Source organism: Marmota monax, unplaced genomic scaffold (genome assembly GCF_021218885.2).
Source record: "Marmota monax isolate L192 unplaced genomic scaffold, Marmota_monax_Labrador192_F-V1.1 WCK01_AAM20220418_F8-fsc00120, whole genome shotgun sequence".
NCBI lineage: Eukaryota > Metazoa > Chordata > Mammalia > Rodentia > Sciuridae > Marmota > Marmota monax.
The window spans coordinates 2,035,838-2,324,195 of record NW_026694424.1 but is presented as its reverse complement, the minus strand read 5'-3'; the positions used below and the strand labels follow the sequence as shown (position 1 = coordinate 2,324,195).

Sequence of the window (288,358 nt, the reverse complement as noted above, 5' to 3'; positions counted from 1 at the left end):
TCAGCAAAAGAAACAATTAGTGAGGTGAATAAAGAGCCTACATTTTAGGAGCAAATTTTTACCACACACACATCAGAGCACTAATCTCTAGGGTATATTAAGAACTCAAAAAGATAAACACCAAAAAAAAAAAAAACCCAAATGACCCAATCAATAAATGGGCCAAGGAACAGACACTTCTCAAAAGATGATATATAATCAATCAACAACAAACATGAAAAAATATTCAACATCTCTAGCAATTAGAGAAATGCAAATCAAAACTACACTAAGATTTCATCTCACTCCAGTCAGAATGGCATCTATCAAGAATACAAACAACAATAAGTGCTGGCGAGGATGTGGGGGGAAAGGTACACTCATACACTGCTGAAGGGACTGTAAATTGGTGCAGCCAATATGGAAAGCAATATGGAGATTCCTTGGAAAACTTGGAATGGAACCACTGTTTGACCCAGCTATCCCACTCCTCAGTTTAATCTCAAAGGACTTAAAACAAACATACTATAGGTCACAGACATATCAATGTTTATAGCAGCACAATTCACAATAGCTAAATTGCGGAAACAACCCAGATGCCCTTCAGTAGATGAATGGACAGGGAAACTTTGGTATACAAATACAATGGAATATTACTCAGCAATAAAGGAGAAGAAAATCATTGCATTTGCAGATAAATGAATGGAGTTGGAGAAGATAATGTTAAATTAGCCAATCCCAGAAAACCAAAGGCCAAATGTTTTCTTTCATATGAGGATGCTGACTCATAATGGGGGTGGGTGTGGGGGAGCATGGGAGGAATGAAGGAACTCTAGATAGGGCAAAGGGGAGGAAGGGGAAGGAAGTGGGCATAGGGTTAGGAAAGACTGTGGAATGAGTTGAACATCATTACCCTAAGTATGTGTATGAAGACACAAATGGTGTGAAAATACTTTGGTTACAAGCAGAGACTTGAAAAATTATGCTCTATATGTATAATATGAAATGAATTGCATTCTGCAATTATATATATAACAAATTAGAATAAATAAATAATTAAAAAAAAAGAAGAAGAAGAAAGCCTTTGATGGGTTCATTAAGAGACTGGGCACATCTGAGGAAAGAATCTCTGATCTTAACAGTATCTCAAGAGAAACCTCCAAAACTGAAAAGAAAGTGAACAAAAGATTGTCAAACAAACAAACAAAAAAAAACCTGAATATCCAAGACCTGTGAGCCAAAAGATTATTAGAAGAATTTTTTAAAAAGAGAGAAAAGAGCAGAAAAAAAAAGTTTAATGCATTAAAGACTGAGAATTTCCCCAAAATTAATATCAGACAACAAACCACATCCAGAGAACTTAGTCAACACCAAACAGGATAAGGGCAAGAAGGAAAAAACAAACAAACAAAACATACATAGGTGTATCAGTTTCATACTCCAGAAAAATCAAGAATAAGAAAATCCTGAATGAAGACAAAGGAGAAAACCACGAACGGAGGAGCAAAGAATGACCTAAGAAACCCCTTGGAAGCCATGTTAATATGGAGAGTGAATGAAATATTTAAAGTATTGACAGGAAAAAAAAAAAACTTCAAACCTAAATTTTTTAAAACTATGTATAATTAACCTTCAAAAGGGAATGAGAATATGTATACCACATTTTCTTTATCCATTCATCTATCAGCTTTAAAGAAGAATAAAATTATGGCATTTGCTGGTAATTGGATAGAGTTGAGAACATTCTTGCTAAGCAAAATAAACCAATCCCAAAAAAACAAAGGCTGAATGTTTTCCCTGATATGAGGATGCTAATTCACAATGTGGAGGATGAGGAGAAATTGGGAAGAATAGAGTTACCTTAGATTAGGTAGAGGGGACTGAAGGGAGAGGTGCATATGGGGATAGGAAAGATAGTAGAATAAAAAAGACATTATTACCTTATGTACATATATGTCTGCAAGACCAATGAGATTCTACAACAATCAGACAAATGAGAAATTATACCCCATCTCTGTATGACACATCAAAGTACACAAATGCATTCTACTGTCATGTATAACTAATTAAAACAAATTAATAATTTTTTAAATGGAATGAGAAATAAAATTTCTCAGATAAACAAAAATTAAGGGAATATATTGTTATCAAACCTGCCTTGAAATAAAAGTTTAAAAATAAATAAATAAAAGGTAAAAAAAGTTTTTTAAAGAGAAGGACAATGATATAAGTCAGAACTTGGGTCTTCATAAAGAAAGAAAAACAGGGAAGGAATAATTGAAAGTAAAATAAAAAGTTTTATTTTCATCATTCATAATTGATCTCAAAGATAATTTTCAAAATAATAAAGGTAATGATGAATTTGATTAGGTATGCTTATATATGTACTATAATTATACATTTATGTGTAAGTGAATGCATTACAGCAATGTCACAAGGAACAAAAGAAGAATATTTTAAGGTATTCGCACTATCTGTAAAGTGGTATAGTATTACTTATGTGTGGACTTGGATTAGTTGTGAAGGTGTATTGCAAGCTCTAGAGAAACTACTAAAAAGGTAAAAATAAATGCAACTGCTAAGAAAAGTGAAAAAAATGGAATCAGATAAATTACTCAATTAAAATCATAAATATAGAAAAAGAGTGGAACACAAAAGTAGGAACCAAGAACAAGGGCAACAAACAGAATACAGGAACAATTATGGCAGTATTAATCCAATTTTATCAGTAGTCACTTTGAATATCTAATGTTCTAAATGCACTTATTAAAAGAGAGGACGTGTCAGAATAGATCCAAAAATGAAAATTAAAAAGGCCCACTTACATGTTTTCTACAATAAACCCACTCTAAATATAGAGAAAAACATAGCTTAATAGTGAATGCATGGAGAAAGATACACCATTCTAATACCAATCAACAGAAAGCAAAAGTACCTATATTACTGTCACAATGAGCAGGTTTCAGAGCAAAGCAAGTTATCGGGAATAAAGATGGGGACTGCATAATTATAAATGGGCTAATTTTCAAAAACATAGTCATTAACATATATACATATACATATACATATACATATACAACACAGTATAAAAAATAAACAAGACTAAAACATAGAATTGCAAGCAGAAACAGATGAATCAACTATTGCGACTGGATACTTCAACATCCCTCTAACGGACAGATTCAGTGAGCAGAAAATCTGGGAGGACATGGTTGGACCCAACACCACCTTCATCTAGAGATAATGAATATCTATGAGCCACTTCATCCGACAACAGAATACCCATTCTTCTCAAATTCACGTGGAATAATAAACAAGATAGAGCACATTAATGGTTATAAATCACACATTAATAAACTTACAACAATAGAAACCATAAATATTTGCTCTCAAACACAATGGAATTAAACTAGAAATCAATAACAGAAAGATATCTGGAAACACAAAATCCTTGGGAACCCAAAAATGTAAAATATTTTTACAGAGCATGTGAATCAAAAACTCTCATGAGAACTTTAAAAAATGTTTTAATTAGGGGCTGGGGTTGTGGCTCAGTGGCAGTGCACTTGTCTAGCACATGTGAGGCACTCAGTTTGATTCTCAGCACCACATACAAATAAATAAAAATAAAGGTCCATCAACAACTAAAAAATACATTTTAAAAAGTTTTAATTAAATGAAAATTAAAACAACTTATCAAAATTTATTTGATGCAATGAAATCAATGCTTAGAAGAATACACAGAGCATTGGGTGCACATATTAGAAAAGCAAATATAAAATCTATCATCTAGCCGGGCACAGTGGCATAATAGGTGAACAAATAATCTGTGGTGCATGTAGGCAATTAAATATTATTTAGCACTGAAAATAAATGAGCCATTAAGCCACTAAAAGTGGGAATAAACACGTTACTAAATGAAAAAAGCCAATCTCGAAAGACTATATATAGTCTATACCCTTTTTGTAATCAGCTATGATATTCTGAAAAAGGCAAAGCCATGGAGACAGCCTGCCAAGGGCTGGAACAAGGGAAGTGTAAATAGATGGAGAACAGGATTTTGGGGTCATTGAAACTGTTCTGCATAATACTGTATTCTACTTCTCTGTATAATACATGTCATAAATTTTTCCAAACCCATACAAGGCACAACACCAAGATTGAATGTATGTAAACCACAAACTGTGGGTGATATTGATACGTCAGTGTTGGCTCATTTTATTCTTTTGTCTACCCAAAAGCTATCTTATTTTCCTTCCATGGGAAAAGCAATGAGCCTACGCAAACATATCACTTTGTGGGAGACACTGATAGTGAAGGAGGCATTTTTTTTTTAAAGAAAATCTAAAACAAAACACCACAACAAACTAATAAGAGATCAACAGTGGGGTGAAATGTTCAAGATTTTGGTCTGATCAATGAGAAAGATAAGTGGTAATTAAGTGAAGAGAGCAAAAAAGGACCCTATGACTCATGTCCCCTGCATACCCATTGTCACTGTATGTTTTCTTCTTCCACCTACCTACACCCTTGGAGGAACTGGTATCAATGAACATGCAGAGATTGTATTTACTTGTATTGTGATAACCTAATCCATAAGAAGTTCCCTAATGTCTCTTCTTTAGTGTTTCCCATGTGGTCTATGAAAGACACTGGCCTTCTATTAGACCCAAGAAAAAAGAGGAGGAAGATGCATATTGACTTACAAAAATACTGACAGAAGTCTAAGTCATTTTTATTACCAGGATATGGTAAAATGTCCACTAGCAAAATAATTTGAAAGTTGTATATCCTCAGCACATACCATACCTTTCAATACATTGATACCGTGAAAGAGACTGTAAGGAAATGTCACTCAGACTTGTGTAAATGCCAGAAAGCTTTGAGATCAGTTCTCTACAACAGTGTTTCTCATAAACAGCTTATTCACATCCTCTGTAGTTTTTCATTTGTATGGGATCTCAGTGCCTAAAATGAACTGAAAAATTGAGGATTCTCCACCTGAAACTGAATATTTTTAGGCATGCATATACAGAGATTTAAAATCTTTTGAAGAAAACTACACAACTCTCTAGATTAGGGGAGGTAATATCAACATGAATAGTTCTAGAAATTGATGATGTGCCACAAATGGAGAAGTCAGGTTGAGAACAGTATTGTTTACTTTGTGTTAAAATGGGATTGATACTTGTTTTGTTTTACTTTTTTAAAAAAAGCTTTATATGCTAATATATTGTACTAATCTCTAAAGTAAGCTTCATTGTCTTTCATTTAGATTGGAATCATAAAGGTCTGGTTTTTCTGTAAAAAAAAATACTGCACATCCTTAGATTACGGTAGACTTTCAAAGAACACCTGTGTTGTTTCTTTCTCTAGCTAGATTGTATGAAACTGGATTCAAGAATTTAAACTTAAGTGGGTTTAAACTAGAAGACATTTTGTTCTCTATAAACAGGAAGATTGTAACATCGCCGTTTTACGGCAATAACAAGGAAAATAAATATATCACAACATAAATATTAGAATTTTATTCTTTTGTCCACCCAAAAGCTATCTTATTTCCCTTCCATGGGAAAAGCAATAACAACAAAAGTATTTAAGGATTTATATCTTCACTTTTTATTTAGAACATGTTTGTATTTGGGGGAATGTTATACCTTGGAAGAGCTATAATAATGCAATTCGGGGTCCATGAGTAAAGTTCCAAAGCTCACACATCTCAAAGATTATTCTGAGAAAGGGATCATTCCTTTGCAGCACCTTCTATGCTTAATATATGAATGTAAGCAGCAGCATCACATTTTGGTTCCTAAATTTAGTTCAATGAAATTATTTTGTTTTAGAAGGAAGAAAGTAAATAGTAAGCTGGATTTGTTTTTAAATAACTCAAGCAAATTCTCTGAAAGTGATTCAGTCCTTCCTTGTTTGCTTGTCTTCTCTCCCCCTGCTCCACCTGTTCCCCCAAAGGAAAGCAATCTCACAGGCAGTCATTTTTTTCGCTATTGGTCAAAAAGATAGTTTACCTTGCTTCAGCTGGTTGTGCTCACCAGTGAAGCCTAGAGATAATGGAATATAGAAGCTAAAATCAGAAAATCATTCCAACTTAAATGAGGCCTCTTATACTTTAGGCAGAACATACTCTAAATCCCCTCTGAATTTTTTCAAAACTGGAGACCACTCCCATTCACTCTTAGGTAGTGTTTTCTAAATTTACATATATGCATTCACATACACACAGAGCTACAATTTTAAGGATGATTACACTTCCATAACTAAATGCTTAATATGAAGTGTATTTTATGAGTCAAATGTATGTCCTTTTACTCTTGGGAGAAAAGAAACAAGGCAAGAATTTTCAATACGATATTTGAAACAATAGTGCAGGATGAAGGGAACAAAGGTTTCCACTTTTTAATACAAGTTTCAGGAAATAACATGTTTTTTCTTTTTTGTATTTTTTTTACATGTCAACTGTTTTTTTTAACATGATGCCAAACTAGAGGCTATTATGTTGTTTATAACTTTGTTTTATTATTTATTTATTTATTTATTTATGTATTTTATTTTTTATTATATAGTGCTGAGGATGGAACCCAGTGCCTCACACATGCAAGGCAAGCACTCTACCACTGAGCCACCACCCCAGCCCTCTTTTTTGTATTTTAATGCTTGGACTTTTCTGTACACTGAGGAGCACCCAACAGCTTTTGTCATTTAATTCTTAAACCAAGTTAGCAAATGGTTCTATTATCTCTTTTAGATCAATGAATTTAAGAACAATACTGAAGTTCACTGAAGGTGTCTTACTTAAATGAACTGAGTCTCCCAACAAACTTATTATTCATTCAGTTGAAGGAAACAAATCTGAGAAAAGCCAGCTAGAATTACAACTCAGGCACCTTTCTCAAAGCCTCTGAGCCTTCTTCCCACACTGTCTAAGATTTTACTTACATTCTTCCTTTCCACACCAAACCTGGAATTTTTTCCTGTCAATCTTTAAACCCTATCTTAAATGTGCATCACCTCTTAGATCTCTGGGAAACTCAAGAAAAGAAATTGAATAATACACGACGCTGCTGATCTTCTATTACTGGCTTTGTCTGCCTGTTCTTCCAAGCACTGGTTGAGTCACACCTAAATGAAATCATCACCATTGGCAACTTCCACAAATATTTATTCCTACTGTCTTGAAACATTCGTATATTAAAGAAAGTTCTAGGTTCTGTTGAATAAATTAAGTTAATAAATACATACATTAGTCCTCTTTATGGTTTGTATCTGAAATGCCTATGTGTCCAGGGCTTGGTTCCCAATGCAGTAGAGTTCACAAAGGCATCTTTTGGGAATGATTGCATCATGAGGGTTCTGACTGCATCAGTGGATTAATCCACTGATAGCCAAGTGGACTCTTGGGAAAAGGTGGAAAGTGTAAGACTGGGTCATTGCAGGTATGCCCTTGGGGACTGTATATTTTACCTGGCCCCTTATCCCTCTCTCCATCCGGACTCTACTTCCTGGTTGCCGTGAGCTGAGCAGCTTTCCTCTACTAAGCCCTTATCAGTGACCATGGACTGAAACCTCTGAAACCATGAACCAAAATAAAGCCTTCCTTTTTTAATGGTTTACTTTACATCAGGCATTTTGATCATAAGACTGAAAAGCTGACTTATACACTACTTATACACTAGGAGAATTACATGTCTTGCTAGACCACATCCATATAGGCAATGGAGAACTTACAAGATATACAATAGGATAATTCCACACTCTCACTTAATGACAGAAAATCATTAGGGTGCAAATGTGGAAAAGGGTGAATGAAACTGAATGCAGAAAAATCTACTAGGATTTCGTTGTCTAAGCTAGGCTAAAAAAAAGATGGTGGATCTGTATCACAGTGAGAGAAATAAGATAGAAGGAAAATTTAATTGATGAGAACCCAAGAGAATCAGATGGAAGCTGCATATCAATAGTGAGGTGGAAAGATGCATAAATCACTGGAGAATAAAATGTATCCCCATCGAGCTCAGATCTCAACAGATGCAGAAACATACCACCACTTGGGCTTTTCAACCCTGGAAAGAAAGCTATATAAGAAAGATGAAGTGATGGCAAACATTCAGAGCTAATTTCTTCCTCAATAAACATTGAGCAGATAAGACAAAAATATAAATAAGAATATCATCCTGCTACTTGCACTTCAACCTAGCAACCTGAGCTTCACTTATCTTCACACTCCCTTGACCAAAAAAAGAAGGCACACCACTGCTCTGTAGTACAAGGTAAAGCAGAGGAAGAAAAACTATGTGGCTGTTCTGAAGAAAGATTTCATGACTCTTCTCTCAAAAAAAAATAAAAAGTGATCCAAAGCCCAAGAGTATGTTAGATTGAGGAAAGTGAACCCCTTCTGCCCCTATGAGGTAAAATCAGACCCCTGTCCAGCTACCACCAGTGACTGCAACCCTAGATAAGCTACACACCTAACTCTCACCTCTAACAATTTTTGAGTTCTAGAAAGTTAATTTAAATAACTTGATTTATTTGGGCCAAAGTTAGTTTAAAAGTCTCAGTGTCTGCATAAGAGATGGTCAGGTTTTTTCATTTTCTAAGTAAAATTCTTACAAAAACATAAAAATATAAAGAAATAATAACATTGAAAACTAAAAATGATGGGCAACTGGTTGTTAAAATCTATTACAAATCCACGGATAAGTTTTGAGAATTACAATGAATGGTGATCCATCTTATCTTAATTTTTTTTTTGCTCTCTGTCTCCTGTTAGGCCATATTATAGAAATGAGGCATTAAATATATCAAGATAGAAAAGTACATAATAGAAGGCAAAGAAAGCTATGAGATTTAAATTATAGAGACCCAACAGCAATATTTAGTTATTGACAAATACTGACTTAAAATTTTGAAATTTTAATATAACACTAGTAAAATTTTAAAATGGGCACTTATCACAAATACCTGAGAAAGATGACACTTCTAAAAATCTAAAAAAGATATATGTCAAAGAATTATCAATAAACAAACCAAAGAGTTGTAACAGAAGTGAGTTAAAACAATTGTCAACAGTAAATCTTTTTTCTTAATTTTTTTTAGTTGTAGATGAACACAATACCTTTATTTTATTTATTTATTTTTATATGGTACTAAAGATAGAATCCAGTCCCTCAAAATTTGAGGCAAGCGCTCTGCCAATGAGCCAAAATGCCAGCCCTCAACAGTAAATCTTAATCATTTAAATGCTACAATTTTACCTTAGATATGATTGGTTTACTTAAGAAAAATAAACAAAGAGTACAACTAATTTAAAGAAAAATTACAGGATGAAATATTTTTAAATGCAATCAGTATTTTGTGCTTAATATACATGAGGCCTTGAGTTCAATTCTCAGTATTACACATACATTCACAAATGCAAATAAAAATAATGGAAGTTAGCAATAGTAAAATTAGCAAAGGAAAAATCCAGGTAAAGTTAAATAAGGAAGATGATTTTTGCAATTATAAACTGTTTACTTCATAAGAAAATGACCACAGAATTTTCTGTACTGGCTAATGTTCTCTCATAATAACAAATATTAAAACAGAAAACACTAAAGAAATTGACATATATGATAATATCAGAAGTCTGTATTAGGAACTGGGGTTGTGGCTCAGTGGTAGAGCACTTGCCTAGCATGTGTGAGGCACTGAGTTCATTCCTCAGTACCACATAAAAATAAATGAATAAAGGTTTTATGTCCATCTACATGTTTTCAAAAATAAAAAATTAAATTTAAAAAATAGACACCCCAAAAATACAAACCTTAAAAAAAAAGAAGCCTATATTAGCTCCTCAGATTTTGGCAAATTTAGTAGCCAAAAGCCAGGCTACAGCAGATCGTAACAATACGTTCATTAAATTTATATTATATAGGCAATTCAGAGTATGTTACATCCTGTAAGTATCAACTTTTAAAAATAAAATACACAATTACAAATCAATAAATCTGACCACATGAACCATACACAAAGAAAATTAGTAGACAATTTAGAATAATATTTGAAATAATATAGAAAGGGAATTTGTTTTTGCAAAAAGAATTATATAAATTGTTAAAAACATAAGCAACCCAATAGAAAGTGACTACCAACAGAAGTAATGCAATATATGATACAAATTGAAAGATATTTTAAGCTTGTTATTGATCAAATATATATAAATTTAAACAGCAATCAAATAGAGGAATGCCTACTCAATAAGTAAAATTTTTAATTAAGTGAAGATGTCAGTCTCATACTTTGCTGATTATAAAGTTTTCTTGGAAATAATGAAAAACTGTTGTCTAAATGATGACATATTTCCTTTGTCTTCATCAGAGTATGTCTCCATGGAACTGGTGCATGTACACAAAAGACTTAGGCACATGAATGGTCTTTGCAATATTGTTTATGAAAACCAAAAATATTCAAAACAAATCCACAATCTCTCTTCTCAAATCCTTGAAGAGAAATTTTCTGAATGCATATTTTCTGGAGTTTGGAATGTATAGCCTAAATCCCTGAGGGTTTCAGGCAACACTGCATAATCAAGCCCATTAATATATCTGTTATGAAATACCTCACTTGAAGTAGAATAAACATAGGTAATAAATAACCTCACATCATTTCAGGTAGTTCTTGCCAACGAACAAAATAGGTGACAAGTTCAGGCACCCCATATGAATTATGAAAACATTTTCCATAGCTGTTTAAATTTTAATTATAGATACTAGACTAAGGAATGATAATAATGTAATAATTAAATCATAAAATATTGTATCATACAATAGACTCAGCAAGTGAAAATTACAGAATCAAAATATTTTGTAGTGCAGGGAAAGGTTATTTTATATATGTTAGTACAGTCCTGCCCCTTAAGTTGTTAGGTGATTTCAGGGTATGTGAACATAACAGAGTGCTCTTACACAAACCTAGGTGGTATAGCCTATTACGTGCCTTGGCTACACAGCATAGGCTCTTGCTCTGAGGCTGCAAACCTGTATGCATTATCTTATGCTAGAACTGGAGGCAACTGTAACACAATGGTTAAGTATTTATGTATCTAAACAAATTTAAATAGATAAGGTAAAGTAAAAACACTTAATTGACAGGAATTTTTTTAGCTCCTTTATAATCTTTTGGGCTCACCATCCTATGTGACTCATGACTGTATTTGAACTATGCGTGTGCATGCAGTAAACTTTCAATTTTAAAAAATATTTATGTGCATAGAGAAGATCTAAATGAAATACTATAAATGTTAACAATGTTCTCTCCAACTGCCAGGGTTATGGTTGATTGTTCTATTTATAAGCTTTGTCTATATATCCAATATTTAAGTAATAATCATGCATTCTTTTTCTCTCAGAAAACATACTTGGTTTAAAAAATATATGGAGGTTGACTGAGGTGTAGCTCAATGGTAAATCACCAGCTCTGCGGGACATGGGTTCAATCTGCAGCATCAGGGAAAGAAAGAAAAGAAAAAAATATAGAGGTAGCAATAAAATTGCTTTGGTGCATTTAAAGTGTTATTAGGATAAATAAGAAAAGCATATTGGCAAAAAAATTAATTTCTTGCTATGAAAGTAATTAACAGCAATAGAAGTTTCCTAAGGAAGGTTTTGAAATCACTGTACCTGAAAAAATGTGATTTATAATTCCTGTTTGTATGCTTTAATTTACTATGAAGATATATTTTATGTTTCAATTTCCTCCTTTAGAAGAAAGTTGTTAACTTGATGATAATGTGCTATATGGAGATTAAAGAAAAAGGAGGTAAGGAATGAGAAATTTGTTTCAAGATTCTTTTTATCTTTTATACTGTTTTTATTCTAGAATGTGAATAAATAACACAAAAAAATATTAATCTCTGTGTTTCCTCAGCAAAGTTCATAATTCTCCCAGAGGTTTTCCTGAATCTAGAAATCTCTTTCTGAGCTTTCCTAGTTTCTTAGCATTTTAGTTAAAAGCCTTAACCCATGGCTATCAAAATGTTTCTGGTCGACACATACTTCCCCCCAAAGGTCTTTATTTTAATATTGCCATGAGCATCTCTCAGTCTGTTTACTCCCTAAGCAGACATGCTCTCAAGTCTCAAATGCTCTCAAGTCTCACAACAAAGACTCTCCCAGAATATTCCACGTGTTTATTATTTCTTCCATTTACCCAATGATTTTTCAAATAACTTATGATCTCATTTACTTAGACCACAGTCATCACTGGACTCTTACTGGGATAGTTAGCAGCTGGTTACCAGTAAGTACCAAGGCAGCTATTTGAGCTCCATATAACACACACCTCTGACTTATCAATATCAACTCAGTGATTTGACTTCTCTTAAGAAATATTCAGAAGCAGTTCTCTAAACTTACCAGAAAATTTCCCCCAAATCTGCACTAAGTCCCCAGGTCAGGGCAGCCTAACCTCCTTGTGCATGTTATCACAAACAACTTTTAATTGCAAAATGGCTTCATGGATCTCTTTGTTTTGCTTCATTCTTAAGTTGATTTATATAGAACCAAATTGGTATATGGAAGCTGCTAGTGATATTCTTGAAATTAAAAAGAAAGCCTATGAAGGGGATATGATCATTTTTAACACGAATAAAGTCCTTAGTAGTCAGAGAAAATTAACTTGGCAGGCGAATAAGGTATATTGTATTTGCAGACTCCCTGATAATAAACAACCTAAAAACTTAAAGTTCTAGGCCCTAGAAGTAAAAGTAGTAACCAAAAATCAAGGACACCGGGACCTGCTGCGCCAAGTGGCACTATGCTGGGGCCAGCTTGCACTGAGAAAAACCATTGTGCTCACCTCTTCCTCATTCTGTATTCAGCAATGCCATGGTGGGGTCTGAAGTTGGCCATGGTCTAACTGGTTAAGCCACAGATCCTCTCACATCATTAACTAAGATGTGTAATTTTCAGACTATTTAAGAATATAATTAGTAGTAGGTATGATTGCATGCTGAGTCTGTGTTGTATAATGAAAAAAAAATGAACTGAGGTTTTGATTTCCCAATTAAATAATAAGTAGCTTTGCTCTCTCAAGCAATATAATTAATCTCAGGAGGTAATAGGTTGGTAAAGTCAGGAAAACAAGAAATGTGGTGGACAGTCCTTCCCTGATGATGAGAAGCAATGAGACTTCTGAGGTACTGCAGAACACATATCCTGCCTGAAGACTTCTTGATTTCAAAAAGGCCTATGAACCAATGTGGTCTTCATGGTGACATAATTATGTAGATTCACACCAACTAACCAATCTTATGCGAGGTGGTCAGCAAACTAAGGCCTGAAGACCAAATCCACTGCTTGGATTTATCAAAGTTCCATTGCAACATATTCCCCCTCATTTGTTTAAAGATCATTCATGCATTATTTATGGCTTTTTCACACCACAATGGCAGAATTAAGGAGTTGTGATAAAGACTGCCTTACCCAGGAAGTCAAAGTTTGGCCTTTCACAAAACAAACAATTGCTGACACCTGCCTAAGATGATTGATGAGTGATTATCCTAATAGGAGGAAGGTAGTCGTGAAAATATGTTAAAATTTGTCTATATATCCAATATTTAAGTAATAATCATAAAATTTGTCAAGAGACTTTGCCCTTGGCACCAAGAACAGAAATGTGATGGATAGCAGAAGATTAAAGGAAAACTCAAGAGATGATCCAAGTAAGTTTGCTTATCAGAGAGAATATTACTCAAGAGCTTTCATGACCCAACCCTAACAAGTTTAAGGTTAAATGGGAAAACATGTAATGATTCGAACTTAGTTTTTTAAAAAATTAACATAAATATAAGTGTGTGTGTATATATATATACACACACACACACACACACATACATACATACACACACATATATGAATGACTTTGGAAAGTTAGGTAACATAAAAGTGAACATGAACACTATAAAACCAGTAAAATCTTATATGATATTAATTGAAGTTTAGTAAGTTTTTAAAAAGCTTCACTCAAAAAATGACTTTTCAGTGTAATTTCACTTCAGAAATACATACATGTTTAAATGCTTAGGAAAGCTAGATACATTTGCAAAATGTTTAAAGGGGTTCTCTCAGGGTTTGTACATTGCAAGTAGTTTCTTCTTTTTCTCCCTTCCACACTTTTTAGTGTGTTATCTATTACCAAGTGTACATTATTTTTATGACATTGCTTGAATTTAACTATAGTGTCCCAATCCAAAAAAGTCTGTAGAATGTGAATGTACTTTGCACTTTGAACTGTATACTTAAAAATGGTCAAGATGATAGAATTTTAAACCTGATTTCTTAAAGGCAATTGTGAGAGAGGCAGTCGTACGTATAAGGTGTCACTCACTACCTTCTATTATGTAATCTGGGCAATTTATTTATCCTCTTTCAGCCTTGTTTTTCATCTATAAAACAAAGTCAATAGAACTACCTTAGAATTCTCCTGAGAGACATAACCAAGAAGTATGAAAATAATTTATCTGAGGAAATAGCTTACTTGATTGTGGATGCTGAGAAATCCTGTGAGAGGCCATCTACATGCTGAAAAACCAGGAGAGCTTGTAGCCGGTCACCTCAAGTCCCAAAGCATCAGAACTGCAGGAGGCAATGGTATAATTTTAGAGCAAGTCTGAAGGCCCAAGAGCATTGGTGGCAGTTGGAGGCTAATGTGAGCCCCAGAGTCAAAGGGCCAGAGAACTTGGGAGTTCTGACATCCAAGGAAAAGAGAAGGCAGTTCTAGTCAGGAAGAGAAAACAATTTTGCTTTTCCTTGGCCTTTTTGTTCTATCAGGGCTCCAGGTGAATAAATGCTGCCCTCCCACAGTGATGGTGAATCTTCCCACCCAGCCCACTGACACACACCAGTCTCCTCTGAAGACATCCTCATAGACACAGCTGGGCACCCAGTCATTCTAACCAAAAGCAAAGACACCTGAGTTTCCTTTTTAGCAGAAGAGCAACAGACTGGTACCTACTAAAGTGTCAAAAGTAAATTATGATTTGTCAGCAGAGCATCTCCTAATCAGTCAGTTTCACACCCCAAATCAACCACTGCTAAACTACACATTGTATACACTATGTGCCACCAATTTCCTATTGATGCACAGAGTAATATTCTCTCTGATAAGCAAACTTACTTGGATCATCTCTTGATTCAGAAAAACAAAGCAACAATTACTCAGCAATAAAAGAGAATAAAATCATGACATTTGCAGGTAAATGGATGGAGTTGGAGAATATAATGTTAAGTGAAGTAAGGCAATCCCAAAAAACCAAATGCCAAATGTTTTCTCTGATCTAAGGAGGCTGATTCATAGTAGGGTTGGGAGGGGGAGCATGGGAAGATTAGATGAACTCTAGATAGGGCAAAGAGGTGAGAGGGGAAGGGAGGGGGAATGGGGGTAAAAAAGATGGTGGAATAAGATGGATTTTATTACCCTAAGTACATGTATGAAGACATGAATGGCATGAATATACTTTATATACAATTAGAGATATAAAAATCGTGCTCTATATGTGTAATATGAATTGTAATGCATTCTGCAATATAATAAAATTTGAATAAAAAAAATTAAAAAACAAGAAAACAAACATCATCTAAGTGCAGTGGTACCCACTTGTGTTTATGAGCTCTCTTTCACTGACTGCCTGACTGGGCCTCATCCTCACTGACATCTTCAATAGGACCCTCTAAGTTACTCCTCTTTTCAACCTTCTCTTCTTTTTCTTTTCTAATTTGTGGCTTCTTATTTCCTTGGCTGATGATACTCTGAGATCCAGTGCTCATGAACTCTCCTGGTGTTGGCCAGTTTGCCATATGGCTGAAATCACTGGCCTTATTGGGTTTCCTTGTTTTGAGTTTTCCTGCTTTTATAATTTTGGGAGAACTGAGCTCGGCTGCCGCCTGGCTGGGCCACGCGCAGTGGCCGACTCCTGTATTTTTTTTAAAGTATATATTGTTCATAAGAAACCCCCTTGGGCCGGGACTATAGCTCAGTGGTAGCATGCTTGCCTTGCTAAGTGTGAGGCATTGGGTTCAATCCTCAGCACCACATAAAAAAATAAATAAATAATGATATTGTGTCCATCTACAACTAAAAAAATATTGTTTATAAAAAGAAACCCCCTTAATATAAAAGTATATACAGGTTAAGAGTAAAGCCATGGGGAAAGATGTATCATACAAATATGAACAAAAAAGGGTGAAGTGAGTATATTAATATTATACAAAGTTACTTCATAACAAGGACTATTAGCACCTAGCACAGTTACACACAACAATGATCCCAGTGACTCAAGAGGCTGAAGCAGGAGAATCACAATGTCAAGGCCAGCCTCAGCAACTCTGTGAGGCCCCTTAGAAAGACACTGTCTCAAAATAAAAAAAAAAAAAAGTCACACCCGAGGCTCTGGGTTCGATCCTCAGCACCACATAAAAATAAATAAATAAAATAAAGGTATTGTGTCCAACTACAACTAAAAAAAAATAAATAAATATATTTTAAAAAAATAAAATAAAAAAATAAAAATAAAAAGGGCTGGATATGTGGCTCCAAGAATAAGGAATATTAGTAATGTTTAAGACGATATTTAATGATAAGCAGATAGATTCCACAAGAAGTCATAACAGTTTTAAATATGTACACACTTAACAACATACTTGCAAAATACACAAAGTGAAAGCTTTCGGTGCTGAAAGGAAGAATAGGCAGATCCAGAGTTGCAGTTTGAGACTTTAATACAACACTCCTCTCTCAGTAAGAGAGAGAAGTAGACCGAAAACCATTTACAGTACAGGAAACCCAAGCAACACCATCAACCTCTCTGACCCAACTGACAGTTTTGCAACATCCGTCCAATACCATGAGTCCGTTCTCTTCATACACAGGAGAGGCACATTCTGAGTCATAAAACAAATGCTACCAAATTTAAAAGAATAGAAATCATCACAGAATTAAACTAGAAGTCATTGAGAAAGATATCTGGAAAAATTCCCAAATGTTTAGAAAAAAATCCCAAATATTTGAAAATTAGACAAAACATCCCATATATTCATTATTGAAATTGAGTTCTATTTTTTAAATATGTGATTTTTAAAAATTTGATTACAGTGCATAGCAAATTCTATGGTTGTATGCAGTCTTAAGTTGTTATTTTATAGGACTAAAAATAACACTTCTCAAAAGTATCTTGGTCAGAAATACTGATCTCAATTTGAAGTTAAAATTCAGGATCTCATCCAACACCTCCAACACCTTCCTATGTAAACTCAAAATGCTGAAGGATTAGTGTAAGACTTCTCAACAGCAGCACTACTGACATTTTAGACCTAGTCATCCTTTGTTGTGCAAGGCTGTTCTGCACATTGTGGGATGTTAGCAGTATCACTAACCATCTGCCCATTAGATGCCAGTAGCATACACATACATATAAACCAGTCATGAAAATAAAAAAAATAAGATGTCTTCAGACATTGCTAAATGTCTCCTAGGGGACAGGGGGAGCAAAATAACCCCCCAGTTCAGAACCACTGGATTAATGCTATATTAGTATTTATTACATTGACCCTGATTGATGTTTACTTATTTATCTTAGACCATATTAAAAACAAAAACTGTGTTTGCTTTCTGAATTCCAATATCTACCACAGAATCTATTATATAAGAAAATTCCTCTGAATATTTGTTGAAGTAAAAACTGAATGTGCTTACATTGCTTCAGAAACTACTTTCTTTGGAGATCTATTGCACCTTTACACTTCCTGTCTTTTCTGTATTGGGACCTTCTTGAGGACAAAGAGCCTTGACTTATTGACTTTTATAGTTTCTGACTCATGTACTAAAATTGTTGGATATTTAGAATTTTTTCCTGATTAAATCAATTAACTCAAGAACTTATAGATAATATTCAAGAGAACTAATAGATCGTGATCAAAACTTTTAAGAAACAGTGGGAAGAATATTTGCATGTTTTAGGGAAAAACAACACACACACACATTAAGTGGGAGTATACAAATCTAATTATGATTGTATCTCATTGTGTGCATTCAAACTCTTTGAAATGTATCTATCTATTTATTTATTTAGTAAGTACCAGAGATTAAACCCAGGGTGTTTAACCACTGAGCCACATCCCCAGCCATTTTTACATTTTTTATTTTGAGACAAGAGTCTCACTAAATTGCTTAGGCCTTGCTAAGTTGCTAAAGCTGGCTTTGAACTTTCAATCCTCCTGCCTCAGCCTCAGTCACTGGGATTTGAAATTTATTTTAATCAATCTATTTCTACCTTTACTAAGTTACACTTAATACAACTGAGGTAAAAACAATGGGACCAGCCAGGCTTAGAAGGTTGAGGCAGGAGGATTGCAAGTTGAGGACAACCTCAGCAACTTCATGAGGCCCTAAGCAACTTAGTAAGACCCTATCTCAAATAAAAAAATATTTATAAAAGGGTGGGAAACAGGAGTGGTGGGGCATGCCTGTAATCCTAGTGGCTTGGGAGGCTGAGGCAGGAGGATCTCAAGTTCATAGCCAGCCTCAGCAGCAATGAGGCACTAAAGCAAATCAGTGAGACCCTGTCTGTAAATAAAATACAAAATATGCTGAGGGGCTGGGGTTGTGGCTCAGTGGTAGAGCGCTTACCTAGCATGTGTGAGGCACTGGGTTCTATTCTCAGCACCACATAAAAATAAAATAAAGATATCGCGTCCACCTAAAACAAAAAAAATAAATAAATATTTAATTTTTTTTTAAAAAAAAGGGCTGAGGATGTAGCTCAGTGGTAGATAGCTCCTTAGTTCAATCCCCCGGTACCACCCACCCCCCCAAAAAAGAAAAAAATAGAAAAGGGTGGGGATGTGGCTCAGTGGTTAAGCACCCCTGGGTTCAATCTCTAGTACCAAAAAAATAAAAAATGATAGAACCTAAATTATGAAGTGCCAAAAGAATAGGGAAAAACACATATAACCTATTTTAAAATTCATATTTAAATGCACATAATCAAGAAGGGAAGAAGAGGACACTAGATGATTTATGATCCTATGGAGAGGTTCTTTAATAACAATCCAGGCAATCATTATTTCCAGGAAGATTGTCTAGCATATGAAATGCAAGTCATGTGTAGAAAATACTTGTCTTTTATATCTTCATTTTTACAAGAAATAATATTCCACTAAAATTAATCAGTTGAAAACAACCAATCAGATTGAGTAACTTTTAATTATCTAGTTTGTACTTTTAAGAAATTATTGTTACAGCCAGGCATGGTAGTGCACGCCTATAATCCCAGTGGCTCAGGAGGCTGAGGCAGAAGGATCACGAGTTCAAAGTTCTGAGGTGCTAAGCAACTTAGTGACACCCTGTCTCTAAATAAAATACAAAATGGGGCTGGGGATGTGGCTCAGTGGTTCAATCCCTGGTACCAAAAAAAAGAAGAAGAAGAAAGAAAGAAATTATTGTTACAAAAGCAGTACATATGCATTATAGAAAATGAGAAAAATTAAATCAATACTTCATTGTCAAGGATCATCATACCTACATTTTAGGCCTTAACACACACACATACACACACACACACACACACACACACACACCTTTATAGTTTTATAGCAATATAAAAATTACAGTGTGGAGATTCCTTAGAAAACTTGGAATGGAACCACCCTTTGACCCAGCTATCCCACTCCTCGGTTTATACCCAAAGGACTTCAAAACAGCATACTAAGTGACACAGCCACATCAATGTTTATAATAGCACAATTCACAATAGCTAAATTGTGGAACAAATCGATATGCCCTTTAATAGAGGAATGGATAAAGAAAATGTGGTATATATAGACAATGGAATATTACTCAGCATTAAAAGAGAATGAAATCAGGCAAATGGGTGAAGTTGGAGAATATCATACTAAGTGAAGTTAGTCAATCCCAAAAAACAAAAGGCCAAATGTTTTCTCTGAAGTGGATGCTGACCCATAATAGGGATCTGGGGGAGAATGGGAGGAATAGAGGAACTTTGGATTAGGGGAAAGGGGAGGGAGGGGGAGGGGACAGAGGAGAGGAGAGGAAAGATGGTGGAATGAGAATGTCATCATTACCCTAGGGACATGTATGAAGACATAAATGGTGTGACTGTACTTTATATACAAACCAGAGATATAAAAATTGTGCTCCATTTCTGTACTATGAATCAAAATACATTCATCTGTCATATATAACAAATTAGAACAAATAAATTAATTTTTTAAAATTAAAAAATCGCATTGTGCAGACTCTTTTTAACTTGTTTTTTTTCCTCAGTAAATGATTTCCATTTTGATCTTAGAATATCACATACTATTTGTTTGTCTATTCAAATATGAAATGTAGGAACCAATCTTACATCTGGTTTCTCCATCCCTCAAAGTTCTTATATTCAATTACAAATTCTTATTTATAGTATTGAATTTTGAAAGAACCTGGAATCGTCTGGTGGCTTTGCTGTATCATACAACTTGTTAATCTAGAGTTTGTATTTTGTACATTATAATAGAATCTTAATAAGTTTAGTTTTTGTTTTTTTTTGTTGTTTTTTTTTTGTTTTTGCCAAAAATAAGTCCTAGTGATGGTGATGCTTCCTGTAACATCACATAAAAGGCACTTGGTACCTGGCTAACCTCTTTTAGTAATGCTAGAATCTACTGATCTTACTAAGTGGTTATGATTTTTCCCCTCGGTTATACAGATAAGTTTTCCCCTGTTATTAAAAAGAAATCTTTGAGGGATGGGGTTGTGGCTCAGTGGTAGAGCACTTGCCTAGCATGTGTGAGGCACTGGGTTCAATCCTATGTACCACATAAAAATAAATAAATAAAATAAAGGTAGAGTGTCATTCAAAAAAAGAAAAAAAGAAATCTTTGAGAATTTATTTTAGGAAATTAACCAATGGGTTATTTCTCATTAACCCTTTACTTAATGGATTTAATACCTATGGATAATCCATTCCTTAATCTATTAATATCATTTCTGTCTATGAAATTATTTTTTTCTACAATTCTTTCTGTATTATAACTGACATTCTTCTGCAATATGTCACTTCTCCTTAAATATTGGAAAATTTGATTACCCTGTAAATGAAGATGTAAGAAAAGGAATTCTTACATACACCTGGTGGGAATATTTACAATCTCTTTGGAAAACAATGTTCCATTATTTATCCACGTTAAAGATGACAAAATCTATGACCCAGCATTTTCATTTTAGGTGGAGCATTTTCCAGTTCAGGGATTCTCTACTTGATCAGAAATCTACTTCTGTAAATATGGCATTTTACAATATATCTTAATTAAGAGCCAATTTCTCAAAGTTTTTTTTTTTTTATTATTAGTTGTTCAATACATTTTTACAAAGCTCTTGTCTCAAAGTTTTAAATGAAGGAAAGTACAATGTTTTGTATAACAACTCAAAATCCAAGCAATTTCTTAAAACAATTAATCCCCAGTGAAATCCATATATATATTGCATCCTAACATGATAAAACATGACATAATCTATCATGTTAGGATTCAAAATGATGAACATATTTGTTAAATGAACATTTGCTTTGTACCCAGTAACAGAGCCTGTTGATTCCCAACTGCTCCTTTCAAAACATTTACACTTAACCATTATATTTAAAGTGTAATTCAAAACTTCCCCTAAACCTCATCTTCCTCCAACAAACCCATACTGTTTTGTTAAAACACAGCATTGTGCTATGAGGGCATAAATATACATTTTTTATATAAGACAATAACTGATAGGCATATTGCAAAGACTTCTACAAAATACCACAAAGCCAGAATAGTGGTGCTATAATTTGAATGTGTTCCTCAAAAAGCATGTATTGGAAATTTAACCCCCAGCCTAAGAGTGTTGGGAGGTGGGGACTAATGAGAGGTGGTGAGATCATGGGGGCAGAGTGAAGGGACTTATTCAGTTGTCATGGAAGTGGGTTTGTTATAGAGAGAGTGACTTCATTATAAAAGGGTAAGCTTAGCACTCTCTTGTTTTCTCCCTTGCCTTCTTTGGCCTTCTGCCATGAGATGACTCTGCAAGAACATCCTGCTGGATGTTGGCCCCTCAGTCATGAAAATCCCAATCTCCAGACCCGTGAACCAACGAATTTCTCTGTATTATGAATTATCCAGTCTGGTATTCTGTCATAGCAGCACAAAACAGATGAAAAAAGCACACACTTCCAAGATGGAAGAATGGGATTGTAATCAGGGGGAAACCATAGGAGTATGTTTTGGGGGTGCTGCCAAAGACCTATGATATTTTTACTTAGGTTCATCAGTGTTTGCTTTATAAGTATTCCTTAGATAGCACAGATATATTTTTATGAACTCTTCTATGAGTAGATATGTTTCACAATAAGAAAAAGGAAAAAGTGGAAGAAATAAGTTTAGGTATTAATAGGACAGAAAGGATTGCAGGATGCTGCTAAAGGACACCAACCTCTGTGTGCTGTATCAACACAGGTATAAATGAATTACAGAACAGAAAAGAAAAACAACTAAAATACGTCAGGGACAAAAGCATTTGCAAAGGAGCTTCCACTTAAAAATGCTCAAAAATAATACATTTGTTGGATTGAAACTTGAATAAATATGTTTCTATATGAATTAAAAGCATAAAACAATTCTAAACAAAGCCATTCTAATAATTTTATAGTTACATTTTTTTCTAAAAAAATACTCATTTTGATCATTAGAATATAAAAAAAATGAGAGCCTCCATGGGAACATAACAGGCATTCATAAAACAAAAAATGTAAGAATGCTGCAAACGTGGTTTTGTGCAACAAATTTCTCAATTTTCAAAATATGAGGACATCATGAAATTCAAAAGAATTTTCCACAGTTAAAGGCAATTTCATTTTCAACGAAAGGCAGTAAATCTGCAATATCACTATTATTAGATGTCCTTAAATTTGGGTATGTGAAAGAAAAAAATCAAAGAAATTAACAGTAAGTCAGAATATTAAGTCTCCAAATAGGCTCGATCATTTCATAACTGTTTAAAATGAATATGTCTCAATACTTTGACCAGGCTGGGGCACATAAAGCAAAACGTTGGACTAGTGACTTTGATTTCCACATGCTGCTCTTGCTGGAAGAAGATTTTGTCACATCTGATCCCATTAAATCGACTTTCTGTGGTACATGATATTTTTTAAAAAATTTCCACCTCCATTTTCCATAAACCAAATGTCATGTTTTCCTTTTTAAAACTTTAGTTGAGGAATTGGATATGGTGGTGCATGCCTGAAATCCCAGCAACTTGGAAGGTCCCAAGCCTGGCTAAAAAGAAGATTCTCATACTATTCTCAAATTATTTGCAGGCTGTGGTGAAATTAATCCAACCAAAGAAATAATCATATAGGTAATCATCTAAGCATCAATCAAATTGGAAGAGTAGGAGACACCAGCCTTAACCCCACCCCCCTCCCCCTCCAAAATAAAACAAATACAGGCAGCTGTCTACACATCAATCTATCCGGCTCAAGGGCCCATTAATGCCATCTGTGGCAAAACACTAGAGCAAAGAAGTGGAGAATATATGCACACTAAGGATCACAGGTGGGATCAGCATACTTGTGATGCCAGATGAGGGCAAAAAAATAGACAAAAAAGACAAAGGATCTCAGAATCAGCCCCAGAATCTTTTTCCACTGATGTAATTGACAGCCATTTTTGCCAGGGAACCTCAGAAAGGGAGATGGTACTTCTCCCAATCTTGCAAATGCCTGATTCCTGAGCTACAGCTACCCTGTGAGTGCCCCACTCCACACCCTGGCCCTATGTCTGCTCTGGGCCTGGCCATAATTTGGACATCAGTGTCGTCTCCATAGTAGGCCCTAGAGCCAAACTCTGTGCTCACGCCTGATCTCCAGGTACTGGTTTGTCTACCATAGAGAGCTAGACCCAGATAGGCCTCAACCCCAGAGAACCCATACTCTGTGAGGACCTGCATGTCCATTATTAGCTTTCCAGCTGCATCATAAGCCTCCACACTTCATGTTGTATTATTATGAGGCATTAGGGGTGCCTGCACCCTGGGTATGAGTGACATCAGACCACAGATCCCAGGGCTACATTCCCTCCACATGTGCCTGTACTTCAGCCTCAGCTCAGTGGTTCTTTTTAGGGTATCACTCATCAGTCACTGATGCCACCACCATCACAAGTAGTCCCAGAGCATTCCCTTAGCCACAACTTTCCCATTGGGAGGACCTTAGCAGCCACCACCACCAAAGACCCCAAGAACCTTCACTGCCACTATAATTGTGTGCTGAGTATATATAAATATCCCTAAAAACCCATCAATACACTGATAGAATTAGTCAATGAATTCCCTAGAGTTGCAGGATACAAAATCAACATACAAGTAGTTATTTCTATATACTATCAACAAACTATAAGGAAGAAATCAAGAAAAAAAAACAATTATGATAGCTATAAAATAAAATACTTAGAGATAAATTTAACTAAGAGGGTGAAAGACTTTTACAATGAAAACCATAAAACATTGATTGATAAAGGAAACTGAAGAAGGCATAAATAAATGGAAAGATATCTTATGTTTATGAATTAGAGTAATTCATATCTGTACAGATTAAATGCAATTCCTAACAAAATATCAATGACATTTTTCATAGAAATAGAAAAAAAAACAAACTGCAATTCATATGAGACAACTAAGACCCCAAACAGCCAAATAACACTCGACCAAAAGAACAAAGCAGGAGGCATCACAATACCTGATTTCAAAATCTTCTATCCATAGTCAAAAAAGCATGATACTGGCATAAAAATAGACACATCAACCAATGAAACAGAATAAAGAGCCCAGAAATAAATTCACATACCACATAGTGATGGTCAGTTGACTTTATATCAAGGAGCCAAAAATATACAACGGGGAAAGAATAACCTCTTTGATAAAGGTGTAGAAAAAACTGGATGTTCACATGAAATCAGACCCTTACCTTACACTATACAAAAAAATTCAAATATATTAAACTTAAAAACTACTTTTTATACCAGAAAGTATAAAACTACTAGAAGAAAACTCCATGACTTTGGTCTGGACAGAGACTTTTTGGGCATGACCCCCAAAACACAGCCAACAGAAGCAAAAAATAGAAAAATGGGCTTCATCAAACTAAAAAACTTCTGAACAGCAAAGGGAAATATCAACCAAGTGAAAAGACAACTTATAGAATGGGAGAAAATGTTTGCAAACCATATATCAGTTGGGGTTAATATCCAAAATATAAAAGGAACTCAAATAACATTAAGAAAACAAATAACCGAACTTAAAAATGAACAAAGGTCCTGAACTTTTTTTTTTTTTTTTTGCTTTGTTTGTTAGTTTGGCAGTACTGGTGATTGAACTCCCTTAGCCTTCTTTGAATCCCAGTTTCATCTTTGAGCTCAGGAAGACCACCAGCCTTTATCAAGGGTCCTTTCTCCCTTCACTATAGCCTGGAAACTCTGGGGTAAGGCCTCATATCATTTGTTTCACATTTCTTAGGGAATCATTACATTTAATTACCTGATGCTTAATGTCTTCAAATTTTTTCCATATATTTTTATATTTCATATATTATATATTACATATATTATGTACATTATATATGTATATATTATATATATTTGGGGGGTTACTGGACATTGAACCCAGGGACACTCAACCACTGAGCTACATCCCTAGTCCTTTTTATTTTTTATTTCAAGATAGGGTTTTGCTTAAGGTGAAAGTTGCTTAGGGCTTCACTAAGTTGCTGAGGCTGCCTTTGAACTTGCAATCCTCCCACCTCAGTCACCTGAATGGCTGATTCATATATTTTATTCAGGTTTTTGTGGCTTATAAAGGACAATAAATCTTATCTCTCCAAATTTACCTTCCATCTTGGCTGGAAACAGAAGTCTTTGTGCCATCTTTAAAAAAAAATAAATCTGTGTAATCTGTATACAATGACTGAAATGATGATTTTCTTTTGGACCAATACAAATACCCTTCCAAATCCTGTTTGTTATCAAATTTATACTATAACATTCACAGTAGGTATAAACTTTTTGGCTTTTAAAACTATCCATAAGCAGAAGCACACACACAGAAGTAGAGGCAGATGAAAGGACGTGGACTTCACCCATGCATTCCACCTGTTACCTCCTTCCTTTGGCCCTTTTAAAAACGCTTCTTTGATACCATTTACCTTTAGAATCAGATGTTTCCAAAGTTCTTGTGATCATCTTTTACTCTGGGGAAGGAATGACATAGGATAAAAACTCTTAGAAGCCAAATATTTTGCAAATTTTCAAATTCTGTTTGTCTAGGCAACATAGCCTGGCTCACTGTCTCCAGAATTTCTCTAGAAGTGAAAAAGCACAAACACACACACACAAAGCACATAAAATTTTTCTATTGATTTTCATGCACATACCTATCGTTAGGTGCAGGGCAGGCTGAACTATGTTGTCTGCAGGGCAGGCTAAACAATCATTAGCTGCAGGATAACCCACACACCCCAACCCCCTCTGTCTGGTCCTTTATCACCTGTTTGCCTCAAGTCTGAACACTCACCTCCACTCAACGCTGAGCACTCAACCCCCCCGCCCCCCCGCCAAGGCTGAACACTTAACCCCCCTTGTGCCAACAAGGCAGCTTGCATGCAGACCCACAGACCCCATAATAGCCCATTAGATTGGGCTATAAAAACTCCCTCCTGCCGCCCCCCTCCCCCTCTCTCTTTCTCCTCTTTTGCACTGCTGCAATCAAGATCTCTTGGTCGCTCCAAGTGTTGTGGTCACTTTCCTTTCACCTATTATCATAAATTTCATATTAGATGGGTGTCTATGTTTTAGCTTTTAGCTGGAAATGTAATTTAAGAAAGTAATTATAGCTGGAAACTAATTTTTGATTCCTCTCTTTTGAATATATGCCTTTAACTTTAGCCAAACATATTTTTCACAATTAGTGACCATGAAATGATTTAAATAAAAAAGTAACATCCCCCTGAAGCCAGAATTAAAGATAGGTAGTCAGAACCAAGGCCAATTTGGGTCTGGGAAGTTGGAGACCTGCCCCTGAGGAATTGAGATGCTAATGCCTTCAGAGCCCTTCCTCCACCCTTACCAAGTTAACTTGTCCCTGCTCTAACCTGTGGCTAAGGTAACCTGTCCCAGGGATTCTCCCTCCCTGCAGGGAGTTGTAAAAGTTGTTAATTAATGCCCCTTGGGCCCCCCTTCCTGCCTGGAGCACTCTACCTTGGCCCCTGCAGACCAACTGCTTGTCACCTTTCCCGGCCATCCCAACAGAGCAACTCCTGGGCCTATCTCTGCAGGAGGGAGAGAGATAAGGGGGAAGAGAGCAAGGGAACAAAGAAAATCTAGAAAGTATAAAAGGCAAAAAACACTCTCTTGGCTACACATCCACATTTTTACCAATGTGATTCTGCAATCTGTATCTGGGGTAAAAATGGGAGTTCATAACCCACTTGAGTCTAATATATGAAATATGATATGTCAAGAGCTTTGTAATGTTTTGAACAACCAATAAAAAAAATACTAAAAAAAAAAAAAAACAAAAACAAATTCAGACCATTCAAAAAAAAAACAAACAAACAAACAAAAACACTCTCACTTCTTGGGATGCCAGGATACCAGCTAAGGCCCGCTTCTGCCTCCGGGGAGAAGTCTTATGTTGCCCCTTTTTAAATAAACCTTGCTTTATATGCTTGCCTCCGCATGCTTCTCTAATGTTATACTTCAACATGTGAGGGAGCAGTATCACCCCCTTCCTTGGAGGCACACTGAGAAAAGGTAACAAAAGGCAAAATGAGTACCTTACAAATGCTTCTATTATATGTAGTTTTGAGAAGAAGCCACCAGCTGATGTTTAGACAACTGCAAATTCAGAATAGAGGGGTCGCCAGATGCAGATGATACATTATGATTAAAGGATTCTACCTATGCTATAGGCTGCTGTTGTGAGGAGAGTGGGTTATACAGTTCTGATGGTAAAGCATCTTAATTTGAAATTCATAATTACATATTACATACCGATGAATTAGACAAAGAGAATTAATTGCATGATGACAGTAATAGAACATTTTTGTGTTTCTTCCATCATATTTAGAGACAAATAGTAATAAGTAATGAAGTTTTTCTTCTTCGAATTATTTTAAAATTTACCACATACTTTAAAAAGTAAGAATAAGAATTCTTGAGTTAAATGTACCCTTAGGTTTTTTGTTTTGTTTTGTTTTGTTTAAATAATCAAGCAATTTAATTTTATTTCTCTGAGTTATTTTTGAGTAAAATACAGAAAGAGAAAGTCTTTAAATGGAAATTCTCTTTTGGTAAATTTGGGCAATGCTTTCCTCTAGGGCATCTGAAGACCTAATGTGTAGGAACAGAATGATCTTCTGTATTCAAGAACGTGATATAATGCTGTAACTCTGAAATTCTTCTTTTCGTTTTTAGTCATACTGCAATTGACCTCAGTATTTTGAAAGGCTGTCTGGCCTGTGGGTGAAAATGTCAGAATAGAATTTAAGAGCCTTGGACTTGGAATGTGATTTCTGCAGTTTAGAGGTCTTTGACTTTCATTCAGCTTTGACACATGAAGGATGATACATAACACAAGACCTTTACATTAGCTAGGCTTGTCAGCTATAAATTCCACTGCTCTTTCTCTGAAGGAAATATTGAAAGCAAGTGAAATAAAGTGATTTTTTATGGTATTAAACTTGAATCTTCTCAGATTTAAAATCAGTCATTGCCAGTAGAGAATAACTTGATGCATGGTAGTCTCTAACTGTCCCACCAGGCAGAGGAGGCTCTCCTAGGGGTAACAACAGAATGTCTCACACATCAAGTGAAAATAATTCAATTGCCAAGTTGGTTGAATTTTTTATGGCATATTTGAAATAAATCACCAGGTCAGTCTTGAAGCAGGAACGGCAGCAAGCAAGTCACTTCTGTGACCTTCAACCCTTTGTAGAAGGTAGGGTACATTTTTATAGCCCCAAACCACAAACCACCAGTAAGTCAAAACCATAGCAACATAGGAAGTGGGTCAGAATGACCCAGTTCATGGTACAGAACACTGCCCAAGAAAAATGGAAACTAAATGGAGAATATCTTACAAATGCATTTCTTAATAATACGTTGTATAAGAATAACAAAAATATTTTTTAACCACCATGCCATGCCAAGTAGGATGTGCTTAGCAGGAGGTGGGTTTCTCACGGGAGAAGCATTTCTTATATGAAATGGAGTCTTAGGGTAAAATGGAGTTTGTCTGGCCAAAGCACATAGAGTATGGCCCATAACAAATTAATTAAATACAGACAGAAAGAAGCAAAGGGAAAGAAATGAGTAAGTTAATACACCAGGATAGTTTATCAAAGTCAAACAAAAATACAGATATGTTATCACCACAAAAGAACTTTTATTTGGGAATAAACAAAAAATGGATTGAAATTCAGGATACATATGATATACACAGGCTGGGGTGACCTCTGGTATATCTAGAAAATAAAAATGTTTGAGGGTTTTAGAAAAATCTATACAAGTTATGTTGAAAGAAAGTTCACTGGCACTTTAGAGGTGCTCTGATTGGCAGCAGTAGCAATTACTATGTAAAGATAGTCTTAAGATCACGGTTGGCAGTTTCATCAGTAGTTGCTAAGTTAAAATAGTCTTAAAGACAGGGCAGGCTGTTTCCTTGGACTGATTCTGTAAGAGAGTACCCGGAGCAGGTGTCTGTGACCTGGGTGTTTCCCTTTCTTTACTGTGGCCTCTGGACTTCACTTTAGTGATCTGTGACAGAAATGATTCCATTTTGTTTAAAGAATTTTCTCAAAGTTCAAGCAGAATAAAGCACCACAGTAGCTGAATTCCAGGCAACACAATATTCATTTGTGCTCTGGCTCTTGCCCTGTTTTGCCCTCTGATCCATCAGCCTTTCCTGCCTACTGTCTAGTTATAACGGAACAGACCTGAGGGTGAGAATGGGGACTCAGCAGATAGGGGGCAGGTTATTTGGAACCTAGACTAGATGCTCAATTAGATACGGGAGCAAGTATTTCCAGGAGCTTGCCAATAACCTCCTGACCAGCCCCAGTGAGGACACATGAGGTCAGAATAGATCTCAACAATGAGTAGCCGTTGCTGGGTACCTGACTGTCTTGAGCAGATCATGCCTCCTGAATGCTGAGGGCCTACTTGTTTCTTCCATCTCTTCCAATATTTGTGTAGCACACATATGTACCACTGACTTTATGCCTAACATGACACATGCTTACTTTCTCTACTTAGTTTTGTCTAAAAAAGACTACTTTTAAATAATATAGTAAATATGTATAAGCATTATATGAAAAATAACCATAATTATTAATATACTACTGTATTATTCTTTTTTAAAATATTTACTGATCACTTATGCTATACCTGTAATTCTTCCAGGTATTGAAGATACAGCAACAAATAAAAGTAATAAAAATCCTTACCCACTCCAATCTTACATTTTAGTAGGAGCAACATGGTTAAGAAATATTTCTTCATCTCATGTGTTCAGGGGTATTTATATGTGCATATACATGTACATGTTTGTACACATAGATGGCAATGCATATAAATATGTATGTATGCTGCAAATAGACTTTTTTATTAGCCTATTCTTGCTACTACAAAACTACAAGTCTAATGTCTAGAAGTTTTTGAGCATTGGTGCTAAGAATGAATGAAGTGTACTTTCCTAATGCGCTGTAATCCAGTGACTACAGAATGACACCAGCTCTGTCACTATCGGGGTGTCTGTGAATACATCACTTAATTTTGATGGGTTTCAGGTTGTGTATACAGTATGTCTAAATATTTAATGAGAAAATATGAGGAATAGGTAAACTAGAAATTATGCACATGTATATTTTCTGTATTACTGTTTCAATTTATGAAGGAAATAGTAGTGATATTTGTGTCTTCTTTTCACTAAATATTCCCATAACCCCAAACTAGTCAATAAACAGATTTTATCATACTTTATCCTCGAGGCTTAAGTTTACATTTCTTCCTATACCCAAAGTTTCAGTTTTTTGTTTTTTGGGTTTTTTTTTGCTCGTCAATAAATATGAGGACATAGGAAGAAGGGATGCAGAACCATATAAGGAAAAGACATGACTTAGCTTCATTCAGTCCCATTTTTAATTTTCACCAGTAGCCGCCATTAAAGTTGGTAAGAAAATTCTAATCAGCCCTATATTCATTCTTATTTTCTCAGCTTACACACCTCATGTAATGTCCCCACATTTTCCTGTCATCTTCCTACTTGGAATCCCTAAATGTACTATGCCTCATGTTGAAATTTTTAGCAATCCCAGGGTTTGCTTGCCACACGGTCCGTGACCGTGTCAGGACCACATAAATGAGAACCAGCACAGCAGTGCTCTTTTGCCCCATTAGCATTCATTTTGCAGCTTTGGACTCCAAATGAAGAGAGTCATAAGTACTTATACTCATTCACGCTATTTTGCATTTTGTTTGCTACTTCTGGTAAAAAACATTTAGGCACATTAGCTGTTTCTCCAATCTGAAAAATACTTTCTGTGTTTCTGGATAAGTCAATGGGTGATTGTCCTTTGTTGGATGCAAAATATGGATACATGGTTTGTTCCCATTTTCAATTTCCTTCATTTCTTCACATAAATCATTTTATTTGAACTAAGGAAAGCAATTCTTCTAAGAGTGAACTTCTGAATTGCTACTGTTAGCTTGTTCCAATCCTTACAATGTCCTAAAGTTATGTTGGTAAATACACTATAGAAAGCAAGGTGTCCAGTGAATTAGCATCTTAGTTAAGAGAGTGATCAGATAGAGGAATGAGAAGTTAAAGTTTCATCATACAAGTGAGAATTGAAGGATCTATGGGTGATTGTTTCAGAGAAAAAAAGATTTTGCAGCGGAGAAACAGCTTTTGCCTTAGAAGAGAAATTTTATTTATTTTACATTCTCAGAAGATACAACTAGTATCAATATGTAGAAATTATAAACAAGAAATTTTCAATTCAAAAATGAAGGCATTTAACAATTATGCTTTTTCAAAAAATAGAACTCTGTTTTTTAGAATGCCATAGAATAATGGGACCACCTGAAGTAGACTTTCCATACATATTCTGAATGTTATACAGATTTAAAACGTGAACAAAACCACCAATAACGCATGCCTATGGCATGGCTATCAAACAGAATAATAATTCAGTTTACACATAACTAGAAAAGCAAATATTTAGAAATCAGCAGAGCCACCTCCGGAGCCTCCTCTAGAACAGCAAGCCTGATGGAGACTGCTGATAAACAGGGGAGAGCAGTGGCACTCGAGTGGACACAGACATAATTACCTCCCAAGAGATGAGCACCCCCACCCCGGAGGTAAGAGGTCTAAGAATAAAGCTGACATTTGCAAGATCAATTCTGGTTGTGGGAATTGAAAGGTAGAGCCTTAAAGTGCATGCAGTCAGAGTTGGAAGAAAAAGGGAAAGGACTTGAAAGGAATGATTCCTTTGGATTTTTGGGTAAAGGGGAAGAAATAAAGAAGTGGTAAAAATTAAAGGTTCTATAGAAACAAAAGAATATTAAAACATCTGAAGACACATAAATGATCCTCTCTGTTGACCTTAAAAGAACTATCGGTCATCATGCAAACAGAAGAGGGCACTTTTGAGTTAAGAAGGAAAGTGAGCCATCAAAGGGCTCCGGATGTATTTATTGCTGGTCTAGGAAAATAAACAGCCAAAAATGAATGGAAAATAAGACAACATCCATGCAAAGTTACTGCAATGGAAAACATAAAGCGAAAAGCAAAGCATTTTGAATAAGAAAATTATTCCAAAAACCACAAAAGCAAAGGAAAAACCATTACAAAATACACTGATCTAAATTAAATATCCTAGAGGAGGTACTGGGAAATGAAACTGACCAAATTATGTTATGTGCATGTACGAATATGTCATGATGAATCCCACTGTGTTGTATAATTATAGTGGACCAATAAAATTTATTAAAAATAAATAAGCACTGATCCAAAGAAAAAGTAAATAAATTGAATATCCTTCAGCACCTTTTTAAAACACCTTTTGCAGGTGTTAAAAAAAAAATACTCAGAATGTACTTAAACATCCAAACTATAAATAAACAAACAAAAAAATTAAAACCCAGGATAATGTAAAATGAGAATTGACTAAACCCTGAAACAAAACGAAGATAAAAATCATACCAGAAATAAAGACTAGGTTAGAAAATATCTCAGGAGCAACAGCTTAGGTTGAGAGTATCATAAAGAGCACAATAAAAAATTAAAACAGCCAAAACAATGAAAATGAAAGAAAGAATGACATAAAAAGGATCGGCAAGAAAGTGATAGATACAGAAATTAGAGGAAAGAAAAGAGCCCTTGGTAAGGAAATAGATGTTAAGGAATAGTACAAAGAAAATTTTAAGAATAAAAATCAAATAGATAATGTGCAAAATACATATTATTTTTAATACAATATTATAAATACATATACAGAGAACATATAAAAATATGGACAACACAGAAAAGTAAATGCAGCAAATATAGAATGAATAGTAGATATAAAAAAACATTTACAGATTGACCTACATAGCAAAATCCAACTCTACCATTCTTAGAAAACTTACTTAAAACAAATTGATTCAGAAAGGCTAGACCAGGTAGATGCAAGTAAATAATAAATCAGGAATTACAATCAGGTTTTGGCTTTTATGGATATCAGGTTACAATCATGTTACAATCAGGTTTTGGCTTTTATGGATATTATATAAGAGAAATTCTTGGTTTGAAAGTATTAAACAAGACTAAGATGTTACTTCATGATGTTAAGGAATCCAATCCACAGAGATGAACGATTATGAATATATACACCAAGTAGAGCGGTAACCATCTTAATATGCTACAAACTAAAGAAAACCCAAAGAAGAATAGAAAGACAGTCATAATAGGGCACTCAACTTTATTTTCCTATTACCCCTTCTCTCACCATAGCTAACCAATAATCAACTTTGTTTCCTTAACTCTGGACATTTTAGATGTGAAATAATAAAAGATGTGGGCCTTCAGGAGTGGCTTCTTTCTCGTCGCAGATTTTTTAGGATTCATCCATATAGTACCAGGTTGTCGGTACTTCTCTTTCTTTCCAAATAATATTCTATCACATAGATGTACAATAGTTTATTTATTCAATCATCACATGATGGATATTTGGGTTATTTCTGGTTTTGGCTTTTATGGATAATACTGCTATGAACATTCATATGTTTTTAATGAACATATGTTTTCTTTTTTTTCTTTTCAGGTCTATACCCAGGAATGGAATTGTTGGGCCATATGGTAAACTTATATTTGACATTTTGAGGAATTACCCATTGTCTTCCAAAGTTATTGCATTATTTTACACTCCAACCAGCAAGTATGTGATCTTCTATTTCTCTACTTCCTCCATAACACTTGTTAATATATTTATCATTATTATTGTTGTTGTTGTTGTTGTTGTTGTTGTTATTATTATAGTCACACTAGTGGATATAAAGTGGTATTTCATTGTAGTCTTGATTTGTATTTCTTTAATGGCAAAGGATGTTGAACTTTCCATTTGCATATTGATCATTTGTCTATACTCTTTGAAGAAATGTCTATTCAAACAGTTACCCATTTTTAATTTGGTTGTTTGTGGTTTTAATATTTGTAGTCATTTCTATATATTCTAGATGCAATTCTCTCATCATATATTTAATTTACAAAAGTTTCCCATTCCACGGTTGTCATGACAGAATTTTAAAATCACATTCTATTGGGTCTGAATTCCTCTAAATCTATTCTCCCTATATTTATTCAAAAAAATGCTTTAAAAATACTGTGAAATGAGAATTTCATGGTGAAATAAGCTAAAGAAATGCTTTACACTAAATCATCCTCTTTGACTCATGTTTTACATCAGCATATTAAAAGCTTCTAAGTAGTGCTGTTCTAATCTGCCTAACTTTGTTTAACCCACCAATAACTAACGTTGTGTGGCTTTAATTATCAAGGAAGTCACTATACTTTAGAATACACTTTAGAAAATGCCACTAAAAATCAAATCTGATCAAAATTATAAAAAGTTAAGTTTTTCTTATCACAGATTCTGTCTTGCATGCAGTAATAGTACCACCTTCTGGAAATCTAAGGATAGCACTACCATATCTTTTAGAATTTAAAAATAGTCTTGCTAATTATAGTATCAATTATAGTATAGGTCAATAAAATTGACAATTTTTTTTAAAAGCACAATAACCAATTCTCATTCTACATACCATACTACTTCTCCCATTCCCTTATACTTACATGAGCTGGTTTATTGTCTGTGTTCTCCCAATATCCTGGTTCCTTCTATTCATGCTAGAACCCATGTCCTAGGTTGATGACATTCCCCAGCACTTTGGTGTCTAGCACTCCTCCTATACAGTCTTTTGAGCTCCCCTGGTCAAAACTTAACCCTCACTAATTTCCATGAAACACATAGTGGATCACAACTCCTACTACGTGGCTCTTGAACACTGGTTGAGAAATTTCTAAACCACAATGATTTTTCTCAGATTCTTGCGCTTCAAATTCAGACAATTATTCATTGCTACTCAACAGTTTCTCTATTCGTTTCTTTTGGATTCTGGTATGTTTCTTAAGGTAGTTGTTCAAAACTTTATTTTCCTCCTCAGTCCTTCAATCTAAACCCAATTTTGACTCCTTGTCCTTGGCAGGTGGATGTTTTTTTCTCTTAATTGTTGGACGTAGTTAAAACATACATTGTAAACTTTTTTTTTTCATTTTCTTTATTCCTTAAATATTCTGTGTCCACTTTGCAATTCCTAAGGAAGAAATATTCCTCCCTTAAATAAGATTTAGTATTTTTCTAGAGCTCTCTGATGATATATGCACGGTTAGAATATAGCACATATCATCAGTTTCAAACAAGACTAGCTGTTGGTAGTTAACCACACTCTCCCAATGAAATCAGAGTATAAATGGTTCTTTATTCGGGAATTGATGAGCAATGATGTATATGAACTTTTGATTCTGAGTATTAAGGATTAAAACATGGGTCAGTTTGGGCTCTAATTAGAGTCTTGAAAAAGCCATATGCTCTTTAATTCTTCCTTTCCAATATTTAATAATAAATGAAAATCACAGTGCATGCAGTGGGTCCCCTATTAAACCTTGTGATTGCAACAAATATTTCTGAGGGTTTTTTTGTTTTTGTTTTTACTACAAACAGAAATTCTTGGTGGGGTGCTGGGAGCCATTAGCCAAGTAGGTATGACAATTTCCTTGCCAGCGTACCCCATATTGCTGACATGTTGCAGTGACATTGAATGTAGGTGACCTTGCTCAAGGACCAAGGCGGATTAGAGTGTTCCCGGTTTAAGATAATCGTGTTTAGGGCGTTCCCAGTTTAGGTTCCAGGTTTAAGGTTTAAGATTATTCCTGCTGGGAATAGGGCGTATCCTGCTGCCTGAGTTCCCCTTGAGTTCTCACGGGATTTAGACAGTATATTTTGGAGATAGAAGCCCAGTGGAGGTGGATTTGGGCAGAGAACGTGGATTTGGGCAGAGAACGTGGATTTCCCCAGAACGTGATTGTAGACGGCTGGTGTGAGTTCGGGAATAAAGAGTTGCTGTTTGAATCTACAAGCTGTGTGGTGGCTCGTGATTGTGTGCCCAGCCAGACTGTGGCAGTGGGGATGTTTGGGAGCAGCCATGACTTTTGATTTTGATAGAATTCTAGTAAAGAACTATGTGCAGTTGTTTATATAATGGTGGTTGAATCCAAGGAGTGTATAGAACTTTTAGATGTTACTTGGCATGGAAAGTGTTTTAGCTCTTTTATTAGCTTTCAGTTTACTAAGACTCTTGAGAAGTCACTAGATAGGTTGCTTCCAGACTGAAGAATTACTCAAGGCAAGTTGAGTGTTATACTGGTCTCTCTTGCCAGATATGAAAGAGTTCTGTAATGTTGCGCCTCAGAAAACAATACTCCAAAGTGAACACCTCGAAAAGCAAAGTTTCTCTCAGTTCCTTCTTTCTGTCTCTTCTTCCCTCTGTTCTAATGCCAAGGCAAGCCATAGAAACTAGAATTCCTCTTCCCTAAAGTAGGTCATAAACTTTGATATTACTCTAATTTTCCCTCACCTTTTTTTCTTGGAACTGGCCATAATTGACTAACATACCTTGTTTGATAGTGGATCATAAAATCTCCATTTAAACTTAGCAAGGCCCTCAAAAACTCAGTGAGCTTGTCTTGTCTCTAAATAAACTATTTAAAAGGGGCTGTTCTAATGCCAAGGCAAGCCATAGAAACTAGAATTCCTCTTCCCTAAAGTAGGTCATAAACTTTGATATTACTCTAATTTTCCCTCACCTTTTTTTCTTGGAACTGGCCATAATTGACTAACATACCTTGTTTGATAGTGGATCATAAAATCTCCATTTAAACTTAGCAAGGCCCTCAAAAACTCAGTGAGCTTGTCTTGTCTCTAAATAAACTATTTAAAAGGGGCTGTGGATATGACTCATTAGTTGAGCATCCCTATATTCAATCCCAGTACCAATAAATAAAACAATACAGAAAAACCCCCATTTAGATGGTGTCCAGTAGGAAGGCCATCCTACAGGATGAGAACAAGAAGATTTTGAATGGACTGGCTTTTGTGGGTTTCCCACTCATTCTATTAGCATTAGAACATAACCTTTCTTGTCTATTTATCTTTTTTATGGCGTCCTCCTTTTCATATTAGAAACTAAGCATAAAAATGTGTGGTTCACCCTGAGTCTTTGGGTCTTCAAGTTGAAGATTCCCATATCACATAAAATTATGAGCGAATAAATTTATAATACTTTTCTCTTGTTAATTTGTCCTTTGGTGTAGAGGTGTCAGTAATGACACTTCATGATGAGCAGGAAGGATATTGCCCTCTTTTTCACCCCTATGGCAACATCCAGGTACATGACCTACCAATCACTAAATTTTTAATATGTTTATTTATCAAAAAGCGAATGCATTCTTCAAATATTAATTCCTTTTAAGTAGAGAATTCAGTAAAATTGAATGGATGATCACATCATGAACATTTTAATGGATTTAAGTATTATTTCAAAGCATTATTTTTGTGTTTTTTAAAAAATATTTTTGTAGTTGTAGATGGATACAATATCTTTATTTTATTTACTCATGTTTATGTAGTGCTGAGGATCGAACCGAGGGCTTCACACATGCTAGGCAAGCACTCTACCACTGAGCTACAAACCCAGCCCTATTTTCATGTTTTTATTAGTGCATTATAGTTATACACAATAGTGGGGTTCATTTAACATATTTTTAAATGCATATAGCATAATTTGCTCCATTTAAATCCCTAGTACTTTGCCTTCTGCTTCCTCCTGCTCCCCTTTCTTTTCTCTATTGGTCTTTCTTCTATATATTTGTTACCTTTTAAATTGATGAATTACAGTGATACATAAATGTGAAATTCTTTATGATATATTCACATGTTTATATAGCATAATTTGGTCAAATTCATTCCCCAGTTCTTCCCCTTTCCCTCCCTTTCTGCCTTCCCCTCAATCCCCGACATCTGGATTGTTCCCTTTAAAAGCATGTAGTGGCCTTCCTTTGTCTCTTCTGATTAATTTTTGCTTGAAATTTGCCTGGTCACATATGAGAATAGCTACTCCTGCTTGTTTATGAACTCCATTTGCATGTAACATCTTTTTCCATCCTTTTACTTTTAGCCTGAGGATGTCTTTTCCTATGAGTTTCTTGAAAATAGTATATGGTTGATCCTTGTTTTTCAATTTATCATGGACAGTCTTTTAATTGGAGAGTTGAGACAATTTATATTCAGAGCTACTCTGGAGAGATGTTTATTATTTCCATTCATTAGGGTTTGTGCCATACATTTAATTTGTTCTTAATTTTATTTTACCTAATTGCTCTTCTGAAGAGCTTCATCCATTTAAGAGCACTTGGGTTTGTTTTTGAGTTCTGTCTGTAAAATTTGAGTGTTTTCTACAGTACTAAAGTAATGGCCATGAATTCTTTTGTTTATCCTTATGGTGGAAAGTTTTCATTTCTTCTTCAATTCTGAACAACATCTTTGCTGAATATAGCAATCTTGACCAGCAATCGCTTTCTTTCAGAGCTTGGATTATCTCACCCAAGTCTTCATGGATTTTAGAGTCTGAGTTGAGAAATCAGAAGTAAGCCTTATTGTTTTACCTCTAAATGTGACCTGATGTTTTTTTTTTCTTGTGGTTTTAAAATTTTATCCCTATTCTCTATGTCAGTTATTTTGATTTGATGTGTGTTTTGGAGAGGTTTTTTTTTGTTTTGTTTTGGTTTTTTTTGGTTTTGTTTTGTTTTGTTTATCTTCTCTGTTTGGGGTTCTACGTGCTCCTGTATGTGGATGGCCATCTCATTCCTTAGGCTTGGAAAATTTTCTATTATTTCACTGAAAATTTTCTTAATGTTATTAGCCTGTATCACTATGCCCTCTTCTATCCCAATGGTTTTTACGTTTGGCCTCTTAATGTTGTCTAGAGTTCTCGTATATTCTAATCATGGTCTTTATTCTTCTTTAATGTCTACTGAGTGTTCCAATTCTTATACCCTGTTTCTGGAGCCTGAAGTTCTGTCTTCTATGTAATCTCATCTCTTGGTGATACTTTCAAGTGAATTTTTTATCTGATTCATCATGTAATTTCTAGGAGTTGATTGGTTTTAGAATGTTAATCTCTTTATTGAAATGGTCTTTCACCTCTTGTATTTGGTCTCCTGATTTATTTCTTAAAATATATTTTAGATATTCATTAATAATCTTAATAACTTTTATAATCTCTCTATGGAATTTAATTCTCTTTCATGTCTGTGTGTTCCTTTGTTTGGGGATTATAAATTGTGGGAGGAAACTTGTTTACCTGTTTCCTCATGTTATTAGAGGTCTTGGACTTGCATATTAAGATGGATTTCTTTTCCTCCTCTGTGAGAATGTCTTTTGGTGTATAGTTATCTTTTTTGTAATAAGTCCTATGTTGTGGGTATCTCTTAGTCCCAACACATAGCCTAAATGTAATCCAAGTGTTATTTTCAAATGCTAATGCCATTTAGTTTGCTACCGCAGAACTGCTAGTTTAATTCATTCTTGGAGGACTACTGCAACACTATGGATTCACCTTATCTATTGTTCTGGAATCTTTCTTTGATTTTGCTGAGGAGTAAATGTCCAAGACCCCCTTCTTTCCATTCCTATTTGGGGCCTGGTCATTGGTTTAGGAGTTTTGTCTCCCTAGTGTATGTGTTAAAGTATTGTTGAAGCTTCGTCATGGATGGTTTGTGTGTGGAGCAAGGTGTGCTGTCACTTGGCTGAGTTGTGGAGTACTGATCATTATACAGAATTACGATAACTGATCTGTGCCTACTATGACATCAACAACACCAATTGCTACTAAAAGAGAAATAGCAGGGTCAGCATTTAACAACAGCAACATCAACACGTCATGAATTATATCTAGCATGAAAACAAAGACCAGGTATTAACTACTCCCTCCATAGTACTAACAACCACAATACCATGAACGGTAGAGGCAGGAATTATAGAAATGAAATAGTTCTAAAAGATAGTAAAATTACAGTTTATTAAGAGAAAAGAAAATGGAATATGAAGGCAAAAGTTTCAAGTATTAAAAAAGTAAACAGAGGAAAAGCAAGAAGGAGGTAGCAAGTGATGGCTATATATATATATATATATATATATATATATATATAAAAGAGGGAGTAAAAAAATAACTAAATATGGGCTGGGGTTGTGGCTCAGTGGTGAAGCACTTGCCTGGTATGTGTGAGGCACTAGGTTCAATTCTCAGCACCACATAAAAATAAATAAATGAAATAAAGATATTGTGTTCATCTACAACTTAAAAAAATTTTTAAAGAAGTAACTAAACAAATAAAATGAGAATGAGAGAAATCGGCTATTGGAGGGGAAGAAAGGAGAGAAGGAGTGATAAGAGAAACAAAAATAAAATAAAAAGTCAAACCAAAACAAACAAAAACCCCTAACCCTCTAAAGTCAAAATAAGATGAAATAACAAATGGGTAAAAAAATGATAAAAATGAAGAGATGAAAAGTACACATATACATATATATGTATCCACAAACAAATCAGCACAGCAAGAATGCATGTGTGTGTGCACGTGCATACACACACAATACAGAAAAGAAGGGAAAAAAAATCTTAGCGAAAAATAAAGGCACTGTTCTCCACTGAGGTAGTCAAAACTGTTGAGAAGAATGGATGTTCACTACCCTTGCCTACTTCCCTTTGTTCTGTTTTTTCTTGGACTGTGTACAGCTCTTAGACAGAGCAATGGCTGGGTATTGCTAAACCTGTCTTGTTCAGTTGCTCACTAAGCTGCCGGCTGGAGTGGCCTGGAACTGAAGTTGGTTGTAAAAGCTCTCAGCTTCCCTCCTCATCAATATAAGGTAGGACAGAATGGGAAGTAGTGAAAATTGGAGTTTTGTCTGGTCAAACTAGTTAAAATGCACTCCCAGGGCAGGGCTGATGTAGAGTTCTAAATGTGAAGTCCAACAGCTAGTGTTTAGCCCTGATTGACCTTGTAATTTTGCCAGCAGTATCTGCTCTAGAAAGAAAAGCTTCACCCACTCTATTGCCAAGCAGGTATCCATCTATGCTGGGAAATATCAGAACTTCAGGGGCCTCCTGAGAACTGCACTTGTAGGAGAGAGCAACTAACTCTGCAGGTCTCTCACTTTCCACCACCCACAAATGTGGTCATGGCAGGACCAGGTCCCAAGTAAAATGTGCCCACCTGTGAAGATTCTGGGTTTTCTCTCACTGATCCCACAAGCTGCCAGACCCAAAGGGCAAGCAAGCCACACTCTGCTCTGTATCCCTAGCCTGAGTTCCCTGGACACAATCCTTTTTTTCCCCATCTCAGTCAAATCCTGCCAGGCACACTCTGTACCTCACAGCAGGCACTTGCTGGGACAGTCTGATACCACTTGTTACGATCTCTTGGGCTCCAGCAGCAGAAAGCTAACATGTGGCCACTTTGAGATGGTTCCCCACCTCAGCTCCACTGGCCAACAAAGAAATACAGAGTACTTTTCAAACACTAACTCTACATGCTGCTTCTGGGTCAGTTAAGATCACACTGCCTCTCTATTCCATAGGTTCCCCATGCCAATTTTTTCCATAGCTTTTCTCTCTTTTTGCCTGTGTCACCCTTCCCCTCTTTGGTGAACAGTTTCCCACTGGCACTACTGGCCTGGCTCTTCAAAATACCCAAATTTCTGTGTCTCTGTGATTCTGATATTGAATTCCCTCTCACGCACTTTCCTGGTAAGCAGCGAATCCCAGACACAGAACAACTGAAAAATGTACCTTCCTCTGATATTTCCTCATCCCTTAAAGCATTATTTTTCATGGCTACATTTATTTATTCACTTATCATTCATTCTAAAAATATCTACCCAGCATTCACTATGTGCCAACCACTGCTTTTACTGATAAAAATAAAGTAAGGAAGGAACAAAACAGAAAAAAATAGTCATTTTTATAATTCTCACTTGATATTTCTTTACATAGTTGTATTGTTAAAAATTTCTCAAACAGAATGGCCTATGCTATGGTTGGAATATGGATAGTGTTCTCTAAAGGTCCATGTGTAAAGTCTTAGTCTCCAGTAATAGTACTAGGAGGTGCTATGGATCTTGAAGAAATTGAACCTTTTGAGAGGTCGTCTCAAATACAGTCCATCATCATGGTAATAATCATAATTTCACAAGCTATACACATTACTATGTTACTAAAAGTAATAAAAAATGATAAAGCTTCTCTTTTCTACAATGATTTCAGATTAGGTCCTTATCCTAGAAATGGTGAACCATTGAAAGTTTCTCAGTAGAGGAATTACATAGATTATATTTCAACTCATGTTGAAATATAATCTCCATTATGAGATATTCTCATAGTTTAGGAAAATTATTTCAACAATAAAATGGAAAATTATATTCCTTGAATATAAATAAAATATTCCCTTAACATGTGCTTAATTTAATTGCAGTTGCAGAACTGAATACCTTGATATATTAATAAGGACTTCTATATAATTTCTACAAAATAACAGCCTAAGATCATTACAAAATAGCATTTAATTATGGTATCAGTTTTCTAGGGATGCCATAACAATTATACTATAGACTATTTTAAAGAACAGAAATTCTCACAGATTTGCAGGATAGAAGTCCAAGACTGAATTGTCAGCAGATCTGATGTCCTCTCAGGCCCCTCCTTTTTGCTCGCAAAAGGCAGTCTTCTTGCTTTGCCCTCGTGTGGTCTTTCCTCTGTGCACTGTCATCTCTGGTGCCTCTCCTTCTTACTAGGACATCAGTCACATTGGACTAGTGCCTACCAATGTGCCATACATACCTCCTAATTAAAGGTCCTATCTATAAATACAGTCACATTCTGAGGTATACAGGGAGATAAGACTTTAATATATGAATTTGTTAGGACACAACTTAGACCACACTTACTAATTAATACATGTAGTTCATACACCATTTAGAGGGGTGCACATTTTTCACATTACTTTTCAATAGTGGTAATATAATAGCATTTGGGTGATTAAACACTGATGCTTATTTTTTCCATGACTAGTTAAACATACCTATGAAACAGCTGTCACACAGGAGGAAATAATTTCAGAGAATGACACTGAAAAATCCATAAACACTGAGCATGTTAGTGTCAAACTGAAGCCTTCCCACAGAGGAGAAGTTATTTCCCAAGATGCTTACAGGCAGTTCTTGGTAAAGGTAAAACTTAAGTCCAAGGTAAACACAGTGATCCTCCTTCTGTACATGAGAAAATTGAGATTCAGAATTTAAGACTTCATGGTCATACAGATAAAGAGTTGGCATGGCTGGAATTTGTATCTTGCTCTCCAGAGGTTGCATATATAATTATTTTTACTTTTAGTCATCCTAGATAGTGCTACTAGGGAAATGATGAGAATTTAGTGAAACATAGAATTCAGGAAATCACTTTTTAATTCACGATTGTAATAGCTTATAGCTCTTTTTTACTTAAGTGAAGAGATTTTCAGGCTCCACGACCTCTCTACTAGATACACAATGGCATGAACTGAATTATAACAGAATTCTTCACTTTTCTGTCTCAATTTCTTCACCTAAAAAATTAGAATAATATCACTGCTAGGAATTTTAATATGGTCTGTCTCCTGTGAAACTCATGTTGAAATATAATCTCCATTATGAGATATTAAGAAGTATGACCAAGTGAGATCATTAAGGGATGATTAGGGCTCTGTCCTAATGATTGGATTAATAGGTCAATGGGTTATTTGGAGAGTGGGTCTGCTAAAAAAGACTAAATGCACTAAATGCAATTATATGTCACAAATTTTCTCTCCAAAAACAGAAATTAATTTAAATATAGAATTTACATAAATAACATGTAGATATTTATGCTCCCTTTAATAAAATATTAAAATCCTCCAGTTCTAATAAGATAGTAGGGTGTTTCCTCTGCAAAATGCAAGCAGTTTGTAGAAGGCAATAATATACATGTAAGTCTCTGGAATGTTTTCTCTATAGATATGAAATAAAATTTAACCTAGTACCATAACATCATTTAAAATTATTTGAAAATAATAACTGCCAAGTAAAGCTGTTTTTCACTGAACTAGTATTAAATATTATCTTGCTCTCTACTATTTCAGAAAAGAAGAGAGTTTGTATGGTCATAATATTAAATATAGTTCTAGTAAAAGCTTTATTCTTTATAAAGTGGAACTATTAAAAATGGATAACAAAAAGCTTCCTTTCTGATAACTAGTTATGAGTTCTTGAAAAGACCTTCTGGGAAGCTTAGAAAATTTGCTATTTCCCTCTAGGAAAATCTTTGTACTGAAAAGTATAGAAACCACAAGGAATAAGTGTAATACAGGCTTATTTTTTTCCAGAATTTAATGTTTTTGTAAAGACATAAAATATAAAATTTATCAAAAAATTTAAAGGTTCATTTGGGGCTAAATACTAGGATTGAAACTCTTCTTGTAATTGATTTAAGGTAAAAAGTAAACATAATATAAAAATACAACTGTTGTAGCTGTACAATATAAAGCCCACCTACAAAAGGTAGGACAAAGGTAGTTGTCTGAGAAAATATACACATAATGACCTTAGTGACAAATTTCAAATGGTTTCAGTTCCCAAGGTCTAAAAGAAGGATCATCTTGCATGCTTAGATTCCACTTCTTCAAGAATCCACTCTATGCCATTCAAAAAACCAGTTAAAGTTTCAGCCTCCGTATCCTGGACCTATGAGCAGATAAGAGAGAATGTTGTTAGTGATAAATTGAGTCCAAAATCCTGTGATGTTGAGGGATATTTTCTAGACACTTTAACAAAAAGAATTTAGAATATCTCAATAAATTTTGGGTAAGTTACTCAAGTGCTGTCTTATAGAATACTTAGATAAAAAATATTTTCTTGTATCTTTTCTCTAAGATGCAAATAAATAAATGAGAGACGATTATAACTAATACCACAGAAATACAACAACTATATGCCAACATATTGGAAAATCTAAAGAAATAGACAAACTTCTGAACACATAAAATCAACCAAAATTGAACAATGAAGATATAGAAAATCTAAACAGTCTAATAATGAACACTGAGATTAAATCAGTACTGAAAAGTCTTCCAACAAAGGAAAGCCCAGGATCAGATGGCTTTACTCCTAAAGTCGATAAAACTTTTAAGGAAGAACCAACTCTCTTCAAACTATTTCAACAAATTGAAAGGGAATGAATTCTTCTAAACCACAAGACAAGCACTGCCTAATACCAAAACCAGACATGCAGAAAACAATAAGAAAAAGAAAACTGTAGATCAATATCTAATGAAAAAAGATGGAAAATTTCCTGATAAAACACTAGCAAATTGAATTCAATAGCACCTCAAAATGATTATTCATTATGATCAAGTGGGATTTATCCCAGGAATGCAAAGATGGTTCAAAATATATAAATCAATAAATATATTGCATCATATCAAAAACCCAAAAATCATATGATTATGCAATAGATACACAAAAACATTCAATAAAATTCAACATCTCTTCATGATAAAAACTGAACAAATTAGGTATAGAACGATCATCCTCAGTATAATAAAAGCTATTCATAACAAACCCACAACCAACATTACACTGAAGTTTCAGCTTTTCCTTTAAAATCTGGAACAAAACAAAGATGCCCACTCTTATCAACATAGTACTAGAAGGCTTTTATTCAATAACACAATGAAAGGCTTAGCCAAAGCAATTAGGCAAGAGATATAAATTTAAAATTTTTTTAAAATAAAATCCTTGCAAATAAGAAGGGAACAAGTCAATTTATTCCCATTTATTCAATTTATTCCAATTTGTAGATGATATAGTTCTATATATATAGAAAAACCTAAAACCTCCACTATATGATCATTAGAAATGCTGAAAGAATTCTGTAAAATTGAGGGATATAAAATCAACATACAAAAATCAACAGCATTTTTATATACCAATAATGAGATTTCTGAGTAAAGAATCATTAAAGGACTCTCATTTGCAATAGCTAAAAAAATATATACAAAGGAATCAATTTAATTAAGGAAGTAAAAGATTTCTACAATGGGTGGAGAACAGGGAACCTTGACTTACTGTTCCTAGGAATATAAGTTTAAGAAAACAGCATGTAGGTTCCTCAAAAAATTAAAAATAGAACTACTACATGATCCAGCAATCCCCCTGCAAATATATCCAAAGGAAAGGAAATCTGTATGTCAGAGATATCTGCACCCCCATGTTCACTGAAGTACTAGTCTTGACTGCCAACACATTTAGAGTCAACTAATAAATGATAAAGATGTGATATATGCATATAACAGAGTACTATTCTACCATAAAAAATGAAATCTTGTCCTTTGTGACAACATGAACTGAGATCATGTTACACGAAATAAACCAGGCACAGAAAGACAACAACTACATAATCTCACATGTGGAATCTAAAATAATTTAATCTCATAGTTGAGAATAGACCTAGAAGCTGGGGATAGTATGGATAGGGAGGAATGGGGAAAGATTTAGCAATTGATGCTATGCTACAATTAGATACAAGTAAGAAGTTCCGGCCTGCACACTACAGCATAGTAGGGTGATGACAAATAACAAGAATGTGTTCTACATTTCAAAAAGCTAAAAGAATGGATTTTGAATGTGTTCATTATAAAGAACATTTGAAAAGAATGATATGTTTAACCTGATTTAAACATTATACAATGCATACTTGTGTTAAAACATTACATGGTACCCATTAATGAGTATAATTTTCATGTTAGTATTAGTTTAAAAATATATTTTTTAAATAAAAAGAGTCTGGGAAATAGCTACTCCTCTGACTAGTAGAGCTAAAACTCCCACTATTCTGGAAGTCTTCAATACACGTTCCAAAGAGTCTCTGGAGCTCCAGGGAAGATATGAGGGAAGATGGAATAAAATCTGCTAACATTTTCCATGAAAACATTTCCAACTTTATCGTTTCTTTACCTGTTGTCTCATAGGTTTTCATGTCAGGTTTCATTCAAAGAAAGAATTCCAAGATTAAAATAAACTTTGCAAAGTAATAAACTATATTCAGAAACCTGTTTGTTTTGTCTTTTTTTTTTTTTTTGCAATGCTGCGATCAAACCCAGGGCTTCATGCATCCCGAACCATACCCAATTACTATCTCTGTTTCTGTGACAGGAGAGGAAAGTGGGGAACAATTGGCTAACTGAGATATTAATACAATTCAAACATCTCCCATCAATAAAGCTCTTAAAATTGACTTTAAAATGCTGTTTCATAGAAGAGGATGAATGTGAAAGGATAAAACTTTTATTAATTGGACAAGTGACCCCCAAATTTCAAAGGCTTAGTTGCTAGGCCATGGTACTACTGCAAAGTGATAGAAAGAACCTTTAGGAGTTGAGGCCTAGTAGGAAGTCTTCTTATCACTGGGGACATGCCCTTGGAGGGGATATTGGGATTCCAATGTCTTCCTTTTTCTGTTTCATTCCTGGCCATGAGGTGGATGAGTATCCTCTGCCATGTACTTCCACCATGATCTACTGCCAGGCCACAGGCCCAAAAGCAACATGAACAACTGACCCTGGACTGAAACCTACAAAACTGTGAGAGAGATCTTCTAAGTGATTATCTCAGGTATTTGTTACAATAACAGAAAACTAATACAAAAATCAAATAGATAATAGAGTGAAAATGATATTTTTGTCACCAAAGAAGTTAAGACCTTACCATCCATGGGTGGTTTAGAAGATTGAGATGCAGCTCATGTGCCAAATAAAAACAGGGCATTCTTTTTACATCTGCTTGAGAAGTACAAGATAAAACCAGCATTGGTCTTCCTGAAGATCCAAAAGCTGGATCTGTCATTGCCATGATGCGAGAAAATTCATCTTGCCATTCATGTCCTAAGAAATGTAAATCAAAACCTTTAATTTATATAACCTCTAATGATTTTTAAAATCATAAAATTAAATTTAAAATGAACCAAATAAGGGAAAAAACTTTACCAAGCTCCAGACCAAAATGCCTCTTTCTGGGCTTTATTGCTTTGTCATAAAATTAGATTAAGGAATCTTTCAAGGATAGGAATTTAGGTTAAGCCAAAGGAGGGAAAAAAATCACAATACTGTTTGGAAGTATCTAGAGTTTAAATGTAAATATCTTTTATATAGATATTTTCCCTCACAAATTCTGTAGCTGTCACTGTCCTTTCTCTTCCAAAAGTCTTTTTTTTAATATTTATTTTTTAGTTGTAGGTGGACACAAAATCTTTATTTCATTTTTATGTGGTGCTGAGGATTGAACCCAGTGCCTCATGTGTGCTAGATGAGTACTCTGCCACAGAGCCACAACCTCAGCCCTCAAAAGTCTTAATTTCAAAATTTTAGCATATATTTGGTCCAATATTTTAATTCAAATTGATTATCATTTATTGGAGTGTTTACATTTTAGGTTAAGATACTTAGAATTAAGCATCTTAATTCTCAAATGACCCTATAACCCTTGCATAACCCTTTTCCCTTGAGTGGTGGAGAAGCATGCAAATATGAAGAGATATTGCTAAGCTTTAGGACACGGTTGACTTTAGCAAAGAAGAGGCTGAGCTTAATTAGTAAGCCTTTATGAGGGGTTCTTCCCAGTGAGACAGGATGAAGAGAGATTCTGGATTTGAAGATGGGAGGGAATACAGGGCAAGGAATGTAGGTGGCCTCTAGAAGATGAGAGCAGCCTCAGCTGCCAGCCAGCCAGAAAACAAGGACTCCAGTTCTTTCACAATGAGCACCTGAACTTAGCCATTAACTCAAGTGACCTTGGGAGTGGATTCTTCCCAAGAGCCTCAAGACAAGGATGTAGTCCATCTGTACTCTAACTTCAGTCCATGAGACCATAAGCAGAAAACCTACTCCTACCTTGCCTAGACTTCTGTTATACAGAACTGTGAGCTACCAGGTGTTGTTTGAAGTAGTTTGTTATATACAACTGAAAATGAATAAAAGATGTAATGTAACTATCTATCAATATGGTACATTTAAATCTAGTATTTCCTTCTTGGATTTGACTCTCCCATCAGTTCTTAGTTCATTTTTCCCTTTTTGCCTGCCTTCTTTCGTGGTTGAGTTTTGTTTGTTTGTTTTTTAAAGATTTCACTATTGGTTACTTAGTTATAACTCTGTTAAACTTTCATGGGGCTGGGGTTGCGGCTCAGCAGTAAAGTGCTTGCCTTGCACGTGTGAGCCACTGGGTTCAATTGTCCGCACCACATAAAAATAAATAAACAAAATAAAGATATTGTATCCATCTACAATAGAAAAAATTTTTAAAAAAACTTTCAGTAGTTGATCAAGGATCTATAGTCATTTTCTGTTGTTGATAAGGTGTTGGGGATTGAACCTAGGGCCTCACACATGCTAGGCAAGTAGTACTCTACCACTTAGCCACATCCCCAGCCATACAATAAACATTTTTAAATTGTAATAATTTACCTTTAAGTAATACAATATGATTATACATACAGAAGAAACACCCAATAATATACTTCAATTTTGCCTATGTTCTATTATCTTATACTTTACTTTAAAATAGCATATATCCATAATCCAATATTTTTCCTTTAAATAATTATGAAAAATTAAATCAGAAAAAATATCAGATATGCAACTGTATTGTTTCTACTTATAGATGCAAATTTTTATCTGGTGTCATGTTCTTTGGTCTGCAGAGGTTCCTTTAAGATTTTTTATCATGCAGATCTGTTGGCGATGAATTTTCTCAGTGCTTGGCTTGAATGTGTCCCCCAAAATTCATGTGTTGGAAATTTAATCTCCAGTGCAAGTGTCTTGGGAGGTAGAGACTTTGGTGGCAGGGATATTCAGAGTTCTGCCCTACTGAATGAGTTAATGTCAGCATAACAAGGGTTTATGGGAGAGGGTTCTCTTTGTTTTGTTTTTCTGCTATGTGAGGACATCGTATTTGTTCCACTTTCCCTTCCACTCTCCATATGGTGAAATACAGCAAGAAGGTCCTCACCAGACTTCAGAGGCTAGTGCCTTGATGTTGAATTTCTCAGCTTCCAGAACTCTACAAAATGTGTTTTGTCCTTTATAAATTTGACAGTATGTGGTATTCTTTCATAGCAACACGAAGGAACTAAAACATTCAACTTCTTTTCTGAAAAAGCCTCTATTTGCTCCATTTTTGAACAAATAATTTTGCTGAATATTGGATATTTTTTTCTCTGTTGCATTCTTGTCTTGCAGTAATTCTGTCAGGAAGTTTGCTGTCATTGTTACCTCCAGTCTTTTATATGTATATTTACTTTTTTTCTTGACTGCCTTCAAGATATTTTATTTATTTATGGTTTTCATCAGTTTGATTAATATGTAATTCTCTTTGTACTTATCTGGCTCAGAGTTCTCTGAGCATCTTTAATCTGTGGTTTTTTGTCTTTTAGCTATTTTGAAATAATTTTGGTCATTATTCAAAATTTTATTTTTTTCCTATTTTTTCTCCTTTTACATTTTGAGGCTCCAATTGCACAAAAGTTAAACTAGAGTTAGCATACTACATTCTGCAGATCTGTTTTGGCAAATAAATTTGGATTGGAAAATAGCCATATCTATCCATTTAAATGTTGTCTATAACTGCTTTCACACTAAAACAGCAAACTTGAGTGAGAAAAATTATATAACTCATATGCCTAAAACATAAAACATCTAATATTAAATCTAAAACTCTTAAGACAAAAAAAATCAAAGCAGGATTTTTTTGAAAGGCATTTTTTATTTGTTCTTTTTAAATATACTTGACAATAGAATGTATTTTGACATATTATACATATACGGAGTATACCTTATTCTAATTAGGACCCAATTCTTGTTTGTATATGATGTGGAGTTTCACTGATCATGTATTCATATATGAACACAAGAAAGTTATGTCCAATTCATTTTACTGTCTTTCCTATTCCCATCACCTCTTCCTTCCTAACTACCTATTCTTTTAAGAAGAAGTTTGCCGATGCCTAAGTTAGATCACTAGATAGGTTTTCCCAGCTCTCAGATGCTTCTGTTTCTTACTTTATTTTTATTTTTTCACTTTGTGTTTTAACTTGAATTCTCAGTGACCTATCTTCAGGTTCACTATTTCTTTCCTTTGTTGATAAACCCACTGAAAGAACTGTTCACTTGTTTACTATATTTTTATCTCTACCATTCTTATTTTACTTTTACAAAATAACTTCCTTTTTTCTGCTGAAAATTCTCATCTGTTCACACATATTGTTCAACTTTTCCTTTATATCTTTTAACACATTAATCATAATTATTTTAATGTCCCTTTCTGAGAGTGCCAGCATACAGTCTGTCTCTGGGTCTGACTCAACTGGCTGCCGTATCTACTGATAATTTGACATTTATTTATTTATTTATTATTTATTTTTTAATCTTTTGAGAAGGAGTATTGGTAGTTGGCCAGGCTTGTCTTGAAATCCTGAGCTCAAGTGATCCTACCACCTCAGCCTCCTGTGTAGCTAGAACTACAGGCACATGACACCGCATCCTGCTTTGATTTTTTGTTTGTTTTTGTCTTAGGAGTTTTAGATTTAATATTAGATGTTTTATGTAGAAGAGCAGTAGACTGCAGTAAAGAGGATTTACTCCCAGAAACATGTTTGCTCCTTCTACTCCTTCTTCTCCCTCTCCCTCTCCTCCTTCCTGTCCCCACATCTTTCTCCTCCTCCTCCTTCTGGTAAGCAGTGATTTGGGTCAAACCAGTCAGTCATTACAGAGTAGGACTGCTGCTACCTTGTTCTTAGTGCAAGAACTGGAATGTAAGTTTCTCTTTTCAGAGTTTTTGCTTTCCCCTCAGCTTTTAGATCTTCATACCTATGCAACTAAGGAGGAAGGGGAGAAAGCCTCTCCACACCCTTCCCTCAACCCCTGAAGTAGTTATTATTGTTTGTTACTTGGTAGGGCTGCTGAGACTTCTGTTTTCTTGCACCAGCCTCAGTCGTGGGTAGACCCTGTGTACTTGAGCCTCAGTGGTAGAAGCTTTTTTGGTGTTCTGGCATGTCTAGTAAATTCTGCCCTATATTGGTAGAAAAGTCTTCAGTGCAAACTTCCTGTCCTCCCCCAGAATCAGCAAACATAACTTTTATAAATGCAGAATCCTTAATAAAGGGGGGATTCCTATCCAGCCCCTGGGGCAGAATGCTTTTGCTTCTTCATTTCTCTGCAGCAACAGTTAACCTCTGCCAGGAATCAACAAGCAGGGGGATTTCTAATCCCATCCTGGTAGCAGAGAGCTTTGGCTTTTATTACAAAGGAATATAGAAAACAGGAGGATATACCTATCCTTTAATAGCAGCTAATCATCACATGCCTGACTGTATCATAAAGGAGGGTAACTCATAGGCCTCCTGCCCCTACCACTAACCTTCATATGAGCATTTAGTGGAGGCCACTGGAAAAGAGCTGGTGAGTGCAGATTATCTTTGTATCTTGAAACTTTTTTTTTTTAAGAGAGAGAGAGAATTTTTTAATATTTATTTTTTAGTTTTTGGTGGACACAACATCTTTATTTTATTTGTATATGGTGCTGAGGATCTAATCCAGCGCCCCGCGCATGCCAGGTGAGCGCGCTACCGCTTGAGCCACATCCTCAGCCCTCTTGCAACTTTTTAAAATTTATATTTCTACTTGTTTTATAGAATAATATAAGAATCAGACTGGGAAACTAGATAAAAGTAGGGTGTCTGTTTCAGTTCTCAATTTTATCTCTAGCACTAAATATAGCATTTGACCTCAACAACTGTTTCTGAATAAATGAATGTATCTTATATTTGTTTCAAAGTTTTCCTTTTATAGACATCCAAGTAAAAACAAAAATAATTTATATTTTCTTATGAATAATTTCTCTAGATTTGCAAAGTATAATAGCTTCCATGCCTAATGGATTATAGGAGAAATAAATTCAGGAGAAATTCAAAACAATGTATTAAAGAACTTATACATATAATAGTGTTCACTACATATAAACAATATATAACAGATATTTATTATATATTTACATTCTTGTTCACAAAGGATTTGGGAAAAATTATAATACTGGCTCATGGCCCAATGATGTCATAGCTTCATGACTAAATAGCATTGTAAATGGCAATTATTCAGAATACATGGAGAATGTCATCAACTCACCAACATAATTAATTAATCTACTTAATTACACACTATTCCCATACCTCCACTATTGAGGTAAAAACAAAGGTAAAATTTTTCATAGTCATCTATATAAATTGTTTAAATAAGTCAGACACAGAAAAAAGATCAATAATAAAAATGCAGAAGCATACAACCAAAAACATTATATAACTATAGTATCAAATTTTGACATGCATAAGAATTTCCCAGGTGCTTATAAAAAATAGGTGTCCAGGGCATAGTCCAAGTCTATGAATAGCAATCTACCAGCTGTATAAAAATTGGGTAACTATATGTTTCACAATTTCTCCAGGTGATCCTAATATATAAAGAGGCTTGTGAATCCAATATTAATAGTAACACTCATAAAATCAGAAGTAAAATTGACAGTCATATTCCCAAGATACTACAGTAAATACTAAAAAAACATTTTCTTATTTGTTTTATACAGAATAATACAGTAGTATTTTTTAAAAGACTATAAGAGAATGCTTACTTTTATGGGCTTCAGCATTTGCAACATAGATGAACCCATCTACAACTTCACACACTTTCTGGATCTGTGGAATTACAACATACCGGTTTCCCTGTTGGTCATCTCCTTCACTCTGTAAGCTGAACATCTTGTTGACTGCACTTGTATGTTCTTCCCTTGCTCTGTCTCTTTCCTTTCTATAAGAAAAATGTAAATAAATATACATCATATTATGACACTAAACAGGTTCCAACCCCCACAAATGTTCCAATCCTAATGTTTCAAGTGGGCTACCAAGTAGTCAACCTTACCTGGTAGTTGAATACAATATCAGGATGTTGAATTTATGTTGGTTGCTCAACTGAAAACTGACTCCTGATCCAATACCTAAAGTATAAAATCACAGTCATCAAAATAAATCATTAATAAAGACAGCAAAATATAAAACTGAAAAAAAAAATACCCAGTGAAAGCAAGAAGAGCAAAAAAAAAAAAAAAAAACTTCTGACAAGTTATATATAGCTTTGGAATAAAATGCAATGTTTAGTTGAAGAAGATGCTGTATGCAACTTTTATTCACATGGCAATAAAAATACAAACAGAGAATAAAGAACTGCTAGGTTCTTCATGTCATTTTTCACTAACTGCAGATATACTGATATTTTGAGTTAGACTTAGCTTAGAATCCTGAATTTGCTACTTAGAGCTATGTACTTGAGCACTTCCATTTTGATAAAAAAAAAATGGTAATAATATATTTTTCTTAAAGTTATTATGGGACTTAACTGAGATCCTATATGTAAAACTCCCAGTACAGTGACTGAGAATAATAGGTGCTGAATTTTATTTTTTTAGATTGTATATATGAGTCATTTGACACTGTTATTTGTCGCTCTTTGTTAACCTTTTTTCTTCCTTTGGCTGGATTAACACTCAGTGATTGATTTTCTTCTTGTTGCCTGGAAAAATGGGTTCTGAGAATTACCTCTTCTTCTTGCTATATTAATGTTCTCTTCTTGCTATGTAAGCATCCTCTTAGATCTGTCCTCTTTATCCTCGCTTGCATCCTTTAGTCTAACCAGTCTCCTATATCCTCTTGTCTTCAACTATCCTTCTGATAGCAGCTGAAGAGATTGCTTAATAATATCTATCTAACTGCATCTCTTCTTTACAAAGTCATTCACTGCACTTCAGATAGAGAAATAATATCTTAACATAATCTGGCCCCTACTTAGCTCATTAGAGACAACTCCAGGCTTCCATACCTTTAATCTCTGCCATATAATGAATCTGTTTGTTTAAATAAGCTATGCCATGCCATTTCATGTCACCATTCTAGGCAACACATGTAAACAGTGTCATGACTCTTGGATAATGGGACTGCAACCATCCCAGACCACATGACCCTGGTCCTCTAGCCATCAATTTTGGTGCTCCACCAAGAAATCATGGAAATAAAAAAATCTACCATGTTTCTGAACTTTGGTTTCATCAGTTTAACTCCCCCAAATTGTCCTTTTAAAACATCTAACCTCCGTCCAACCTGTCCTAATACTGTCCTGCACTTATTCACCAATGAAGTAAATTTCTTCTCTGATCTTGTAGAGTTTATGGCATAAGTAGAGTTACATATTTAAGCAATACTTCAGCTTCTGCTAGAGAATGGAATTTCCATTTTATAACTGGCAAATTTTACCATAGCCTCCATCTCTTCTTAAAATGCTCCCCCCATCTAATGGACTTACCTGAAACTGACCTGCCCCTAGGTGCTACTTCTCTTGCCATGGACTCTCAAGTAACAAAATTGCTTATTTTCTCACACTTCATAGTAAATAAGGTGGGAATGATGTTTCTTTACTCCCAATACCATATCTAAACCATTACTCACAAACTTTCTTTAAAAACTCCATCCATTTAAGAATCACAGCTGTAGCACCATCTTGTTTTCCTCAACCATGTCATTTATGAAGAAATAGTTCCTTCCCCCAAATATTCACTGAAGATTTCAGCACCTAGATCATAATCTTCCTCTCTATCCCCCCAAACTTCCAAGTTCACATACACTCCATTTGACTCCCAAATCTCAATTTCTAGCTCAGATGTTGCTCTTAATACCTGAGTGCATAAAGTGATCCATTTAGCCATTCATTCACAAAACATATATGGAGAGCCTACTATAGCCTGGCACCACAGATACAGTTGAGAACAAAGATGGCAAGATTCCTGGCCTCATGCAGCTTCTACTCAAATGGATAGCTTATAATAGGCATCTCTTCTTTGATCTTCCACAGAGTTATCAAAGTCAAAATAATCCAAAGTGCTGTTATTCTCCCCATACTGATCCCATTCCTAACCCCTACATGTCTGCATCCCTACATCTAATAGGTGCACTCAATAAATGAATATGTAAAGCCTAAGTTAAATTGGTCATTACGTATCCTAACTTTCCAAATAATTAAATACTTTTTTCATAGAGAGGAAGATGATGATTTAGCTTTTTTTTTTACATATACAAACATATATCAAAATCCTTTGCAATAGATGGTGATTGTCTTATTATAATAACTTTTTCTTAAAATAAACATGATATCTGCTGTTTGAATATAATATCCTGACAAGATGTAATTTACTTTCATATAATCTTAAATTCTGGATTATACAAATTTAAGGAATTAAGAGGAAACTTACTGCTTACAATAACTACACAATTTGTTTCAGTCCAGTGGGATCTATAGGAGGGCACCAAGTTACTATATTTCCTTACTACTAAAGAATTAAAATGAGTTAATTTGCCTTTAAGACTATAGTCAAGTTCAAAGTATATGAATTATTATGTACTATAGACATAAAATTACCATCAATCTGCCTGTGAGGCAAACCAGCAGTTGGACTAAGTTCCTCAGAAGACATCAAGCTCAACACCAAAGATGTATTCAGTTCTTCCAAACCTGGTCCAAACATAGCAAATCGTGGTTCATTCTGAATGATTAATGAGTGTAAAAAGGAGGTGACGGCTCCATACATAGGACGGCTGGATTTTGAGGCTCTTCTGGTATGTGGACAGCACATTTTATAACTGTATAAAATTGTCACAATTAGAAATTAACACAGAAAACATTGAGCCACTTGTTCATTTAAGAACACATGTTATTATCAAGCTGGACATAGGATAGGACCATAAGTATTATACAGTCCCAATCCACTAGGAGGACATTACCATGGCAGGGAAAAACACAAGGTGCTGTGGGAGTGGAAGTGGTTCAGACACTGAGGAAGTCCTCCCCAGGAAGTGGCTACTTACTTTCTCATTTTCCATTTAGATTCTTTCATAGAACACTTAGTCTAACATTTATTTGGTCAGAATTTACTACATAGCTCATTGTCCTCAACCTGAGGAAGTTTTATTCCCCCTTTCTGTAATATTTGAAAACATCTAAACATTTCTGTTTGCACAACTGAGGAGAAAGGGGCCACTCTACTCCATCTAGTGAGTAGAGGCCAGGGATGCTGCTATACATCAGACAATGCACAAGACAGTCCCCTACAACTACTGGTCCAAAATGTCAACAATGCTAAGACTGAAACATAACAATAAGCTAAACAATGACAATAAGCTATCCAGAGAGTATAAGTTTCATGAGAAGCGCTTTTTAAAACAAACTAAGGCCACCAAAATTAACAAATTTCTTAGTTACTCCTATTACCAGCTTAAAATGTAATAGTTTGGTAAAAGCTAGCTGTAGAGGGAATGCTTAAACATTCCTTATAGAAAACCGAGCAAACAGTCATGTGAAAGAAACAATTCAGTTTCTTTCAATACATATAAACCTCTAAACTAATAATCAATTTTATCAGTTATTAAAACAGTTATCCAAAATGAAACAGAACCCAATGCCCTTTGTTATTGTTTGGATCTGAAACATCTCCCAAAGGCACATTTGTCAAAGGCCTGGTCACCAGCCTGTGGTGCTACTAGGAGGAAGCAGAGTTGGGGGCTCAGTGGAAGAAAGGTAGGTCACTGGGGTGGGGTAACATTCCCTGGGAGGGGGTATTAGGAAGCAGGCCCCCTTCTGTCTATCTCGTTGCTTCCTAGCCACCACACAGTAAGCAGCTTTGTTCTACCAAGCACTCTGAAATTCTAAGTCGAAATAAATCTTTCTTCCTTATAATTACCTCAAGTATTTTATAACAACAAAAGAAAGCTGGATGACACAGCCTTTAAATGAATCAAGCTGCCAAAGACAATTACTAAGCTAACAAAATCATCTCTATTAGTAATGAAACTTGTAATTCACACACACACAAATTTAACTTTGAAGCCAAGTAGCCTCTCCACGCCTTACCACTTTAACTAGTTATTAAGCCACTTAGAATTCCATTTTCTTCATCTGCTTTGTTGAGCAATAACATCCCAGGGTTGTAAGGAATAGAAATAATTACATAATCACAAATGGCAGTTACTATGATTGTTACTATTCCCTGGGGAAAATATGGTTCCACATCATCAGATAAACTTGATGCTATGGTTGCCTATGGGGGCAAATCAGAGGTATTGCCCAACAAGTTACATAAAAGGTGGCACTTGTTGATATTATATACAATACATTATGTACACTTTCATCAAGTAGCTTGATGAGACATAGTGGCATATGGATTGAAATAAGGAAAGACTAAATAAGTTTAATAAAATTTGGGAGAAAAATCCTATTGGGGGCTGGAAAAGTAACTCCTTGGCAGAGTGCTTCCCTATGAGGTCTGAAGTCCGGGGTTCCGTCCTCAGCACTGGGAAAAAAAAGAAAAAGTTCTACAATAGCTCCTAATTCTAGCCCAGGAAAACAATTCTTACCTAAAGCGGAGATACTACAAAATTTATTTTACAACACCTTAACTTTGGGGTTCTCAAGAAGGGAGATTATATTTACATTCAACAACATTATATGACTTTGAGGTAGCATGATAGGGTTCCAATCTGAATAGTTCTTTATAAACGTTAGACAAATCACATCACCTCTTTGAACCTCAATTCTACATTCACAACACAAAGACAAAACCCTCATGTTGTATGAGGACTGAATGAGTAAATATACATAAAGCATCCCCCATAGAATCCAATATACTGCCTTTGTTCAATAATTCTCTCACATTCATGATATTTAAAAATGTAACTACTTTTGGATGATAACAAAATTTTATTTCCCAGAGTCTTGAGGATAATTTTCTTCAATGCCAAAAAACTACTTTCTCATCTCTGGCCATTCCTTTTCTGAATTTGGAAAAGTATTTTTTAACAAAAAGATAAGTGTTCCAAAGATAATGAGAATGTTAAGTGTTTTATTTCTTGCCATTCTATTATGGTTTGGATTTTAATTTAAAGACCCATATGCTAAAGGCTTGGTCACCAGTCTGTGGCACCAATGGGAGATAGGGCCTACTGAAGGAAGTCAGGTTACTGGGGCTATGCCCTTGCTGGTAATATTGGGACCCCAGGCTTTCCTTTCTCTCTTTGCTTTCCAGCTGCCATGAGGTGGGCAGTGTCCTTTGCTATACTTCCACCATGATATACTGTTCAGCCACAGGCCCTAAACCAATAGCGCCAATAGACCAGGGACTAAAACCTCTGAAACTGAAGCAAAATAAACCTCCTCCTTTAAGCCATTTAGCTTAGGTATTTTTTATTAAAATACTGGTTAGGCACCACAGAGAAATGTTAAAGCTGAAAGGTCTATGAAGGAAGTCAATTAACTCAACCTCTAATTTTGACAACAGAACACTTAAGACTCAAAATCCATACAAAAAATCAATAGCAGGGCCTGAGCAAATGTGGACTCTTTATAGGTTGAAAACGAATATCTCTTTTTAATTCATAAAACTAGATACTTACACTGCCATGTAATCAAAAGATGCATTGTCAGTGACCTCAGATATAGGCTTTTTTAAGATTTCTACATCTGGAAGAGACTTCCAGTCAACAGAAGACCAAGAAGGAAGATCTCGCAACAGAAAGTATCTCCACAGAATTGGATCTCGTACAGTTTCGTTCCAATAATGATTTGTACTTCCCAGCTGACACAGATCATGGGGTGAAAGAAATGACAAAATATATAGCTGGACATCAATCTGCAACAGAAGAAAGCAGTAGCTCAGAAAAAGGAATAAATAATTTATCTTGGAAAATTATTGTTGATGATAAGTTGAACAATTAACAAAGAATTATACTGAACAACTAGAGGTCAACTGAACTAGTCAGCAGTTTTAATAGTTAAATATATATACTTTCTGCAGAAATTTTCATGCCATCAGGAGGAAAAAAACTGGACACTTTAATTTCTGACACACTGAAACATTCTTGAAAAACCAACTACTGTCCTGCTATTTTTCAAGCAAAATAATTATAAAGCTCCGCAATTTCTTCTCATGGCTATTTTGATATAGCATTTACTTAAGTTAATTAGCTAAGGAAATAACTTATTCTTCAAAATAAAACCTTTATTAAGTGAACAAATTTCTGATCTTACCATTAGATCAAATTAAAGAATGGAAATTTGTTATCTGATTTCCTATCTATAATTTATTAAACTGTTTCAAAGAACACTGAAAGGAGGAGAACCTTGGAGGCATTCTGATCTTGCAGTTTCCAATTTGGGATGAACAATAGAGCAAGATGTCAATAATCCAAATGATACACAGAATTGAAATTTTCAGAGATTTCTGTTCTCTCCACTTTTCTATCTGCCTACAAAGTTTTAACACTAGATAACTAGTACAATCTTTGTGGCCTGTTGTAACTTAAGGCACTTACTTTCAACCAAGTGGCAGTTTTGATCCTAATACACAATTAGGTAACAGCAACGTCCTGGGAGAGTGTTTAATACTCTGAGCCGGGGATAAAAGCTGCTGAGAACCTAAACGCTGGAAGAATTTCGTAAACTGACCCTGGGTCGGAAAGTCCTGTTTCTCACCCGGATGTCCAGGCTGTCCTGGGACCCAGGGCTGCCTCAGGGACAGATAAGAGAGCAGCGCTCTAGCTGGTCAGCAGGACAGCCACAAGGTGTCCTGTGACCTTCGCTAGCTGGGGAGGACCAGGGTCAACACCAAGGCCGTTCCTGTCAACTGCTACTGCCCGGCTACACAGCCTGAAATGGCAGCAGGAGCGGGGACCGCGGAGGCCCGCAGCTTGAGGCCCCCGCGGCCTCGGCGGCCCTGGCTCACCGGCAGCTGCGTCAAGGTGCTGGTGTCCTCGTCCGCCTCCTCTCGGGAGGCCGTCCGCACAGTCCTCTCCTTGCCCACCGACTGCCAGAACGTCCTCCAGCCGCTGAGGATGGCAGCCTCCAGGCGGCCCCAATCGCTCGGGGGCGGCGGGGAGGAGCTGGTTCCGCTGCGCGGCTCGCTCCCTGCCATGACCCCCGCGCCACGTAACGCGCCCGGGGCGTGCGCTTGCGCTGGGACCCGCTCCGCGTCGCTCCGCGGGACTGGGCAGAGACGTGGGCCCAGCTCGACTCACAGTGCCCTCCAGCAACCGCTTCCGGGTTCGCTTAGCTGCTGGCCTCTGCGGCAGACCCGCTGGCCGCACCCTGAGCCATAAAAACCTCTGGCTCCTTAACGACTTCCTGACTTTAAGGTGTTCCCTCTGGCTAGAGCCCGTTTCCTCTCGCCTGGCCCGGGCGACTGCTGCTTGGTGGAGGAATGTCCCTCCTTCCACTATCTTGGACTTAATAACCAAGTTGCTTCCTTCTCAGTACTTAGGCATGGGCAGGTTTTTGTTTTTTGGTTGTTCAGTCAACAGTTTACCATCTCATCTTTTGGAGATTAGCAAAAATTGAAACAATGTCAAGTCAGGAGTCTGTGGAATTAAGTTCCCTTAAGAAGCCTCATGAATTAAGTTCCCTTAAGAAGCCGCATCTATATTAACCTACAGCCTGTTTTGACCTCCACCTACTGGAAAATGGTGATTTTGGAGAGACTGAATGTTGTAGGTCGAGAGCCAAAATGACTGTTAAGTAAAACTTACGTATTGCTAGCTTAGCAGACCCCTTTCACCTACCTTAAGGCTAAGAATGCTGTACCGGAAACCTATGGAAAAGATTTCTCCATTTTGCTGCAACCCAGGTACCACTGGGTTAATATTATTTAATGACCATGGTTTTATGGCTCAAAGTTCCACAAGGAAGCATGCCATTAAATATAACTTGAGTCACTGTTCCCAGGCTATGATTACTCGGATCTGGTTTGGAATAATCTTATTTCCTTAGAGTTGCTATTTTACACGGACAAGCCCAATCATAAAGAACTCATGCCAAAAAATTAGTAGGAGTTTGAGCCCACTATTCAACAATGCAAGTACAGTAAAAATCGCTGAGCAGACCATCTCATAAAAGGGCCAAAAACAAAGCAACAGCTGACAGAGAACCTAGATGTAGTATTGTTGAAATCTCACTAAGGAATTTTTGTCTCTCCAAATTGATGCCTATCAAAATCTCAAACCTTCAATGATACTACAGAGCTACAGTAACAAAAACAGCATGGTTTTGGCACCAAAACAGGCAAGAGACCAATGGAACAGAAGATACAGAGCTAAACCACAGAAACCCAGTTACCTCATTCTAGACAAAGGAGCCTAAAACATATATTGGGGAAAAGATAGCCTCTTCAACAAATGGTGCTGGAAAAACTGGAAATCCATATGTAGGAATATGAAATTTAATCCCTCTCACCCTGTACAAAACTCAAAAGTGGATCAAATACCTAGAATTGAGATCAGAAAACCCATACATACTAAAAGAAAATGTAGACCCAACATGCTAACATATCAGCTCAGAAACTGACTTTCTTAATAAGGAATCCTAAAGCACAAGAAGTAAAATAAAAAATCAAACTAAAAAGTTTGACATCAAACTAAAACGTTTCTTCCCAGCAAAGGAAACAATCAACAGCATGAAGAAAGAGACTATAGAATGGGAGAAAATCTGTACCACCTGCACCTCAGATGCAGCATTAGTTTCTAGGATATATATAAAGAATTCAAAATACTTCATACCAAAAAAACAACCCAATCGATAAATGGGCAAAGGAACTGAACAGACACTTTTCAGAAGAAGAAATTTATGAATGGTTAACATATATGAAAAAATGTTCAACATATCTAGCAATTAGAGAAATGAAAATTAAAACTACACTGAGATCCATCTCACTTCAGTCAGAATGACAATAATTAAGAATACAAATAACAATAAATGTTGGAGAGAATATGGGGGGAAATGTACACTCATACATTGCTGGTGAGACTGCAAATTGGTGCAATCTTTCCAGAAAGCAGTATGGAGATTCCTCAAAAAACTAGGAATGGACCCACCATTTGACCCAGCTATTCCACTCCTCAGTATATATCCAAAGGATTTAAAATCAGAATACTATAGTGATGCAGCCACACCAATGTTTATAGCAGCTCAATTCACAACAGCTAAGGAGCCCTTCAACAAGTGAATGAATAAATAAATGAGTGTTGATTTTATATCCTGCTACTTTGCTGAATTCATTTACTAGTTCTAGAAGTTTTCTGGTGGAACTTTTAGGGTCTTCCAGGTATAGAATCCTATCTATACTCAAAGGACTTAAAAACAGCATACTACAGGGACACAGCCACATCAATGTTTATAGCAGGACAATTCACAATATCTAAACTGTGGAACCAACATAGATGCCCTTCAAGAGATGAATGCATTAAAAAAATGTGGCATATATACTCAATGGAATATTATTCAGCAATAAGAGAATAAAATCATGGCATATGCAGGTAAATGGGTTGAGTTAGATAATGCTAAGTGAAGTTGGCCAATCCCAAAAAACCAAATGTTGAATGTTTTCTTTGATATAGGGAGACTGATTCATAGTGGGATAGGGAGAGGGAGCATGGGAAGAATAGAGGAACTCTAGATAGGGCAGGGGGTGGGAGGGGCAGGTAGCAGGCACGGGGTAATTAATGATAGTGAAATGTAATGATCATTATTATCCAAACTACAGGTATGAAGACACAAATTAGTGTGAATATACTATGTATACAACAGAGATATGAAAAAATGTGCTTTATATTTGTAATAAGAATTGTAATGCATTTCACTGTCATATATAAATTAAAAAAGAAATGAATGAATAAAGAAAATGTGGTATATGTACACAATGGAGTATTACTCAGCCATAAGGAAGAATGATTTTATGACATTCATGAATAAATGGATAAATGTGGAGATTATCATGCTAAGTGAAATAAGCCAGTCCTAAAAAGCCAAAGGTCCAGTGTTTTCTCTGATTTGTGGAAGCTAACCCACAATAAGGGGGAAAGGGAAGAATAGAATAGATATTCAGGAGATTAGGCAAAGGGGAATAGGAAAAGAAGAAACAGTGGAATGAATCTGTAACAATTTTCCTATATTCTTATATTCTATATTATCATAGAGTGAATCCCACCAGTATGTACATCCATAAGAATGGGGTGCTAATTAGAATAAGATATATTCCATGCATGTATAATTATATCAAAATGAATTCTACTGTCATGTATAACTAAAAAATGTTAAAAATTTTTTGATTCCTATTCTACTCACTTTGCTTTTACTTCAAAAGGGCTTTAAAAAACTACACCAGAGACAGATCATATTACAAGACAATCTATTATAAAGAACACAGTTTAGTTTCTGAAGGTAGGAAATAACTTAAATTCAGAACTACACACCTGTCAGTCATTTTCAAACTGATTACTTAATCTAAACCAGAGAACATTCTGTTCCAAAACCAGATCTCTATTGCTTAAAAGAATATTTCAGTTTAATATTACATTAAATATATAATTTAAGATTTTTAGGATTATTCAGAAAAGAGTAGGACAGTATCCATCACAAGATGTAAAAGAAAACTGCACCTGAATAAAATTAATCAATGATTTTAAAATTCTATAATAGAGTTAGATTCCACATAATCTGGGTTAAATTCATTTCTAACTAGTGATTGCTTATCATATCCAGGACATGAAGATATTCAAAGGTGAAAATTCTAAATTTCACAATGACCCTCTGTACAAAATTGTTTTATTACCTCAATTGTCAAAACATCTAACCCAAGTCAGCTGGCTAAAATTAATCCCATTTATGACTTAAAAAAAAAAGATGTGATAACCATCTTCAAAAACTATAAAATCTTTAAGGATTATGGGAAGTTATAGAAAACATACATTTTATGAATATACGTATTTAAATAAATACATATATTTAATATTTTATATACCAACACATAACAGAGTGCTTAATGGTCAATGAAGCACTATAATGTATTGGTGTGAACTTGCATTCAAAATGTATCTGAGAATCTAAATGAAACAGAAATTCAAAAAAGCCTTATAGCTGAGAGTGTCTGGATCCCCATAATAGCAAGAAGACAAAAACATTAGCTCATTATCAAGTGAATGAGAAATATACTTAATAGGGAAAAATCTGAACATATAGAAAAGGAGAAAGAATAATAATCTCCTATATACCCAATTTTTTTAATTCAACAATTTCCAACATCTGGTCAGTCTTTCTCTGTCATTCTCCCCACCTATCACCACATCCCCAATTTTGGTTTTTTTTAAAAAAGTAAATCCTAGATATCATGTCATTTTATCCTTAACTATCTCCCTGTTTCCTATAAAATAAGAGACAGATATGAAATGTAACTACTGTACACAATTATTACACTTAAATTAACCATTCTTTAAAATCAAAATCTTTGTCAATGTTCCAATTTCCCCATATACCTTCACATTTGGTTTGTTTGAAGCATGACCCAATAAGGTCTACAAATTGCATATATTCTTAGAACTTTTTAAATCTTTATACTCCTCCTCCTTTACTTTGCCTTGCAATTTGTTAAATCATGTTGATCTTTCTGGACCACATTCCGGACCTTCTTGATGGTATCTCAATGATCTTTAACACATTCTTCTGTCCCAGACTTGGGTCAAATTCAGGTTTATTTTGTAAAGCATTTTTTAAGTGATATTGTGTACTTAGATTGGGATTGACAAGTCATTCTTGTTTTATAATGATCAGAGTGATCAATGGTTTCAATGACCTGATCCAAATTCCCCATGCCGAAGGCCGGCTGGCTGGGCAAAATAACGGGGGGGGGGGGGGGGGGGGGGGTGAGGAACAACTTGTGTAGATTGATACAGCAGGAGTAGGAGCCATTTATTGCAGGACAGGAGCGGTTTTATACATTCCACACAGCTTATCTTAATTAGCATAAACTAGATACATCAGTCAACCAATAAGGAATCTACACACTTAATGGCTTGCTGGCGTTACTTCACAAATCACTCCCTCTGGCATTTTGCCAGGCGCCATCCAGACTTGTTTACAGACTCTAACATCCCCAGACTTTCCACTTCAATGATTTAGCAGTTAATGATAAATATTATTTGATCACGTGTTGCAGAGTGTTAGTATCTTGCTTTGTATTTCCTTTTATTAAATCAACTTAAAAAAATGTTTCCCATTATAAACCATTTGAGTGTCTTGCCTGAATCAATCATCAACAAGCAGCCATGGTTCATTCTGATGGGTAACAGTATTTGGACTTTGTTTCTAGGACTTTTCAATGTCCTTTATATAAAGAAAAAAATCTAAGTTCATATTGCTATTTCCCAAATTTAGAATTGCAAAATTTTTAATTCTTCCATTTCATTTTTTTCTTACATTGAAAAATCCTTATTTTTAACTAGCATATTTATTAACAATTTAGTTGCTGAGTAGTTTTTAAACATTTCCTTGTAGTTCTTTGTGCTCTAGGGTACATCCACATAGGGATGTGTAAATTTCTATACTTTAAAGGTCAAAAGGAGTTAAGTAGAGGAAAAGGACCACAGGGTGGAAGGAGGGAAGTGGTAGAAAGTGATACTGGTCAAATTATATTGTTACATTATGTGCATGTACAAATATGTAACAACAAATCCTATCATTATGTACAATTATAATACACTAATAAAAAATGTGGGAAAAGGCCCAAAAGGTAATGAAAATAATCCTGTGTATTTAAGCCACTTGAACTAAGGAAAAGGGAGTATACACTGGACACAAGAGTTTGTTATTCAATTATTCTGACTGATGAGCATTCTAATATTAGCTTGCTGAATGAGGTAGGGGTTATATACAGAACTACTCAGACATTAAAGAAAACAATAATAGCTAACTCTTATGTGTTCTTAACCATAGAGAGGCACTGAACAAAACACTTTTTGAGTATTAATTCACTTAATCTTCAAAATTCTGTGATGTAGGTACTAGTAATATTCCTGTGTTAAAAAATAGAAAATTAAGACACAGAGATTAAGTCACTTTCATAAAAATACAGAGTCAGGAAATAGGCTGTGATTTCAACTCAGGCCTACTAGCTCCAGAACCCACAACCCTCATCTTTATGCTACCCTGTCTGAAAATTATCAAGACGAGACGAAAATAACATTCAGAAGGTAGAAAAATAAACTGAGATGATAGAAGCAATGCAACAATAAACTAAAAAAGAAGAAAAAAAAAAACACAAGAAACAAGTAGGGGAATTTGATTTTATTTTTTACAAATTTTAAATGTTCCAAAACATTTTACTTGGATTTTTCACTAGAAGTAGGAAAAACAAAACAGTAGAGAACATCAGCATAAATATATAATACATACTTTAATCATGGCTATATTAAATGTATCTTAATGTAATACTTCCATAAGTACAACAATTCATATGTGTTTAAAAAAATACAGAGACGTGGTAATAGAGTATTATAGAATTTTGGATTTGTGGCAGATGGGGAACCCTTACTGAAGGGGCCCTAGAAGAAAAGGGAAGGTGAAAAGAGACAGTCTAAAACTAGCATGTTAACCAGCTGTGGGTTCTTGAAAATACCATTAAATGAATCTAGGAATGCTTTTAGACATAGCTCACATTTTAAAGAATATCAGAGAATTTGCAGCTGGACTGTAAAGGAATGTAATTTTATGTTAGGTTTTAGCAATGACTCTCACCTCACTCTAGTATAGGCAAAGGAATAAGGAAAAGTCATAATTTGCACCTTTATCAGTATCAATTAATTCACAGTGGCCAGAAACCCTATAAATGTAGCAAATCAGGCCCTTAATTATGTGTTAAAGTCTTGCTGACTTCAGAAAATTCATACTGGGAAAAGAATCATACAAATTTAAGAACTGTGAAAAATCCTTTAGCAGAGTTTAAATTTTATTAGCTATCAGAGAATTCAAATTGAAGAGCAACCCCACATGTACAAAGTGCAACAGACCTTTAGGTAATAACATCACCCATTAGTAAAGACCACACTAAAAAGAAATCCTTTAAATGTAACAAAATGTGAAGGTCTTAAGTAGTAAGTCATACCTTAATTCAGTATCAGGACTTCCATAGGAAAGAAAATGATATATATAAATAGTATATTTATGAATATACTATAAATACAAGGCATTTACACAACAGGGTTGAATTTGAAGACACAATGTTTCAGCAGTAGACAGGTGCTTAGAGGTGACTTCCCCACCACTTTAGGTAAAACAACACCCACCCCAAATCCTGTTAGCCCCTTCCCTGCTTTACTCTTCATAGTACTGATCACTTGACACTATACTCCTTAAAATGCTTTGCGTTACTTCCTCCTCTAGAACTCTGAAAGAGGAGGGTGTTTAGTAGCAATACCCTTAGTGCCTGAGACAAAAGGCAGTAGTTGCTGAATGAATGGATTATACTACTTTCCTTATATAGAATATTTGGTATTCTAAGGTGATTTCATTCTAAATGAAAAAGAATTTACTTAGAAGGCCTTAACACATACAAAAAAAAAAAAAATTTTTTTTTTTTTCATTTATCACACACCAGAGTAAAAACCACTGTTACTGTTATGGTGTACAAATTATTCTCCAATTGTTTGGATAATGGAAAGTTGTACAAAAAAAGCACCCAGTAATACCTCACCAACCAGTGAGTCTACAAGGGTCATGAAGGCAAAATAAAGTTACAAGCTTCTGAAGATAAAATTCTCTTGTTTTCTCAGGTTTGGAATCTAAATAATATTTTCCTCCTCTGAGGAGATATATATCAACCACTGGTATAAAGAGCATGGCAGTTTGGAATCCAATAGCAGCAACTCTTTTGTGCAGTTTGACACTTTGAATCATGCCTCATTAATTTAAAAAAATTACTAAGGGCGACCATGCCTGAAGCACTGTGTGTAAAGGTACATTTCACCCAGTAGTAAGGAAAATAATTACAAAACAATGTGGTAAGTGTGATAGCACAGGAAGGGAAAACTAAGAAAATAAAACAAAGAAACATCTAATTTAGACTGGAGAAGGCTGATAAAAGTTTTTGGACACAATATCAATGAAGCTGCATCCTAAAAGATAAGTAGGTGTTCACTTGGCCACAAAGAAGGGCACAGAATTAATGATGTCTACCAAGTTATTAAGACTGAAAAAACACAAGCATATTGTAGAAAGAACTGGAAGTACTTATGACTGATTGATCATGATCTCTAAAATAAAAAGGGACAGTCTGTGCTTCTAAAAACCATATTAAAAATTCCTTAAATATTTATATTCAGAAAGCACAAAGGTATTTTCATAATAAAACCTGCTAAAACGCTAAGTTAAATACAAATCTTCTTGGCTGTGCAAAGATAAGCCAGGGGGCTTGGCAGGGATGGGGAGAATTTCTCCTTGCCCTGAAGGCTCTGTATGAATTTTTATGTTTATGAAAAAGAAATATGGGTTTTCAATGTTTGAGAAAAACTGGACTAGAATATGATTACACAGGATGTTTACAAAGAGAAAGCTGGGAAGGTATGCAACTCTGCAAAAGTTCTAAAAATAAGAAAACATGAAGCAAGAAAGATTATGCACAAAAGATGAGGATTTGATGTTTGGACATACTGAACTTAAAATTACTGTGGATGTTTTTCTAAGTGAAGATTATTTAAGAGACCTTTAGAAATGAGATTTAGCAAGCAAGACGGAGGCTGAGGTCCAGGTTACTGATTTGGGAATCAGCTTGATATTATAGGTGGTGGAGGAAGCAATGGCTGTGAATGATATCATATAACAAGATTATTAGAGTAAAAAGGAGGGGAAAAATGAGGGAAAAGGGGGACAGAAGGAAGAGAACTCTAGTAGAAAATGAGAAGTCACCAGGAAAACGAGGGAAATAACACAGATGAAATCTGTAACATAGATTTGTCTTCAAAAGGAAGCAAGCAACCTCTTTTCCTCTGAACAGGGGAAAATGAATAAAAATAGTAAATACTTGCTAATATCCTTCATAGCTTCAACTTTGTGTATGATAGGAGGATGGGCCATGCTCTAGGGGAGGGGCAGAGTATCTGAGGAAAGTGACAAAGTTTGGCTCAAATACAGTGGGAAAAGGGAAAGGCCACCTAGTGACAAACAAAAGGCTTATTGTAAGGGCTTGGGAGACAATGTGATTCCACTTTGAAGGACTACATGCCCTTCCCACAGAACTCAACAACCCAGAAAAGGTAGCTCATTCAATGTTAGGGCTCATAGAATGACTAGCCTAAAGAATAATGACAGAAGGAACAACTAGGGATAGTACATAAGGTGCACCAGAAAGCTGAGGGTGAACAGGGAAGAAAGAAAACCTGAAAGGGGTTTGATAATTTAGGAGTAAGGGGAGCAAGAAAAGGCTGTGAAGAAGCTACAGATGACACAAAAATCAGGAAATAAAAAAGAGGAAAAGATGAGAATTGTCATCAGTTACTGAAATTTGAGATTTCAGAAGGGAAACTCAGGATGGTTAATACTGAAGCTGCTGGAATGTGATAAAGTCACTAGAGCAGAAGTCCAGTTTATTATCAAGGTATCAGACAGCTTATCCCAAGATAGCAGGAGCTGAGGTAGACAGGAAGACTTAGTAAGCAAGATATCAAATCAGGCTCTTTGGCCTTTAGCATTCCATCCCTATTATTAAGGGCAAAAAATGATAAAACTTCAAAAGATGTGCCCTAAAATTGTATGAAGTAATGACAAACTAACCTATCCTTCCTTACTTGAAATATGCATCTTATTTTAAACAAAATAGGAAATCATTTTTAAATTTTCATAGGATGCCTAATAATTTTTTTTTAAGTATTGGGAGATTGAACCAGGGCCTCATACATGCTAGAATTAAAAACTGTAAATATGATTTGTAGTAATACATGGCAAAAGAGCTTAAAACAATGATTCCTTTGTGGAATCTTTTGTTATTGACCTTATTGGAAATGGCATCTGAATATTAGTCATAATCTTTCATTTTGCCTACATTTTTATTCAGAATATCTGTTCAAAGCAATGAGGTGAACTGAAGGATAGCAAACTTTAAGAAAGGGAAATTAGAGTTTATGATATATATATATATATATATATATATATATATATATATATATATATATATATATATTTTTTTTTTTTTAAACAAACAAAAATAACCTAAAGTATTAGGGGGGAAAATATCTGACAAGCTAAATTGGGTTCCTCCTTACTAATGACAGGATACCTGCAGTTCAAGCTGAGTTAGAATAAAATATATGCCATCTTAGATGTTAAGGAATCATTTTTTTTTCCCCCACAGGTTTAAGAATATACAATGAAAGATGAGGATGGCATTTAAAGAAGGGCAACCATACTGGGTATCTATATTACTATAACATCAAATTCAGTATGTCTTTTATTTATTTATTTATTTATTTTCCATCACATGGGTCTTTTTGTCTTTCTGATTGAAAAAGACCACATGAATTACTACTTACAGGACTGCTGAAAGAAATTTAAAATTTGTTTTGCATTTGTTGTATTCCACTCTTGTTCCTTCAGGGGTCCTTCACACACAGATACATACTTTTTCAAAATTTTTTCTCCTACTTCTCGGAAATCCAAGGATTCCTTGTGTGTCATGCAGCTTGCTCCGGAAACACCAGTATCCATTTCACGATTTTCTGGCTGTTGATCCACACAATGTTTCAATCCCCAGTAACACATTTCTCCACTGTACATCATAGCCAGCAAATGAATGTCACTAAATATTCCTGGGAAGGTCATTTATGATGAGAGATCAGAATTAAGTTTAAAGAGAAATCCTAGTTGTTAAAACTCTAATAAATTCCTTGTCATTAAACATCTTTTCATCTCATTTACTTTAATAATAATATCTAGAAATGCCAAATATCACTAATACTATCCTCATTTACATTGTGCTTTTATCCCTATTAACTTATAAAAGATGTTCATCACAACAATAAAAACAGTATTATCAAAGAATTCTTTTAAAGAACTGTTTAAGTTAGTGACCTTAACCTTTTTGGGATGCTCTTAAGGACCTCTTAGAGAATTAATTTAATCAGTGGAACTTCTCTCAGAAATATACTCCAAATTCTGCAGCATTTCAAAATACTCATAAATTCCCTGAATCCCACCCATGAACATAACTCTTATTTTGTGGAATACTCTGGGATCATTGATATAGCTATAGTCAGGTATCCTATAGCTCTTATATTTTTCAAAGTGTCTATCAAAATCACATATCGTCATGCCCCTGGAGAGGTCATACAATTTCAAATTATCAGAGGTGTTTATACCACAGGATTTTGATCACAAGTTGAGTGAATTCTTCTTTTGAGTAGTTTTTCCAGTAGCCAATTATATATTAACACTTATGGTATATAAAGTATATTGATTTGGTAGAAGATTTCAAAAGACTTAGAGCCAGGTGCAGGAGCACAACCTGTAATTCCAATGACTCAGGAGACTATGAGGCAGGAGGATTGCAAGTTCAAGGCCAGCCTCAGCTAAGAGGCCCTAAGCAATTTAGTGAGACCCTATCTCAAAATAAAAAATTATAATTAAAAAAAAAGTGTAAATATGATTTGGGTATGAGATCATACCTAGGAGAATCACCAAAGCTCTTTGAGTCTGCTTATAAATCAGAAAAACTGGGATTCCACAGGCCCTAAACCTGGAGTTTTTTTAAGGAACACATGGAATTAAAATGTGTTTCAGAAAACAAAGTCCTATAAAAATACAAGATCACTTAACTTCTTAAGACCACTAAAATACAAATGAATGGTTTATTCTATTGTACAAATAAATACTTTATTCTAATGTAGAAATAAATGGTTTATTCTAAGGTACATTATAATAAACACATTAGAATTGTGTGATTATAGGGGCTTGAGCTGGAGCTTAGCGGTAGAACGCTCGCCTACCTAACCCTAACCCTAGCTCATGCAATGCGCGGGATTTGATCCTCAGCATCACATAAAAATAAATAAATAAAACAAAGACATTGTGTTCAACTACAACTAAAAAAATATTTTAAAAAAAAGAATTGTGTGATTATAAACATACCTCAGTGATTATGAGCATCATAATCTCAATTCCTCACCTAATTATGGTTCAACAGAAACTATGACCATGATGGCATTAGATTAACAATTCAACTTTCAAAACCTGTAGTACTTACTATTTTAAATCTACTAAAAGATATTTGAAGTTTCACAATTTTTTTTTTACATCTATCACATTCACTTCACCTGAAATTCAGCTTATAAATAGTGGCAAGATAAGCAACAGTTCAATGGAATAGCTGATTCATTAATGCATTTATTAGTTTAAAAATGAAAAAAAAGGGCAGAATCTGAGATTTGCATTCATGAAAATGATAGGCTACACTATATTATATATATATATATATAATATTACATATAATTATATGTAGTATATAATCATATATATTATATATTGTATATAATTATATATAATACTATTAAATAAAATATATAAGTACAATGCCTATTACATATAATAATTTCTTTTTACTTTTTTTTTTAATATTTATTTTTTAGGTGTAGATGGACACAACACAATGCCTTTATTTTTATGTGGTGCTGAGGATTGAACCCAGGTCCCCGCCTGTGCTAGGCCAGTGCTCCACCGCTGAGCCACAATCCCAGCCCCTTTTTACTTCTTAATAGTTAAGATCATAAACCTCAAAGAAAAAGCTAGAGAGCACTATATAATCTAGTATTCAGGATTATTTTATATTAGATATGGCATTTTATTAAACAAATATCCTTTTTATTTGTGTGATCCTACACCTTGAGTAGATAATACTAGAACCACCAGTGTAGGTAAGAAAAGAAAAGCAAAATGGAGGGAAGGTTGAACTTAAAACCTTCAAAAGCCTTGGGGGATGGGACTAACTACATCCCACAAGGTGAAGTGACCTGGGAAAGGTGAGAAGTACCTGCCTAAGGGGAGATCTAAGCTCTCACCCCATTCTTTAGGTAAGCCTCATTTTCTACATTAGCAAGGAGTCAACTGCTTACCAACATACAGATATCCTTTGAGAAGGTATTATTAGAAAGAAAATGATTAGCTAAATGTGAAATGGTTCTTACACTTTAGCCTGCATTTGAATTAACTGGCTCACTGCTGGGCCCCACCTTAGAGTTTCAGATTCAGGTATATAAGTTTGAACCTAAAAGTTTGTATTTTTTAGACAAATTCCTAGGACCTAGTGATGAGGGCCACAAACAAGTCAAGATGGCACCTGGCAGTATGCTAGGAGGAGTGGTTTGAGAAGTAACGCCATCAAGCCATCAAGATGATGTTAATTAAGTTAAGCTGTGTACAATTATTAAGATGATGAGGATTTCTAGATCTGGATGATGCTAACTGAAACAAGCTGTGTATAATCAGTAAGTGTATATATACCTCTGCCGTCCTACAATAAATCGGCTCCCGCTGTTTCAACATTCACAAGTTGCTTGTCACACACCCCCACCACCCCCCACCACCCCCCACCCGCTATTTTGCCCAGCCAGCCAGACTGCAGCAACCTAGGACAATGCTGATGCTGCTGGCTCACGGACTACACTTTCAAAGCTACTGCATTAAAATACCAAAGGAAAGGATGAACACATAAAAATTAGGCACTTTCTACTGTCTACCCCAAAAGGAGTCACTTTTCTATAGATACAAGCTCTTTACTTGTCTCAATTTCCCTTGATGTTTTCTTTTTCTATTAATACTTAGAATGGTTTTTCAATAAAACACTTTGAACTATATGCATATGTGACAGTGAGGAGAGTACACGAGATGCGAGGAGATGGGAGCAGCATAGAGAGGAAGTATAATTGTAACAGTTTGGATCTAGAATGTCCCCCAAAGTCTGTTAAAGGATTGGTTGCCAGTCTTTGGCACTACTGGAAGGTGGAGAAACCTGAAGCTTTAGGAGGTAGGGCCTATCAGAAAGAAATTGGATCATCAAAGGTGTGCCCCTGAAAAGGATATTAAGACCCCAGCCTCTTCTCTTTCTCTGATTCCCAGCTGCCAGGAGCTGAAGAGCTTTGCTTCCTTCCTTGATGTTTTGCCTCAACACAGGCAAGTGACAGAGCTAAGCAATCACTTTCTAAAACTCTGAATCCGGGGGTGGGGGGTGGAAGGTGTGTCTCAAAATTTTCTCCTTTTAAATTGTTTAGCTCAGGTATTTTGTCACAGTGATGGAAAGCTAACACAATAATAATTCATGAAATGAAGGTGAGTGAAGTAGGATGTCTTCCACAGAAAAAAAGCAAGGTGCCAGACTGAAATCTTCTGAAAGCAGTATAGCACAAGTCTGCCAACGTCATAACAATTCACTGAATTTACTCAAAATAGATTCTTGGCTTCAAATATTCAACCAGAATGTGTATAGGGTACACAGAAATCAGTATTTTCAATAAGTTATCCAACTAATTAGTGATACTAGTTCAGTGTTGAGAGCCACAGCTGAAGGGGCCCCAGCAAACTTTCAGACTGCCAGCTGATGATTGGCTCACAGCGCCCCAGCAACATCTAGCTGATTGGCTCCTCTGTGGTGATGCTCATTGGGCTGTTTCCCCGCCCTTTCAGACTGCCAGCTGATAATTGGCTCACAGTGGCCCCAGCAACATCTAGCTGATTGGCTCCTCTGCGGTGATGCTCATTGGGTTGTTTCCCTGCCCTTTCAGACCACAGAGCTTCTCATTGGGGGACTTTTTTGGCTCCGCCCATGCGACCCAGCCAATCGGCCTCAAGAGCAGGAGGATTGTGGGAGGTGGAGAGGCTTGTGGTTGTGAGAGAGGCTTGTGGGAAGCCGGTGGTGGCAGTTGGGCTCTGAGGGTTTTTCCTGAGGAGCGGTTTTGTTTGGCGTGTGGTTCTAAAAATAAAGTTCTTTCTTTTGACAGTGGCTCCTGAATTGTGCCCATCCAGACTGCGGCAGTTCAGAATTGCCCTTTATAGAAGCTGAAATCCAGGTTTTGTATTAAAAAATGGGCCAAAGGGCTTCGGGGGAGGGTTGTTCCTCAGTGGCATTTAAAAGGGGGAACACAGGGGGTGGGGTTGTGGCTCAGCAGTAGAGTGCTCACCTAGCATGTGCAAGGCACTGGGTTCCATCCTCAGCACCACATAATAAATAAATTAATTAATTAAAGGTACAGTGTCCAACTACAGCTGGAAAAAAAATGTTTACAAAAAATTTAAAAACAAACAAATAAATAAATAAAAAGGGAAACATAAACCAAGGATGTGAACACTGGATAGTATTCTGATTTACTCCATTTGATTCCAGGTGTATTCTAATAAAACTATTTTTATAAGCCTTTTATTTGACAAGTCCATACCCAAAGATTAAAATTCTCTAACCTCCACTTCAGAGAAGAGAGACTAAAGTAGCAAAGAGGTGAGATAAAGAGGCTTATACATAATCGTTTGGATTATTAATAGCTAAAAATTTAATAACATATAGACAATGTCCAAAGGACAGACAATACAGTTATTTTCCCTTCTAAGTATCAAAAGGAAGTAATCATAGTAAGCACACACTGTGTTGAGTTTTATGTAAAATTAGGTCAATTATCACCAACATTTGGCCACAAAAAAATATTTTGATGCCTCATAAAGAATTTTTCTCTTAAATACTGTAGTCACTAAGAATTGTATTTTAGACTTGCTAACAAAAATAATTAGATCCTCTCTAACAGGGTATTAAGAGAAATTTAGCCTATGGAAAAAAAAAAAAAAAAGGTTTCCTAGCTCCTAACTTACTCATGTAGAAAGATAAAGATTCAGGTAAATCAAACTTCTTTGGATGACAACAAGAAGTTAATATCATAAGAGGGATGAGGACTTGGCAAAACTTCTGTGGTGCCTATATTTTCTTTTTCTCTGGAAATTGCTTTAGTACCATATCTGACCCTTTTAATTACCCTGTGAAAGAAGCATTTGAAGCGAGGGTTAATGTATTCAAAGCGTGACTAAAGAGAAGGCACTAATATATGCCTCCCGAGAAAGAAAATTCCAGGCCACAGAGTATCTTACCTTAAAACCAGATATAGGAGAATAAGGGAAACAGATGACTTGTGTGACTTTCTCTGGTTCTTTCAGTGCTAATCCTCACCTTTTTCTTTTAAACAGTGTTCCAGGTTAAGTATTTAATGGAATCAGTCCATGTAGGACTGACTTGAGGTGTGGGTTGAGGAAACTGTTTAAAAGATCATTTTCAATAACTCTAATTAGTTCATTAGTTATCTGGTATAACTAATGATAATATATATATTTTCTATAAATACATCAAAACTATATTTGTAGGATGTCATGCCCATTGTGTGAACTCTGTATTCACAATAGGTTGTTTTAGGATAAGATGGTTGTCTGAAATAACAGAACATAACAATTTTTAGACACCACTACAAAGTCTTATGTTAACAGTATTTAAATCACCAGTTTTTGTTTAATTAAATGTTTTCAAATAGAACAGCTCAGGAAGCTAGCAAAGTAACAAAAAGAATTAAAATATATTTAAAATTCTAGAATCTTCCTCAAGATATTTTCTTATTTCTCACATTTCATTTCTCCCATAACAATTTCAGGTGAAACATAAGAAATGAAAATTTACAAGTATACTCCTGTGTCAACCACTGCTTTGTGACCTTAAAGAGATCCCTTGATTTACCTGGACCTCAGTTCCTCCATTAAAAAAAAAAGATATGGTAAAAGTCAGTTCTTTCCCTAACTTCAGTTCAAAATTCCAATGATGCCCAATATCCAGTTCTTAGAACTGTCAAGTGCATAGATATTTGTATGAGAAACAGCTGCCATCCAATATTTATCCTCTCCCCACCTTCTTAGTAAAGAATTTTAATTTGGAATGGTAATTTATCAGGTTAAGAACTATACTTTCCAAGTTTCCTCACAGCTAGGTGAAGTGATTGAATTAAACTGGCCAATGAGTGGAAGTACTGTAAGAGCTTCTGAAAAGGTTGTTAAGGAGCTGACTGGGTTAACAAAATTCCCTTCTGCCATTCCAGAAGCTTGAAACACAAGTGACACAGAAGAGGCTCTGGGAGCATTTTGGAATACCGAGCATGAAAGCAGTGTCCTAAACAGGGATACCTCCTGTAAAACTCTGTATCATCACTCTAAATAAAGTGCCTCCCTCTGAAGCTTAAGAACTCTGATGCTAAAGAGGATAGAAGAAAAAGATAAGAACATGATGTCATGGAGTCACTATAACCTTAATGGATTTTTTTTAATGTGAAAGAGCATTAAATGTCTACATTGTTTAAGTTACTTCTTATCTAACACAAATAGACAAACCTTGTTCTAACCAAGGCCAAGCAAGAATGCAAAATATGTAAAAATAACATGATACAAAACTCTCCCCAAATTATTAAACAGCAGAGATTAGAAGTACATTACACGAAAAGACTTTAATCTCTGAATTTCTTAAAAAGATCTGTTATTACTTTTTGTCTATAATCTAGCTTGAAATGTATTTAAAATACAGAGTAAAATCTAACCAACTTTCTAAAATCTTAAAAAACTTTAAGTCAATTAGAAAATGTTGAAAAGAAAATAGATCACATTACCTGCACTCAGTAATTTAGCTGTGTCTAAGTCTTGAAAAGAAACTCCTTCATTTAACTGGATAGGACACCGATAATTAAGCATTTGTAGTAAGTAATTGATTCCATCAACAAGGTACTAAATAAAAATCAAAGCCAAAGAATTAAAGTATTATATACAGAACTATCAACTTCAAATACTTTTTCCCATTCTTTGCCAGAGAAAATGGGCTAGTATACAGATATATCTAATGGTTATTAAATTTCAATGGTATAAGGTCCCACAACTCCATATTCTCATAATGTAAGTATATTCCTCCAAATAATAATACAGAAAAGAAAATGTTAACCAAGAACACATGCTTCAGTAAAATCCTTATCAAAAAAATACTATTAAAGGAAGAAAAGGATAAATATCATAAAGATGTGTAAAAACAAGTTATTACTGTGTACAATACTAATTTATTAATGTGTACAATACTAACACCCATGTCTGTCTATAATTTGGTCAGAACAGTCAAGATGACTCAAGAGAACCACAACTTTCTAGAAGCAAGGTCATGTGGGCTCTTTAGCAGTAATTTACTGACAGATGAAGGCTTGATCCAGATATTTTCTTCAGACAAGAAAAATTATATATATAGAGATATATATGATTAAGAATTAATATTATTTATTTTATATTAAAAAGTTAAAATCCAGAACTTAAAAAAGCAGGTAGAACCCCCAAATTACAAAGTGCTTTCACATTATCTTATTTAGTAAAAGACCTAGAATGCAAGCCCAGACTCTTTGATTCCACTACTCTTATTATACTAAAGACAGCTTTTTGAAACCTAAATGTCAACAATCAAAAATGTGTAAGAAATGTCTTTTTACCTTTTTAAGCAAACTAGATTTTTTCAAGAGCCACTCTCTTCTTTTGGTCAGAGAATGACAATACATATACAGTAGGGCTCCTCGTCTCCAAGAGAGACATTCAAGTAGCTCATCCCCAAGCAAATCACAAAGCTGAAACACACACACACAAAGCCAAAAGAGAAACCTGATGTCTTTTGGTCAAATTAGAAGTCAAATTTCAAAAAATTGAGCAATTAAAAACACTCACTTCACAAGAGGTGCCCCAGTTTACTAATTTACACAGGAATGCCTATCTTTGAATCAAGCAGAAATACTGAAATTTATTAGTATGTAAAAATTAAAATAACTTTTACATTTACAAATAGTTTTACAAAATAATTCTAAAAATATTTGAGTAGCAAATTCCTCTAACATATTTGAAATATAGTCTACAGTCTGATTAAAAAGATAGCTTTTCAGAAGTGTTAGTTGAAAAAAGATCATATCTATTTCTTTCAAGTAAAGAAATAAACATAAGAGAATCTAATAAGAATTAGATTGCTAGAATAAAATACTGAAAAGTTATACACAAGAATGATTTTAGTAAACCAAAACTTTTGTTGTGGTACGGCATTTAAATCTTGCAATGATTTGTTTCCATAGTTAGCCTCCCCTAATAAATACATACAGCAAAGAAGGTATCTAGGTAGCAAGTCAGCAGGCACTTAAAGATGAGAAATTATTTGCTAGAAAGATTATCCAGGACTAGCGATATAAGCTCTGCAATCACCTAAACAGAGATGATAGTAAAAAGTATGTGATCAGGTTGTCAAGCAAAAATAAAATAGAGACTATCAGAGGAGAAAGTAACGTCCTTAGGGAGTGGCAACTTTTCAAGAATAAAGGAGAGAGGAGTTGCTTTGGAAAGAAGAGAAGGCTTCTCAGAAATGAAGGAGAAAAGAGCATGCAGGGGGGCTCCAAGGGATGGTATAATCGAAAGGCAGCAATTGTCCAGGTGGATCAAGACTAGAAAAAAGATAATAGGTATGGTAATTAGATTTCCAGGGACCGTTAGAGAAAAACATAGCATGTGCAACAGTACAGGGAGCAAAAGTAGGGAATATCTGTGTTTACAAAGGCATACAATTACAATTCCATCATGCAAATATTCTAAAAATATTTAGTAAAATACAATATTTTACTGTCATATTGGTCTGCAGTGGTAAGCTCTCATACTTCCCTCTTTCAATCTTAAAACAGAAACAAAAATATATTGAAAAAGAAAAAAACAGACACTAAGACAGCAAGAAAGCAAGAACCAGAAGCATTCCGCAATAACTTATAGTGCAAAACTTACTTTTGGATGCATATTATTTTCTTTAACTAAAATTTCTGGTTCTGAAAGAAAACTGATTAGTTCTTTTACTTTCTGGTAAGAAGAATCTTCAGGAAAATCTTCATCTACTAGCTTATTCTCCTCAAAATATGTCATGTCCAAAATAGCCTAAACAAAAAAGAAAAAAGTATAAGAAACTTAAACTTTAAAGAATTAATATTAGAGTTTAACTTTGCATATGTAGAAGATATATATGTGTGTATATACATATATATACATCTATATCTCATATATACATACATATATCAAACATTCTAGCATGGTAGTTAAATTTGGGAAGTATTCAGAGTGTCTAGCTATAAAAATAACTTGAAATAGGCATTATAGAAAACGTTACAGGTAGTTGCACATGGTGATGAACATCTAATATCCTAGAGATTTGGGAGCTGAGGCAAGAGGATTCCAAGTTTGAGGCCAGTCTCAGCAACTTAGTGAGATCTTTTCTCAAAATAAAAAAAGGGCTGGGATATAGTGCAGTGGCAAAATACCCCTGGGTTCGATTTCCAGTACTGGGGGAGGAGACAACTTTGTAGGTATTTTATTTTAGTAAAACATTGGGTTAATGGTTATCTTGCTTCTCTCAAGAAATAAAATGAAGATTATATTTTAACATGTTAATCATATATAAGAAATTATGAAAGAGTCATGAATTATTATATTCTTTGCTATTTATATATGTATAATAGCTGAAATTTTTTTAAACACCTGCAGTATTAAGGTCACCACTTCTGGTTTTGTATATTGAAATTTTCAGAGGATTTGTTTTCCCAAATGCATAGTCAGTATTTGAGGACTATATATCCTGCCACTCAATAGTGAATGCATACTATCAGCATATGCAATTCAAACACCAAGTCCCCAGCACTCCTAAATATAAAAAACACTCTATTCAAGCACCTTAATATTTTCCAATCCTTTTTCTTTTTTTTAATCTCCTGAATTAAGACTGAGGAAACTGGGTTCTAGTGTCAATTCTACATTAATCACATAACTAACCAAGGACAAGTTAATTTTATCTTTTCTAAGGCTGTTTCTTCACTGGTAAATGATAAATTGGATTAAATGCCTTTCAAAGTTCCTTCAAAGTTTTGAAGATAAAATTAATTATTACATGTAAAGCACTTGAAACATTACCTAGCACAGTTAGTGATATTTAAAAGATAAATGTTATTGTGTACAAAGCCTAAGCCAGGAAAGAGAGATCACCATCCTATGGAAGATGGTCTGTTAATTCACAACTCAAAGGTTCTAGAAGATGTGGGAAATCTCAATCTGTATCTCTAGGTCTTTTGTACACTTTGGAAACTAAGTACTCTACTTTTTACAACCATTTCATCTTTCTAATCTTATAACAATCAGGAAAAGGCACACAAAAGCACTTTACCAAGTATAATCCAAATGTTAGTTATTATAAAGTTTATTTTTACATCTCAGTTTGTCTCAGCAGTATTTGGAAAAAAAAAAAAAAAAAAAAAACAAGGAAACAGGTATTGTCCACAGAAAGACCTGAATTTAAAGGAAAGTAAAAGAAAAAAGGGGGAACAGAAAAATATTATGAATGTGTATGAGACTAGCAGGGGGAACCATGTTTAGAATCCTGAGAAAAGGTGAATTTCAGAAAAAAAATAATAGGACTGTTAAGACTTCCCTACTCCCTCTGAAGTGTTCAAGCTCTTAAGACACTGAATGTTATTCTGTGTTACCTACACATAAAGGGAAGCAATTCTTTTACCTGCAAGATTTTTTTCCTCACTTTTCAATCAACACATTAAATAAATCCCCCTCCTTTGCATACTGCCTCAAAATTTCAAGTTACTTGCTTTATATATACTTTTTCTAAAATTATACATTTTAAATAAAGAACAAACTGGGGCTGGGGATGTAGCTCAGTGGTACTTGCTTAGTATGTACAAAGCCCTGGGTTCAGCACTGCAAAAACATAACAAAGAAAAAAAAAAAAACAAACAACTTCATTATTAACTTTGGAGTTAATCACCTAAATAAGTAATCTGCCCTCATAAAATGCCAGAGTCCACATCTGTTTCAGTACCTGTGTATAAAGTTCTAGAAGATTTGATGGATTTGAACATTCTTTCTCTTCTCCACATAAAAGTTTCAGTTTTTCCAGAGCTGCTGAGGCCCGAATTAAAAAGTGATCTGTAAAAAAGTTAAAACACATGATTATTTCACAAATTTAGAGTACATAAGTATCTGAGATGACGAAATAAAACTATATTATAGAATATGAAGAAACAGCAAGCACTATCTTATTCAAAATATGAAGTATAACATAATGTCCAATACTAATTAAGTAAATGTATCATGGAAATTTATTCTGGAAAGCAAAAGACTGAAAACTTTCTGCATTCTAAACAGAAAACTGCTATTTCCTAAGTGCAGTGTATATCTTCATAATGCTTCTTTAATAATGCTGATCCATTCAAAATGCTTAAATAATAAATTTATATAGCTTTTATTATAAGAATACAAATACTTTATATAAATCCACAGAAAGGGCTTCTACTGATAATGTGTGATGTCATAATTGTAAAGGTTTTTTTAAAAGAATGATTTACCAAATCAAATGTTTCATAAAATATCAGCACTATAAACAATTATAATTTAATTATAACCTAACTGTGTTTATAGCTATTACAACTAAAATTATGTAATTGTGTATTTTATTCTTTTAAAACAGACATGAAACAAATTACCTTGCTCCTTCAAAATCTGAGGAAAAAGGAATAATAGGTCTACTTATCACATTCAACTCCTCTTCCCTATCTACTATTTTTTCTCCTTTTCATATTATCATTATCCTTTTGCTTCTTCTATGATTTCAGCTATTATGTATTCACACAAAGGCACTATAGATCATTCTATATTACCTCCTATAGTAAACTTTAGATATGTAAGACACTAAAGTCCCTGAGCTTGCCCCTTTGTGTTTCTCCTCTGAAATACAAATCTTTCCTCCTCTTCTAATGGACACATTATATAGCACTTGGTGTGGGCCCATTTGATCTAGACTCAGCAGAAATTGAGAAGATCCATTAAGCTGTTTACTGTCAGACCAAAAGCACCATCAGGATATGTCCATACCATTCATATGATGACCTTAAGTATTCCCAGTTAAAGACTGGGAAAGATAAAGACCCTTACCAGACTATGACTGCTGTTAAGATTCACTATTTACTTGAACTGAATGTTCCCTATTTAGCAGTCTTCCTATCTGTCCTTGGTCCAGAAGTATCAACCGCACAACCCAGAAAATAGATTCCACTATGAACCCAAATTGTACAGAATATAGCGTTCCTTCCAGTGCTTCTTTAGAGATGTTCACCTTTTTTTTTTTTTTAACTTGCAAGATTATTATAAGGTAAAAACTTGATTGAATGGATAGGACTAGAGACCATTATGTTATATGAAATAAGCCAAACTCAAAAGGTCAAGGGTCATATTTTCTCTCATGTGGAAGTTGAGAGGAAAAGGAAAGGAAACAAAAAAAGGTGTTGGGTAATGACTGGGGTGGTCTCATGAAAATCAAAGGGACAAGGGGGTGTAAGGGAGGAGGGAAATACTGGGGAGTAATATTGTCCAAATTTTATTGTATGCATGTAAAAATATGTAAAACAAATCCCATCATTATGTACAACTATAATGCATCAATAAAAATATATGGAAAGAGAAAAAAATAAAATGAATATCCTCAGTATCTAAAAAATTTTTAAAAAGACTAAAGTCCCTGAGCTTGGATTGAAGGCCCTAGACCACTGCTGAAGAGTTGACATGACTACTATAGAGATAATGTTATAGTGGCGTAACTATCATTTTAGAAAAGTCCATAAAAATGCAATACTTCTACTAGAACTATTCAAACACCCACAGGCAAGTCAAAAGATAAAAAGTGATTCTTATATAATCTCTGGAAAAAGTCCCTCTCATAGAATATTTCCATATAGTAAACATACTGTACTTGTACAATAAGAAAAATATTAACAAATATTGTCCAGAAATATAAAGGAGAGCATTTCCTAGATTGAATAACATCTGATTGTACCTGATCTAATTTGAATAAATCAGTGAGAACTATCGATCCCTACAACCTAGTATGAACAAATAGTTGTTACATTAAAGGACAATTTTTTAATATATATTATTTTGTTGTGTGGGAAACAAATGCCAAGTTTAATTCAAATATATTCAATCTTGCTTTAACTAAACTTCATAAGAAAATCCTGATAATAATATTTTAATAAGATCAATTTAAATACTGATTAGTAGTCCATAATGTTACAGCTACTATTGTATTTAACTTTAATAAACTTTCAGAAAAATAGTCTCCAAATATGAATACATCATACCAGACTTTTATTTTCAGACTTCATTCTAGACTGAATTAAAGAATTCCTCCACAGGAAAATGAGAATGACTCATAGGTGCAGTAACAAGTGATTAAAAAATACTCTGTGATCTCTTTGAATTGTTCCAAATTTGGCTGGAACTAGAGGTAACCTGGAAACACTTACAGGTAATTGCTACTACTATCCACAAATTATTCATGTGAATCCTAAGATTCACTTACCACAAACCAAAAAAGAAGTCAGCTTCAGGGTGGTCTGTGGGTCTTTGAAGAACATACTCCTGAGAAGAGATAATCCGGTAAACAATCTTCACTGAAACTAAGTCATCTCATCTTAGATCTTATTCAATAAATTCACCAACTATTCAATCACTTGGGAAAATGTCTCACTGTTGTTCTAAAGAGAAATGAGTGAGCCCACAAGAATTTTAAAACCTACCTGTATGAAGTAAAGGTTCAAATCTCAAAAAGGGGTAATGTAGAACCTATAAGTAGTTAGAAATGAAAAGAGAACTGGACTTGAAGTCAAAAGATCAAAGTAACTCCTAAGTCAGTTTTCTCCAAAGGAAAAGAGCTCAGACTTCTTCAAAACAAGTGTTCTAATATTCACAGAACCCTTGTGAGAACCGAGAAGACACACGTGAATCAAGATCATTTAAATTACACCAATGTAAAGCTCTTCCACAGAATATTATTTATGGTTGCGTTCTAATCCAAAATATGAAAGCAAAAATATTATAATGGAGTAATACAAAAAGTGTCTCTGTTATATATGCCTATTTATCTTTACTGGGTGCAAAACTGCTACTGCTTGACTACTATTCCTCAATTTAACTAATTCTTTAAACGTTCGTGTGTATTTTCAATTGACACTACACTTTTTCCACTCGTTACCGAAACAGATCCGACAGCACACATCTGGCTCACATGAAAACAAGAAAGATTTCATGGGTTACGAAAAATGCGGTTTTAAAAGCAAATGCCTTGTCAACGTAAGTTCCTGAGGGAGGACTGTCCACCGCGCGGCACAGGATCAGAAGAACAGGACCAAGGACCTGGGACCCCCCGGGGCCACAGGCCGCAGCCTCCGGTCCTAACAGCCATGGAACACCAGCCCTGAACCACCGTCCGCCCGGCCGCCTCCCTCTCCTCCGCTCCCTCACCGTCTTCACCCGCGGCTTCACTAAGTTGCTGTATGTGGGCTTGAGCCAGGTCCCCCAGCTCCTCCACTCGCCTCACCACAGTTGAGACTGCGGCCGCCATGGCCACAACCGGCGGGCACGCCCCGGCCACGTGACCACGCCAACCCAACATCACCTGATCCCCCACCTTCTGCTGGGCGAGGGGGCGGAGCTCGACTGGCTGCTGGGAGGAGACTTCAGCTCCGGGAGAGAACCGACCAGGGCCCACAAAGGTCGTTCCGGGGTGTTTCATTCCTCCGGACTGCCTCCTCCCTCCCATAATTCTGTGCAACCCTGGCTCCAGGGGCGGGTGTGATGCCGGGGCACACCTCCCTCCTGCCCCCTTCTCTAAACCAATAGGGAGCCACCCATGCCCCAAGGTGAGCCAATGGGAAACCAGCTCTCTCCGCCGGCGCCGGGGAAATGAGCGCCACCGCGGCAGACCCACCAGCCGGAAGAAGGAGGTCGGAATGTCTGGAAAAAGGATCAACGGGTTTGGCTTGGTAGCGAGGGAGGTTACCTAAAATAAAATTATAATCTCTCTGTCAGAAACCGAAAGCCTGCCGGCCCCCGCGCAGCACATCCAAGTCTCCCGCGTGGTCTGGGGGAGGGGGAAGGGCCCAACGGTCGCGGAAGTTCCCAGTCTACGTGGTGGAATTATCCTTTCTAAGGCCGAATTTCAGCGGTTGACTTTGTTTTGCCTCCGTCTTCCCCTAACCTGCGCACGTTTATTGCACCCGTCTCGCTTCCAACTGTAGTAAAAGTTGCAGCTACAAAACTCTTTCTGTTATATGCAGTTCTTCTCGAGACCCTTCGTAGAGGCGCTAAATTGTGAGGTTCAGGCTCTCAGTTGTGAGGTTCAGGCTTTTAAATAGCTCTTCTGCTTTGTGTTCCCCGACTGCTTTCTTGAATTCTGTTTTTCAGTTTGGCACAGTATATCCATCTTCTTTCCTACGGGAGGTAGGTTTTTTTTTTTTTTAAACTTAATAAAAAAAATACTTAAAAGTACGGAAATATTGTATTGTGATTTTATAAGTAATTGACCATAACGACTTTCTAACAGACCTGATTTCTTTCTCTGTCAAATCACCTTAATATTGTGTGTTAGTTCTGTGTCCCCAGAGCCTCCTACAGTGCCTAGCACATAATACTCAAAAAATATTTATTAATTTGAAAAACAAAGCAAACCTCCAGTTGTTATAATCAAAATTTCTGAAGGCCAGGAAGTTTACGTTGTATAATCATGGTGGGCCAAAGAAATGTAGTAGGCATCTGAAACTTTGAAGTGCCAAACCTTAAAAGTATATTCTGAGCAAAACTTATAATTCCTATGAAATATTAAATAACTGTAAACTTTTAGCTGGAAACATACTTAACACTGGGAATTATTACTCAATTGATACACTGGTGTGTGCCTATTTTCAAAGAAAAAGTTGGATGAGATCTGAGAATATTATGGAGTATTATGGAGTGTGTGGTTCAGACTTAATTCCAGACAACAAAATGAAAAGAATGAGACTATTAGCCCCTCCAAACCTTAGCATGATTCTGTGGTTAGTCCAAGACCATACCAAAGCAAACACCCATATAAAGCCCTCTTACCATAAAGTCTTACCATAAAGACACACAGGAAATAGTCAAGTCTCACCAATGTACACTAGACAAAGTGCTCAAAGCCAGAGAACACCTGTACTAGAAAAGAAATACTTTTACTCCAACTCAGTTTTTTTTTTTTTTTAACTTTAGGAAACCCATATAAATAGAACAAATGACAAATACAATACTAGTTTATTTTTAATTTCAGAGAAATTAATAGCTGAATAATAATGTACCAAAAATTTCTCATAAAAGGAATAATTGATCTCACTGACCCATTTACCCCACCACTGATATATAGTGGATAAGATCCATTTATGTTTACATAAATATAAAATTTTTGGTTATTCTTGAATTAACTTCTACCATTATTTTAGAACCTTCTTTCAATCATTTTATATTTCTGTAGGCATTGAATTTCCTTTTTAAAACTCCCAATGAACAGAGATACATAGATACATGCATATACACACACAGATTTTATTTCCACCAGTGACTTTCATATAATATAACTTTATTACACAATTGCTCCCTTTCTCATTTAATGAGCTATTATTGGGTCAGGCACAGTGATAGGCACTGGAACTATAGCAATAAACATAATTAACATGATCCCTGCCCTCTTATAGCTTATTATCTAGTAAGACAGTATAAAAATAATAAGAACAAATAAATGCATAATTTTAGAATTGTAGAAGGTGTTGAGAAGGAAAAGTTAAAGGGATATGATTTGGTTTGAGAATCCCTCTAATCAGAGAAGGCATCAGGAAATTATACTAACACCTAAATAATGAATAAAATTAGCCAGTTGAGTGGAGAGCATATAAATCTTCATGCAATCAGAAGAGAAACCACAAGGTAATTTGAATATGGAAAGTTCTATATAAGGAATTATTAAGTATAACAGGGAACTAGAATGACAATGGATTGGCTACTGAGAAGCCAAAAAAAATTTAAATAATAAATGAATGGCAAGTATTGGGAGCAGCTGTTACCATTGGAACAGAGATTCAGACCTTGTAAGAGAACTTATGGCCATGGGTCACTGGTCAGCAGAGAAGTTACAATAGTCCTTGCAAGTGAAACTTCCTGGAACTCCATCCTCTAGAATTTGCTAGAAATCTGTCCTGTAGGTTTCCAGGGAAAGACATTTATGGGAAAGCATTTCAGAGTGGGCAAACTGCCTGAGGGGAATGCCAGGAGAAGATGCTGGCTGCCATGCATTACAGGACTCCAGTGCCCAAAGAAGCTGCATCTGTGGTAGGAGCCAGACGTCAGCAAGCCATCCATGCTTCAGGAGCCTGCCAAAACACACACACACACACACACACACACACACACACACCAGGAAATACCTTTTTTCCTCCTGCAAGGCATTTCTAAATCCTTCTACTCTCAAAACTTAACATCATATCAGCTGACAAAGGAAAAATGATTAAAAGGCCCAGATATATTTGCACAAAACAGGGCAAAAAGATAAAATTGGAACTGAGAGGCGATAAAATCTATAACTGGAATAGTGTGGGAAAACATGTTAGGTGCAATAGATAACACAAGCAAAGACTCTGAATTTTGAAAGAGCATGGAATTTGCAGGAATAAATGAAAGTTAAAAGCTCCTACAATGGAAGGGAAAGTGAAGCAATGTGAGGCCTAAAAGCACACATGGAGGTTACCTGTTGAGTGCAGAGCTCCCTCACAACCATGGAAATGGACCCCAAGACCCGAATGTGAGCCCCAAATGTCAACTGAGCCTGTATTTGGGGACCATGGTGAATTCATTTATTTAATTATATAGTAATTAATAGAAAATTTAATTCATATTAGCTCTTTGGGGACATCCACCCTATTACCAATAGGGTCATCAAAACATAAGAGATCTGGGTCCAAATACTACCTCTGTTCTTTTACACTTACCATATGATGATGGGAAAGTTCATTAAATTTTATAACCCTCCATTCTTCATTTGTAAAATGAGGATTGTGATAACTATCCTTGAGTTGTTCTAAGGGTTAAATTAAATGATCTTTGTAGGTTGTCAGACTATTCTCCTACATATAGTAAATAAACAGTACATAGTAGTGAATAAATGGTTATTAACTGCTGGCCAACCCCAACTTAATTCATTAAACCATATATTTATTGATCATATGCCTTGATTGGCAAGTTCTGCTGTATAAAACATACACAACAGAGGAAATGGATCATTGTAAATGAATGATCTCCACCCTCAGCAGAGGCAGCTATTTTTCCTTAGATCCATTCTCAGTTCCTTCCCACAAAGGCATTTAAGAACTTCACCACTTATATCCATGGATTCAATAATAAAAAGAAATGACTTGATATATGCAAAAGCATGGATGAATCTTAAGGGAATTATGGTGAGAAAAAAATAACAAGCCAGAAAAATTATGAACTGTATGATTATATTTGTTGTTCTTAAAAATGACAGAATTATAGAAAAAGAGAACAGATTGGTTTTTACCAGGCTTAAGAATGGGGGAGTATGAATGAAGGGAGGCAGGTGGTTTTGGTAATAAAAGAGCAGCTTGTGGTATAACTGTCCTATCTGTTGATTTTGATGATAGATGCAAGACTACATGATCATATTTCATAGAACTAAATATACACACACTGTTACAGTCTATATATGAGGTGTCAATCTCATGTGTGAGACAATGCAAGAATGTTCAGAGTTTAAATGATTTATTTCTGAGAGTTGTAAACCTAATTAGCCGATTAATTCCCTTATGGATTAACTGGGTAGAAAATTATAGGCAGGTTGAAAGTGGCTGGAGGAAGTAGGTCACTAGGGCTGTGACTTTAGGATTTACATTTTGTCCTTAGTGAGCAGAGCAGAGACAGCGCGCGGTCTCTCTCTCTCTCTCTCTCTCTCTCTCTCTCTCTCTGTCTCTCTGTCTCTCTCTCTCTCTCTCTCTCCTTCCAGGCCATTGCATCCTAACTTGCTTCCCTCTGCCATGCCCCTTTGCCTACATCCCTCTGCCATGCTGCTCTGCCTTATCTTGAGACCAGAGCTAGGGAGTTGGTCGACCATCAGCCGAGCCTCTGAAACTGGGAGCCAAAATAGACTTTTCCTCCCCTGCATTGTTCTTGTCCAGTTTTTTGCTCACATCAACAAAAAAGCTAACACACACACACACAAATTGAGTTAATGTAAATCCAGTAAATCTGAAAAAATTTCATAGAGTAAATCAATGGCAATTTCCTTCTCATGATTATCACATTGTAGTTTTGCAAAATGTTCCTTTGGGGAAATGGGGGGAAAGGTACAATGAGATCTTTTAGTACAGTTTCTTACCGTCACATGAGAATTCACAGTTACCTAAAAATGAAAAGTTTAATGTAAAAAAAATGTCACCATATTCCCAGTGTGATACATCATTTGAAGTGACTTTTGACATAGAGAAAAGAGTGGAGGGTTAAGGGGAACTGACTAGTTGGCAGGACTTTATGAGCAAAACAACATAGAGAGGGAAGTAAAGTCTATATTTAAGAAAAAAGCCAAATGATTTAGTTTAATGGGAATCTGGAATACAGCTAGTTAAACATTTCAAAATAAAAATAGAAAGGAATCCTTGAGACATGTCTCACAGTTCCTGGAATTGAGGCATTTGGACACTTTGGGGACTTAATTGTACAACCTGAAGAAGCAGTACAGAATCAGAAAAGCATTCAACTGAGAAAGGAGAATTAAGGACACACCACTGGATTATTCTGAACTATTAACATCTTTTATCATTGTCCTCTCAGCAGTTTCAGTAGAATGTCTAAAAAGGCAAAGGTTCAGTCTAGTGCCAGGCCAAAACATATGCCAACAAGCTGGATGGCAAGGAGAGGCGGCATGGTTTGTGGGAGAACATAGCTGTTCAGTAATTTGTAAACTGAAAATGTAAGGAAAAAAACAGCTCAGTGTAAACAGGATTTAGAGTTGAGAGAAGGATTTCTTGATGAGGGGTAGAGGAGATGAGAGTGAAGGGCAGGTGCTAAGGGTAAGGTGCAGAGTGACCCTACCTGTAGAAAATGAGGACAATAAAATTTAATAGGGAAATTTAAAATGAAGGTGAGGAGCTAATGATGGTCAAAGAAAGAGCAGGGTTTCACTTGATGTCTTCTGCTTCTTCTATAGGATATTGAACTAAATAGAACCTTATGTAGTCCACACTCAACTTTTCAGAAAATAACTTTCAAAAAATAATTAACCTTGGATTAATAATTTTCAGTCACCTCAAAAATTTATAATGTCTCACTCCTAAACTACTTAAAAGTAATGGGCTGAGGATGTGGCTCAAGCGGTAGCGTGCTCGTCTGGCATGCTCTGGGCGCTGGGTTCAATCCTCAGCACCACATAAAAATAAAATAAAGATGTTGTGTCCACCGAAAACTAAAAAATGAATATTAAAAGATTCTCTCTCTCTCTTTAAAATAAATAATTATCTGGCAAAGTAGCAATAGGCAAGGGTACAGATAAAATATTTTGATTGTGGGTCTGTAGATTCTCTCTGCATAAGTGTTTTGCTCTCAGTTTCACTATGTTTTTAGGTTCTGAATTTTATACAAGATATATTATGGTGTACTTGGGGTACAGATCAATGGGAGAGCATTTTCCTAACATGTGTGAGGCCCTAGGTTCCATCCCAAGCACCAAATACATAGAGATAGATATTGGGGTCTACATAATTAGGGTATCATTTTCTAGACATAAGAATTTGGTTTGAAATATCCTGCCCATGACTTTGAAGTCATCTTGGATTTCTATTTGAATCAAGGAGACTGTCAATGCATTTTATTTAGTGCAGAGTTCATGTAAACTTTAAATTTTGAAAGTATATTGAAATCACACTTACTTCCCTTCCTTCTACCTTACCATCTTTTCTCAGTCTCTACAGACCCTGTAGCATTTCTACTGGCTCTGCCACCGCTGAGCCAGTCCTTTCTGGTTAAACTGATACTACCTTAGGAGCATCCAGTCCTGACATCAGCACTCCTTAAAATTTGCTGAACATCAAAATGTTCCCAGACTCCTCATAAAGTCATTTTTTTCTCTAGCCATAAATGCAACTAAAACTTTTATTAGACTTCTCTGTAGTGAACACCAACCTTTGTGGCAAAACCAATACAAAAGGAGAAACAAAAGATATGTATTCTTAAAATATTTGCAAAAATATTTTTAAATTTATTTTACTTGTTCTAATTAGTTATACATGACAGTAGAATGCACTTGGAGCTGGAGAATATCATGCTTAGTGAAATAAACCAATCCCCCCAAAAAACAAAGGAAAAATGTTTTTTTTTAATTTTTTTATTTGTGGATGCTAATTCATGATAAGGAGAGGGAGCTAGGGAAGAATAGAGTTGCTTTAGATTAGGTAGAGGGGAGTGAAGGGAAAGGAGCGGGTATAGGGGTAGAAAGGATAGTAGAATGAATCAGACATTATTGATTGTGGGTCTGTAGATTCTTGTGTGCACATATAACTATAGGACTGATGGCATTCTACATCATGTACAACCAGAAGAATGAGAAATTACACTCCAGCTATATATGATGTAAACAATATATTTGCAAAAATCTTAACTAGAAAACTTGTAAATTAAATGAAAAAATGGACGGTACCCAAAAATCAATAAGAGAAGATGAGCACCTATTCTCATACACTGTTGTAAGGAGTTTCTTCAAACCTACTGAAGGGCACCTGGCATTATATACTAAAACCTTACAAGAATAGGAAGTATACTCCATGTATGTATGATATGTCAAAATGCATTCTATTGTCATGTATAACTAAAAAGAACAAATAAAAAATTTTTTAAAAGTTTCTGAACCAGCAGTTTCTTCTAAGACAATAATTGGGCAAGTGTGTAAAAGCTGAATAAAACAAAACTATTAATAATTTATTCATAATTGTGAACATTTGGAAATAACACAAATATGTGCCAGAGAAGATTGGTTCAACAAGTTTTGGTATATTCATGCAACATAATATAATGAAAACATTAGAAATTATATTTTATATCCATATTTACCAACAGATTGAAATAATCACAGTTTGTTGTTAAGTAAAAATAAGGATAATAATATACAGCATACTAATATATACATACTAGTAATATGCTATATATTATTATTTTGATATATATTTGCCAATTCAAATTTTGAAATGATATAAATTATGAAAAATAAACTTAAATTCAGGGTGCATTTATGCATGATTTTTATTTTGGAAATTTTCTTTAAAAAATTCTTGCAGTGAGCATTAAGTTAAAGTAGAATTGTTCTCCCTCTCCTTGATGATTCATGGAGAAATTATTGTGAGAGTAACTGTAGTGGCTATAACTACATACTACCCCCCAGAGCCTACGTATGTAACCTTATATGGAAAAAGAATTTATGCAGATGTAACTAACTTAATTGTTTTGAGATAAGCTCATCCTGGATTATCCAGCTGAACTTAAATGTTATGAGAGCCAAGAGCTGACAACAGGTATAAGATATAGGCAGTAATTACAGTGATGCACTAAGAGATACCAAGGATTGATGACAGCTACCAAAAGCCAGGAGAGAGGCATAGAAGGGTACTTGGGGAGCCTAAATCAATCTACGACCATCATCTTGGGGAGGAAGGGACTGTGATGGGGCCAACGGGATCTGTTTCCTATGGCTGCCATAAAAAATGACCACAAACTGTATTGCTTTAAAACAACAGAAGTTGATTTTTCTTGCTCTGGTAGCCAAGAAATCTGAAATCAAGGCAGCAGCAAAGTCTAAAGACTATCTGGAAAAATAATAGACAAATTGGTTTCTCAGCTATGACACTGAAAAAAAAGACGAGATACTTTGAACTTAAAACAAATAGATACGTTGAACTTAATCAAAATTAAGAGCTGTGTTTCAGAGGACACTCTCAAGAAAGCAAAAAGTCAACTCACAAAACAGAAGTTGTTATTTGAAAAACATATCTGATAAAAGACAAGTATCCAGAATATATATGATGACATGACGATGGCGATGTAGCCAGTGATAGAGTATATGCCTACCATGTACAAGGTCCCAGGTTTGACAACCAGCACTAAAATCCTATATATATATATATATATATATATATATATATATATATATATATTACATATACATATAAATATGTATATTTATATGTAATATATATCCAATGAGAAGATGCATGCCTAGCATGTACAAGGTCCTGGATTTGATCACTAGCTCTTTATGTACATACATACATATTTTTACATATTATATAATTATATGAATATATATTAATATATATACATACATGCATATATGATTTGAATAAGCATTTCTCTATAAAAGAAATAAAAATGACAAATTAACACAGAAAAACGAACTCAATATCGTTAGGTATTAGAAAATAGAAGTCACAACCACAATGTGAAATCACTCCATTCCCACTAGGATGGTTATATTCCCAAAAGTTGGATAATAAAACATGTTGACAAGGATGTAGAGAGATTGAGGCTCTGATACATTGCTGGTAGAGTAAACTATGTACCCACTCTGGGAAGATATTTGGCAGTTCCTTAAAAAGTTAAATATAGAATAGAATAACCATAAGACCCAGTGTGAAGGACTGAATGTCCCAGATTCACGTGGTAAAATCCTAACCCCAATGATAGTATTAGAAAGAGCAGCATTTGGAGGTGATTAGGTCATGACCCTAATTCTCATTAATAAAATTAGTGCCCTTAAAAAAAAAGGCCTCAGAGGATCCCTGGCCCTTCTATGATGCAAGGACACAGCAAGAAGAAGGCTATTTATGAAGAAAGGTCTTGCCAGACATGGAATCTGCCAGTGCCTTCATCTTAATATCCCTAGCCTTCAAAACTGTGAGAAATAAATTTTTGGTGTTCATTAGTCACCCAGTTTGTGGTATTTTGTTATAGCAGTCCAAATAGACTAAGACATCGGCAGTTCCATTTCTAGATATATGCCCACGGGATATTAAAAAACATGTCCACACAAAAATTTTTATACAAATGTTCATAGTAATATTATTCATAATAGGCAAAAGTTGGAAACAACTTAAATGCCTATGAACTGATAAATAAAATGTGGTATAATCATATAATGGAATATTACTTAGCTAAAAAAAGGTAATTGAATACTGATATGCTAGAATATAAATAAACATTAAACACATTATGCTATGTGACAGAAGCCCAAATGTAATTCCTGAAATAACCCAGTGGTCAAACATGGAATAGCCAAGTCTAAAGGCTACATCATTTAAGATTCATTATGCTGGAATTAGATTTGGAATTTTTCAAACTTGGTGGTTATCTAGTAATTTATAGAAAATGCAGAGTTCCTTTTTAAAAATATAAGGTTATAATTGCCTATCTAATCAAATATATTTGATTACTGATATCACTGAAAATAAAACTGGAAAAATTGGCAGAAGATAAGGAGTTGGGACCACTGTAGACAGTGGAGAGACTGGTTTGGTTTTCAGTAGGATAATTACAGGGTCAGATTTCCAAAAGATATACTTACTGGCAGTAAGGAGGACACACTAGGAGACTTAAGAATACAGAGAGGGAGACCAGTTGGGACAATGTTACTATAATTCAGAGAGAGGGTTATGGCTTACACAAGGGCATTAGTATGGGTGGAAAAGGAGGTCAGACACAATGAGGTAAATAATATGGTAAAGGTAAAATCAGCAAGGATTAGTCATCAATTTAGCACAAAGTTAAAGCCCAAGAGCACCATGTTGTGCCTGTTAACAAGAAAAGTCCTTTCTTATGTTAATTGTTCATTTTTATTTCTTCTATAGAGAAATGCTTGTTCAAATTTATTTAATTCCAAATTCCTAATCCATTAAAATGAAAGGTCTCACTACTCCATTGTGTAATGTTATTTCTATTACCTTTGGAGATTAAAACTTGATTTTAATGTACTTTGGCCAGAACATGGCTTGGCAGTTTCAGTTTTCCTCTTAAACTTTTTTGATAAAAGCAGATCATAAAGTACCACATCTGAGAGCTGCCAGAATTAAATACACTTACATTTCTTATACATGATCCAGAAAGTTCCCTTCTTTACCTTTATAAACTATAAAAGGTAATTTTATCATTACCTTTTATAATATGATTAAGCCTGACAAATGCACTTTACATTTTCTGGCTTAAAACTACTTATACCAAGTTAAAGCATTTGAAGCCTGTCACTTTTTCTTAGTCCTTTAGGGAATGGAAGCCCTACAACCTACAGTGTGCTTTCATGCCCTTGTCTCTACTATTCTAAACTTTCTTTCTCAAGATTCCTCCTAACTGCCACTTCCTTCCTCCTTTTTTAGCTGTATGCCCTAGAACTCTTGCTCTAATATTCATCAGTACCTTCATCTTCTCAAAATTACCATCTGTTTGTTTCAGGGACACTTGACTATTAATCCATGCTTCATCTCGAGTGAGGCTCCCTGACTATATTTCTTGTCTCTGCATCCCTAATATTCAGTTAAGACACTGAATGTCTGTTCACAGCATTTATCTTCACTCTAAATCCTCCTATAATCCTAACATTATATTAGGTAGATCAACAAACTGTTCAAATGTCTAATACTCCAAAAGCCCATCTCTCTTGTATCTCTGAACTGAACCATAATAAGTCCTTTGTAGTTCTTTCATAATATTTGATCTAGAAAAACCCTTTGATGACATTTTCTCCCAATCTCTCAATCTCTTTAGTTTCCTTCTGGCCTTTTTCCTTCTTTTTGGTCACATGATTGATCACTTAAACCAGCACTCCCAATTCCCTATCCCTTCATTCTACAAAACCCAGCCAATTTTCATTCGGTGTTCCTCTGCCTGCCACTCCGGTGGTAAGATCTATGGCACGCAGATTTTGGTGCCACTATAACTTGAGCTGGATCCTTCATGTTACCTGACAGTCTTCTTCTCATTTGTAAGGGAGAGTGAATATCTTATGAATAATAAGGGAAGAGCAAATACCTTATGAATGGTAGTATCCATTGTGTATTACCACTGATTTTGCATGTGGTAGACACTTAAATGTTTATTAAATTATTAAATATTTAGTAATTAAATTATTAAATATTTATACTGAATGAATGCATGTATTTAAAAAATTCTGTTGTCTCTCCTATCCCTTGTTCCTGAGTTCCCCTCTGGTTCTTCCATTCTGTTTATCAGTTTGAACAACCAGACTTGTCTACTGACTTCTATCTCTGATTATCCAGGGTAATATCTTCTCATCTCAAGATCCTTAACTTAACCACATCTAAAAAGTTGCTTTTGCTACCTACAATAACATTCAAAGGTCTCAGTGATTAGGACCTAGATAACCAAAGGCCATTAGCCTACTACACTCCAGAAGGAATACACCCTACCAATATTTTTTAACAAAGGCTTAATTGAGTCATTTTATCTTTCTTATATGGTATAAAAACACCATTGTGGCCACAGCTGAAGCCTAGCTTCTCTATATGGACACTGATATGGATTTTTTTCAGATAACCTGTAGTTTTCTGATGGGGAGCCAGTCTCTTTCCAGAGGTTTGGAGTGAGATAGCTGTAGGTGAGATGGCTGTAGGTGGCTTTGGTGAAATTTCCCTGGGTGGCAGTCTAGTCCCTGGCTAAGGCAATACCAGCCATAATCAGCAGCTTCTGGGATGGTGGGGATGATTTGCCCCAGCACAGAGCCACAGCTGCCAGTTATCTTGTAAAGGATGGTATGGGCTCACATAGCCTGTTCTGATAGCCTTGCTGAAAATGGGACTATGGAGCGTTTGGTCAGGATAATTGTCCCACTGATGACAGTGGCTACCTCATTGGAAATTTAAACACCCAGACAATGTGTTAATTTATAGTCCCAAATGATGACAAATACATTGATTCTTGTCTGCTGGCCAGCACAGATCTGCTTTTATATGGCATAATTTTTAAATCCTCATCTTTGAGGAACATCTGCAGGAAACGATGATGATTTCTGACTTTTGATGTACAGGGAAAAGAGATAGCTCTCCCCAGGAAATTCATTATTTATGTCCTTGGTCAGGAGGACAGTTTGGTGATAGGAAGCCATTCCTTGTCCTTAGTCTTGCCTCTCTGAGCTCTGAGACATAACCCAAATGCAGCTGCAGCCTCCACAGAAGCTGAAGCCTGCCATGTCAGACCACCCAGGAGCCTGGGGAACCTCGGCAGAATTGGTAACTTCTGTCATTTGACATTTTCTCAGAGACAAAGCTCAATATTTTCACTTTAGCTCTTGAACCCTATGGTGGTGGATTTCTGAACTACAGAACTTTGAAATAGTAACTTTGTGTTGTTTTAAGCTACTAGAAGTATGGTAATTGGTCATTACAACAATGGAAAATTAATAAACCCAACTCCTCAACCTACCTTTGAACTATGAAAACATCTCTAATCAGTAAGAGGTGACCTATGTCCTATACCCTTGCCTAAGAATCCAAATTCTAAGAGTCTGCTGCCAGGTGTTATAAAACGTATCGAGAAACTATTAATCTCTAAAGGATAACTAGTCATTTCATTACTATTAAACAGACCAGTGCTGCCCAATGCTAATTTTTGTGAAAATGGAATGTTCTTTATTTGTGCTACACGACATATAAATGGAATCATATAAGAAATGATCATCTTTTATTTTTTTTTCACTTTGATTTCAATGTGGCATGTATCAATATTCCATTTCTTTTTATGGTTGAATAAGATTCTACTCTTTGGATATGCCATATTTTCTTTATTAATTCATCCATTGGTATGTATCTGGGTTGTTCTCACCTTTGACTATTGTGCAAAATGCTGATATAAACATTAATGTAACTTTTTGTGTGGACAGATGTTTTCATTTTCTTGGGTATACACCAGTTAAATTATTGTGCTATACAGTAACTCTATGTTTAATCGTTTGAGGATGTTTCCAAAGTGGCTGTATCTTTTCACTTTCTCACAGTGGTGTATGAAAGTTCTAATTTCTCACATTTTAATCAACTCCTATTATCATTATCTCATATTTGAATTCTAATGGCTTTTCTCATTAGTCACTCTAGTGTATACAAAGTGGTATCTTCTGGTATTTTTTTTATGAGAATGTTCCTGATGAAAAATTTTGCAGAGTACCTTTTATGTGTTTATTATCCTTTTATGTATTTTCTTTAGAAAAATAACTGTTCAGATCCTTTGTGAATTTTAAAATTAGTCTACTAATATTTTTATTATTGAGTTGTAATGATTCTTTGTATTCTAAAAGCAAGTGCCTTATGAGATGTGTGATTTGAAATTATTTTCTCCTGGTTACTGTCTATGTCACTTGGTTTCAACATGAAAAACTGCCTTTATTATTTTTTGTAAGGCAAGTCTGGTAACAGAATTTTTTTTTTATTGGGGGAAGGTCTTTATTTTAGTTTCATTGTTGAAAGGTAGCTTTGATGGATATAGGATTTATGGTTGACTTTTTTTTCCTTTGAGTAAGTACTTTGAATATGTTATTCCACTATCTTCTGGCTTCTGCTGTCTTTACTGACAAGTCAGCTCATCTTACAGAGATACGTCATTCTTCTTTTGATATCTTTAATATTGTCTCTGTCTTGAGTTTAATTATTTTTATTTTGCTTTGTCTATTTGTGGATGTTTGCATTATTCCTACTTAGAATTCATTGAGCTTCCTGATTGTTTAAATTATTTTTCAATACATTTGCTATATTACAGACATTATTTCTTTGACTTATTATATTTTCTCTCTCCTCTTTTTGTGGTACTCCCCTCATGCATATGTTGTTGTGCTTATTAGTTCCCATATTTTTCTGAGGCTCTACTCAGTGTTCTTCATTCTTTTTTCTTTCTGTTTTGTGAGTTGCAGAATGTTTATTAATCTTTGTTCAAATGTGCAAATTTTATCTTCTACCAGTTCAAATGTACTGATAAGCTCCTATAAATTTTTATTCAAGCTATACTGTTAAATTACAGTATTTTCATTTCACTCTCCTTTATTGTTTCTGACTCCTTACTGATAACCTGTTTGGTGTGACATCAGTACAATTTACTTCTTTAGTCATTGTTTCCTTTAATTCTTTAAACCATTTGTAATGACTAGTAATGAAATCTCACTTCTGGTCAGTCCCACATTCAGTTTCTGTTGCCTGCTTCCTGCCCCACCTACCACACCCCTCTGCCCCAATGTAGGGGATCTACTTTCCTGTGTGTTAGGGTGTTTCATAATTATTTGTTGAAAACTGAACATTTTAGATAATTGTAGCAGCTTGGGTTTCCTACACTCTTCCCCATTTGTTTAATTCATTTGTTTTAGTTGTATATGGACACAGTACCTTTATTTTATTTATTTATTTTTATGTGGCGCTGAGAATATAACCTAGTGCCTCACATGTGCTAGCTAGGCAAGTGCTCTACCACTGAGACACAACCCAGCCCCTTTCCCCATTTGTTATTGCTATAGGCTTAGTGCTTGGTGCATTATTTTAATATAATTTATACTTCGTCTGTTCTCTATCAGTCCCAATGGGAAGCCTCTAATATTGCTCCTTAGGGGCCCAGGCTTGGCTATGCTGTCACCTATCACCGTCACTCTAGGATGACAGTGGTTTCACCTCACTATTAAATTCCACTAATTACAGGTTGGTTGATTTAATGTTTCCAATAATGACCTGAAGTATAAATAGCTTCACAGATGAAACATTAAAATTGTGCCTCCTTTGAAGGAATAATTTTGTACTAAAAAATTCCTGGTTGAATTTATTTTGACCCCTTGTGGTCTACTCCCAGCTGCCTCTTTTCTGGTTCTCACCAGCAAACTAGAAGATCTATAGTTTAGTTTATAAGCCTAATAAACCTGTTTTAGTCAGCCTTTTCACTGCTGTGACCTAAGACCTGACAAGAACAATTAGAGGAAGAAAAGTTTTTTCGCAGGGCGCTCACAGTTTCACAGGTCTAAGTCCATAATTGGCCAACTTCATTCCTCTAACCTATCAATTGTCTTTATCTTTTATCACCAATGAATCTATCATTTCTCTCCCTATTGCCTTTTGCCACAGCATCCACTGATTTTTTTTTTTTTTTGAAACAGCGTCTCATAATATTGCCCAGGCTGACCTTGAAATTGTGATCCTCCTGCCTCAGAGAGTCAACTTGGCTCATTATACTATTAAACTGAGCATGGACAGAAACATAAACCTCAGACAGCCTGCTTGGGAATGTGCCTGCTCCTAAATTGATTTCCTATATAAATATGTATAGACTCTGTGAATAAAACCCCTATGCTTCTGTTTCTCAGAGAGAGTATTGCTTTGAAAATAACCCTAGTATTCTTATCTGTTGTAGGTAATAAATCTTTTCCCACTCTTCTATCTCCTCTTGTGCCTTTTGGCTTCGCAAAACCTTTGGGTTCAGTTAAAGAACCACCACCTTCTGAGCCAGGGTAAGAGTGACAGTGTCCCCAGTGTTCGTAACAGCACTGTACACGAGTGGAGCCTGGGCAGATGAAGACAGCCCTGCATCTCTGTGTGTTTGCCTGGAATTTAGACTTAGCCTGTATCTGGGACAGAATGAGAAATGTTCAATGAAGACAGCCTCTGACTGAAGTTGTGGGGAAAGGGAGCCCTGTGTTCTTTTCTGCTGTAGTCCTGAGTGGTGTTTCCCTCTCAGGGAGTTGGGGCAAATAGAGAGAAAAGTTCTTGGTTCAAGTACCAAAACTTTCCAAATGTTTATAGATTTTCTTGAATAAATATTTCTTCATTTACAGTATGTGCTTAAGGACATCTCCAGAGACTGTTGATGATTATTGTTTTTAAAAATAATTTTCACCCATTTGTTTGGGGGAGGGGAGCGTCTGTGAGCTCCTTACACTATTGTGCCACAAGTCTCTCCTCTGGTTACTGATTTTTATGCAGAGCCTGAACCTTAATATTCCAGGTTAGTAGAAAAGCTTCCTTTTTCATCTTTCACTAGTGCATTGTGATTATACATTCAAATAGGAATTGAAAAACTTCTTTTTGGCTTATAATTCAAGGATAGTAAGCTATAGCCTGCTGCCAAAATCCATCCAGCTAAATTATTTTTATGAAGTTCTAAAACACATTTATAAACTTATTACCTATGATTGTTTCTACTCTACAAGACATGATGTGACTCCTAACGAAAATATTTACTTTCTAGACCTAGGAAAAAAATTGCCAATCCCTATCTGCATTAGATGATAATATCCAGCAGGGTACTGTACAGATGATGTCTTATTAATTTATACCTCAATGGTTTCTCATAAATGATCTAGAATATTCCTCATTCCCCATGATCATCTAAGAGGAGGTAATGGCAAAGCACTCTTTGACATGCAGATAGTCTGATTTTATTATAGGACTGGCTTTAGAGATAATTGATTCTGCTAATTATAGTCAGAAAGAAGAGCCACATGTCAGTTATTTTAAAGCACAAAGGATGTTATTTTCTTTTGTCCATTTAATTGTTTTAAATAATAGAAACATAACTTTCTACTTTCAAAATTATTAAATTCTATCTCTTTTCTAAGAAATGTAAAAAAAAATAATTCTTTAAAAACTAGATTCCTATTCCCTTAAAAAAGACAATTTATCTCACTTATTCCTGTAGTTTTGCTGGGTGGCAAGAAAATCTACTGTATCATGAATGTCTAATGACTAGAAATTTTAAAACTGCTTTTATCACCTCTCTAGGGAACAAATATTTTAAATAGAGAGATAGAAGTGACTTGTCTTTCATTCACAATGAAATAAAAAGATTAATGATTATAAGGTATAAGCAACAAAGTAAAAGTTATATAAAATAGAAGTAACCACTATTAAAATTTCTATGAATATTCTAGACATTTATGAACAACTAGAATCATAAGATTTTAATCTGATTTTTGTATTTTTTTAAAAACATTTTTTCTAATTGTAGTTGGACACAATGCCCTTATTTTAGTTATTTTTATGTGATGCTGAGGATCGAACCCAGAGCCTCGCACGTGCTAGATGAGCACTCTACCACTGAGCCACAACCCCAGACCCTGATTTTTTGATTCTTAAAGATACTGAAATGAATCATCCTTTTTAATATTGCTGAGTCCATGAAATTCAAAAGTTTAAGAAATTTCCAGATAATTGTTGGTTTATTCTTAACTTTAAACACTACCTATATAATAGTCAATTAAATAAGCAGAAATTTAAAAAATGTAAAGCATATAGGTTGAAAAATTTAAAACTTTTTTACACTTCAAACTCTTGCCAACCTCAAAGAAATTATAATCATTAACAGTTTACTTTTCTTTCACATTTTTTCAATGAGTTTCCATGAAAATATAACCGATATATAATCTAGGTTCATCCTTTTTTCATAAATGGAATTATATCACGCACACTGTTCTGCAGTTAAATTCCTTTTTATAATACTATATCCTAGTACAGTTTTCTTAAATGGACATGTAGATCCCTCTCATCTTTTTAACTGCTGTGTATTATCACATAGTAAATATATGCTAAAGGAATGTTTATTTAACATTTGACATTTTGCCTTTCAAAATATGATGGCTCTCTTTCTTGTATATCCTTGACTACACTATTATTCATTTTTATAATATTTACCTAATGAACAAAAAATTGGTATTTCACTGTTTGAGATTGCATTTCACTGATTACTATTGAGTTTGACCATCTCTTCTTGTAGTGTTATTTTCACTTATTTTTTTAAATACTTTTTAGTTGTAGATCACACAATACCTTTATCTATCTGTATCTATCTATCTATCTATCTATTTATTTATTTTTATGTGGTGCTGAGGATCAAACCCAGTTTCTCATACCTGTTAGGTGAGCATCACTGAGCCACAACCCCAGCCCCTTCACTTCTTATATAACATGTTCATTTATATTTTTAGGTGTTTGTCTTTTGAGGGGGGTGGGGGAGTGTGTTTGTAAACTTCAGGAGGTCTAGGACCAGTCTGTCAGTCTTATGCACAATACAATCCCTATCCCTTAGCACAATGCACATTGAAGAAAGCATTTAATAATTAGTCTATAGACTAATTGGTCTCTAAACAAATACTGTGTTTAGATTGTATTGTAGAGAATTTATTTGTTAAAACATACACACCTATATATGCCTGTATGTGTAGGGTACAGCTTCAAAATATATTTACTCTGACTATAACCAAGTCCCCATATTTAAATTAATGGATTTTTCCATGTTATGTAAGAGCTTTAGCCATTCTCCCTCTTCAATTAAGAAATTTAAAAACCAAGGAGCTTTTTCTCTGTTTTCAAACTCCGAGAGAATCTGAATACATCCTTAGCCTCACTTCTTTTTAGTTACTTGTTTTTATCACTGGTTAAGAAGTTGTTTAAGTAAACAACTTTGTTGTTTACTTGTTAGCTTTACTATAAATAACCCCTCTGATGCATGGTCATTTTGGTAATGATTGTTTGGTTTTATTAGGGATGGCTTAAGGTGGTGGAAAGCACCAAACCCTTTGTGTGGGCCTGCACAGGTGTCTGATGAAGGATCTTTGGATATCAGAGGACAAAAAAGCTCCACTTGTATCCTATCAATACTGCCATTTCTGAACATGCCTCCTACACAAAGCCATGACATTTAGTTACACAAACTCCGACCAACCATTGTATCACCTTTCCTTTCCTCCAATCATCTTTCCCCCGCTCAGAACACCGTGTCTCTTTATCCAATAAATATCCCTAAATCATAATCTTGGGGAGGAAGATTTGAGTCTGGCAGCTTCTCTACTCACATGAAGCCACATTATTTTCTTTTGCAAAAATTATTACTTTAGCATTTGGCATACAGTGCAGTGGGCAAAAGAATCCTGGTTTGATAGTAGACTACTATTCTAGAACCTGAAGAGAATCAAGAGTGTGATGAATCATAACAGTCATAAGATATTATTCTAGAACCAATTTTCCTTTCAACATTATTTTCCAAAGTGAGGAATGAAGTCTGAATATTACCCATTAAAATTTACTTTGCTTTTTTTCCACATGTGGTCACTAGACATTGGTTGTAAGTTCTGTCATAGAACTTGTCATAGTCATTCTGGTTGCTAAAACAAAATAACATAAACTGGATGGGTTTTAGATAGTAGAAATTTATTTTCCACAGTTCTGGAAGCTGGGAAGTCCCAGATCAAGATATGGTGGTAGATTTGGTGATAAGGGCATAGTAAGGGCACAAGTCCCATCATGAAAGTTCCCCACTACGAACAAAACATATTCCAGGGCCTGGCCTCCTTACGTCATTGCCTTGGAATTGAGGATTTCAACATATGAATTTGAAGGGACATAAACATTCAGACCATAGCACTTCTTTTTCTCAGTTACATTGCAGTAGATAGCACTTCAATACTTTCAGGGATATTATGTTCTTAGACTAGCCAGTAGATTAGTCAATGCTACTATTTTTTAACAACCAAAAGTATTTTTGTCAGACATGAACAAATTTCTAAAAGGGTAACTGTGAGGTAATTAGGAAACTATATGTGGATGTGATGAGTATCTGACAATATTTCAAGCCACAACTCAAAACTACTATCACTGGCTAATGTCCACGGAGGATTTCAAGTGAGGCGATTTTTATCTTGTTGATCCTTTTGTTTCCTAATGTAATGGTTTCATTTCATTGAAGGCTGCTGCCCTCGCTCACCTATGGAGAAGTGCATATTAGAAGATTGTATTAGTAAGCTTTCTGTTGCTGTGACAAAATCCCTGAAATGAATCTACTTAAAAACTTGTTTTGCTTCACAATTTTAAACATTTTAGTCCATAGTTTCTGAGCCCATTTCTTTGGGCTTGCAGTGAGGCAAAAAATCATGGTAGGGAATATGTGGTGGAGTAAAGCTTCTCATCTCATGGTGGCCAGGAAGTAAAGCGACACAAAGGACCAAGGTCCCAATATCCCTCTCAAGTTTCCATCCCCAATGACTGAATGTCATTCTGCTTGTCCTACGTCTTATAGGTTTCCCCACTTCCTGATAGCACCACAGGTTGGGGTCCAAGCCTTCAACACATTTCTAAGGGGAGATGCTAAGATTCAAATCATAATGAAGATTATCCTGTTCTATTCCCTGCCCTGACAGCTGAAACAAATAATATGGGAGATGTGAAACATAGTATCTAATCTCCTGAAACAATCCCCTGACTTCCCAGCTTGAGAATAGAGCAGGCAAAATTTACAAATTATACATGTGTGTGTGTGGGTATGTATGTATGTATGTATGTGTGTGTGTGTGTGTGTGTATATATATATATATATACACACACACACACATTATATATTTATATAAATATATAAATTATATTTATTGTGGTAAGAAAACTTAACACTAGATTTATCCTCTTAACAGATTTGTAAGTGTGCAATAAGTATTATAGACTAGGTACAGCATGGTATAGCAGATCTCTAGAATTTATTCTTCTGGTATAACTGAAATATATACCTGTTAAATAGCACCTCCCATTTCTCCTTCTCCTATTTTGCTCCGTTTTCAGGGATTGACTATTTCAGATACCTTATATAGGTGGAATCAAACAGTATTTCTGTGACTGGCTTATTTCACTTAGGATATCCTCAAGGTTCATCCACGTTGTCATAAATGGAAGGATTTCTTTCTATTTTAAAGTTCAACAGTATTCCATTGTAAGTTCAACAGTATTCCATTATACCACATTGTTTAGCCATTCAACCACGGATGAACATTTAGGTTGTTTCCACATCTTGGCTATTGTGAATAATGCTGCAATGAACACGGGCAAGCAAATGCCTCTTTGAAGATCCTGAAATGGATATTCAGCACTCTTACACTCAAACTGTCTGCCTAATGCTTTTAAAAGTTAAGTAAAAGCTGAACGATATTTTAGATAAGGAGAGAAAAACTCAAAATCCTGCTCCTATCATGTTTTCCACTCCACATTTTTTTTATAGTCCTTCTCAGTTCTTATGTGAAAATATCTAACATATGGTTGTGATCATTACATAATACAATTTTAATCCTGCCTTTTATGTCTAGCCTAAATATTTCCACACATTTTTTACTTTTTTGTGGTAGCAACAAAGTATTTCAAGATGGTCATAATAATGTAATGAATTGTTTTCCTTTGGTTGATATTTATAAGTGACCTCCTTTATATTCTCATTATAAATGTGAAATATGATATGGAAATAAATAAAAGGTGTCACAATGTCTTGGCAGCATTTCTTGAATTGTATTATTTGTAGACATTAATGGCTGTTTTATAGCATTACCAGTGGGAGGGTGCTGCCAAAAAATTGCACTAGGTTTCAGTTACTTCTTGTGAAAAAGATAGCCAGATCCAATGTTCAAAGGAAGGCAAGAAAATAATAATGAAAGAAACAGAGGGTCCATTTGGAGTTAAATAGGAAAGTATAAAACAATCTGACTGTGCCTATTGAACTCATATCCTTTGATTGCTGGTTCTCTGTGGGGAGAGGATAGCCAGTGGCACTTGTGAACAGGAGGCTCCAGACAAGAACTACCCTACAGCAGAAAAGCCAAGGAGATGGTGGTGGGCACAAAATAAACTGTAAAGAGAATGCAGAAGTAATGATTACTATTGTCACATCATGATCAGAGAGGAAACTTTCATTCTAAATAATTGAGCTGGAAGACAGAGCAAAGCTGATGGCTTGTATTAAGATAGAGAAAAGGGCGACTCAAATCAAGTCAACACAATTGGCCTTTGTTGAACATCTGCTCTATGATTAGCATTAATCTCAGGATACTGGATATAAAAAGGAACAAGCATGCCCTTGAAAAGCTCATTATCTTTGTGACAGAGGGCCCTGAGAACATGGAGTAGAAGAAAATAATACTTTAGGGGATAGAGTTTGGGGTAAGAGCTGTCAAGCTCCACAGAGGATTGACATTTGATGTGAGTCTTGAAAAATGAGTAGGAATTTGCTCAGCTGACACAGGAAAAGGCATGAGCAAAGACTGTGGCAGAAGTCCTTGGTGTGTGCAGGGAACAAAGTAGGCTGATCTAGCTAGTCATTTTTTTTTTTCAAACATATTTAAGAAGGGCCATTCTTTCAATTAAAATTCTATTTAGAACCCCAAAATATAAAATAGATAAAAGTTATATTTTATATTTAAAAAATATTTTAGCATTTTAATTGTGAAGCATTTTCCTGTTACAAATGGAATCAATGGGAATATTAAAACTCTTCTGATAAAAAATTGCAACTAGGGGCTGGGGTTGTGGCTCTGCGGTAGAGTGCTCGCCTCGCACATGCGAGACCCTGGGTTCAATCCTCAGCACCATATACAAAAATAAACAAGTGAAATAAAGGTGTTGTGTCCAACTACAACTAAAAAATAAATATTTTTTTAAAAAAGAATACTTAAAAAAATTGCAACTGTGGGGTTATATTTGATGGATTGCTTCTTATTTTCCATCTGTTCAGCTACAAGAATGTCAAGAAAATTCTGTTTCATACTGTAGTTTGCCTTAGACTTTTAGGGCATGTTTCAATTAATAAAGATCATAAGCTTCAGAGAAAAGTAGCAGGAAATGTTTGCTTCAATGGTTAAAAATCAATAACATCAACATCTCTTGTTGACATATATAAATGTCAGACAAGAATTACCAAAATTGGTCCTGAGCATCTTAAATAGGGGATATTCAACAAGTATATGCATTTACATATGGAAATGGAAAATATGACTTTCATAAAAAAGGAATTACCCAAATTAAAATTATCCTCTAAAACTATCTATAGTATGTTATTATGAGTGTTCTATGTGCTCGTTGAAAAAATACTATGCTGTGATGAGAAATAATGTTAAGAAGTATATGTGTGTGACCAGAACATCCAGATATTATATGTTTTCAACCTTAATCAAGTCAACATGCTGAACAATTTGGTAACCTTTAATATGTTAAAATCAGAGATAAATTATAATTCAGTGAACATGCTACTTCTTTGCTGGAGTTGAAGAAAAGGTTAAAAGAAATAAAAAATATTTAAAAGATAAATTAATTTAATTTCAAATGTTGAAGTCCTAAAGTACCTCTGCTCAGCCTTCATGGTTAGAGGGTATACTGAGACCATATTTTAAAAAATCTTGGCTATGATCAGATGTTGGGCTTCAACTTGCAATTGATGAAGATATGTTGAAATATTTTAGAAAATGATGTGTGAAGACTGGACTGTGTTTGAAATGATAATTTAAAGATGGTTATATTTGAGGAAAAGGGACATTTATTTAGGAAGGGATTATAATAATCCAGATTAGAGGAACTGAAGCTGAGTTCTGAATTAGTGCAGAATTAGTAAAACTGGAAAATTGGAGTCAGAGTCAAAGCTATCTGAGAAAGAGGGACATGTAAAGATAAAAGCTGTCTTTAATTCCATACAGTACAGGGTTTGAATCCTGCCTAATATTTTCCAGAGTATGAAAGAAGAGAAAGAATCTGATACGGTATGAATATCTTCCCTCCTCTGCAATCAGAAGTTGAAACCTAATCCCCAATATGATAGTATTAAAAGTTAAAGCCATTAGAAGATGATGAAGTCATGAGGGTTGTTTTTGTCATTTTTTGTGTTGCTGTGACCAAAACACCTAACAAGAACAACTGAGAGGAGAAAAATTGGGGGCGCTCAGGGTTTCAGAGGACTCAGCCCATATTCAGCCAACTCCATTGCTCTGGGGCCAAGATAAAGCAGCACATCATGGGGGAAGGGCCCAGCAGAGGAAAGCTGCTCAGCTTATGGTAGGGTCAGGTGAAAGGGCAGGAGAGGGACCACAGGGAAGATGCAACCTTTCAGGGCAAGTCCCTAGTGATCCACCTCCTCCCGGCACTTCCCCCATCCCCCCCACAGTTACCACCCAGTCAGTTCATACAAACCAGGATGGGTTGATTAGGTGACAGCTCTCATAATCTAATCATTTTACCTCTTAATATTCCTGCATTAACAGGAGCTTTTGGGGGGATAGTCCATATCCAGAGTATTACAATGGTGGAGTCCTCATGAATGGAATTAGTGCTATTATAAAAGAGGTGAGAAGAAGCTGTTTGCCCCTTCTGAAGTGTACAGACACAAAGAGGGTGCTCTCTATGAAGAATAGGTCTTCACCAGATACCTGTTAAAAGAAACTTTAGAAAAATTAAGTTAAGCAGAGTTAATTTCAGCAAAGAACAAGTCATGAATCAGGCAGCACTCTGAACCAGCAGTGGATCAGAGAGCTTCTCCAAGCAATGTGGGCAGGCACTATTTCTAGACAGAAAGTGGAAGAGCCACACAGAAACAGCTTGTTTGGTTACAGATCAGCATTTGTCTTTTTCGGGGGTATGGTGTGATGGGTCATTTGCCTCATGGGAAAATGGTCTGATCATTTGGCAGCCTGATTGGCTTATTACCTTTGGCTGCTGTGATTGACTGGGATTCAGTTATTTGTCATGAGAATATATTCCTCAATTATACTACAGTTTTCTATGTAAAAACTCAAAGTACACAGGTAGCTTTAGACCAACTTTAATTTAGTGTAGCACACTGAATCTATTGGTATCTTGACTTTCAAGTCTCTAGAACTTTGAGAAATAAATTTCTGTTTATGTTACCCTGACTAAGGTATTTTTTTTTTCTAGCAGCAAGAACAGATGGACAGCCTTTATGAAATAAATTCACAAGGTATAATCTTTTAACATGCCCATAGTACAAACAAATACTGGCATAGATATTGTCCTATATCTTGACATTCTGCAAGTTCTCTTTAACTATTTTACCATAGGGAACCACATAACTAGGGAACAGCAGAACTTGAGATTTGATTAGTCTAGCTATTAAGTCTATGGTGTTTTTTTTTTAATCATTTTGTTTTAACATGTAATTTTGAAGTTGTTTTCATTATGTAAAAATTCAGAGGCACAGACAATTTGGATTATAAATCAGAGGTTGTGTCAGGGAGGAAGACCAGGAGAGCTGATTCCCTTTTATACCATATTAAGAAGTATAGACTTTGGCTCTCAAAGACAGTGGGAGAAAACATTGAAAGTACAATGCAATCAGATTTGAATGTATACTCAATCACTCTGGTATGTTTTGCTCCTGTAAGTTTCCATAGCATCTTAATTTTCACTTTCATTCCAGAAGTTGAGAATTCTCTGACTACCATGCATTTTTTTTTCTGATAAAACTACAATTTAAAAAATTCAAATAATTTTTTTATCCATTCCTTGAACAAATATTAAGTACACATTATTGCTTCAAAAGATCTATAAAAATAACATGCTTATAAACTAGGCAAATTAAGGAATGATTTGCATTATAAAACAACACTTACATTTATAGACATGTAAAACTTCAAATTTATGTCTTTCAAAGTTATTGGAAGAAAATTGTTTTAAATAATTGTTTTAAGTAATTTGTTTTCCATTTATTAAAGGACCACTGTATAAAACAAAGCATGGATGTATTTTTGTAACTTATTCAAAAGGCCTAGATGAAAAACTCCTATTACTTAAGCCAGTCAAACAACACTTGAAAAACAAGTCTTCAGATTATCCTGATTATCACTGGAAGAATAGACTGTTAACTAACTATAAGGTCAAGATGTCCTATCTTTCAATAATGAGAAATGTTAATGCATCATTTTTTAGAATCAAAACAAAATCTCTCAAGAAGAAAATTATTTACAATATAACTGACACACTGTTTGCATTCATCTGATAAAAAGGTGCCATGCACATATACAGACATATTATAACACAATACAAAATAAACTTCCCTCATTTCCTCATTGCTTGTCTGGGATCAGACCTTTTATTTAAAGATTCGGAACGTAATTCTCCAGTTGTTAAAGAGTGCAGAAGGTAAGCCTTGCAAAACTCTACAGGGAAAAGTTCCCAGAATATATAGTTACCATAAACTGCCTTTCCAAGAAAAGGGCAAATGTACTTATAGTCAGAGATTTAAAAGAAGTAGAATTTTACACATGGATTAAAATTATTATTATTAATTTTTTGTGGAACTAGAAGGGATATTGGTACACAGCATTTTTTTTCTATAATTTGTTCAGATTTAAGACACTCATACTGCTGAAAAAGAGGAAAATGAAGATATTGAGTCATCAAAAAATGTAGTCCAGTGTGTTCTGACTGTACAGTAAGGCTGATTTTCTCAGGGGACTTAGTTATACAGAATACAGATTTAAATATGTGTCTTCCTCAGCCAGAAGCAATGGAGTGAGACCAGCCAAGAGCAAGTCATATGATGGTGGAGAGAATTGCCAATGTTTTTTTTTTTTTTCCATTTCATGTGCCTGTGGAAGGGAAAATTGGAAAAGCAGACTCATTTGGAATTTTAGCTTTTTCACAACCTGTAAATTGCATTACAATAGCTGCTATATGCTGTATTAGGACTAATTATGCAACTTCAGTTCTAATTTTTGAATTTCCTCTTAATACAGTTAATTGAAAATGTGTTGAAATACCCAACACTACTGTTATTTTCTCCAATTTAAATGGATAGTTGAACTTGGTTTTTCATTCCCAGATTGATTTTGATTAAAACCATAATATTCACAAGGAAAAAGAGTTCATAGTTAAAAGAATAGCATAAAATGCTTATATGGACAGACTCTATTTTTAAACTGGATTGTTCATTGTTCTTGGTATATTTTCCCAAGGAAGCTAGTCTCATTTGATTTTCTCCTGTGTTTGCAAAATGTTCAAAATTAACAGCCATATTCTCAGGACTTGGTCAGCTTTTAATCCCATAAACAGTTTATGGAGCTTCCACCTGATCTTTCCATTCTGCTGAATGCATAGGTGGTTCTGAAGAAAACAGACTTGGCGCATGCCCTTAAGGAACTGGTCAAAAGATAAGATTTGGAGAGTATGTTTGTGCCATGCCAATCAACCATTGTAATTGGAATAAATTGAGTATGATGCCTAACATTTACTTTGTGCTCACAATGTAACAGAAGCTTTGCATGAATGACCTCATATAAACCTTTGACAGTTTGAGTATTATAAAGCAATTCTAATTTATACCTGAGAATACAGGAGAGTTTAGGAGAGTTATGTAACAGGTTAAGGTCAATCAAAGGGACACACACCTCTATGTCTGCATCTGTTATGTCTCTCTGGATTGCTGGGGCTCTACTGCCAGAAAGATCTTAAAACATGCAGACTTGGATAATGGGGAACAAGGGCCCAGTTATAATCTTGCTTCTGAAGGTCTGCCTGGTCACATCTCCTGACAACTTGTTCCCAGAGCAAACTTACTTTGCACAAGCCAGGGCAATTAGTGGTGAAAAGGGGCTGAGAAATATTAAAATGGTAAGACTGTCCAGGCGGTTGAGTAGCTGCAGGTGTCTCGAGGGCAAGCTGGAAACCTGGGCCAAGTCTTATCCTGGACCCACAGGAAAGCAGACACCAGCGTCCACTCAAAGCTAAAGCGCTGACCTAAGGACTGCGGCAGCAAGTGAACGTCAACACCGCTGCCTCAAATGCACCGGGACCCCGGGCCCTTCCCTTCGACCCGCGCAGACTGTGCAAGTCTCCACTCTGGGCTGAGGCCCCTCCCAGCCTCACTTCTCTGATAGTCGGCAGCCGGCAATGGGAGGCGACGCGCAGGAGGCCCAGAGGACGTAATCGACGCGTGGTCGAGCCTCCAGCCCGCCCCCCGCGCGCCTTCCCTTCTTCTTTCCCGTGACGCCGCGGCAGCCCCGGCAACCAGCGTTTGCACACTCTCACGCGCGCTCCAGCCTGCTAAGTCCTCCCGCAGCGGAACCCGAAGATGGCGGCTATCAAACTCCTCTCCTGCGGGCTACGGCTCTGCGCCTCCACCCGCAGCTCCGGAGGCGCCTGGTCCAAGGTAAATTGCCGGTGAAGAGGAAGGCCACGCGCGGGAAGGACGCGGACGAAATCGGTGCCGGCGATTTCTCCTCTGCCCATCCCCACCCTGCATCTGCTGCGCGGTGCCCTGCGCGAGAAGGGTTTCTGTCCTCGCGGCCTCTTGGGATTACCGCCTTTGCTTGGTTCTGCATCCGCTTCCTTGGTTGGGGGAGATGAGACCAAGCAGCGCGCGCGGAAAGGCTGACAAGGGGCGGGAGGAAGCTGGGCAGCGCCGCCGCTCCCTTCGGGGCTTGCCCGCTTCCCTCCCGGCGTGCGTCTCCAACGCGCTGCCTCTAGTCCTCTGGGCGGCTGCCACCGCGCGAGGGGGGGGGGTGCCAATTTACAGAGTGAAGGGTGAAGGCAGTAGGGGTAGGTTTACACTCCTTCTAGAGGATCTTCTCGGGGTTTAGGCACCTCTAGAGGCCCAGAACCGGGACCCGGCTAGCCTCCGCTGGCTCAAGTTCACAGCCAAGTGGGCGGATGCTGGGAGCGGCGGGGGTGGAATGCCTTTCTCCATCCCGCCTTCCCTATATGGCTGTGCCGCACCGCAGCGGTGGAAAAGGGAACCCGGACTGGAGCGCTTGCTGGGCGTCTAGCGGGCCAAGCGGGGAATCCAGTTGAGGTCTGGCTGAGACTCGCATATTATCTGCAGGCGCAGATGCCACTTCTTTGGAGATTTCTGGGATCTGGATTATGAACTTTTTTGTTTTCAAAGCTCTTTGAAAACCTCAACCCTTAACTGACAATTCTCCACCAAGTGGTTGGTATCTGGAGACAGTGTCAACAGCGGTTGATGTGTTTTTGCCCTGTGCACTGTCTGTCCCATTCTGTGAGCCCAGGGTCCTGTGGGATTCGTGTCTGGAGTACTAGGAGCCAATTACTGGACCAGAACGCCAGGTCCAGGAGGGTGACTTATACCTTGGTCACTTAAGTAAACCTCAGGAATCTTTTCCTTGAACGGGAAGACGGAAGTTTTCCTTAGTAATACATTGAATAATAGCTCAAAGCTTGATAGTACTGTATCTTGCACATGGTGTGCGATCACCCTGCATGCTCAGAACTCCCAGCTCACCTTATGGCTTATCCCTTTCCTGCATCCAATTCGAGAAAATTCAGAACTAATCTTTTGTAAGAAGGAATGATTTAGAACTGGATCACATCATTAAATCAATTACTCTTAGAAGGCATTTGGGTAATTGCAGGTAGCTTTGGATATATAAAGCATGACTTAAAAGGGAACTTGACCTTCAGTCATCTTACTGTTAGTGCTAAAGCTGATGCAAAATCCAGGACACAGGGATACCCTTGAATCAAGGTCAGTACCGTTCCCTCTTTTGGCAATCACTTGTTTGTCTATTATTTACTCACTTCCAGTTTTCCTCACCTTGAGTATAATCATTAAACCATTTCCCAAACCCAGCAAACCTTTTTTAGATGGATGAGCTACAATTTTAGTTTTGCTATATCTTACTGAAAATTTATATCAGAGTTAAAGCTTTTACCTTTCCTATGTGATTAGGTCCAACTCCTGCCTTCCAGAGTATCTCCCCACCCCCCATTCATTGCATTGAGGGCTTTTACTGCATAGTTAGCATCTAAATCCCATCTTCCATTTCTGTTAAACTCTAATACCTGTGTACTTGTTTAACTTTGGGATCTACTGTCTGCCTAATTCTCTATCTCCCTCAACATTACTACTCTGCAAAAACCAGACATTTAACACATGTTTAATGCATGGATAAGAGAACCCTGCAAGCAACTTAAATATTAACCTTGAGAGTTTTTCTGCTAAACATAACTAACAGGTTCAATGAGATAGTTAATTTTTTTTTCTTAATAACAGTGGGCAAGTGGTGGGCAAGTGCAATGTCTCTGAACTTGAGCATGCAGTAAGATTTCCTGGAGCCTTTGTAAAACAGGTTTTTGTGCCCTCCTCCAGAGTTTCAAATTTAGTAGGTTTTGGGTGGGGCCCCCTTGTTTGCATTCAACACACATTACCTTCCCTTGGCAGTGATGCCATGCTCCCCCTGGCAAGCCTGTAGGTGTGCATATCCACCCACATATTATTGCCTTTTCCTTCTAACATGGTTCTCTTTACCTCTTTCTGAGGGCCTCCCCTTCCTATTTCTGCTTAACAAACTCTGATGCTGAAGTGGTCAAGGTCATTCTTTCTGTTTCATGATTTGATAGTAATGTGTCAAGATTAGTATCACCTGGGTGTATCATGAAGATATATGTTTAAGAATAAAAAAGTTACATGATTTGTGTATTTTCAGTGAGAGATCATCAAAAAGAAGTGCATTTTTCACTAAATTCTGGAGTGCTGAAGGACAAGAAAAAGAGACATGGAATTGAGAGAGATAATGGTGGAAATGGTTGGAAAGGAAGATTATGGATTAAGAAGTCCTGATAATTAGATGAAAGTTAGGCTCAATGGTAAAGTAGGATTGGGAAGTTAGGAGTAAGAATTTGAAGAAAAGGATCAAGGGTGAAGGTGGAGAAGATGTTAAAAGAAGAAGTAGATTATGCAGAAAAAGTCTTTCACTATAAAAATTTTGATTATTTCTTCCACTGCATCATTCATTTATCATTATTTCCCTCCCTCAATTGTAATAACAGAAACTAGTGCTCACAATAGTGTTGCATTCTGCTGAAGGCAGGAGAGTGAGAAAGCAAAATGAAATGCTTTCGGTGAACATGAAAGAAGACCTGAGTGAAAAATATCATCCCCAGAATAAATAGATGTCAAAACTGTGCATTTCATTCTTTATTCTTTTGAGTAGTCTCAGCAAACTTGAAGGTTGTTTATTTTTTTTGGTAGCAGCTGGTACATGTTGTTTTTTTTTAATTTTTTTTTATTTTTAACATCATTGTATTCACATATAAAATATCCTAGAAGGGAGAGGTTAGTTTAGAAGGAGCTTAAAGCTGCTCTTTGAATTTGGTTATCTAAAAAAAAGGTAGATGTTATATCAAACAGATTCTTTCCATGTAGCCTAATTTAGAAGGTGTTGGCACTGACACAGATATTTCTTCACTCACAGGGAGTGTGGGTGGAGAATGGGAGCAAGGGAGGAAATCAGTGGAGAGAACAAACCTAAAACCCTCCTCCAAGGAGCTGCTCTAAGCAGATTTCTGTCTTGAAGAGCTTCAGTGGCACACCCAGCCCAGTCCTTCTGCTTCCTCTTTGCCCCACTGCCTGCATTCGCACTGCTGTCTTGCCCAGCCATCTCTGAATATCCAGACTCCCAGACTTGATGAAAAATAAAATGAACATGTTCCTGGGTGCAGAGGTGCACACTTGTAGTCCCAGTTACTCAGGAGGCTGAGGTGGGAGAAATCGCTTGAGATCAGAAGTTCCAGACTACTAGCCTGGGCAACAACAGCAAGACCTTTCCTCCAGATAAAGGAGAAGAGAGGAGAGGAGGGGAAAGGAGGGCAAGGGAGGAAGTTAAAGTGATCTCAAAGCTAGGACCCATTTTTTTTTTCTTTAATGCTTAACAAAGATAACATGGATTAATTTACTGTGTTATGGATCACATTAAAAATATTGTGTGTAATCTGTGATGCATGTGTGTGTGTGTAAGGCAGAGTGGCAAGGTTAAAAATTATATTAAACTACAATAAATAACAAGTTAATCTTCCTCTCTTGGTGGGGAATGGAGAAAAGGTAGCATTCCCCAAAGGAAGTTAACATCTGGGTATCTTGTGTTCTCCAGGCACAGAACTTCTGTATATATTCTTAACTTAACCTCACTCAATCCATGCGACACAATTATCATCTTTTTGTAAAATCAAGTTCTCCCTATACCCCCTCAAAAAAAGTAATTAATATTCTTTTTAAAAATTTTTCTGTAGTTGTAGATGGACACAATACCTTTATGGTATTTGTTTATTTTTATGTGGTGCTGAGGTTGAACCAGGTGCCTCATGCAAGCTAGGCACGCACTCTGCTGCTGAGCTACAGCCCCAGCCCTAATTTATATTCTTGATCATTGCCATTCTGAGAGGAGTGAAATGAAATCTCAATGTAGTTTTGATTTGCATTTTCCTAATTGCTAGAGATGGTGAACATTTTTTCATGTATTTGTTGGCCATTTGTATTTCTTCTTTTGAGAAGTGTCTGTTTAGTTCTTTTGGCCATTTATTGAGTTATTGGTTTTTTTGGCATCAAGTTTTTTGAGTATTCTGAATATTAAATATTATATTTTTGTGTATTCTGAATATTAATTCCCTTTATGAGGAGCCGGTGGCAAGGATCTTTTCCTATTCTATAGGCTCTCTCTTCATACTCTTAAATGTTTCCTTTGCTGTGAAGAAGCTTTTTACTTTGATGCCATCCCTCTTACTGATTTTTTATTTTACTTCTTATGCTTTGGGAGTATTGTTAGGGAAGTCAGTTCTTATGTCAACATGCTGGTGTGTTAGGCCTACATTTTCTTCTGTCAGGTACACAGTTTCTGCTATAATTCTTAGGTCTGTGATACACTTTGAGTTGAGTTTGTGTAGGGGTGATAGGGGTCAGATTTCATATATGCTGGTGAGAATATGCAAAAAAGGTACACTCATACATTGTTGGTGGGACTGCAGATTAGTGCAACTATTCTGGAAAGTAGTATGGAGATTCCTCAAAAAACTAGGAATGGGCTGGGTGTGATGGCACATGTCTGTAACTTGGGAGGCTGAGGCAGGAGGATTGCAAGTTCAAAGCCAGCCTCAGCAACTTGGCAAGACCCCAACAAACTTAGTGAGACCCTGTGTCAAAATAAAAAACAAAAAGGGTTAGGGATGTGGCTCAGTGGTTAAGCACCCCTGGGTTCAATCCCCAGTACAACAAACAAACAAACAGACAAGCGAGGAATGGAACTACCATATGACCCAGACACCCACTCCTTTGTATATATCCAAAAGATTTAAAATCAGCATACTATGGGAATACAGCTACATCAGTGTTTATAGCAACACAATTTATAATAGCTGATCTATGCAACCAACATAGGTGCTCTTCAGTATATGAATGGATACAGAAAATGTGAGGCGCGCGCGCACACACACACACATACACACACAATGGTGTATTACTTAACCATAAACAAGAATGAACTTACAGTATTTGCTAGTAAATGGATGGAACTGGAGACTATCATGCTAAGTGAAATAAGCTAGTCCTAAAAAGTTAAACGTTGAATGTTTTCTCTGTATGTTGAAGCTAATCCAAAGTGGGAAGTAGGGGGTGAGAAAGAAAGAAAGAAAAAAAAAAAACAAAAGGAAGAGGGAATTCCATCAAAACAGAGGAAAGATCAGTTAAGTAGACAAAGGAATTAAGGGGAGGAAGGAGGGATGGGATAAGGGAAGAACAGTGAAATGAATTTTCATTATATATATATATATATATATATATATATATATATATATATACATGAATAGACCACAGTGAGTCTCAACTTAAGTATATCCACAAGACACTAATTAAAAGAAAAACTATAAATAAGTTACAGAAGTATCAGTGGAGTGGGGAGGGGAGGGTAAGTGTGGGGGACTGAATTAGAGCCAGTTATATTCCATGCTTTTGTGATTATGTCCAAATAAATCCTAATGTTATGTATAGCAAAAAATAAATAACAAAAAGAAAGTTTTCGACAGCATTTTTCAAAGCTGATTTAAGGCATAAATCTACAAATCTAAACAATGAATCTAATGCTAGAAAAAAATTTTAAATAAGTAAATACCAAGACCTGTGAATATAGCTCAGAGCACTTGCTTAGCCTGCATAAGGCCCTGGATTTGATCCACACCACTGAAGCAATATATAAATTAAAAGCAAAATGCTTAGATATAACTAGTGAAAGTAGAGATGACCTAAGAGACAGAAAAAATTAAAATCAGTTAGAAAGAAGACTGAAAACATAAAAGAGCAACAGTTAGAATGGCAACTGATAGCTACAACCACTCAGTACAAGGAGAAAGTCTATTACATTTTCAGTGTGCTAAAGAAAATTACTGTCAACTTGAAATTTTAGTCCCAGTGAAAAATGACTTTACCAGTACAGTAGAGAAAAGAAAACAGGGGGAGGGAGAGTGGATGGAAAGGAGAAGTACTAGGGACTGAACTGGAGCAAATTATATTTCATGCTTGTATATTTATATCAAAATGAACCCTAATATTATGTCTAATTATAATGCTCTAAAAAATCAAAAATAAAAAAGTGAAGAAAAAAAGTAATTTGCTCTGGTCTATACAGTTGTGACTATGCTGGGTCTTGACACAAGATTATTTTCATCCTAGGAATGTAATCTTCTGGTTTACAATGTCTCCCAAACTAGATGGTTAGTTTTGTTTTGTTTTGGTATCAGGGATTGAACCCAGGGATTAACCACTGAGCCACATCCTTGGCCTTTTTGTTTTTTATTTTGAGACAGGGTCTCACTAAGTTGCTTAGGGCCTTTGCTAAATTGCTGAGGCTGGCTTTGAACTTGTGATCCTCCTGCTTCACCCTCCTAACTTGCTAGGATCATAGGCATGCACCACCATGTCCACATCCCCAGTCTTTTTTTTTTTTTTAATATATTTTATTTAAAGACAGGGTCCTGCCAAGTTGCTTAGGACTTTGCTAAGTTGCTAAGGCTGGCTTTGGACTTGTGATCCTCCTGCTTCAGCCTCCTGAGCCGCTGGGATTATAGGCATGTGCCATTGTGTCCGGCTTGATGGTTCGTTTTTTCAGTATAAGAGTATTATAATAAAAGTTGGTTTCTCGGTAAATAGTAAATAGATGTCAGTAAATACTCTTAGCTGAATAAATAATGAAAAAACAAATACACTTGAGTGCCTGTAGGGTCTTCATTATCTTGAGCCCTTGTCACAGTCCCTGGAGACTTGCCACTCTTACCGCTTTTAACTTTTGGTTATCCATGTAATCATACCATTTTTGTTCCATTCTCTTTTCTTTTAAGGTGCTGGGGATGGAACCCAGGGCCTCCAGCATGCTAGACAAGTGCTCCACCACTGGATACACTTCTAGCCCAACTTACATCTTTTTAAAAATAATTCTGAGGGTTTTTTTTTTTTATGTGGGAAAAGTAGGGTAAGCTGCTGGATAATTTCTGACTGTCATGAAAATACCAGTTCTCAGCCGAAAACAAAGGAACGGGATTCTTGCCAGGTCTGTGGTTATGTGTTTTTGTTTCTGTTGGTGAATCTATAAAGCCTCTCTGAGTATATGGTGGAACTGAGTTTTCTTCCATGTTAGTCTCTAAGGGACACAAGTTTCTCCCTTTATAGAAACATGGTTCACTTCCCACCCCATTTGGATGTTGACAAATTTTTTAAAAATTTTTCTTCCCCTTCCTGCTGAGGTCTGGACTATTCACTCTCAGGTAGACATAATGACAGAAGAGTTACAGATGAAAAAATAGGATACTCATAGAGATTTGTTGTGTGTAAATAATGAAGTAAAAGTAGAGTACAATCAAGTCTTTCAGTAAACATAAAAAGGAGCATAGTGTGGTAGAAGAACCCAGTGATAGGGGGCCCAAACTTTGCATCCGTTCTTGGAAGATCTTTCTAAGCTTCAGAAATTGGACCTATACAGTGAGTTGGTTGGATTAGATATCTGTGTTTTTCTTTCCTTCCTTCCTTCCTTCCTTCCTTCCTTCCTTCCTTCCTTCCTTCCTTCCTTTCTTTCTTTTCTGGGAGATATTCTCAGCTTTATTTTGCAGTCAACCTGTAGCCTGTTTATTCAGTCTATCAAATTTTTAATTTCTAAGACTAAAATTAATTTCTAAGACTGGTGTGTTTGTGTGCATTTAAAATGGAAGAAATGATTCCTTGCTGTTTGAGGACAGGGAAAAAAATAGAAAACTCTTTATGGCTCCAGCCACTTCCCTTCAGCTTCTGCCTCCACTTACATTCCTGGGTCTGGGCAGCATGCCAATTTATACACTCTCCTCACCTGACCTTGATCAAAATGGAAGTTCAAAGGGACAGAAGTCATGTGTGTGACCGCTGAGTTCTCTTTCTCGTCTGACTTTCTCTCTCAGTATAATTCTCTTTAATAGTCCTTTGTGCTAATTGCTGCTTTTCATAATGATGGTTGTTAGAGGAAGAAAAGAACTGTAGACACTTATTATGCAGTGTCCTTGACCACTTGGTCCCCCCTGTCTGGTGGGTTTTTAGGAAGTGATGTGTATGAGCACTTTCGGATGGGCTTGTTAAGGTGGCAGACATCAAGATTCAGGTATTAGTCCCTCTCCTCCCTTTCTTTTCAGGTTGCTGTATGATGAGAGTAAAGGAGGAATGATGTTGGATATGAGTGATTGGTTGCCACAGACTGTTTCCTCATATCAGTTGTCTATATCATACATGAAATACAAAGAAAAATATAGTTTATAACTGATTGTCAATGAATGCCCACTAGATGACTCATTTAGGACTTGTATTAGCCTATTTTCTGTTGCAATAGCAAAATATCCCAGACTGGTTAATTTATAAAGGAAATAAGTTTATTTTGCTCACTGTTCCAGTGGCTAGAAATCCAGGACCGGGTGACTGCCTCTGATGAGGGCCTTGTGGTGCCTCATAACTTGGAGGAGAAAGTGGAAGGGCAAGCTGGTGCATGCAGAAGAGTCAAAGCCAAAGGTGCAATCTTACTTCATATCAACTGCTCTTGTAGTAACAACTCCAGTCCTGTGAGAATGAGAGCTCACTCCTGTGAGAATTGACCCCGTCCCTGAAGAGCAGCATTAATCTTTTCATGAGGATCCAAACACCTCTTAAAATTCCCATCACCTCTCAACATTGTTACATTGGGAACCAAACAAATCTCAGCATGAATTTTGGAGGTGACAAACCATCTACAACATTTCATAGCAGGACTAAGTCATGCATTGTGTAAGGGTGACTAGCCTTCCTTGTAGCTAATACTTTGATATTTTTCTACAACATCCACAAGCTACCCCAGTAGGGTGATAAGACATTCTGTGTACTGTTCTTTACTTGTCCCTATTGTAGGCACTCTCTGGCACTAAAGATTGGATCAGAAGCTTAACTCTGTGGGTATTTTTAATTGACAAGTGAAGATATATAAATTTTGCATTCATTGTGCATAATGATGCATTATCTCATTGTATATCTAAAAGCTGAATTGCTATATATGCAAGTAAAGATGCATATCTAAAAGATTATTCACTTAAATATATTTTTTTAATATTTCAGGGAAGTGTGTGCTACTTCTCTATTAGTACTCGTCGCCATACCAAATTTTATACAGATCCAGTAGAAGCTGTAAAAGATATCCCTGATGGGGCAACGGTTCTGGTTGGTGGTGAGTAATAATACTGTTTTCCTTTTCATGGTAATTAGTCCTTATGTTTCTAATGAAGCAGGAAAATCTCAGGGTCAAAGCTGTGTAGATAAGAAATGCCAGTTCTTTTATTACTTAGTTATTATTCATTTACTATTTTTATTTATTTGTGCACATATAGTATTTTACTTTATTACCATGTCCCATCCTGAAAGTCTGGGGCTCTATTATGGTGCAAAACATTTGAATCTAGTTATTTGCTTAGTAGATGTGATAATGTGCTTTGCCTTTTTTTCTTTTTTAAAATTTTTTATTAAGAAGAATAACACACATTTCCCTAAAAGAACATTATTCTCTTCACAAATTATTTACTTTTGGTCTCATCGTAGGTTTTGGGCTCTGTGGAATTCCAGAGAATCTTATAGGAGCTTTATTAAAGACTGGAGTTAAAGGATTAACTGCAATCAGCAATAATGCAGGGTAGGTATGAATTTTTATAATAATTGGCTTGGAAGAAATGGAAGTTATTAATAATATTTTGATGGAGTTTATCAGTGAAATTAAAATTTCCTCCAAAGAGCAGTATGTCCAAACATCAAAACATAGTGTAACAGGGTCAGGAGTGGAGGTTACATTTATCCGAATATTTTTGGTACCATCCTTCATAATAAATATAATATAAATATATAGATTAAGATTTTCTGTCTTAGTCTGATGTGCTTTTATTTTTCTAAATTTAAAATATATTATTGATGTTAGAATAAATTTTTTCATAATGACTCTTGCACTTCAGAATTTAAAGATGGTCCTTTGTGTACTTTGTTATTGTATATTACTATTTATATAGCAGAGTAGACATCAATTTGAAATTGGTTTAAGTTATTTCTTTTGACTACACACCATTTATTTAGATAATATGTAAAAGAATATGTAAAGAATATGTGAATCGGCTGGGGTTGTGATTCAGCAGTAGAGTGCTCGCCTAGCACGTGCGAGGCCCCTGGGGGTTCAATCCTCAGCACCACATAAAAATAAATAAATAAAATAAAGGTACTGTGTTCATCTACAACTAAAAAATAAAAAATCTGAATCACAAAAATGTCGCTGTTCTTGATGGAAGATGGAGGACATGTAGCCAGCACTTAAGGCGGTAGGATTCCATTTCAAAATGGTTAATGATAAGCCATAATTTTAATAAAGTCATGCTCATTTAGGTACATTTAGCTGTTAGAAAAATCTATTTGTATACAGAAATAGTAAAGCATCCCTTTTCAATTATGAAGGAAAGACTTTAAAGATATTTAAAATATTAAAAATGAGCCAAATTGACAATTTAGCCTATTATTATAACTGCACTCAAAAACAAACAATACAGATTACTTAGGGAATAAAACGGATGCTGTATTTGTTCTCATGGTTCCTTTTCTGAGTTTGTTCATGCTGTTTTGTCAGAGAGCCTCTCTTTCCTCTGCCCTGCCTGTGCACTTCCTCCTTTTTCAGGATTCACTCAAGTTACACATCTTTGAGGGAGCCTTACCCCGTTACAGAAAGCCTCCAGTCTTCACTGATGTTGCCTATTCTGAATTCTCTTAGAGGCTTGGCCCTTTCTTGGTATACTAAATTGTACCTATTTGATATATGTTATGTCCTGATCCTGCTACTTGCAGTAGTTTTGTATTCCGTGCTTTGCTTAGCCTGTGAATCTGAGTCATGGCATATTTGAGGTGGACAGAATTGTAGAGATTATTTGTTCAGTTCCCTCATGTATCATAGGAAACCCCTTTGTAAATTGAGAAGTAACTTGTTCATGATTACTTTTTTTTTTCTTAGAAAACTCCCATGCTCTTTGATGTGACTTATATTTGTTATAAATACTTTTCTCTCTTTTTTTTTTTTGTCCTGTAGTGGTAGGGATTGAACCCAAGGCCTCATATATGCTAGGCAAGTGCTATAGCCCTGAACTACATTCCCATCCCATAAATACTTTTGTTTATCCATACTTGGTTGGGTTTTCCAGATAGCTCCAAGCTTACAAAGGGTACTATAGGTCAATAAACAGGCCTGCATTGCTTAATAGGGATGTCCTGAGAAATATGTCATTCATTGTGAGGACATCATAGAATATACCTACACAAACTTAAGATGCCTGTGATGTCACTAAGTGATGTACCCTTATAGAACCATCATGGTATATGCTCTCTGTTAGTGTGTAACTATAAATTTTGGATGCAAACTAGATGTTGAACACAAAGATGATACTTTGCAAATCCTTATTGACAGTTGATTCTCTTAATTAGGAGGGGTTAAATCCTAGAGGTCTATAACAATAAGACCTTGCTTTGACCCTCAGTTAGATAACTGAAGCAAACTAAGTCATGCTTCACTGGAGAATCATTGACATGGTTTGACTTGTTGGGAAAATAGAAAGAACTTGGAATTAGAAGTAGTAATTTTCTCATTTGTAAGGAGCTCACTTATGGAAGGACCTACCTGAAGTGGAAGTCTTTCTAAATCTCAGGCTTCCTGATTTTTTGTTTTTAGTAAACAGTGAGACTTGACCTAAGATGTCATTTACCTTGGTTTGAAGTATTAACTGTTAGCCTTGATGAGATAAATCCTTCTTTAGGATCATTAGTTGAACTAATACTTTGATATGGGTTAATTAAAAAGGTAGGAATAATTGACAATGTGATTTTCATTGATTTTTGGAGAATTTTCAGTTATAAGCCAGTGGGAATCAAAAGTTCACAATAAACTACATGTCAACTAGTTAAGTCACAGAGCCAGTGGAAGAATGGGTGTGTTTTATTAGATGTGCTCATTTCTCATCGCAGTATTTTTTCAGTCTACAGTTCAGGAAGGGTGTGGTGTAGATGACCCCATTGGCAGCCCCTCTTACTTATGGAAGGCTAATCAGTACTATCTGACAATATTATGTTCTTGTACTTGTGATTACTTCTATAGAGTTTTATACTAGTCAGTTCTATACTATAGGGATTTTTTTGAGGGCCCAGTTAGCTGTCTTTCACTCTAAATAAACTTTTTGGTTCTGTACCAATGACTCTGAACCTAAAGATAGAGGTGTGTGGCCCCTTTGCTGTTTCTCTTCTTCCCTTTTTGTTGATACAGCTGCAGCTGTGAAGGACTTAATAGGCACCTTGGATGATTATGAGCATTCTCCAGGACTTTTTTTTTTTTTCTGGGAAGGATTAACTGCTTCCTGGAATGTGTACTTGAACTTCTGTGCTTGGCTCCCTTGTCCCATAAAACCGTGACATAAACTAACCTTATATTCAAATACAGCTTTTTCTTTTAATACTTCTGATCTTATCAGAGTAAGCATAAATTGTATAATTGACATTGAAATATGTCTACAGTGAAAAGTAAACAAGAGAAAAACAGTTTGGTAATGGCCGCACCTTTATTTTTATTGGAGTTTTATTTTGACAAGGGTTGCCAATTAATGAAATTTCAGAAAATGAAATTCAGTAAATTAAATTTCAGATTCAGAAAAGGAGTATATTTGCAGCACATTAATTAATTCCATGCCCTATCTTTTTGCTTTACATTAGTATATCTCTTTAAGGAATTATTGACTTCTTCTTTTAACCACTGAAATGTGTGAAACCCCAGTTTATTGTGCTGCAGGGAAAACAGATCTTTCTCTTTAGGTATTCTAGAAAAATGCTGGCTACTGAGGGCAGATAGCATAATCTAACATCGGCATTATGTTTAGTATCAAAGAGCTGTGAGATGCTCTTATATACAGATTTCTCTACTAGAAACCATATAGTCCTCATTTCCAAAAGGTCACATATGTTTTCTCTTTTTATAGTGTGAGCTCTTAAAGGAAAGGGACTTGCCTTACTCATTTTTTATCATGAGAGTCTGATGTATTTGCTGGATTTGTAAATTGGGATGCATGTGACAAGGTATTCAGTTTCATTGTAAGTTATCTAACAGCACTTTTTAAGGTATGAAAACTGACTTTTTATCTGGTCCAGTGGTAGCCTGGGCTAAGCATCTTAGGCACTGCTTGATTGCTGTGCTAGGATGTGAGTCTAAAAACAAAGCAAAGGCCAAATACACAATGTTCCTCAGAGCCAAGATCAACAAATACAGAGAGGTCATCTTTAAATAGAGCCAATTCAAATATGTAATGTGGTAAAAAGCCAAACAGAAGTAAAAAGAGTGGTTAGAAAAATTCCCAGGTCAGTGAATGACCAACTATATTCTGGTTTCTAGAATGAAACTGTAGACTTTGGAGGAGGTTTCAGAAATTTAAAACTATAGAATGCAAATGGGCCAGATGTGTCTTCATGGGTTATTTTATGGTTATGACTTTATTAGTCAGCTCCAGATAAGATTATCAGTACTCTCAATCTTGGGCAATTGAGGAGTTTACCAAAGAGAACTTTTTTTTCTTTTCTTTCTTTTTTTTAATTTTTTTTTTTTTAGTTATAGATGGACATACTACCTTTAATTAGTTATTTATTTTTATGTGGTGCTGAGGATCAAACCCAATGCCTCATGTATACTAGGTGAGCGCTCTACCACTGAGCCATAACCCCAGCTCTTTTTCTTTTCTTTTTATTAGAACAGTATAATTGTACATCATATTTGGGTTCATTTTGACAAAATCATACATGCAAGGAATTAGATTTTAATCCTCTTTCATCTCCCCTATTCCTCCCTCCTCCCTCCCTGCTAAGTGTACTTCATTTTTATTGTATCAGATTGCAGTGTGATGAGTAAGGGGATTTACTTAAAAGATAATCAATAACTTTTTTGACTGAATTAAAAAGCTATTCAATTTATTAAAATCAGACATATTCTCCTTGGAAAATTATTATATCTCTGTGTCTCTTTATTTTTCTGTAGTTATCTTTCTGGCTGTATCTGTCTATCATCAATTATATGTGTGTGTGTGTGTGTGTGTACATATAGATAGATGCTCTTAAAAAGTTTTTCTTTTGTTACGTTATTTCCTAAGACAAAATGGGTGAGAGAATACTAAAGTTGTTAATTTTTTTTTTTTTTTTTGCTGTTCAAGGTGTTCACATTATACCAAAAGTCATGCATGATTTAAGAATTTAAATTCCACCAATAAATTTTTTCTTATAAATAGGAAAAACAGAAACAAACAAACTCTTGGGTTTAGTAAAAAAGAAGTGGTGTTACCACTAGCCCTGATATAGAAGCAGTGAAGGGGGGAAGGAACCTCTGTCAGTATTTGTAAGAAAGCTTTATGTAGCAAGCTGTCCAGCTTGCTGTAATGTGTGAGGAAGAGGTAAATCCTGCATTTGTTCTTTCACCACCCACTTCAGCCATCCTGGTGGTGCCTCCCATTGGCTGAGCCCAGTTAGAAGTCAGTGACAAGGGAGGCTCATGAAGTTTGCAGGTCTGTCCCAGCTCAGAGCATTCTGAAGCTGGAAAATGGATCCAGACAGCAAACAGAAAATGACTGTGACTTTTGGTTTTTGTTTGTGTTAGAGAGGAGTCAGTGACAAGGAGCAAAGTGGAATTGAGCGGTAAGTTCATTTAGCAAATGTTCCACAAATATTTATATAGTTCTCTTTGTAGTCAAGGTGCTTGACTACAATAGTGAACAAATAGACCAAGATCCGTGCTCCATGCACTTTCCATTCTAGTAGGGAGAGGCAGACATTAAGTAGTCAGTATGAAGAATAAGTACATTTTCCAGTGTATTAGAAAGTTATGTATACCATGAAAAAAGAAAAAAAAAGTAGAGCCAATAAAGAGAATTGGGAACATAAGAGCAGAGGCAGGATTTAGGGTTCGGTTTGGTGACATTTGAGCACACTAGAAATAAGCAGGGGAGAGAGCCCTGCAAACATCCTGGGGAAGAGTTTCTAAGGCAGGGAAAGACCAGTGCAAAAGCCCTCAGTGGGAACATGCCTGACTTGTTGGAGTGGCAGCAGAAGTGGAGCAGGAAGCAGAAAGGAGCGTGGGAGGAGTGAAGCCAGAGATAAAAGGGCATTTGAGTACATGGGGCTAGCAGGTAGTCCTAGAGACCTTTCAGAGATAAAAGGGCATTTGAACACATGGGGCTAGCAGGTAGTCCTAGAGACCTTTGCTCTGCTGTGAGTAAATGAGCACCATTGCTAGGCTTTGGGCAGCGCATGGTCTGTTTGTTGCACTCAGTATTTATAGGGCTTACTTTGCCACCACATCATGAGTAGATAGATAGTAGGGGGCAGGAACAGAACCAGGAAAGGTTATTGTGCAGGGCACAGAGGAGAGTGGGAAATGGTCCAGTTATGGATAGATACTGAAGGTAGAGTCAGGATTTCCTGGTGATTTGATGGTGAGAATGTGAGACAGAAGTTAGATGGGTTTATTACTTTTGTGCTACGTAAGTGTATGGATGGGGCTGTCATCAGGTGAGATGGTGAAGGCACAGGAAGTTGGGGGGGTAGAATTGTTAACCTCAAGAACTGTGGGCCTAGTCAGGTATTAGGAGTAGGTTCAAAGAAGAAATAAGTAAATAAAGAATAGTTGGAAGGCATGTGTGCGCGCTCAAGCATCAGGGAGATGGAAAAGCTTCAGTGATCTGGCGACCTCTAGTGGATAAGTGTATTATTAACCTGTAGGGAATTACCGTATCTCCAAAGTTCATTCTTGAAAATAACTTAGGTTATTTAGACTTTAGTTTTTGTTCGAAACATATTGGAAATAAATAATAAATGATATAGCTATTGTTTATATACATGTGTAATGTGAAATATCATCAGCTCCAATATTTAAAGGCTACAAGTAAAAAACAAGTTTAATAGAAGCTGGACAATTACCTGTTACTTGGACACTACAGGATTATAGAGGGAGTTAAGAGACATGGAAGTGATACATTCTAAGAATTAAGAAGAAACCATTGGATCTTGGATGCACACTTGTGGGCATGAATAGTGGAGTGAAAGTGGAGAAAATGTGATTGTTTGAAGAAATGCCAGTGATTTGTCACACAGCCTGCCACATTTAGCACCTTTGCTGGTCCAACAAGTGGGTATCACGAGTGACATCAAATTATCCCCCAGTGCACCGTCCCACTGAGTTCTTTTGCCAAAGTCAGAACTCTGCAGCGGATCTGCTTCTGTATTGGGATGTGCAACAATTGTCTTACGAATGAATAGTTTCCCCTAGATACTTCTTGATTTCTATTTCATTCCCACCAGTAACCTCTACTTTAGTTCAGATGCTCATCATTGCTTGTTCGAGCTACATCAAGCCTTTGAACTGTTCCCTCTGCCTTTTGTTTCTGAATCTCTTCAGTAATACTATATCCTGTTATCCTTCTGCTTTAAGTTACTCTCAGGGTCTCCGTGTCCTTCTGGGTGAAGTCCCATGAGGCAGACCCCAACCTGGCCTTTCTCCCACCCCTCCTGCCCTGCCTCTGCCTCCAGTTCAGGTTGATGCTTCCTGATTGTCTCGGTGAGGATGTCCAGCTAGCTGCCTCTTGCCCTCAGACTGCCTCCTCCACTCTACTCTCAAAATGTGTTTTTTACTTCTATCCCTTAAGGGCCACCTTCTTGTGTAAGGCCTTCCCTTCAGTAAGGCTTTTTCTGCCTTGTTTCTCCTCCAGCAGTGGGGTTCTCAGCCTGCAGCGTGCTCATACCACTTCACGCACGCTTAGCATGTTCCCCTCTGCTGTCATGGTGGGTTTGCAGGTTTACTTCCTCTGTACTCCCAGAGCTATTCAGGGTGCAAGACCAGACCTCATTCATGGTTGTAGCCCCAGAGCCTGACATTCCAGCCCTGATTGTTAGGTAAATGAATCCTTTAGGCCACACAAATTCCATAGGGACTGAACCATCAGAGAACTAAAGGAGTTGGGAAGGGAATAAGTGAAGACTTCTGTTTCTGGGAGATATTTAGGCCTTTATTACTTTATTTCTCTTCCTCGGTCTCTATTTTTCTTCTTACAATCTTGGGAATTGAACTCAGGGGTACTCTAACACTGAGATATCTCCCCAGCTCTTTTTTATTTTTTTATTTTAGAAACAGGGTCTTCCAAAATTGCCCAGGCTGTCCTCCAACTAATGATCTCATGCCTAAGCCTTCTGAGTCACTGGGAGTGGAGGCATGAGCTGCTGTACCTGGCTACATTTCTGTCTTTTAAAAAAATCTCTATTGAAGTATAGTATGTAGTTATATAGAAAAGTGGACATATCCCAAATGTAGATGAAGTTTTGTCAGCTACACATCCATGTAACCAGCACCCAGATGAAGAAATGGGTATGACCAGTTCTCCAGAAAGCCCCCTTCCTGCTCCTGCTGGTCACTGCTCTCCTTTCCCACTACCAAAGTTAATCTTTATCCTCTCTTCTGATCTCATGCATTAGTTTCATCTTATTTTGAAGTTAATATTAAAGGAATAATGCAGTATGTACCCTTTTGTGTCTGACATCTTTTGCTCAACATATCATCCAAGATTCATGCATTGTTTGCTAGTGGTTATGAAGCCTTCATTCTCATTACTGTACTGTGTTTCATTGTGTAGATAAACCATTATTTATTTATTTGCAATGGGCATTTGGAAAACTCCTGTTTTAGCCATAATGAACAGTTGCTATTTTGAGTATCTTGTCTCTTGGTAAACATTAAGGATATATTGGGTACAGACCCTAGAGTGGATTTGCTGGCTCATAACATATTCGAATATGTTCAACATTAATAGATTCCTTTAACAGTTTTTCCAAAGTGGACGTATTTATTTTTTATTTATATATGACAGCAGAATGCATTACAATTCTTATTACACATATAGAGCACAATTTTTCATATCTCTGATGTATATTCACACCAATTTGTATCTTCATACATGTACTTTGGATTATAATGATCATCACATTCCACCATCATTTCTAACCCCATACCCCCTCCAACCCCTCTGCCCTATCTAGAGTTTGTCTGTTCCTCCCATGCTCCCTCTCCCTGTCCCACTATGAATCAACTTCCTTATATCAAAGAACATTTGGCATTTGGTTTTTGGGGATTAGCTAACTACATTTAGCATTATCTTCCCTAACTTCATCCATTTACCTGCAAATGCCATGATTTTTATTCTCTTTTATTGCTGAATAATATTCCGTTGTGTATATATACCACATTTTTTTTTATCCATTCATTTATTGAAGGCCATCTGGGTTGGCTTCACAGTTTAGCTATTGTGAATTGTTCTGCTATAAACATTGATGTGGCTGTGTTCCTGTAGTATGCTGTTTTTAAGTCCTTTGGGTATAGATTGAGGAGAGGGATAGCTGGGTCAAATGGTGGTTCCATTCCCAGACTTCCAAGAAATCGCCATATTGCTTTCCACATTAGCTGTACTAGTTTGCAGTCCCACCAGCAATGTATGAGTGTACCTTTTTCTCCACATCCTTGCCAACACTTGCCAAAAATATGCATTGGAGAAAAGATAGCCTCTTCAACAAATGGTTCTGGGAAAACTGAAAATCCATATGCAACAAAATGAAATTAAATCCCTATCTCTCACCATGTACAAAACTCAACTCAAAATGGATCAAGGACTTAGGAATAAAACCAGAGACCCTGCATCTAATAGAAGAAAAGTAGGTCCTCATCTCCATCATGTGGGATTAGGCCCCAACTTCCTTAATAAGACTCCTTTGGCTCAAGAATTAAAATTAAGAATCAATAAATGGGATGGACTCAAACTAAAAAGTTTCTTCTCAGCAAAAGAAACAATCTGTGAGGTGAATATACATTTTTGGGAGCAAATTTTTACCTCTCACACATCAGATAGAGCACTAATCTTTAGGGTATATAAAGAACTCAAAAAGTTAAACGCCAGAAAAATAAATAACCCAATCAATAAATGGGCCAAGGACCTGAACAGACACTTCTCAGATGATATACAGTCAATCAGCAAATATATGAAAAAAATGTTCATCATCGCTAGCAATTAGAGAAATGCAAATCAAAACCACTCTAAGATTTCATCTCACTCCCGTCAGAATGGCAGCTATTATGAATCCAAAGTGGAAGTATTGATTTTTAATCTCCTTAGCATATATGAGAGTTCTGGTGTTTTACACACTTGCCAACACTTGGCATTTTCTTCTTTGTTATTTAGCCCTTTTTTTATGTTTGTAGTGGTGTCTCGGGATATTCAACATTAAAACCATTTCACCCTTAAAAATAATTTCATAGCTTAAAGTCAAGTATTCTTTGTTATCTTAGAAATGTTTCCTTCCTCTAGTTGATTAAAATATTTCTGATATTTTTAAGGGGAGAGGGATTAGGTGACTGAAAATGGAGAAATGTTTATTCAAGTTTAAATCTTTCTTGTCATAGTGATTTTGCTTGAAAGTTTTGCTTTGAAAATGATGATAGAAATAAAGAAGAAATGCACAAACAGGAGGCCTTTACCTAATTAATTAAAAAAACAAATGCCAAACCACCTGCACCATGTCTAAGAATAAATTGAACTCCAACTTTAAAAAAATAGAGATATTAAGCAAAAATATATGTGATTTAACAGATACAGGATTACTTTTGCTACTTATAATCTTTTCGTTGTTTATTATTACTCTCCTAATGGGGGGGTAAAGAATGTACAAGTATGTAAATGTTCTCGAACAAAATATCTATAAAACTGTAAAAATGTCCATAGCTATTTGTAACTTGGGTTCATATTTCAATGAGTATGTCTTTCTTTTATTTCTTAAATACAAGAATGGCCCTCTTTCCTTTTTTGCACAGAAGGAGGTTCTCCATCTAAATCTTTCTTTGGGGTCAGTATTTCACCACCCCAAAGCACAGAACAAAAACCAATTAACCTCTTTGCTTTGATTACAACCCAGGATCGTTTTGTGGTAAGGGAAAGAACAAAATATACAATAAAAGTAGAAGATTGATGTGGGTTTACATATTGGCTATGTCCTTACTGCCTGAGATTTTGGAGAAAAAGTCACTTAAACCTTTTTTTTTTTTTTTTGGTACCCAGGCCTAAACTCAGCCACACTTGACTACACTGAAGATTGAACTTTGGCACTCGACCACTGAGCCACATCCCCAACCCTATTTTGTATTTTGTTTAGAGACAGGGTCTCACTGAGCTGCTTAGCACCTTGTTTTGCTGAGCCTGGCTTTGAACTTGCAATCCTCCTGCCTCAGCCTCCTGAACTGCTGGGATTATAGCCATGGGCCACTTTTGAGCTTTAGTTTCCTCAACTGTAAAATAAGACTAGCCACCCTGCATATTTCTTTGAGTGGCAGGGGATAGAGAGAATTTGGATGACATTCCTTAACAGAGGAGCATTTCCTTTTCTCCAAATAAATGAAATTCCATCTTTTTACAAAAATGTGATAACAGTGTTGTGTCAGATGTTCCTGTGATTTTAAGCTACCTTCGTTTTCCTTCTAGGGTTGATAACTTTGGCTTGGGTCTTTTACTTCGATCCAAGCAAATAAAACGCATGGTCTCTTCCTACGTAGGAGAAAATGCCGAATTTGAACGGCAGTTCTTATCTGGTGAATTAGAAGTGGAGCTGACACCTCAGGTGAGATTTCGCTGCTCTCCTTTCACAATGCTAGCTTGTTGAAAAGTGTACTCTGTCTCCTTAAAAGTTTCTTTGTACAAGACAGAGGATATGTTATTTTACCAAACCAAGGAATTGTGTTTATAAGTCAGATGTATTGATCACTAGAGGATGAGTATTTTATGCCACTGTATACCGAAGAGGGAGGTAGAAATACCTGTTTCAGGGTAAATTCCAGGTTTGAAATGATAATGTCCCCTGTGCCAGAAGCAAGCAATAGGCCTTGCTGAAAGGTTCAAGGATTGTCCTATAGAAGTCATTTTCTAGGAATCACCGAGTTAGAATTTGTGAGTGATCAGGTCTTGCTGAGGCACAGGAGCAATGAAGCCCGAAGAGGGTGAAACTGATGACATCACCAAGTATGGAGATCAGAGCCCAGTCCCCTGGGGACTGATGGTATAATAAGAAGCAAGCAATTACCTCGGTTTATCTAGCAAGCGTCCACTTGTTTTCTGCCTCACCTCCTAATGCATTGAAGAATTTGTCATAAAGGGAGGCGGTCTTTTGAATCCATCTGGGTTAAGTGGGGTCTACAAGTTACCTGTGCTGGTCTTCCACCTGGACATGTTCTGCCTTCATCTCTGATGTGGAACCCGCTGCTCTGCTTGAAAAGACTGTTACATCCAACTTCACCATGATGGTAATAATGTAATGTAGCAGAATATTAAAAAAAAATATTTTTCAGTAATTAAATCAGGTATATACTGGTCTAGAGAAAGTGTGAATGGAGGGCTGTTCTTTGTAAATGAGGTTTTACGCAATTGTAGGCACACCTGGTCACCCTATAGCATTGAACTCTATTTATCATAGCATTTCCCTACATTATTCTGTAAGGGTCCGGTGAAGCATTGGAGGAAGAGACCACCAAGAGACTGACTCATGCAATTGCAGAAGGTGATTTATTGAGATTCCAGCATGCTGGGGCTCCATGCTCACTCAAGAAGGGAGAGCAGCCCAGAGCCCAGAGCAGGGGCTGAGCACTGCTTAAGTACGCTTCTTGGGGAGGGCGGGGACTTTACATACATCACAGTCTCCTTTAACAAATCATCATACACCGCGGGAAAATCAAACAACAATTCCTAAACATGATTAGTTCATTCATTGGCGGGAACAGGTCGGTCGGGGGGTGATTGGTTACTCCTAAGCGGGGTACACATTCAAACTGATTGGTTTAGGCCCTGTGATGCCTACATGCAAGATCGCACAGGGCCCTAGGCTATTAATCAACTAAATGGCCAGTAGGGCGTTGTCTTAACTGCCTCAGGAATTTCAGGTTCTGGGTGTAGCAGAGGAATTTAACAATACCTAGTCCTTCACTTTTTAACTCAGGCCTTGCAGCTTAGGAACTTTACAATGCCCGGTCTTTTACATTTTAACTCAGGCTTTGCAGTTTAGAAGCAGCTTAGAAACTTTACCCTTTCAATTCTTACTCAATTTCCATTTAAACTTTGTGAAAAGACAAAGAATGCTTTCCTAGTCTGTTTAGGCTGCTATAACCAAATAGCATCATCTAGGTGGCTTGAACACCAGAAGTTTATTTCTCATAGTTTGGGAGGCTGGAGGGTTCAAGATCAAGGTGCCAGTAAGTTCATCTTCTGGCGATGGCTCTCTTCCTGGCTTGTGATGGTTAACTTCTTTCTGAGTTCTCTCACAACAGGTGACAAAGTGAGGGGGCTAATAAGAGTATGAGCAAACTCACTGTGTCTCTTCTTATAAGGACGCTAGTCCTATAAGATCATTTATGACACTTTCAACCTTAATTATCTCCTTGTGGGCCCATTCTCTAAATATAGTCACTTTGGGAGGGTGAGGGCTTCAACTTAGGAATTTAAGAGGCTCTCAGTACAGTCTGTGGCATATTCTTCTCCTTTTTACATTATAGGATGAGATACTTTATTCTGTGGGTTGTGGAGTTATTTAAAATTAACCTTTGTTACCTTTTGTATCTTCTACACTATACCCTAGTTTGTCGGAGGACATGTCAGGGTTCTCTGGAGGAACAGAATCAGTAGGAAGTATGATAATAAAAAGAGGATTTATTAGATTGGCTTATGTGACCAGAAGCTGGATAGTCCACAATGGCCGTCTGCAGGCTGGAGAGCTAGAGAAACCAGTAGCTGCACAAACCAAGAGGCTGAAGCCTCAGAATAAGAGGGATCAATGGTACTGCCCTAGTCTGAGACTCAAGTCTTCTGGAAACTCCCTGGAGAATCACTGGCAGAGTCTGCTTCAGAAGAGTGAAGAAAAAACATCTGATATTCTCAGAGGATTGCAGCAGCAATCAAGAAGAATTGAGTTTGCATCTGATGTTGCTTCCTTGTTCTTCCAACTTTTATTCCATCCAAGCCCTCAACCTATTGGACGGTATTCCCTGTGCTTAGGAAGGAGATGTCTCCACTTCAGTTGGCTGTCCCACATTTCAGTCATTCCTACACACACCCTGATTGACACACCCAGAAGCCACTTAATCATTGGCATCTCTTAATCCAATAGAGTTGACAATTCAAATTAACCATTACAGGTCATATAAAAGGGGAGGAACTTACTTAATATTTTTCTTTTTTTCTTTTTTTTTTTTTTAAGCTTGCATCCTATTTTGCAGCCCAAGAGCCCAAAGAGGAAGTGTTGATGAAGTGGTAGGGATTAGGACTCCTTTATGCAGTGAAGGTGGGAGCCTGGTGGTACCCTGCAGAGGGTCTGTCTGCAGAAATATTCTACTCTCAGGCTCTTACTCAATTGCACAGAGAAGTAGAGTATTCTGATAGTGTGTGTGTAATATATATATATATATATATATATATATATATATATATATATATGTAGGGAATTTTTTAAGGCTGTTTCAATAATTCTGTTTTTTGAATGTATTAACATAAACTGCAACACAAAGCAGAGTGGTCTCTGTCCATAGAAAGAATAGAGAACCAGTTATCAGGAAGATTTTCAGTTATGTTGCAAGTTCCTCCTTTCCCAGAATATCCCACCTACTTGAATGACCTGATCCCAATTGTTAGTCTCTTCTTTGAGTTAAATATTTAAAGACCTTAGTTACTGTAGAGAACAGTTCTAAAACTGGGTCAGTCTGAACAGACTGTCCCTAATAACTATATCAGTTCTTACTAATGATTAGCCCATGAGTTATCTAGTAAGGCATGATGTGGCAAGACCCCACCAGTAGGTTTTAGTGTTAGGGAGGGTGTCAGGAAATGTTCAGGACCAGTATAGATCTAGGGGAAATCTGGGTGGAAAGTTGGTTGTGGGTGAGACACCCAGGGAAACCAGGTATGAAATCACTGATACTAAGAAGAGGGAAGGATCAGCCATGGGAAAGATGACTAAAAGGAGACACAAAGAAACTTTGTTTGCAGCTATTTCTACTGTGAAACAAAGCTGGGAGTACTCTTGGCTTTTAAAAACCAATTGACCTGTTCTCTGTACCCTTTGCTTACCTTTGGATTTTTCTTAGATCATTTAGCAAATAAAATATTTATGAAAATGGTTTAAAATAAATATGAACACTTTACAGTGTTATTAATGATAGCACACAGTAAAACACAAAATTTAAAGATATTTTGGGAATGCATATAGCTAAAATTATATAATTTGGATGAAAATTGATTTAAAAAATATCAAAAGTAGGCATATGTAGAATGATGTCAGGAAACCAGTGGGAGGTCTGGAAGCTGATAGCACAACTAGACAAATAAGCAGTTACATTTTGTGGATTAATAATTTTGTGGGCTGGGGATGTGGCTTAAGCGGTAACGCGCTCGCCTGGCATGTGCAGGGCGCTGTGTTCGATCTTCAGCACCGCATAAAAATAAAATAAAGATGTTGTGTCCACCGAAAACTAAAAAATAAATATTAAAAAATTCTCTCTCTCTCTAAAAAAAAAAATAATGTACTGGTTTTTGCCTACAGACAGGTATTTCTTTTTCATGATCTTCTAGCCTTTGGGGTTACGGACATATGCACATCAAACTGTAGTGCTCTGTACTTCTTAGAATTGTAAGCTTTTCGAGAGTGGGAATATGTCTGTAAATGTTTCTGTGTCCCCAGACGATGCCTGCTTGGTGAACTTTTAACTGAGTGTTGCTTGTTCATTTGTAGGGCACACTTGCAGAGAGGATTCGTGCAGGTGGTGCTGGAGTTCCTGCGTTTTACACCAGCACAGGGTATGGGACCCTGGTTCAAGAAGGGGGAGCACCCATCAAATACAACAAAGATGGCAGCATCGCTATTGCCAGTAAGCCCAGGGAGGTAAGAAACAGCTCATCCAGACAGTGTACCTCTTTCCCCATGGCATTCTGGGTGGAATCACCGTGGTGAGAAAAAAACACTCACTTTCATCAGTGTATTTGTTGACATTTCCACCTAAACCTGGCTATCTGCCAGTAATTAAAATCACATAGATAAACTAGAATAAATATGAAGAAAAGAAGCTGTGATGCATATATACTGTACTACTCAAGATTAGTTGGCTGATATTATGGATGGTTTTAACAAATTTAGGAACATTTATGATTGCTGATTTTGCTATATGGAAAATGGAAAAGTTGTCTGATATGTATGAACCCATCCTGTGACTGAAGGTGCTAAAAAACAAGGGAAATCATAAGTTAGTCTGAAATCTTGAAAAGTGGAACACAGTTAAAATTATATGATGGAATTCATAGTTCATATTATCACCTTTATATTTTGTATGTTGAACACATGTGAACTTTTCATTTACTAAATCGATTGATTTAAAATACTGTGTACCTTTATAATAGTCTGTTTCAGTCACATAATAGGAAAGAGTAGACCTCTACATATAGGTATTTAAGTTACTCAGATCTGAGATAATTTTAAAAATTATACCAGTCAATGTTTCATAATTGTATTTTTTATGATCTTTTCATTCTTCTTTTCCAGATGGCTCAAGGGAATTAACTACTAGGGGGTGTTGCAGAAATGCTAAGATTATGCCTCTAGGGAAGTGAAAGTAGTCAGTGAAGTCATCTCTCACCACTTTTGTACATGTGGGGATGCTGGCTCTGCTCCTCCTTTTCTGGGGGACGGTAAAGGGTCATTGAACATGCCCCTCACTCGTCAGTGTTTATCTCCAACCATGTCCTCCATCTGGAGTTTTGCCTTCCTGCTGAGAGTGACCTATATTGATTCAAAGCTTGTATTAAATAATTTTCATATTTAATTTTGCTTTTTCCTTTTGCTAACTAATCAGGTTTAAAACATTTCTTGATAAGGAAAAAAAAAAGAGCCAAATTTTAAAAATGAAACTTAGTGGTATAAAAATAGTATAAAATTGCCCAGAAAAATTGAGTTAACACTTTGGTAGCTTGCTAGAAATTGTCGCATTAATTCACTCTGAGAAAATATGATAAACTAGAATCTTCCCTGAGTTTGTTTTTGCCTGGAGCCAGGTGCATGAATCTAGTAGTTTTGTCATTTTGACTGAACCCTCCAGGTATATGACAGATTATTCTTTGAAGCAGTTCTTCTTATCTCTTTATTTTCCTGGCCTTTGGTTTTAAGTGAACTAATTCCTTAGGTTAAGGATGTTTATTGAGACCCTTGCCTTTGCGGGGCACTGATCTAAGCAGTGTGAAGAAATGGATGGTCTAGACCAGGTCCGCCTGCAGTGGAGACACTGACAGTGAATGAACAAACACATAATGGGTGCAGTAGGCTACATGGAGAAAAGCCAAGGAGGTCAAGGGCAAAGAGAATGATCAGCAGGGACACAGCATTCCAGATTGGGTGGTCAGGGAAAGCCTTTCTCAGGAGGGTAGTATTTGATGGAGACCTGAACAGGTAAGAGAATGAGTAAGGTGCTCAGAGGGTCATGGCTTTAGTCAGAGGAAAAAGTAAGCACTACTTGGGATTGAGGCAGCCACAGGCTTGTCGTGTTTGGGGAACATCAGTTCATTGAGACTGGAGCAGAGAACATGAGGCAGAGAGGGGTAGGGATGCAAAATGAAGAGAGGCAGGAGCCGGATCCACACAGAGCTTGGAGTTCACGGAGTGTGGAGAGAAGCCAGTGAGAGTTTTGGAAGGGTGGGAATGTGATGTGACCTTAATTGTTTGTTGTGAACATCACTGTGGCTCTTGGGTGGTGACTTTTATGGTTTTTGTTGTTGCTGTTTGTAGGGGACCAAGAACAAGAAGCAGTGAGAAAGCTTAGGGGGCTGTTATATGAATCCTGATGGGAGTGGAAGGTGGCTTAGATAAGTGCTAACAGTGGAGTGTGGGTGAAGTGGTTGGAATCAGGATAGAAGTTGATGGAGGAACCACAACAGGATTTACTGATGGGCTGGTTGTGAGCTTAAGAATGGGCAAGGCACGGGCTAATCAAAGAGCTCTCCAGGGACATGGTACATTTACGATGTCCAGGAGACTCAAGAGGAAGATGGGTTTCCGCTGAAGGAAGAGTTAGAGCCAGGATGGGAACTTTGGAAGCTTTGGCACATAGCATTTAAACTCTCAGGGCTAGAAGGATGGCTTGGGCTTGCATGTAAATAGAGAGCACTTTCCTGACAGTTAAAGGTCAGGAGGAGGAGTGGGAGGAGGAAAATAAAAAGGCAAGAATGATTAGTGTCTTAATAAATGAAGAGAAAACCAAGGACTGATTTGGAAGAAGAGGGACAGTTTGGGAAGAGAGAGGGAGCCAGGGATCCTCTGAGTCAAATAGTGTGATGAAGCTGGGTAATATGAGGACTGGAATTGACCAGTGGATTGGAGAAGTGGAAGTCATTGACAACCTTAAGGAGTGGTTTTTCTAGAATAGAGAGGATGAAAATCTGATTGGAGTGGATTCAAGAAAGAACCTAGATGAAGAGGTAGAGACTGACTATCACAGCTCTTTCAAGTGAGTATAATAACTAGCTTGAAAAAAATAGTTCTTTCCCCCTTTTAAAATTTTAGAGTGGCTAGCACTGAGCAATAGCTAGTTTGCAGACATCAGAAAGTTATATAATTGGAATATAAAAGTAAAGCCAACTTCTTGACATTGCCCTGCATTCGCAAATATTTACTCCAGTTTCCCTGTATTTAAAACACTCCAATGTCATTACTGGTGTTTATAGTGATGGTATTTGAAGTACATATACCATTTTTTAAAAAAGCTTTGTATATTGATAGGCAGCTTATACATTTCTTTTATGTAAATTCATATTAAAAAGATCTTAATTCATCAATGAGTTTCAAGGATCACTAATATTTTCTAGCAGGAAACTGGGATAATATCTTTAAAGAAGCTTTTCTTTAATAAAGGATTTCTGTTTTTAAACCATTGTTAAAAAGTAGATGTGCCAAATTCCTATTGAAGCCTTCTCTTAGCTGCACTGAGTCTATTTTTCCACTAGGGGGTGCAGTAGGAACAAGAATGAGGTGCTTCTGTGGCTCCATCCTGAGCAGAGATGGAGTGCGGCTGTGGTGTTTGGTTCCACTCTTCCTTTGTCTTAATTCCCAGAGACAAATCCCCAACAAGAAGGGAACATAATGCTGAGGCAAAGATTCACCTTATTTTCTTCTCCACTCAACTCAAAGTAGAATCAAAGGGCAATAAACATACAAAAATCAGTAGCATTTCATGAGCTCTGTAATGACAGAAAGATGTAATAAGTTGTTATGTTTAATGTAGCAACAGAAACATGGTACACCTATGAATAAGCCTAAGAAAAATACATCCAGATTTTATGGAGAGAATGATAAAACTATTGAAGGAGATAAATGAAAACTTCAAAAGAGACATATGTTATAACCATGGGTGGGAAAATGGGAATCTGTCAGTTCTCTTCAAACTCATTTACTAATTCTGTGTATCCCAATTAAAATCTCAACAGGTGATTGTAGATCACAGACTAATGAGGAGAGAGGACTGGATTTTTATAACTATTTTATGTTTCAAAACAATACGTAGGGGCTGGGACTGTAGCTCAAGGGTAGAGTGTCTGCCTTGCACAGGTGAGGCACTGGGTTCGATCCTCAGCACCACTTAAAAATAAATAAAGATATGGTGTCCATCCACAACTAAAAAAATATTAAAAAAAAAACCAATACGTAGGCCATTTCATGTGTCCTAGATAGGTATTTTCTGGCACGGTGGGAAAGTGGAACTGTTTTTTTATGTTGCTTATGTAATCTGTACACACAAAAAATAAAAGGAGCATTAACATAGTTTATCCCTTAGACCTGAAGAACTTTCATTTCCTCAAATGCAGCAAACTTTCTCTTCACTGGGCCTTTGCACGTTCTGTATCCCAAACTCCCCTTGACCATTTTGATGAAGTCTTAGTTGCCTAACGCTACGTAAAAAGTCTCTGTTGAAATTCTTTTCCCTCTGGGAGACCCTCCCTCACTAGGCTAGTATCCTTCTTGTCTGCCTCTGTCAGAGAACATACCACAAACAAGACACGTGCAAACACCTGATCTTGCCCTCTTTGTCTCCTGCAGGTGAGAGAGTTTAATGGTCAGCACTTTATTTTGGAAGAAGCAATTACAGGGGATTTTGCTTTGGTGAAAGCCTGGAAAGCAGATCGAGCAGGAAATGTGATTTTCAGGTATTGTGATGGTTTAAAAAATTATTAACACAATACATGTCAGCACCTCTACGTTTCCTGAAATGACTGCAAAAAAGGTATCACAGTGAGTTTTCCATTTAAACATTCCTTTTAAAAATGACTTATGATCATACACACCCAGGTGTACGTGTACGTGTATGTGCATGCAGGGCTACTGCCATGCAGTCTTGCTGGTGCACTGAACCTGTGAGAGTCTGTTCTGATTAGCTATGTCTGTGTTGCACTGCTCATAAATTAAATATTTGGATCTATGTTCCCTTGTATGTAATCACAAGCAATTATTATTCCCTATGTATTATAGTTGTCAAAACTAGTTCTTTTTGTAGAAAACATGATGAGCACACAATTTTAATTTTGATACTGTTATTTGTGTACATTATCTTGTAATGTTAAAATTCCTTTGCTCCTCTGGAAAGATATTGCTACTAATAATTTAGGTCAGTTCTTTTCCAGCCCTATTGGTGTCTCCCAGAAAATGTTTATAATGATTCTATCTGAAAAGTTGATTATCTTTAATAATGCTGAACTTTCATTCTTATTATCTGCATAGCCACAGGCTTACTAGATTTTAGCATCTTGATTACCCTAAGCATACTGAATTCTGAGTATTTAGTGTCATAGATTTATAGACTGTGTAGTTGTGTTTTGACAATTGTGCCACCTTTGACTATACATGAGTTTTTCAAAATGTGTGCTCTTGAAGACAACACCTGTTAGGTTACAGAATAATTTTCCTATAATATTGCCATTTGTTGCTTTTAATTAACATTTTTTTAATACTTAGCATATACAGCTTTGTTGCTATCATAGTTAAATTCTTAGTGGTACTTTCCTGTTTTCTTTTTTTTTCCCCTAAATAATATATGTGATATTAACACTCTGATTTCCTGAATTCAGTCAGTTTTTGAAAATGTGACTACTTCTGGCAATTACAAGAGACATTTTACATGATCTCTACTTTGACATGTTGGCATATTGTTTGCGAAGCCTGTTGCTTTTTAAAAATGGTTAATGAAATTGTATAGTAGCGAATAGAAATGAGCTATTTTAAATATTCCCAGGAGTTTGTGCTGTGCTCTATTGCCTGGCTCAAAAGGCTGCACAAGGGCTATTCTAAGCCTTGACTTACTCTTACTCTATTGAATTTTGGTATAAATTGAAAGCTTCCCATCACTAATGGTCAAGTGACCTAGACTCTTAAGATACTTAGTGGGGCAACTGGTCCAGAGGCCTGCTTAAGCCATTGCTCAAATGGAAAGTGGTGGCCCTAAAAAAGTGAATAAGACATGGCTGTGACTGATTTTGTTCCACCATAGAGTGCCTATTGATGCATATTCCCAGAAACAAAAATATATGTTAATATTTATGGTCAGAGGAAGTATAACAATTGAGGAATGTGGGAAGCAAAGTTGATACCTTTTTGAATTTTTTATACATCATGTGATGTGGGTATTATACTTCCAAAAATTTCATCAGAAAATAATGTTGATTCTCCATCTGGGTACAGTGGCATATGCCTGTAATCCCAGCGACTCAGGAAGCAGGAGGATTGAAAGTTTGAGGCCAGTCTCAGCAGTTAAGCAAAGCCCCTCAGCAACTTAACAATACTCTGCCAAAAAAAAAAAATAAAAAAAAAAATAAAAAATAAGAAGGTGCTCAGAGGTAGAGCAAAACAAAAACGAAACAAGAAAACAGCAACAACAATAACAAAAAATACCTCACAAGCAAAAGGAAGAAAGAAAAAAGGAAAAGCTTTCTCCAGAACCTTTATAGGTGACGTACAAATTCCCAGAGACTGTTTCATTTAATTTCTGTAATAGGTTTTTCTTTAATAGAGAATGAAAATACTATATCTTTTCATATGAAGTACTCACTGATTTTCCTTTCTTAATGTTTTATTTATTTATTTTTATGTGGTGCTGAGGATTGAACCCAGTACCTTGCGTGTGCTAGGTGAGCGCTCTACCGCTGAGCCATAACCCCAGCCCTTCCTTTCTTAATATTTTAATGACAGCAGATTGTTTAGTGAAATACTTAATTATATAAGCAAAGTAGCATTCCTATTAAAAGATTAATGGATTTGTTTCAAATAGAGCAGATTAAAATCCATTTTATTTTTTATATATAAGCTGTATGTTGAATGCAAAAAATAATCCCTTAAAATAAACTGTGTAAATTGAATGAAGTGGCCATTATATGGTTAAAATTAATAAAATTAGGGCTGGGGTTGTGGCTCAGTGGTAGAGAGCTTGCCTAGCATGTGTGAGGCACTGGGTTTGATTCTCAGCACCACATATCAACAAATAAATAAATAAAGGTCCACCATAAGAAATAAAAAAATTAAATTAATAAAATTTTATTAGTGGAACATATGATACATTCTTGAAGAAGAGTTATAAATTCTTTTTAATCTACAACATTTTAAAATTGAAAGATGTTTCTTGTTTTTGGTCTTCTTTTTTCACTTTCTTATTTCTCGAATGCAGGAAAAGTGCGAGGAATTTCAACCTGCCGATGTGCAAAGCTGCAGACACCACAGTGGTGGAGGTAAGAGAAGAGGTCATTTCTGAATTCCTCATATCAGTTTTTTAACTTGATGTTTATGTATTAGTTCAAGAAGAAGCCAACAGTCTGTCTGTTCTCTGGAGGACAAACAACGGCAGCCTTTTGGTTTTGGATATGGAGGGATTCTGTTTAAATATAGAATAGTTGGTGTTGTGGCAGACAGATCTCTAGTCAGTTTTCTGGGCACTAGGATGCTCTCTTTTAGAATCTAACCATCGAGCAACTTATAAAAGTCTTTTGGTCCTTGAATAAAATAAGTAAACATTTCAAGATAATTTTTTTTGTTACCATCTGAGAAATATGTCAATCGATTTTGTCATCGGGCAGACATCATAGAATATACTTACACAAACTAAGGTACTGTGATATCACTAGGTCATATATTCTTATGGGACCCTCTTATCATATATGCAGTCAGCTGTTGACCAAAATATTATTTGGTACATGACTGTTTATAGTATTCTAGGAAAATAGTGAATTATATCAGAAGTTTATTCTCTTTCTGAAGTGAATGCTATGAGTTCTTCTTCTCTGATTATTTTTGTAGTGCTAGGGAATCCAGGGCCTGACACATGCTAGGCAAGTATCATTTCATTGAATTACATCCCCATCCCTGATGCTGTGAATTCTTTAAAGGCAGGAGGGTAGTACAGATATTTGCTTTGATGGGTTTCCATTTGGAGCAGTTGGATTCAGGAGTCACTGACCGACTCCTTTGGATGCCCAGGGTTTGGGAGTGGTGTTAACAATTACAGAGCCTTCCCAGAGTTAAGGCTCTAAAATAGGTGCTTTTACCAAAACCCTATCATTTTGGTTGTACATATTTGAACTCCAATGGAAACTTCAAAATGATTCTTCAGTTGCGTCTTTGATAATAAACTTGGAAACAAATGTTTATGGAAGTTTGAGATAGCTTTCCCTTGGAAGGACTTTACAGAAGACCACTTTGGGATCTGAGAAAAGAGACTACATGTTCCTGGTGTTTTTTTTATGATGGTGGTGGTATTTGTGGCATCTTTTGAGTTACCCATAATGTTGGTCAAGATGGTGTTTCATGGAGGCAGTTCAGTGGTATTTTTGAAACAATTAAACCTTTTAAAATCTTTTCCTCTCTTGGAAAGTGAAGTGCTTTACTTGTAGTGCTAGGGGATGTGGTATTTTCAACCTGGGTTTGGTGGTTTCTTTTGCAATGATTTTAGTGTATTTTCTGCAATGAAATGGATAATGGGGTTTACCCTGTATGTGTAATCTGTTTCTTATTTATTGAATTGTCGTATTAACCTGTCTGTGGCACATACCTGCAGCATTACTGAAGAAAGGTCTATTATATAAGTTCAAATAATCGATAGCTTATCACTCTATTGATTTTATGTACTTCTGTAAAACCAGAAGTGGACATTTCTTTTCTGAGTGTGATAATGTAATTATGCATTATCCTGGGTAAAGTTATATTAGGAGTTTTTCCTATTATAATCTGTTTTTTTTTTCAACCATTCTTATTTCTTACAAGAGAAAAAAGAAAAAGATATTCTAGTGTCCAAGAGTCACTGAAGGTATTAGAAAAAAGAGACTAGACTCTCTTTTGTCATAAGGGGAGAAAAAATTCTTTATTTGAGCCTGCAAGTATAATAAAGGCTACTGTTTTGGTCAGCGTTTTCGCTGCTGTGACTAAAGAACCTGACCAGCACAATTATAAAAGAGGCAGAGTTTATTTGAGGGCTCACAGTTTCAGAGGTCTTAGTCCATAGAAGGCCGGCTCCAGTCCTCAGGCTTGAGGTGAGGCAGAACATCATGGCAGAGTGTGTGGCAGAGGGAAGCAGCTCTATCATGATGATCAAGAAGCAGAGAGAGAAACTCCACTCTCTACTTACAAATATATACCCAAAGCCACATCCCAATTCCCACTCCCTCCAACCACACTCTACCATTTCAGTTAATCCTGTCACTGATTAGGCCAAGGCTATCACTGATTAGCCAAGACTATCTCCTCTAGACTTTCTTGCATTGTCACATGTGAACTTTTGGGGGACACCTCACATCCAAACCATAACAGCTACCCTCCCCCTGTTTTCTGGAATAGAAATCTCTGATCTATCACAGCACTGTATCCTGGTGGGCCCAGACCCACATTAGGATCCTTTTTGATACAGCTACACCCAACTGACTGTGCTGTCCAATATCGTAGCCACTAGCCACCTGTGGCTTTTAAAATTTAAATTCATCAAAATTAAATACAATACAGAGTCTGTTACTCAGTCATAAGTAGTCTCAGTTCTAGACTAACTAAGCTGGGTGTGGCTAGTGACGACTTTGTTGATCAGCATAGATACAGAACATTATCATCACTGCAGAAAGGTACATTGGACAGAGCTAGATTTGAAGAATCAGTGTGAAATCCATATTTCTAGTTTAGGAACTTTTAGCAAAACCATTATTTGGGCAAAAGATTATTGTGAGTCCACCTTTTCTGCATGCTCATGGTAGAGGGGGAAATGTGCACTCAAAAGTGGAAAATAATTTGGATTTGGGGATACCCTAGATTGGTGTTTTCTGGTGCAAAAACTCTGTTTTGACTTTGTGTCTTCTGTACTGTTTGGAGTCTAGTGAGTACCTGGGCTTCTGCTCCCTTATCTGTGCAGTGCTGTGTGCATTCCGTTGCCTGCACTGGCTTCCAGGTGTTTATGATCCTTCTCTTGTAGGCATGTTCTGCTCCATCTTACAGTGGTGCTAGTGGGATGGATGATTATGATCTGGTTTGAAGTATAGTATTTAAAAGGAATCTTGAGAAAGCATAACCTCTGTATTCTTCTGATGCTAAATGTTAATGATGATAGCTGCCATTAATCAAGAACTTATTGGGCTGGGGATGTGGCTCAAGTGGTAGCGCGCACGCCTAGCATGCGTGAGGCACTGGGTTCTATTCTTAGCACCACATAAAAATAAAATAAAGATATTGGGTCCACCTAAAACTGAAAAATAAATATTTTTTTTTTAAAAAAAGAAATTATTATGAATTAGTTACTACTGATTCTCTGTGTATATTATTTGCGTGACAGGCCTGTATGAACCATAATTATCTTTATCTTAAACATGAGGACATTAAAGTACAGAGAGGTTAAGTTGAATACCTGATGTCATACAGTAGGTGGAACCAGGGTAGAACTCATTTTCTATTATGTTATGAAATATTTCAAATCATTATAAATTAATGGGGTTTTCAATTTTTGAAAGATATTGAACTTCCAGGGGTGTAGTGCATTTCATTGTTATTATAATTGAGCAGAAATTAGCAGATAGGGAGATTTTTGTTGTTGTTCAACCTACTCCTCTATCCCCAGCCTTTCTTGCCAGTTATCATGACTATGGTCTTTTTCCCACTGGTACCACCTACCTTGGAGAGGCTTTGAGAAAATCATTATCCTGTGATCATAGCTCTATGGATTCATTTAGTCTCTCTCTTGGACTCTGTTTATTCTATTGAGTGGCCTTTTGCAACTTTTCTTGTATGCCCTAAACATGGTGGTTGAATGTCTTTTCTAGTACTGTAGTATCTTAAGTAGTGAAATAGTGGGAATGGTCACAGTGACGGCTGTACCTTTTAGATAAAACCTTTTTTTTTTTTTTTTTTTGCATTACTGGGAATTGAACTCAGGGCCTTGTGCATGTCAGGTAAACGCTCAACTATTAGGTACATCCCCTCTACCCCCAAAACTTTTTTTTTTTTAAATTTTATTTTGAGACAGGGTCTCACAAAATTGTACAGGCTGGCTTTAAACTTGCAATCTTCCTGCCTCAGCCTCCTGAGTCACTGGTAACTGGTGCTGTCGGCATGCACACTACATTTGGCCAGAAGACCTTTTTTTTTTTTTTCCAGAGAACACTTTGCTCCTCTCCTTTCTGTTACAGATGAGGAAATGGATATGGAGGACTTTTTATAGCTGCATCTGGTTTACAGCCTGTCTCTGGAAGCTCCATACGGCTGCATCTTTTCAGTGTTTTTCCCTGTTTACTTGAGTTCTAATTTGAGTTTTGAGGAAGAGAGAACTATAAATATCTAAAATATAAATGATGACTCCCTTAAATATCTTATAATTCTTTGGGACTTAGAAGCAGCCATGGCAAAGGAACATTCAATACAACTCTTGCTTTTTAATTTTTTTTCTCATTCATTTTCTAATTATATAGTAATTAATATCCATGTGTTTTATGACAAGAAATAAGCCAATATGTTTATCTTGAATGAAAAAGAAAATTAAATCTGCTTTCCATAGCAATTGTTTCTAGTTTCTATAAGTGGGGGAACATTACTTCCTTTTGGAAAAGTTGTCTCTTTCTGATGTGTTCTAAGCAAACATACATTGTGTAAAAAAAAAAAAAACAAGGTCATTACCGATAATGTCTGTGTTTAGCAAAATAAATGTGAATATTACACTAGTCTTTCTCCAGGCCTGTGGCAGATTATATGCTTTTTCAAAGTTGTGGTGTAGTCCTCTTACGGAACTGGGTGGTTACTTAGGAAAAATAGTGGGTGCACATATTGACACTCATGCCAGAAAGAGGTTTCTCTTTTTAGCCCAGACTGTATTATTTCTGGACCTCTCTCTCTTGGAGTGGGAGAAGTCTTCCCTAATAAACTTCATGAGTTTAAGAAAGAGCAAAACCAGCCAAGAATGGCTCCTGGGTGTTGTATTACATGCGCATAATGAGAGCAGCAAGGACTGCTGTGAAGGGAACTCTTGTGGCTCTTCTCAGAAGGAGACTTGTTAACCTCTCAGCTCCCTGCGAGCCCCTCCTCCAGTCTCCTCTGTGTACAGCCCACCATCCTGGATTTCTCTGGCAAATGGCTTGTTTCTATGTTTTTTTTTTCTAATTTTTATTTTTTTTTTTTTTATTTTTTAGGAGCTTATAATAGAAAACCTAGGAGGAGGGCCAGGAGTGCTTCACTCAGGAGACTGTTTGTTGATGCTTTGTCTCCTGGAAGCAGTCTGGCATGCACGTGCTGTCAGAAAGGGTCCTCTGACTCAGCCACTGAAGGCTGCCTGCGACTGAAATAACCCAGCCAGGCTTGTGCCATGGCTGGTGTCATGAGACAGCAAAGATTTACACAAAATCCCTTCACCTATTTTAGTTACTTTCAGCATTTAGTTAAAAGGGGTATATATAGTACTATATTAATATATAGTACTTATATTATGGAATATTGACCTAAATGCCTACTTGTTTACATTCCATGATGTTTGATGCACACAGATCTTGTAGACATGTAGCCTGAGTGGTTTATGATGCATAATAAGTTGAGCATCTACGAACCCACCTAATTTATGTAAGAATTAGAGTCTATATCCTCTCCAGAGATAATTACCATCAGGAATATTATATTTGTCAGTTTCTTGTTTTTTTTTTTTTAAAGCTAATCCTGGGTCATAAAGTATAGGCACATGGAAAATTATTTTGCAAAATGATATCCTAAGAGTTTTTGATAAATTTCTAAGAGCCAAGCATAGAAGTATGCTCTGTACCAGAGCCTGCCTGGCGCATTCCATCTCTAGTTAGGAGATTAACTTGAGGAAGAGATTAGGGGACATTTGCCATTCCACCAGGTGGGCGCGTTGTTTCTTTTGATTAGCAAGTGAGGAAAGGTGAAAAGTGCAGTGTAAATGATATTACAAAGTTTGGTTTCGTATGTTTGCTTTGGAGGTTTATGTAACTGTAAAGAGCAGAATGTCATGAACCCTCCTGAATCCAACACCCCGCTCCTGTGACATTAACCTGTGGTTACTCCTGCCTCATCTGCATCCTCTTCTCATCATCTTCTCTCTGAACTCTTATTATCTTGAAACAAGAACCAGATCAGTGTGCAGTGCACTGATACTTGGAAATTCTGTCATGCCAGGCATTTTTCTAGGATGTGGAGATACAGCAGTGAACAAAGCTGAGAAAAATCCCTGCCTTCATGGAGCTTTCACTCTGATGGTCCAGATAGACAAAAGGTAGAATAAATAAGCAAAATACTTAACATTTTTCATATTGTTAAATGGTAAGGAGAAAGAAAAGAGCACATGGGAAGGAACACAAAAGATCAGGGAAGGAAGGTTAACATTTAGACAGGGAGGTCAATAAAAAGCTTGGGTAAGGTGACTTTTCAGGAAAGAATTTAAGATAGTAAGGAAGCTATATTTTCAGCGGCCTGGGGGAAGTTTGGAATGGGGGTGCAGAAGGACTAGCAGACACAGAGACCTGAGCATTCCAAAGGGGAGCATTCCTAGTGGGTGTGTGTGCAGAATAGCATGATATGTTCTGTTTTCTTTAAGACAAAGGGACATGCTCCAGAATCCTACAGGAGAGTTGATTTCCTTGAGAGTAATGCTAGTATCTCCTTCAAGGCTATGTGAAATGTGATTTTTATTCTTAATGCATTTTACAATATTTTCCAAGAAATGGTTAGTTCTTGGTATGGTTTGAATGTGGTTTATTCCTCCAGAGATTCATGCGCTGAAAGTTTGGCTCCCAGTGTGGTGGGATCTTTAAAAATTGGGGTCTAATGGAAGGTGGTTAGGTAATGGGGTCAATGCTCTTGGAAGGGATTAATGCTGGTTTCTCAGAGTGGGTTCTTAGAGTGAGTTGTTATGATACATGGTCAATTCATGCATATGGCCTCTTGTGCATGACTGTTTCCCTTCCTGTTTTTCCACCGTGGTGTGACGCAGCCATGGGGCTCTTACCAGAGGCAGAACAGATGGGGCTGCCTGATCATAGACGTTCAGCTCTAAAACTGTAAACTAAATAAACTTCTTAAGGTATCTACCTTTAGGTATTTTGTTTTTCCAATAGAAAATAGACTAATGCTTAAATCTGATGTCAAAACTGAGGTGAGCAGAGAAATGTGATTTTTGAGCTTTTGATTAGAGCTTCCTGACTCTTGGTCTCTCTTTGGAGAACTTTCATTGATAACACCACATGCATTGTCTTGGCAGAAGTGATCAAATTGACTTAGTGAGGCCCAAAGCATCTTAGCAAGACCCTGTCTCTAAATAAAAAAAAATTGTGTTTTTGTTTTTTTTTTAAAGGGCTGGGGATGTGGCTCAAATCCCTGTTAACAACAACAACAACAACAAAAAATCAAATTGTTTTCACTTTAGGATATAATAGAATATGGGAACACAGGGTGGATTTTAACCAATGGACTTAATCACTTCATTGGATCCTGTGAATATTTAATCTCCACCAAGCAGGCCAATTAATGTATCAGTATTTTAGAGATTTGGCTATCTTGCTTCCTGCTTTAGAGAAAATGAAAATGCCTAAGGGATAAACAATTCCTTTCCACTTAAATTTCTTTTATTCTTAATCTTTAGATTGCTAATGCCTTGATTTACAATTTCAAAAATAGCAAAATTCAAATTGTTTTCAAGAGACAGTAAAAAGGAAAAATAGTGGTATAACTCAGGAAAAAAAAAATAATAAGGCTTCCATTCACCTAAGCCAATTACTTCTAACCATGCTGAGAAACTTCATTAGACCTAGTCTCAAACAATTACCTCTTACATAGGCAACTACTACGCCCACCTGTGTGGAATTCATTCACACACATATATGATTGACATGTAGAGACACGATCTTTATGAAAACTTGACTGAAATGTCAAATTTGACATTCACTGTGTGAAACTTAATAGGTTAAATGCCCTTCACTGTACTTTAGTATTAAACTGGCAAACCTTTCTACTTCAGTTAATTGGCTAAAGGCCGGAAAGAAATAGTTTATGCCAATCTTCTTGAGTTCACCAACACAGTCCACTTGTGTCAAACAGTCAACACAAGTTCTTACACAGAAAAGGAAAAAAAAAAGAAGAAGAAGATGAAGAAGAGAATGAGCTGTCCATTATAACATAAAAAGAAGGAATGCGTCTTCCACTCTTGCCATGGGCCTTGAGATCCCTCAATCCTAAGGCAGAATACTGTCGCCTTCCCCAGGGTTAACTTCTGGGATAGATACGGTGAGTTATTGATATCTTTCTTATGGATTGCTTTTTAGACCTGTTAAATGATATGATATCTTTAATTTACATTTATTTTCTTGACAGTTTTCAGTTATAAGGTTTTATGCATGCATTTGGGTTTCATTTTTTGTATTGATTACTAAACTACTTCAAAAGGGATCTCTGTAAATTCTATGCCGAAGATTTAGCCAGGTATAGAATGCCTTGATAGAAAACATGCTAATTTTCTAACATAGTTATGTTAAATGAACTGATTGGTTCTACTTGTTTCAAAGTATTGAAAGACCATTCATTCACTTGAATTTTCATGAAATGTGAGATTGGTTTGAAAAATATTTGGATGCTAATGAAGATATATTTGATGATGACATTGTAGTTTAGCAACTTGGTAAAACAACCTTCTCAATAATAGAATTAGTATTATGCTAATAAATGGAAAAATATGGACTTGGTGAATATGGATGGTTGTGTACTTAACTGCATTTTTATTTTTTGGTGTACTCTTGTAGATTACTAAAATAATTCTTAGCCTAATGACCATTTATATCCAGAAGAAGAGCAGAATAGAAATACAGTTCATTGATGATAAAAATACATTAAACAAAGTGCTAATCTTGACATTTTATTTCTTGTTGCTTGGTAACAATGCAGCAACTTCGTGAGAGAGTCCCATTATCTCAGGTACAATGGACTTCATTGCATTGTGGGGTAGAAACACCAATTACAGCAAGTCATTTGTATGCCATTATCCTCACAAAATTTTGGTGCTATTTCTTATTGTTAGTGCAGGGATCCTGAAAGAAAAAGTCATTTTTAATAATATATCCTTCTTTTTTTTTGACAGATTGGCGAATTTTAAAAAGCTATTTTTGGCTTTTTGACTTTCCATCTATTTATAATTTTTGAAGCTTCACAAGATTGTGTTTTAGCAACCTGCACTACATAAATCTACCTTTTAAATATCATTATAAATATGTACATTAAAAGTGATGCTACATTAGTTCTTGCTGAGCATCTTTTATGCTTGACCATGTAGAAAAGGAGAAAAAAAATATTGAGTCATAATTTTTGGCCTTATGAAAAATAGGGAATAGTCCTTTTCTTTTTTAAAAAAGAATTTTTGTAGTTGTAGATGAACAGAATGCCTTTATTTTACTTGTTTATTTTTATGTGGTGCTGAGGATCGAACCCAGTGCCTCATGCATACTAGGCAAGTGCTCTACCACTGAGCTACAGCCCTAGCCCTTCCTTTTCTTTCTCTATTATATAGTGTTCCTAATTTTATTGGAGTGTGATGGTTTTAAGTGAAAGACTAACTCATGTTGTATTAACTATTTTTTTCTATTATTAGTTCGTAATTGTCATTATTTACAATAAAGGTTGCATAATTTGTGGCCTTTGTACTACCTAAGAGCTCAAAATGTTTTTATGTTTTTAAAAGTTGTTAAAAAAATAAAAAGGAAAGTGTGTGACTGTGTATAGCTGGCAAAGCCTAAAATATTAACCAGCCCTTTACAGAAAAATAAAATTTCAGACTCTTGATTTATGGCATAATTTCCATTTCTGTAGTCTGAATTTATTAAATGTCACTTAGCATTATGTCTTAAAAACCAGTGAACTTAAGCAAAGTTGAAATAATCACAACTAGTTTGAAGGGAATTATGAAATATATAACCTATATAAGTCAATATAGGTTGACTATAGAATCAATGACATATTAAAACGGACAATATGAGATTGTGTAGATTAGTGAAATGGTCATGTGATTTTGTAGGCTTGCTTTTTGGGTAACTGAGCAGAGGAAGGTTACATACAGCAACTGGTTTATGTAGCTCTGGTTGCTACAGTTTCTTTAAAATTTCAGTGTCTTTGTCAGTAAATCTGACTCAAATAGGGTTTAATTACATATTGGTAGAATAATTTTATTAGAAAATCTTGCCTTTTACCCCCATCTAACTTACCCAATACTTGAAGGCCAGCTTCTTGTATACATAGGTGGATGCCAGTATCCTGGGATGATGGGTTGAGGACTTCTCCAGTCTGACCAGAGTCCAGCTTGTGGTTGCAGCTCTTGCTGGCTGGTAGATTTCCAGGAGCTGTGGAAACAATCCAGGGTTGGCGTCATCCTATGTCCCTGGGGTTTGGAAGGGCCTCACAGAGCTTTTTTTTTTTTTTGTACCAGGGATTGACTCAGGGGTACTCTATCACTGAGCTACATTTCAGCTCTATTTTGTATTTTATTTCGAGACAGGGTCTCACTGAGTTGCCTAGCACCTTGATTTTGCTGAAGCTGACTTTGAACTCATGATCCTCCTGCCTCAGCCTCCCAAGTCACTGGGAACATACAGCTGTTTTTTTATTTGAACTCTCTGTACCCCTGCATTCTGGAGAGAAGGTGGTAAGATTTTGAGGATGCTAAGACTCATTTTCTCAACTTCCCAGACTGTGGTGTTTCGCTGCCTGTTATCTTTTTAGTTAGAAACATCTAGGTAAGATTTATCTGGTTATTTCCTTTTTTTTTGGTTGAGATAAAGGCCTATAAATAAAGCTCTTTAAAGAAAGTTACCTAGGGTACCTGTGTGCTGTCTTGCCTCAAACCCATCCTCTTAAATACTCTCCTCTTGGTCCAGTTGGAGAGTATTCTGTCGACAGAAGGCAGGTATTTTAGCTGGATTCACGTAGCTCCTCTTTCTTGTAAACAAAGGCTCAGAGAACTCCATACTTGAGTGCCATTTATGTAGTAGCTTGCATTTAATTTCACTTTGTTTGCACAGTGCTTTATGCTTTTCAAAGCACTTTCACATAGAGTATCTCATCTCATTGGCTCCTCTAATTACCAGGGGAAATTGGAGGAGACGTAGTTTTATTGTGGTCACACACATGAGAAAACTGAGACTCGCTATTTCCTGGAATAGGTCGCTAGGACGTTGAATGGTTCCATGAAGAGACACCTGGGAGACTTGGTTTAAGTCTCCATCCTCTGTCACTTTGTAGCTGCCATACCAATATGGAGGCCTTATTTCTGGGTGTCAAGACTTAGATAAGAATGATCAAACTCTGTAAGTGGGTAGGTATATGGGCTTTAATAGGGGCTTGGATTTTATACTAAGTGCAGATGGATGGGTTGTGATTTTAGCTTGTGTATTTTGTGTAGAATGGATTTTACAAAGGTGAGAAGGCAGGTAGGGAAACAGAGAGGAGTCTGTTGTAGTGATCCATGTAGGAAGTGGATGATGGCTTGTGCTTGAGTGGTGGAGAGGCGATGAAGGAGACACCGTGTTTTAGGGGAGGATCTACCTGACTTCCTGAGGTCTTGGCTGTGGAGTCCTGGGACAGAGGAATGGCAGAAATGGAAAGGACTCCTACACTCAGCCTGAGCAATGGTGTTTCACTTACTGAGATTGGGAAACCTGGGAGGAACAGATTTCATGGGAGGCGGGGAAAGGATTAAGGGCTCTGCTGGGATGGATTGGCCTGTTAGCCTTTCACATGTGATGTTGCAGGTGTGGATGGACGTGTGTATGTGGTGCACAGCCGAGAGGTCTAAATCATTGGGAATAATCCACATTGTATTGATGAGTTAGATTGATGGAATAGAAAAGGCCAATTAGGGAGAGTAGTCCTGGGACCAGTCCCTCAGCGCTCTCATCCTTTTCTTTTCAATCCCTTCCTTCCTTCCTTTTTTGTGGTTTAAGTTTTATAAGCAAATTCTGAAATTAAGAATCACATTTGTGCCTCTCACAAGGTTTGTGACCCTGGGCAAATAACTTTAGTACTCTGGCTTTAGAGCATCTCCTGTCTTCTTGCCTATTTCATCAGTCTTGTTTTGAGCCTTAGGAGGTATAGGGCATTTGAAAGTAGTTTTGAAACTTTGAAGTGCTATATTCTCACCCGATCCCTCCTGCTGCTGCAGTTAGTAAGCCTCAGGTGACTGTTGCGTTTCTCACTGACCTTCCACTGACTGGGTGATGATGACTGTTGCAATGAAATTCAAATTCCAGGGAAATGAAAATTCCACAGTGCCCCTGATTTCTAAAGTCTTAGGGCATTATCAGAAACCAAAAAAAAAAAATAAGTTTTTTTCCCCCTGTTAAAGTGTGTTTCTACTGAGTATACATCTTGATTTCTTTTGAATGAAAGTAACACCTGTTATTCTTTGGGTAGTAGGAGAAACACATGAATAGGGTGGCCTCAGATATTCAATGATGATTTAGGTTCAACCATGGAACACCACCGCCCCAACACATTAGAGGAACTAAAGGTTTAAAAGAAATTGTTTTCTCTATTTCCTTAGGATGTTGTGTTCTGTTACTCATAAATAAGTTAGATATAAGGAAGCAGGTGTGTTTTGCTGCTTCCTTCTGAAAGGAGGCTTTGCCTTCTTGAATTTTCTTGGAATCATGAAAAAGTATCTTTGTTTTATATGAAATAGTTAAACAGTAGGTTGATTTGGGGCAAAGATATGAAAGACCAGAAACGGGAATGATTACCTGTTGAAATGTAATCATTCTCGTTTCTGGTCTTTCCTATCTTTCCCCCAAATCTACCAACTGGTCTGCTCGGTGGTTCATGCCACGAAGAAACTGAAACCATTCATGTCCTGGAGTATAGGTCTCCTTCTCCCTTATTAATCATTTGATGTTTAAGGATAATATAAAGAGTTTCTGTCACTTAGTAACTTAAGTCCACATTCAGGTACTTGGAAGAGAATTCTGGATCCAAATCCCATGCAAGAGAAGGGAAACAGGAATTGAAGAACCCTATTACTTTTTCTCTGTACTGTCTGTGAACAGGAGCTGGGTCATTCATTTAAGAATCTATTTTAGTTTCCTTAGTAATTGGGGGAAAGGCATATGAATTTTGCCTTGTATTATGAAAAAGCTCTGTTCAGTTTAGAATTTTATTTTAGATTTTGGAAAAAGCTTTGCAGGCACAGAGAAAACTCAGGAAAGAAATATTTATCTTTACCAAACTCAGATGAATATATTGACTATAAAAAAACTACAGGATTAAGGCTGTTAAGAGTTTGAAAGTTTTGGTATAATCTAAATTTCTGCCATTTTGAAGAATTTAAGGAGCTCATTTATTTTGAGAATTGGCTTCTTAGAAGTGAAATTTGACCCTGAGAAATAAAGGAGGTATTAAATAGAACTTTAAAGGCAGGTCTATAACTCTGTTTCTGCTATAAAGAAGGAGTATTATCAAAAATAATGAACTTTTTCATTAATTTTAATTCATTTATCAAATATTTATCTATTGATAATATATACCAAGTTTTGTTCTAGACTGAATTAATAATAGACAAAATGCTCTGCTCTTACAGGATTTATATTCTGTTTGAGAATCTCAGATAATAAATGAAAGTAGAGTCAAATACAGAGTATTTTACTAAAACATTATATTTGCTTTGGAAATAAACAAATCACATGAGGAAAAACAAAAAGGAGTATCATAGGGTTGGAAGTTGTGGCTCAGCCATAGAGCACTCACCTAGCAGATGTGAGGCCCTGGGTTTGATCCTCAGCACCACATATAAATAAATAAAATAAAGGTATTGTGTCCACCTACAATTAAAAAAAAAGGGTGGGAGGGGAAGGGAGGGGGCAGGGGGTTAGAAATGATGGTGGAATGTGAGGGACATTATTATCCAAAGTACAGATAGGAAGACACGAATTGGTGTGAACATACTTTGTATACAACCAGAGATATGAAAAATCTTGCTGTCTATGTGTAATAAGAATTGTAATGCATTCCCCTGTTATATATAAATTAAAAAATCAATTTAAAAAAGGAGTATTTTAGCTGCAGTTTTATTTATATGTAGGGTTTTTTTTCCTCTTTCTCCACCAGGAGAAATATATAAATATATTTTACCCACAAAGTTTTTTTTCATTCACTTTTATTCTTTGGTGGATCATTTTTTTTTAACATACAAGGCAACATTTTATGTCTAAATTGGTGAGCACTGGGATTATAAGGAGATAAGAAAATGGAATGGAAAACTTTCTGTATGAGATTAGCTCCCAGGAAATAGGAGGGTCAGTAAAGTGGGCCAAGTAGACTCTATATAGCTGAGGGTTGCCCTGCGAGGAGTGTGGCAAGCTCTAAAACTGAAATATTTTCCACAGTGGTAATAGCAGGGAAGGAGTTATAGCCTAATAATAATGAAACCAACAACAGCAAAAATAGCAACAACTGCTATTTATACCATGTACTTATGTCCTAAGCACTTGAAGTCATTGTTATAATAACTCAGTGAGGTAGGTTTATTATCCTTATTTCACAGAGGTAAAGGGAGATAAAGAAAAGCTTTAAGGCATTAAAGCCAATAAGGGGGAGAGTCTAGATTTAAACACTTTTTTTTTTTTTGCTTCCAAAGCTTATATTCTTAAGCAGACGCAAAGGATGGTTGGTATATTTTAAGGTATAGTTTATTTCATACTTCATAGTGTGAGCACTTTTATATAATTTAATGCTTCCTGACTGGCAAAGTCAGAGAGCTTTACCTAATTGAGTTTTTTCAGTTAACAAAGTGTAGCCCTAGGACAATGTTAATACTTCCATAAACACAAAATTAAAAACCATTTAGTAATGTTAGCCCTTATTTATTTATTTCATAATTGGTACAAGGGACTAAACCCAGGGGCACCTGACCATTGAGCCACATACCAGCCCTATTTTGTATTTTATTTAGAGACAAGGTCTCACTGCGTTGCTTAGTGCCTTGCTTTTACTGAGGCTGGCTTTGAACTCAACATCCTCCTGCCTCAGCCTTCCGAGCTGCTGGGATTATAGACATGTGCTCCTGCGCCCACCTAATGTTTATAAAAGCTTATAAAAAGCTTTTATAGCTTATAAAATAGGACAATTCCTAAAAGCTATCAAATGAGAGCCTTCCCACTTTTGAAGTTAGAATACATCCCACCGACCCCATCTCAAAGTGAAGTAGATGGTATTCAAACAATAGTTTTGAATCCAAGATAGAAATTTTAGTTCTAAATTTAATAGGAATTTAAATGTAATAGTATAATAACTATTGGTAATGCTTACTATTTGAAAAAAATAGGCATTTCTATTTCTCTTCCAATATGCAAGGGTCTTAGAAGTCACCATGGCCATCCTCACAATGAGAAAAAATTTTGAATGAACTTCAAATCAACACCTCTCCTTAGATCCTTTAGAACATTTGCCTTGTATTCGCAAAGCCCTGGGTACAACCCCCAGTTTCCCCCAACAAAAGAAAAGAAAACTGATGTTCAGGGCAAGCCACTGCCTGCCACTCTCCACTTTCCCCACCCCAAAACTGAAGACTGGCTAATGAGGCCTCACAACCTACTGGAGCAGAAGGTCCCTGGGAACAGGACCCGGGGTGGATGGGGGAACCTAGACTGACATGGCTGAACTTTTGTTGGCTTGCATGGAGAAGTTTGGAGGGATCCTGCCTATATATGACTTTCACTGCTAGGGTCCCCACCAGATTTTCACAGTGAAAGTTGGAGAAATACCTCCTTGTGCTTCTGTCAGGGAGACGGGGAAATTAACCTTTTTGAATATGCCCAGAATGTTCTGTTCATAACAGGAACTGTTGTCAAGTGAAATGAATGGTCACAGTTTCATGAGGAATGTGAAGGAGAATTGGGAATACTTTGCTTTCAAGTATTTGGGCTACCTATTAATCAGAGTAGTGTTATTTTAAAAAGAACTTAGTTGTAAATGTAGAGATTAGAATAGTTGCGCATTCAAGTGGAACCATTGGAAAAAGGTAAAAAGAAACATAGTCACGATGTGCTAAGAGAAGGAAGAGAAAATGACATCTCATTAAAAGGTTAATGGAAACTAGAAAAGACATAAAAAATAGAAGGTAAAGATAAAAAGAATCAAAGTGCAGGCTAATGAAGAGAAAAATAGTATCCAATATGGTAGATATTCTTACTATATATCAGTAATTACTTTAATGTTAATGGTCTGAATACCCGTTAACATTAAAAGACCGGGACTCCCAAAATAGATGAAACCAGCTATGTGGTTTGTTTTTATCCACTGGTTAAAGTAGTTCTATAATTTAGCTCCTCCTAAAAGTAGTTTAGCTGCTGTTTTATTCATAGATGGTTTTTTATTTGTTCTTTTTAGTTATACATGACAGTAGAATGTATTTTGACACATCATATATACATGGAGAAGAACTTCCCATTCCTGTGGTTGTACACGATGTGGAGTTACACTGGTCATATTCATATGTGAACATAGGAAAATTATATCCGATTCATTCTGCTGTCTTTCCCATTCCCATCCTCCCTCTCTTTCCCCCATATGCCCCTGTCCAATCTGGTGAACCTCTACCCCCCACCCACCACCCCTCGCCCCTTGTAAGTCCGAATCTGCATATCAGAGAGAACATTTGGACTTTTGGGGGATTGGCTTATTTCACTTAGTGTGCTAATTTACAGTTCCATTCATTTACCTGTTCAATCCTCCTGCCTCAGTTTCCTAAATTGCTGGGATTACAGGTATGCACCTGCAAATGCCATAATTTCATTCTTCTTTCTGGATGACTAATATTCCATTGTATATAGGTACCACGTTTTCTTTATCGTTCATCTGTTGAAGGGCACCTGGGTTGGTTCCATAGCTTAGCTATTGTGAATTGAGTTGCTATGAACATTGATGTGACTGCGTCACTATAATATGCTGATTTTAAGTCCTTTGGGTATATGTTGAGGAGTGGGATAACTGGGTCAAATGGTGGTTCCATTCTAGATTTTCTGAGGAATATCCATACTGCTTTCCAGAGTGGTTGCACCAATTTGCTGTTCCACCAGCAATGCATCTACAGGTTTTTTTTTTTTTCTCTTCAGTGCTTTTGGTATCCAAATGTATTTGTACCCCACAGATTTTTTTCTTTTGTCTGTTTTCTTTGTTGGTTCATATTTACATACATACATACATATGCACAAATGTCTATATATCTCTATATATGGTACTAGGGATTGAACCCTGGGAAATTTTACCACTGAGCTTAATCCCCAGCTCTTTTATTTATTTATTATTTTAATTTTATTTATTTATTTTTTTGGTGTTAGGGATTGAACCCAGGGTCTTGTACATGCAAAACAAACACTCTACCAACTGAGCTATATCCCTAGCCCCTTATTTATTTGTTTGTTTGTTTGTTTATTTATTTATTTATTTGAGACAGATTCTCACTGAGTTGCTTAGGGCCTAAGTTTCTGAGGCTGGCTTTGAATCTGCAATCCTCCTGCCTCAATTTCCTAAGTTGCTGGGATTATAGGCATGCACCAGCATGTCCACATCCCCAGTGCTTTTTTATATTTTATTTAAAGACAGGGTCCTACCAACTTGCTTAGGACTTTCCTAAGTTGCTGTGGCTGGCTTTGAACTTGTGGTCTTTCTGCCTCAGCCTCCTGAGCTGCTAGGATTATAGGCATGTGCCACTGTGCCTGGCTTGATATGGTTAGTTTTTTGAGTTTAAGACTATTGTAGTTAAAGTTGGTTTCTCAGTACATAGTTAATAGATGTAAATAGATGTCAAATGTCAATATAGCATCTAACAAATGCCAGCAAATATTCTTAACTGAATGAAAACACACACACACACACACACACACACACACTTGAGTGCCTGCCTGTACAGTCTTCATTATCTTGAGCCCTTCTCACAGTCCCTGGAGACGTGTCCCTCTTACTGCTCTTTTCTTTCAAGGTGCTGGGGGTGGAACCCAGGGCCTGGAGCATGCCAGACAAGTGCTCTACCACTGGGGACACGTCTAGCCCAGCTTACATCTCCACATGCGGAATTATGTGCAGATAAAACAACACTTTACCTAAATATGGGAAATGACACATTCTAGAATAGAAGTCTGTTCCAGCTGCTCATCAAGTTAAGTTTGTAGCTTACCAAAACTGTAGCCCCCCTCAGAGTTGCATGGGAATATAATAAAAATCATGACTGTTATGACCATAAATGGTAAGAATTTTCCACATGAGACACAGTGACCTTTCTCAGACCATCTCACAATCACAGTCTAATTGATAAGACAGGACTAACTTGAAAATGACTTCTTTTATTAAATTTACTAATTTATTTTAATAATTAATGATGTCCATCTTGTTCTACCATCTTTCCTGCTCCCAGGGACCCTCCCAACCCCTCTTGCAATGATTTCTTGAAAGAAAAAAAAAATGTTTGCCTCTTTATGAATCAATACCTGGTACTGATTATTAGATATTTGCATGCTATGGTTTAGATGAGGGACTCTCCAAAAGCTCATGTGTGAGACAATACAAGAAAGTTTAGTGGTGAAGTGTTGGAGGTATGAGAGTCTTAACCTAAGCAGTGTACCATTCCACAGCTACCGATTAACTGGGTGGTAACTGTAGGCAGGCAGGTGTGGCCAGTGGAGGTGGGTCACTGGGGCTACACCTTTGGGTTTTATATTTTGTCATAGTGGGGAGATCTTTCTGTGCTTCCTGATTGTCACTTCCTGAGCTGTATCCTCTGTCATGTCCTTCTGTTGTAGACAGAGCAGTTAGTGCTCAGTTGAATGATAAAGGTAGTTATTACTGTGGGATCTGGGTTGTTGCAGACTGTGAGGCTCCTGAGTTCTTGGCCCTGTATCTGCAGATATTTACATATGGTGGATTGTGAAAAAGGACAGGAACAAGCATCTTACACACCTCCTCTTGGCTCACAGGTCTAAGGACATTTTGGGGGGGGGGCGGGATGGACTGGATGGATACAGAGAAACTTCCTTTATGGAATCAAGACACAGGAAAAAAATAAGAGTTGTCAGTGTCTTGGCTTGATTTTGTTAATTCCTATTTGCATATCTTTCTTTTTATAAAATTAAGACTGTATTTTGTATATTTTTTTTTCAGTACATCAACCATATGTTTCTGCAGATCACTAAATATTCCACAGAGAAGGGTATTTTAATAGCCACATGGAATTTATGTTAATAACTTTGTTGTTGCACTTTCCCTTTGATATCCATCTTTCACTTTTATTCATGACACTTGAGTGAATATCCTTGTTTTTGTACCTGTTTTCTTTGACCACATTCCTAGAGGCGGATTGCTTGTGTGCATGTGGGTGTGTGGTGTGTATCAACATTTTAACAAGTTTTGCTAAGTATTGCTCAATAGTTCTGTAGGACAGCAATGCCTCATAGTGATTTTTGAACCACTTTCAACATCATGAATATTAAATTGTAGGCTTTTTTTGGATAATTTTCTAGGTGAAATATGCTGTCCTATAGTTTTAATTTCTGCGTCTTTGATGAGAAGGGGGAATTGAATATTTGTCATATATTTGTTGTCTGTGTCTCTTTAGTGTTTGTATCTCTTTGTGTTGGTGTAAATATTGATGTCATTTTGTTGGGAGGGTCTCTTGTCTTTTTATTCTCAAGTGTTCTTGAGTCTCCTACTTAGGTGAGGCGTTGTGTAGGAGGGAGGAAGACAAGGGCTGTGGCTGAAACATGTGCTCAGGAGTCAGATACTAGACACTTGAACCACCTCCCTGGAGAATTCTTCTGGCTGCTTGACCCAGGACAAGAACTTGCTGAGCTTGGGGCTACTGGACTAGATAGAGAAGGAAAAGAATTATGAACCTGCAGCCACAACCCAATTACAAGGAGTGAGGATGGGTAAGGCTTTTAGAAAGGAGGGAACCATGGTCTGCAATTGTGCTCACACAACCTGTTCCCAAAATAAGATGTCAGTCAAGTGCTCTGTTGCTTTACTCTTTTTGAGACAGCTCCTGAAAACTTATGGTTGTGATTTCCACAGAGCAGTCTTGTTGCAATGAGGACATAGATTGTGCTCACAAAGAGAAAAGAAGAAAGGGCCAGAGACCATTTTAATGTGGCATGGTGGTCTTAGACTCTTTGCCTGTGATGTTCTCTTCTGAAAGGTTGCTAAATAACAAGGTAGGGCATGACTGATGTAAACCAGGAGAATATTCTCTTACAAAATGATCTTGCAAAAAGGGAGAAGATTCTATTTCCTAATTTCGTTTTCTCCTTTAGTTTAAATGACAACTTTTGGCCTACTTATCAGTTCACTCCATGTTTGTGTTAAGAATTTAGCTTGTGATTTTTAAAGTCACTCTGATTAAAAATAATAGTGGCTTTCCTCACTCCTTCCAGAGACCTTGTCAAAAAATGTTGTTTTTTTCCCACTTCAAATATAAACCTTGTCTACAAATACTGAAGTGATAATTAGGGCTTGTGTAAGATTGTTTCACTTTAAAAATTAGCTGGTTTTTTTTTTTTTTTTATTTGGTAAGGAGTTTATCTCCACATTTTTCTGGTTCAAGAATGTTGCTAAAAGAAGAAGGAGTTTTTAAAGTCATGGCTTATATAAATGACTTAGTAAGAAACGTGTGAGAGCAAAAATGATAAACATTACTCACTGATCTTTTTTGTGTTACTGGTTATATTTCTTGTAAACACATTTCTGCATGTATCATTATTATAGTTTGAGCATGCAGCACCTGGCAGCCTCCTAAAATTAGAATATATTCAAATATCACAGTGGACTTTTCTAGACCCCTGGAAAATCCAGGTGCACAATCAAAAATTAATACAAGTGAGAGATGGTAACTGCCACAGTGTTACAAATTTCTTCCTGGCAAAAAGCCTCAGAAGTCCAAAAGAACTGCCCCAGCAGCATTAGCTAAGCTGAACTCTCTTGTGAGTCTTTTAAAGTCTGAAGGAAATCACATTTCTTTTTTGTTTAGGTAGCTCTTGCCATTTCTGATAGCTTTTCCAAAATTAGATTCCTCATTCCATATAATGAAAACTTCGAAGTTCTTTTGGACACTTCATTCCTGTGCACCCTGAAAACTTCCACAGGTAACCTCGCCCCACATGCCCTCAACAGAGCCTGTTCTTTCCTGACTCCTGTCCTCCCTGACCAGTCCTGTTCCTTGGCATGCCCTCCCTGTCCTTTGTGTTGCTCACTTTGTTTTTTATCAGTTGAGCTTTCCCTCTATTACAGCATTTATTATCATGTTGTTATGATAAGCTGTTTACTTGTTCCCCCCATGAACCTGTGGGTACCTCTGAGCACCTTGCCTTACGTATCTCCCTACTCCCAGCACATGGCACACTGCCTGGTGTATAATAGATGCTCATTAAATGATGTTTGAGTCACCGAACCAGCAGTTTCGCAATATATTTCTAAGCATTTGTAGGCTTAGAAATGCTCTGCCCATTCTGTTTGATTGACATCATTATACTGTGTTGGTCTAAGAAAGCAAAAAATGTCTTTTGCTCAGTGGTTCTTCCTGATGGCTTTATATTTGAAGCCATTGTCGGGTCTTGCATTGAGAGATGTGATAATCTGCCACCAGCTGTTCTGTAATTCCCTTCCTTATTACTGGGACTAGCTTCCTCTGACTTCTCTGGTATCATTTTATCTCAAGGTGTGCCTTTTAATGCTGGCTGGAATAGATAGTATGTCTCATTCTGTAGGCTTTTATTACTCAGCTAAAGTAGAACAAGCCATATGGTCGTTAACTAGATATGCAAAGGGCTATAAATTGGTGGCAAATAAACTGGCCTTGTAAATGCAATGGTCTGGTTAGGCAAGAGAGAACTGGCATGGCAAGTAATAAGTACAGAGGGAATAGACGATAAATGAAGTGGCGTGGACTTACAATCACATCTTGCATTTGACAGAGCGTGCCCAGTAAGAGGGGGCTGGTCTAGAGTGTGCAAGAACCCAGAAATAATTAGAAAAATACTGTCCAATAACGTGTACACATTACAGATGTTTTATATAGAACATCCAGGAACCAATGTACACTTTATAACATGCAAGGGCTTGGAAGACTATTACACATGGATTGCAATTCAACTTGCACATTTTAGAGATGAAATGATCTTAGTTGATTCATATAAGAAAATAGTCTTCAAGGATTTTAGGGCTGAAACCAGAGTCTACATTTCTGCCTTTAAATCCAATACTCTCTTTATATCAGATTCTATTATCTTCTTATTTTCTAATTATAGAAGTCAGTGAAATACATGACATTAGAATCATATGGACAAGTGTCTCTCTTACAAAGTACCGGTATCAGTTAATTACTGTTCTTCATCAACCAACCACACTCATTTTCTTTAATGGGAAAAATTGTGTTTTAAAGATCAGGGTATGTCTTTCATCATTATTAGCTTTTCAAATATTGTGTTGAGTTTCAAGGGTGAGCTGTGTATGTCAAGAAGAGCCCAAACTGGCTTTGCTATTTGTACTAAAGGAAGAGCAATTTAAAGTTAATGCTAAAACCACAGCTGAGAATGTGATGAATTTCTCTGGGACTTAAAGATCTGGTTTTGGAAATTAAGCTACAGAGAGAGGAAAGAGGGTATTTTTTTTCCCCTGAAGTTTAATTTTGCATCTTCTATCTACCTTATACTAAATCAGGGAAAACAAATATGGTGTTTAAATTTTCTTAATGAAACAAACCCGGTTGCATTTCGCTTAGTGCTCCATAGAAATGGAAACATGGAGAACATTTAAAAGATGAAAAGAATAAAGAAAGCTCTTATTTTACTTCACATGCTAAGTGATTTTAAATTTAGGGTTTATTGAGTCATTCACATGCTGAATTCAAGGCACACTCTCAGAGTCATTAGTGTGTTCTGCAAATGCTGCCTCTAACTCACTTCTGCTTCGCAGTCTATGTGTTGAATATGGTGTTCTTGTATTATAAAAGGCTCCAAGAATGATTCACAGCCCAGGACTGAAGGAAACTGTCTTTAAAGAATAACCTTTTAAAGATTTATTTGGCAACACTAATCGTCATGTTTTTCTGTGGCTATGAAGCTCAACACAGATTTTCTTTTTCTCCATAACTCTCTTCATTGGAAAAAAGAAGTTCCTTGTTTAATTTTGTTAATTGTATCATGTCTCCCTGTTTTTCTTGGGGTATGTGATAATGGTGTAATTTTTTTCTTATTATTGTAGATAAGACTGGTGCTTTGAACGAGTGTGTTGGAAGTATTTTAATTCCTTGGGTAAATGTATTCATTTTAATTATTTGTCTGGATTGACTACAGTCCTAATGGAATTTCCTTTTAGAAGAAGATATGACAAATGAAGTTTGGACATTTAGAATATTACCTGGATGCTATTAAGTCACATATTTAGTGAAGATTGACATTTTTCATCAAAACAAATGCCAGCATGGACTAGGCTGTTGGACTTGCTATTAGAGACAATGGAAATGAAAATAACACTTATTATAAATACCTTAAAATTCATTTTAGAAAGCAGTTTTTCCATGTTACAAAAATTTTGGGTGTGGTCAATGATAGTATTTCTACCTTTTTTTAAAAAATCAACATGTCAATAATTTTGCTGCTAGACATGGTTTTAATAAATGAGTTATTAGGCAAAGCTTTTCTTCTAAAGAGTTCAAACTTTTATCATCCATATTTATGCTTGGCACATTTTTTTTTTTTTTTAAGAGAGAGAGAGAATTTCAATATTTATTTTTCAGTTTTCGGCAGACACAACATCTTTGTTGGTATGTGGTGCTAAGGATCGAACGCGGGCCGCACGCATGCCAGGCGAGCGCGCTACCACTTGAGCCACATCCCCAGCCCAAGGCACATGTTTTTATTTTTTATTTTTATTTTTTTTTTCACTGCATAAAGAAAATTTTATAACACCATTAAGGAACATTTTAAAAAAGATGAATGGCAATACACATTCTATCATTAGCTTAAAAACTATTAATTCTAGGAGGTATAGTTTGAAAATATCATCACAGTAAAATGTCAATTTTGTTTTTCCTCTTGCTGAAATTAGCTGATTCCAAACTTATCCTAAAATAAAATGAGCAAAATAATTCAACATTTGTACATTCATTGTCTCACTCATCAATAGAAAAGACAAGAGTTCAACAATCATCATAACTATAACCAGTTAGTGCATGAACAAAACACTTTTTGCAACTTATTCTAACCTAATTTATTCTCCTAAACTCCCACTGAGAAACTGTAAAGCTCAATGATAGCATATTCATGTAGCAACAATCCAGATAAACATATAGAATATTATTGTCATTGTAAAAGTCTCCATTTTGCCCCTTCCCACTTACAACCAGCTCTCAAAGTGAATCACTGCTTTGAATTCTGGCATTGTAAATTTTGTTGAGCTGTATACCAATGAAATCAGATAGTACAAGTTATTTTTATCTAGATCTTCCACTCAGCTTATGTTTATGAGATTTCTTGTATTGTTTCATGTAGTCATAGTTGACAATTCTATTGTTGATGGATATTTGTTTGTTTGAAATCTTTGAAAAAGTTGCCATGAACAGTTTCAGTCTATTTAATAGGCACATGTTTTTAAAACAAGACATTGTCAGGAGGAAGGATGGTGTTTGCTCTGTAATGAGAGACATTTGGTTGAAGGTGGTTATCGCTCATTCGGAGACTGGAGAACAAGTGGAGGAAGGAAGACCCTGGACATTTTGGAGGCTCTCTGCCTCATTGTGTCTTTGTGTTGGTGCTTCCTTAACTCCTTTTATTACCTTTTCAAAACCTCTGTTATTACTTTAATGATAAAAAAAAATCCCCTGCTGAATTTCATTCTGTTAATGTAACAACAGTACCTGTTTTATTTTCTAGACCTGTTTTTTTTTTTTTTAATATTATCAAATTAAGGTCTGACTGTTTGCTGCTCGAGGGCCACTATTCTGGAGATGAGAGTAATAGGAAGGAATCAGATTTGTCCTAGGGCTGGCATCTTGAGAAGATGGAGAGGCTTTCAACCTCAGAGTTCCATCTTGGGGAACTTGATGCGTAAAAGGCTTTTAGGGGAGGAAGGAAGTCGAGTGAGATGGTGGGTAGTAAGGCTGAGTGGACTCTTCACCAAAGTGTGTGTCTCCTTTCTTGGGCCAGAATTGACATTTATTGATCTCTTGGGAATAGTTCCTGAATTTTCTTAAAACATGCATATTTCTTTTCCGCAAGTTAAATCTCACAGTCATAAACTTTTGTGTTAGGTCATGCACCAAAGAGAGCAGTTACAAAGGCCACCAGATGTTCTGGGTTCTGTAAACCTAAAGAAAGACTATTTAGCAGTTAACATCTCAGAATTTATGCCTGGCAAAGGAAGGGGGGGGCATAATTCTTTTAAAAGGATTAGCAAGGGAAATAGCCTAGTAGAAGGGCAAAGCGAGGAGAAGCAGAAATAATTCTACCACAGATGACCCCCGCAAAGGAGTGGCCCTATTACAAGTAGACATCATTGTCTGTCACCCTTGTATTAGCTATTTTTTTTTCTGGCTTTCTATCATTCTCCAATTTGATTAAGCATACTGTTTAACTTTCAGCCATTTTGTTGCAGAGATGATATAAAGTGGCTTACAGGACAGAAAGTGTACAAGATAGCTTTCTTCAGTTCAAAGTAGAGCTCTAAGAAGAAGGAATGGCAATGCTAGGGCTACACAGTGGAGCCAGGATTGGACCAAAACATAATTCCATAATGGCAGAAGACATGAGTGAGTCATGAAATGTCAATCAAAAATTAAAGTACATAACTATATAGTCAACAGTACCTATAATTTAAAAGGAAACCTAATGATCAGGTAAAGTGCAACTGTTCTTGCTACTAAAACCAGACAGAATTTTATCTCAGGCATTAATTTTTTTATTTGTTTTAGTTACTTATATATGACAGTAGAATGCATTTATGCACTTTAATATATCATACATAGATGGTGTACAATTTCTCATTTTTCTGAGTGTACATGTTGCAGAATCATATTGGTCATGTAGTTACATATATGCATACAGTAGTAATGTCTGTTTCATTCCACTATCTTTCCCACCCCCATATGCCTTCACTTCCCTCTACCTAATCTAAGGTAATGCTGTTCTTCTCTAGTGTCCCCCCCGACACACACACCTTATTGTGAATTAACATGTGCATATTAGAGAAAACATTTGGCCTTTGGATTTTTGGGATTGGCTTATTTTGCTTAGCATGATATTCTCCAACTCCATCCATTTACACACAAATACCATAATTTCACTCTTCTTTAAAGCTGAGTAATATTCCATTGAGTATATATACCACGTTTTCTTTATCCATTCATCTATTGAAGGATACATAGGTTGGTTCCAAAGTTTAGCTATTGTGAATTGAGCTGCAGTAAATATTGACGTGGCTTGTCACTATAGTATGCTGATTTTAAGTCCTTTGGGTATAAACCAAGGAGTGGGATAGCTGAGTCAAATGGTGGTTCCATTCCCAGTTTTCTGAGGAATCTCCATACTGCTTTCCAGAGTGGTTGCACCAATTTGCAGTCCCACCAGCAATGTATGAGTGTACCTTTTTCACCCCATCCTCGCCAACATTTATTGTTGCCTTTATTCTTGATGCTTTCCATTCTAACTGGAGTGAGATGAAATCTTAGAATACTTGATTTTGCATTTCTCTAATTGCTAGAGATGTTGAACACTTTTTCATATATTTGTTGATAGATTGTATTTCTTCTTCTGTGAAGTGTCAGTTCAGTTCCTTAGCCCATTTATTGATTGGGTTATTTGTTTTTTTTGGTGTTAAGTTTTTTGAGTTCTTTATATATCCTAGAGATTAATGCTTTATTGGAGGTGCATACAATAAAGATTTTCTCCTAATATGTAGGCTCTCTCCTCACGTTATTGATTGTTTCCTTTACTGAGAGTAAATTTTTTTAACTTGAATCCATTTTATTTATTGATTCTTGATTTTACTTCTTGCACATTAGGAGTCTTGTTAAAGAAGTCAGATCCTAGGTCAACATGGTGAATTTGGACCTATTTTTTCTTGAATTAGGCACAGGGTCTCTGTTCTAGTGCCTAAGTCTTTGACCTACTTTGAGTTGATTTTTGTGCAGGGTGAGAGATACAGGGTGAGATTTTGCTACATATGGATTTCAAGTTTTGCCAGCACCATTTGTTGAATAGGCTATCTTTTCTCTAGTGAATGTTTTTGGCACCTTTGTCTAGTATGACATAACCGAATTTATGTGGGTTTGTCTCTGTGTCCTCTATTCTGTTCCATTGGTCTACAAGTCTAAATTTGGTGCCAATACCACGTTGTTTTTGTTACTATAGCTCTGTAGTATAGTTTAAGGTCTGGTATTGTGATGCCTCCTGCTTCACTTTTCTTGCTAAGGATTGCTTTAGCTATTATTAAAGCTGTTGCTTTAAGCTATTCTTATTTTTTCAAATAAATTTCATGATTGTTTTTTCTATTTTTATAAAGAGCGATGTATAGGAATGTTTGATTTATGCATGCTATTTTATATCCTGCTACTTTGCTGAATTCATTTATTAGTTCTAGAAATTTTCTGGTGGAATTTTTTGGATCATCTAGATATAGAATCATGTCATCCACAAATAGTGATAGTTCTTCTTTACCTATTTGTATCCCTTTAATTTCTTTCTTTTGTTAATTGCTCTGGCTAGAGTTTCAAGGATAATGTTGAATGAGCTATATCCCCAGATCCTTAGGCATCATTTTAATTGCAAGAAAAGACTTGATTGTAAGAAAGAAGAACTGACTCTTTCTAAAGATACTGATTTGTTCCAGGGGCATACTTATGCTTCTTGGAGCATTTAGAAGAGTGGTTGAGGGCTGGGGTTGTGACTCAGTGGTGGAGCACTTGCCTAGCAAGTATGAGGCCCTAGGTTTAATCTCAGCACCACATATAAATAAATAAAATAAAGATCTATTGACAACTAAAAAAATATTAAAAGAAAAAAATTAAAAAAGAGTGATTGAACTTTCTGAATATGGTGTTTCTTACCCAGATGGTTTCAGTAAATATTTGGAGGCACAATGCTGAGATTTTCTTGTCTTAACAAAGACAGGAATGGATCTGTTCAGAATTGCCAGCTGTATCCAGAAGCCCTTGGCCCTTAACCAGAATGCTCACCTCCCTTTCTTCATTTAAGACCTTGGTAAAGATAAGTGAGAAGGGTAGGACTAATGGCATGAAACCTCCGGAGCAGGGGTTTCTCTTTTAATCTGAGATCTAGCCTCGGAGCCAGATGATAGACATGGTAAGAGGTATAAGGACCAGTATACTAAAATCTTGTGAAGGATTTTATGAGTGTAGATTTTTTTAAAACACATGTAAATACATTTTGTAGTGTTCATCAGATTTTTAAAGAAGTTCATATTCCTCTAAAAGTTAAAAGACAGCATTGGAGACTTCCTTCTAAGGCTCTGTCAAACCTTCAAATACTTCTGTGGTTCTTTAAGTTGTTGTTATCTACACATCTGTACATGAGAGCAGGCATCCTGTTTACTTCTTTGCTGAATCTAATGGGTGCTTAAATTGTATTTGTTGAGTTGAAGTAGATCAACCTGAGTGACATTTTCCTACTGTCTACAAAACTCTTATGCCAGGAATTTGGTAGAGTGCTTCATGAAATCACACAGTTTTCTCCTGGCCTACCTTTGTACTAGTCCCCATCACAAATTAATGAAGTTCATTTTGCACAACTTTATTTGGGGAGAATCTTATACTGCCGTCCAATAATATTCTGTTCTCTTTTTATGGCTGCACACACCATCTGTTAATAATCCATTCTGGAATGCTCTTGTGCATGAGCCTTCATTCTGAGAAGGAGTATATTTGCTTCTCTCCATATGCTGATGCTTCCACCATTTTGCACTTGACTATAATTATTTGATCCTACCTTCAGACTCTTTGAGAATCCTGGGGAATAATTTTTGGGGAGGAGGTCTGCAGTCTGGAGTTAGTTCAGAAAACCTAGGTTAGGTCTTCTTGGAACTCACTTCCTCCTTAGCCATACTAGTCTGTCTTTTTCCTTCTCCCTGGTGGAAAAGAGAAAAACAAAATGGAATTGAGCGGCTGTTTTTTTCCTGTTGTCTGCCCAAGGGGTGACGATTTTCATTTCCGAATTCTTTGGTAGCAGTGACAAAATTATACCAATAGCCATCTTTTCATCATCTTTATCATTTTGGACAAGCCTCATCTTATTCCAATATTATACCTTTTGACATTCTTCTTAAGGTTTAGGGTGGCTTCCATTTGTTCTATCTAGGTCAGACATGTCTGTCTTTCATGTGAACCCTTTGAAAATATGAAGAGACCCATGACCCATAGTTAGCCATGTTATTTATACTTACCAAACTCTTATCCGCGCCTCCCCCGCCCCTGCCCTTTTGCCCTAGTACTGGTAATTGAACCCAGGAGTGCTCTACATGCCCAGCCATCTGCTACATGCCCAGCCCCCCCCCCTTTTTTTTTTTTCGAGACAGGGTCTCACTAAGTTGCTGAGTTTGCCCTTGAACTACTGATCCTCCTGACTCAGCCTCCCTAGTAGCTGAGATTACAGGCGTGTACCACCGGGTCCAGGTACACTTGTTTCTTTATGTATGATCGATCCGTTTTCTTGCTGTCAGAATGGGAGTTTTGAGATCCCCATGTTCTTCACAAGTCCATTTGCCATTTGCACTTTCTGACCATTTGATCCTGCTCCTCTTTTCTCCAAACTTGATGAAGTCTGCTTTTCTTCAAAGACCAGAATATATTTCTATGTATGTCCAGTTTTCCCTTCCTGGTCTATTACAAATTCCAATTTTATCTTGTAATTTTCTCTCAAGATTTCCATCATTTCTACTTTATCAAGCAAATCTGTCCTTATTGGTGAGGAGTCTTGAATCATAGTTTCTGTCATTGTTTCATTCTGAAAGGTAGAACATGTCAGAAGGCAATACGGAATTCATCAGCAGAATATGACAAACTAAAGGTGTTCAAATAATTTGCATCTCTCATGACATCACTGTCTTATTTCTGTGCCACTTTTGTCACTTCTATTAAAAACATATCATCTCTACATCTTTGGTTGGGTGAGCCAGTCTGATTATATGGTCATCGGCAACATTCCCGCTCCTTTTAAACTCACTTTAAATATTCTTTGCCCCAGTTTATCCCTAGGTCTTTGGCTTCCTGGACATGTCCTTTGGTTAGTTTATGTACAGGGGACATTGTAAAATGTCTGTCAGCATGAGATCTGATCTACCAGGCTTTGGTAATGACTTTGCACTCCTGTCGGCCACCGTTTTTAAGTGGTGACGAAGAGAATTGTGCATGAAGAAGTGAGTCTCATAACCTGGCTAGCTCTGTTTTGCAGATTCATTGGCAGTCACTCATCTGTTCAGTCTGTGTGCATTTCTGTGTTGACATCTCTGACCATTTTCATGTGTTCTTAAGCCATTTTAGCTTTCCTTCTATTTTCTCCTATATTTTTGTACTGGTGGTATCATCCCTTTACAGGAGATTTAAGAAGAATCGCCCTGTTTCTTGTGGGTGGGTTTCCTCTTCCTTTTGATTTTTGAGACTGATGTCTTACCTGCTGTCCTCCCCCTTTTCTTCTTACTCATTCTGTGGGCTAAATTAGCATCCAGAGCACCTCTGCATCTGACTTACAACATTCTGTTATTGCTCACGACTCCCTCTTCCACAGCTTCTTGCTATTTGGGGTTACTTAGTGTTTCTCATGATTCTAGACTTTATTGCTTGTTGTCTGCTTTTTTATTTCTTGGAAAAAGAAAAATAGTCCTCTTAAACTTTTTAAAAGTCAAAATGACTCAAGAAAAAAAAATGTCTGGAATGTGAGTCTTCCCCTCCCTCCCCCCAGAGCCCTCATTTAGCACAGCACTCAGCGTTTGGCAGGTATGTAGCGGCCATTTTCACCAATAATCTTTAGAGTTGGGCCCACTTTTGTGGCTTCAACAACAGATTGAAGTTGTCACTAAAATAAAATAAAAAAATAAGAATGTTATTGCCTTGCAGCTCCTCTGTTCCCTTACCTGAGATATAAATAATGTTTGCCAGTAAATGCAAAGGCATTGTCACCAAGAGATGAATACTGATCTTTCTCTGAGCTTTTAAATAAAACTTCCCAGAATTATAAAGTAGGGAGGGTGAAGGGCAGAGAAAACAACCTTTCAAAAAGTTTAAATCAATAATGATTAACATTTGCTAGCCTCTATTTTCCTGCTAATAACTGAAGACAAGTACTAATTAGAGAAACCTCAAGTGTCTGGATTTCTAGTTGTACCAGATGGTGCCACATGAGAACTATTCATAGTGCCAGGAGAAGTCTGGGTTGTTCTTTGCTACCTTTCTTCTTGATCTTGTCTGAGGACACTGACATCTGCCTGCTTTTCTTTGTGCTTTATTTTTCTCCTAAATTTAGGAGGCATATTCCGCTATGTTTAGTGAGCACTCTTGTGATCTGTAATTTGTTTTTCCCTAACAAGCTCATTTCACTCATCATTTTCAGATTTCCTCTGATCCCTGTGTTATCACCTGAGCTCACCAAATGTTTAATCATCTCTTTGCTTCTTTCTTCCTGTTCTTTTTCAAGGTCACACAAGGTCACACAAAACTATCACCATCCTCCATCTCTTACTGCTAAGAGACCATTAAGACACTTGTGCCTCTTCAGGTTTTTCTTCTTTTTTTAAAACTCTTTTCACAGATTGTCTGAAAACATGTTTTCTTCTTTTGATTTGTACTTGAATATTGTCTTCCTTTGCTATTAACTCTGCTAGCCCACTCAGAGAAAGCTTTGATTCTTATATGGAAGTTTTCAGTACTTTTGAGTGTTGGTATTGTTTTGACAAATGCTGCCTGCAATATGAAAATCATTTGCATTAGGATAACAAAGTGTGGAACTGATTACATTTAACTAAATTCTTGCCTTTTTCTTTTTCTTTTTTTTAACAAAGATGTGTTTATTCTATCTGTTGTGAAAGTTATGATGTAATTGTCCTTTATAATGAAACTTGGTCTCGATTTGATGCCTTCTGAGGGAATTTTCTTTGGGGCAGTGTGAAAAATCAATAGTGACTGGTTATCTTCAATATCTCCAGAGTAAATGAGGAGTACTTCTTGTTTTTCAGGCGGTGTGGTGGAGAGTAAGTACTGGGGATTGAACTCAGGGGCACTCAACCACTGAGCCACATCCCCAGCCCTATTTTATATAGAGTCAGGGTCTCACTGAGTTGCTTAGTGCCTTGCTTTTGCTGAGGCTGGCTTTGAACTCATGATCCTCCTGCCTCAGCCTCCCCAGCCTCTGGGATTACAGGCATGTGTCACCACACCCGGCTGGAGTACTTCTTCTTCTTCCTCCCCGCCCCCCTTTCTTTTCTACCATATTTCTTGCTCCTACTGAAGGGTAAGGCAGAGGAGAATCAGCTAGGAAACTGCTACAGTAATTCAAGCAAGAGATCTGAGGGCCCGATTTTCTGGAATAGCATTAGGCATGGAAAATAATTCATATTATTATCTTAAAAATCATCTTAAGGGGTTGTGGCTGTGGCTTTGCGATAGCACACTTGCCTGGCACGTGTGAGGCACTGGGTTCAATTCTGAGCACCGCATATAAATAAATAAAATAAATAATAATAAAAGTCTATCAACAACTTAAAAAAGATTAAAAAAAAATCTTAAGCAAAAAGTGTTTTCTTAGTTTATTTTATATTTCATAATGCTGAAACTGCTTTTAGGGTTTAGAAACTACGTTTTTGCTTAGTCTTTTTTTTTAATCCCCCTTATAACATGCCTTTTTTATCCCCCTTTTAACAGGATACATGTATAATTATGAAATAATACATGCCCCATTTATGTATTTCCTAGTTATGGAAATCACTTACTTGATATCTCTTGTATCTTTAAAAAAATTAACATTTATGAGAAATTGTGGATATACTTAGAGGTATAGTGCTTAGCATGTATGAGACCCTGGGTTCAATCTTCAGCACATGCCCCCAACTCAACATTTTTGATTTTCCACCTTTAAAAGGGAAATTATTTCTTTACCTAGAGATAATGATTATTAATATTTCAGTGTGTTTCAGTTTTTCATAGGAATAGAAATAATTATTCCAAAAGGAAATGCTGATTCCCCTGATTGAAGTAATACACATACACTGTATGCATGTATTGAAATATTACACTGAACCCCATTACTATGTACAGTTAACACATGCTTATCAAAAAATAACAGAAAAAAGAAATAATTGTCATGAAACATATCTCTAAGTACTATACAAAATCTTGCATTTATGAAACATGAAATTATGAGATATCATTAAATACTATGAGAATTCTCATATTGGTCAATTCCCATTGATTCATCATGTGGATGCACACTATTTATTTTCCCATTTCCCTGCTATTGACAATTTAGGTTGTCTCTGACTCATTATAATGAATGCAATGGCCAATACTTTCATGAATATCTTCATATAGATCCTTAGAATAATGGATTACTGAATAAACATGTTTTTATAGTCAAGAACATTTCTGAAGTCTTGAAATTGGAAAGTGTAAGATGGGAATGAGTCTTGATGGCTGAAAGTTCCAACCCACACGTAGCAACAGTGTTTAGCTGCTCTGTGCTTCCTGCCTCTGCCACCTTTTTACCTGGTGTCCACTTTGGATAGAGAAGGGCAGAGTAGTTTGGAAAGAAGATACTGAGGGCAGGCAAGAAGACCCCTTGTTTCTCCCTAATTCATCTTTAGATACATCTCTACCCATCAGCTCAACTTGGATGCCCATGTGGTTACTGACTCTTCCTTGGAGTTTCTGTTTGATTTTAGTACAGGTCCTTGTGTTTTTCAAGGAAAATAGCTTTTATCCACCATGTCCTGTGATTTTTTTTTTTTTTGGCTATTTTATGAGCATTGCGCAATGACTAAAATATCTCTTGTAATTTCTGATATTCCTTCACTGTAGGAGGAGCCTGGTGAGGGTATAGTGATAGAATAGCATAAGGAGGGCAATTCACCTCACAACCCCCCCGGGCAGTTAATACTTTAGGAGCCAAGTTCAATACAACTCCTCTTGTTTACATATGTCAGTTTATTTAAGCAAATAATTATTTGGTTTGGCTATTAAGTCAGCTTTGTGTCACCATAACAAAATACCTGAGATAATTAACTTATAAAGAGAAAAGGTTTACTTTGGCTTATGGTTCCAGAAGTTCCAGCCATTGCTTTTAGGCCCCTGGTAGGGGTGCTGAATGGCATTAGTGGGGAGCATACGATGGAACAAACTGCTCATCTCGTGGCTAAGAAGAAAAATATAGGGACGAAGTTGATGGAGTCCCATAGTCCTCTTTGGGACACACCCCAATGACCTAAGGACCTCCCACAAGGCTTCACATCTCAGAGATACTGCCACCTCCCTATGGTGTCACCCCAATCAAGCCTTTATAGCACATAGGCTTTGGGGGGGGGGCAATTAAAATCCAAACTATAATCGGTGTGGAATCTCAGTATTCATAATTTAAAGAAACAGGCACACACACATTTGCCATTAAAAATGCTAAGTGTTTGGAGCTGGCAGTATAGGTCAGAGGTGCAGTGCTTGCCTAGCATGCACAAGGCCCTGGATTCAATCTCTTATACTACAAAACAACAAAAACAAAACAAAACAAAATCCAAACTGCTGAGATTTTCCCCATAATAGTATTGAGATTAGCTTGTCTTGATTCTTGTTACTCTGAGTTTTTTAAAAAGTTGATGTATAAAACCTACTCCTATTTCTTTTATGAATTCCCAAATAGCAGATTAACTAGTGGCATTTCATATTGCTATAAAATGCCCTTATGTTCTGTGAATAACATTAATTCTAATTAAATTTAGTATTTCCAGTTCTTAGTTAATGTTTCCTTCTTGAAATTTCCATATTAAAATTAATCACCCATCTTTAAGTCAAATTATTTCAGTGATTGCCGTTCTATCATGATCCCAGGGAGCTAACCACAGGATTAATTTTAAAATGTTGCAAATAGCATTTGTATCTATATTTAAAAAGTTCTCCAATTGACCAAGCAGATGTTGTTACAGATTTTTGTCTCTGATATGATAAATTTTCCATTAACTTTGAAAATCTGTGTTTAAGGAATGTGCTTTCAAGTTTTGCATAGTTGAGCTGCAATTTGTGAAAGTTCAAGCAGCTGTACTGACAACCATTTGATAAATTTGTAATTGAAGCTCTTTTCGGAAAAGACGAAGTTCTGGAGCTTTATGTTCTGTATTTTACTTTCATACACATGTATTTGAATTTCCTTTCTTTTGTAGGCCTGGAATTATGATATGCTTTGCACATACACAGAGGCTATGTACATATCCTCTCATATGTCCGGTTACATTGTCTACCCAACTTAAGTTGGAAGCAAAGATGCATTGTTTTATTTTAGGCTTTTGCTACCTAATTTAAAGTATTTTTCCTTTTAGGTTGAAGAAATTGTGGATGTTGGATCATTTGCTCCAGAAGACATCCACATTCCTAAGATTTATGTACATCGCCTTATAAAGGGAGAAAAATACGAGAAAAGAATTGAGGTAACAGACTTGGCTTCTTTGTTAGTATTTATGTATATGATTAGCAGAGGAATTTGTCCATTACAGATGACAGCAGATGGGAGCTAAACAGGAAGAGTCTCCTTGGTTCACAGTGTAAGAGCTTCTCGGTGTGCCCATTGTAGGGGAACGTGATAGTCTATGCCACTTTCCAGCCTAACGGTGACCATATCCCATAACTCTCGAGGCTCTGTCTGCTAGACTTCTGTCGTGGTTTTAATGAATAATGCATGGTTTTGGCTGGCTATCCTAGAGGGAAGCCAAGAATAATCAGGTCTTTGGTGGCTTTACCCCTGCTGGATTCTTAATGTTTGATTGCTCTAAAAATGTCTGCCTATCTTGAAATTGCTTTGTATTTTTATGGAATGCAGAAAGAATATCATTTTTAATTATCTTTGAGCTCTGAGCAGCTGGTGGGTATGAGGCTGTGCATGGATTGGGTACCAGGAGCATTGGAAGTATTCCAAGGCCAGGGAGAGAATAAAGAATGACCAGCTGGGCAAGCATTGATGTCAAGATTCAAAAGTGTCTAGGGATCAGCCACAGAATAGACACTTGATAGGCGATGTTAGGGAATTAGCGATAACCACTGCCTGTGGACATCAAACAGAAAGATGTTCTGCAAACCAAAACTGTTGTCAGGGACCTTGAGAGAAAGAATAGAACATTTGCAAACAGAAGCCAGAGTCTGCATCAAGGAGATTTAGTAACAGAAATTGTTTTCTGGCTGATTTCTAAATGTTTCTATGATTCCTGTGACGCACATGGAACAAAACCAGCCTAGACTCTGCAGGTGGAAATAGGCAATTGGCAGCAGCAACACCTGATAAACACATTCTGACAGCCCTGAAAAATGGATTTCTAAGGTCTATTCATTTTTCTTTGTTCTGGCTCAGTCTCAGAACACCTGAGGAGAACTCACTGGTAGGAGTCAGGTGAGTAACAGTAGTAGCAGCCAGTGTGACAGGAACATGGGCATTGTTTGTGTCAAAGACAGAACAGGTGTATCTTGCTCTTCAAATAAATCTGACCTCTTTCATTTTACTTCCTAAAGAATTACTTGTGTCACCAAATGTCACCCATGTTATTCTTTTTTCAAATCCTTCATTACATTGCAAATCTGCCTCCTAATAGTAACGAGAAGGTTCACTTTTTCTCAGTAAAATTTATGTATTGCAGCTTGCCTTCAACCATGAATAATGTATTCTGTTTATTTTACAGCGTCTGTCAACCCGGAAGGAAGAAGATGGAAAAGACAACTCTGATAAACCTGGAAGTAATGTAAGGGAACGTATCATCAAACGAGCAGCTCTTGAATTTGAGGATGGCATGTACGGTATCCTTTGTCCTTCTGAGACTGGCCAAAGGCAGCCCTTGCTTCTCTCACATTGCTCAGGCCTCCTGAAGAGTGCTTCCTCTCTAGTTCACAGCAACTTTTAAAACCATTGATCAGTGTTTTTATAAAATGTGGCATCTAACTTGAGGCCATTGGTATATGAAATTGGGGTTATAACCTGTTTGCCTTCTTAAAACAAAGTTGCAACCAAAAATTTGCTTACTTTCCACTCGACAGCAGATTTTAGTACAGTGTGGCATTTATTTAGAAGTTGTTGAGAAAAGAGGTTCCCCAAGATGAGGATTTAAAATCTCAGACTTACTAGTTTATTTTTTCCATATTGTGATATTTGCATACTCATTGAAACATAATATCAAGCTTCTTAACAAACCTCTACTTTCCATGACAAAGATTCTGGGAGTGCACCATTTTATGTCTAATGTTTTGTAAAGGGTATTCAATGCTTCAAATTCTGCTTTATGTACTTGGGGAAAAAGAGCTAGAGTAAACATCATTTAGTACAATTAGCATTTGGATTTTGAATGCATTTAAATAGCAGTGAGGCTGTTCACCATTATGCTAATTTTTTAAGAGACAAGACATTGAACTATATAATACGAATAGTATGTGATTAAATAAATATTGCTTGAACTGTGGCTAGAGTAAAGCCATACTTAAAGACCCAGGATAGGAAGAACTAGAAATGTGACAGAGTTTCTCCATTCTGTGAGCTTCCCTCATCTAGAAGGGACTTAGAGTTTGCCTAGAATGATTAACTCCGTCATTCCGATTGTGATCTTGACTGAGAAAGCTTTCGTTTTTTTTTTTTTTTTTTACTTCTACTGCCTCCTTTTTAATTTTATTTTTTTCCCCCAGTTGTACCTTGTAGTATGATGACAGTTCACATCAGGGAAAAGAGAATGTTGCAAATCATCCAAATCCTGCATAGGCCAGAATTATATTGACTTATAGTGAAAGTTAGCCACTGGAGTTTCTTTTGGGTCAAATGACTTCCCGTTGATATTTAAACACAGACTACAACATTGGCTAGAGATAATAATTGAGATTTGTAATGACTTGTAGGTATTCTCTATTCACTGTTACTGTATTCCTTGTGAAAAATATATGCAAGTCAGTTCATCTAAATGGTCTTTCCATGTCACCCACTCTTCTTCAACATAGACTTCTCTCTCCCTGGTATGCGACTTACTAAAAAGTATTTTTAAAACCACACAAATAGTAGAATATGACAAAGGAATTGAGGTATAAGGCTTGTAAGTTGGGTTGCTCTTCTCTGAAAATACGTCTTCTTAAATCACTAGCTCAGTGTGTTCTGTGCATGATAAATAAAGTACAAATGGCATTATATTACTTTAGGCTGTGATTTGGTAAGAGCTGAACCGAGGAGCTGTCTTAATAGCTTCATAGACTTACTGCACTCATAGAGACCTGGGTCACTGAGTTGTCTGTCCTTTTGGGCTTTTGTAGTTCATAATATGGTGTCATCTATAAATTTTATTTTTTGTAGCCTTGATTCATAAAGATTTCACTGTAAATGGTACCTCATCAGCATGCCATTATTATTTGTATTAGTTCTTTGGTGTGCTGTGATAGTGAACAGCACTGCACAGCAATTCTTGACTATCTCTTCTGGGCTCAGCCTGCCTGTGAGAAGCAGGACTGATACCACACCAGGACCTGCAAGTCAGGCTCAACCCTGCTTTGGTCCTTTAAGGGAGAATATTCCACCCCCTCAGTTACTTCTCAGATGCCCCTTTGGTAGTTTCTTTTTTATATGGCCTCAAGTGTGTTTGTGAAATGTACCTCCCTCTCTACCGTGTCTTTCACATGATTCAGTTACTAGTGAATGTCACCACAAGGACACAAAGGATTGACATGCTTTAGGCAGACATTTGGGTCTTGCCAGAAAACTTTTTGAAAATCTTAAAAATAGCATCTCCTCTTTGGAATATTAAACCATATCTATTTATTCATTAATTATATTTTTTGTTTAAAAATCCTTAGTTTCAATTTTTTTCCTATTTTTATTTATTTCTTTTTATGTGGTGCTGAGGATTGAACCCAGGGCCTCACACCTTCGAGGCAAGTACTCTACCACTGAGCTACAGCCCCGGCCACAAATCATCTTTGTTTTTTTTTTTTTTTTTTAATTTTTTATTGTGGGTTGTTCAAAACATTACAAATTTCTTGACATATCATATTCCACACTTTGATTCTACTGGGTTATGAACTCCCACCTTCACCCCATACACAGATTGCAGAATCACATCAGTTACACATCCATTGATTTACATATTGCCATACTAGTGTCTGTTGTGCTCCGCTGCCTTTCCCATCATCCACCCTCCCCCCTCCCCACCTCTCCCCTCCCCTCCCCTCCTCTCTCTCTACCCCCTCCACTGTATAACCCTGAGGGTCTCCTTCCATTACCATGCAATTTACCTTCTCTCTCCCTTTCCCTCCCACCTCTCATCCCTGTTAAATGTTAATCTTCTTCTCCTGTTCTTCGTCCCTACTCTGTTCTTAGTTACTTTCCTTATATCAAAGAAGACATTTGGCATTTGTTTTTTAGGGATTGGCTAGCTTCACTTAGCATAATCTGCTCTAATGCCATCCATTTCCCTGTAAATTCTATGATTTTGTCATTTTTTAATGCAGAGTAATACTCCATTGTGTATAAATGCCACATTTTTTTTATCCATTCGTCTATTGAAGGGCATCTAGGTTGGTTCCACAGTCTTGCTATTGTGAACTGTGCTGCTATGAACATCGATGTAGCAGTGTCCCTGTAGCATGCTCTTTTTAGGTCTTTAGGGAATAGACCAAGAAGGGGAATAGCTGGGTCAAATGGTGGCTCCATTCCCAGCTTTCCAAGAAATCTCCATACTGCTTTCCAAATTGGCTGCACCAATCTGCAGTCCCACCAGCAATGTACAAGTGTACCCTTTTCCCCACATCCTCGCCAGCACTTGTTGTTGTTTGACTTCCTAATGGCTGCCAATCTTACTGGAGTGAGATGGTATCTTAGGGTGGTTTTGATTTGCATTTCTCTGACAGCTAGAGATGTTGAGCATTTTTTCATGTACTTGTTGATTGACTGTATGTCCTCCTCTGTGAAGTGTCTGTTCAGGTCCTTGGCCCATTTGTTGATTGGGTTGTTTGTTCTCTTATTGTCTAATTTTTTGAGTTCTTTGTATACTCTGGATATTAGGGCTCTATCTGAAGTGTGAGGAGTAAAGATTTGTTCCCAGGATGTAGGCTCCCTATTTACCTCTCTTATTGTTTCTTTTGCTGAGAAAAAACTTCTTAGTTTGAGTAAGTCCCATTTGTTGATTCTAGTTATTAACTTTTGTGCTATGGGTGTCCTATTGAGGAATTTGGAGCCCGACCCCACAGTATGTAGATCGTAGCCAACTTTTTCTTCTATCAGACGGCGCGTCTCTGATTTGATATCAAGTTCCTTGATCCATTTTGAATTCACTTTTGTGCATGGCGAGAGAAAGGGATTCAGTTTCATTTTGTTGCATATGGATTTCCAGTTTTCCCAGCACCATTTGTTGAAGATGCTATCCTTCCTCCATTGCATGCTTTTAGCCCCTTTATCAAATATAAGATAGTTGTAGTTTTGTGGATTGGTTTCTGTGTCCTCTATTCTGTACCATTGGTCCACACGCCTGTTTTGGTACCAGTACCATGCTGTTTTTGTTACTATTGCTCTGTAGTATAGTTTGAAGTCTGGTATCGCTATACCGCCTGATTCACACTTCTTGCTTAGCATTGTTTTTGCTATTCTGGGTCTTTTATTTTTCCATATGAATTTCATGATTGCTTTCTCTATTTCTACAAGAAATGCCATTGGGATTTTGATTGGCATTGCATTAAACCTATAGAGAACTTTTGGTAATATCGCCATTTTGATGATGTTAGTTCTGCCTATCCATGAACAGGGTATATTTTTCCATCTTCTAAGATCTTCTTCTATTTCTCTCTTTAGGGTTCTGTAGTTTTCATTGTATAAGTCTTTCACCTCTTTTGTTAGGTTGATTCCCAAGTATTTTATTTTTTTTGAAGATATTTTGAATGGAGTGGTTGTCCTCATTTCCATTTCAGAGGATTTGTCGCTGATATACAGGAATGCCTTTGATTTATGCGTGTTGATTTTAAATCCTGCCACTTTGCTGAATTCATTTATTAGCTCTAATAGTTTCTTTGTAGAGCCTTTTGGGTCTGCTAGATATAGAATCATATCATCTGCAAATAGTGATAATTTAATTTCTTCTTTTCCTATTTTTATGCCTTTAATTTCTTTCGTCTGTCTAATTGCTCTGGCCAGTGTTTCGAGAACTATGTTGAAGAGAAGTGGAGAGAGAGGGCATCCCTGTCTTGTTCCAGATTTTAGAGGCAATGCCTTCAGTTTTTCTCCATTCAGAATAATGCTAGCCTGAGGCTTAGCATAGATTGCTTTTACAATATTGAGGTATGTTCCTGTTATCCCTAGTTTTTCTAGAGTTTTGAACATAAAGGGATGCTGTACTTTGTCAAATGCTTTTTCCGCATCTATCGAGATGATCATATGGTTCTTATTTTTAAGTCTATTGATGTGGTGAATAACATTTATTGATTTCCGTATATTGAACCAGCCTTGCATCCCAGGGATGAATCCTACTTGATCATGGTGTACAATTTTTTTTATATGTTTTTGTATCCGATTCGCCAGAATTTTATTGAGGATTTTTGCATCTAGGTTCATTAGAGATATTGGTCTGTAGTTTTCTTTCTTTGAAGTGTCTTTGTCTGGTTTAGGTATCAGGGTGATGTTGGCCTCATAGAATGAATTTGGAAGTTCTCCCTCCTTTTCTATTTCCTGAAGTAGCTTGAAAAGTATTGGTATTAGTTCTTCTTTAAAGGTTTTGTACAATTCTGCTGTATACCCATCGGGACCTGGGCTTTTCTTAGTTGGTAGTCTTTTGATGGTTTCTTCTATCTCCTCAATTGATATTGGTCTGTTTAGGTTTTCTATATCCTCCTGACTCAATCTGGGCAGATCATATGACTTAAGAAATTTATCTATGCCTTCACTATCTTCTAATTTATTGGAGTATAAGGATTCAAAATAGTTTTTGATTATCTTCTGTATTTCTGAAGTGTCTGTTGTGATATTGCCTTTTTCATCCCGTATGCTAGTAATTTGAGTTCTCTCTCTTCTTCTCTTCACTAGCATCGCTAAGGGTCTGTCGATTTTGTTTATTTTTTCAAAGAACCAACTTTTAGTTTTGTCAATTTTTTCAATTGTTTCTTTTGTTTCGATTTCATTAATTTCAGCTCTGATTTTAATTATTTCTTGCCTTCTACTTCTTTTGCTGTTGTTTTGCTCTTCTTTTTCAAGGATTTTGAGATGAAGTATGAGATCATTTATTTGTTGGTTTTTTCTTTTTTTAAGGAATGAACTCCAAGCAATGAATTTTCCTCTTAGAACTGCTTTCAATGTGTCCCATAGATTCCGATATGTTGTGTCTGTGTTTTCATTTATCTCTAAGAATTTTTTAATTTCCTCCTTGATGTCTTCTATAACCCATTGATCATTCAGTAACCTATTGTTCATTCTCCAATTGATGTATGCTTTTTCCTTCCTTCTTTTATCGTTGATTTTCAGTTTCATTCCATTATGATCAGATAAGATGCATGGTAATATCTCTACTCCTTTATATTGTCTAAGAGTTGCCCTGTGACATAATATATGATCTATTTTTGAGAAGGATCCATGTGCTGCTGAGAAAAAAGTGTAACTGCTTGATGTTGGGTGGTATACTCTATATATGTCAATTAGGTCTAGGTTATTAATAGTGTTATTGAGTTCTATAGTTTCCTTATTCAACTTTTGTTTGGAAGATCTGTCCAGTGGCGAGAGAGGTGTGTTGAAGTCTCCCATGATTATGGTGTGGTGGTCTATTAGACTCTTGAACTTGAGAAGAGTTTGTTTGACGAACATAGCTGCACCATTGTTTGGGGCATAAATATTTATGATTGTTATGTCTTGTTGGTGTATGGTTCCCTTAAGCAGTATGTAGTGTCCCTCTTTATCTCTTTTGATTAACTTTGGCTTGAAATCTATTTTATTTGATATGAGTATGGACACACCTGCTTGTTTCCGAAGTCCATATGAGTGATATGATTTTTCCCAACCTTTCACCTTCAGCCTATGTATGTCTTTCCCTATCAAATGCGTCTCCTGTAGGCAGCATATTGTTGGGTCTTGTTTTGTGATCCATTCTACTAGCCTGTGTCTCTTAATTGGTGAGTTTAAGCCATTAACATTTAGGGTTATTATTGAGATATGGGTTGTTCTTCCAGCCATATTTGTTTATTTCTGTTACTAAACATTGTTTGTTTTCCTCTTTGATTGTTTCCCCCCCCTTTTACTGTCCTACCTCCCACTGTTGGTTTTCATTGTTATTTTCCATTTCCTCTTCCTGTAATACTTTGGCTAGGATGTTTTGAAGAGATGGTTTTCTAGCTGCGAATTCTTTAAACTTTTGTTTATCGTGGAAGGTTTTAATTTCATTCTCCATCCTGAAGCTTAATTTCGCTGGATACACAATTCTTGGTTGGAACCCATTATCTTTCAGTGTTTGAAATATGTTATTCCAGGATCTTCTAGCTTTCAGAGTCTGTGTTGAAAGATCAGCTGTTATCCTGATTGGCTTGCCCCTAAATGTAATCTGCTTCCTTTCTCTTGTAGCTTTTAAAATTCTCTCCTTATTCTGTATGTTGGGCATCTTCATTATAATGTGTCTAGGTGTGGATCTCTTATGATTTTGCACATTCGGCGTCCTGTAGGCTTCTAGGATTTGGGATTCTGTCTCATTCTTCAAGTCTGGGAAGTTTTCTTGTATTATTTCATTGAATAGACTGCTCATTCCTTTGGTTTGGAGCTCTGTACCTTCCTGTATCCCAATGACTCTTAAGTTTGGTCTCTTAATGTTATCCCATATTTCTTGGATGTTCTGCTCATGGTTTCTTAACAGTCTTGCTGAGCTGTCTATGTTCTTTTCCAGTTGAAATACTTTGTCTTCATTGTCTGATGTTCTATCTTCTAAGTGTTCTACTCTGTTGGTAGTATTCTCCATTGAGTTTTTAAGTTGGTTTATTGCTTCCTGCATTTCTAGGATTTCTGATTGCTTGTTTTTTATAACCTCTATCTCTCTGTATAGTTGATCCTTTGCTTCCTGGATTTGTTTGCGTAATTCGTTGTCGAAGTGATCTTTCATTGTCTGATTTTGCTGTTTAATGTCTTCCTTGATACTCCAGATCATCTGAAGCATGTATATCCTGAATTCTTTATCTGACATTCCATCTGCTGCAGCTGTTACCTCTTCTAAAGTTGCGTTGACCTGCATTGCTTGTGGTCCTTTCTTTCCTTGTCTTTTCATACTGCTTGCGTATCTTTCCTGCAGGTGCGGGCGGCGGCTCTGCTCTCTCCTTATTCCAATTGGGGTGTCGTGGCTACCACGCCGGCAGGTCACTGGGCCTGTTCTGGGAGCTGGTGGCGGCTCTGTTCTGCCCCTACTCCAATTGGGGTGACGTGTCTGTCGTACCAGCAGGCCACTGGGCCTGTCCTGCTGGTCGGTCGCAGATCTGCCCACCTTTCGGGCACGAGTGGAGGCTCTGCTTTGCCCCTACTCCAATTGGGGTGTCGTGACTACCCCGCCTGCAGGATGCTGGGTCTGTTCCTGGCAAGGGAGGCGACTCTGCTCTGTCACTACTCCAATTAGGGTGGTGTTTGTACCCCGCCGGCAGGCTCCTGGGCCTGATCCGCCGGTCTGTTGTAGGTCTGCCTACCTTGAAGGCGCGGGCGGCGGATCTGCCCTGCCCCTCCTACCACGCCTGTGGACCCCTGGGCCTGATCTGCAGGTTGATCACTGGTCTGCTCACCCTGCGGGCACGGGTGGCGGTTCCGCTCCACCCCCACTCCAATTGGGGTCACGTGACCACCACACCGGCAGGGCCTGATCCGGGCGTGGGATAAGGATCTGCTCTGCCCCTACTCGAGTTGGGGTGACGTGTGTACCACACTGGCAGGCCACTGGGCCTGACCCGCCAGGCTGTCACAGGTCTGTTTACCTTGCAAGCGCGAAGGGCGGCTCTGCCCTGCCCCTCCTACCACGCCCATGTACTACTGGGTCGTGGGTCTGCCCACCTGGCGGGTGTGGGTGGCGGCTCCGCTCCGCCCCCTCTCCAATTGGGGTCACGCGGTCACCACGCTGGCGAGCCGCTGGGCCTGCTTCGGGGGCTGGCGGCGGCCCGGCTCCTTCCCTCTGGCTCGAGGACAAATTGAGGAGACTCGGGTGACTGAGCCTCACCCCCCTTACCAGGAGACCAACTGCTTATGTCACCGCTGGTATTGATGAAGATCTCTCCTCCACCGCTTTCTGCTGACATCAGATCTCTGCCATGTTGGTATCCTATGCGAATGGCAGCATTTCGTTCCCCTTGCCAGGCAACCCAAGCAACGGGTGAGACCTGACCAGCCCTCAGCAGGACCCGGACCGAGACACAGTTTCCGCGGGCTCCTAGCCCCGGTCCAGGGAAGTTCCGGGAGCCGGAACTCGGCCGCTCCGTGCTCGGTGTAAGCTCCTATAAGTGTAGGCTCCAAGAAGCAGCCCCCGCGGGCTCAGTTCCGGGAGCCGGAATTCGGCCGCTTAGTGTTTGGTGTATGCTCTGATAGGAGCAGGGTCCAAGAAGCAGCCTCCGCGGGCTCCGCAGCCCTGAGCCAGGGCGGTTCCGGGACGGTTCCGGGAGCCGGAACTCGGCCGCTCTGTGCTCGGTGTAAGCTCCTATAAGTGTAAGCTCCAAGAAGCAGTCCCCGCGGGCTCAGTTCCGGGAGCTGGAATTCGGCTTCTTGGTGTTTCGTGTTTGCTCTGATATTAGCAGGGTCCAAGAAGCAGCCTCCGCAGGCTCCGCAGCCCGGAGCCAGGGCGGTTCCGGGACGGTTCCGGGAGCCGGGACTCGGCCGCCCCGCGCTCCGTGTTCACTCCGATAAGATCAGATTTTAAGAAGCCCCCAGGCGCTGAACCCTAGCAATCTGTCTGCAAGCCACAGGCGAATTGCAGCCTGAAATTACCTGTTCTATGGCTGAATGAGCTGCGGTCAGTCAAAAACAGGTGTGGTGACGTCAGTTTACCAACATGGTGGCTGCTGGCCTCCTCTGTGGTCTGACCGGTGTGGAGAACCGAGATGGACCGCTTCCTTCCCCGTCTCGAACCCAGAATTCAGCCCTGAGTGCGGTGCTTGCGCGTCTGGCAGAAACTGCAGCGCTGTAACCCTGCGTCTCTATCCCAGCGCGCCTTGCAGACTCTAGCCGCGGGGCGATTTGCTGAATAAGCAGTGTTACCCTCCGTGCGACAAACCTCTCGCGTTTGAGTCCCCGTAGCCGATCCTCATGCGATGGAAATCCTTCCTCCAGGTTCCGGCGCACCCCACTATTGCTGGAAATTCCTAACAAGATATCCTTTAGCCGTCCTGACTTGTCATACTCCCACACAGTGAAGCAGCACACGGGGGTAATGCACTCCCCTCGCCGCCATCTTCATCTTTGTTTTTAATGGCAGTTTTATAGAGTGAAAATAGTTTTTAAGCAAAGGTCAAGCCTTATATAACAATTCATCAATCATGATACATCATGGTGGCACATGCCTATAATCCTGGCCACTCTAGAGGCTGAGGCAGGAGGATTATAAGTTCAAGGCCAGTCTCATTGACTTAGTGATACCCTGTCTCAAAATAAAAAAGAAAACGGAACGGGGTTGTAGCTCAGTGGTCCAAAGCACCTCTGGGTTCAATTCCTAGTACCAAACAAAAACAAAAACAAAAAATATTAATGAAAATAAAATGTGTCTAATGCTTTTGTTAAAACGACCTCTTGTCTGGCTTCTGAAACTACCCTTGGTGGGAAAGCACATCAATGTTATTGAGAAATCTGTGACTAATTAGAGATTTTCTATTTGGAAAATTACAAACTAGTGCCCAGAGGGTGATTAGAGAATACATGCAGTTATTACATTCACAGCAAGTTCCCTTTTGAAAAGGATTCTGTTCAGATTTATATATACAGAAGGTTTATGGCATAATCTCTCTACCTGTGATATGTTGGGCCTTAACATCTTTTTTTTTATAGCTAATTTGGGCATAGGAATCCCTCTTCTGGCCAGCAACTTCATCAGTCCAAATATGACTGTTCATCTTCAAAGTGAAAATGGAGTCCTGGGTTTGGTAAGATGGAAATTAAAGTTTTCTTAATTATGAACTATTAAAGATATTATTTATAGTTTGCCATTTTTATAATATTTCCAATCTTTTACTTCTCAGTAAACTTTAATTATTAATGCAATAAAAATTGTACATATGGGACCTATACATCTAGTACATAAATTTAATTAAATAATGGTCACGGACAATCTGGTTGATATTGATTGAGGCAATAATCATGACCATTTTCAAAGGCACAAGAATGCTGTATATCTGGATAAAAGCAGACTCTGATTGAAGTCAAAGGCTTACAGATTTTTTTTTTTTTAGAAAATTGTTCTTTTTACATATACATGACAGTAGAAGGCTTACATGTTTAAGGAACTTAACCTAGAATGATTAACTCCTCATTTTGAAGACAAGAGAAATAAGTTTTTATTTATTTATTTAAAGGCAAATTCACATAGGTCTCAAACATTAGTTGCCACTGCAGTTTGTAGTATAAATTTTAGATCCCTCTTTTGAAGGTATATAAAAATTTCATAGCCAGTATTTCTTATTCTTTACCATATATTGTCCCTTTCTCTTTTTTCCTCCCTTTTTATTTAATATGTTATTTTATAAAACTAATTACCCCTTTCAAGTAATTAGAATTGCTTTAAAAATATATACAAAATTGACTACAGGTGTAGCTTAGAGTACTTGCCTCACATGTTCCAGGCCATGGGTTTGATACCCAGAAATAATAATAATCATCATCATCATCATCATCATCTTACTGAGAATAACTGAGTAAAGTGACATAAGGATGTCTCAGTTTAGATGTAAAGAAAGGTAACATTAAAACCACAAATTCAGGGCTTTTAGTGCAAATACCAGAAAGCTAAAGCTGCCATCATCCTTCTATCTGAACAGTATATCTCTGTAGTTGGTGTTTATTGATTCTTCCAGAAAGGTTTAATGAATAACATTGACTGTATTATAGGTTTTAAATAATTTCTTTGTGTTATTATTGACATATAATAGCATAACTTTTCTTTCAAGCTGGTAATTTTTAGAAAATATTTTTCATTTGCCCAGTCTCAACTGTTAGTGTATTAAAGACTAATCAATATGAAAAACAAAGCCATGAAAACACTGGAGTTATTTAATTTAATTTAATTTTTGGTACTGGGGATTGAACTCAGGGGCACTCAACCACTAAGCCACATCCCCAGTCCTATTTTGTATTTTAATAGAGACAGGGTCTCACTGAGTTGGTTAACGCCTCACTGTTGCTGAGACTGGCTTTGAACTCACAATCCTCCTGCCTCAACCTCCTGAGTTGCTGGGATTACAGGAGTGTGCCACTGTGCCCAGCGAGGAGTTATTTTTAAGATAATCACTTCACATCTTTGGATGGTAACTTTCTGGGACTTTAGGGAAGTTGTTTATATTACAGTTTTATTATGTGATTCAGGAAAATCTCCTTTTACTAACTGAATGTGTGCTGTATTTGACAGGGTCCATATCCATTTCAACATGAAGTTGATGCAGATCTAATCAATGCAGGTAAGCTCACTTATTACGTATTTTTCCAGCACTTTCCTTTGCTATTAACGGAGGTCTGTGCCAAACAGCAGCAAGGATGTGCCAAACCGCATGGATTTGTACTCAACTCTTTGTTTCTTCATGGAGAGCATCTCCACCCTATTTACCCTCTTTGAGACCTCTCATCCAGGGCTAAGGTAAAGGAGCAAGTACAGGAGGCAGCACAGGTAATGGAAGAGCTTGATGGGTCAGGCAAGGTCTTGCCTATAACTGGAGAACACTCTCAAAGGAGATAATAGAGGAGAGTTAACAGAAATGATAATTTTCAAGTATGGATTGGGTTAAGGGAAACCCAGAAAGGATGGCAAAATCCCACAGGGAGTATCTATTACCTCTTGGCCTTAAGGGGCAGTAATAACAGAGGCCTCTAATAGGAACTGTGTCTGAGATCAGTTAGTAGCAGCCTGATGGGTGGAAAGTCTCTTCTGTTGGGTTTCCTGCCTTGGGCCAATCCCAAGTCGAAATAGGCAAGCCTTCTGTGAATAGAGAAGTTGAGAGTGGATCTATAGCAGCCAAAAGAAAAGTTCTAGTGCACCGGGTGTTTTGTTGAAGGTGATTCTCACTGTCCTCTAGTCCTTATGTGAGTGAGACAGCATCGTCCACAGGACAGCATTGCTTAAGGATGTGTTCTGCCACAGAGCTTCTTTGCATCTCTCCTGTAAGCATGTGCTCTGTCTGCTGTCCTCTGCCTGTTATTTGACTGGGATGATAGAACCACATTTATCAGCAGCCCAGAGGAAGAACGGGTCAGGCCTTGTGCTTGAGCCAATACTTCACTGTGTTAGAGCTGCAGCTCATCTTTGGGACTGCCCATTATAAGCAAAATTCTATACTCTAACATCATTTTCTTTTTTCTTTTTTTTTTAATTTATTTTTTTATTGGTTGTTCAAAAGATTATAAAGCTCTTGACATATCATATTTCATACATTAGATTCAACTTGGTTATGAACTCCCAATTTTACCCCAAATACAGATTGCAGAATCACATCGGTTACACATCCACATTTTTACATAATGCCCTATTAGTAACTGTTGTATTCTGCTACCTTTCCTATCCTCTACCATCCCCCCTCCCTCCCCTCCCATCTTCTCTCTCTACCCCATCCACTGTAATTCATATCTCTCCTTGTTTATTTTCCCATTCCCCTCACAACCTCTTATATGTAATTTTGTATAACAATGAGGGTCTCCCTCCATTACCATGCAATTTCCCTTTTCTCTCCCTTTCCATCCCACCTCATGTATCTGTTTAATGTTAATCTTTTCTTCCTGCTCTTCCTCCCTGCTCTGTTCTTAGTTGCTCTCATTATATCAAAGAAGACATTTGGTATTTGTTTTTTAGGGATTGGCTAACTTCACTAAGCATAATCTGCTCTAGTGCCATCCATTTCCCTGCAAATTCTATGATTTTGTCATTTTTTAGTGCTGCGTAATACTCCATGGTGTATAAATGCCACATTTTTTTTATCCATTCATCTATTGAAGGGCATCTGGGTTGGTTCCACAGTCTAGCAGTTGTGAATTGTGCTGCTATGAACATCGATGTGGCAGTATCCCTGTAGTACGTTCTTTTAAGGTCTTCAGGGAAAAGTCCAAGAAGGGCAATAGCTGGGTCAAATGGTGGTTCCATTCCCAGCTTTCCCAGGAATCTCCATACTGCTTTCCAGATTGGCCGCACCAGTTTGCAGTCCCACCAGCAATGTACAAGAGTACCCTTTTCCCCACATCCTCTCCAGCACTTGTTGTTGTTTGACATCATAATGGCTGCCAATCTTACTGGAGTGAGATGGTATCTTAGGGTGGTTTTGATTTGCATTTCTCTGACTGCTAGAGATGGTGAGCATTTTTTCATGTACTTGTTGATTGATTGTATGTCCTCCTCTGAGAAGTGTCTGTTCAGGTCCTTGGCCCATTTGTTGATTGGGTTATTTGTTATTTTATTGTTTAATTTTTTGAGTTCTTTGTATACTCTGGATATTAGGGCTCTATCTGAAGTGTGAGGAGTAAAAATTTGTTCCCATGATGTAGGCTCCCTATTTACCTCTTTTATTGTTTCTCTTGCTGAGAGAAAACTTTTCAGTTTAAGTAAGTCCCATTTGTTGATTCTTGTTATCAACTTTTGTGCTGTGGGTGTCCTATTAAGGAATTTGGAGCCCGACCCTACAATATGTAGATCGGCGCCAACTTCTTCTTCTATCAGACGCAGAGTCTCTGATTTGATATCTAGCTCCTTGATCCACTTTGAGTTAACTTTTGTGCATGGCGAGAGGAGGGGATTCAGTTTCATTTTGTTGCATATGGATTTCCAGTTTTCCCAGCACCATTTGTTGAAGATGCTATCCTTCCTCCATTGCATGCTTTTAGCCCCTTTATCAAATATAAGATAGTTGTAGCTTTGTAGATTAGTCTCTGTGTCCTCTATTCTGTACCATTGGTCCACCCTCCTGTTTTGGTACCAGTACCATGCTGTTTTTGTTACTATTGCTCTGTAATATAGTTTTAAGTCTGGTATTGCTATACCGCCTGATTCACACTTCCTGCTTAGAATTGCTTTTGCTATTCTGGGTCTTTTATTTTTCCATATGAATTTCATGATTGCTTTATCCATTTCTACAAGAAATGCCGTTGGGATTTTGATTGGCATTGCATTAAACCTATAGAGAACTTTTGGTAATATCGCCATTTTGATGATGTTAGTTCTGCCTATCCATGAACAGGGTATATTTTTCCATCTTCTAAGATCTTCTTCTACTTCTCTTTTTAGGGTTTTGTAGTTTTCATTGTATAAATATTTCACCTCTTTTGTTAGGTTGATTCCCAAGTATTTTATTTTTTTTGAGGATATTGTGAATGGAGTGTTTTTCCTCATTTCCGTTTCAGAAGTTTTGTCGCTGATATACAGAAATGCCTTTGATTTATGCGTGTTGATTTTATATCTTGCCACTTTGCTGAATTCATTTATTAGTTCTAGTAGTTTTTTTGTAGACCCTTTTGGGTCTTCTAGGTATAGAATCATGTCATCTGCAAATAGTGATAATTTAAGTTCTTCCTTTCCTATTTTTATGCCTTTAATTTCTTTCGTCTGTCTAATTGCTCTGGCCAGTGTTTCGAGAACTATATTGAATAGAAGTGGTGATAGAGGGCATCCCTGTCTTGTTCCAGATTTTAGGGGGAATGCCTTCAATTTTTCTCCATTGAGAATGATGCTAGCCTGAGGCTTAGCATAGATAGCTTTTACAATGTCGAGGTAAGTTCCTGTTATCCCTAGTTTTTCTAATGTTTTGAACATAAAGGGATGCTGTACTTTGTCGAATGCTTTTTCTGCGTCTATCGAGATGATCATATGGTTCTTATTTTTAAGTCTATTGATGTGGTGAATAACATTTATTGATTTCCATATATTGAACCATCCTTGCATCCCAGGGATGAATCCTACTTGATCATGGTGCACAATTTTTATGATGTGCCTTTGTATCCGATTCGCCAGAATTTTATTGAGGATTTTTGCATCTAGGTTCATCAGAGATATTGGTCTGTAGTTTTCTTTCTTTCTTTGTCTGGTTTCGGGATCAGGGTGATGTTGACCTCATAGAATGAATTTGGCAGAGCTCCTTCTTTTTCTATTTCCTGAAATAACTTGAAAAGTATTGGTATTAATTCTTCCTTAAAGGTTTTGTAAAACTCCGCTGTATACCCATCCGGTCCTGGGCTTTTCTTGGTTGGAAGTCTTTTGATTGCTTTTTCTATTTCATCTATTGATATTGGTCTGTTTAAGTTGTGAGTATCCTCCTGACTCAGTCTGGGCAAATCATATGACTTAAGGAATTTATCGATGTTTTCACTATCTTCTATTTTATTGGAATATAGGTTTTCAAAATAATTTCTAATTGTCTTCTGTATTTCTGTAGCGTCTGTTGTGATATTGCCTTTTTCATCCCGTATAACATCATTTTCTTTTATTTATCTTTTCCCTCTATTCCTTGTTTTTGGGGGCAGTGGGTTGGGGTGAGTACCGGGGATCGAACTCAGGGGTACTCGACCACTGAGCCGCATCCCAGCCCTTTTTTATTTAGAGACAGGGTCTCACTGAGTTACTTAGTGCCTTGCTTTTGCTGAGGCTGGCTTTGAACCTGCAGTCCTCCTGCCTCAGCCTCCAGAACCTCCGGGATTATAGACTTGTGCCACCGCACCCGGCTTCTTCCCCCCATCTTACTTTGCATTGCAAACTAGCATTTGTAAATCTCAAAAGTAATGTGATCTGAACATAAAGGTCAGCTGCCAAGTAGAATTGATGTTTGATACTTGGAATTTTTGAAAGTAATACAACTTCTGGTTGAACAGTTGAATTAGTTAATAGGACTCAATTCTGAAAGGCTCACTGGGATAAAGCAATGACATTTAACCAAGGCTATAATTTAATTGGACTGTACCTTTTAGCAGTAGTTCATTGATCTGTGAAAATATTTGCTGCTTGGTTTAATTAATTTATGATGTTAGGGAATTATTTGCAAAATGAATAACTCCATTTTCCAGATTTTAGGCTTGAGTTCATAAGACCCATTTTTCTTGGAAAAATAGTTAATTTTTTCAATTTCATTGTTGGATGGTAGAGTCCATTGAGTTTAAAAGTAACTCAGCCCTAATGAAGCCACCAGTTTTATATTACAGCTTCTGAAATACCGAATACAATCTTAAACTACTTTGTAAAACAAGGATTCAGTGCTAATGGGAAGCCAAGCTGCAAATCAGTTTAGTAATATTCTAACTCTCACTGCAGTCCTTTTTGGAATTTTTGTTGCTTTTGATATTGGTTCTTTTCAAAATAGGAAGGAAAGTTTGTTTTTGTTTTTTGTTTTGGTATCGGGGTGCTTAACCACTGTGTCACATCCCCAACCCTTTTTTATTTTTTATTTTGAGACAAGGTCTCATTAAGTTTCCAAGGTCTTGCCAAGTTACTAAGGCTGGACTTGAACTTGCAATCTTCCTATCTCAGCCTGCTGAGCCTCTGGGATTATAGGCATGTGCCACTGCACCTGGCAGGAGAAGTTTTGAGTTAGAAAACCTAGAATATAAATTGGTGATTTCCTTAACTCCCCAGATTACCTGGAAATTACTTGAAAGATCAATCCCATTGTTTGGTTTAATTTACTTTTATACAAATCCCGTTGGATGAATATGAAGAGATATGTTTCTGGTTATAATTTTGAAATTAAAATTTCAAAATATTAATAGAATTATTTCCAAGGGTCCCTTTTTCTAAATAATAGTCTCACATGGTGACTTAAAAATAAATTACCACTGGGTAGTACCATGTGGCTTTTTCATGTGTGTTATACCATTTAAACCTCAAGTGGAAGTTGTTAACACAGATTGGGAAATTGAAGCACAGAAAAGGCAAACGATATGCTCAAATAACATCGCAGGTACTGAATTCCCAGTGTCCTGCTCCTGCTCCTCCTCCTTGGCCTCTGTCTCTCTATACTGAATGTTGCCTGCTGATAACCTGACTTTTATGGAGGTGCAGATAGCAGTTCTTAGAACGCTTCAGGAGTCCTATGTTTTGAAATTTTTACAAGTCTCAGGTTTTTGCTTTTATGTTAATGTATATTTTGTATTCTCCATTTCTTCGTGTTGTTTTCTTATTTTGAGATACAAATAATGTTTTAAATAACCTATCTTTTGTTAAAATTGCTTTAAAAAGAACCACCATGCTGATATCATGGCGTGAACATAGCCCTGGCCCTGCTGTATACTTGCTGCAGTAGTGGTTTTCAATGGATTTGGGGTGAGGGTGTGGTTTTGTCTCCCTTGGGACCTTTGGCAATGTCTGAAGACAGTGTTGACTGTCATGCTTGGGGGAAGGAATAGAATCTAGTGGGTAGAGGCCGGAGATATTGCTAAACATCCTACAATGACCAGAATAGCTCCCCACAAGTTATCAGCTCTTTGAGGATATACCACAAATTATCCAGCCCCAAAGGTCAATAGTGTACAAAAGGAGAAACTGTGTTAGAGGTATCTGGACCACATCTGAAGAATCACAGTCCTGCAGGCTGTAATACAAGTAGCACAGCAGCATTTCCTATCTCTCTAATGATTGCACCCAGCCTTTGCAGCCTTACCTTTCCCCACACTCCACAGGGACATCTTTGTCTACTCACACTGGGTTGCTGGGGAGGTCCTGATCATGTCTCATAACGTTCTTTGTTGCATGCTGTGCTGTTACTGTGCCCTTTACTAGATAACTTTATTTTTCCCTCTTCTTTTTTCATCCCCATCTCTCTACTGGTAACTTGCTATCAAATTCTTTACACCCATCCTTCAAATTCCAGCTCTTATTCCTTTTCTAATCCTTCTGTAGCTCAAAAATGTCCTTCCCCTGAGCCAGAGTCTACAACATATCTGTGTCTTTCTCATAAGCACACTACAGTTTTCCTTGTAATTATTTGTCTGTGTTTGTCTCTCTTGCTGGATAGTAGGCTCCTTTTGCTGAGGGCATTAGTTTTTCATGTCCCCAGACCCACGGCCTCAGCATCACCAGGGACTTTTTAGGAAGGGAATTCTCAGCTCCTACCCCATACCTACTGATTTAGAGACTCTGGTAGTTTGATACAACATCTGTCTGCATTTTTATAAGCCTTTTGTGTGACTCTGATGGTTTCTTAAGTTTGAGAATCAATAATTTGGGGTAGCTGAATTTTGTTTATACTATTATTTGAGGCGCATAGTAGATATTTATTCCCTGTTGAGTAAGTGATCTGTTAAATTATGGGCCAAAGGTAACTAGGAAATCAAATCACTCCATTGACCAAATATTACGAAAAGATTCAGATATAGTTATAGAAAAATTGGAGGAGTCAGAAATCAATCAGGAATAGCCAAATAAGAAAGTCACCTTCATTTATGTTGATTATCTTATTGTTTATAGTTATATGTCTGTCTTTCCTTGACCAAATTTAGACATTTTATTAGAAAATCATGGATTTAACTTTAGAATATTTATTTTTATCTAAATATAGGATGTTTAAAAATGCTGACAATTCAAAAAACTAAAAATAGGACCAACACATGATCAAGCAGTCCCACTTGAGTGTGTGTGTGTGTGTGTGTGTATGTGTATGTATGTATGTATGGATATATATATATATATATATATATATATATATATCTCCAAAGGAAATGAAATCCAGTAAGTCAAAGACCTCTATCTGCATTCCCATGTTTGCTGCAACATTATTAACAATACACATAAAAATGGAAATGATCTAAGTATCCAGCAACTTACCAGTGGAAAAAGAAAATGTGGTATGCATATATAGTGAAATACTATTCAGCCCTGAATGGATGGAATTCTGTTGTTTGTGACAAGAGTGCAATTAAAGATGGTTATGTTCAGTGAAATAAGCCAGGAACAGAACAGCAAGTACCATGTGTTCTGTCAGATGTGAAATACACAAAAGTTGATCTTATAGAAGTAGAGAATAGAATAGTGGTTACCAGAGCTGGGGTTTGGGGGAATTGATCAATGGGTACGAAGTTAAAGTTAGGAGCAAGAAGTTCTGGTGTGCTACTATACTGTAGGGTAACTGTAGGCAACAGTAATTGACATTTCAAAAAGCCAGGAGGAAGGATTTTGAATATTTCTATCATAAAGAAGTGGTAAGGCTTAGAGGAGATAGACATGTTTACCTTGATCTGAACATTTCACAATGTATACATGCATTTAAACATCACATAAATATGTGCAGTTTTCATGTAGCAGTTAAAAATCAATTTTAAGTAGAAAATCCTAATGATTAACTTTACTTCAAAAGAATGAAATTTATGAGATGCTAGGATGTATTAGCATGGCCTGATAAGTGTTTTCCTTGAGAGTCATTTTCTGGATTCCTTAATAAAACAAAAAAAAAATTATGCTGCCTAAATCATACAGGCAGAACCAGAGTTCCCCTCCTGGACCTTGAAGTTTCCAAAGTGTGGCGAACACTACCTTCTATGTATTATCAGCCAGTGGAACTATTTGGAAGTCATTGCAATTTAATACCTAGAAAACAAACAGTTGGAGTTTTATGTTTTTCTCCTTTCTTTTTCTACAAATTCTTCCTCCTTGCCCCTCTACCTCACAGGATGGGTGAGGATCTGATTTTGTTGGACATAGAAGTTGTATTAGAATAAGGGCCAACATTGTATGCTGAGCTCCCATAACCCCACCATTTAAGCCAGCTGCTGGGTCCTATGGGATTTCTCCCTAGAGGGAAGATGGCATTGTATTGTCTCTTCTATAAGTAGGTTTGGCGAAAGGAATAATAATAATGACAATAATACAGGCTGATGTTTTGGGAGCTTTTTGCCCATGCCAGACTCTAGAGAAAGTTCTTCACATGGGCTAGCTCACTTAATCCCCCAGGTCTAATGTGCCATCTAAAAGCCCTTTCTAATCATACCTGACAGTGTTTTCCAAAGCTTTTGTTTCATGGTACTTCGAAAAATGTGATACTTTTTTTTTTTATTGTTTAGAATCAAACTCCCTTGGGGGAATAAATATTTCAGCCTAATTTAGAGATTTACTCTTTGTCCATATTCATCTCAACTGGAGGAGGCTGTTGATACAAAAGTTGTCTTTCAGCAGGGTCAGAGGCTGGGCTGTAGCTGTGTCCCACCGCTGGGGATGACACACCCCTTGTGGTCCTCATGTGTGCAGGAGCTTTTCTGTGTTCCAGTCTTGGAGTCACAGATTTTCTTCCCGTTCTTTATATCTGCCCTCTTGGCCCAGGGCCATGCATGGAGTGTTCTCAGAGAGTTGACTTACCTGTGGCCAAGTGGTATGTGAGCACTCTTCTGGTAAAGACCAGAAGCTGTTCCTGGTTACCTGAAGCTCCTGAGCAGACAGGAAATAGATCACTAGATGACAGCAGCGTGGGCAGGAGTCAGGTGTATTATTAGTTGTGTGATGACTAGATAAACTCAAAAGATTTTTTCCAGCTCTGAACTTTTATTTATTACATGATATAAATTTTAGAAGTGCTTTCAAAAGGGTCTCTTAGAAGTTAACATTACATTCATTGGCCAGTGTTACCATATTACCTGAGTACACAAAAGCCCAGTGGTTCTAGTAGTAGTTTATAGGAACAAGAGAGTAAAGATTGATCAGAGACAGATGAAAAGAAGAGGGTTTGGGTTTAATGATATAAAGGAATTAGGCAGGTTCTTTCTACTTTGTTCTTTGATGTTTTATTTATACATTTATTTCGCCCCAGCATTATTGAGGTGTAATTGACAAATAATAATTATATATATTCAGTGTATAACAGGTGATGATTTGATGTACATATACCTTGTGAAATGATTACTAAAATCAAGTTAATTAACATAACTGTCATTTTTCTTTGTGGTGGGAACATTTCCTCTCTAAGCAAGTTTCACTTATGTATGCAGTGTTATTAACTATAGCCACTGTGCTGTACGCCAGATCCTCAGGACTTATTCATCTTGAAACTAAAAGTTATTTGTTGATTAAAAAAAAAAGAAGAAGGAAAAACTGAGAGACATCTCCTATTCCCTTCAAAATGACATTTCTTCTTCTACTTATATTTATTCCACCAGATCTTTTCTCTGGTGACTTCTAGTAGCATTGAATTCTGACAGTGTCACCCCAGAATTCCCTCATTTCTACTAACATTTTGCAGTGACTTATGAAGGGAATGGGGTGGTGAGAAGCCCAATAGATATACGCAGTAGAGGGGTGCTTTGCCTATAGAGAATCCAAATAATAATACCACTAAAAGTTGGTTTACTTCTGGGACCACCTTGCAGGGGCAGTGCTGAACAATATTGGTGACAGAACACTCCTCTTCATAGGGTGGACAGGTCCTACGGTGTCCCTCCAACCCTATGCTACTGCACTGCATTTGGTAAAGGGAGCCTACGTTTCAGACCTTTCTGTTTAGAATGCTATTCTCAAAATCTAATACAGACTTTTTTTTTCTTTCTTTCTTCTTTTTTTTTTTCTCCTTTTGTGTGTGTTTAGGCAAGGAAACAGTTACTGTTCTTCCGGGAGCCTCTTTTTTCTCCAGCGATGAGTCATTCGCAATGATTAGAGGGTATGTAATAACGGAGCCCCTCATGTTTCGCACGGTGTGGAATGAACTGAGTCATCCCCTGAGCATGTGAGCAAGGCTCTGAGACAGCCCCACTTCTCAGCCAGAAAAACTACCAAGGCTTTCTTGGCTGCAAGAAGATATGAGATTATTCCCACTGAAGGCTGGGCATTGAAATATGCAGCCCACTGTTATGAAAAGAACCCCTAAAATGGAATATGTATCTTTGTGCCAATGAAATTGAAATAAACTTTTCTGAGGTTCTTTCTTAGGATCTCAACATTTTCTTCAAACTGTGTTTTTACTTTCTAGCTTTCATTTGCCTTCAAATTGAGTTACATTTTTCTTTCGCCAGAGGAAACAAATTCACTGTGCACACCTGTGTTTAGTTTGTTTTTGGAGACAATATAGGCTATAATTTTTTTTTTCAAAGAACTCTTAATGGTTATTTCTCTGCATCAGCTTAGAGCTAATCTATTTAGAAATCAGTTGTGGAGAAAGAAAAGGCAAATGTATTTTGGGGGCGGGGGGATAGAGTTATTTTAATTGCTGCAAATTCAAGCAAAGGAAATGTAAAGCTGTGAAATTTGCTTTATATGTCCTCTTTTTCTTTCTCAGGGGACATGTGGATCTAACAATGTTAGGAGCAATGCAGGTTTCCAAATATGGTGACCTGGCTAACTGGATGATACCTGTAAGTAGACACTTTTCTTTTTTTTCCTTTTGAATTATGCTTGGGTCAGAATAATTATTTTTCAAATATTGAGGGAAAGAAATCTCAAATTGCTACAAGAGTACAATATAATTGTTTTAAAAATGAATAAATATTTTATATATATTTCTTGTTGGAATCATACTTTTATTAAGCAGGCCCTGAGAAGTATTCCCGTGTCTCCAGTTTACTCTGTAGTTGAAACTAAAAATAGGCAAGGTCAGGGTCAAAGTAAAATTTTTTTTCTTTTAGAGAAAACAGAGTTGGGAAAGATTAAAAAAATATCGGGTTAATTATATTCTGATGAGACTAAGAAATAATAAATATTATTATAACTAACATTTTATAGTAGAAAAAACAACTAATAAGTTCATTAATTTTATGTTGATTCTGTTTTTTTATTCTTCACAATGATTAAAATCCTCTCTTGATTGGGCATGTGACCCCATAATAAATCAGTCACATTGTCTTCTATTATGGAATGCAAACTCTATGATGGTTAAACATACTTGTGAAATGTAGACAGTTTTTATGTAACATTAACCTAAATCAAAGAAGAAACCTCCTAAGAGTTAGTTTTGGAAATAGACTGCAATCAGTAACTTAATTCACAAGTGCTGTTCATTACATTCCAGGTTGTTGCTTTCAGATTACATGCATGGAGATGACAGTGGATGTGTGTCCATGATTATGAGCTCATTTTGGCTGGTAGCTTAGGTTTCTCTTTGTGTGTGTGTTTAAGGGTTTCTGTGGGTTTCTTAATAGCATCAGCTAAAAGGAATCTTGTTTTAAGTATCCAAGGCTGGCATTGTGTGATGTATCAGTTTTATTTTAAATCTCTGAGATTTTTTTTGTAGTAATTTTTTGAGGAAGGTAGATTAATATAGTTGATAACAATTTTAGTGATCATGGTAGTTTAGCTGTGTGGATCTAATAATCCCCAAAATATTATTGCAAAGTTTGAGTAATTACAAAACCCCTGATTCTCAAACTTGTTGCATATTGGAATCAATCACCTTGGAGATTTAAAAAATATTGAGGCCTGGATTCCAACCCCAGGCTTTCCAATTTAATTATTTGAGATGTATCCTGGGTACCAGGTGGTTTTCGAAAACCTAGATAATACCAGTATGTGAAGAAGTCTGGAAGCAAGAACGTTAGAGAATAATCACTATTCACTCATATTTAAAATAGAAGGGAAAAATACCAGGGACTCAACAGTCGTGAGAACCCTTAGGAAATCATGGATTATATTGCCATTTGAGTTATAAAAATATTGGTCCTAAAAATTGGTCATTCTAATTAAGCTATGATTTTATAAGGGTTGGCAGCTTTTGGAGTATTCAAAAGAAATCAGGGAGGGACTCCTGAGCAAATTAGTGGGTCAGATCGACAGTTTCTGGGATTGCTTATTGGTTTAAGAAATTGTAATGTATTTCTGTTTTTCAAATTTTAGTAAAAGGCAGTATGGGCTTGTAAATGGAGTATAGAAGGCAAACCCTGGGTTTTTGCCCCCACTGTATCAGTAATCAAAAGTATGACCTTGAATGTATCAAGCTCTTTGAGTTAAAGCATCCTCATCTGTAAAATGAAGATCTGAGACTAGATGATTTTCTGGGTCACATCTGGCTCTTCTAACATAGTGGTTAAGAACAAGGGCCCTGTAGTGATATAAATCTGGGTTGAAATCCTATTTTTCCCACTTGCTACCAATGTAACTTGAGCCTCATCTGTAAAATAGGAATGATATAGTAGTTTCTACTTATAGGACTATATGAAAGAATAAATGGGGAAATGCATACAAAGTACATGTTGCAGAGCTCCACACGTATATATGGTAAATAAGTGGGATATTATTTTGATAAGAAGAGGTTTGGGATACCTGGCAGAGAAGGGAATAGCATTGATTACTGTAAGAGAAGCAATAGGGTCTTTAATTTATGTTTCTCTGGACTAATGATTTTTTGAGTTGGTTTGCACAGTGGTCCTGGGCAGTGGAGCAGAAAATGTTGAGCAGGTTCCTTCTTTCAGGGAACTTGAGCATCTTTAAAAAGTTGGTCTATATATGATTTGTCTATATTGTGATTCAGCACTCCATGAGGATAGAAGCTGTTATAGTGAGAAGGCACTATGAGATTGTCTTTGTAAGAAAGATTTTCCTATGTGTATCATATTTTATATATCCTCTTAAGATTCCTGTGGATGATTAAGATATTGTTACTTTATAATTTTTTAATACTATTTTAGAGCTCATGAGTTTCTGAAGGAACAGAACCAGTAGGGTGATGATGAGGAACTCTGGAGCATCCTAATGGAGCATCATGATAATCCAAGAGAAATGGAGATAAAAGTCTGGTTCTGTCTGGTTCCACTCTTCTGGGAAAGAGGCGGGGATGTCAGTTCTGATTGGCATTTCTTTTTTTCCTCTTAGTAACTGCTAATCCCTTCCTGACTTCTTTGCATGTGATACACAGTTTATCTTTGTATTCTTTGAAACTAAGGATAGCTTCAGTGTTAAGACCATGAGGTTTAGTTTAGAAGAGATCTGGTTTGCATTTCAGCTCTACCCCTTACAAATTACGTGATCTGAAACATGTTTTTGTTAAGATTAAGGGAGAAAAGAATGAAAAGTGAAGCACTGCTGCACTCCATAAATATTACTTTCACCTTCTTTAATGCTTTATTGTTTAACATTAAAGAAGGGAGTATCTCCCTAAAAATGCACCAGCGTAAGCAAGATGATTTTATAGGGGCCAGTTCAACCTGTTTATCCTGGGTTCCTATTGTAGAATCAAAAATTTAAAAAAAAAAATGATTTGAGAATACCTTTCTTGCTTTTGTTGGGCATAGATAAGATATATGTCCTCTCCTCCTTAAAGAGCTTCAGCAGACGATCTATTTCTATTTGTTCTGAAGATTTATGATGATTTATAAAATTTAGATATATTTTTATTGCAAGGTCTGACAGTCAAGAAGCTAAAACGTTCAGCTTTATTGTATCATTTTTCATTTCCTTTTATCTTCTTACTGACTTTAATAATTTTTCAATGGTTGTATAAGCCTTGAGTTCTCAGCATCCTGGCACCACCATCAGTCATTGCATTGTCATATTATAATACACATTAAACCTTTAAGACAAGCAAAGGTGTGGATGCTATTCGTCTTACTCTTCAATAACTTCTTAGTGTGCAGCATAGGTCCCACGTACACAGATTTTTAACAGTTTTTTTTTCCCTGAGTATCTCAAAAGAGAAAAAAATGACAAAATAGTAGTTCATTCCTTCAAGTTCCCAGCTTAGCATGATGGTGATGATGGTAAAACCCCAGATGAGCTAAGAAAAGCTGGGAAGATGTACAGTCCCAAGAATCTACATTCAGATCTGCTCTGCTGCCTTCCTAGTTCCTATTTTTGGAGAACAGCTGGCATAGATTATTGACTGCTGAAGGGAAACAGACGCGAATGATTAGTAAGGGAGATGGTACTGAAAGAGTGAAACAACAGGCCACTGCACAGAGTAGCCGTACATGAGTGATATTAGACAAGGGCCCTCTCGTTACTTGTGGAAAGGATTGAAGTGAGGAATTCCTAAGGCGAAGGAGAACAGGGCGTTTTTTGTATTTGTTTTCCCCTCACTTTAAAAAAATTTTTTTTCTGTGCATTTGAAAAGGGTAAATACAAATTAAAGTTGTACAGATGTATGCTACATGTCTGAGTGCATAAGGGTTAGTGGGTTCTCTAGAGGGTCCTCTACACATCTGTTTAAAATAAGCAAAGTCTGTGGTCTTTCTTATTAAACCCCCTAAAAGTGTGTTCAAGAATTATTCTGGTGGATTAGTTTCATCAATTGTTTATTTCAGTATTAAATCCATAGATATGAAAATCCATAGATATCAATAGATTACCACTATTAAGGTTGTAAATCTAGATATAGTTTTAACATATACAAACATATATCATGTTCATTTGGTCCTCAGGCTCAGGAAAGTACAAACCATGAGTAAGGAAAAGAGTAGGTAGAAATAAAGGGATAGTATGAAGCTTTTATAAGTATTCAGTAATGTTTTTGCTTTTTGTAGTACAATATAGTAGAAAGCACATATAGTGTGTCTAATTTTGGAATTAGACATATTTGTGCACACTATATGTGCACAGATTAGATACACTAATTTGTGCTTACATACTGGTTCTTTTGTTTATTGGTGATATGGCACATCCTTTTCTCTTACTCATTTGTCAAATGACAATAATATTTAACTTGTTGATTGTTCTGGGGACTAAATTAGTTCTCTGTTTTTCCATAAGTATTCATTACACGTATGTTAAGGGACATGCACTTTTCTAAGTTTCTTTTTTTAATTCACTGGTTAACAAAACAGAAAAAAATCCTTGCATTTGTGGAGCTTATATTCTAGCAGGGGTTGTCAAACTATAACCCATCAATTGAATCTAGCTTACTGCCCCCCTTTTTTTAATAAATAAAGTTTTATTGGCATACACATATATCACTAACTTACATGTTGTTTATGGCAACTTTTGTGCTGCAACAACAGAGATGCATGGTTTGAATATGGCCTCCAAAGTTCATTCAGTGTAGACTTAATCCCCAAAGCAACAGTGTCAGGAGGTGGGATTTACTAAGAGGTGAGGAGATCATGAAGGCTCTATCCTCGTGAAAGACCCAGTGTTGTTTTGTGGGAATATGTTCCTTATCTAAAAATGAATTTGTCATAAACGTGTTTGGCCTCTTTCTTGCTCTCTTTTGGTTGAGCTCTCTTGCTCTTCGGCCTTCCACCATGGGATGATGCAATAAGAGCCCTCATCAGGGGAGGTCCTTTGTTTGTTGTTGGACTTCCCAACCTCCAGAATTGTAAGAAATACATATTTGTTCTTTATAAATGACCCAGTCTAAGGTATTCTGTTAGTAGCAACACAAAACAGACTAAGACAAGGCTATATTGCTTGCAAAGCCTAAAACATTTACCATTTAGTCCTTTACTGAAAATATTACCCAATTCTTGCCTTAGCAAGTAATTGCTGTATATTTCTAAGTACTATACCAGTGACATTCTGTGGTTTTTTAAAAAATATGTTGTGTTTTCATTGTCTGCAAAATATTTTATCTTCCTTGTTATTTCTTCAATGACCCATTGTTTCCCCACTGCATAGTAGGAATGTGAGTTATTTCCAGAACTGGGTGAGTTCTGGGAATTTTGTGCCTAATGTAAACTTTAGAAAGAAATGATTACATGTTCTGTCTTCTGCAAACTATTTCCCTTAGGCTGTCATTCAAGTTCTAAGTCTCCACTGACTCATCACATATAATTTACCTAGTTTATCTATGAAGTACTTTATCCATTTTATTTATTAATTTTCATTCTTTATATTCTACCAATAGAATTTTTTTGGAAAGGTTCAGACCCTCTACTAGGATTTTCCTAAAATCAGCTTTTAGCACTACTTAAATGGGAAACATTGAAGCATAATTGTAGAAATATGAGACAATTGCAAAAAGGAATACTGTATTCAAGTTTTTAAAAAAGATTAGCTGAGAATAGAAAGAAACCAAAGCAAATTCATTAGCAGTCAGCTCTCCCAGCCTACGTGCCTATACGTGCTAACATTTTAGGTAAGCAAAGGAACAGGAAAATGGGAGACAACCTTTTCTTTATCTCAGTTTTCAGTTGGCTGAAAGATTTTGCTTTTTGATTGCTGAGAGTCTGTTTTTGTTGTGGAAGAAAGAAAGAGTTTCGTGAACAACTACGAACTTTGACTATTCACTGGGACTCAATGTATTCAATCTAGAGACTGAATGAATGATTCACTGGACATCTGATTGATTCCAAGCCATGGTGCTACACAGCCCCCAAGAATTTCTTGTAAGAATTTGATTAAAAATCTCCATCTCCTCTGGTGTCAGAAGGCAGACTTTTTTTTTTTTGCAGATAGTGGGAGTTTGTTAATTTTTGAATCAGTCAATCTTTCTCTCTCGCTCTTCTATCTCTTTATAAAACGACTGAACAATGAGTGCGTTTGATATTTGCAATAATATCCCTTTGGCTAATGATGTATTTGTATGACTTCGGCAGCCCCTTCTCATTAAACAGCCTACTTAAAAGGAGGAGAAGAAACATTAAAAATGATAAATGAGGCCTCCTAGAAACCCATTATTAAGTAATATGACAAATAATGGTGCTGCTGAGATGACTTAGCAGGGAATGAAACCAAAGGGCTGGTGACAACATGACCCTGCAGCTATAGGCTAATGACTCGGGAAGAGTAAGTTTATTAAATCACTGAATTTGGCATTTCCAATTGGTTAAATCTTCATCTCTTTATTCTTTTGGTTTAGAGGCCATCTAGATCAACTGTTTTTTTAAAAAAAAAACAGTTTTAAAAAATGTTAAATATATATAAAAATAGAATATTGGAAGAGTGGCACACTGGAAGTACATGTAAATAGTGGAATGCATCTATCCACTTAGTCAGCCGTCCACTCACAGCTAGTCTTATTTGTCTGTACTCTTATTCAATTCCCGCCCCCCTGTCCCCGGACTATTTTGAAGCAAACTCTACACATCATATTGATGGATTCAGAAGCATTTTTACATTGTCTCTGGAAGATTCCTTTCAGATTTCCCTAAAAAGGATTACCTTTTCTGTTATCCCATCTGTAAGTAAGGGATTAAGGGTGCAGGTGATTAATATTCAGCCATATAGTACTTGACCTCATTGATGGAAAACCTGAAAGCAGAGAAGTGAAGTGACTCAGCCCACGTCCCCAAACCAGTTAGTAACTAAGCCAGTGCTGGAACTTATCTCCCGTCTCAGTGTTATGGGGTGCTCTTTCCACTGTATAAGGAAAAGTTTGCTTTTATTTATTTTATTGTTTTGTTACCAGGGATTGAACCAGGGACACTTAACCACTGAGCCACAACCCCAGCCCTTTTTATATTTTATTTTGAGACAGGGTCTTGCTAAGTTCCTAGGGCCTCACTAAGTTGCTGAGGCTGGCTTTTAATTTGTGATCCTCCTGTCTCAGCCTCCCAAGCCACTGGGATTACAGGTGTGCTGGCTAATTTTTGAGACAGAATATCACTACATTGTTGAGACTGGACCTGGACTTAGGATCCTCCTGGCTCAGCCTCCTGAGTAGCTGAAACTCCAGGCATGTGCCACCAGATAGGCTCTTCTTTTTTGGCAACACTGTGGGACATCAATCCTTGCTTCTAGTTGTTAAACTGATGGCAGTTGAATTTCATTAAGTGTATTTTAATCTATTGATCAAAAGTTCTTCACTTTCAATTTGTTAATGTTATTATTTAAACTGATAGATGTAAAATCATTGTTACTCTTTTTTAAAAAAATAATTATTTTTTTAGTTTTAGGTGGACACAATATCTCTATTTTATTTTTATGTGGTGCTGAGGATCAAACCCAATGCCTTATGCATGATAGTCGAGCACTCTACCACTGAGCTACAACCCCCAGCCCATTGTTATTCTTTTAATAAATTCAGTTTTTAATCTGTAATGTATTTTTTTTTGTTTATCGTGATCTTCTCACATTTTGTGACCTTTCCTGTGGTAATTTTGTTAATCTGCATTTTTCTAGAAAATGTTCATGTCTTTTGGACTTTTTAATTGACCAGTCTAAAACATCATATAATATTCTTATATAATTTCTTTAATTTTCTTGTAAACTTATTATAATGAAATTTTCATTCCTTATATTATAGATGTTCATTTTCTCTCTTAGGCTTTCAGAATTACTATTTTTAAATTAATTATTACTTTAAGAAATATCTGATTTATTAATTTATTTTTTATTAATTCTATCCTCTGGTTTATGTGATGCTAGTTCTAGACTCATAAACTGAATATTTGATTTATTTTTACAGTCTTGTAATTGTAATTTAGAAACATTTAAGGATCTCCATGTTTTCCTGAGTATAATTCTAATTGCTTTCCACAAACTTAGATATAAGATTCTTATTTTCTAGGTAATTCATCATTTCAGTTTTGATTTCTATTTTGATTCAAGAATTTTTTACAAGAGTTTCCTTGTACTGCTTTTTGGAATATATTTTTTCAGTGACCAAATACATGTTTGATTTTTTCTAAACTTCTTTTTTATATGAGTGTATGGCAATTTTGTATTAGATTGAGCTTAGCATTGAGTTTTGTTGTACCCAGATCCTTTACTTTATTAGTTCTTAGAGGCTGTGGTTTCATAGAAAGCAAATAACAGTGGGAATTAAAAGACCTAAATTCTAGCTTTAGCTTTGTTACTAGTGAACTGTAATCTTATGCAAGCTATTTTCTCTCCTTTGGTGTAATATAGAACTGTCCAGAAAATTTTGTTGTGATAGTGAAAATACTCCAGAGGTGCTTTGTACGATATGGTAGCCACTAGCCATTGAGCCCTAAAAATATGGCTAGTGTGAGTGAAGAACTGAGTTTTTATTTTTCTTAATTCAGATTTATAACCACATATGACTAGACTACCTGATTGGATAGTTCAGATTTAATCTGTGAAATTAAAGTTGGACACCATAAATCCTAAGGGAACCCAATTCTAAAATCTTAACGTTCAAGCTGTGGTTTTATACCTTCATAAAATACTGTGACAAAATGGAAAATATGAATAGTTGGTAAAAGTCCAAAATTTTTGCACCTCTTTCAAGCTTGTACCATTTTTGAGACCTAGAAATCATCTATATTTCAGAATTGAGGCTATGATAATCCAAAAGCTTTGAAATGTGGAGTTATTTTAGTGAGGGTTAGCTCCTAAAAGTCAACCCTAAGGTAAAAATCACATTATGCTTATGAGTATGCTTTACTTCTTCATCAAATGTGGGTAAACCCATGAAATCTATCACATATTCTTTCCTCAGGGGGCTGTAGAACAAAAACAGAAATCAAATCTGAAATTACAAATTACTTAGAAATTAATGAAAATGAGAACTTTATATCAAAACTTGTGAATTATAACTAAAATTATTCTCTAAAAATGGAGAGTCTTAAATGATTTAATTATTTGCAGAAATAGTGCATTGTTGGTTTCTTGCTTGCTTGCATACCTTACCAGTGTGATGCCCATGGTAGACTGTAGGACGTCCAGTGCGGGGTCATGTTAGCACTTGATGTGTATCAGTAAGACCCTCAGGAACAATGCTGGATCAGATTGTGGTTATTGTTGTTAACGGTCAAGTAGAGCAGTTGACTTCCAATTCAGGACCATATGAAATGATGTTGAATATTTTTAAACCCTAGAGTTTTTCTAATAAGTTCTGTTTTAATCAGCATTTTCATTGCTGTGACCAAAAGACCTGACAAGAACAATTTTGAGGAGGAAAGATTTATTTGGGGGCTCACAGTTTCAGAGGTATCAGTCCATAGATAGCCGACTCCATTCCTCAGGGCCTGGGATGAGGCAGAACATCATGGAAGTGTATGGCAGAGGAAAGAAGCTGGGAACATGGTACTAGGAAGCAGAGAGAGACAGAGAGACTCCACTCACCAGATACAAAATATATACCCTAAAAGCACAGCCCCCCAATGCCCACCTCCTCCACCCATATCCTACATACCTTCCGTTACCACTCAGTTAATCCCTGTCCCGATTAATTCAATGACTGTGTTAAGGCTGCCACAACCCAATCATTTCACCTCTAACCCTTCTTTCATTGTCTCACACATGAACATTTGGAGGACACCTCACGTCCAACCCACAACAAGTTCACATTACATATGAGAGGATATGAGGTCAGGATTGAGTGAACATGGGTTTTCCACCTCCCATTTAGACCTTTACCATCCAAATACAATGCCAGGCAAAATCATTACCATTTTACATTTATCTTTCTCTCACCCTTCTTCTCCCTCGAATTTCCCTAAGTAAAATGCAGATAGTTTAACTTGGTTATATCCAGTCAACTCAGTGTTGTATTATTACTTGATAATTTCAGTAGGTCGTTGGAGTATTTGTAGTAATAACTATATTTAAAGAGAATTAATAAAGAATAAGATCATTCGTATGTTTTTGGATTATCCAAATTTTCCTATGTAAGTACCAATTTCTAAATATATCTTTGGATGTAGTATCAGATTCCCAGTTTTGTTACAGTTGTGCATAGAAAGAGCAATTTTTTTTCCATAAAGCCTGACACAGACTCCTCATGTTTTAGCTACTCGTCTGTTTTGCCTATTCTGAATTGTAGTTATAGCCTAAACATATCTAAGTAATCAGACCTGAAAACTTAATCCATAAGTAAAATAGAAGTAGCTCCTTTAGTGAAGGCAATATTTTTCTTTCTTTCTGTTTCTTTTCTTTTCTTTTTTTTTTTAATTGCCAGAACTTTATGAGAAATAGACATATTCTTCTGGCACTTAGGAGCTTTAGCAGTTAACACATTTCCATCCAGGATGTAACTTTTGCACATAACTATGCATATTTTAGGAAATTTAATTTTCTTAAATCAGGGCTTTCACGTTTGTGCAAGATGCATGGTTTGTTTATACGTACTTTGGGAAGTTTTGTAATTTTAATCCAGGAGAATCTAACTGTATTTTTAGAAATTGTCTAAACTGAAGCTACACAGGACATCTCTAGATTCTTTGTCTGCCTTTCAAGTAAATTAATTAACACCATCCAAGAGGTTAAGAACAATGAGAAAGAAAGATAGTGCCATCAGTCCAACATAATCAGTATTTTAAAAATAGGAAGCATCTTTTATGGGGATTCAATTATTTCTTTCCTGTAGCTGGAGAAGAAACTTCATTTTCTTTTTTTCCTGACTTGTTCTGTAACTTCAGGTTAATTCAGTTAACTTTTCTATTTTCTTTTTTGTTTATGGAAGTCTATTATACTTATTCTTTGCAATACTGTTTAGCTAATAAGTGTGGATAAAGTAAATCTTAACAGGAAAAATGAAATAAGAATAGTAAGAGAGAAATAACATTTTATTTGTCCGGTTTGCATTCTTAATTTTTGAAGCCAGTAATAATGTGGTTTATGTTAAAAGGTCCTTATTACCATATATTTTTTTTGTTTTTTAAATCTTTATCAAGCCATCTAAGATGTCTATTATCAGGATGGGCTAATCCAATCAATGTTGATTTGTATGATAAAGTTTATTCATTGGGAAAAATAAAACAGAACCCAAAAAGTTCACACATGCAGTTCTCAGAGTTGTCTTTCTGCTTCTTTATTAAGCAACTACTTCATGCCTTTCTGTTATACACTCAATATTGCTAAATGTTGGATTCTGCAACATAAAGTTTAGTTACTACCAGAAAATGGATCATGGTTCAATAGAGAGAACAAATATATCTAACTGTCATAAATTGACTTATTTTTCGAGTCAGATTTGCAAAGCTGAAAGAGTCACTATGGGGAGAGACCCCTGCAGAGGGAAATCTCAGCACTCTTCTCTGTGTTTTTCATTCTGATGGAAAAACAAAAACCACAGAAACAGGCCACATATCGAGTAGTTGTTGTTTTAATAAAATTTTTATTTTAGATTAATTCTAGATTTACAGAAAAGTTTCAGAGATAATACAGAGAGTTTCCTATGCCCCCTCACCAATTTCTCCCATTATTACCATCTTACATTACATGGTATATTTGTTAAAACCAAGAAGGATACATTGGTACATTACTATCAACCAAACCCCTGACTCTATTAGGATTTCATCAGTCTTTACATAAGTATCCTCCTCTGTCCAAGATCCAACTCAGGGTACCATGTTGCATTTTTTTCCTTATCCATTTTTTAAAGTATTTTTTCTTTGTCGATGGACCTTTATTTTATTTTATTTATTTATATGTGGTGCTGAGAATTGAACCCAGTGCCTCACACATGCTTTGGCAAGCACTTTTCCACTGAGCTACAATCCCAGCCCTTCCTTATCTATTTTTAAAAATTTATTCTTTTTAGTTATGAACAATACCAGGATACACCCTGACATAAAATCATAGCACATTGTTTCCTTGTACATCTTTAATAGAATAATTAGAAGAAATAAATGAAATAAATATTCATTATGTATTCCGTAGTTTTCTTTGGTTTGTACTAGTTTCTGAGTCTTTTCTTGTTTTTTATGACTTTGTCTTGAGAATTATTGACCAGGTATCCTGGAGAATGGCCCTCAATCTGGGTTTGTCTGATGTTGTTTTAGGATGAGACTTGGATTATCAGTAGAATCATGGTTACCAGAGCAGATGGGAAGGAGGATGGAGGAAAGGTTGATCAATGGGTACAGAGTTATAGTTACATAAGAGCAAGAAGTGCTGGTGTGCTCTTGTCCAATCAAGTGACTGTAGATAATGGTAGTATGTTATATGTTTCAGAAAGAAAAGATTTTTAAAATTTTCATTATAAAGAAATGATGAAAGTTTGAGGAGATAGATATGTTTAATGTGATTTAAATGTTACACACTATATACATGAATTGAAATATCATGTTACCCCAGTAGTATATACAATTTCTGTTTTTGTTTACCAGTTAAAAAAATATAAAAGAATACTACAAAAGTTAAGTGCCCTTTTTACCATATCAGAGCACAGGATATCCATATGACATAGCCTAATCTGTATCACTTGGTTATGATAGTGTTTACCAAGTGTGTTCATTATTAATTTAATTTATTGTTTTTCCTTTTTCCTAATTTATTCTCTGGAAGCAATTCAATACATTTAGCTCACTTTCAAAGATCAGGAGGAGGATTAAGTTCTACCTTTGAGAGGAGATGTGATAAGAAATATGTATTTTGTTTTTGTTTCTGGTTCTAGATACTGAGCTTCCAAATTTTTGGAATTTTCTGATGGGTTGATAAGCCATCATTTGGTCCCTTTCCACAGGCCCTGAACTTATGCTAATTTTAGTTGACTGGGCTTGCCACTAGATAGCTTCAGGACTGGGTTGGTTTTCAAAGACTAAGGTATTATTAGAAGGTTGGTAAGTCGTACCCATAACCTCTAGGAGAGAGGGGTTGGAGATTGAACTCAATCACTAGTGGCCATTGATTTAATCAATCTTGCCCATGTCATGAAACATCAGAAAAACACCTAGCTGATGTGTTCAAGAACTTGAGGGTGAAGAGAGCACAGCAACTCTGCACCCCTTCTCCCATACCTATTTACTTCTTCTATTTGGCATCTCTTCAGTTTTATCCTTCACAATAAGCCAATAACAGTAAGTCAGACATCTTCCTGAATTCAGGGAGCTGTTCAGCAAATTGTCAAACCTGAGAGGAGATCATGGGAATCTGCTGGCTTCCTACTTGGTTGGTCAGAAGTATGTGTTTTCCAAATTTGCAGCTGGCTTCTGAAGAGGGGCAGGCTTATGGGACTGAACCCTTAGTCTTTAGGTGCTGCAGTTACACCAGGCAGTGAGGGTCAGAAGTTAATTGAATTGATTGACACCCAGCTTGTGTCAGGTGATTTGAAGAATTCATTGGAATGAAAAAGCCCCATACATTTGCTATCAGAAGTATTAGGAGTATACAGTTGAGGAGGTAGTATGTATTTTTTGCATTTCCTCTGAAGAGATTTATTCTCTCATTTATTTATTGACTTAGTCATTTGTTTGCATCAATATATACTCATGTGTATTTGGTACTTTGAGTTGTAATGAAACACCATGTTGTTTATTTTCATGCTTAGATTGTTCTAGTGATGGTCCTTGGGAGCTCCCTCCTTCAGTTTGGCTCTTATACCTCTTTGGCATGCTTCCATTCTCTTTATTTATTTATTTTCTTAATCACTATAAGATATTCATCATTCACATATCTATATGTATACCTATATTTATATCTCTATATATTCACATATCTATATGTCTCTATCTATCTATATTTCCCCCCTACAATAGTACAATCAGCTATTTCTTCAAAGATATGTCTTTTCTTTTACTGGAGAATGGTATTTAGAAACCAAGACCTTGATGCTAGGTGTGCTTATTACTATGGGGTACCATTGCTTCTAAGTCTTCTCAGTGAACAGATCTGTAATGGATGTCTCCATACTAATAGTTTTGAATAACAACAAAAAAAAAACTTTCCACCTTTAGACCTGCTCACTGAAGGTAGAGGGGAAAAAAAAAAAAAAAACTCCTTCCTGATTAGCTATATTTCAAGATGGTATTAATGGAATGTGTCTTCAACTTCCGAGTAGTAGGCCTAGCAAATGGCACTTTGGAATGAAAATATTGATTTTTTAAAATTAAATATGGCCAACCTTTAAATATTTGTCCTGCTCAATTGCTACGAGATCATATCAGCCACTCTGAGGCATTAAAGTAGTGAAATCTTGTTTGCTAGAACCCTGCTTCTCATCTAAGAATGTCCTGGATTTAAAATGTTCTTCTTTGGTCCATAAAATGAAATTGAAGTATCAGGTTTTCACTTACACAGTACTTGGCTTTTATTACTGTTTTGTCATGTATTTTACATCCATTTCTGGTGCTATGAACAGTGAAGAGAGGAAAATTAATGAAACCATCAAGATTAAAACTTAAAAGGTCATCTGTGAAGTTCAGGGAGTTGAGACACTGACATATCAAAAACTGAGTTGAGGTTTATGTATTGAAATATCTTTGTGTCTTCTGACATTTTTTTGTATTTCATTTTGGAAAAAAATTTCTGTATTTTTATTCTTGTCTCAGTGTTCTTTTACTAATGAAACTCCATACTTTACTTGGCTTTTATTAGTTTTTCCTTAAATCCTTTTGAAAATTTTAAAGTAAGGTTGGTATACAAAAAGGGGTTCATACTTGATGTGTACGTTTTGATCAGTGTGTCCATAAGTATATACCTGCCAAACCATCATGATAAACAATACTATAAACTTAGCCATCACCTTCTTCCAGTTCTCTTCTTTTTTTCCTACCCTGCATATGGTAAGAATATTTAACTTAAAAGAACTACCTTCTGACTTTTTAAGTATATAGTGCATTATTGTGAACTCTACACCTAGTGCCTGCTTTCTGTTCTAGGATCTCATCCTGAATACCACTTTACATTTAGTTGTTAAATCTCCTCTTTGGTATCTTTCCTGATTTTTGATGACCTTGACAGTTTTGAGGAGTCCTGGTCAGACATTTGGTAAAGTGTCCCTCATTTGGGTTTTCTGATGTTTTTCTCATGGTTCGATTCTGCTTTCAGTATTTTTATTTCTACATCACTGAGATATTCACCAAAAAGTTTATGTGTTTTACTGTTACTGTCTCTGAAAATAATTCACATTTTCCTCCTACCTCTGGCACATTTGTGCTTGAAAAGATAAGAAGGTGGAAACTAATATACTATTTACATTGTTGTACATCTTTCAGAAATATTAACTTTTTGGCAAATAGCTCAAAGTAATTCTTTTAACCTGTCTTCTAACCTACTGTTTGAAAAAGTTCTTTCTTCTCACCTCATCCTCCCCAGCTTGAGAGGAAGCCATTTTTATCTTCTAGAGCACTAATTTAAATTTCTAACACTATGCACTGCCTGTGGTCTTGGGTCCCTCCCCCAGGGTTCAGGCTCTTTAGCCTCCTCTGTGCTTCCTTCTTCTGACGATGGCTTCCCTCTGGGCACTTAGGCTTCCATTGGCCTGGGTGGAAAGGTGTTTTCTAGGTTCTCCTAGTCCTGAAAGTGGGGCTTTCTCAGCAACCAGAGATTAGACCTAACTTCCAAAGGACTCTTGAACAATGACCAAAGGGGTGTAAAATTGCCAGGAATGTTTATAGCTGTTAACCTCCAGTAGGGTCTTAGTGGCCATTAAACTGGATCATCAACTGAATCCAGAGGACATCTGAGTAGGTATTATTATTAATTTCATGTAAAATCAAAAATGGTGGTGTGTTCTTCCACTCAATCCTTTAATACTTGCTTATTAGGGCACCAAGATTTAGTATATATAGCATGCTGTTTCACAATTGCCCTTAGTGTTTTTTTTTTTTTAACTTTTAAGTTATCTTCTATATTATTTTTTGATCCTTTCTACAGCGCCTAGAAACACTGGTAATGATTTTGATGTATTTCTTAATGTTCTTTCAGTCACCGTGTCTCTCTCTGTAAAAGTTCCATCCAGCTGTCAGAGATGGCAGTGTAATTACAGTAATTCCATAATTGTGCTCTTTGCAGACAGTGGGAGGAGGTGATGGAGCAAATGTGCTTCTGCCCATGGTACTAGTTCTCACACCCTCTTTGAGGAATCAAAAACCCACGCCTTTGAGAAATCAGAAAATAAAATTTCTGAGAATGGCTATTTTCTGATTGCAAAAGGCATAGTAATAATTTTACATTCCATGTGAATGAGTTGGTGAGGGGATTGATGTATTTCAGTACCTGCAGGATCATAAAAATGATTGTTACCTTTCCATCTGTATTTTAGCTGTCATTTTGTAATGGTTATACAGGGATCTCCTAAAAATAACAATTTCAAACAATTCTGTGTTAGTAAATGGGGTCTTTTATTACCCCCACCATTCCCCACCCTCTGCTTTTAGGAGATTAGGTTGAACCAAGAATGTGGAGTTCCTGTGTTTGTACATCATGCGTGGTCATATGTGGGCAATTTCTTATGATTTTATTACATTTCTCTCTCTGATCCAATGGAAGGAAAAAATAATCCTTGGGTTTTTAAATACAGTAATTATTCTTTTTCTGTAACATACAAGGCCAGAAGCTGCAGTGCTAAGCCATATTTAATAAATTCAATCAAATAACTTACTTATTGTAGTGTAATAATCATTTTAAATGAAAACAAATCCCCTTATGTCTATCCTGAAACACTTGCTCCAGCACTTTACTTAGAAGCATTTTTGTAGGAGGCCTAAGAAAACAAGGTGAATTCAGCCTGTTTGTTTGATGTTTGTTTTCATCTCTGCAACATTACGAATAGACTTTGTGAAAACTGAAACCACAACTTCAAAACAGAGCTAGAAATAACAGTTTTCTCTTCTGTTCACTTTATTAATCCAGCAAATAGATCAGGAAGCTCATCCGTCTGACCTTGTAACAAAGATGTTAGCCTATGCAACATTCCTCATTTATAACAATAAAACTGTCACACGTTGTACCTTAGGAAAAGATATAAACTTCATAATTCTAACTACTCACTTAATGAATGCTTATTAATTTCAGGTACAAAGGTGACTTAAAGGCCTTTGTGTAATTAATGGCAATCAGTTTTATATATATTGGTATTTTTTCTTTGTTTGGAGTGTTAAGGTTTCAAAAGAGAACTATGAACAGCTTCATGAATGGTCTTTGCACGTTTATGAAATGAGAAACTCAGTGTGGTTAATAGCTAAGAACAGAACTTGTTTTTCTTATTTGAAGTTAACTGATTTCTTCTGGAAATGGAAAGTAGACCAGGGGAGAAGAAAGGGTCTACCCAGTGCTCACAGCCAGGGTCAGCGGTAGGTATCCTGACCTTGGGCCCCTCTTCCGCCTAGCTTTCTCTCTCTTCCTTATTTCCTCCCGTCATAGCTTAAACTCTATAACTTTTTCTTTTTGTAGGTAAAGCCCCAAGTTTTTTTTTTTAACATTTTTTGTTGTAGTTGGACACAATACCTTTATTTTATTTATTTATTTTTATGTGGTTCTGAGGATCGAACCCAGCGCCTTGCATGTGCTAGGTGAACACTCTACTGCTGAGCCCAGCCCCAGCCCATAAAGCCCCAAGTTTTGATCAGCCTCATTTGTCCACCTTAGTTTTTCATTTCTCCTCTTATATCTTTGCAAATAAAACTTTGATTGAAGCTGAAAATTAGTTTACCTAAGCATACAGTAAAAAGACCTGTCATGTGTCAGTCACTGCATGGTGGGGCTAGAGTTGAACAGCAGGATGGGAGACTTACATTCTAATGATAAGGCAATGCCTTACACTGTGACAGGTGAACTCAGTCAGGGATGTTGAGGCACAAAGGCTGAAGAATCAGAACAGATGTACTGGTAGCTGGATGGGGTCTTCAGGGCCCCCTATTGTGATTTAAATTGCTGGATAATGTGGGGATGGCTAGAGAGGGGACAAGGTCCCTGTCATAAGAAATCATTTAAATGGTAAATACCAGTAAGGCTGTGCCACTACCTGCCAGTGGGCCAACAGCCCTTATTTTAATGAAGGTAATGTGATAAAAAACAGGGATTTATGAGAATGCTGTGAGAGCACCCGACAGAGTTCCCTAATCCCATTTTGCTGATGAGGTGGGACAGAGGTCTGTGAACACTTCTTGGAAGAGTTATGATTTGATACATAAAGGATAAGGTAGTGTTCACCAGATGGGAAGAGAGTGGGATCTTAAGACATAGTGTGAAGCCATATGCTACGTACAATCCATTCACAGGTCCTGGAATGGAAATGGGATGTAAGGAAATAGGGATGGGAGCGAGTCCTCAGAGGCCTTGTATGCTAGGCAGAGGTGCTTGGAAGTGACCCTGAAGTGTGTTGAGGAACCACTACAAGACTTAAAGCAGTACATCAACACAATCAGATGCTCATTGTCGAGAAATTATTTTATTTTCATAGCTGTGGACTGGACAGGTTCAAGAGGAATAAGGGTAAACATGGGATGACCAGTATGGAGCTTATTACAATCTTTATACTTTGTTTTTTCTTTTGCAGTGCTGAGGATCTCTCCCAGGGCCTTGCATTTGTTAAGAAAGTGCTCTACCACTGAGCTATACCCTCAGCTGTATTACAACTTGTTAGGGAGAAATTGTGAGGACAGGGAAAGGTCAGTTTCAAGAAGTATTGGGAAAACTGGAGTTCTTAGCAATTGAATGACTGGCTGGATGTGGATATGGGGAAGAGACGAAAGACAAGGGAGTCCTAATGTGGATCTTGGGGGCGGAGGTTGGCCATTAATTGAACCAGGAAGTTTAACAGGTGAGCCTTGATAAAGATTGCTAATTTAGTTTGGATCATACTGAGCAAGGCAGATATTAATTCATTAAATCAATTTTTATTTTTTACTCACATAGAACTAAAATGAATATCCCATATAGGCAGCAGGCCTCTTCTGGGTGGTAATTTGGGACTGTGCTCCCTCCTTGGAAGCTCCTCCATTTTCAGCTTGTAGTTTAGAAGATGGAAAAATATGGAGAATTGGTCTTGCAAGGTTTTATGGTCTAGCCCAGGAAGTATCACCCATCACTTTGTGCTACTTTCCATTGGCCAACATTAATTCACATGACCAACTCTAACTTCAAGAAGTCTGGAAAATCTAACCTACCTATGGGCTCAGGAATGAGAGGGAATGGCTTTGGCAATCATCCCACAGATTGCCACAGGGTGACTTATGGACACTGAAGTCTGAAACTCAGAGGGAAGACTTGAGCTGGAAATGTGCTTTTAGAAGGTGTGAGAGACAGAGGAAGTCTATCCTGAGGGTATTTGAAGGCCTCTTGGAGAACAAGTAGAGAAAACAGTAGGCCAAGGAGAGAACTCTTAATTTGGCCAACAGACAAATGTGATTTGGAAAAAGGGTACTTAGGACTAGTCTAAAAGCCTCAAGAGAGGTGGGAGGAATCCAGGCAGGATGATGCCTTGGAAGCCCCTCTGTGGACAGGTTCAGGGAGTAGGTGGAATGCACTGTAAAATGTAGTGATCACTTCAGGAATATGATGAACTCTCAAGGTGTCTACTGACTCAGGCAATTAACTATTACAGGGGTAATTTACTGTACTTCTCATTTTGAAGGGAGTCACTGCAGAAACCAGATTTCAGCTCTCTGAAATGAAATGTCAGGTTTATTTCATTCTGCTTTTTTGATGTGGTTTTTTAAAAACTCATATTACAATGTATAACTTATATTTATTATATGCAATTTTGTTAATTTACCTAGAAATAGAGAACAAACATTTTTCTAGTTCCACATTAGTTAGTTTATGCGATCAATTTATTCACCCAGGGTGTACAGTTAATCTGTGAAAGGAAAATCACTTTTTGTTTGTTTGCTTTGAAAACAAACAAAAAAGAGAATAGTCTGATGTAACTTTGTAACAACTTTGCTAAACTAAGGCAAATTGCGAATCAATTATTTTCCCTAAGGAAGTTATAAACAGTTTTCTGTGTGTTTAAACAAATGGTATTATTATCCTTAGTTTGCCTCACTCCTGTTCTTTAGCTAGGAGCATATTATGAGGAACTTTTCTTTCCTAGAGCATTTTTTTAAACAATGGGGAAGACAGAAATAAAGAGGTTTATATTTGGGTTGAGGTGGGAACTTAATGTTCTGGTATTTAATGTTGAGCAACAAGCCCTAGTTTTATTAATAAATCACTCCATGGCTATCTTTGCCTTTTACTTCCAATCGATTCACATTTTCTACTGTGGCACATAACATTAATTTTAAAATGCTTTAAAATTGTTTTTATATATTATGAATTGTTTCTCACTTAAGACCAGAATATTAAGAGGTAACAAATCTGGAAGTGAGCCTTTGCTACTTATGTCCTAATGAAAAAGATGGCAGCAAGAGTAATTTTCATTGTGTTTTATATTTTATTTTAAATAACATTGCACAGTTCTTTTCAAATGTCTTCATTTTACCTTTTGGTAAAATCCTTAAAATAAAGGTCATGTTGAAACCTTGAGTTACTATTTCTTTGTGAATCTAATTTAATATTTGTACTTTGATATGTTGAGGTTTTTAATATTATTGCCTTCACAGTTTTACTTTCTTTAAAATTCTGGCATTTGCAAATAGGATCAAAGTAGGTGAGACATACAGAGAATATGGAGTTTAATTTAGATCTGTTTTCTACAGAAAAGGTAGAAATCATATTCATCTTTGTTTTTCTTTTCTTTCTTGTTGTACTGAAGATTGAACCCAGGAGTCCTCTACTCTTGAGGTACATCCCCATCCCTTTTTGAATTTGAGTCAGGATCACTCAGTTGCTGAGACTGGCCTTGACCTTGCAATTCTTCTGCCTCAACCTCCCAAGTAGCTGGCATTATATGTACCATCGCCCTGGCTTCAGATTCATCTGTTATTTCTAATTCGTGTTTTGGAATCTGGTCTGTATAGACCTTGACTAAATATTTGTGAATTGAAGATAATACTTGAATCAGTATCTTCTTAAGAAAGTTATGTGACTGAGTCATACCAGAGTATGCTGCATCTCTGGCTCATTTTATTGCAGTATTTTCTTCATACTTGATATCAGGGTCAATCCTTAACTGAAAAAGATGAGCTGGCTATGGGTTTAGCATCCAGCAATCATCTCCTCATTATGCAAGCCAGGATACATTTCAGAGCTAGAGTTGCACCATTGAAGAAATAAATGTATGTTTGCTGATGAGATTTTAAAGAAAGCCACACTTCGTGTCACCCAGGCCTAGTGCTTCAATCATGCTCAGAACTCTTCTTCATTACAGGCCTATTTTTCTCCAAGTATCATTTTTCCTCTCGTGATTTATTTAAAGGTATATTTTTTAGCTCCAAAATCTCACTGTTTTATCAGCTTCTGGTTGTGTATGTTGAATAGGATGTTGAATTGGGGGGAGGAAGATGAAAAAGGGGGTGGGGTCTATATCTTTTTCAGTTTTTTTAATTTTAATTTCTCAAAATCCCTTCCATTCATTCCTTTACTCAATCATTTGCTGAACAAGTATATTGTGCCACTATAAATGTCAAGTGGTACATTGGACATTTGGATTGCAGTCCCTAGGACAATATCTGGTATAGTCATTTCCTTTGTGAAGTAGTATACACACCCACTGTTTTAGTCAGCTTTTTCGCTGCTGTGACTAAAAGACCTGACAAGAACAATCTTAAGGAGGAAAAGCTTATTTGGGGGGCTCATAGTTTTAAAGGTCTCAATTCATAGAAGACCAGTTTCATTCCTTGGGGCTTGAGGTGAAGCAAAACAACATGGCGGAAGAGGCGGAAGAATGTGGTAGAGGGAAGTGGCTTACATGATGGTCGGAAAGCAGAGAGATACTCCATTCGCCAAATACAAAATATATATCCCAAAGGCATGCCTCAACGACCCACCTCCTCCATCGATACCCTGTTTGCCTTCAGTGACCACCCAGTTAATCCCTATCAGGGGATTAATTCACTGATTGAGTTAAGGCTCTGATAACCCAATCACCTGCTTAAGAACCTGGCTCAGGCCCCCTTCTGCCATGCAGCTGTAACAGTTAGCTCTAATTCCACACAGAATTCTCCCCTCTTCATTTAACTCATTTGGGCACCACATCATTGTATTAGTTATACTAGCTGCTGTAATAAATAAGGCTTCCAATTTTTGTGGCTTAACACTCTATACGTGTATTTTTCATTGGTATTGAATAGTGCAGTGTGGTTCTGAATAAATGGTAATTGAAAGACCCAGGATGAGGGAAGCTCAATCATCATCCAGTCACCTTGGATGTCAGTGTCCAAATTACAGAGGTGAAAGAGGAGAAGAAAATTCATATAAGAGATTTTATGGGCCGGAGCCTGGAAATCATAACTATTACCTCCTTTTCCTCCATTGTCTATAACTCAGGCACATGGTCAACCCCACCTCTAACTGCAGTAGAGAGCTGGGAAATGCAAGTGGCTGGGTCCCAAAAGAATGCCTGGTAAGCTGAGTTTGAGGGATAATGATGAGTATGCCTTACATAACTGTGTTTTTCTGCCAGTGTAGATAGAATGACTTGTCTTCTTTTAGTAACTGACTGTTTCAGAAATCCTTTGGGAATTGAAATGGAGGCAAATGTTTTCTTTTTTTCTTTATTTCTTTTTCAATGCAATGAACATGTTAAAAGAGGAGGAAAACCAAATATTTGATGGTTTTACTGTTTATTTTCTAGAAATGCATTCTCTTGGGAGATACTGCTCTTCTCCATTGTAGAATTGCTCTTCTCATCTGGCAAACTAGTTTGGTGAACCAATCTCCTTGGTGAAATCCCTGAGCCTCTTCCTTCCATTGCTGCTTCTCAGGCACAGTTAGCAATTTCATGCTCAGGGTCCTGCTAGAACTCAGACATACCTGTGTATTCATTCATCCATTCATCCATCCAGAGCAATGGAGAGAGAACATTTGAAATCACTGTAATAGGATTAAATACAAGGACATATGGAAAAGGCGCTTAGCTCTTACTTTTATGGTGAGGGAGAAGAAGGCAATGCTGTTTCTAGAGGAAGAAAGTTTGGTCCAGATCTCCTATTACTCAAGGATGCTTTTCTTCCCAGATAATGAGCTTTTCAAAGAAAAGAATCCTCTTTTGATGGTCTTTAATACATTGCTGGACTTATGCTAGATGCTCACTAAGTTGAATTTTCCAAATGAGGATGTAAGTGAATACCTTGATAAACTTTACTATGCACTTTTCCCTACATTATTCTGTGGAGTGCTCAACCCAGCTGTATGTTATTACAGATACTCTTCTTTCTGGTTTATAAGCAGTGAACTTGGATTCAAGGAGATTTGATGCTTTGCCAGCAGCACATAGTGGGCTAACAGAATAGATCTCAAGGTGTTCTGTACCCAATCTTGTTCATTTTTCACTCTTGGAAACAAACTAATTTACATATCAAAATAGGGCTTTGAGATTGATAGTGTGTGCTTTGGGGTTTGAATCATCCAACCGCTGGAATCTCTTGGAGTGATGAAGTCTGTTCGTTTACATTGAGTCAAGAATGTTCTTTTTACCAGAAATAAAGAGATGGTTCTTCACCATGTTTTATAAGTGTGTTATGTTCCTCCTAGAACAGATTTTTTGTACCTAGTAGGTACTCTATAAATATTTCTTAACTAATTGACAGTGATTTAAAATGTGTACATCAGATTTATCTAAATTGGACAAGCTTTCTGTTAGAAGCTGTCATAAATTCTACCTATGTAATCATTGGGTCACAGGAGATAAAATTTGCCTGTGGTGTATTTTAATCAAGGGATTTTTTTTTTTTTAAAGCACACTAGCTTGTTTTTGTCATCTTTGCTGCTGCTTCTGTCTTCTAGCACTCACCTGCTTAGAATCCACTCAGGACACTGGGAGCATGGGCCGTCTGGATGCTCCTACTATCACAGGTTGAAACATGTTATAATAAAGTTGCTTTCATGTCTTCCTGTGCTCTAAACTATCAAACTTTAGCATTGGGATTTATGATCGACACTGGTCATTTCAATATCTGACTTATCCATATTTCATACCATCAAGAAATATAATGTCCTGATGCTCAGTTTATTAAAGTTGCAGCTGATGGAGATATTGTTTATAGAAGTTTAAAATTACAGATTTTCACACAGATACTCTGCTTCAGTTCAAACTTACATGTTTGAAACGACTCTCCACACCTCTCTCCCAGCTAACGATTGCCTGCTGCTGCCCATCTCATCCAGTGGCCGGCTCTGAATCATAAAGCATGTGACTCTTTGCTCCTTTCCTTTGGACCACTCATCTAATGTAGCATTGGCATCTAAAATGTCTCTGAAATCATGAAATTCGAGACCCTGTTTTAAATCCAAGTGTGAGTGCCTTTCCTAATCTCCTTAGAGCTCTGAAACTAGGGGAAAACAGCTGAGAGACATCTGAGTGTTTACAGTCAAATCAGTTGGAGGATTTAGGTTAAAAAATAAATAAAATTTTAAAGAAATTTCAATGTTAGAAGATATTTCTCTTCAATATACTTGAGTAAGAATTTATTTCATCATCTCTGGAAGCATTTGCTTTTTTCAAAACTCTGTAACCAGGAGACAGAATAGACAGTGAGAATTTTTCAGAGTATGTGGTATATAGAAGGTGGCTGATAAATGTATGATGAATGACAGAATGGACAGACAAAAATAGGATCCTGAACTCTGCTTCTATTTTCTGTTTTTGCTTAATAGGAATATTTTTTTCCAGTTTGTTTTATTTTTCCAAGAGCAAGATACATACCAAGTGTAAGATCCACGTTTCACATTAATTGTTACTACAGAAACACCATTAGTGCCTCAGTCTACTGGCTAATGTCATTTTAATCCATAGGATATCCAAGAGTACTTTTGAAAGTGTCTATAATGAAGGACTCAGCGGTATCAGTTATGTGTTTAAAAAGAAACTAGTGAATGTCAGGAGTATTAGAATTTTAATCTGATACTTTTTTCCAGAATTCTAGAAAATGTCTTAAAATTTTTCTTATCTGCTGATTGTCTTATTACTAATAAAGCATCAACAAAATCATGTTAACCATGCTTAATAAAAGTAGCATTGTAATATGTACACTGAACTTTGTCCTTCAACCATAGAATAATAGGCTAACAAAATGTTAGATGGTGAAGTTTCATGCGCTAAGCCAGGAGACTCAATGAGTGTTTCATTATTCTAGTGACTTCTTCTCGTAATTAATTTTGATCTCTTACCTATGACAGAAGTGAAAGATATAGTTACTTATTTTCTGTCTCTGTTTTGCAGGGAAAGATGGTGAAAGGAATGGGAGGTGCTATGGATTTAGTGTCCAGTGCCAAAACCAAAGTGGTGGTCACAATGGAGCATTCTGCAAAGGTACCGTGTACTCTGCTTTCCTAATCCTGCTTCTGGAAATTCACAGTACACCAAAATGTGGTACCCAAGGTCCCTGGCTGGTTTATATTGTTTTGCTCAGTTTATTCAATGTAATAGCATTATAATTTGGAGAGAAAGATGACAATAAAAGTAGTTATTTATTACTATTTGGCTAAATGGTTGTTTAACTTTGAGTGAAGCCAAATCTAAGGGTGTTCTTCAAATAATTGCCTTTCATACTCATTGAAAGGACAAGTTTTAATGTCTTCAAAGGCAGTAAAAAAATATTGGGGCAGATGTATTGATTCTGGTTCTAAGATGATTATAGTTGTTGCTCACTGTGTGCAAAATGAGAAGCACAACAGAGTGCAGGTTTTAATAGCAGTTGTTTTCAGATGGACAATATAACCTCTTAACAGATCTGCAAGATGTCATTTCCAGAAGGTTTCAGAAAATGGTGGACATGGTGATAGCAAGTGTTCTCATTCTGGAAAATATTTTATTTTAATAAATTATGGTTGTATATGGATTGCCAATATGTGCTAAGCATAGCTAGGCTTTGTCAGTGACCAACACTGGGCAAAAATCATTGATACCATGGAAGCTCGTTTTCAACCTTCTTTCTCTTCTTTCATCCTATAATAATCAGAGCTACACTTTATTGACCTTTTCACTGTGTGTCAACAGTACAGTTAGCATTCTGCAAGTGTTTGTGTATACAAACCCATGACCACAGAGTGGTTAAATCACTTGCCTGAGGTCATGTAAGAGTGGATTGAGATTAGACCTGGGTGAGGCTCCAAAGCCTATCTTTCTAACCTTGGAGCTGTCCTGTCATTAATTACAACTTTCTTCCTTGTTCTCAAATCAATGTCTTTGAACCAACTAACTTAATCACTTTCCTGACCTTCACCACTAACTTCTGCTGATTTCATTATAGCTGATATTGGGTGGTACCATCTTCATTTTCTATGTCTCTTGTTTATTGTCCTCTATTTATCGTCATCTTTAAGTTTTAAAATCTGGTTGTCGCTGAGAGACCTGCCAATCTGAGTGGACACTGTAGTACATTTGTCCTGTTTTTATTTAGTGATGCAGCATTGCGTAAGATCATGGAGCTGGAAGATTCACACTTCATTTGGCTCCCCTGGGGGAATTCAGTTACAAAATGATGCGTGCTTTGAGATGGTTTTGTTGGGAAAACTGCAATGAATATGAATTATCATAAATTGTTTAGTAAACAGTGGGAATGAGCAGTGGTGCATAAATGTGGAACAATAAAAATGGAACCAATGCAGGTGACTTCTGAGAGGTGCCTTGCAGAAGCATCCAAAGTAACTTAATTTCAGAGGTGAAAGGATGCCAAGCTTGCAAATCAAATCTATATCTTTTCTGGAACATAATGTCTATTTGGAGAAAACTCTTTCCAACTTCTCTTTTGTTGTTGCTTTAGTGTTGAAGCATAAGCACTGAAGTCTGACTTACTTTGGATTATTTTTGTGCATTCGTTTTCAAAACATTAAGCCTGTGTTTAGCACATTTTCTCTCTGTCTTTTTCTCTTTCCCTCTCACTCCCCCTAAATCTTTTCTTTCTCCTCAGCTAGAATTTCTGAAAGTGGAAAATAAATGGTACCTCATACTTTGAACCAGAAATCCCTTATTAAAGCTTTCTACAGAAGTAAGATAAATATTTTTACCTTTTCTTCCTTCTTCTTCTCTCAGAGGGGAAATTAGCCCTGAGTTTTAGAGTAGAATTGGAGTTTGGTATTTTTCCCTAGATACTTTCATTTGAACAAAGCAATAACAAATGTACTTGTGGTTAAAAGAATTGTAATGGTTTGTGCACACATAATAGTTAGGTAACCTTGAAAACTAACCAACAGTGTCGCTTCTGACCACCCTAAAAATTTTACCTGTGCACCTACCTGTTCTGTTGCTGTTCAGTATTATCTACCTGAACATATGGACACTGGCCCAGCTCTAGGCTACAAGGGGACTGTGCCACATCTTTCCTGCATCTGTTACTTGGCTATAGGTTGGAATGGAGGCAGAGAGGAGGCTCCTCACTCTTGGTAACCTTTCCAGTTAATGACCAGTTCACAGCCGAAGGGAATGATGCCTAGTGTTTCGTAAGACATGAGAGTGAAAAATTTGCAATGAAGGTTTAAAACCTGAGAAAAGAAATATTATATTCTTGGGCCAACAATTTTTTTTCCCCTGTGAGTGGGTGGACCTGTCCACCAGTTTTTTTAGGTGCAGCTTTCTTTTCATTCTTTTCCCTCATCTGTAGAGTTACAGGTGCAGATTATTTATAAATACATCATTGCCTGACCTTTGAAAGCATGCTTTTTTGTAATTGTTCTAATAAGAGAAAGGAAATTCTTTCCTTGGAAGCCTTTGCAACTAGCTCTTTTCATTAGGGTAGGGACCAACAACTTCTGAAACCCCAAACCTGGCTGCCTACTGGTGCTGCTTTCAATTGACCCCTGCCTTTAGATGACCTTTCAGACGTATGACCAGGGCAGGCATCAAACTGGCGGTGTAACATAATTCTCACTGAGGCTGACAAATGAGGGTTCCAGGCAAAATTGTGAAGCAGTCAGGTTTTTTATTTCTTTTTCTTTTTTAATGCTCCTTTTTTAAAAAGCCCCCCCCCCCCATCTCTTCATACGTCCCATCTTCTGCCCTCTAAAACTGGGAGGGAAAGGAAGGGCAGAAAGGAGTGATAGCCCTGGTCCCTTGTGTGGGGTGCTGGGCAGGGGCCACGCAAGCTTAGTCTCAGTTTCCCAGTGACCCTCTGAAGCATTATTCGGGACTATCAGGATATAGACGGCTCAGAAGCTTGTCCAGGTAAGGGACAGGGCTAGGACTTTGATTCAGTCTGGTCCTGCCTGTGATCATCGTGCTGAACTGTGCCACCTCGTTACAAAACTGACTCTGCACCAGCAGCTCCCGGGTCTGTTCTTTTCAGAAAGCTTCAGGTTTTAAAATTACTCCTCTCTTTGCCCTTGCTTTCTTGGGCTGAATTCCTTCTTGCTTTGGTGAGATAGATATCAGTAAAATGCTTAAAGGAACACAATCCGAGAATACATTTGTGCCCTTGGTACCTACCTTTCTCTCTTCCATTATTATAATCTTGCAAGTTTTACCAGGGCATATAGTAGCCCAGGGACAAACTCCCCTGCATATAGATACATTTATGCCACCAGGCTTGGTTCAGTGGGATTTGAACATTTCTGATGTCTAATTTCTGAGTCATGTCCTTTAAAGACAAAACCAATGACTTTTAGACTTCCTTAGTCCTTGTTCTACCCATCTGATAAAGGCCTTAAATAGAGCAGCAGCCTTGGGCTCCAAGTTGTAAGCCATGTGCAGAGGGCTGCAAAGCTGCCCCCCACCGCAGCTGGGGTCCATAGGTGCCCTGTCCCTTTTTATAGCTTCCTGCCAGGACTCCTCAGAACTCCATCCTCAGCCCCCTTGTCTTCTTACCATGTATACCTTTCCTAGGTGCCATCTACTATTTTTGGAGCAACTATTATTTTTCTCTGAGTGGCTCCATAATCTTTTTTTTTTTTCCACATCAGAATTCTCTTGATGAGATCCAGAACTATATTTCTAACTACCTATCAGACAGCTCTGCAGGGTTGATTCAGAACCGCCTCAGCTCCAACACATTCCCATGGGTATCCATCCTTTCACCCAATCATGTTCTTCCTCTTTTTGCCCAATAAAGAAGTGGTGATTTCCCAGTCCCTGTCTGCAGACACCCATGCCGCCTTTTGATCTTTACCCTCCCTTCACCAAGCACAGTTAACATTGCCTTAATTGCGCCAACAAGTATTTACTGAGCACCACTGTACACAAAGCACTGTCCTACCTCGGGCTTCTCACAGACAGATCCCACCCCAAGAACCCTGATTTCTAAGTCTCTGTGAAAAATTTGTTACAACACCTGTCTGATGCCTGCATTTAGATAGATGGTATGAATGACCAAAGGGATATTTTTGTTGCTTTGTCTTGAAATTTGATAGAATTTCCTTATATGAATGTATTGATTCATTGAGGACCTACTATGTGCTGGTAATATTGTGGGGTCTGAGGATATAAAAGCTGGTGACATGTGGTCCTTTCTCTAGGCAGCTCAGAGTCCCCTGGAGAAAGAGTCATAGAAAAGAAGAATTAACACCTAAGAAAGAAGGAAGGGTGCAAGGCAATGAAGAGTTTCCAGTGGGACGTGTGGAGCACTTCCAGGCAGGGCTGAAGGGTGGGGGCAGAGTTTGAGAGGGAGAGCGGGGTTGCAGGGGATGGAGAACTAGACACAGGGCAGTGTAGGACTGAGAACAAGGACATGCTAAGGGAGAAGGTTTAAGTGCACAGATACACACATAGTGGCCAGAGTGGCTTTTGAAGAAACATAAATGAGACCATGTCATTTCTTCCTAGCTCCAAAAATCTATGGTTTCACGTGGTGCTTAGATTCAAGTCCAAACACTTTGCCGCTGTCTCCAGGGCTTACCTGGTTTGACGCCATTCCCTGCCTCTCTGTTTCCATCTGTAACTCTTCTCCCTCTCCCCCACTTAGCTCCAGCCATACTCCCTGAAAATTTTGGAACCTTCTGAACTATGTCCTGCCCCGGGGCATCTGCACTTATTCTCCATGTCTGGAATACCTTTCCCCAGATGTCTATATATTTCACTCCCTCACTTCACTCAGACTCAAAATACCAGCGAGGCTTTCCCTCACTGTTCTTCTGATGATCCTCACCCACCTTCTTTACTAGAATGTGTCAAGCTCCTGAGGTATTAGGGGGGGTCCTGTCTGTAAGAACCACTCAGCAGAATGGTGCTTGGTATACAGTAGTATCCATAAATGCTTGTTGAATTTATTAATTATTCAGATAATAATGTTATGTTGAACATACAGAGGACTTTTGGTCTTTTCTGAGATGTTGCATGTTTATCATTTCCATTTTGTTCTTACAGTACGCCTGTGACATAGGTCTTATTATTTCCCTTCCAAAGACGGACAAACTGAATTCCACAGGGATTAAATATTCTGATAAAAGTGCAGCAGAAAATGAAGAACCAAACCAAAGCAAGCCTGTGCTTCCTACCGCTGGGTCTCAATTTTCTTTTGCTAAAGTTTTCTGGCAAATATCATCACCATGAACAACATAGAACAAGGGTTTTGTTCTCAGTTTTGAGTATTGGAAATGTATTCCTAAGAGTATAACTTCCAGAGCACAAAAGCAAAGAAACAGTCACACTTGTCATTTACTGTAAACAAGAGAAGCTTGGCCACCTATTTTTGAGAACATAAATAAGGCCTGCATTTCTAAAACAGGTTTAGATTTTATTTTTATTACAGTAGGAGGTCTGGATTCTCAAGGGATAAAAGAATCATAATTATATTGTTAAGAAGGTGGGAGTAAATCTTAGGGAATGATTTTCTGATTTAGTTCAATCAGTGTCTAGTAGCACAGGTCTCTTAAAGAAATCTTGAAGACTATTTTCTCTTTTATTTTCTGTGAAGAACAATCATAAAAATTTATTCAAGTTTATTCATTATATTTTTTCAGACCAAATATATTACTAAAAATAAAAAAAGAAAGTTTTATTGTTTTAATCCTTTCTTGGGAATCATTCCTGAGATAATTGTCAGCTACACTGAAAAGTATCCCAAGGTAAATAAAGTATTCCTTGGCTAGGAATAGTAATTCCTAATTAATATAGCTTCAACTGGTTTAATTTATTTTCATTCCTCAAAGCTTATTACTCTTTTGTAGTTTGTTAGTCAATATAGTAGCTAGGATCCATTTGGGAAAAAAAATTTGACTATTAAAAAAAATAGCCTGGCAGGATAAGGGTGTGTGGCTTAGTGATAGAGCATGCACAAGGCCCTGGGTTCAATTTCTAGTACCACCAAAAAAATGAAAGTAAAAAATCAAATTATTACATAATTTTGCCTTTTAATTGCTCTTGTGATCAAATGCCTCCTCCCCCCCCCCCAAACGTTATTCTGTGGGATGAAAAGGTGTAACACAGTCAAACAGCCAGAGGGCTCTTAAACTTGTCTTCCAGAATTCAGTTAAGCCCATAACTTAAAATTCCATAACTTTGAGTTTATGTGCATGCATACTCACATTTTAAAAAAAAGATGGAGAGAAAAATAATGCTAAGTGAAGCTTTCTTAGGTGGCTTTCCAATGCATGATTAGAAGGGGAAAGTAACTTCTTGTCACCTCTGCCTTCTGGACATCAGAGACCCCAGGATGCAACCTTTACAGAGAAAATAAAGGCTCAGCTGCTATAATGATTTTTGTGTTATACTGAAGAAAAAAGGGCCTTCTATTCTAAGACCTCAAAACCCTGAAGACTATTTTCAGGGAAATGGCTTGCTGTATCCATTGTCTCATTTGGCTAGTTTTTCCCTTGTGAATTCCCAGTAACCACAAACGGTTATTGCATGAGCGATAAAGATCATTTGTAACAGCAAATGTTCTCTCAGTTAGCTGAACCTCTCTACCGAAGTCCCCGGTGGATTGCCAGAATCTCTACTGAGTAGGTGCTGTATAAAGGCCAAAAATATCCCATGAGGGTGAACTCAGTATGAGTCATTTCATTCTGTCCTTTTATTCTGTTTACCTTGATTTTCTTTATTTAGCAAATTCCATTTCTCTCTTCTGGTTACCAGTCAGTCATCATAGTGAGGTGACAGTCATGGATTTTCTAATACAATATTTCCTGATATTTTATATTTGGGGGTACGTTCATTTGATTTTAGCATTAAGATTAGGGGAGAGAGTCTGGGGTTGTGGCTCAGTGGTAGAGCATTGCCTCGCACATATGAATCACTGGGTTTGCGCCTCAGCACCACATAAAAATAAATAAATAGAATAAAGGTATTGGGTCCATCTACAACTAAAAAAGTATTTTAAAAAAATCAGTGGAGTGAAGGAAGAGGCCCAGGAACGGGGACTGTCAACCTTCTCTTGTGATGTTTTGGCGAGTCCTAATAGAGGCCTTTCCTTGGCTTCCATGTGTAATAGGCGAAGTTTTAAATATCTCCTTGCAGGTTCAGCCCTTGTAGCCCCTCTTTTTAGCAGATTATGGCAAACCTTGAAGACTAAAAAGGAACAGGTTTAAGAGGTAGGATAATTCATTCTGTTTTCATCTGCCCTTTTAAATTTGCATATTGCCTGTTTCAGTCCTGGATTATCTTTTCTTCTCCCCTTAATCATGACTTCATCTGTCTCCCTAAAGTCTTGTGAGCCTCTTCACATGCTTCTCTCAGCCATGCTCCTCCTGGAGTGAACACAGAGGTGCTGGGAATGGACAAGTACTTATCCAAAAACTAGAAAGCAGCCTCTAGTGCTCCGGAGGCATGCAGTCCTGTGGTATTTCATAGCTCTAACTCTGTAGGAGTTCCTTGAATTAGAAATGTAATGTTCAAACGGAATGTATTGATCACTGTGTTGCCAGAGCTCTACCGATTGCTGTAGATACAAAGATGAATGGTATCAGCATTCCGGGAGCTCTAGAACTATTGCAGGGTGGTCGTACGTCAACAGTTTCAACACCGGTAGTGGGAGAAGGAGGCACAGAAGCACCCAAGAGGGATGCTCTAGACCAGAGATGCCCCTGGGACACTGGTGTGCAGGCAGCAGATAGGAGATATTGGAGAAGATTCTTCACAGAAGATAATACCTGAGCCAAGTCCTGAAGATAGATAGGAAGTTGATACCATTTGAATCTGGGGTGATGGGTCATGTTCCAGGTATCAGTGAGCATTAACAAGGGCTTAGTTCTTTTAGGAACAACTGATTTCTAGAATTTGTGTCTTCTGTGCAGTTGATTATTAAGACTTTCCTAAAGACGGTTCCTGAAAGACAAAAATATATTGCAGCCACATTTAGGAAGTACCTAACACAGATGATGAGTGTGAAATGAGTTTTTATATAAAGCAACATCTTAAAAAAAGCTTATACACTTGCCTCAGGTCAATGAACCCTTAACATCAAATGCAAAAATCATTCTGTTATACAAAAGAGAGCTTGCTATCTGGGATCAAGTTCTCTGTGATAGCATTAGACATTGTTATGATAGCAAGGGGATTTATTATCACTTAACCAGAGTTGTACGTTACTGTAGAATGTAGGTCTAGGATTTCATACAGACATCTAAAGAATTAAAATGCTGTCAGTACAAGTCTTACATGAGGCCTCTAACCATTGAAGGGGAAAGAAAGAAACTAGGGAAGCAGGTGAAAGAAATGGATTTAAGTGTTCATCAAGGTTGTGATGAAGTCAACAAACAATAGCAGGCTGAAATGAGGAACCCTCATAACAATCGTTTGCCATTCCTCTGCCTTTTCTGACATCTCTTCTACAGGAAGGCAAGAAAAATGAGGAAAGATAAAGATAGACAAGACCCCACAACCCTGGATTTTGGTATATAGATTCCAGAACATTCCATTTGATTTCTACAGTGATTGCATAGGAGGATGAGGCACTTCAAGAGAACACTGCAGTGCAGAGAATGGCTTTCTGGCTTTCTAATGGCAAAGTTTAGGTCCTTGGGTTCCTCATATAGTGTTCTTTGTTGTCACACTCTACTGCCTGTCTTTATTAGGGTTTATTTTTAAATGCTATAAGCTCAGCAATTGTTCCTTCTTTGTGAATCACTAATATATGCAGCTGCCACACCACCCTGGAAGGCTCAGCCCCGCGAAGTTAGAGCAGTGTGCTAAAGTGGGAGTCAGCCGTATTTTGTCTTCATAGCTAATCTGTTGTTGAATATTGCAATTGTGACATTTTAAAATCTTTCTGCATCTCATTTTCTCTCTCCCCTTGATCTCTGCTATGTCTTGGAGCTACATGTGAATGGAATCATCTAGCTACATTGTTCTAACTATGAGATTATACTTGATGCCATTTTCCTAGGCAAGCTTCACAGTTTGCCTCCAAATATGAATCATGTTTTAATTAGTTTTGTGGGTCTCGGGAGTTGTGTTTAGGCCATTTTCTGTGTAATTCTATGTCAGATTACTTCACAAAGGACCTTGAATTCCCTGGGTAGGTATAGAAATGTTAAATATAAAGTATATAAACAATACCACCTAACATTTATTGAGTACTTGCTAATTACCAGACAGTTGAATTTCACTTAATTCTATCAATAACTATGTGAAAAAAGGTGGATGAGGAAGCATGGGCACAGGGATCTTGCACAGATAGTGTGGAAAAGGGTCAGGTCCTTTGGCTCTAGCCCATACTTTTTACCACTGTGTCATTTTGTTTATGCAGAAAATGATCTATAAAAGGTCTCTATCATAGGACACAGTTGATGCTATCAGTCGAAAAGAGTGATTTTTCCTAAAATGAAATTGGTTGTTCATTAAAATCCAATTGGCTGCTTTCACATCAGATGTGTGTGAAGAAAGGGTACTGTAGACCTTGCTCACGTAATGAGAACAATATTAAGAGTTCCCTGCAGAAAATGTTCTTCAGAGGCCTACAGATTGTTCACTTTGTTTGAAGTCAAGCTTGGAATTCATTGTGACGTGCCTTATTGGAGTTATATTAAACGTAAGAAGACCTGACAACTGTAGAAGTTTGAATATTCATCATTAATATCAGCTGTTCAATTTGGCTTCCATGATATGTGCCAGATTTGAAATCTCAAAAGGAAAATAGATAATTAGAAATGAACTGAAAATAAGGTTCTCTTTCTATATCTCTAAATTTTCTTGTATGATGTCTGTGTATTTCATATGTATTTAGCACTGGTTTTGAATGAATTAAGATAATAGAGTTTGTCCATTTTTAAAAGTCCATCCAAGATGTCCAGTAGACTTCTCTTTCCTTTGCTATTCATTCATTCATTTATTCACTCCAAACCTATTGAATACCTTCTATGCCTCACGCTGAATAAGTACACCAAAACCTTTAAATGAATGCTGTTTCAGAGTTAACTGGTTACCTCAAGAAGTAAAATCTTAATTTAACACAGTTATCAGAAATTCATTGCCTCTGATCATATACTTGGTCTCATGCAAGTTCCGGGGGAGATATAAACTAGGTAGCAGGTAAGTATTCCAATGGGTTAAAAATGAGATGGCTAAAGACAATGGTGACATGGTATGTGGTGTGCTTATATCTAGAAGGGAGCAGTAGAAGCATTTGCCATTTTTAAGAGAAGATCCAGAGTGTGACCAGTTAGACTTCAGTCTCAAGGGAAGTAGCAATTTAGGTTCCTGGTGTTTGATACTTAAAAAAGGAGCGTAATCACAATCAGAAGAAAATTATCTGAAAGTCACAAAGCTGGTTTCCACTCTCAATCCTGCTTTTTGTTTTATGTGTGAAGAAAGGGTACTGTGGCTAATTGAAAGTTGGAAAACATGCATTTAGACCAGCTCACATTCAATAATGAGCAAACAGAAGCTCAGACAGACTCCAGGAAGAGCAAAGAGCTGTGTAAAAAAAGTAACCATAATCATAATATGCTATACCGCGTGGCCCAGCAGTGATCAGTTTTATATGGTCATAGGTCAGAATGATGTAAGTTTTGACTATGGAGTTAACTACAAATTGTGACATGTTCAGATGGGAGAATTGAAGATGATGGAGGGGACAGTGGGGGGTGGGAGTAGCATTTGTAAGAGAATTAAGTCCTTTTCTACCATGATAAGAAATCAGTAGGTAATGTTTAAAATTGATTAGCCAAGGACTGGGGATGTTGTTCAGTGATAGAGCACTTGTCTAGCATGTACAAAACTCCAGGTTCAATCCCTAGCACCACATAATAATAAAAATAAATAAATAAAATTAATTAGTCAAGACACAAATAGCAAGGTAAACATAATTTTAAATGTGGATATAAGAAGAAAATGTATAGAAATATAGAGGAAATGAGGATAAAAGAAAAGAAAAAGGAATGGATTCCTGTTGGGTAGAAAGACAAGATACTGCTATTTTCTGGGTATGTATTGCATTTTAACGAATGAAATTAAATGTATTATTTTTAAAAGGGACCTTAGCTTTTATGTTCTATGTGTGCTTTCTATACTTGGCAGATAGCTGCTCACATGTTTTCCTAGAGACCATTCCCTGGAAGGAAAAAATAAGCTGGATATTAGAAGTGAGATTGCACATCAGAAGACCCAAGGCCCAAGAGTCCAAATTTGTGGCAGGGTTTTTTTCCCAAAGAAATCATGTATGCGTTTGACTGTTCATGTAGCACCATCCCTAAATTATTTTAGGGACAGATGCTGCTTCCAGAAAGGAAGTCAAATCTTACCTGTGTAAAAATTTTAAGATAGCCTGTGCCTAGGAGACAGTCTTTCTGATAGTTCCTGTATGTCTCATGGTCACATCAGTTCTAAATGAGAATTTCTCCCTAACTTCTTGTTCTGATGTTTCTTTCTTTCTTTCTTTTAAACAGGGAAATGTCCACAAAATCATGGAGAAATGTACGTTGCCCCTGACTGGCAAAGAGTGTGTCAACCGCATCATTACAGAGAAGGTAGGGAGCCTTTGTCCTTTTTATTCCCTCCAATATCCGCCACAGCCTTTTTTATTTAGAAGCATTTTTAGAATTCTTTATTACCTCCTGAAAGTGTATTACATCAGTAGTCATAGGATTAATTGAGTCTGTGGGTAAAATGAATAGCAAAATTCATCAATTTAATGTTTCTAATTGTAAAATTTTTCATGGGCAACTCTCTGGAAATATATACACACAAAATCGAACTGCTATCCTTGGTAACTGAGAGTATATCATCAGAGGAGTTTTATTGATCCCTACATTTTGACTATTAAGATGTCAAGCTGGATGATATATGCAGAGTTAAGGGCACATTCATCACTCCTACTTTACTTCCTTGCCTTCCTGGTTTGGTACTTCCTAGTACAAATCGTTGGATTTCATTTTATGAAGCTCAGTCAAAATTGAGTTTTAATCATTTGGGTGCACATTACAGTATAGACCCTACACTGAGCCAAGAACTATATTTGTTCCTTGAATGCTTTCTGCCTCTCTTATAGGGGGACTTCAAAACACACCAGGTATTTCAGTGCCTCTCTAGAATTTTCTTCTTAAATGGAAAATGTTGGCCATTGGTACAACCCAAAGACGCTCAGATCAGAGAAGCATTGCAGTCATCTTTCTGTTCCAGATTTGAATTTCAGGTGTTGAAATGTTGTAATTCCCATAAGTCAACTGGAAAGGAGGCACTTTCTTGATTCAATATTTTTTATATCAGTATTGGGAATTGAATACTGGGGTGCTCTAGTACTGAGCTACATCCCCAACCCTTTTTATTTAGAGACAGGGTCATGCTTGAACTTGTGATTCTCCTACATCAACCTCCCAAGTAGCTGAGATTATTGGCATGCACCACAGCTCACAGCCCAGAATTATTCTTGATAATAGAATAATTCATGGTAATTTTTAGGCTTTAGTCTTCATTTTTATCAAGTTTTATTTATAGCTTATAGCACTAAGTGGAAATCTTCCTAAATATTTTTAAAGTAAGTTGTTTCCTTCTTTTTAAAAATAATAGATTGTTGGCTCTCTAATATATCATGGGAAATAATTAAGGGTTGATAAAGATGCTAAAATTTTTTAAAGCAATGAGTCAATTTGCTGTAAGTTTAATCTCCCTGATTACTGAAACCTTATATTCACTATGCCTAATTCTGTCTAAATCACCTCTGTGCTTGCTCTTAATAACATAATCCAGAGGTCCTTTTTTTAATTTGTTCCATTTTTATAAATTTACAGTTTTTCATAATTCAGGAGAAAAGTAAATAATTTTGAATAGGACTCTAGACACATTTTCTCTAAAGGGGGATGTCCATTAAAAAAAAGTCATTTTAGATGAAGTAAGTTAATGGAATATGTGGACATTCCTAAATTACCAAAGCACATTTCTGCTAAAAAAAATAGTTCTTTTTAAGGAGCATTTTAAAAATGTGCAAACAAAAGGAATATTTGCTAAAATATTTCCTCTTAAGTGTAAACTACCTTTTTCAATATAATCTCTCAGGTTATCAAGCAAAGAGGGAAGGCAAGCATCTCCGGTCCTGGGATGTTTTGCTTCTAGGGGAAAATATCAATCACCTGCAGATAGTAATCATTTTAGAGTTTGGGTTCACACAGAAATGATGAGTTAAGCTGCTTAGGAGTAAGAACATGGCTGTACCGTGCCCCTGCTGTGTCTCTGGCCTGGTACTTTGAGTGTGTTTTCTTATTGTATCTGACTGTATCACAGTCTTGGGGAGTGTTTTTTTCGTGATACATGCCTATAGATGCAAAGACAGGTTCACCAAGAGGTGCTCAGCTGTCGTGCAGCAGAGCTGTAATTTTCATCCAGCTCTAAAAGCAACATTCTTTCCTATGCATGTTTTTGTGTCCTGATATTAGCCTTGTAGCCAGGATCGTTAAAAATGACAGTTCAGAGTTGGACTCGGAAAAAAGAAGAAAATAAAGATTCTCAGCCTGCAAATACTGTTTGAATTAATTAAATCCAGAGTAGAAGAAAAATCTGGGAAGCATAACATTCAAGTCTGAGAAAGAGGAAGCTAACCGTGAGAACTCAAAGAGGGAACAGTGCCTAACGTACTGGAGGAGCACTGCAGAAGTAGGGGGAAAAGTCACAGGGAAGCGGTTGTTGTGCTTAGAGCTTCCCATCAGTAGACAGGAATGCTGAGGTGGAAGGTCATATTGATGCCTTCCTTTCCACTAAGGTTAGGCTGTGGCAATTGTCACTACCATCACCTGGGACTTTAGACCAGAATGTAGCAACTAAATGTTCAAGGTGAGCTTGGTGTCTCATGCTTGCACTGAGCATAGCGTCTACGTTTGATTTGCATCAGATTTGCATACCAGAGGAGATTTTCATACTCTCCTCTTGGGATGTAAGTATTTTCATAGATTTTAAAGGGAGCGTTTTAACAGCTCATAGTTTAATGGTTACCTGGACTGGTTCTCTTGTTTGTCACAGCCAGGATAACTCTTTTTTTATATTACCTTTAGGCATTTCAGATTACCCTATCTTGTTTCCTGTAATTCTTCACCTAACACCATTTATCAACATTTTTTTTTTAATCATCCCTGTCCTTTCTCCATTCAGATATCCCCTGCCTCCCTCCTTCCCCTTCTTCATTTTTTTCTTTCTTCAGATCATTTCACCAAAAGTGTTAGACTTGGGTTACAATACTAACAAATGCCACCAAGAGTCAACAGTTGTCTCTTCGACACCGATAGTGTTCTGCATCTAATTGCTGATTAGGGAGTTGACGTTCATTTATATGCTTAAAGTTGACATTTTTTTCATTGCTGATTCTCAGAGTCTTTTGTCCTAGATCTTGTCTGTCTTTTAAAAAACTTGGGAGGTTATTTGTTTTGTACTGTAAAATAATTATGCTGATGAAAATTGTCATTGTCATTTTCTTGTCTCCCACAGGCTGTGTTTGACGTGGACAGTAAGAAAGGGCTGACTCTGATCGAGCTCTGGGAAGGCTTGACAGTGGACGACATACAAAAGAGCACTGGGTGTGATTTTGCTGTAAGTGTCTCTGTGAGCTAACCCGGCCTTTTGTGCAACATCACAGGCTCCCGGATGTGTGTTTACAGGACGTGAACCATTAATTTGTGATCATTTTGGGAGTTGACCTTTGCAGTGTACAACAGTGGAAGGAAGGGTGCCTGCTGATGAGAGCAGGAGGGAGCAGGAGCCCTGCTCTGACTCATGGGCCAGAGCTTGGCTCAGGAGTCTGAAGCAGGAGAGTGAGGAGCCAGCAGAAGTTGTTGGAAACAGGGCTGGCTTGACTTCCAAGCTACTTGCTGCAAAGTCCCTGGGGGGGTCACTGTTCTTTGAGTATATGTCAGCTGTGGTTAAATTTGATTAACTCAAAAGTGTGAGCCACAGGTGGAGAAATTATGCTTCCTTATTTTTAAACCCAGTGGTTTAATGGACAACTGAGTCCATTTAAAGTTAACCAAAGTAAAAGTAATAACGTCTCTGAAACAACAGAGGAAAGATTCAATTCTCAGACCCTTTTTAAAGAACCAGTCTACTATTTAAAATGGAATATTATTGCAAGGAGAAGAAAATACATTCATGTTGCAACTACCCATCTTGAAGAAACAAATTTAACAACAATTATTTGATAGTCATGTGTAGATTCCATATAACTTTATGCGTGCTACATGCTTGGCTTGTATTTATCAGTGCATAACAAATTTCTTTAAAACAAAAGTTGCATAATTCATTATCCATATAATAAGTGTTTCTGTACGAAGGTCTTTGTCTATTAACCTTTTCTGAGTTTCCTTTTGGAAAAAAAAAGAAGTCTCCCAGTAATACTTCGATTGGAAAGTGCATCTTTAATTAGTTTTCCAATTTCATCAAGGTGGAAAAGAGGGATTTGTTTATACTCTTTAAGTATTTGCAAACAGTTCTTAATCAGCTGTTCTTTCTTTCTTTCTTTCTTTTTTCCTTCCCTTTTCAATGTGAAAGAGTTAACTTCTTTGTCAGGTAGCATTTTTAACATCCATAGAATTTTCAATGTATATTAACAAGAATATACAATAGAAGACCCTAGTTAGTTATTTTAATTCATGTGGGTAAATCAGAAATGAAAAAGATGAATTCTTGTACTTTTGCAAAAAAAAAAAGTGCTAATTTTCCTATCTTTATACAATGAAAGATATCTGTGTTCTCTCTTACATTTTAGTACCACTCCTTCTTTTCATTATAATTGTTTTTAACTGATATATAAAAGTTATACTTGTTTATGGGGTTTTTGATGTTTCAGTACACGTTGTTTGATGTTTCAGTACATGTTTACATTCTGTAATGTTCAAGGCAGGATAAATATATCCACTTCTTATAACACCATTTCCTTATGTTGGTAACATTCAAAATCTTTTCTTCTATCTTTTTGAAATATGAAGCACATTATCATTCTCTGTAGTCACACTGCTGTGCAATAGCACACCAGAACGTTTTGCTCTTGTCTCACTATAACTCAGCACCTATTTATCAATCTCTTTTATCACTTCCTTTCCCCTACTCTCTGAAGCCTCTGGGAATCACTGTTCTGCTGTCAACCTCTGTGAGAACAACTTTTGTGTGTGTGTGTGTGTGTGTTGTGCTGGGGATTGAACCCAATTTTTTTGATCCCTCTCATGTGTAAGATCATGCAGTACCTGTCTTTCTGTGCCTGGCTTACTTCATTTAACACAATGATCTCCACTTCTATGCTTGTTGTCTCAAATGACAGGATTTCATCCATTTTATGGCTGAATAGTATTCCATTATGTAGATGTACCATATTTTCTTTATTCAATCACCAGCTGATGGACACTAGGGTGTTTCCATTTCTTAGCTGTTGTGAATATTGGTGCAGTAAATATGAGAGTAGAGATGTCTCTTTAACACAGAGATTTTATTTCCTGGGATATATATCCAGTCATGGGATTGTTGAACCATAAGATAGTTCTGTTGTTAAGTTTTTTTGTTGTTGTTATTGTTTTTGAGGAACCTCCACACTGTTTTCCTCAGTGGTGGTGCTAATTTACACCTCCTCCAGTGTGTGTTTTTTCTTTACATTCTTACTGACACTTGCTATTTTTTTTTCTACTCACTCATAATCTTAGCTGTGTAGAGAAGGATATCACTTGACATTCTAGTTAGGTGATATTTCAATGTGGTTTTGATTTGCATTTCTTTGATTATTAGTGAGTTAAGAATTTTTTCATTTATCTGTTGGCCATTTGTGTGTCTTCCTTTAAGATATGTCTGTTTAAGTCTATTGCCCATTTTTTAATTGGATTATTTGAGATTTTGTGCTATTGAGTTGTTTGAGTTTCTTATATATCCTGAATATTAACCGTTTGTTGGATGTATAGTTTACAAATATCTCCCATTCTGTAGGTTGTCTATTACTTATTTCCTTTGCTGTGCAAAAGTTTTTTAGTATACTGTAATCTTATTTGTGTACCTTTGCTTTTGTTTCCTGTGTTTTTGGAGTCTTATCCAAAAATGACTTGCCCATTCCAATGTCCTGAAGTGTTTCTCTGTTTTCTTCTAGTTTTATAGTTACAGATCTTACATTTATGTCTTTAGTCCGTTTTTTAGAACCGATGAGAGGTAGGGGTCTAGTTTCATTCCTCTGCATATAGTTACCCAGTTTGCCTAGCACTATTTATTGAAAAAAATTCCCTTCTCCAATGCATGTTCTTAGCACATTTGTCAAAGATCAGGTGACTAGAGATGTGTGGTTTTGACTTCTAGGATCTCTGTTCTGTTTCATTGGTCTATGTGACTGTTTTTATGCCAATGTCATGTTGTTTTTAATTACTATAGTTTTGTAAGGTATTTTGAAGTCAGGTTGTGTAATGCCTCCTGCTTTTTTCTTTTCTTTTCTTTTTATTAGTGCATGTTGACAATGCAGAACAATAGGTTTCATCATGGTATGTTCATGCATGCATATAACTTGAATCATTTCCATCCCCTGTAGCCCTTCCTACTCTCTTCACCCCACCCCCTGATCCCTTTCCTCTTTTTTTAATAGAAAATAGAAGTCTCCCTTCTATTTTCATGTTTTCTCCCCCAGCCCCCGCATCAGATTCCGTATATGAGAGAAAACATGCAGTTCTTGTCTTTCTTTGGCTTATTTTGCTTAATATGATGATCTGTAGTTGCATTGTTCTTTTTGCTTAAGATGATTTGGCTACTTGAAGTTTTTTGTGGTTCCATACAAATTTTAGGATTTTTTCCCTCTTATTTTGTGAAGAAAGTGCATGTTATGTTGATAGAGATTGCATTGATCACTTTGGTAGTATGAACATTTTAACAATATTGATTCTTCCAGTTCATGAACACAAAATTTTCTTTTTATACTCTTCAAATACTTTCATCAATGTTTCATAATTTTCATTGTAGAGATTTTTCACTTTTTTGTGGGGGGGGCTAAATTTATTCCTAAATAATTTTCTCTGTAGCTATTACAATTTCAATTGCTTTCTTGGCTTCTTTTCAGATAATTTACTATTGGTGTATAGTAATGCTATTGATTTTCATATGTTGAATTTTTATCCTGCAACTTTACTGAATCATTTATTAGCACTAATAGTATTATTTGGAGAAATCTTTGGGGTTGACTATATAAAATCATATAGAAACAATGACAATTTGGCTACTTCTTTCCAATTTGGATGCCCTCTATTTCTTTGTCTTGCATGATTGCTCTAACTAGGATATCCAATGCTATGTTAAGCAAAACTAGTTAAAGTGAGCATCCATCCTTGTCTTGTTCCAGATCTTAGAGAGAAAGCCTTTTCCCTATAAGTATGATGTTAGCTGCTGGCTTATTATATATGGTCTGTATTATGTTGAGGTACATTTCTTCCTTTTTTGTTTTAATCATGAAGGAATGCTGAATTTTATCAAATGCCTTCTTTCCACCTGGCACTGTTGTAGGCTCAGAGGCTCTGGCTGTAGGCCCTGGCCTGGGGACAGAGACTGCTAGGATCTGCCAAGTGTTTGGTTTCAATCAGCCCAACCCTCAGTTTCAAGACACAACCCTGTGCTCACTTTCCTGCCCTACCCACTGGGGAGAATCTTGCTCCTCTCTATACCTAAGGTGGTGGAGGCAGCCCTGTGGCCATGTGGCAGAGGAGGGGCCAGAGGCTCAATTTGCAGGTACTGGCCTAGAGCAGGAATCGTGAGGCTACCACTGGGTTTCCCCACATTGAGCCTGTTGCTGGGCTTCAAGTCTAAGGCCTGGTCTCAGTCTTGCCTGTCCCACCCAGCCCTGTCTCCAAGCTGGAGACATCTCTTTTCTTGCTGTGCTGTGTAAAGTTGGAGAAGTAGAGATATGAGCCACTTTTTTCTTCCTGCCTTCTTCATTGCATCTTTTCTCATTCATTATGGTAAAATCAGGCATTATATTGTCTAACGCCGGCTTCCTGAGCTCTGCTGAAGGTGGTTTGGTATGTGGAAAACTGCCAAATCCATTTCTCTGTGAGGAGGTGACCACTGGAGTGTCTCTGTAGCCACCATCTTCCTCCCAGTCCCATCTTTCCTTTCAACAGTGACATGCAATCTTGTGTCCATAGGTTGTTGAGATGAAGTGTTAGTTTGTATGTCACTGTTGTCCCAGCAATTTAAAGGTGTGACATCAGCTCACCCATCCAGACAGAAGAACTAGCTTTTGGGGATCTGATGATGGATGGCATCTCTTTAGACCCTGACAGAGGAAATCACTGAGAGCAGGTGGTTTCTCCATGAGGCTAGAGACTGGAGGGCTCTGATTAATAAAAAGCATAATAGCTGGATTATCAAAAGGATATATTTAATAATAAAAATCACATTGAGGATAATATTTCTTTTGTGATAATCCAGGAATTATTCCGTGCTGTAATTCAGAAGATGTGCTTTTTACTACATGGGTAGCATTATATTCTATGTGACTCTATCAGTTCCTCATTTTTCTTTGAGGGCTTTCGATGTAGCTTAGTGATAAAGTGAGGCCCTGGGTTCAATCCCCAGCATATACAGAAAAGAATTATGTTTAAGAAAAGACCCAATAGCTCAGCTTTCAATGTGTACCTGGCAGTGAAGATTCTAGAAGGGAATAATTAGTTTGGTTATTGCCTAATAAAGCAAAAGGTGAAAATCTAGTGCAAAGCAATTTAAAATGTGTTGTAAAATGTCTGCAGACCTGACAATACAGGCAAGTGAATGGGCAAAAGATACAGAATATGGATGTTGGTTGATTGAGAAAATACCGAGAATCTCAATGAAAAAGATGAAATATGCTAGCATTATATAATAGGATCTGACAAATGTATGGTTTCAGGTTATTAAAAAAGAATGATTATGATGAATATTTGGGCTTTTAAAAAAAGGACTTTTCCAATTTATCATAGTGTAATTAATTCTTTAAATGCCACATGAAATAGCTTCTCCTAAAAAAGTCTGTAATGACCATCACACTTTGGATTATAAATGCACCCCGCCGAACCTCTTGGTCCCCAGCTGATGGAACTAGGAGATGGGTCCTAGTTGGAAGAAGTAGTTCATTGCGGGTGTAAACCTGAAGAGAACACTGAGACCCTGACTTCTTGATCTCATTTTCTGTGCTTCCTGGCCACCAGGAGCCATGTGCTTCTGCCATGATGTACTGCCTGGTGATAGGCCCAAAAAGCAACAAGACCAAGCGGCTGTGGGCTAAACCGCTGACACCATGAGCCAAAATAAACATTTCCTCCTTTGAAGTTGTTTATCTCAGGCGTTTGGTCACGGTGACAGAAAGCTAACAGGGAATATATCTAAAGTTATAATGAACTCCAAAGGAGGCTGTGTAAATTTAGTCATAGAAATGCAAATATTGACTCTCTTTCTGGAACCTTCAGTACACTCCAAAAATAATCTTACATGGTGAAAGGGTAATTCACAGCTAGAGGAGGCACCCCTCGATGGACAGAGATCTGCTTCCATATGATCACTCTCCCTCAACGTGTAATTGCTGTGAGGAAAGGGACGCTCCTCTGTGTTTTTAGGTATTGAGCTCTGAATCCATTGAGAGAGATAATGGAGCTGGCCGGACAAATGTAAAATGTCATCATCATTATAGAGGCTAGGGTGAAGGATGTGGCCTAGATGTACAGCCACAGTGGACTTCCCGGGTACAAACCCCAGTGGTGGAGAGGCTTTGGCTCCTGTGTATAGGCCGAGTGAGAAAACCACAGCCTCCTACACCCGAGGAGACTTACTGCTGAGCTTCCTTCCACATGCCCAAAAGCAAAGCAGCATATGCTCCCCACATGAAGGCTGATCCCAAGGAAGAAGAGTCAGAGTGAACTTCAAAGGCTGCAGTTCCTTTCCATCTGAGTCCCTGGGGACATACTAGAGGCCAGGGTGTTAACTAATGGGCATGAAATGAGACAGGAAGGGAATAGATGCTCTACCTCAGTGCTGTTGAGTGGTAGAGCCATGGGCACCCATTCATGCTCCAAAATGCTTGTCTGTGGTGGCATTCTGTCATGCCTTTCTATCTTTCTTTTTCTTTAACTGTGATTAGAAAAAACATATTACATAAAATTTATCGTCTTAATCATGTTTAAGTATGCAAGTGAATGGGCAAATGTAGTAGTAAATGTATGCACATAGCTACACAGCAGATCTAGAACTTTTTCATCTTGCAACACTGAATTCTATTCCACTCTGCACCACTTCCCTCTCTTCACTCTCTCCAGCTCTTGCCCATCTGTTCTACTTTGTTTCTATAGTTTTGACTACTTCAGATACTTCTTGTGAGTGAAACAGTACAGTATTTGCCCTTTGTTGACTGGCTTATTTAGCTTGCATATGTCAGGTTTGAGGTTTGTCCCTGTTGTAACAGGATTAACTTTTTCAAAGTTTGCCTTTTCCATGTGGGTAGACCCACACTTTATCCACTCATTTCTTGGTAGACATTTGAATTGCTTCTACTTCTTGAATATTATGAATTATGTTGCAAAAGAGCATGGATATACAATTATAATTATCTCTTTTAAATTTTTTGGTTATGTATTCAGAAGTAGAATCGTGGAATCATATGATGATTCTGCTTTTAATTTAGGGGGAAATTTCCTTAATGTTTATTCCCCCCAATAATGCACATGGATTCCAGTTTCCCCACCACCTCACCGTTGCTTGTTATTTTCTACTTAATAGTGGTCATGCTCACTGGTGTGAGATAGCTCATTGTGACTTTGATTTGCATTTCTCTGATGATCTATGACGTTCAGAATGTTTTCATACATTTGTTGGATATTTGTGTATTTTCTTTGTCTATTCAGTTGCCTTTTGTTGTTGTTGTTTGGTTTTGTTTTGCTTTTGTGTTTTGAATTTGTCTGTTTTTTTTTTTTTTCCCCCCAGTGCTGTTTGGGATAGAACCCAGGGCTTGGGCCTGCTAGACAGGCACTCTACCACTGAACTCCACCCCAGCCCTAAATGCCTATTTTTTAAATCAGGTTATCCGATATTCTTTTGTTGTTTTTGTTGAGTTGTAGAAGTTCTTTAGATATGTTTGATGTTAACCTCTTGTCAGATACGTGTTTTGAGAGTACTTTCTCCCCATAAGTCATGTGTTCACTCTGTTGATTGTTCCTTTGACAACTCTTTTTATGCTACTAGCACCCAACAATTTCACAACTAAGGAATCCTTTGGCTTATTTTTCCTCCCATCACCCTCACATTTTGAAAGAAGTCTGTCTTCCAAATATTTATTAAGTCATAATTCATTTCAAAGAGTCAAAATGATATTGCACATTTCCTCATATTAAAACTGTGACAAGCTAATGAAACTGTCAAATTCCTTTGTTTATATCTGTACTTACATCATTCACTGAGCTAGTAACTTGATGGGTCAAAATAGAAAGAAATGAAAAGGAAAGGTGATATCCTACCATTTAAATTCCATTATCTCTAAAATATCATTTTGCAGTGACTAGTGGATTCAATTGTTATTCATCTTTCTTTTCTGATGAATGCTTAAGTTACATGAAATAGGTTTTCTTTACCATAAATGTCTGTAGATCTTTTTTGAAATAGAATAATTCTTTGTTTTATTATAATAAATTTAAACCATGAGAATATATATGGTAGAATAAACTTCCAGTGATCACTTGTCACCTCACATTATTTATTTATTTGTCTATCTTCACAGTGCTGGGGGTTGAACCCAAGACCTCATGGCATGCTAGACAAGCACTCTACCCCCGAGCGCACCACAGCTCCATCTGTTATTAATCACTCAGTGTATGTCACACCCAGCTGTGAAATGTGGGGGAAAAAAATACACCAATTGGCATAGCTCTTACTCCTAAGGGTCTTGGTCTTATTCCCCAGGCAAGAACACACCTAAACTACCAGTGGCAGAAAAATTAAATAAGAGCATTGCTTATTTATATGCTTGCCATGGAATCTGAAAGAAGCCTGCTGTAGAAATTCTTTGCCAAATTCAATAAGTTTGTATTCTCAAAATCTATTATGAACTGGCATTATACTAGAATTAAACAGTATACTCTTGGGATGTCATTAGACTGGGAAGACAAATTATTGGCTCATCGTCTATACTTAAATCATGTCTTCTGCTCAGCCTGTGGATCACACTGTCAGAATAATGTGCTTTGGTTTGTATAGACTTACAATGTTGATGAAACTGTGAGAACAGAAATGAGAAATGGTAGTTTAGTATATTTTTTATTACCAAAGAGACAAGATGAGTCAAGTCTACAGAAAGCTTCATCATCATCTTTTCCAATAAAAGTCCATTTTCACATTGAGGATATGAGTGATATTAAGAGCTCAGAATGGAACCAACACAAGGAAAGGGATCAGGTATTTAGTATTTAAAATTAAGTTATTATGTTGTAATTCTACAACATGTACAACCAGTAGAATGAGAAGTTATGCTCCATTTATGTATGATGTGTCAAATGCATTCTATTGTCATGTGTAACTAATTAGAACACATAAAAAAAGAAAAAAAAATGAAAGTATTAACAAATTAAATGCCTATTAGAGATTATCTGTTTTCAAGAAAGAACAATTTTATTTCACTTAATTAATTCCACAAATGCTGTATTGTTAAAAGAAGAAAAGGAGTTGTTTGTGAGACACACTTCCCTACTCAGAGCTCATTTGTCTTCTCTTCAGTAGAGGTGAAGGTCTATGCGTGTGGAATGGCACTCTTAGCTAGTTATTATGTATCCATTATTTTGTCTGTTATACATCTGCTCTTAGAAATGGCAAGGCTAAACCAGGAGTCTAGGTGCACGCCTGTAATCCCAGTGGCTCAGGAGGCTGAGGCAGGATGATCACAAGTTCAAAACCATTTAGTGAGGCCCTCAACAACTTAGCAAGATCCTGTCTCTAAAAAAATATATTAAAAAGGGCTGGGGATGTAAGTGTCTCTGGGTTCAATCCCTGGTACCAAAAAAAAAGGCAAGGTTGAATGATCTCTCATCCTAAGCTGTATGACAAACTATGCTGATCTTTATTCTTTTTTAAAATTTTGTTTATTTTTTTAGTGTTATTATTCATTTTAGCAGAAAAGTGGAAGAAAGGGCATTAACTCTTGACATGTGATTAATACAGCAGTTATTTATAAATGAACTAAAAATATTTAACCACATCAGAGCCAATTAATTTCCTGTTCTTTCAATTTCTAATACCGACTTTACCTTTTTAAGGTTTTTTTCTAGTTCTTTGACCTTTACCTCTAGTCATCCACTCATTCATTAATTAGTTAATTTTACAAAATATTGTTTAACCTGGAATCAAAATGCTGATTTGGCCCACTTCCATTGCCACATCTATGAGATACTCAGAAAATCACCTAAGTTTTAATATTCGCTACTGTGCTCCCCAGTGTTTGCTCCTGACTGGGATCTAATGGATCTTTGCCATATTGAATTAAGAAATCTGGAGCTGGTACCATACTTTGAATGATCTGTCACAATTAAGCCATATTTCTGCTTCATCCATGCTGTGAGTGTAGACCTGTTCTCATTTTTCTGTACTTTAATGAGATTCCCAGGAATGTACTTGCTGTTCTAGACACTTCACGTAATTACAATCAAGATTTAATAGTGTTAAATAGTTAGTGCTGTTCCCACCTCTTTGTAGTGACTTGGAGTCCTTTTACTGCTTTTGCATCATTTCTGTCCTGACGATGAAATTTCTGGTAAGAGTTATCATTGATCATAGATTTTCATTACTGTGTATCCACGTGGCCCACAGATTACATAAATTGCAGATTGACGGGATCTCTATGTTTGGAGAACATAGAGACTTGTGCTTGGCACTGGGTCTTGAATAAGTCTCTGAGGCATCAGTCTTGGAGATCCCTGATCCATGCAGTGGAGGTCTTGGAGAGCAGGACCCTTTGTTTGTCTCTCTGCTCCTTTTCTGCACCCTCTTTGCTGCCTTGCCCAGTTGTCTTTAATATGGAATTGTAATACAAGAAGGATGAAAACCCCTAAAGACTCCAAATGCAAACAGAACAGGAGTTCCCTGTGTTGGTGTTTCAGAATGAAAAATAATAGTGAAACTCTAGGCAATGTCCATAGCAAGTTTGCTAATTGCCTTTATCATTTGGGTTTGGAAATTTAAAGTTGTACATACCATGTGGTTTTTCATGATTTGATTTTTTTTTCCTTTTTCTTTTACCAGGTTTCACCAAAACTCATGCCAATGCAGCAAATCACAACTTGAAATATGGAGTAGACGTTGGCCCCAGGCTGCTAGTTTTTCAATTTAAGCACAGAGGATTTAATTGAAAGAATGTCAGGATCATAATTGTATATTTAACAAGCAGTTTTTGACTAGTTTTTGTCTGGTATTTCATGATTTATGCAGCCATATAGATTTTGTTCTCTCAAGTGTACTATGATACTTTAATGAAAAACAAAAGGAAAACATTTATGATTATCTTATTTTCTAAGTGCTTAGAAGGTTGTCTTTACCATTGGTGCTCACATTGGATGTATCTTTTTCATGTGTGCTATGCTAAGTTATATGCAGTATTTACTAAGATGGGCCCTAGGAAGAGTTTCATTGGTATGCTTTCCCTTATACCTCAATTATGGTTTAGTACTTGTGAAAGAAAAATAATATGTATGTGATTAGGAAGAATACTATCTTCATGATTGTTTTCCCTTCAGGCTCCTCTGATTTTTTGCCTACGGTCTGCCCAGACCATCCTCCTTCCTCCCATCCTTCTTGTAGCTAAATAGATACCCAAGAAAACAAGCAGGGATGTCTTTGGCAGAAGAAGTAACTTGTTTGTGGGAAAGACCAAAAGGTGTAGGATCTATTGCTGTTGACATACCATCAAGAAGCTGCCGTAATAGACAACTAACCATCCATCTGTGCTTTGCCAAAGGCTAAGCTAACTATGGGAAGAGGGCTAGAAACCTAACTGATCTGCTAGGACAGTTTTCTCTGTTTTAAACAGTGCACTATTTCTTTCTATCTAGTTGGATCCTTAAGATTACTTCCCTGTTACAGAGGCCCAGTGGACTACTTATACAATACCTCCTCCTAGGTCAAGAAGAATTGTGGTAATTTGTCATGAGTCCTTAATCACAGTGACAGCAGAGTTAAAAAAAATAAAATAATAAAAGATACATTTTTTTTAGGCTCTGATTTCTGCTCAGAAAAGTTTCTAAATATTGAATGACTTTTCTACAGAGCAGTGGTTTTTCTGCCTAAGCTACTTCCTTTAATAAAGTACTTTTAATTCAGCCATAATCAAGCTGGGGAAATAATGATGGACAAACCTGAGATTTGAAGAGATGGTGAATTTTTAATGTCAGGGGATAGACATGGCAGATTAATCTTGTAAAGGACGTTTCTTCAGAGGTTTCCTCAATACCAGGGGGATTGCTTCAGAAGTATCCTGGGCATCTGATGGGAGAAAGTCTAGACACCCTGAAACCAGTCCAGACAGCAGGTCTCTGGACAGAGGAAGGCAGAATACCATGCAATATATCATTCCTCTGGAAGGAATTTATGCACGTTTTTAGGTGATGACTGTTATTGGAACTCACTCCTCTTCAGGTATGCCTAGAATTGTGTTATGTACAATATTCAAGGAAGAAGAGAGATTTTTTTGTGAGTAGCACACTTTGCACAAAAGACAGCCTTTCTGGCTGACTGCATAGTACTTTTAAAATAAATCTTAGAATGTACAAGTTCCACTGAGAGTAATATTTATCTATATTAGAGTTATGATTTAGAAAAAAGTTATGTTATTGATGGTTGTTATATGTTCAAACTTACTTGTTTATCATTCCAGTCTGTTACTTTAACATGATGTGATTCTAAAAAAGTTCTAAACATTGGCAAAACTTAAATAGATGTTTTAATATTCTTGATCAGAGAGTGTACTATAATGTTAAGAACTGCATTAAGAAATACAATAAAGATTCCAAGTTGATAGAGATCAGTGTACTTGTCCTGTTTCTCACTTGGGGATGATGCAGTTAAAGATGTGAATTATGCAATAGAGATGTTGTTGGAATAGCTAACGGTAAAGGCATCCATTATCACTTTTAATCAAATTGCTTCTTTTCTCTTTATCTTACCAAAGAAGAGATATTGTCCTTCTAAAACAAGCAAATGAATCATTACCTAACTAAAGTCCACACCTTGTTCCTAGAAAAATAATGAAGTTTTCATGTGTTAATTTTTTTGCTCTCACCTAATATTTTCCTTTATGATAGACATACATTAATTAATTTCCCAGTAGTTTGTTGAGTTTTGTTGCATTTCGGAGTGTCTCCTGTTTGCCTAGCATCTATCTGTGTTTACTCTCTAGAAACAGACTTACCCCCTGGCTAAAGGAGTGGGCAGATTCCCAGGATATGCCACTTCTGATACCTCTCCTCTGTCTACTTTGCTCATTCCCAGATATTAGCACATGATCCAGGATGTACCATTTAGATTATTTCTACAACATTTAAAAACAATAAATGAGAGAGAAGTCAGTTTTCTTACTCTTCTTTGGCCACAAAGCTAAAAGAATTTGTCTGGTTTTAATACCCACTCTCATTATTCATGCATACACACACACACACACACACACACACACACACAACCAACCAGCTTAGCTAATGTTGGAAATAAAGAATCTGGCACAAATACACAAGAGGTATAGGGAGGAATCATCCTGGTGATTTGGATTTCATGTTTTAGTGCAAGTAATATTATGGTTTAGCATTTTCAGAGATGTTAGTCTTTTTGCAACCAAATATATTCATTACATCTTAAAGAACCACAGTGGAAAACAGTATATTCTCCCCATTTTAAAGATGGAGAATCTGAAAACAAAGTTTAGAAACTTAAGACAATATTCCCCCCATCCATGTCTATACATGAGCCCACAGATCTCCCTTTGTGCTTGAGCTAGTTCTTTATCACCTGCAGCCACAGTTCTGATAGGGACCTGTTCTTCTACAGAAGTTATACGTAATATGAGCACAGGTGCTTATACCTGGGACTAGAGAATGCACAAAAGAGCATTTGTGGGTGTTACCAGTGGTAGAAAGTTTCTTGGTAGAGAATTTTTTTTTCTGATCTCAGTATATGCATCACAAGGTTGGAATGGTATTCCATTAGAAGTATATAAGCAGACATTTAATCAACGTATGGCTTCCTTTGGCACTTTTCTGCTTTTTTCTTACAGGAATGATTTTGAGTTCCTAAAGCTTATTTTCAGATTCTCCATCTTTTAAATGGGGAGAATATGCTGTTTTCCACTGTGGTTCTATAAGATGTAATGAATCTGTTTGTTTGCAAAAAGACTGACATCTTTTGAAAATGCTATACTATAATATTACTTGGGACAGAATTGTCCATTATTCCTTTCTGTTTATTTTTCAATGTTTTATGTCACCTGCCTACAAGAGGCCATTTTGCATATCAAACAGAGTTTAAGCATAAACACCAATAAATATAAAGTGATCTGAGTGAACATCTGTGACAGGTATTTGAAGTCTCCTGCCTGCAGCAAGTCAGACATGTTTCTGTCAAAATAATTCAAAGATCAATGTTGCTTTGTGGATCACACAGCAACTCCCATGAGACTGATGCTTACATCAATCTAGGTAACTAACTGATAAGGCAATTCCTTATCAACATCTCAAATACAAATCATGTTTGGTCATGAAGATTAAATATGAAGGGCTGGGGTTGTGGCTCAGTGGTAGAATGCTTACCTATGTGTGAGGCACTGGGTTTGATCCTCAGCACCACATAAAAATAAATAAATAAAATTTATTGTGTCCACATACAATTAAAATAAAATAACTTTTTAAAAAAGATTAAATACGATTCATTATGGTCATCATGACTCTGAGTGGGGTGCTCCTACATTCTGGCTCTTCATAGCAGGACCCATAGTCGTATCAGTATTTCTACTTACAAACTATGGGATACCAGTATCCCACTCAGTCATTTTCTATCTGATTCATTTGTTAGAAGCTGGGCATTTCACCTTCTACCCTTAAAAAGTTTGGGGGAGGTAATTAGCTCCACAAATATGTGTAAAACCCTGATGTTACCTTGTAAGTCCCTTTTTATGATTTAGGGGTTTAGAGATTGCCTCTCCCACTTTGTCTTCTTGTGGTGGGAATGCTCAACACTCTACATCCCTGCAAAGGCTGCTTTCGTCTCCAGCTCCCAGCTCTGGTGCACCCTCAGTGTAGGGTATGAGTTTAGTAGTTGTCTTACTGATTCTTGGCCACGTATTTCAAAATCAGTGCACAGTGATGAGGTGCTTGTTTTTGTTTTAGATGTTATTTAGGTAACAACTGCACGACTGGCCTGTGGTAGATTTCTGAATACATTCATTCAATCAATTTACTAGTTGAGAACCTGGGTTATAAGAGGCCAGGCTTAGAGGATTCCCCTGAACTAAATAGTTAGAAATGATCTCTTAGGAAGAGGCAGGGAAAAAAAGAGGTGCAAAATGGAAGATGTAATAAAGAGAACTGTAATAATCACCTCCATTGGTTTAACACTTTATAATTTATAAAACACCCAGAATATGCTAGCTAGCTTATTTGATTTTCACAATTACCTGCCAGAGAGACATTATTACTTCCATTAAAATTAACTTGATTAGTCTGAGAGAAGTAATGTCCGCCAGTTATTTAATCAAATTAGCCTTTCAGGACTAATGGTGGATTTTGCCAAGGTAGTTAATGAGATGTGAATTAAATCCCCTGAATAGAACTAGATTTGTTGCTCTCTGGTAAGCCATAAAACAGAGTCCAAAACCTTTAAACCTAATGGGACAGGTATTCAAATTTTGTTTCCTCTGTCCACACAGCTCTTTTGTACAACCCAGTTTAAAAAGGATTAGGTTGCTATCAAAACAAAAATGATAATGCGGGTCACCACCAGGAAGAATGTTCCTGTGAAAGACTCATAGTTACCTGGATTTGCTCCCACAAAAGGCCCTGTGTAGGCAGCCACATGCAAGGAGGCTCACTTGACCCCAGCAGGAAGGGTTGATAGATATTGCTTTATTTTTGCAGCTTAACACCTTCGAAATTCAGCTCCCCTGGCATTAACCTTTACCAATTTTCACAGAGTTGTATCTCAGACTCATACTGTTGAGCCCTCAAGATAGGCTGATATTGGCAGCCTGAAATATCACTGGTGACATGGAGAAAGGATCACTCAGCAAGATCTTGTACCATTACCTCCACCTCCACTAGGAAGAACAGGATCCATGGAAAGAGGAAAATTCATCACAGATCTGGAGTCTGGGGAGTGGGAGGGGGTGAGGAGGCATTAGGGCTCAGCAAATCACATACCATATGAGAACATTTAAGTGTTATTGTCACATTTATTTGAATATGACACCATTAATTGTAAAATGCACTATGATTGTGTTTGGTTTCTTAGTAGCTTGAAATTTTATTGTCTATATTGAGATTTTTTTTCTAGACTTCCCCTTAGTCCCAGATGAATTTGTAAAGTATTCCCTGCACACTTAAAGCAAAGAAGGGTCATTCATGAATGATTTCTGCAGCTGATAAGAATCATAAGTAGTTAATGGCCTGAGAAATCCACCAGTTTTGAAGTTTGTACATTTGCAATCCAAGGTCGACTTGGTGACAAGAGGGGTCAAGGTGGCAAATAGGTCAGAAGACAGGTGGGAGGGTAGATAGGAGCAGGTGCCTGTCTTGTCCTCTGGAGCTAGAGGGCAGCCAGAACCTGAAGGCATTGGTGAGATGTGTCTCAATTTTGAATACTTTAAAATGTGGGATGTTCATCTTGGAATCAGTAAACTTGAAGTGGTCCTTCTAAGGGCTTTCTGGATAGCATAAAGTCTGGTTTAAGATTTTTTTTTTTTTTAAATATTACCACTTTGAAGTACATATAGTACTGAATGCAGAAGAAAGATCCTTAGGGACCTACTACAGATAAAAAGCAGTTGATAAATTTATTAGTGTGTATGTTAGTGTTTAAAAACAGCTATACACCAGGGTAGGGTATAGCATATGTGAGGCACTGGGTTTGATCCTTAGCACCACATAAAAATAAATAAAAATAAAGGTATTGTGTCTATCTACAACTCAAAATACTTTTAAAAGAATAAAACAACTCTCCCAAGCACTCTAAGTGTTTGAATATTTTCATCGTGATCTGCCTTCCAGGTGTGTCTCTGTGTCTTCCTATTCTTCCCCCCTCACCACCATCTTTTCTGAATGCACAATTTTGATCTGAGTCCTATGTAAGTGTACTCTGTGAAGAAATTTAAATATTGTAATTAAAGATATTTAACAGATCACAGACACTCAAATACATAAAGATATAAAAGACCAAATAAAGCATTGAAAAGGATATTTCCATTAAATAAGTAACACCAAATGCCATATAAGACTGTCAGGTAGTAAACCATACATTTAGGATGGATGTGACCACTTTGAAGAAAGCTCAGGAAGATGAAGAATTAAACATGATAAAACTAGGGAAAGAATAAAATGCCATGGAATGTTCAACTTGCCGATGAGAAGCTTAAAAAGTGATTTAAGAATTTAAAGAATGTTATACATAACTCATGAAGAATGCCCCATATCTAAATGGAAAGAAGAAGGAAGAATTTTAGATGTTAAGAAATGTTCCTTGACAGTGAGCTATTGAAGGACAGGAATTAAATGACCTACTTATTTACTTTCTTTATTTTAAACAAATTTTATTGTGTATATTTAAGATATACAACATGGTGTTTATATGTTGGCAGGAGGTGAAGGAACGGGAGGGACAGGGGAGATATTGGGTAGTCTGATTTAAACACTGTTCTGGAATCTATTATTCATGAAATCTGGTATTCAAAGATAGTTCTACTGGCTTTGTAATCTGGATTTTGGGTAGACTTATCAACTCTTTCATCATGCCAGGAAACCTATCAGCATATTCTTGGCAAACAATAGATATTCAGTACATTTTTAGCAAATAAATGAATAGAGAGTGGATGAATTAACAAAAAATAATTCAATGACAAGATCATATTCAGACAAAATTCAGTTTTTCTTTTTAAAAATTCTAATTACAAATAATAGCCGTAAGCAAATTTACAACTGGTTTGGTGATATATCAATTATCCAGTTATAACCTCTCCCTCTTTCTCCCCGCCATCCCCAGCCCCACACATACACACCTACCTCCCTTTCATTTTTCTATCCTTTCAACAGTATTTATAGAGCACTTTATCAGTCAGAGTCTGGTCAGGAGACAGAAATTACACAGTAATTGAACAGCAAAAGATTAACATAAAGAATTATTAATTGGGCTGGGGATGTGGCTCAAGCGGTAGCGCGCTCGCCTGGCATGCGTGCGACCAGGGTTCGATCCTCAGCACCACATACAAACAAAGATGTTACGTCCACCGAAAACTAAAAAAAAAATTAAAAACAAAGAATTATTAATTAACACTTTTAGAGTTATGAGGGTTGGCTATTAAGAAGTGAAGAGCATTCTAAGCAACCTAATAACAGCTATAAGGAGCAGCCACTACTCTTGGGATTAAAATGGGACTTCCAAGGAGTAGGCATCCAGGACTTGAGACCCAGACCTGGCAGAAGGCACACAGCTGTGACTCACTGGATGTCAGAGGCACGATAGTGTCACACTGACAGAACTTTCTGGAAATCTGTCTCTGAGGTACAAGAGGAAGTTGTCCTGGTGGAGGGAGGAGGGAATTACCACAATTCAGTTATTGCCATAAAGCCACCTGAAGAGGTACCTTACCAGGAAGCTATTTTTAGGGCAGTGTCTCATCAAGGCATTGCACTATACAGGCACCTCAGGGCGTCCAGGGAAAATCTCTGGCTTCTGGCCTTGCTCATTGCAACACAGTGCAGGAACCAGGAAGTGGAAAGACCAATCATGATTCCACTGCTGAGTTCTGGAAAAGCTTTGCAGGCTGTGGGAGCTAGTTGGTGGGCAAACTGAGCGCAGGACCCTGGCAAGGCAGCACACTGAACTAGGAGGAGAAACTTCTCCTCCAGTGTCTCTCCAGCACCTCTGCTGACAAAGATTAACTTTGTACCAGTTGGCAAAGGAATATTATTGGTAGGACCCATCTTGATGATCTTGGAGCAGGCGATGAACGAGCTAAAAGACAAAGTGCTAAGTGGCGGGCGTGAGCACGTGCTATGGGTCAGCATTGTGCCAGATGCTAGGGAAATAGCAGTAAGGAAGCATGGTCCACCCTCATGGAGCTTGCAGTCTAGGAGACAGAAAGCACTCTGAATTAAACAATTATGCTTTTAATTCTTAATTGGGTTGAGTTTACCTTTTCTATGAAGAACTATGAGTAACCATGAGAAATTATTTTAAAGAGTCTAAAAACTATATTTTATACTTGCCTGTGTTTAGCACATGTTTTAAGTGATGTGGGTTTTTATTTTATTGTTGTTGTTTATTTGTTTTCTTTGTGGTACTGGGGATTGAACCCAGGGTCTCGAACATGTTAAGTAAGTGCTCTACCACTGAGCTACTTCCCAGCCCTTTAGCATATTCTTAAACTTACCACAGGTTGTTCAATAAAATGTGTAAATATACCTAAAAAGAAAAATTGAAAGTGACTCTTGATAATCAAAAGTAAAACTACAAAACAATGTAGAGATGAAGTAACTTGTGACTTATCATGATATGCACAAAAATCACAAAAAGAATTCTACCACAAACAACTCAAAACCTTAGAAGGAAATGGTTGAAGGACAAAAATCAAACACCACATATGTTTGATTGGAGAAAAATCTGAACATTAAAGTTTCAGTGAGATAATAGAGCCAGTGAAAGGATATGAAATAAAAAGATCCTAGCCCAGAAGAAGGGGCATAACCACTCAGTGGCTATTGTAGTCATTTGATTATAGATGTTTTATTGTGGAAGGATATTGCACAGATACAATCTGTTCTGAAGGGGTCAATTGAAATATTCTGGTGACTCAGGAAATGCAGCAATGAAAATACGGCTAACCAAACAGAGCCAGCTGTGTTTTTCAGAAAAGAGGCAATTGTGAAATGACCTCATTGTCATCTATAATATTGTGGAGAAGCAGAAATGTTCCAAGGACATCTGAGCTGGTGGTAGAGTTGAGCGTGTTTACAAAAGTTAACTGAGGCATAAACTAAAAAGTAATTTCTTTTTGTAAAAAGGGACAAAATGAGACCATAAAATTCATGACATCAACTGTTCAATACAGGGAAGAGTTCCATATATTTATATCACATGACTATAATTAATAAGAAGATTTTTTTCATTTCATCAATACAATAGCACAAAAGAATCGATCAAGCTATGTATGGAAACTAAATGTCTAGTCCAGAAAAGGTAATCATGTCAAAAATAATTCACTAAAATATTCTAAGAAGCTTTTCTGTCAAAGAGATCATATTTTGAAAGCACTAGTTTTATTTATAATAATACCAAAAAAGTAATTTGAACCTTTGCTCTTAACCAACTTATGTTTCCCTGATCCGGGCAATCTCATGATTTGATCTGGTCAGGACAAGTATTAATTCATGGACAAAGTGATATGACATAAGGATTTGCTTACAAATACTCTGAATAATAATAACAGGGAATACAGATAAAATAATATCTGTGAGATATTGGTAATTATTGGTTAGGGGTAATGAGTATGTGAAAGTTTATTACGCTATTTAGTTTAACGTATATTTGAAATTTGTCCTATTAAGTTTTCAAAGGAAAGGTATAAATGTAAGATCCATTACAGCATTTTTATGATAACTACAATTTTGAATGACAAAATTTAGTGATGTTTTCTTGTGTTTAGGATGACAGATTTACTCAAGAAGAATGGGAATCTCAACGGAGGAAAGAATGAGAATTGATTTTTTTAAATCAAGCATATTTTCACTTTCCAATCATATTGCAAACCTCAGTGCTAAATAAGAGAATGAAAATAAGTACAAAGAATATGAAGAAACAGTCAACATTTTTAACCTTCAAGAAAAAGATGAATATAAATTCTCATGGTGTTCTCCTATGAGTTCTCATTTATCACCCAAGACACCTGTTGATTTAAACATGTAAAAGTATTCAGAGCTCTTCCTGGCCTGGTAATAAGGTGTTACATTAAAAAAAATGCACCTTAGTAATAATGTGTAAGCTAAAACCTCAATATGCTATCACTAGACATCTAATAGAATGACTAGAATAAAGATAGTGGCACCACCAAATGTAGGTAAAGATATGGAGATATGTGGAGATCACCACACATTGCTGATGGGAATGCAAGTTGGCATAACCATTCTGGAAAAAATTTTTAGTTTCTTATAAAACTAAACATGTAATTTAGCATGTGGCCCTGCAAATTTAGTATTGGGTATTATCCCTGGAAAATGCACTGTTGGGCATTATTCCAGAAAAATGAAAACCTATATTTCCATAAAAACTTATATACAAATGTCAACAGCAGTTGACACAGCATCCCAAACATCCTTCAATGGGTAAATATTTAACCAAACTGTAGTTCATCCTATGTAGAATACTATTCAGCAGTATAAAGGAACATGCTATTGATATATTCCACAAACTAGAATGAATCTCTAGGAAATTATAATGAATGAAAAAAACCACCAATAACAAAAGGTTATATACTACATGATTACACATATGTAAAACTTTCAAAGTGATGGAATTTTAGGAATAGAAAACAAATTAGTAGTTGCTAGGGGTTAGGAATCTCAGAGGGAGACAAGGGTCCTTGTGGTGATGGAACTGTTCTGTCTTACCCATGGTGGTAGATATGTGCACTTACACACATAATAGAATTGTACAGAACTAGATACACACATGCATTAGGCACTAAATACACACATTATTAGTAAGACTGGATAAGTATGAATAAGATCAGTGGCTTGTCATTAACAGCATGGAATGGTAATAAAAATTTGCAAATTTTTTTTAAAATTTTTTATTGTTGGTTGTTCAAAACATTACATAGTTCTTGATATATCATATTTTACACTTTGATTCAAGTGGGTTATGAACTCCCATTTTTACCCCATATACAGATTGCAGAATTACATCAGTTACACATCCATTGATTTACATATTGTCATACTAGTGTCTGTTGTGTTCTGCTGCCTTTCCTATCCTCTACTATCCCCCCCTCCCCTCCCCTCCCCTCTTCTCTCTCTACCCCCTCTACTGTCATTCATTTCTCCCCCTTGTATTATTTTTCCCTTTCCCCTCACTTCCTCTTGTATAAAATTTGCAAAATTATAGAAGGAAATAGTTAAAATAGATATTCAGGATCTCTGTTACTTCTTATAAGTGCATATGAATCTGAAGTTACCTCAATAAAAAATTCCAACTAGAACTAGGGCTGTAGCGCAGTGGCCGAGCTCTTGCCTAACATGTGTGAGGCACTGGGTTCTATCCTTGGCACCACATAAGAATAAACAACTAAAATAAAGGCATTCTGTGCATCTACAACTACAAAAGAAAATTGAAAAACATTCCAACTAAGAGTCAAGTTCAAAAAAAACTAAGCGTTCAAAGGCTGACTCCTTAACCTGTTCAAAACCTTAGTGTGTCTTGTTTGTTATTAGCTTTTTTTTTTTCATGAAAAGAATGAGGTTGAAACCTTTGAATTAATGATAAGAAATAGTTGTTTACATAGTTTTATGTAGGAATGCCACACACTAGCTGGATGTCTGTGAAGAAGTTTCTTAACTTGGCTGGGTAGGTTTTTAATATGTAAATTGATGTAATACATTCCTCCTGTGGCTGTTGTAAAGATTAAAAATATGATTAGGTGCCTTGTCCATAGTAGCTACTTTAAAATTTTCCCTTTGCATTAGAGAGAATTTTTTTCATGTATAGATGTTTTGTGCAATTGCTTTTCCACTTCTTTCCCTTTGTCTTTGGGAACTTCCTTACATGTTTGTGTATTCCTTGAAACATGACTATGTATATGCACAGCAAAATTCCTGGATAGGAGAAAAAAGTCCGGAGAGAAAGCTTAATTCTAGTGAAGAAAAAAAAAGATATTGGATTATCTGGGGTTTTCAATTATCTACGATCTTCTTGGCCAACTGAAGCATATGAAAACAAGAATTGATGGCATTAAAATCATTGGAAAATTTAAGTGCAGAATAATAATTTAAGTGCAGAACAATTACACCTTTAAAGATGAATATAAATTCTCATGGTGTTCTCATATCAGTTCTCATTTATCACCCTAGACACCTGTTGATTTAAAAAGGTAAAAGTATTCAGAGCTCTTCCTGGCCTTGTAATAAGGTGGTACATTAAAAGAAATGCACCTTAGGGTAATAACGTGCATAGCCAGTCCATCTACTTTTTTAAAAAATATATTTATTTTTTAGTTGTATATGGACACGATAGCTTTATCTTATTTATTTATTTTTATGTGGTGCTGAGGATTGAACCCAGGGCCTCACACGTGCTAGGTAAGCACTCTACTGCTGAGCCACAACTCCAGCACCAGTCCGTCTACTTTTATGAAGTGGACAGTGAGCATTTTTGAAGGCAAAAAGAAAAATTACTCTTTTTAAAAGCAAGCAGTGAATTTCTACTTTTTGTAATGGTAGTGTAGGTTGATATGGATAAATCTTGATAAAATGGCCCTCTCTGACCTTCTTCTCACCCAATGTTTGAGGACATCAAAGAGCATACAATGCAGCTAAAACTTTTTGAAGTAGAAAAGAAACACAATGAAGTTATTCTTGAACTTGACATTCCATAGTACTTTCTCCTTTGAGGCATTGCTCATTTATAAAATTTGTGGGGCCAAAGCACCAAGAAAGTAAACATATAGTGACAGGTAAGAGAGACACTTGAAAGATAAACTATCTTATGAGTTGGGAAGAGAAAAATCCCAACAAAAGAGCCAGCCAGGAAGAAAGATTCCTAAGTACACACCCTGGGTTTCCAGTGCATTCCCTAGAAGGACCATGCCTCAGATGTAGGAAAGAATGGGAGCAGGCAAGCCTACTAAAGATGAAACCCATCTGCAAAACACCTCAGTTCCTGAGGGAAAGAATCGCTACTCTATAGAAAGAAGAAGAAAGCTCTTCTCAGGAGGACCTCAGGGACAGCATCAAATTATTGTCGTGATCCTGCACACAAAATTGTTTCAGATGTTGAAATCATTAGATTCAGACTCAAAAACTGATTCATATACTCAAGAAAATAGAGAATGAGGTAGAGAATCTAACCAGAGAAATTTAGCCATAACAAATTGCAATTAAGAACTCAATAAATGTGTATAAGAGCAGATGAGACAGTGAAAGAGATGATTTGCAAACTGGACGGTAGAATAATATAAAATATCCAGAATAAAACAAATAGAACAAAAGCATTAAAAACACAGGAAAGTGTTAAGTAACTATGGAAACCGGTAAAAGGCCTAATATTTATATAAAAATGTCAAAGGAGAAGAAGAAAGAGAAAGGGTGTAAAACTGTTAATGAATAAAATAATTTCCAAGATTGTTAAAAGAACTTAAGCCATAGATTCAAAGAAGCTCCACCAAACTGAAGTAGAATTAAAAATAAAAACAAAAGCAAAAGCCTGAGGAACCAACAGCTATAAGTCAAAGACAGAGAAATCTTAAAAGTGTCTAGAGTAATAAAAAAGACATACTACTGCTAAAGGAGAAAGAATAGGAAGGAGAACTGACTTCTTTAAGAATAAAGTCAGAGAACAAATCTGAGAGCTAAAGTCTCCAACAGGACTCAGTCATAGGGATCCTCACAGTGTTGTGTTTAATCTCCAGGTGGTCAGCAAGAATTTCATAGCAAATAACAGAGAAAAAAAATTTCCTTTCTTCTAGTGGAAAGTTGGTGAGGTAGCAAGTAAAGAACCATTTTGATATGTCAAGATCATTGTACTGTCATGTGTAACTAATTAAAACAAATTAAAAAAATAAAAAATAAAATTACAAAAATAAAATAAAATAAAACATACCTTTCTAACAAGGCCTGACCCTGGAGAAACCACTTAACCCAAACCAAAGCTTCTGAGGGCATAATCAGAGTCTAACTGAACTCAAGAAAGGGAAACACCCAATTCCAACCCACTGGAACTCTCCTGTATCACCTAAGGTGGTCAGAGAGCAACTCAAAAGCACCTGTCAAGTTCACAGTCCAGAGCATATGCTCACAGAAAGCCTGAGACATAGCAATAGAATTACAGAACAGTTCTCCTTCCCTTACACCTTACCACTATGACTAAAGGCTTGTTTATAACAGTCTATTTTATCTGGTACATCATGTCTGGGTAACAAGAAAAAAAATTACAAGGCATATTAAAAGCCAAAAACACAATTTGATGACAGAGAGCAAGCATTGGAATGAGACATGAAATTGCAATTGGCAGACTGAGTATTAATTTTTTAATGTTTTCATTAGTGCATTAAAGTTATATCTAATACTGATGTTAGTTTCGACATATTCATAAAGGCATATAACATAGTTTGTTCCATTTTAGTACCAAGCATGTCCCATTTCCTTCTCTTCATCCCTCCCCGATCCCCTTCCTTTACTCTATTGGTCTTGAATACTTATTCATTTTTAATTGGTGCATTATAGTTATATATAAAAGTGGAATTCATTGTGAAGTTGACCAAATCATGCTATGTGCATGTATGCACATATCACAATGCAGACTGAGAGCTTAAAACAATGTAATTAATTTGCTAAGGTTTCTTGTGGATAAAGTAGACAACAAGACAGCATTCAAAGCAGATGGGCAATCCCAGCAGCTCCAAAAGCTGAGGCAAGAAGATTGCTGAATTCAAAGTTAGTCTCAGCAAGTTAGCAAGGCGCTAAGCAACTCAGTAAGACCCTGTCTCTAAATGAAATTCAAAAAAAGGGTGGGGATGTGGCTCAGTGGTTAAGGGCCCCTGAGTCCAATCCCTGGTACAAAACAAACAAAAACAAAACAATAACAACAAATCCCAGATGGGCATTGCAAGCATAGAAATGGAAATTCTAAGAAAAGAACCAAAATGAAATGCAAACATCAGTAACACGGTAGAGGATGAATGTCTTTGGTGGGTTTACCAATAAACTGGAAATGGCTGAGGAAAGAGTATCTGAGTTTCAGGATGTATCTAAAGAAACCTCCAGAACTGAAAATCAAAGAGAACAAAGACTCAAAAAACAGAACAGAATATCCGAGGACTGTGACAAAACTACAAAAAGTGTAACTTATATGTAATGTGAATATTACAATCAGAGAAATCATTGAAATAATAATGACTGAGAATTCCCCCTAAAGTAATATCCAGCACCAAACTCAGAACCAGGAAGCTCAGAGAACAGCAAGCAGGATAAATGCTGACCGAACAAAACAACAAAGAATGCTCCCAAAGCCCAAACCCCAAGTCAATACCAAGAACAAAAACAACAAAACATTGCACCCAGGCATATAATTTCTAAAATACAGATAATTCAAGATAAAGAAAAAATCCTAATAGAAGCCAGAGGAAAAAACTCCACCTTACCTCTAGAGGGACAAAGATAAGCATGCCATCTGATTTTGCCTCAGAGAACACATTCTAGACGCAAATGGAGTGAAATAAAATGAAGACAGAAGAAAAATCCACCAACCTAGAGTTCTGTATCCTGTGAAATTGTACTATAGAAGTAAACAAAAAATGAAGACGTTCTCAAAAATAAAAGTTGAGGGCATTTATTGCAAATAGATCTATCTACCTTGAATTTCTTTAACAGAAGGAATCAGAAACTTAAATGAAAGAAGGAAGTAGGGAAGGAAGGGAGAAAGGCAGGCAAAGCATTGAAGAAGAAATACATTTTTCTTTTTCTTAATTGATCTAGCAGATTATAGTTTGTTTGAAATAATTTAACAATGATGTGTTCAACTATATACGCCTATGTAAATGTCTTATATATATATGCTTATATATAAGCAATATGAATGACAGCAATGATACAAGAAGTAGGAGGGGGAATTAAGATTGGTTTGTGTTTATAAGATAATCATGCTATCTGTGAAGTGGTACAGTGCTGTTTGAAAGCAGCCTTGGATTAATTAAAAATGTATATTATGAACTCTACTGTGACCAATAAAAATTGTAAAAAGAAGTTTAAATGATATGCTAAGAAGAGAAAAATAAGATCATCTAAAATGCTGAATGAAGACCACAAAGAACAGAAACTGAATAGATGACAAAAATAGGAACAAAAAACAAATTAAATAGAAAACAGTAACAAATGTGGTAACTATTAATCCAACTTTATAAATGATCACTTTAAACATCAATGGTTTAGATGCACCAAGTAAAATACAAAGATTGCCAAGCAAGATCCCCAACCATATGTTGTCTATAAGAAATTTACTTTAATTATAGACATGCATATAGATTAGAAGTAAATGAGGGAGGATATACCTTGATAACATTAATCAAAACAAAGTAGAAATAACTATGTACATTTCAGAAAGAGCAAACTTCAATGCAAGAAAAGTTATAAGGGATATAGAAGGGGATTGATTACATAATGAGAAAAATAGTCAATTCTTCAGAAGATATAGCAATCATTAGCATGTATGTACCCAATAACAGCATCAAAATGCATTTGGCAAAATCTGGTGGAATTATAAGGAGAAATATGTTGGTTCACTATCATAGTTGAAGAGTTCAATATTTCTCTTTCATAAATGGACAAATCCAACAGAGATGAGTAAGAACATAGTTGAACTCAATAACAACATCAGCTGTATACAATGAATACCTCTGTACTACTTCATCCAGGAGTAGCAGAATATGTCTTCTTATGCTCACAAGAAATGTTCACTAAGATAGACTATATCTTGAGCCATAAAACATTTAAGAGAACAGAATATTAGAAATCATACAATGTCTTCTTGCAGACCATAGTGGAATTATCTAGAAGTCAGTAATAGAAAGATAGTTGGAAAATATCAAAACGTGGCAATTCAACAACACATTTCTAGATAACAATGGGTCAAAGAAGAATTCTCAAGAAAAGTTACAACATATTTTGACTAAATGAAAATGAAAACAATTTATCAATATTTGTGGAATATAGCGAAAGAGTACATAGATATTTATAATGTTAACTATATTTATTAGAAAAAAAGACCTAAGATCAATAATCTAAATTTTCATTTTAAGAAACTTGAAAAAGAAGAGCAAATTAAATTCAAAATAATAAGAAGAAAAGAAATAATAAGAATGCAGAAATCAATTAAATTAAACACTGGGAATTGATTGAGAAAATCAACAAAACTAATAGCTGATTCTGTGATAAGATCAATAGAATTGATCTTGGCTAACCAAGACAAAAAAAAAGGACACAAAGTACTAATATAAAAAATTGAGGAGGGGACATTATTATAGATCCCATGGACATTTAAAAGGATATTAAAGAAACACTATGAAGAACTCTATGCCCACATGTTTGATAATATAGATGAAATAAACCAGTTCCTTGATAGACATTGTCAGCCAAAACTTATGCCAAAAGAAATAAACCAAATGAATAGGCCTATAACTATTTTAAAAGTTGACTCAGTAATAACTTTCTAAAATAGTGATAAGCCAGATGGGTTTTCTGGTGAATTCTATTAAACATACGAGAAAGAGATCATAGAATTTTTTTTTACGATGTCCTTCAGAATATAAATGCAGAGGGAATACCTTCTAACTCATTCTCTAAGGCCAGGAGTACCCTAAAATGAAATCTGGATAAAGACATTACAAGCAAGGAAATTAAAGTATGCAGATTGGGAAGGAAGAAATAAAATGTTCTTTGCAGATGACATGGTCATCTGTGTACAACATCTGAAAGAACTATCAGGAAAAACAATCCCTCCTGGCACTAATAAGTATTTACATCAAAATCATAGGATACAAGATTATCACATGAAAGTCAATTAGTTTCCTATACACCAGCAATGCAAATATGAAATTTGAAATAAAATAATTTCATTTTATTAGCATCTCCCTGAATGAAATGCTTAGGTAAAACCAAACAAAATATATAAAATCTGAGGAAAACTATACAAATCTAATGAAAGAAATCAAAGAGCTAAGTAAATTGGAAGATTGTTCATAGGTAGGAGATTCAATAATGTCAAACTTTCAGCTGGATCAACAGATTTAGTAAAACCCCAAACAAAAATGGCAGCATGTTATTGTTTGGATATTGAAAACACTGATTCTGAAGTTTATATCGAGAAGCAAAATAACAACTCCAGCATAATCAACACAATGTTGAAAGAGCAGGACAACGTTGGAGGACTGACAATACTTTGAGGTTTACATGAAGCTACTGTAGTCAAGACAGAGTGGAACTGGTGAAAGAATAGACAAATAGATCAATGTAATCAATCCAACCACAGAAATACAGTCTACTGATCTTTGACAAAGGAGACAAGGCAGTGCCATGGAAGGAAAACAGTTTTTTCAACAAATACTGCTGGAACAACTGGACTCCTACATGGTAAAAATGCAATCCAGAATAGATCTTATGTCCTCACAAAAATTAACTCAAAATGCATCATTGACTTAAATTTATTATGCAAAACATAAACCTCCAGAAAAAGATGACATAAGGGAGACTTAGATGACCTCAGGTGTGGCAAAAACTTTTGATACACTACTAAAGGTATGACCCACAGAACAAATAATTGAAAAGGTGGACTTTATTAAAATTACAACTTCTGCTATGCAACAGACCATATCAAGAGAATCTGAAGACAAGTCATACTGGGAGAAAATGCTCGCACATTTGATAAGAAATTGTTATCCAAAATATACTCAAAAGTCTTAAAACTAAAAAAATAAGAAAGAAACCCAATTAAAGAAGGGACAAAGATCTTCTTAGATACCTAACCAAAAAATATGCCCAGATGTCAAATACATAAAATGATGCTCCATAGTTTATGTCATCAGGAAAATGCAAATTACAACAATGAGATACTACTAAACATCTATTAGAATGGCCAAAATCCAGAACTCTGACACCACCAAATGCTGCTGAGGATAGGGAGCAACAGCAACTCTCATGCTTTACTGGTGGAAATGAAAAATGGAGCCAGGCATGGTGGCACATGCCTATGTTTCTGGTGGCTCAGGAGGCTGAGGCAGGAAGATTGCAGATTCTAGGCCAGCTTCAGCAAACTGGTATGGTCCTAAGTGAGACCCTGTCTCAAAAATATAAAATAAAAAGGAATGGGAACATGATTCAGTGGTAAAGTGTCCCTGGGTTCAATCCCTTGTAAAAAAAAAAAAAAGCAAAAGAAAAGAAAAAGAAAAAGAAAAGAAAAGAAAAGAAAAAGAAAAAGAAAAGAAAAGAAATGAGTTGTCATGCTATGAAAATCCACGGAATAAAGACAAATGCATATTACTAAGTGAAAGAAGCCAATCTGAAAAGGCTATGTAATGTATCATTCCAAATATGGCATTCTGAAAAAGGCCAGACTAGGAAGGCCAGAGTTCAGTGGTTTCCAGAGACTGCAAGATAATAGGTGGAGCACTGAGGATTTTTAGGGTAGTGAAATATTCTATATGAAACTATAATGACGAATATATGTCATTATACATTTGTCCAAAATCATAAAATGTATACCATGAAGAATGCACTCTAATAGTGACTATTAACTTTAAGATATAAAAATATAGATTCATGAATTATAAAAATATGTATTGTTCTGGTAAGGGACATTGATAATGGGGGAAGTTATATTTGCCTCAGAGAAGAAGATATATGAGACAACTTTTTACTTTTTTCTCAATTTTGCTGTGAACATAAAACTGCTCTAACAATAAATAAATAAACAAACAAATAAATAAAATCTTAAAGAATAGGAGACAATGAAACATTTTTAAGTGCTTAAATGCTTATCTAAAATTTTTCAGTGACTAATAATATGCTTAAAAACTGGTAAAATGAAGACAACTTCAGGCATACAAAAATCTTAGAGAATTTATCACCAAGTGTCCTGTACTAGAAAAATACTAAAGAATTTTTGAGGCAGAAGGAAAATACAGAAGTACAGATAGCAATGAAAAGTAATGGAGAGAGTAAATATATGGGATAACCTAAAGGAATTATAATGTTTTCCAGGATTTAAAATGTGTATGGAGATATAACAGAAAAATGCCACAAATCATGGGAGAATGGTAAGTAGAATTAGTGTGCTGAAGAATCCCGTGTTGTTTGGGAATTAATGTGATACTCTAAGAAATAAAAGAATGTCGGTTATAACAGAAAACGAAGTGAAATAATGACTAATAAGCTAAGACAAGGAATAATGGAATAATAAAAAAGTACAAATCCAAAAGAAATAATAATGGGGAGGAACAGTTATATAAAACATTGGAACACATGGAAATTAAGTAATAAATTGCCATGTTTAAACACAAATGCGTCAGAACAACAGGATGTGTGAATGATGTTTCTTACATTAAATTTGAGTAAATTAGAGACAAATGTAATTAATTTCTAAACAAATAGTGCAAGCACAAAACACTAACAGCAGACATTCCAGATCAATTCAAAGAAGGCAAAAAAGGAGCAAAAGTAAAACGAACCCAGAACATGTAGAAAAAGTGGGAAAGATATTAAGGTGAAGAAAGGCTTCAATCTATTTATTAGGAGACCGAAAGAATACAATGAGCAGACAGAAATATACAAAGGAGAAAGTGACAGAGAAGAGGAAAATTATGGGATATGGTATTTGCTGAGGTGGAGGTGACTCATAAGCATTTAGAAACATAGAACTAAGCAAAATTGCAAGGCAAATACCAATATCTATGGCTACTTCAATCACATAGATAAAATGATTTAGTATTTACATATAATCTATGCATATCCTTTAGTATATTTTAAATCATGTCTGGATTACTAGTATCCAATACAATGTAAAAGCTAAAGTTAATTGTTGTATTGTTTAGGAGATAATGACAAGAAAAACATTTGAACGTGTTCAGCAGTCATCTATTTTAGAATATTTGTGGTTAGTTGAATTCCTGGATGTGGGACCCATAGATACAGAAGACGCACAAGTACTTGAAACCATGATCTAAACATTTAGAGCAAGGGTATATGCAAAGAGGTAGTATATTTATATTCAGAAAAAAGTACAAATGTATGCAAAGAGATATGCCTTGGGTTGTCTTCTAATATGTATAATGATATTATTTTAACCTGAGAGGTACATTGAATTTGCTTTAACTCTCTATTTCTACCCAATGGAAATTGCAGTGTTCTCTCAAAACTTCTTCAGATTCCTGAGAGCTTACATTTTCATGGTTGTGCTATGCTCCAGCTTTTGGTTCCTTTCAAACTCTTCATCTCACTCATGCCTCAGGTTCCCTCTCTGTTCTCTTCACTCTATTGGCACATTTATGGAATAGTTTGCCTTCCTTAGTTTCCTTACATCACCACCCCATGAGTAATTTTTGTGTGCAGAAACTTATCTGGGGTTTGGAATGACAGGGAAGGTACTCAGCAATGTTTAAAAGTCATTTGGCCAACCCCGCTTAAATAGGAAATTCCAGAAATTAATAATTTATAAGTTTTAAATAACTTTTATGATAGAACATTGTTGAAGTTGTTCTATTTTATTAGTTACTGTTGTTCATCTCTTACTATACCTGATTTATAAATTCTTACTGTACCCGATTGATAAATATTATCATAAGAATGCACAATAGGAAAAAACACATGGGATATATAGTCTTTGGTAATGTTCATGGCTTTAGGCATCCACTGAGGATCTTGTAATGCATTTTTCACACGTAAAGAAGGACTAGTCTATTTGCTCAAGCAAAGAGCCATGTAATCTCCCAAGGGTAAATGAAATAACTGTCATAAATTGTGGTATAAATAGAAAAATTAAGCTAATACATAGATAGCTACAAAGATATGTTAGGAAGGAAAGAGGGGTGAAGAGACAGGAAGTTGGCTAACTACTTAATATCTGTTCACCATTATCATCCTTTTTAAATATACCACTTGGTTTTTCTCCTATCTAGAAAATTTCAGGACTGATAAACATAAATCATAAATCTTTACAAATATACAAAATAAAAAAACTTTACAAATATATGAAATGTAAAATCCTTCTCATGACTCATTTGCAAAAGAAAAAATTATAAACTCTAGCAACTACAGTTATAAAATTATAAACTGTAGCAACTACAGTTTTGAGCCCATGATTTTAAAAATAATAATTTTTTCATTAAGCACTAATTAGATTTTGTTATGCTATTAAATTAGACAATTTTCCTCTCAGAAACAAGTCTGCAAAGCTAATTTACTTGAAATAGGATAAGGGTCACTTTTCACCATTCCCTAGTCTATAGAAGGTGAAACATTATATGGAATTTAAAGGAATTTAAGAGTGAAAAGGACCTCAGGATAAAATCCCTGATCCTGTTTTCCCAAGTGGAAAGTAAATAAAATTTATATGGGAATGCAAGTTCTTTTAGATGGACATTGTTGAGATGAGTAATGGCAAAAACAATGTGTATTTGTGTGTAATCCTGTTAGAGAGTGATTTTTCTAAAATAAAATACAATGTTTACAACAGGAAATCCATCATTAAACTGAATGAACAAACAATGATTATTTTAGATTTGGGCTACTTGATACTTTTTTATATTTTAATTTTTTAACAAATATAAAATTTCATTATTTTTATTTTCATATTCAGTTTAGTTTTTTCATAACAGTCACCCTTTTGAATGTCTAATTCTACCCTACCTACTACATTTTTCTCACTATTCTCTACACAATCCTTCTTCAGAAATTAGGTAAAACCACTTGCTTTTTTTTTTTTTAGTTGTTGATGGATCTTTATTTTGTTTTATTTATTTATTTATATGCACTGCTGAGAATTGAACCCAGTGCCTTGCACAAACTAGGCAAGCGCTCTACCACTGAGCTACAGCCCAGCTCATGGAACCACTTTTGAAAACAACAGATACTCTATGTTTGCTCTAATTTTAGCATAAATAGTACATTTCACTACCTTTCTTTCTTCAGTTACCTGTCATGTACTTCTACAGACCCAGATAGAATCTCATCTCCTTTAAGCAGTCTGCTCAAATCAGTTCAGATTGCTTCATCAATCTCTTCACTGAATCCTACTGTAATAATTAACTAGTCTCACCTTTACCATAAAATAATTGTTCCCTAGGCCTTTTTTTGTTTGTTTGTTTGTTTTAGATATCTTACATCGACCCTTCCCCTGTGTACAAACAACTAGGAGTTCATTATTGGGTGGTTAATCTTAATTAACATTGATAGTAGAATTATTAGTTTCTCAGACGATTTGACCCATTCTCCAACTAGGAAACAAATTTAGTCTATGAACAACATTTTTTAAAAAGTAGAATTTTCCAGTGAAATTCCATTTTAACCATGATTTGTTCAAGGAATGACCGACTGTTCAGTTTTTAGTCAGGAGGACTTCTAGAGAAATAATCAAAAGGACATTTAAACTGTGAAATATCACAAGTTTGTTGACATCTGTAAGCTTATTAGAATGAGCCCTGATTAAAGTTATTATTCTCATTGTTCCAGAGGGTAACAATGCTTGCTGCAGCATCAAGGGAAAGAGTGGAGATGGGAGCAGAAAGGTGAAAATACTTTAGAAAAAAAGTTTAAACAGATTAGGGTGTTCTTTTTTTAGGTCTGCAACTTACCTGTTCTGTGGCCTAGGGCAAGGGCCGTGTCTTGGGAGTCTTGCTTTCCTATTCTGTCAAAGGAATGTAGATATTCACCATGTTCCGGAGACAGCTTTTCTTGTAGATAATAGAATATGGCTTTGAAGATGGACAAGAAGACCTTCTCAGAGCCTCAACAATGGTGATTCCAAACAACGCAAGAAAGAACTTTCTATAGGGTCAGAGAGAGGGAAATTGTTTTAATAGCATAACAAGCTCTAATTAATGCTTAATGAAAAAAATTATTACTTTTGAAATCATGGGTTCAAAACTGTAGTTGTTACTTTGGTTTCTACAAAAGCTAATCTACCATTGTATAGAGTTTTTTCTTTCCCAAATGAGTCAGAGAAGGATTTTACATGAAAGAGGGCTAAGTTTGGGCAGTGAGAGGAAATCCAAAGCTAGAAGTATATGATGGTTTGGATATGGTGCATTTCCATAGACCTAACTTGAATTTTCAGAGTTTTATTCTTAACAGGAACCTGAATATAGTCACACAAAATGTTTTTGTGTATCTATCTTTCCTTCTATTAGATGGGAGGGTTATTATGTTTTATAAAAAATCTAGGAGATCAAGAGATCAAATGTCTACAGGGAGTAGAGAGTTAAAATAAATGTATAAAATGTATTGTAGTAAGTAATAAAGAATGGCAGGGAACATATCTCATTGGAGATATTGCAACCCATTTAAACCACTGACTGATAACAATCTAGCAAATTGCTTGGAACAATGTCGTCATGCCTGTTGTTTTTCAAGTAGGTTTTATATGTGAATTTCCAGATTTGGGGAATTTAATTTAAAAAACTTGAGATCACTGTGCAGGTCAAAAGCAGCCTATCTTTGGGTCACCACGGGAGCTCTATTATAAATGTGCCATCAAAAAAGCATTATGAGACACAAGATCACAACTGATTGGCTCCAGGTCCTCACGTTACATGTACAGAAACCAAAACCTCAAGAGACAACCTGGCTGGTAAATGTTTTGTGTATTCAATCAATATATCAGACATTGAGCTAGAAACTGGAGATGCATTAGAGAATAGTAGAGACATAATCTTTAATATCAGAGAGCTGCCCAGCTGGACCAAGGAAACTGCACATCTTAGATAGCTGAGATCCTCCATAACAAATTTAGCTTCTTTTTGAATATATTCACACCTCCTAAAAGGTACAGTGGACATGATGCTGTGGTAGACTGGATCAGGCATTCTTTTTTTTTTTTTTTTTTTTTTTTGGTACTGGGGATTGAAATCAGCAGTGGTTAACACTAAGCCACATCACCAGTCCTTTTTTTTTAAAAAAATTATTTTAAGATAGGGTCTTGCTAAGTTGCACAAGGCCTTGCTAAGTTGCCAAGGCTGGCTTTGAACTTGTGATCCTCCTGCCTCAGCCTCCCAAGTCGCTGGAATTACAGGCTTGTATCACTGTGCCTAATTTGGATCAGGCATTCTTAGTCGCTAAAATGTTCAGATAATTAAATACTCTGCACAGAAAATTGGGCTGTGTTACAGCCAAGAGAAAAGATCTTCCCTGCTGTATCAGGGAAGATATTAGCAAAGGGGAGTATAGGTTGTGTGTAGAAATGATGGAAAAAGACTTTCTTTTACTATTTAACAGTAGATACAGCAATTGTATTTTTCACGAATACGGTAATTTCCTAACGTGCTATGAATTGGATATCATAGGTAAATCCATGGGAAGAAAAACTGTTCTGGAAGTATGTATTTTGTTTTGCTTGCTGAGGAATCATTAGACAGCAGGACAATTGAACTCCTTGCTGGTAGTCATATGGCCCTTTCCCTTCCCACTTACCACGTTTTGCTCACTTTTTAACTTTTTTCCCCATCTGGGATGTTTTTCTACTAGTTTAAATCCTGCCTATCTTCGAAGAGCCAGAACAATTGAGCCTCCTCAGTGAAATAGGAGGCCATGTCCTCCTCTGCTGAGTCCTTATATGTGTGTGTTTATTATTTCAGGGGAAAATGAAAGTCTCTTATGGGTACATATTAAGAACTGACATTTTGTCCTTAAATTCTCAAGTGTACTCTTCTGTTGCTTATAATAACTGCATAATCCTAACCTTATCTGTGTTTATTTAGAAATCTGATCTATGAGAATTCTAGGGAGATGACATTCATACCATATAGTTAAGGTCAGGTCCCTAGGAGACTAGAAGGGAATACAGAGTGCACCCTATCATTAGGTTGATTGTGCTGGTTTGTGGTAGGGGAATGGACAAGGTGTGAGAAGGATGTCACTCCTTAAGATAAGTACAGGACATTTTTGTATAAAATATTATGAGGGAAAAACTATCAACTGGACTTTAGAATTTAGACAGTTCTACAAATAAATCGTTTTCTCTCTTTGCAAAAGAAGTGTTAGCATAGCCAGCCAAAAACAATTTTAGTGGAAATCAAAGTAAAATATACTTTCTTTCTTGAAATTTTATAAGTCTAGAGAATAATTTTGCTGGTGACATGGAAATTGGGCTCTTGATCTAATCTCTTACTTCAACCAGTCACTTCATTTCTGATCACCAGTGATAGTAATTATTTTTTTATGTTTTATTTTTAGTGGTCTTTAGTTTTTAAAAAGCAGTTTTAGGTTCACAGCAAAATTGAGTAGAAATACAGAGAGTACCTGTAAATCCTATCTCCACAAACCTAGTCTTTTTCACTATCCGCATCTTGTACCTTGTAGTGTACGTTTGTTATAACTGTTGAGCTTACATTGACACTCTATAAGTCTATAGTTTATATTAGAGGTCACTCTTGATTTTGTGAACATTTTATGGGTTTTGAAAAATATATAATGCCAGGTATTCATAATTATATTATCACACAGATTAGTTTCACTGCTCTAAATTTCTTCTATGATCTGCAAGTTTATCCCTCCATATGCTAAATATGCTAAACTCTTACCAAGAGGCATGATCTAATGTATACACCATGAAATAATTCATGGTCTTATTTCTCCTAGTGAAGTGTAAAAAATAGATTTCAAAAATAAAATTTAGGAAAAACTAAGAGAAAGGGACAATTATCAGCACAATTTTACACAGAGACCTACCTTGAATGATCATGCTCATCCTATTCGTTTCCTTATTAATTTGTATGAGCTCTGAGGTTAAATTGATGGGCAGGCAAAGAGGGCCAAACAGAACCAATTTGTAAACCCACAGGTGTGTGAGGGAACAAAGAACTTGCGTAAGACCAAAACTGAGGAATTTCCAGTAGCTGAGAGAACTGTAGTCTAAGGAACCAGTAGCATAATTAGCTAGCAAGAAATGAGCAGAAATGGGAGAAGGGGAGACAAAGCAGAAAGGTGACTAGAAGAGGGCCTCTGACTGGCAACTGACCCAGAGAGATGCCATAGGACATAAATTCCCCATTCTTGTGTGGGTGGACTATAGAAGAAATCCATGTTAGGAAGATGGGAGGATTACTCAGAGCCACTGAATGGCACCACCAGTCTCCCCCTTACCTTCCATAAAGTGGGTGCAACTCTCCTTTCTTGAGATCTAAGGGCACACATCCTGTTTCCAATGTTACATATGCCCACAAACTGCTCTGAGGGTCAGTTGACCATTATGTGACCTTCTGATGGTGGATCAGGCCAGAGAAAGAAAAGTGACCCTAGTATACAGATACCTTCAGTTTTCACATAGTGCAGGTGAATGGCTTCCTTCAAATGGGCAGCAGATTGAAGAGGTACAGCTAATTTGCTGTACTGCAAATTCCCACCCCTTATCCCATTTCAGTCCCTAGCTGATCTACCTGTCCCTCTCTCTGGTGTGCATATCACTTTGTCTTGACTTTCCTTTGCCTTGCAATAATCTGCTCTAATTGCTCTCTCTGATTTGCTGTACTTCTGTCTCTGCACTGAGGTGAGTACTCTATTGTTAGGCATTGTATCCAAGAACCAAGAATCTCTCCACAGTTGATTCACCTCCTGGTTTCAGAATCTCACTTCACGGGAACTTTAAGGTTCTCTAGGAAACTATAACCATGATGGATGATTGGAGTCAATTAGGAAATTAGGCTAAAGGAATCAATGAAGTCTTCATAGGGAATATCAAGCAATTTTTAAAGCCCTATATGGTAGGTACAGTTGCTAGTTGGGACTGAGAGAAGCACAATTCATTTCTTTAGAGGTTCTAGAATATGACTAGTTCTCTTTGGAGCCAAGAAGCTTAGTCCAAGACTGTTGGTGTGAGTGTCAGTCCCTGCATTCCTATCTTAGCTCCCATGAGCTGTCATCATTGATGAATCACTGCCATCTACAAAAGCTGGCTAATAATCTGGCTGGTACCTACATTTTGTAAAAAGCTTTTGCAGGAAGAAATGGACTCTATTGTTTCTCCTAGGCTCTTCCTTGTATTCACTTTCTCATATTCTTCATCTCTTTGAATCTGTTCAATGAAGTCTAGTTTAGCAATTATTTCCAGTTAGTGAATATTTATTATGTATCAGATATTGATGAGAGATGTCTTACAGTCTTATTTTGTATTTTTTCATCAGCCATTCAGGGTTAAAGAGAAGTGCATAGACTTGCTCAAGGTTATACCTAGTGGCTAGGTAGAATTCAATCATAGGCATGTTCAGCCCTGAAACCTGTCCATCAACTTGAGAAAGGAGTAGGAATTAAATGAAGCATTAATAATGAAAACTATCACCGCAGTTGGCTAATCCTCAGCTGCACCAGTACTGTGCTGCAAGAGGTGAGCAGCCAGTTTCCAGCCACTGCATGGGAGTTTCAAATGAAATACAGTTGTTATGCAGATTGTCTGGCTTAGCAACAAAAAGCAAACAAAATCCAAAGCTTCAGAGGGGACTTTGAAGATAAAAAGCTTTAAAAAAGGAACACATGGTTGTTTAAAAGCTGTCGAATGAGTTTCCAAGAAATGGCTGTTGTTAGATTTTAAATGAAAAATTAGTAATTTTTTTTTCTTCAGTGCTGGGATAGAGCCCAAGGCCTTGCACACACCAGGCCAAAGCTCTACCACTGACATATAACCCCAGCAAATTTTATGTTCTTTTAAAAAACACAACGTGTGTTAGTCAGGTTTTCATTGCTGTGATCAAAATACCTTACAAGAACAATTTAGAGGAGGAGAAGTTTATTTGGGGCTCATGTAGTCTCAGAGGTTCAGTTCATTGCTCTGGGCCAAGGTGAGGTGGAGCATCACAGCTGAAGGGTTGGGGAGAGTAAAGCTACTCATCTCACGGTAGCTGGGAAGCAGAGCAAAGCAGGTAGGCTGAGAAAGGGACCTCAGAGAAGATAAACCCTTCCAGGGAATAACCTAAGTGGTGTATTCCTTGCATTAACACAGGAGCTTTGGGGGGATACCACATATCCAAGCTGTAACAGGACTAGAAAAGGCAATTACCAATCAAAGGTCATTAATCATTCATTCATTCAATGTTCTTCATTACTGAACTCTATAAATGAGTGAATTAACTATATAAACTGATTTAAAAGAATAATTATAAAACAAACACCCACATTATATAAGGAATACAACAATTACCAGTTCATTAAATGATAGGTCCTGAATCCTTCCCCAGCACGTCCCCCTTCTCCCTAGGTATTACCTAGCTATTTCCTGACTTTTCCCCCCACTGGAAAGAGAACAATTCTGATATGTCTTAAATGTAAGTACAAGTCCCTGAGGATGGAGGAGGAGAGATGGGGGAGGTATTAGTTCACAGTCACACTGAAAACAAGGGAAAGCTTTGTAAACCTTAACACATCTATGGGGATCCTCTAGCTCACTGAATTCTTTTTTACACCCAACAACCCAGAAGCAAGGATTCTTCCTCCTGTGAACTGTCCTACCCCAAAGCTTCCCCTTATTTGCAGTATCCTATCCCTCTAATTTATAGCTCTCTTAATTATTTGTAACCCTCTTTTCTATTGTTCAGTAGGAACAACTTACACTTTCCATTCCCCAAACTTCAATTATAAAAGTGTTTTTAGCTCTAAGTCCAGTGGTCATTTCTTTCAAACTGCCATTTATCCCTGATGCTGGTTATCATGGGAACTTGTCCTAGGACCAGGTCCTCTTCTCGCTAGGATCTGTAAATATGCAGTAAACCCATGTCAGAGATCCCTCTGTCTCAAGAGTTTTGGTTCACTGTCACCTATGCATGCATTCCTAAACTATATACACAGATGCTCATTGGCTAATGATGGGGTTACCTCTTTGTAAGCTCATCTTAAGTTGAAACTATCTTAATTGGAAACACATCTAACCTGACGAACATCAATGATTTAGCCACACAGTATATTATAGAGTATTGATGGTTTTTCCTCATGGACATGTGGCTGGTGGAGTTTGCTAACCCTGCCCAACGTCTCAAGAGACTATAGTAGGGTATATTGCTGGCTCAGGAAAGGATCAAAATTCAAAATTCAAAGTATTATTTCTACTGAATATTTATTGATTTTGCATCATTTTAAAGTAAAAGAAAATAAAGTGTTAAGTTGGGCCATCATAAATCAGGGACTGTCTCCTTTTCTTTCTCCTCTTGTGGAACTCCATGTAAGTGGGATCAGAATGCATGTGTTCTTTTATGATACGAGTCCCTATATATGTATCCTGCTGGAGATTTATTATGATTTCTGAATTTAGGCATCAATGTCTTTTATCAGTTGTGGGGAATATCAGCCATTATCTCTTTAAATACGGTCCCCATCCTTGCTTTTTTCTCTTCTTCCTGGAATCCCAGTTATATGTGTATCATCTTCGTGGCTCATTCTTCCTTTCCCTCTTTTTTTCTGTGTTGCATTTTGAAACATTTTCTTTGGCCTATTTTAAACTTTACAGCGTCTTTGGTCAGCTACATCTAATCTGCAGATGAATCCATTTATTAAGTTTTCTATTTCAATT

General features: G+C 36.6%; 3 protein-coding genes and 1 long non-coding RNA gene across 5 annotated transcripts; 1 reads left to right on the top strand and 3 right to left on the bottom strand.

Annotated features, from left to right (window-relative positions):
* Positions 1-43,648: 43,648 nt before the first annotated feature.
* On the bottom strand, positions 43,649-61,961 carry Fbxo4 (F-box protein 4). Its single transcript, XM_046468271.2, has 7 exons — positions 61,694-61,961; positions 60,366-60,601; positions 57,340-57,560; positions 54,796-54,871; positions 54,506-54,681; positions 48,539-48,714; positions 43,649-45,517 (listed from the first exon to the last, which is right to left on the bottom strand). The coding sequence occupies exons 1-7, from the start codon at positions 61,880-61,882 to the stop codon at positions 45,428-45,430; spliced, it is 1,164 nt and encodes a 387-aa protein (XP_046324227.1). The 5' UTR covers positions 61,883-61,961; the 3' UTR covers positions 43,649-45,427.
* Positions 61,962-68,061: 6,100 nt separating this feature from the next.
* Rimoc1 (RAB7A interacting MON1-CCZ1 complex subunit 1) lies at positions 68,062-87,334 on the bottom strand. 2 transcript variants are annotated; one of them, XM_046468269.2, is made up of 7 exons: positions 87,187-87,293; positions 86,246-86,304; positions 83,711-83,817; positions 81,622-81,768; positions 80,304-80,435; positions 79,449-79,563; positions 68,062-72,587 (listed from the first exon to the last, which is right to left on the bottom strand). In XM_046468269.2, exons 2-7 carry the CDS (start codon positions 86,298-86,300, stop codon positions 72,304-72,306), a joined length of 840 nt encoding a protein of 279 aa, XP_046324225.1. In that variant the 5' UTR covers positions 86,301-86,304; positions 87,187-87,293; the 3' UTR covers positions 68,062-72,303. The 2 variants fall into 2 exon arrangements, with proteins under 2 accessions (XP_046324225.1, XP_046324224.1); XM_046468268.2 differs by lacking the exon at positions 86,246-86,304 and having other exon boundaries at positions 87,187-87,334.
* Positions 87,335-115,427: 28,093 nt separating this feature from the next.
* Positions 115,428-259,667, top strand: Oxct1 (3-oxoacid CoA-transferase 1). The gene is made up of 17 exons (XM_046468279.2): positions 115,428-115,704; positions 124,936-125,044; positions 125,413-125,503; positions 136,431-136,566; positions 140,716-140,865; positions 145,060-145,166; positions 147,674-147,734; positions 183,058-183,165; positions 184,405-184,519; positions 194,715-194,809; positions 196,288-196,336; positions 206,404-206,476; positions 207,092-207,167; positions 232,571-232,660; positions 244,102-244,182; positions 247,127-247,228; positions 257,894-259,667. The coding sequence occupies exons 1-17, from the start codon at positions 115,627-115,629 to the stop codon at positions 257,933-257,935; spliced, it is 1,563 nt and encodes a 520-aa protein (XP_046324235.1). The 5' UTR covers positions 115,428-115,626; the 3' UTR covers positions 257,936-259,667.
* On the bottom strand, positions 156,378-158,537 carry LOC124109605 (uncharacterized). The gene is made up of 3 exons (XR_006857036.2): positions 158,327-158,537; positions 157,713-157,847; positions 156,378-156,545 (listed from the first exon to the last, which is right to left on the bottom strand). It is a non-coding gene; the product is annotated as an uncharacterized LOC124109605 (long non-coding RNA).
* Positions 259,668-288,358: the final 28,691 nt, after the last annotated feature.

Bases quoted from the DNA above. Each gene is read 5' to 3' on its own strand.
- Fbxo4 (XM_046468271.2), bottom strand. From the start codon at position 61,882: ATGGCAGGGAGCGAGCCGCGCAGCGGAACCAGCTCCTCCCCGCCGCCC. The intron at 60,602-61,693 runs GTGAGCCAGGGC...CTTCTGTTGCAG, and splicing joins GCACCTTGACGCAGCTGCCG to ATTGATGTCCAGCTATATAT. The intron at 45,518-48,538 runs GTAAGGTCTTAA...ATCTGCTCATAG, and splicing joins TTCTAAACCACCCATGGATG to GTCCAGGATACGGAGGCTGA.
- Rimoc1 (XM_046468268.2), bottom strand. From the start codon at position 87,286: ATGGCGGCCGCAGTCTCAACTGTGGTGAGGCGAGTGGAGGAGCTGGGG. The intron at 83,818-87,186 runs GTGAGGGAGCGG...ACTTTTTTACAG, and splicing joins TGAAGCCGCGGGTGAAGACG to ATCACTTTTTAATTCGGGCC. The intron at 72,588-79,448 runs GTAATGTGATCT...TGACCTTCCCAG, and splicing joins AGCTAAATTACTGAGTGCAG to GAATATTTAGTGACATTCAT.
- Oxct1 (XM_046468279.2), top strand. From the start codon at position 115,627: ATGGCGGCTATCAAACTCCTCTCCTGCGGGCTACGGCTCTGCGCCTCC. The intron at 115,705-124,935 runs GTAAATTGCCGG...TTAATATTTCAG, and splicing joins CCGGAGGCGCCTGGTCCAAG to GGAAGTGTGTGCTACTTCTC. The intron at 207,168-232,570 runs GTAAGTAGACAC...TCTGTTTTGCAG, and splicing joins TGGCTAACTGGATGATACCT to GGAAAGATGGTGAAAGGAAT.